Genomic DNA, 288,358 nt, shown 5'->3' with positions numbered 1-288,358 from the left:
TGAGGCAGGACTACTTGAAAAATGTCTTTTTTTCCTTACAGTATATGTCCAATCAAAACTATGCATGTGTATTTATATACGTGTAACATACACAAAAACATTACCAAATTCTTACTGGAAAAAAGTAAATAAAAGGTCCACTAACTCAGAGAAGTAGCACAAATAAGGTTAAAGAATTAGAAATACATGTGCATGAAAGCTGTTTGCAAAGTCAAACCCACGTAGTGTTCCATAGCGAAGTGCTTCTTCCCTTTGTACGCCATCCTCTGAATATTAGTGACAAGTAATATAAAGTTTTCAGGCTACGTTAAAGTGGTTCTTGAAAGCAGAGCACAACTTATAGCAACACTAAGCACAGTTTTAGAACGTACGTGGAGTACAAATGCAAATGTGGATCTTCCTAACATCACATATTTCAGTTTAGAGCACCATTTCATGAATCTGCTATGCAATACAAACACTGTGTGTATATGAAAATGAGGCAGGGAAGCTCATAAATCTATTATTTGTGTTCTATCATGAAACCAGCTATCAGTATTAATAAAATCCCCAGAAGCACAACTACTGAAATATATTTATTATCAAATATCACTATCTGTTCTATAATTTAACACTGAAGCTAGTTTTCTAATGGTGAACTTCATTTTTAGTTGTTGTCTCTTCCACCACATCTTCCTCTAGATAGAAATAGAAAAAATAGACATCTATTTTCCTAGTGTCACATGCCACATCACAACGACAAAAAGAACTCTGCTGTCCTGCTGAAAAAAACAAGGTTTAAATATCCTCAAAGATATCCCTTAAATGTTAAAACCTCTAAATTGCCTGTAAAACCATATTTTATATGAATATCATCACGGACAAGGAAAATCCTTTTGATACGTGCACCAAGTCTCCAAGGAAAACACTTTCTAATAACAGGAGCTAATGCAAAGAATGTCAGGAACTGTGAAGAGTGGGCATTAAACTGACCTCAAACTGAAGGGAGTGGGATAAAAACTGCTTACTGTTTTTATCCTTTGTAGGTTTTCACTATTATTTTTTCTTCCCTTTAAAGCAACATTTTTATTTTTAATCTGTACATTTAGCAAGAAATTCAAAAGGTACATGAGAAAATGTCTTAACATTGTCTAGAGAACATCCAAGCTCTGGCTACAGAGGCAGTTGTCCATACATATCTTTCCCCTTCCATCGAACTTGTCCTAAAAGGTTCAGTACAGGCTGTAAATAGCAGAAGTCATATCATCCTCCAAACCATTTTTAGCTCTAAAATTTTCCATTGCTCCCTGGCTACTTCCTCCCTAATTGGCATCCTGTGCCAAACTGGTGATTCAATATATAACTTCTATGATGCACAAAAAAAGCTTAGTTTTAAGTCAGTGTCAGATATGCATTTCTAAGGATTTTTATATTAAGAAAAGTTTTCATCCTTTGAACTTCAATCAATTTACTCTCCATGTACTTTAAGTAAATGTCTGACTTGCTCAATTTGTCAAACAATTTTATATGGCAATGGCTTCACTCTTACCATTTCTTTCTCTAGAGTTTAATCTCATGGTCTCCATGCAGAAGAGTATCTTATGGGACTCAGAATGCTCAACCAAACAAGGACTCTGTGGTTTTAAACAGAATGAAAGAAGCTGCAGCATTATAAACGTAACCAAAGAAACAAACGTTACATAGTTATTAAGGAGAATGAAAAGGAAAAGGCAATTTAAAAGCCACTCAGACTTTAGTCTGTTTAACAGACACAATGCTATCAGAATGAAAACAGATTTTGTTAAGTAACGAGCAAATGCTAAAAATAATATTATTATTGAGCCCTTTAAACAGGGTACTATAATTGATATGAAAAGTCAAGTACAGCCTGATTCTGCAATCTTCCTAGACCTTCAATAACCTCTTCTTTAAATTCATCACACAGGCTCATATCAGCCTCCAATTGCCTGACTATCCTACAATTTTCTCCACAGCACTGTGTCTGTAGGTAAAAATGTGATCTCATTTAAGTCGCTAGGATTAGAGGCAATGGAGCATAACTAGAACTTATTTTTCAACTATATATATATATATATATATATATATATATATATATGACTATTTTCCTCAAAGAGAGGCAACTTCTGCAATGTAATTGTCTCAGATTTAGCTGTGTCTAAGTTAAGGACACAGCAACAAAGGTTCGTCATTGCCTCTTGTGGTTTCCTATTATGCGTGGCTTTGCACAAATATTAACTATAAGTAAGAACTATAAGGAAGATCCAGATAATATTCCACTCATTTCAGACTGAACACTCTCTCCAACGTCTCTTGGATTCCATAAATTTATCCTAATACTCAACTTGTTACTGAGCCCATCTGCAATCTCCAGAAAGCTACACACCACCACATCCTTATTTCTTTGTCATTCTGCTGGACATCTTTATATGTGTGTGCTGATAGAAAACTATCTCTAGAACCACTAAGTGATGGGTACATCGCTCTCCATAAGATGTTGCAAGAAGTTCCAGATTTCTGCAAAGCACATCGTTAGATCTTGCTAAAGTTGAGAGAACACAGCAATAGAAACCATCAGAGCACAGACAGATAACTGCTACGAGCAAAACCTGCTTTGAATTGCATAGATGATTATGTTATTATTATCCCCTGTACTAGAAAGATGCACAAAAAGCACACGTCAAAAGAACATGTTTTTTCTTCTTTTTCAGAGCTAGGTTACGCACACTGACATTTGACAAGTTTAAAACAAACCACTGAATGATTAAAACGGAGCAGCATCCATTGCATAACAAAAGTTGTAAGGTCTTTAGATATGCTCGCATTGCAGCTACTGCAGATTCCTTGATCACCCCCATGTTGACCGATCATCTGACAAAGGCAACTGCTCAGTGACACGCTAAGGTTTTTTTTAGAAAATTATAGTATGGGTTACTAAGATCTTACATATGCTGTGTGAAATAAATGCTCATCCTGACAGATGGGCTCTGAACTGCTCTCTTTTGAAGCTGAAACGGCCGTGCTGGGCTCCCACTGGAGGCAGCCTTGCCCTCATGGAAGCAGCAGTGCAGCAGCACACAGAAAGCATGGCAGGGCAGAAGCACGGCACCCACTTCCATTCCAGTGGGGGTAAACAAAGGAGGGGAGAAGAGGGAGAGAGATCTAAGATACAAAATAAAAGCAGTATTAAAGAACAGACAAAAGTGTCTGCATCAGGTTCAAGGCCCACTCTTCAGGAACTACATAGTTCTCCGATCTGACTGCTGCTGGTTATAATACTTCAGCTCCCACTGAAATCACCTGGTAAGACAGCACTGCTTTCTACATTCCCCATGCTTTCTGTTAAAAAATAAAAATAAATGGGAAATGTGAAATAAACATTTTACCAATTCCTCAAGATAGTGCTGATGAATTTTTAATGAATAAACGTTGTGCTATTCTCTATGCTGTAGATCTCTTCCTGACTTTCACCTTTAAAAAAACAACAAAATCAAACAGGGAAACAGAATATTACTAATTTCTTATATAGCTTAAAGAAACTTCTCTCACTTCAAAGTTTTACAAATCCATATTATCCTTTGAACAAATTTCTCAGATTGCAAACCATTCCTTTGCATTTATGTAGTCAGACACACACCATGGCATTAAGCTTTAAAGATAGACAGCAGCAATGCTCCAAAGGCGGCACAGCAAACAAGAAAAACAATTAAATTTTGTATGTCTACAAGTGATAGTCTGCTGTAAATAACCATGTCAAGCAGATCTTGCTGTGGGAGGGTGGGATCAGAATCTCAATAAGAGCTGACTGTGAGAAGGAAGGAACAGCAATTAGCAACAGGCTACAGAAGGCCGAGCTGAGCCAAGAGAAAACTAAGTTTAGCCAAGGTATGGGATAAAGAAAGATAAAGGAAAAAAAATAAATTAGAGAAAAAGCATTAATGAGCTTCACTGGAGGCAAACAAGGTGAAGGGCCAAGGAAGCAGATCACAAGTCATTTTACTTTGCTGCTTTGCCTCTATAATTTTTTATTAATCTTCCCTAAAATAATAGATGAATTGAGTGTTCTATTTGCAGCAGATTGCTACATGCTGTAAACACTGAATCTGGAATACCCAGATGCAGGAAACTTACAGTTCCATTAAGTTTCTTCACAGAATATTCTGAGTTGGAAGGGAACAACAAGTATCACCAAATCCAACTCCTGGCTCTGCACGTTACCACACAAAAACCAAGTCCTAGCCCTGAGAGTGCTCAAACACTTACTGAAGTCCAGCAGGCTTGGTGCCATGACCAATACCTCTGGGGAGTCAGTTTTAATCTGCAATGGAATTAAAAACAATGTGTCTGACTAGCTGTAAGACCTAAGGAATGTAAGAAAAATGCATGACTAATATACTGTAGGTTACTGAATAATTTTCATAGGACTGGTCCAAACATTCTTCTTCCTGACCACAGACTGGTCACCCAAAATCCATCATGCCAGAAATGAGAATGTAGCTTATACATAAGTCTGATCACTGATGAATGTGGAGTACTTAAGAGCAAGAAAAGTAATACAACAGATGCAAGGTTTCTACTTCAGTAGCAAAGTCTGTCATTCTGAGATAAAAATAATGCAAATAGTAATATTCACTATTAAATGCTTTGTCAGCACAGCCATTTAAAATAACCTAATTTTACTCTATAGTTATAATGGCTTTCATAGCATAAAAAAAATCCCTACAGTTCTCAAATCTTACATTGCCTGATGAAAGTCCCACCATGAGAAAAAGCTGGCCATAGTTCATTCTCTAATCATTGCCTGCTGCTAAGAGTTATGAGAAATCAATTATAATCACTATTAAATAAGGGAGTCATCATCAATATGCCAGTAGCCTTGACAGAAAAGTATGTTAAGTGCACAATCACTAAATATAATTTCATAGGGACATCTCTCATGTGGGGAAACTGGAGCAGGAAGAAAAATATTGCCATATGAAAGACTACAACTATGAATAAAAGTTCACTTTATTTAGCAGTATCTAATATGACAGCATCACAACTATTAGGAAGTTCTCCATAAATCTCCAGAAAGATCACTGGAAGCTATGCAGGTCATTCTGATGATCAAAATAATCTACCAATTTTCACAGCCAGTTCTTAAAATTAAGAGATGAATTCTTTCATGTTTCTCTTTTACTGAAATATTAAAAAAACACCCTACCACAACCAACACCAACTTCCACGCTCATCTGAACTCAAAAGGATTTTTGTTTGAGTTCTGCAAATGATCCTTAGCATGACACTGTAGCAGATGAAATGATCTATGCAACATGATGTACCTGCATTCAGAGGAGAAAGACAGCCGCAGGATGCAACGGTAGCTGTACCTAAAGCACCCTGTTTCATGGAGTTTCTTCCCAGCCATCTGCATCTTGTCTTTACAGTGCAGACGTACTGTCTCATTTGCCCTTGAAGAGATATAAATTCTGAAATGCAACTAATGTGCATCCTTTTTAAACAATTACATATATTTTCATTTCAGAGGACGTCTTAAAACCATTCTCCCTTACAAAACATTACCATAGGTTTCTTAAGTACTCCCGAAATAAGATTTGTCTCACTACAGTCACAGCATTACTCTGTCTACAACAGCTAGTATCAGCTGCCTTGTTTTTAAGACTTGAATCAGAACCTGCTTGCTGCTAATGCGTTCTCTCTGGGGTATAAACATGACAAATTATGGAATAAAAACAACATAATATACAAGTCAATTCAAATCTTAAACTGAATGTTAGAAAATCTGCAGTTCTCCACATAAGCACACTCTTACAAGGCCAGAAGATGTAAGGATTCTACCACATCTAGTGTTTGCCCATTGGGTTACACCAAATATACCTTTATTTAATGATACTGATCAAAATTCTGTTCTGATACTATTCTACAAAAACAAACAAACACCACAAGCAAGACGTCACAAAGAGTAAACAATTGGCCATCTTGGTATGAACTGAAAATGCATAAATCTTTGCTTCTTCTAATCTAATTTCACTTGTTATTTAGTTGTTAGAAAACCCAGTTTTCATCTTTAGATATTTCGAGTCCAGATGGATTGCAGGCTCGGCTAACAACATAAAACTGGTCAATCAACTTTCATGCCATATTTATGCTGCAACAGGGAGATTTTACTGTTGTCTGCAGTTTACCAGTTCGTACTGTGTAGTACAGCCAGTATTTTATGTACCCTTAAAATGGCAAGCTGCAGCCCACTCCCAGTGACCCTGCCACTAACAACAGTCTCATCTTTGCTGAACAGTGATTCAGTTGAATTTAATTCAAAAATATGCAACCTCTCTCCAGGGAGTAGAATTTGATTTAACTTCTGAAATTTATGAATTCTCAGTTCTACTGGTTATCTTGTGTCAAACAGCATAAAGACAAGAAGCATTTATCTCCTAGTTATGGTATCACTACTGCATCCCTAATGCAAGTGCTTGGTTGTATAAAATACTTCCTTAACAAGAACTATATTGTAACTGCAGCTGTGATTATCATATTTTGACAGTTGTATTGCTTTGGCTTTACTTGTATTATTTTAATAGTGTGCTGAAGAACTTGGATGGAAAAGCCTGTTGAAAGCTGGTATGGCATTATGTGTTTTAAAATGAGCATTTATGGCAGCAAGTAACTTTGTAATTACAACCAAACGCCCTGGTTGATCAGAAAAGTCAAAACTGATAGCCGTGGCTATTTCAAACACACTAATTATGTATAGCTTGCAATAAACACTTACTGATCAATTATACCATATCATGGATCTTGCCTAGCTGCGTGACCACACACTAACAGAATGAGGAACAAACCTTTCGGCAATTGACTTTACTGCATCACCATCACTTTAGCACTGGAACCAAACCAGTTTACCTAAAGCTACAATGCCACACTGTTTTATTCCGACTCGTCTTTAATGTAGTGTGAAACCAATCAAGTGCCTATGGAGATTATATGTGGTAAATAATTTATATGTTAATTAGATTAATAAAATTAAATACTGGAAGGCTTATTGCCATACAGAAAAGTGCTTTATTTATTGTAGGGCATAGATGAATCATATTGACCCATACACCAGAAAACCTGCATTACAAAAGGAGTAATATGCTTTATCTCAAAAAACTTGTTCTTTAATCAGTTATTACCTTTTTTTTGTTTTCAGCTTCTGTGGCATCAGAACACAAAAACAACTCAGCTAATTTAAAAGGCAGGTTGCTCCATTAGCTTAAAATACAGTGACAACTGATACCTGTCACTGCATTTTTCCCTGCCACTACAAAGCATTATACCACTACAAATTATAATTATATATATATATATATATATACATATATATATATATATATATATATATATAAATTGCATTTATAGTTTAAAAGTAACTAACATGGGAGGCTACAAATCCATTGGCAGAGCAGGACTGAGTATTATCTACAGGAGAAGCAAAAAGCACAACAACCTACAGCCACCGTTCTGTGTGAGAGAGAAACTGAATTGGCTCAAAACTTGCAAACATTACAGTGAGCAACAAGATCAGTGGTTTAGGCAGGGTACAAACAAAGTCACTGGAAGAAATGCTTTCTCAAACAATCATAAACTGCTTTTAATCACATGGCTATGAAACTTGAGAGAGATGCATCACTGTCTTCAAAATTTCTTAAATCCCTTCCTACATCAGTTTATGCAGTTTCATTTCCCTGCTCTTTTCCTTACACTGTGAATCTCTTATGTTGCATTCTTTAAAGCCAGCCAAGGCAAACTCATAGACTTTTAGTCACTAACCTGGAATTTACAGCATTTTACTGCCGCAACCAATTCTATCTTCAGAGCTTTTAAGAATCTGTATCTGAATATTCCTAAACAGTTATTTCCATTACCCCACTACTTGTATTTTACTATGTTGCATTTCAGTTTAATATCTTTGGGTACAATTCAATTAATTGCCAGTAATCGCTTTAGAAAAGGATTCTAACTGAAAGAAAAAGTATTTACTACCAAATAAACAGCACCTTAGGTGGCATAAATGAAAAGTCGCTTTAAGTTTATTATCACATCAGTCACCACAAGCAATATCTGCACAACTGTCTAAAATGATAAAATATGGTGTGCAAATCCAGCCCACAACCCTAATGCTACTGATTCCCTAATAGTTACCAGCACATGCCTATTAAATTTAATGATTATTATTTGTTGTTCAGAAAGGATTCACACTCTCAACAAAAACAAAACAAAACAAAACAACAACTAACAAGAGAAATCTCAGTGTTAGGTAAATGAAAGTGGGCAAACTTTTGCTCCTTTTGGAAGCCATTTTACTCAATTCTCAACACTGAGGAGCTGGTGAAAGGCTTCCAACTGCAGACTAAAAATATTTGAGGCAGGGAACTGCAAAACAGAGGCATTTTCACTATCAGAAAAAAAAAAAAACAAAAACAAAAACAGTAGAAATGTGTCATTAAAAAGTGAAAATACAGAAAAATCAAGTCATCACCATAAGGCATAGGGTACCAAGTGATCTTTTGTCTGCTGAAGATCTCTTTCCTAATACTACCTAAATAGAATATTTTCACTTTGGTACTGTACACATTTTAAACTCATTTCAATATTTTGTCTTTTTGTTGCTTTTCTCTGCTGTGATATTTTTGTAATAATGGAGAACATAACATATTCTGTGCATCTCCAAATGGTAAAGTTACTGGGCTCACTACATCACAGCTACGTCTAAGGAGCTCTTCACTGTGTAAAAATGGAAAAATTAATACTGTAATTTTACAGTGGTTTCTCCAGTAATCCTTAATCAGCCTCATAGCAAATAACTAGAGCCAAAAAAAAAATTAAAGCCTTAACTCATACTGTCAGACTCCATTATGATAACTATTTTAAATACCCAGATACACAGAATTAAGTGTTGTTTCCTATCTTACTGTCTGAGAAGACAATTAATTCACAGAATCATCAGTACAATTTAGAAAGTGATGGCTTTCTGAGTATAGATCTTATACTTTACAGGAATATTATATGAGGCCAAACAATACTACAAGCACAGTTTCTTCAAATAACCTTTTCAACTGGAAAGCAGAATAATTTACTCAGGGGATGCGACAAAGCATTCTCCAAAGAGATTCAAAATTGTCACAACTTTTGAGCAAAACCATAGCAACAAACAGAAGTATCAGCTCCCTTTGAGTAAACACCTCAGGATAATGGCAGGGTGAGGAATATTCGCGTTCAACTTCCCATCCACATCCCATCTCTAAAGTGGAATACACTTGACTATGAAGTTACTGCAGTAGCTAGTATCCAATTTTTTTCTGCTGAGCATTCCACTCTATTAAACAAGTATTTACTGCATTTGCTAATTACTGAGAATCGAATTATTAATGCAAATACTCAGCTTTTACTATTTGATTTCTGCTTTCTAGATTTTGCCTACCGCAAACCAGCTGCTTTCACCCTTTTAACCAAAACAACTAGGAAAGAAAAGCAGAAGCCAAAGCCCTACTTCACTGCAAAGTGATGCAATTTACCAGAGCCTATAACCGTTCCACTACTACTCAGGATATTTCTATTGCTTTCCTCCTGGGACTGTACAAGGTGCAGTTTCAGATTCAAGAACTATGAGAGTAGTTTCTGCTTTGTTCATACCCCAAACACACTCACACAGTAACACAATTTAAATCACATGCAGTGATCAATTTGAACATTTCTCGCCCTCAGCAGCAGCTACAGAGAACCAATGGAAGTCAAGGGACCTACATTTGGTAAAGTTACTCACACAGGACCCCAGCGGCCTCCTGCTACTTTTGCCCTGTGAGACAGATGGAGGTCCACTGGTTTGAGTGTGTGGAAGATGCTGGACAAAAAAAGACCCAAACATCAGTGTTGATCATAATACCACACCAACCTACACCTCAGATGGGGAGATTAATTTTCCAAACATATGGTGCAATGAGGCTGCAATTTAGCCTGAAAACCACCTGCATATTCTTAAAAGAATTAGAAATACAAAGCTGTTTTCTAACAAGCTATATAGGATGATACCACCTCACATCCTGCATTTAAGAGAAACACATTTCTAGTGGCACAGCCCACATTCAATGCCCTGTACAAATTTAAACTACACCCTCCTAAAGAAACTAAGCTTTGCATAACCAATAAGCAGAGTCTCTTCTCACAAAGGAACTACAATCTACGACATCTAACTGCCAAGGAAAATATAGTTTATCCACTTTCCTCTAAATATATCTTCTGTCCCCTCACAAATTAAGCTCCAACAGAAGGATATTGTGCCCTCACACACCACATTACCTCCCAGAGCGAGGGCAGCGGAGCAGCCCTGCAGCCCAGGCTGCTGAACAGCATCCCAAGTAAGCGTTTGCCATGCACTGCAGGGAGCCAGTTCCAATCTGCCTCGAGCACATGAATGGAGTCTGACTGTTCTATAGATTATTTTTCCAGTATGCTCAAGCTATGAATGATTGCTTAATATTTTTCTTTTTACCTATCTGTTTAGGAGATGCTGAAGTGGGAGATGGAAAAGAAAGCTATTTTAAGCAGTACTGCAAGATTCAACCACACAAAACTAACTTATAAATATTTTGAAGGTTAGGCAGTGTATTCTGCTCAATCCTGCTCTTAACTCAATCTTTAAAAAGACATAAAGGGGGTGGAGGGGGTGCAGGGCATGCATGTTAAGGGGCTTCAAAATGCAAGTTATGGAGGTGCATAATCAACTCTTACCTTTGTAAGAAAATGTAGACAACAATGCTCAGAATATGATATATCATTTTTCTTTTAGCTAGCTGAAGAGCACCCATGAATAAGTAATCTTAAAACAGGTTGTTCAGGTAAGAAGTTGTGGTACATGTTTGTAGCTCCATAATGAAGCAACCATTTTCTTTTATCCTCATTATTACCAATCACGTTAGTGCTGATGACGATAAAAGCAGCTATGCTTGGGAGCAGATCTCCTTGGTAGTTAGCATTTGCCATTAAGTTCATTAAAAAATTCTATATGGAAAGAAGGAGTAATAAAAAAGACATTCTACATCACAATACTGGAACTAGAAAAAATACAGTTTGTTTTAAGGGATACGCCATACGAATAAAGCTTGAAATCCAACTTCACAGAGCTTCCAATATACTTAAAAATCTCTGATCAGTAATAATGTAACCAAACCTCCTATCTCTTCGTATTTTGCATACATATGTGGGATTACTGTGGAATTCCTTTCTTCAGAAGATTGTTCAGTAACAGAAAGTATTCAGGAATATGCCCATAGAAATACAGTTTAGTGTAAGATTATCAGCATTTTCAGAAGCAGTCGTTCTATTTATACTAGATGGGAAGGAAATGAAGTATTGGCTTTGTGTTCTTATAAGATAGACACAAATACCTGTGAATCTAAAGATCCTGCCTAAAATCCACACATTTCCAAACCTGACAGCACTGGCAAATGTATTTGCTAATTTGGATATTTGAAAATAGAACATTATCATATATTATCTGAAAACTGGTTTTAGAGGCATTGAGTAGTTCAAATTTTTGTGGGTTTAACAACAGCAGCCACATTTATTGCAGAAACATACCTTTGCAATACAGTATAGTTCAAGTGGCACCCATGGTAATTCTGTAATAGAAATCAGCTGCTATGATTTCCTGCAGAAAGCATAATTCGTTCTGGATCAAAGCCAACTTAAATACTTTCTGCCTTCAGTTAGAAGTTAGAGATTTCTCTGCTGCAAGATGTTAAAATTGATTGGTAGACTGTTTTCTTGCACTTTTAACCCTTCTGTACAATCCAAATAGACCTGAAAAATCAACATGCCACCTAAAACTTTGGTCAAACCTATTAAAATATTAAGACCATGGACAATGGAATTTTAATAGCTACGTTTACATTTTATTGAAGGTGCAACCCCTAAGAGTTGCAGACATCCATAAATTGTAAAACATACACTACAAAATTTAACCCAGCTACAGAGATATCATTTCATTCAGACAAAGCTTAATATTTGGCAAGGAACACAATTATCACCTTATGGTACAGAATGTTGTTTAAGACATATTTTAAGAGTCATTTCACTGGATTATTCGATGAAAGCAGTATAGACTCCTTACAATGTGCCTGTATAAGGAATACTTTCCTTCATCACTCAGTCACAATATTTAGCATTCAACCTGAGGAACTTTCACACCCACACTTGAAAACTAGTTCTTCAAAACTCTCCCCAACTCAAAACCCAGTTTAAAACTCAGGACCAACAGTTCCAATTCCTAGGAATAAACAGGAGAAATCCCTCAAAGTCACTGACCCTGAAATGACAGGGACCAAGATCTTTTGAAAGTGCATCCTCTGAACTGTTCCTCTCTTGTTACAGATAAGAAAACAATGACACAAATCAGACTTGCTGATTCCACACCCAGAAAATGAGAAACCTCACTAGCCAAACTACATAGTGATTTCTGTTTTAGTTTCTTGTTGTTTTGTTTTGGCGTTGTTTGGTTTCTGTTGTTTTTTTTTCATTGGCAAAACATTCTTTGTTGCAAACAAATGCATTCTATAGCACACAAGTCCAAATAATTCCTAAGTTCTCAAGCATCACAGGTTTCAGGCATAAACCTACTGCTTTTACTTTCACATTTCATTAGGAAATATGATGATCAGCAAATGTCTGAGATTTGGAGCTGTGCCAAAAGCACTTGATGTCCTTTGTAACCAAACTCTGATATCTGATTTGTAGGATGGTTCTCAAAATTTAAAACTAATTTATCAGCTGTACTCATACTTCGAATAAGATCACATTACAATAGCAAAAATACATACAATTTGTCATAAGATATTCTGCCTATACAGTCTTCATTTCACCTAATTCTCTGTAATGTTCAAAATACTTGATGGCAAAAATTAATTCCAGGCAACGGTAAGTCAGCAACACAAAGTTAAGGTTTAGAAAGTATTAGAATTTTAAAAACAAGTGCCAAAATTTCCATAAAACAAGGCCACTCAAAGCATTTTGATGCAAACTGAAGCTCCTTGGAAGACAAAAGGAACCAAGCATCTGGCCAAGGTTCCCCAACTGAGAAGATGAATTTACATGAGATCCCTCATATCATGGTTGAAGATCACTGAGAATCTTGAAAAACATTAATGCTTGGTTTGATTTATACAGGTGGATTTCCAGTACAGCAAATAACATCACCTTAGCTGGATGTAATAAGGTGTTATTATTGATTTTTCTCTATCTAAACAAAACACAATACCCTGAGCATTTGTAGCTCCAGCAGTGGGGTTGGATGCCTTATTGACAAGAGGCTGTTCATCTGTAGGTAATGGCCCCAACCCACAGTTGATCTGACAGGAAAATGTTTGATATCAAGAAATGGACTAAAATCAACTTTTTTGTGTGTGGTTGGTTTTCAGTATTATTCTATACACAAGAAAACTGTAGTTTCATAGGCCCTTTTGAAAGTTCCACATGTTTGAAAGAAGCTAACAACAAAGAGAAAGAAAATGGTCAAAAAAAGCAAACAATATTACCTTCATTTTTATTTTATGAACATTTTTTTCACCTGTATTTTAAAAACAATGTTAAAAAAGAAATAAAAAGAAGCAGTAGCAAATGCAGTTAAGTACTATGAGGCATTACTGCTGTGTTAAATACATGCATTTATTTAGGCTGTATAGACACAATGACAGCCTACACAGACACAATGAAAACCTTACACACAAAGCCTAATGTCTAGTCTGTCTAGGACTTTTTACTTGCATAACTGGAATTTAATTTGTCCTCTTCTGTCACAAAAGGACCTTTGTTTATGTCACCAACATCATAATTATTTGCAAGCCAGATTACTTAGCCCAGAAATAACCACATGTAAGAAAGAAATGAGTACACATCCACTGAGAAGAGTTTCTAGGAGCTTTATCTTAGAATTTCCTCACATCATTTGATATGCTTGGCTGGACCTCTGAGTAAAAATAAATTATCGCTTTAAGTTTGAAGGTGTACTTCTGTAGTGGATTAAAATTCATGCATCTTTTCATTTGATAACTGCTTCAGGCTTTCTTTTTAGGCAGCTTCAAAAGGGGAATATATACTATTTTAATGCTGAGCTGCCTTTTAAGCTGGACAAATAAGAGTCGCAATGTGCTCCAAGGGAAACAAAAAGGAGCACATTAAAAGCATATCACTTGTATGAAGAAAATAACTCCTGAAACAGACATTTCTGCAAGAAATTCATTACTACCACAACCAGACCTAAAATATTCTTATAAGTTTACTGGAAAAGTAAATAAACAAGAAACCACCACCAGTTTAAATATTGCTTTGTTAAACATAACTCATTATTATGATTTAATGACTTATGAGGCCTTTTTAGTCTTTGATTTTATCAAGAGAAAAATGACTATTTCACTATAAATTAGCAGAATTACTGAGCTATATCATTTGAAAATGTCTGCCTACAATCTTCAGTTTCATTTAAAATGTTTGTCTGTGCATGTTTAGTCAACCGGTGCCTTCAGAAGAGGTTTGGTAAAGGCATTACCAGCATCACTTACACAGCTCCTGGAATCATCCCTTATTTAGTTTCTAGCATGACTTTTCACTGTATTAGTTACATCAGTATGTTCTGGTTCTACCTCAAGAGTAGAAACACTTGACACCAGAATACAGTTACTACATGGAAGGAACACATAATTATGAATAAAAGTGCTTTGAGATCCCCATCTCGGATTTGATCCCATACATTGTAAAGACACAGAAAATATATGGAAATTTAGTTTTTCAGAACATTTGGAATAGGCAGACTGGTCTGATTTACTTCAGATTCAGCAAAATATTTTGGCCTGTAAGGAGCAAAACAGGAAAAAGTCTAAAAGACTGGACAACTAACAAGGAAGCTGTAAAATTGCCAGAATATTTTCTAAATGAAAAAATCATTTCAAGCAGTACTACTTGTAATAGCAACTTGTAAAAATATTTTGCTTTTTCAATGAAAGGGGTAGAAAATTACTACTAAATGGTTTTCCAGAAGCAGACTTTAGATTTTGCACCAGACCCTTTTGCATCAGCAAGAGTTGTTCCATTCAGTTCACTAAAAAACAACAGTTTCACACAAAAACATAATAAGAGCTTCTGCCACCACTGAAGATTGATTTAAGTATTTATTGTTCAAGCAGAAAGTGGACTTGTCCCTGATTTAAAGAATTCAAAACTTATCAGCTCTTCAGAGAAATCACTGATGGTGACATGGATATCTCACAGCCGCAGCAAGGAGACTGATCTATAACACGACCTAAACACTAGTGCATTCCATAGCTGTGCACCTCAATGGCATGTTTTCTTTCACATTTCCTGGCAGGCTGTTTCTAGGAAAACATGTACATGAAAATGAAACAGTACCTTTGTAATTACCATGTTTCAACTGTCAGGAAAATCATGTGCCTTCAACATAATCACCTGACAGAAGCTACAATCTACAAACTCCCATGAAAAACGATTGCTTTCCGTGGTCAAGACCCTGTCACATCTCAGCTGTCAATAGCACACAAAGACCTTATATAATTAAACTCAAATAAATTCCTTGATCTAGAAGGGAATCTCCATATTACTTTCCCATCATTTTACAGATTGCAGGTGACCTTTTCGAGACTCCCTAACAACAACTTATGAAATACAATAACATGCAACTTGAATGTGTAAACATTTGCTACGACAATTAGAGGTCTGACCAAATGAAATTCCTGATGCTGCAGTCATGGAATACCTGAGCAGGCATAATAAACCTCGAATCAACTCTGTATGCTGAGTTGTGCAAACAAGCACAGAACAAACACAGAATCCTCCGAAACAGAGAGATTTGGAGGAAATGAGGCCTTTGGATAACACTACAGTAGTTTAATGTTCTGATTTTATAAATGTTGAATGGCATAACAGGAAAAGAGCTTGCTCCCAACTAATAGATTATCCCAGGAGTAATGAGACGGAACTGAAAGAAGCCAAAAAAAGGGATTCTGATATTTTTCAAAACACATTTTGCTCTTTACTTGGTAAAATGTTTTCCCTGCAAAGAGCCAGTTGCATATTGCCATACTAAGCAAGGTTCAAACAGGAAAAATATATCATTAGGATTCAAAACAAAACACAAATCCTGAAGAACTGTTAAAGCAGGTATATGGAATGTATAAATTAATGTTACTAGACACAATAATGTTCTCTGCTCTATAATTCAGACAGCCATTTAGGGCCTATTCCACAGTAGTTCATTAAAGATTTCTATTGACTTCTGTGATCTTTGATATAACAGCTCCTATTTTCATAGCTATAAAAAGAAATTGTTCCAGTTTGCACAGGTGCAAATTATAGTGCCAAGTAGAAAAAAATAAAATTAAGAGCTTAATGTATCCTTTTATGGCATAAACATCTTAAAAGGTTAATCATGTACCACCCTGCAGACAGCTGTTAAGTGAGGCCTTCTGCAGGCTGATAAGAAGGATGAGCACTGTGCCACGCTAGAGCCTCTCCCCTGTCATGCTGGGGAGGTGGTAGATGCCAGATTATAGGACAAACTTGATTTCAGTAGCACTGACTCCTCATCTTGGGTCTATTACCTTGGTAATGGTATCTCTACAACAAGATATTTTTAAACACCTTTGTCATTTCAGAATTTTATACGTGCCATATGCATTTAACTCATTTTCTGCAAGAGGTAGTTTCACATTTCTGTTAAAAAAGTGCCAACCATATAATTTGCCTCTTTCCTATGTTGCACAGTGGTAATATCCTTCCATAAATATTCTGCAGCATGGGGCGTCAGCTAGAATACTAACATTATCAGACCCAGTTTTGCCTCCATAAATCCATAACAGCCGTTCCAAAACACCTTGTATTTCATCGTCTTGGAATAAAATTCCAGGAAGATCTGTTCTGAACCTCTTTTGAGGACACAGATTAGGCCCACCAATCCCCAAATCCTCTTTCTTTCCCTTCTTGAGAACGGTGTGACATTTCTCACTAATGTATGCAATTCCAGAAAGCATCATGGTCACTCTTTTCACAATCCTCACTTCTTTCAAATCCATCTAAGCTTTGAATTTCCAAACCCCCTCCCTGCATCCTCAAGCAATATCTGTATATTCCTTCTTGGTAGTCCATCCCTGCTTCAATTTTCTGCATACACCTCCTTCTCAGAACAAAGCTCATTTAAGAGTTCTCCATTTATCCATGCTGTTTTTCTGCAGTGCTTGACTTTCTAAACCTACTGTGCATTCAACAGGATTTGGGGCACCAACGGCGTTACACTCTGTGCCTTCCCTACATACATGAACATTCAAATTTATTATACACTGACACTGCATTTCAGTGTCTACCAACAACAGCACTGCTGCACTCACTTTTCAAGGCCACAATGCTACCATCTTGTCCTATTATTCTCCACAACACTGCTATTAACTCAAGCAGATATCTGTGCTGTTTCTTGAGAGTTATAGAAATGTGGTCCTGCAACCAGGAATGCATTACGTGCCTGATTAAACTTCTTTCTCATCAGTTTGACCCTCTAACTCACACCCACACAGAATTATACAACTTGTCCTATTTCACTACAGTTACAAGACGTATGACAACAATTAGGAAAACAAATACTATATGAAATTGCAACCCTTGATTTTAGAACCAAGACATAACTGCCATTTGCTCACGATTTTTTGTGCAGCATGAACTTGCAAGCCGTATGGTCCTTGTCTTTCTTTACAGGTCAGAAAAAGAATATCCTACCCTTATCTCCTCATCTCTTCAGATTACAGTGAGTTTTTTCCTTCACCCTTAGGCAGCAGAACTGAACACTGATGAAACAAATCTAGGTGCAACATTAGGCAATCTCTTTTAGTTTGATACCCTTAATTACTACCACCCCACTTAGGCTATTTTAAGTGACAGGTAGGCCAGGCTACCCAACTGCAGTGAGTTTTATTTATATCAGCTGGGCTGGTTAGTCATCCTGTCAGTCTTCACCACTGATTAATATGCAAACACAATTGACTCTGAGGAACTGGTATGTGTTTAATAATAATTTCTTAACTATTTTGCCTAAAATATTTCCATTTCTGTAAAAAGGTAGCAGCAGTGAGAGCCAAAACCCACTTATATTCCCCTTCTCATAAGGAACAGACATCATTATTTTAAAGCTCCTTATACAGTTATGTATGTGCAGTACTGGCAATTCTTTTCTATTATTTTTTTAATATTATCATTTGTTTGAAAGCTTGATGGATCATCATCACAGCTATCTGATAAAGCAACTCATAATTCATGGAAGAAGATTCAATCATCAGAATCAGAAACTAGGGTCAGATACAGATTTCTCACAAGCAAAGAAAACACAAAAACATTATCTTGATTTACAAAAGTCTCTGGAAACAGACACGTGATAAGCTGATAAAACTGCTGCAAATTTGCAAAAGAACCCAAAGATCAAAGTAAACAATACAAATCTTTGTGATTATGCTAAAAAGCTACGGCAGCATCTTGATCCAAGCATCCATTCAGTACAACATCCCTCATCATAGAATGTTATATATGGAGGATGAAACCTTTTCTATTTTCCACCCCAGACATGTGACAGTGTCCACATATGAATGTAAATCTCTTGTGACAACAAAGAAGAAATGCAAAGATCCCTTCCTCAGAAAAGAGAAAAAAATAAAAGAAAGATTGTTAGACTTGTGGAATATGACTTCAGAGATATCTATTAGAAGTGACCCATAAAGAGTTTGGAGAAATTACAAAGAGACATAACTGGTACAGACAGTGGAAGTTAGATCAGCCACTGAAATCCTGATAGTTTGATAGAAATTACTTTCTTTTTTTCTTTTTCTTTTTTTTTTTTTTTAATTGATTAATTAAACTGCATTCCTTCCACTTGGATTTCCCACAAGTCATGGACAGGAAGGTATTTGTTTGCCTGTAATCTTAATCTTGAGTTACTTCAAGCCGAGGTTCAAGTACACTGAATATCTCTCTAGCATTTATTGTGTATTCATAAGAAGAGAGAACATTTTCAGAGTAGCATAGCTCCTCCCAAAAGGACTTCTTATAGTTTAACAGCTTGCATGAGTATCAGTAGGTTAAGATTACAAAAAGGAGTGAAGAAAATATATTTTAATTAACAATGATTAAAATTTAAGACCTGAAGCAAGAGCATGAATATGAATTACAATTCATATGCAGAGCTGTCCTTTGCCAAGTACAAATAACATACACAATAAACTGTTCCAGAGAAACATACCACAACTTAGCTATTATGCAAAGTTAAGGACATGAAAGTAACATTTTTTGGTTCCCTTCCTAATTCAATTAAATGAGAAAAAAGCTGAGATGAGCATTACATTTGTGAAGACATTTTGTATCATTAACAGTGTCTGATGGTGAGATTTTATTTTTCTAAGAGAAAACATGAGCACAGGCCTTTCATACTTTCTGTTTTCAAATCAGAAAAGATAGAACTTAGAAGTAAAAACACGCACAGCAACATTTTAAAACACAGTGGACTATTTTCATTGAAGACAAACTCTTCTAGTGAGATACCTTCTCCAGTGGCATTAACTAACACTGCCAAAATCAAAGTGACACAGTATAAAGACTTTTAGTGCAGCCCTTCAGCAGTGCCACAATTTCTACTTTGTTGTTGTTGTTGTCTCTACTGCTGCTGCTGGAGGGGAGAACAACAACAAAAAAACCAACATCCTTCTATTCCAGTGATACACCTTTAAATGCACTACGCAAAGAAGTTCATATTCACATTAATTTAAAGCAAACATCAATGCTTTAACAAGCAAGCTGCGACGCTCTTAAAGCACACAGCGGGTAGTGCACAATAGGCTATTACACGTACACACAGCAAGCTTGTTGCTCCATCCTGCAGGCACTCCCAAAGAGAGCCAACGCACTTCAATTTGTGCTCCAAGGTGAGACACCTAAATCATCACTCCCAGGAACAGGCAGTATGTGAGAGGAGCGGGCTCACAAAGCATGCCCAGAAGAAAGCTGTTATCAGAGCACTGAAATAGAGCTGTACTGGCGTCTGCCCACAAGAAAGTGAACTTTTTTGTACCAGTCTTAGAGCACCTCTCCTTTGAGGGTCCTAAGCCAGTCAAACAAACAAGTTCAGAAATGAACTGAAATGAATAACTTACTGCAGATAAGAGTTGGTAAATACTCCAATCAAAACAAGGCTAGCTTGCTTAATCTCAGCTCTTACAAATTAAGCTAGTAGAAAGTCTGAAATGAATACAGTACATCTTTATTTACACCATCTTTTTCTCACTGGTTTATCATATTCTACAGATCATCTGCGTGCACACGTAGTTAGCAGTACACAGCCAATAGTCTACAGACAGCTTTTCTGACCTCCAGTTTCTACACAATACACAGCTGTATATTTTCTTCCATTATATGGAATAGTTTAATTTTTACTGTCTTTCCCTCCGGTATAAAATTCCCATAGAAATCAGATTTGTAACCCAGGTGCTTCAAATTCACATTTACATTCCTGTGGAAAGAGATGAGCACAAAGAAAAGAATTTCCATTTAGCTTATTTGCCGTTGTCAGTCTTCACAGAGCTGCTTAGCTTACATGGAACAGGCTGTATATTATGCAATAGGTAGATGTATTTGATAACGCTCTAACTATAAAAACCTCAAAATTTGGTCAGGATAATCAGTTCTTCAGAAGGTTCAGAACAAGGACAGTGACACTGACCCCCATCAATTGAAAATAAAAACACCTAATGAATGCTAATCCCTATTTTACTGCACTTACAAGTTAATGAACATTTGCAAATTATTTCCTGCAAAAATACAGTAAGCACCATAATCAAACTGTCCTGCCTTTTGATTTTCCTAGGAATATTCAAATGACAATGTGTCCTCACAGACTTGCCAGATATTCCTCATTATAGCAATTGCTGCTACAATTTCATTTCCCATGACATCGAAAATTCATTACAAACCACAGACACCAGTTAGGATTGCCGATAGCACACAGAGAGAAAGGTGTGCAAGACAAATGTCTAGACAGAATCTATGCAACCTAGGCTTAAGGAAGATGCTGCTGCTGGCGGACAGAAGAGCACCACTCCATTTTGTGCCACTCCCCCCTCTCACAACCCTGTCCCTGTCCTTTACCCCTCATTCACTGTAGACATTTGTCTGCTGAGAAAATAGAGGCTGACAGGGAAGGTCACTGTGACCAATTGTAAGTCTCGGCACACAAATGTGCCTTTTAGCTGTTGGCTCCACAAACGGTGACCGTGTCGTATTATTGATAAATCTTTGAAAAGGCTCTAATGTATCTTCATTTCAGAAAACAACTGCCTTCAAGGTTGTTCTGAGAAAATAAGCAGCCAGAATGCTGAAGAATTCTCAAAGTTGGCATTCTCCTGAAGATTAAAAGATAATAACACTTCTATTAGAATCACTCTGCTACGCTGTATTGATCTCATCAGGGAGGCCACTGCAGGTCTAATATGAACAGAGCAGTTTTAGAATTAATCACAGGGGTTTTTATTACGGTTCATAGGGCTCCTCATTCAAATGGCATCGTTTGCAATATTTATGGTCTAGATTGGTTGCCATTATTAAGTGCAAGTGTGCCACATGGTGTCTGGCCTGCTGTGTTAAAACACAAAGTCATTCTTCAAAAGTAAATCTTATCTAAACTATGCACAAAAAGCCAATTACTTTTTGATTTACATTTTAATTTCACATTCAGCTTTCTTCTTATATACAAAAACCTTACTTAATTTTTGTTTTGGATTAACTAGCATAGTCATACAACGTACACATTTCATTGTTTTAAGAAGTCTGTTACAGCATATTAATGCACTCTGCTTAAATATATGTATCTGGTCAAAGATAAGCTACAATTTCTCTGCTGGAAAAGCAAATGAAATGGTATAAAAAAATACAGTGCCCTGGAAAAGTGGATCCTGCTCTGATCTACAAGATAAAACCAATGTATTAAAGATTCTCCATGCAGACATTTAGAAACATAAAAAGTGCTTGCTGATGTCATAGCAAGCCTTCGCTGACCAGTTCCAATAATAACATAAGGCTCTGCTCTTTGGGATACATTTTGGTTTTTTATTGTGTTTTAAGAACTTTTCCACCTCATCTACACTCAGTTACAGCATTTTGGTCAACCAGAACTAAACCAAATTTCCTTGCAGTGGCACGGAAAGAAGTTTGAACTCAAAGGCCAATGACCGTATGCACCCCTGATACTAAGTTAAACTGCTGTTAAGTCCTGGGAAAACACACGCGTGTGGTTTTTCTGGCATTTGTGTTTGTTTTACCTTGTTTTGATTTTTTCTTTTTTTAAGCCAGTAAGAAGCTTAGAGAGCATTCTCCTTTTCATCACTAATATGCCAGGATGGTCAAGCAAGCTCCATGAGCCTGCAAACACACTAAACAAACAATTAAGCCCAATCAAACACACTTTATTCACCTTACCCTCGCACCTCTATGACAGGGCTAGCTAACTTGTCACATTCTTAGAATCATCCTTCACAAAAGTAATAGAAAGAATGCTGCAAACAGCAGGACCAGAAGTCACAGACAACATGGGTTTGTTGCTGTTGTTGGTGTGGAAAGAGTACTGTTCTGTGACTGATTCCATTTCTTCTGCAGCACAGACAACCTTTTCAGATTAAAGCAATAACAACACATCACACAGCTGTGTGCAAACTACGTAAATTAGTAACCTATACATAAGTATTCATGACTGGCAAAAGTAGAACTGCGAATATTCGGGTGCTCAGCAGGTTAAACAATAACATCCCCCATAACTAAACCCTTTTCCTTTTGCATGAGCATACCTACATCACTGTATGATTTTCCTCTCTCATAGGCTTTAGGCAAATCTTTTATTTGCTAAAGAAAAACCTGCACACATCCAGTGTTTGTGCTAGTTTGTTTCTAAAGATAAGTTCTACTGCAGCCCCAAAAGAAAGTCTGCTTTGATATTTTATTTTATTGTCCTCACTCTTCCACATACACCAAAAACTGCCTTGGAAAATGTCTGTACAGCCCAGCTCTTTTCTCCCACAGCACTTGCATTTTGCTAGCAGTCACTAGCACGAACAGAGTGGACCTGGCATAGGAGGTTTTAATCCATTACTATTATTTCATTGGAAAAAAACTCTCATAATTTATTTCAATAAGGTCTGATGCTCAGAAGGGTTTTCAACATCCCCAATAAAGTACGCTGGTAGTTTCTGTCATAAAGATTTGAGTCTATTAATTTCTTAGTAGATTTTAAGCAAAATAACCTCACTGACCTTTTGCAAAGCCATATAATGAACCTACACACTTAATCTCCCATTAAAAATAACCATTAACATATAATAAAATGAATCAGAATTGCTTGTTTAAATATGAGGGATTTTAGAGTCAACAGATATTTTCTCAGCTCTACTTTCAATAAGACCTTTATTATAACACTCATTTCACTTGAGGAACTAATTGCATGCTAAGCAATCCTTTGAAGGATGGAAATACATTTAAGGAAATTGGAGAATCATTATGTTTATCTCCTTAGTCAATAAAGAACAGGTATGCTAAATTCTTGTTTTATTCCTAAAAGCATTTCCATGGCAAAAATGCATAGCTAATAGTGGCGACTACATTGAAAAATTGTGTTTTGTAGTTGAGAATTTGCTCTGGTAAATAGAGATATTGTGCTCTTTGTATCCATTTACTAAATTGCAGGCACTACCTTTGGAGCAACCTACATTCTTTCAGTTAGATCCTGACAGGCAAAGTCCACCCTCACAGACTCATTTTTATTTTACTGTCACTAAGAGAATTAAGAACTTAAGCAGTAACAACTGTTTATGGCATATAACAAGACTTCCCCAGCACTGAGTTACTCAAACTAGCCCAAGCTGCTGAACTTCCAGTGTAGCCATGATTTACTTTAAGTCTACAAGTAACTGCATCATCCTATGAGGACTGTTTAACAGCATAGTCATTTTTAACTAGGAATGAATTCTGGATATCTCTCTATCTCTCAGCAATGCTAGTTGGCTCAGGCATTGAGGCAGAGTAACAAAGAATCCAGATCCAAGCTGAGACACAAAAATTCATAACGAATCTTCCCAGCCTGTCTGATTTTGCAGCCACTCCAGAAGCAAGCCCAGGTGTGCTCACTGTTACCAAACAGTCCCGTCATTCTGGAAATGTAATGGGAAAATGGTTTGAACTCTGTAAGTAGCACAAAGTTTCAAAGTGTTAGAGCTCTCTGACCCTTGATGCTGTCAAAACATGTAGTGAGAAGGCAGCAGTGAGCAGATCTGCTGAAGCACGCTCAGAGACACATGTATTCGCCAGTGCAAAGACTACGCATTTTACCCAAGACAGCATTAGCTACATATGAACCAGCTCTGCCGCTCACAAAAGCTCAGGCTTCCTGCAAAGCCATTTCAGAGAGCCGGGCACAGCAGGCATTGGCAGGGGCTGCAGCTCCCAACTCAGCAGCCTCTGCACACCTGGCAGCAATGGGAAACCAGCACCAGTACCATAGCCTAACAACCCAGGCTGGTTATCTGTATGCACAGCCACCCCCATCACCTGCCTCCAGTGTACTCCCAAGATCCCTATTGTAACAAAGCACCACTAGACCCCAGACAAAAATACCTGGCGTTAAGGTTAAATTTCAATGTGGAGGTAACCTCTGATTTTTCAAGCAATGTAATTTTCAAATAAAATATAAAATACAACAGTATTTCTTACTCAGCTTCAATTTATATATCTGTAGACTTTAAAGCCAATGGCCCAAACTTGAGGCAAATGAAGAAATCCCCAGAATAACTTGTCTCCAGTCAACTGATAATGCATCATTTCAAAAAAAAGAAAAAAAAAAAAAGACTTAAACTGTCAGTGATCGACTTATTATATGCTTGACTAATTCCTTGAACAGTGGAAAGCCATGCATGACTACAAAACGGATATAAAAAGCAGATGATATACGGACTTCCTTTTGATGGTATCAGATTGCTGGTTTCCATAAATATGAAAATACATTTCTGTGATAAAAGCAAAGGCAAAACGTGACAGCTTCTTCATCTATGTGAAAATGAAAAAAGGGTTTTTTTTTTTGTTGTTGTTGTTGTTTGGTTTTGGGGTATTTCTTTTGTTTGTTTGGTTGATTGTTTTGTGTGTTGTTTTTTTTACAGTGAGGAAAAGTCTGGACTGTGCCTTGGATGGAATGATGAACTAATGCCTCAATTCCCTGTAGTGGAAGCCTGGTTATATTATTTCTACCTTCTAACTCGTGTTCAGTGTTTTAATATGGCAGAGACTCACTGGGAATACATGGACCAAGATTGAGCTTGATTTTCCTTCTGGGAAATGTTTACAAAAAAGGTGAGCTTCTCTGCAGTACTCTACATTGACATTTTCCCTAATTATTTCTGATTCCCCTTGCCCTCATCAAGTCCTTGTGATTTTCATCTGGGAACCCTCATCTTCTTAATCTTTCAGATCAAAGAGTGGACTGAATGCACTCAAAGACAAATTATGGGATAAACTATTTTCAAAGCAAAAAACCATAAATAATGGACAGGAAGTGTGTAGGAGGGGAAAGTTACACAGCACCTTTCACCTGAAGAAGGTAAGTCTTTTGCTATGCATATTGCTCCTAGTTAACAGAGAAATTGAACAGCAAAAACCGTTTGAATTAACTCATATACAACAAACCAGCATTAGAATGTGCAGCGGATACGACTGGATATGGGCAGGGGGGTATAAGAAGATAGTTACACATTATTTACTTTGCTAACTCAGAAACAAAGAAATGTATATACACAACAGGGTATTTTTAGTTTTTTAAATACTAATCTTTTTGGCTAAAGAAGTAGATGCAGTTTTGTCTAGACTGATAGACTACTTCTCCTTCCAACTAAAAAAAAAAATACAGGCAAAGCTATTTTAATGCTCATGACAATCTTTCCATGATTTTCATACCCAGAAGTAGCTAAGAAAAGGTATATTACTGCATATGACACCTCCCCAATGACCCATCATACACATCTCCCCAGAGAATCAGTGGAGCCTAACACACTCAACAGCACAGACACCATCCACACAACCAGCTTAGTGGATGGGAAATCTCACTCCAGCATGCTCTACCACACAACACAGGTGTGCCAAGAGTAACTTACATTCAGCTTATCTGAGGCCACTAAACCTGTGGTGGTTCATCACCTTGAGTACCTATCAGCCAAATTAGCCCTTAGCAAAGTGCAAACTAAGTCTTCACTACCTGTAGTAGAACGATACTTTCAACCAAATACAGTTTTTATGCTGCTGTTGTAATTACCAGATATTATTTATATGCTTCCCAATTCACTCCTTATTCTTTACTCTAATCCTATTTCAGAAGATAATTATCATAACTTAACGCAACATTTCTAATTACTAGAGAAGGGGAACAGCTCCTGACAAAAGTACCACACCACTTAATTTCAGCTACCCATATTTCTCTGGTATAATGAAAAGAATTCACATGCAAGAAATTCTGTGCCTATTCATTGCCTAGCTGCATATGTCAAATTATCAACTGCCAATTCATACTGGTTGAATTCCTTTCATCAATGATAATGAATCCCTTCTGTTAGCATACGGTTACACACCATGTGTCTGACTAGACTTTTGCCCTCTGAAAAATTAAATTATCTGAAGAGCTATTTACTGAAATTTTAGATATGGAAAATTCAACATTAAAAATTATTGATGCCCACCATTATCTGTTTGCACACACAGTCTGCAGGCTGGGCAGAGAATGTTCACATAGCAGCAGTGGATTAGTATTTTTAAACTATTTCTATTATTGATTTAACCACTTGAAACTGCTGGAAGCAGAGCTCCTGTCACAGCCGTTAATGCAAAAGGCATTAAGGAAATCCCTACTGTGAAGGTGTGCAAAAACGTTCACACAAAATGGTGAGATTTCACTTTTCATCTGGATCATGTACAACTGAAAATCTCAATTTTTATTCAGCTCAGCCAAATAAGAAACATGAAAGGGGGAAAGCTACTATTTTCTTTTTCTCTTTTACTCTAGTCCTGCCTAAAGACCAGATCCTGCAATCTACTTGAACTGAGCAGGACTTTTTTTTTTTTTTTTTTTTTTACTCAACTTGTTCCATTAATACTAATGCAATCACTTGCAGAGCAGAGCTATTCAAAAGAGAAGAAGGGTAGCAATGCAGCTCTGCGTGATCACAAATCCATTAACAAGATCCTTAAAAATGAGAAAAGCAGCTTTGTCAGAGGTTGGAAGTGACCACCGGGCCATGCAAACTGCTACAGCAGTTGGTGGCCAATGCTGAAAGCAAATCAGTTTCTCTATCAAGCTAAATTACAAATTAGTATTTGAATCTAAGTTTAATGATGTGAACTGGAGGAAAAAAATTAATTTAGTTTTAATTTTTCCATTTTCTTCAGAAACTGAGAATTCTTTCTGACACTGGATGTAGAATCTACGAACTATCTCTAGAACTATGCTATGCTTAGCAAAACTTATTTTGAATACTCCCTCTCTTGATTAGCTGTTCTAAAATAGCTCCTGTGTAGTCGAGCTCTTACAAGGTTCATGAAGGAAGCACTTCAGAAAACATAATGATTTTCAAATTCACTGATGGGCATTACACCCTTCACTTAATTTTCACATTAGCACATTTTGATCCTGAGTGATTATTTCACTGAGGCAAACAAAAATTAACATATTACTGCCAGGAATAAACTTCATTCATTGCCTTGACAACACCACACACTTCAATGCTGTATGTAGCTGACAACTAATGAGTACCCAAATTTGGAATTAGGAGCAAAAGTTCCACAACACGAGCAATAGGTCACAGCGGCATAAAAAAACAAAACAATGACATACACATCATTCACACCACAAATCCAGATACATTTCATTTGTGCAAGCTACAGAAACAGTAACTCTAATTCACAATTACAAAAATGTGTCAGATAACTACTTTAAAACATCTCTGCTCACTGAACACTTGTGTGCATGCTCCTAACGGCACTACATGCTTAACGGTTTCAACTAGTTCATCAACATCCAAGTAACTGTAGTGGCTCCGTTGACTTCAAATGGTATTCAAAACATCTGAAGTCACACTAAAATGAAGGTCCGTTTCATTAACTACAGATTTTTACAACAATATTGTAAAAAGCACTGGAGAAGCACTGAAAAAACCTGCCTTATTAAACATGACTGTTCTATTCTGGTCATGTGTAGAAATACTCCTATGACAATGGTTTGCTACCAAGCTGCCAGTGAATGTTTTAATAACCCAGCTGGCCTACAGGTCCTACTGATGTGTCCACTCCTGCTTTCCGATACCTCTCTGGCAAAACAATGAATCTGAGGAAAACAGATTTGTGACTTGAACTGAAAACACGAAAAGCAAAAAAGAATAAGATTTGCCAGAGCATGAATAACAAACTTCCCAAAATTTGGCTTGTAAAGAGAATTTATTATACAAAACTTCGCTGTCTAGAGGTGCAAAATCTAAGGATACAGTACTAATTCATCTCAAAACTATCTGTGTGCAATATTTTTGTTTTGCTAAACAGAAAATACTACTGAAAAGCAGCATGCCTTAGATTTATGCTGCAGGAGAGAGAGATAACATACCCGCTGAACCCATGGCTCCATGGGTATGCCTCAGTTTGACAACCCTATTGTTGATTATACTCATTTTCTACTTCAGTGAGCAGCGGAATTTTATGAGATCCACCCCCATAGATGTTTGTTCTCTGACACAATCTGGTCTACAGCTACAAAAGTTGCTAAATATGATTATTGCTTCAGAAGCAAGGAGAAAACAAATTTTATAGCAAAATATGCTAATCCTTCTTTTTACCCCTCAACAATAATGCCAACATGAGGCACTCTCATTCAATCCCACAAACTCTACAAAAAGAGAAACAGAAACCAGTAATTTAATGAGTAGAAATCCTATCTATTTAGTTATACTTGAAGCTATCAAATGGAAAATACTGGGTTTTACCCTTCTCAAACAGCAGTGGGTGTTTTTTTCTTTTTTGTTTTTGGGTTTGTTTTTTTTTTTCCTTAAGTAAAAATGTTCACAATTACTTCGTTGTCAAACAGTTGCACAGATGTAAATAGGGACAGAACTGCTCATTCCTGTTGGGTATCAAAGCTTAATTTCTGCAATAATAATATATGTTAGCATAGAGAACACAAAGTTTTCGGGTACAATTCTTGCCTTTACTGTTTCTGTATATAATGTTTCTGAACAGTCTGAACAGCCTCATTCTATTAACAATATTTTCATGTTATTCCTTTTAGAGCAACTGAAATAAAAGGATGGCAATGCCTTCTCTTCCAGCCACCAGCTCCCCATTCCCAGTTACTTTTGATAAATTTAGACATTTAGTGCCCTGCATACACCAGGTGTATCTGTCAGCTCTCATTTTCCCTACTGCATTAAATGGCATCCTTTCATTGGCAAATGTTGCCAAACATAGCAGCAGTCTGACAACTTCTCATTTCCATGCGTATTAAAGGGTTACATCTTAAACCAATTTTACTGTTATAGATTTAGATTGAATCTGCCTCAACAGCACTGTCCCATTCTGGGCTGATGACGAAACCTGAGCTATCCATATGTTTAATTGCACTCATAAATGAAGCTCTAAACAGTTTGTGGTAGCGATGGTGTTACAGTTGCTGTTTCTGGAACTGTTTCTTAATTCCCTTTTTTTGTAAACGGAAGTATTTTTTTCCTAGGACTTGCACACAGTCTGATAGAGAATGGTATTTTTCATGGTATGTGCTTGGCCTGTAAAAACAGCAGCAAATTCAAAGAGAAGGCAAATGTGAAACCACAGAATGGGATAAAGAAAAGGTAACTGTATGGCCAGTTTGAGAGAAGTCACCCTAAATATCATCTCAGGCTCAATCAAGCTCCATGTAAGACACAGGCAGAGCACCCCAGGAAGCAGCCCAGACTCATTTCTCTCTTGGTATCCTCTTTCCAGAGAAACACTGCTGCCAAAAACCCTGCTAGGGCACTGCGCCTCTGCCTGGCCTGGCAGCACCTATGGGGTGTTAAGGTCCAGCCACCAGCACAAGACACAGCAGGCATCCAGACGATGCACTGCTCTCCAAATCACAGCAGCAAGGGAAGCGTTCAATTTTTGTCATTTTAATGAAGAAACATCAAGAGGCAGATGCCACAATCTCTGTTCACAAACAGATTCCTTTAAGGTTAATTACCCACATCTGAGATGATTCAATGGGGAAATATACAAATCCATATGGCTACTGAAATAAATACTTTTTTATTTTATTTTAAAAAGAACATTCAGAGTAATGGAAATCTCCATTGACTTGTTGCTTTTTCTTCTCCACTGTGGGCATCACCTACAAAATGCTTACAATCAGCTTCTTGAATAGTTTTTCACAATTACATTCACATTTCAAATAGGATTCAAATCATTTTAGAATGGTAGCAAAGGTTCATCAAACAACAAAAATGATTCACTTAAGCTAAATCAAGATGCTTCAGGTCAACAAAACCCAGAATTGCTAACAGGAGCAAGTCTTGTTCTGTTTTTGGAAGACATGCTGGGAAGGTATTTCTAATTAAAGTGAACCTCATTGGGTGGCTGAAAACACTGAGTATTTGTTTGTATATACTTTATCTGGATGCAGAATCTTGGACTCTGGAAAAAGTAGTTTTAAAATCAAGCCCTAACTTCATTTATTTAATCTCTGATGAAAATTTTGCTTTCAAAAGTAGCAGAAAGAAACAGTTGCAAAAATAATTAAAAAACAACGCAAAGTCTTCATTTCTCTCCAGCCTCATGTACAAGACATCCAGTGCCTGCTCTACATTAGTAGAGAATTTTATCAATCTAGATGTAAATACATTAATTTCAGGTGATTTATTTATTTTTAAGCATTAATAGTTTTGGAAGCAAGATCTCAGAAATGTCCTGTGGCATACCTGACTCAGTTACGTACCTCACAGTGTCACTTACAAGATGCGATCAGACATTACTATTCTGCAAGTATAAAGACTAATAATAGCAAAATTCTATTTTTTTCTATATTGCAGCACAGCTGACAGAAAGGTTATCTGATACTTGCAAGCTGGTTAAAGCCCCTCACCCTGTCACTACAACTGTGAATCGTCAAATGGATATAATGATAAATAGACCTACCATATGCTGCAGAGAAAGTATTTTAATCATTTATAAGCTGGTCAATGGGGTTTAAAAGCACTCAGACATGCATTAAAATGTGTCTGAGTCTGGAGCTTGGAGTCAATTTTCAATTGATTCTGTCTAACAAATGCTGCTTAAGTAGGAACCTCAGTTTCTTCCCCATCCCCATTCTCCTCTAGAAAAGGAAAACTTAATTAGAAGGCCATCATTCTGGTTTACGCCCCTCCAAGTAATTACAACATTTCAAAAATCATTTTTACATGTGTACAATACTTGAAGCAACTAGTTAATTCTACAAAGAGCTCAGAATTACGTAATATGATACACAACCTAAGTCATTAAAACAAGTAGCATTGTTTCATTTAAGTCTATTTTCCCTTGCAGATTTAACGCTCTTCTACTGAGATAGAAAAAAAGTTAGGGAGAGTCATATTCACAATTTATATATATATATATATATATATATATATATATATATATATATATATATATATAAATAACATGGAAAAAATAAAAATAAAAATGCTGCACTCTGAAACATCGGAGTCTTATCGATTTCGCTGTTCTTTACAGGAGTGTAATATCAATTCTGCCTGCGATTATTTTGCATCTGTAGCAAGCTCATTATAAGCCAGTAAGACAATATTAGCCTGTGGTACAGCACACTTATGCACTTATGGTTCATTTGCCAATCCCAAGAAAAATTCCCAATGCATCAGGTAAACATTTTTGGTCTCTTCAGATATCTGAAGAGGCTTATCTGCAAATCTGCTTCATTGATAAAGCAGGTATGATAAAACCACATTGCACATGAGGAAATATCTTTTGGCATGTCAAGTAAGCACCTGTCAGGCAATAAGAATTATTCTCATAAAGTTGCTTAAATTGAATAAGTATTCAAGTATTAGACTGGGTTCAGTAGTAATACTATACTTCGTAATGGCAGGTTCATCATATGCAAAATATGGGCACAACCACTGGAATGCTTATGTTTCATTGGAATACCAAGACTGGGAGCAATGAAAAAACTACAACCTAGGACTCTGCAAGATCAACAAAACTTTCAGAGCATTAAGTGACAGAAGTAGCATCTTATGGTTGGGAAAAAAATTAACTTTTGTTTATAAACCCATAATCCATGTTGTGCTTTTATCCATTTTGACCTTCATACATACTTTGAATGCACCGAATATTTTTATTGATTTCTTAAGGTACCATTTTCTCCACAATGAAGTATGCTACATTTAGAGTACAAATACGGAGGGGGAAAATGGTATACTGAATTCTTGTTTATCTCTAGATATCATAAAACAAGCAGAACCCAATAGACTAAAATACATTTTTTCAAGATTATGTGGAATACCTTAAAACTACTCAATCTAAAATACCAAAAAACAGCCTCAAAATTTCTTTCAAGAAGTTGCACAGAATATGAAATGTAGTAACAACAAATATGATCCTGTGATTCCATGGAATAACTGACTGCATAGATTTTACCAAAAAAAAATATTTAGTGGACTCTTCAGTATATCAGTTAGGATTGCAAACACTGGAGAAGTTTAAACACGGTCAAAAGTGAATGAAGCTTAAGTCACAGAAAAGAGACCCTGGAAAGTTTCAGATCTCTACTGGAAATAATAGGGACAAAAACTGCTTTCAAAGAAAAGGATTGAACAAAATGTGTTGTGAGGTACATCTTCAGTTTTCCATCGGCCAAAGTAATTAGGATACCAAAACCATTCATTCAATTCCAAAGAAGCACCCCATCATCTTAAACAAGACACAAACCAAAAAATTTTAAATAAAGCAAACCTGTTAAGTCAAAACAATGCGACTGTAGATCTCACCAAAAAACATTAAATATAAAAGCTAAAGAATAATGACTATTTTCAGACTATTTTCAGACTATTTCATTATTCAGTATTTCTGATTGTGTAACCTGCCACTGCAAATACACACTACTATTGTGCCAGATAGAACTTTATATCTTACAATATATTTCTATATTTTAATATTTTAATTATCTGCCAGGTATCAGCTTTGTTAGGTATTAGGTAGTGTACTTATTCTACTTAAAAATGCTTTGCAGTTATTACATTGTTATCAGTATTGACAAGCAATATAAAAAATACAGAGTACAGCAAAGGTTCAATTGAGAACCAACATTACCATCCATTTCAGGGTTTCTAATATATATTTTATAAATCTATTGTGAAAGGTGATGTGCCCTGAAATGAAATGTTTATCTTGGATACAGTCTACCTCATAGCAGCAGCCCTTCTAAACACTCCTTGAAAATACCTTCAGATATTATCTCACTCTCTTTTCTCCTCCTTCCTTCTTCTATTAGATTCTAGGCAGCAATATTTGTTCTTCTTTTCCTGTGCTTGGTATGGTTAGACTGCTGATGTGAAGAATTCCTGTTCTGTATATTATACCATGCAAGAGGCACCCTGTTGTTTTCTAACACCAAACTCCATTCAGCACAGCAGTACCCAATAGACTGACTAAAATACCACTGCTTAACCAAGAAAGGAAAGTAGGGCTGCAGTGATAGTTATATTTAAACTTGCTTGTGCTCAATATGCAGAGGCAGAGTTATTCAACAAACAATCTCAGGATATAATATTATCTCATTAGCTTCCTTTTATGCAATAGCTAGCACTTTCATCTTTGCATAGAACTTAAACATTAAAAAACCTGCTGCATGAAAAATAACTTCCAAAGACTACTCGCATTGTTGTGAGGGACTGAAACATTGTGGTTATACTGTAAATAAATCTATTCACTACATACATAGTTAGAAACACCCACACTTACCAACCATGCCAAATTTATATTTTTTTTCAGATTTCCATAGCAAGTGATATATTCATAGCTCTCAAATTTTACTGACTTTCTTATACCTGCTTTCTCTCACTGCTTCCTTTGCACTGCAAATCTTGAAGTACACCTCTATAATTTTAAAAGGCACAAGAGCAAAGCATGGGGAGAGTAATCTTGACTCATCTTGCCACTTGGATCTCGGTGTATTTATCTATCTTGGCTCTTTACATAGCACCACGCCAAGAAAATAGTGCCAAGACGCAAGAAGCTGAATTCACTCCTCACCTAGGAAAAAGGTCATTTTCACTTGATCACATTATACCAACTGGAAAGCCAAACGTGTCCAGATGCAACGCTAGCCAGGCTGCTCCCACAGCAACCACAGAAACTGGTCAGAAATAGTATTTTCCATAATCAAAATAAAGACTGGAGTCTAAACGCTACAAGCAAGCTCTCTGGGCAGTGGCATTTTCCTTTGCCAGGTAAGCACACTGTAGACTATAATGAAAAGGAGACAAATGAGTTCTGTGCTGAGAGGTTTCTACATGCCAATTCAATCTCAAATGAATCACAGTAGCCAACTGCATGGCCAGCAAAGCATGGGTCAGAAGAGCAGGCCCTGCCTATCACACAATACGTCAGTAACGGCAAACACTCCCTGAGTGAAATAAAGACAAAGATAGCCAAGCTGATGCTCCCCCAAGTTTCCAAATTCACTTTAAAGATACTGAACTGTCACAGAACAATAAAGTTTTCACCAAGCATGAAGAAAGGGATGCATTTTCACAGCAGGAAGGGAGAGTGCCGCAGCAATCCAGGCTCAATGCACTGCTTACATGGAAATCATCGCCACATCTCGGCCTTGCACACCCCAACAAGCACCCACTGCTGGGGAGCACCACAGCCTTTGGTACAGAGCAGACTCTGGAGTTCAAATACAGACTTCCCTTACTGTTTCTCCTTGATACATTCTGTGATCGTTTGAGAAAGCCTCTTCATATGATTAAACATCATTTCATATCCCATATTCTGTTTTTATTTACAATTCATATATTCATATAACTGTGCGGGTAGGGCTGCCCACTTCTTAACCAAATAAAGCAGTAAAAGGGAAGGTCTGAAGCAATTAGTCAAGCTACGCTGCCAGTACATAAATGAACCATCTGTCCAAAGGTATACAAGACTGGAGTGGTTTTGTGCCATAAAAGGCAGATCGCTCATTTCTGAAATATGTATGGTTTGAAAAGGTACTGCTGCTTAGAAATCAAATGTAAAAAGGGCACTTAAGTCACCATATTTCACATAACATTCTGTTCAAAGTTTCCCTTGTTTGGGGTGGCAAGAATCTTGTGTTTAGTAGCAAGAACACATATGAACACTTAAGAGCAACGTAAGAAAATCCGCTCATAAAAGTTTCCAGAACACACTGCATAAACAACCATATAAAGATGAAGTGCAAAGCAATGGACTTACAGTATTTCACCATGGCTCAGCAAAATTCTCAACTGAAGAAACATGACCCTTCCCTACTGGTTCAAGGACAGCTTCTAGTTAGGTGGATAAATGGAAGTGAGGGATGGGAAAGTGCTTTTTTTTCAGAAGCACACCTAAAACAAGACTATATCCAGCACCCAGTTCTAGAACTATTTTCACAGTACATCACTGACATTTATATATGCCACGACTGAACATGCTCATTATGACTGTTTATTAGACAAAAGGCTACCAGTAGAATGATAATTAATCTGTTGGCAATGATTGAAATTCTTGATGAAATGAAGCATGAGCTGTTGAAAAATAATTGAATGTAATCAAAATCCATGAATCACACATAGAAAGCACGTTTATTAAAACAGAATTCAAAACTAAGATATTTTGTCTTTTTCCCTCTTCTTTGGATTCTCTGCAGATGAATAAAGAAGTCCTACAGCAAACCTGAGAACAGACATCAATGAAATATCCCATGTGATGGTACCATACGAGCTTTGATATGCAACTTATTAAAAAGCTCTGAGAAGTATAATAAAGTACAAAACAAAAGATATTTGGCATGATAGTTTAGGAAACGCAAGGGAGAAAAAAAAACAGTAAAATCATAGAGACCTTCAAAAAACTAGCCAAAATAAGTTTGCATTCTGCTAGAACAGAAGAAATTTTAATTAACCTAGAATATATGTAGTTATCTCTTCTCAATACTGTTTTCTGTAATGGAAGAAGCTTAGAATGCAGTGTCACAATTTCAAAGCATTTACAGGAAAGTTCCTTTACACAGAAATGAAGGATTTTTCTCGTATTTGTTTTAAATCTGCCATTGACTAAACAGGGAGTGATACACACTCAAGACAAGAAATGTTCCTAATAATAAAAAATTGCAGACCTTTTTATTATGAAATACGCATTTAAGAAGTGGGATGGGATTCAGTGGCAACCTCATTTTCTGAAGACTGAAATTACCTCATCTTATACAAATCTCACTTTTAGAAATCGTGAGTAATGATTGGTGCAACCATTATATGAACAGCATTAAGTTCCTCCTTATGCTGACTGATATTCAAGTAAACATGAACTTACTCAGCTAAAATACATGTATTAGAGGAAGAATTGTGACCATTCTATCCCAAGCATTAGATGAGACAAGAATAGATCTTTAATCTCAGAATGTTATATTAAAGTAAAAAGATGTGTTGTTTTTTCTTTAAATTTAATAACAATTTTATTTCTGCTTACTATCTAAAATTAAAATCTTTGCAGAGACCAAATACTCAGTTTAAATATGTGTGATTAATGCTATGAAGATGTGAACAAACATAAAATACTGATTTATCTGGTAAATCCCAGAAACGTGCATCAGAGTATTTGAAGAACACAAATATTTCCATTTCACTGGATCACGCACATCAGAAAATCTTACTCATAGCCGCCTTCTCACGTCCACAGAGAGCAGAAAGTAGTTTAGCAAGTCATAGGAACAATTTTTTCTTCAAACAGCATGTAGCCGCAACATGAAATGGCAGATTGGACTAAGAGGTAAGCAAGGACTAAAAATACCTTTCTAATTCTACTTGACATGTCTTCTGAACAAACACATTCTTTATGCAGTAGTAGCACCCCCGTTTACTACAGATAGCACTCTGAATTCTTTAATTGATCTCTGTTATTCACAACCAGCCAAATCAGTAAGGCTAAATTATACAGCATGACCTCTGAACTCTACCAGCGTTATTTTAGCATCCAATCAAACTGACAAAGCAGAGCAGTGACCCAGTTCTCCTGGACAGGAAACCAAACAAAATCACCTTTACAAAACAAGTACAGTTCTTTTGAATCAAAGTGAGTTAGGTGAGAAGGAAGGATATGCAGAAGATGATTCTTTTTTTCCTATAAGAGATCAGCATTGTTCTAATTGAGATTTATGATGTTAAATAAAACAACCAGGAGTGAGATAAGCGCATTGCACTTTCTGGCTTTCAGCCTCCATTCTCCTCCTAGTATTGCTTTCCCGTTAGTACTTATTGCACAGGACTTGAGCTTATACACTATAAAGAACATAAAAGAGCACGGGACAGGTTTTAAACATTACAGATATATATACGGATAACACAAATACATTTTAAAAAGTTGAACTCTATCAAGGAGAAATAAAGTACAAAAGTAAAGTATCACTTTTTCAACTAAAAAGCTTTTAGAACAAAATCTGCCTTTTCTAACAGTACTTTTATGTTGCTCAGCTGCATGCTCTGTTACAAACTGACTTTATTTCAGTGCATCTATAAAGCTCTAAATAGACAACAAATATTACCAAAAAGACATTACTTTAATAGGGCACTCAAATACCTAGGTGCCTAAAACGTTAAACCTATAGAACCTGAGTTGATTTTTGTTGACATGTATTTTCAATATCCACAGCTTTCATCAGAGAAAGTGATTAAAACAGACTGGAGATCAATCTAGGGGAGATTCTAAGTAGTTTCTGAGAAGAAACTAATGCTTATGTGTCATTAAGAAAAAAGCCATGATGGCAGCAGAAGCAGTGCAGCCATTGCTGAGACGTTGCTATCATTATGTTATTTAGAAATTCTCTAGAGAGGAACGATACGACAGTGAGCATTGCCACCACTGACAGAGCACCTCCAGTAAGAAGACAGTATGAAATGAGCATATGCGCACAGCCTGCATTCTACAGATAAAGACAATACTAATGCAAGCTCTAATAATAACATCCCATAGAATTTTATCAAGTAGACTTTATTCCTATGCATTATTTATCCACATCTACATTCCAGCAAAAATGACCTCAATTTAATTAATTGAAACTTTTGCTATAGTGTATTTGCTAGAGATCAGTATTACACATACCCCGTTTTATGTTATGTTCCGGCATTCTATCATCTGGATATAATCCAGGCATCCAGACATCCAATAATTATTAGGTGAGTTATTTAAAATAAATAGCAAATAAAGGCTTCATTTTCTTATTTAAAACATCAAATAAATTGGTTTCTTTTGCAGAAATCTTAGTAATGGACAGCTTTTTGTATTCTTTCCCTGGTATTATTTCTGAACCAGTGCATTTAAGATTGAGCGTTCTACAAATTTGGAAAAAAATACAATGAGATGGTTCAGAAATTAAAAATTTAACTTTTTGAAGACGCTGCTATAACTAGAAGTCATGTGGATTTAATGAAATCCCCCATTAAGTTCTTTTAATATGACAACAGCAATTATTTCTTTTCTTCCTCACCACTGATATTCCCTTTACTTTTACACTCTGCATAAAGGAAAAAAAATGTGCTCTAAACGTGTAAGCAGTTAGGAGAGAAATCTTACAGGCAGCCTCACTGCAGCCCTCGCTGTCCTTGTCCTTGTGAAAGTCCCCTGTTTAGCCCCTCTCTGGTCTTAGCTAGCTGCATAGCTGGGAAAGGTGGCAACACTGATGGAGCATAAGGAAGAGTTCTCATATAATTAAAATCCCTTAAAAAAAAAAAAAAAAAAAAAAAAAAAAAGCCCTCGCATCAAGGACAGATAAAAAGAACTCAAGTCATGCTTGTGTTATTAAATCACATGCATTATCTAATATTACGTACATTCTGGCTTTATATAGTACCACTGTACATTACCATAGACCCCGTAACTGCCTTATGATTTGCAAGAAAGAAAGAGGATCTCTCTAGATCTTGCTGCTTAGCCTACATTGCAAGGTGCAGAAGCATGAGAGGAGCAAACAGTCCAGTAGGTATAGAACAGATAGGGCACAGACTATTATGAGAAGGCATAAGCTGGAACAGCAGAAACTGAGAAGCTGCACTGCACACTAGGCAGAAGAAAGAGGTGAAAAATGAAACAGAAAGAAGGAATTTTATTTGCTGCAGGTTATGTTAGAAGCATGTGTGTGTGCTTTAACTGCAAGCCAAAGACGTTAGGTACGTTTTGTGTACATGTAGTTTCTCAGTAGAATCACAGGTGGGTTAATCTTAGGAAAAGAGACTGCAGAATTTTAAAGACTTAAAAATACATTGGTAGGAGATGATTACCACAGGCTGATTCTTCATAATGCCTGCATGTGTGGAAACATTCTGCATTTCCAATTGCTCCCGTCCCTGCAGGGGACAAGTTGCCTTTAGATAACTTTACTGTTTTTCCCCCTCCTTTTCTCTTGAACTTTTCTATGCACACCACAACTGGTCTCCCATTACACAGCCCCTTTATTTTCTCTCATGTTGCCTCAGGCTGCTCTAAAATGGTGCCACATGCACAGCACAGGAAGTAGAGCAGCTCTCATTGCACTGCTTCCAGCCTTATGGCAGCAGTACACATCTGAATGGTTCTGCTGTTACATCATACAAAGCTTTCTGGTCCCAGTACTAGATAATCTTTTGTATTTCTCTCCAAATAGAAGACTTTTACTGCGTGGTTCCAACTCAGCAAGCTTAGCAGTCTTATTTAGCCCTTTTTTCTTGCACATAAACCTGGGCCATATTGTAACACAGTCTTCTACACCCAGCAAATAAGACCCAACAACAGTTTCAATTTCCACATCTCAAAAGTAACTGAATGTCACAACAAACACCACATACTGCTCACCATCAGCAGCGACACATGAGTTGTGCCGATTGTGTTACAGATAGAATCTACAAAAAGCTGATCAAACAGCACTGACTAATTATTAAAGTACTTCTTTCTAACAAGATACTTTCAAGTTGAGGGCCTGACAGAACTGAAAGAATTCTTCTGTGCAGAGGCTTGCTAAGAAAAAGATCGCTTGCTGACAAACACATTCAGTTATTATGAACGCTTTATGCTGGCTGTATCCTTAATCACGAATTCAGAGTTCCTTTGCCAAAAAGAATCTGATATGAAGCACCAAACTTGTTACCAAGCAATGAGAAATTCAAAGTCCCACATCTAGTTCCCAGTTTGAGTCTTATTTTCTCTCACACTCCATTTTTCACTCCCCAGTTAAGTGAAACACAATATTAAGAGTATTCATGAATGTTTGGAAAACTGTTTCTGATCTTGAAAATATCTGTGTTTTTGCCTGACAACCCTGTGTGTTTTGCTGATAGCAGGAGAAAAGAGAATTAAAATGCAGGAAAAAAAAAACCAAAAAAAAAACTATTAATAGCTGTAAGATTTTGCTTTCTGTCTCTGCCAGGCAATTTCCTATCTGGATCCAGGCATGGAGTCAGCATGGAAAGGGAAATTTTTAAGCATCTATGAAATTCCTTAGACTTTTTTTATTTCCTGCTACCTGCATAACTGCCAGAGGGTCCTTCTGCCACTTCTGATGGAAGCAGAAGGCTACTGACTACAGAATACCCTTGCTATATGGAATAGGAAATAACCGGAGCCACTAAAAGTAATCCCCAGTAACAATTCGGCTCTGTGATAAAACCTCCAACTAGAATGTTCATGTAGAATCCAAGATTTTGATTCTTCAGTGTGCTGAAGCATCAAATGAGTTCAACCTATACCATAACTACTTGCCACAGTAAAACTGATGAACAGGTTTAGCAAACCTGAGCAAACAGTTCAACCAACTTTCTGCTTCTTTACAGGAAAATGTTACATTGGCAAATGGTACTTTTATCACGGTACCTCACTCGTTCTAATATTAATCTGTAAGAGACTCAGCATTTCAGGATTCTTTGCATTGAGAAGTACCAGACACCAACACAGCTTCCAGACCCTTTGGGGTAGCTTTCCAGCAGCAGCTAACCAATGCCTGAAGACTGCAGCAGCATTTTAGCAATCCTTACTCTGCTCTGTTGCAGTGACAACCAGAGTATGAAATAAAACCTTAGATAGTCTTATTGGCACATGCATTATACCTATTACATTTGCAAAGACTTCAACTTATCTAAAACTGTCAACTTCTGCTTTTTGTGTCATTGTGTATTCTGCTGCGCACCACTATATGCAGTTAAGCAGTGTCAGACATGCAACATCAATTCTAAATAAACAGGAGGTCACAAAGCTCACATTCTCAAAGCTATTACAGAAATTGCAGGCTTCATCCGATCTCAAATCCCAGTGCTCACTTAAAAGCTCTAACCATATAATTAAATGTAGGTCAGCTTAAAAGTGGACAATTCGTTTCAGGCTTTACACAGTGCTCTTCAGTAAAGCCTTCAGCAATTCTTTTATCTTGGAGGGCTGACAGATCGTTGTCAAAGTCAGGGTCTTCCTGGTAAAAAGTTTCAACACAGAAAAAGGTACAACAGTGTAGGAGGAGATACTTAAAAGGGAATAAATCTCTAGCCTTCTTTCTTCAAAGCCAGAATTCCTATCCTGACTAAGACATACTGAGGAGAATTGTATCCCAGGGTAACTCTTCTATAGTCTAATGGCCTTTCACCAATGAATATTTTGACCCAAACTGTCTGAGACATGCCTAGAAAAATATCCTATTTTCCTCATGATTCTGGCTACACAGTGGGAAATCTTTCTTGTCACACCCTCCAGCTCTCATGTCTTAACTCTTGTCTAGAAATTATCCCCTGGCTTTCTTCACGCTTACTACCCATTTTTCATGTGAGCTGGCCACATTACATTGTCCTTTACTCCAGTGAATTTTATTTGGATAAGTGTTAGAAAAAACTGGCTTTGGGTTTTAGAGTTTTGCTATGGCTTCTTCTCCAATTTCAATTTTCATTTGGCAAAAGTGACTCTGTTCTATGCAACAAATAAATAACAGTCATTTGCTATACTTACATATGATTTTAGCCATGTTTTATATTGTTAGTCATTATGTTGTTATTTAAGCTGTTTCATGATGAAAAAGTTGTACTCATTTAAATTTATTTTCATAGTATCCTACACCTTCTCTTATCTGTCAAAGAAATAAAGTGGTCTTAGTGCTAACTATGCATAGAAATTTGTTACTAATCTATTCTAGAAGACATTTAAACACATTAATCTTTTATTGTGAAATGGATTCATAATTAAATTACTGAAAATTAAAAGACTACCTAATCTAGCTGCATTGTTTTTTTTCAGTCAGTACAAACCACTGATTCACTACTATTCAAGAAGAGAACCCAAATAAACGCAACACAAGAAAACATCACTTCCACCAGAACAACCAACATCATTCAAAAGAACCACAAGTTTTCTCCTTCAGATGTCATCACTATGAAGTTCGAAAAAGCATCTTGTTTTAGCTACAGGTAATTAACTTGTTGAGGGGAAAAGCCACGAAAACCAGCCAGACCCTTTGTACTATGACATTGTTCATTTCCTCAAAGAATTCCCAAGTGATTTCATAATTCAAGATATTAAAGCTAACAGCATATCGAAGACATAGTTTGTATCTGGTCATTCTCTACATTATCCCTTCCCATACCTCAATATGGGAATACACACACTGAAGTGAAAGAATTAAGCTCCCATTTACTTCTATCTACTTTGATTACCAAATGAAGAAAGGCTACCACTACCTTCTCCATAGGCATTTAGAATTGTATACAATTCAAGTCAATCCTGCCCAGCCCTTTTTAAGAAAAAGGCACAAACATTCACATGAAAGGCATCTTACACTGAGCTCAAATCCTTTGCTCAAATAGAACTACTGCATGAGTAGACAAGAACAAGTCTGCCAAACGAGCTGGAACAGAAACTATTCAGTTATTCCAGAGTGGAAAAAAAACCAAAAGCATTATTTATGCTATTATACAATAACTATTTAAATATAGAGAGTAATAGAGGCCAAAGTTACTAATACTAAAAGAATGAATTCCACTTACTCCTCCATTACAAGTTATTATTATCATCTTGTGAATATGTCTATTTATATATTTCAGTAAGCATACCTGAGTACAAGAAAACTCAGTCCTTTTGGTAAAGCAATGAAATAGGTTAAAACTATCACAACTGCTTTCAAGTTATCATTGCCACTGGAAACGTAAATGATGAAAAACTTTTCCCATCTTGTTTGTAAATACTGAACTTGAATTTCAAAGTTAGGCACTAATCCATGGAAACAAATCAATGTGGAACAAAAATACTTGTGACATATCCAAACATCATGCAAGTAGCATATGTCTTCTCAACTGATGTAACATGAATCACAGACTCACATGGGAAAAAAAAGTTGTGATGAATATGGGTAACAAAATATTTGCAGTATTACCATTCATGTCTTTAATTCTACAGTTGAAAAGCAATAGGTGCTGTGGAAAAGCTCAAAACATCAAGAATTTGTGAATTTAAGTGAGCTGAAAGCTGGGTCACTGGTAAGCCAGAGCTAATGGTCGATATTAATTTAACTTCACAACCCCGGAGCATTAATAGTGAGAAATGTATATTACTAAGAACTGCTAATTTGGTAATTTCTTTTCTTTTCTCATTCCTTCCCTATTCTTCATCAAATATATTTGGATTAAGACATATCCTTCATGTCAGAACTTAAAACCCATTTCAACATGGAGCCAAAATTATCATAAGTGCAGTAAATTAAAGTCTTTAATTTTAAAAACAGGATTCTATTTACAGAATAATGTTTGTCTCCCTAGACTAATTCCTTTGCCATTCTCATTGGGACATATTATATCCTTGTAAAAAGATAAAAAGCTTGTTAATGAAATATTCTACTTTTGGAGAAAGAAAGAGCCACAGAAAGACAGCTCTGAGCTATCTCTCTGTACTCTAGCATCCAACTAAGTTTCAAGGTTCTGCAAACCAGAGTAATAACGGTGAACTGAAGTTAGAAAATAGATACAGTAACTATTTTTCCCCATAATTGATACTCTATTCAAACGTTTTTATTTAAACTACTAAAATTTTGCATGTGACAGCTCTTTTCCCAAGTCTGGCCCTCATAATCAGACACAGTTGCATCTTCCTGTGTGTGCTACAATTACTTTCCATCTTAGAATCTCCACAGAACTACAGGGAACTTGACAATACCAGAAGATGGTTCAGCATTTTCTTCCTAACAGCAGAAAATAAAAATTAAGTAAATATAATGAAATCAAACTTTGCATGGCATTACCTATTCTATCTGCCTGCCATTTAGCAGGCCAGTTCAGGCACTGCCAAGTACTGCATTTATTTATTCACATTTGATATGCATGTTCTGTATTCTGTAGATCTGAGCTAGACTTTCCTCATAACATATTATTTCTTTGGGTTCTACAATCACCTGTGAACACCCCGCACCTTTAATCCTCCTACTGCAGCCCAGGCTTCAGAGTTAAAAAAACACATACAGGAAGTTTCATGCAGTGCATATGACATACAATTCTTTTCCCTCCTCATTCACTTTCTATCAACTGAACGTAGCTGGGTGGGTGTCTTAAATCTGCAAGTGCACCAGGAAAAATAATCAGCTAGTGCTGTTCACACACGTTGAGTATGACTACTTGCACATCAAAGTTTTATTTCTGTCGAACAAAAGAAGTCAAACATCTCTAGCAAAAGCATCTTCTCAGAGTCTGCCTCAGAATGCACCTGAATGCTGTATTATAAAATCTTTATTATACAGTGATTTTAGTGACACCAATGACTAATTGCTGCTGAGATAAAAGAATACAATGTGACACTGTTCATTTCAGCATACCAAAAAAATGCATGTTAGGAAGAATGGTAGGAAGAAGTGAACCTTGAAACTTCAGGCTAGAAATTAAATGCTCTTCTCAGCAGCTCTTGGTAACCAGCAATGGAAGACAAACCAGCATAGTTGAAAGTCAGAAATTATTACAAATGCTTGTAATTAAATTAAAATATATAGAAAAGGTATTACGACTGTTTCAAAGGTTCAGGTGTTCTGTAATCTTTTTCCTCTGCCCAAGTCCCGCTACTGAAATGTACATTAGCTGGCGATCTAACACAGCTTTAATACTTTAAAGGAAACTGAAAAATATTTTTGTAACATATAAAACGGCCCGACTGAGCTGGTGTGCAAACTCCAGGCACATTCAGATCAATGGAACACTCCTTTGTCCAAGCTTAGTAAACAGAAAAGAGACACTGGAAACAAAAGCTTCATGTCATGTAGCAAAAATTTAAAAAGCTGCCTACCCTTCACTAGAGTTTTGCACCTGTACATTTTTAACACTGAACTGTAAAGCAGAAGCAGTCAAACCAATTACATGCCAGCTCAGCTCACAAATTTTGGCTGCAGTAATTGAGAAGTTAAAAGCGTTGGGTGCTAGAGAATGTGGTATAGTGGCAGTCAAGATGCACACAGACAGCAACCCCAATCCAACGCACAATAACGGCATTTCCAATACAGCACCCTGGAGTCACTAGAGAAGTGGAAAAGTGAGCAAAGTCCTGAAAAGTCAGCATTGTCATTGATGCCCAGTGGCATACAGAGCAATTATCTCATTGAAACGGATCCCAGGGGAGTGTATCTAATTTAAGTCCATGAAGTTAACACCATTAGAAGATACATTTCCTTGATGATTAAGAATTAAATACACAAGTATCGCAAAACTTTTGAGATAACTTAGAACTAATGAAGGACTAATTGTTTCACTAGTTATCTTCATATAATGATACACAAAAACATCGTGTCTACTGTCTTATGTCAACTTCCACATCACTTAATTACATGTTTGTCATCAGTCATCCACAGTCACAATTAAAACATGAGAATATCCTTATAATTAGCTTTCTGTTTTAGAAGATTAGACAAGTGAAGGAACTGTGGAAACTCAGTTGACTCTTTTACTATTAAAGATGATACAATAATTACAGCCACGTTAGAAATTAATTCCATGGCTAGTTGGCTAATGTGAGTAACAGTGAACTTCACCATTACAAAACTTCAAAATTAGCGTATTTACGTTTGTTGAAAATCAATTATCTCTCATTTCAAAATATGATCAATATATCCTTGTTTAACAGAATAATAAATACTGAAATTCACTACTTTTTACTGATTTTTTATTTTTTATTTTTTTAACAATCTCACAATTTTTTACATTCTTTACTTATGGGGAATATGCTTGCAAGTAGCAAACAAAGTCAGTATGTAGCAACTGCCCAGATATGAGACACCATTAGTGGGCAAATCCCATAGCTTCACTGAAGGGAATTTCTTACACATATAGGTAACATGGTTTTAAAAGAGCATTTAACAAAACAATCATAAAAACAATACAGAAGTCCCACCCCAGAGATTCCCCATGAAAGACCAGAACACAAAAACCACCTGCTCTCCAAGTCTGCATAGTATCTGCAACCCACACAGCCCTGCAGCTGCACCTATTCTCCATCATACATGTAAACGAAACATGCTTTTTCATGCTTTTTCCCACCCCAGATGGGACACTCTCAGTAAGGGCAGCACATCCTGTTCAGTAACCCTTGCACTATCAGTGCTGGAATATACCAACATCACTTCTCCCAGAATAAGAGCACTACTTCCAAGCTTACAGCCAAGAGACGGCTTTCTGTAATGAGGCCTCCAGCCTCTTAACTAGATCTGACAGCGGAGAACTCTCCATACATCCATTGATGCTTCCAACCATGTCTAACTGATGAGGCAATAAACATTAGCAAGCAGTTAGCCTTTAGCACACATTCCCCAAACTGTAAACACGTTTGGAGTCAGAACTGCATTTGGGAGAGAAGTAAAGGCTGGAGTATGGCAGCCTCAGCCTTCAGCCACAGCAAGGGTCTGCCTTCAGCTCTCCTGCAGGATGACAGACTGCTGCTAGTGGGGTATGGACACTTTGGGTTCATAGCAGCACTAACTTGCTAGCTTATAATCAGCACCTGCTATCACTAATAGTTGTGCTGCTCGAATTCAGATAGTATGCAGAGCTATACATTAAATGACAATGTTTAAATTAATTTCAGATGATGTTTTCCTAAGAGCAGTTAGGAAGCTGCTCCAGAACTACAAAGCTTATAAAATGGCGGTATATCGCTTTCTAAGCACGATAAAGCTTAATGAATCATTGCAGTGTTTCAATATTGTTTTTATAGCCAGCAATAATTAACCTGCTCCTATTCTGACCAATTCTTCAATAAAAATGAAGCTATTTTCAATGGATGAAGGCTGCATCTGCCATTTTATTCCACATGGACAAAAAGGTCTTGTGCACTGCTGTTTTCTCAGGCATTCCCAAAGCCCTCCAGTCACTTTAAACCAGACAAGTAGTCCCACTGATTTCAAAAGATTATTAAACGTATGCATAACTGTTGGCATGTTTAAGTGCTGAGACTATGCACTCTTCTAAAATGTAAATGAACTTAAAATGGTAACTAGCACCATGAGAGAAGGAGAAGGAGCCAGAACCTTTCAAAATGAGGTGAGTAAAGTTTCTAGTTTTCAGCGTATTACGACAACAACAAAAAAAAGTGACATTAGCGCATAATAAAATTTAAAAAATAAACCCAAATATTGGTATTTTAGGCAAAAGATCCTATTTCACATTTTAACCTATTCCTATTTTAAATCAGAAAACAAGTTATGAACATTTCTACATAAATAAACTTGTGGGCATTAGTTTTGTCGCCCTATAACACTCAACCTATTTTCAGGCCATTCTAAGACATGATGCAAATTCCCCCTCCACCTGAGGCAGATGAGCTGCTAAGCTGGCATTTCCCTATGATGCTGAATTTGGAACTCAACAAGGCTCAACAACTGCCAAGGAGGGGGCAGTCCACGGCTTGTGTGGCCATATTTTACAAGTTAAGAAGTAAAAATGATTTTGTCTTCTGTTTTATTTATGTTTTCCTTCTCACAGTCCACACTTAACAGCCCAAATCTGGCCATGCCCAGGAGGACACCCCACAGGGCCAAGCACACACCGTGGACACACAAGAGGAAAACTCATACCTCCTGGTGCAGACAGCAAAGCAGCATATTGGAGCTGTTCTGTTCTTTCAGAAGTAAATTTAGAAAAATCCTTTGAAGTACAATCTGACAGCTGCATAAAACCACTTCTTGAAAACAAAGAACTGCAGTTCAGATGTCTGTAACAGCTCTGTCTGGGATTTGTACTCGTCACAGAGCAGGGGCCAGGGGGTGGACAGGGTTAAATCCCTGTGAAGCACAAGTACTATCCTCCTTTCCCATTGGCTGCTGAGCACAGGGCAATCTGGAGCAGAGTTGCAGCCACCAGCCACTAGTGACAGGTCTCTATTGAAAGGAAGTATGCAAATATCAGAAACTTCCTAGGTGTAAAAGCTGACGTTGAGGATCTTTGAAATCAACACTTATGAACCAGAAGTCAGATTCCCCTCCCTCCCCAACCTCTCCCAGCCTTTATTTTTAGCATTGTTGTGACAAGCATTGACAACAACAGTTAACAAAGAGGTATGCTGAACAAACCTCAAGTCCACAAAGAGTCCTAGAAATTGTAGATATATTAAAGTAGTTTTCATTAACTAAGAATAAAAAACTCTGGGAGGAGGAGAGGGGAGAACAGGCAAATGGATGTATTTGACTGCTGCCTTGAGAGTCAGAAACCTCCTGACACTGAAACCAAAGTGCTGGAGATTAATCAGTGTTTTAAGGAAATCAGGAAAAGGCATTCTTTTGCTCCCATTCATAATACTTAAGGGTTGCTCATTTGTATGCCATGAGGTAAAAAAGTAAAATCCAATACATTTAAAAATAAAAACAACAACAAAATCCTTTGTGGCTTCCACTGGCTCAGGTGAGTAGCAGGTACAATGGAAACACATTTTATGTGGCTCAAGATGACCGACAACATTTTAATCTCCACGTCGTCTAATTTGGCACAGAGCTTAGGCTACATGTCAGAACTGGAATGGTTTCCAGTACCCTGTATTGCCAGTATGCCTACAGCTGTTGCTCATGTGAAAGTGAAACCACGACAAGAAATAAGAGAAAATAATTCACTACATACTCTGCGCAATAAACGACATTAAACAGTCATACTGCGTTTCTACTAGCAAAACTTCCTTGAACTTGATGCAATACTGCTGTACAGTAATTTGAATTTTACCACTACATCTCAGGAAGTAAGACACAAACATACTGAGAGATTCAATAAAATGAGTGGCAATTGTCCCAAAAGATACTACAATTCACAGGATATGTAGAAGGTGAAAATGGGAAAAAACATCTATATATATTAGTCACGTAATATCACACATAACATTAATGAGGTGAGTTGTGAGGAAATAGATTTGAAGGACGGATCACTCAACTATCCCACTTCGAAATCATTACAGTCAACATGAGTTGCCCTAACTTGCTTTGATTTTAATTAGTAAATCCTCTCCAGCAAACAAAACTAACTATGCAGTAAATTTTACATATGCTTTCTCTACTGAAGTTTCAAAGGTTTCAGAGATCTGTTTATTGTTATATAATTCATATAATTTGATGACAAAAGGCCAATACACAACAAGGCAATCCAATATTATTCTACTCTGACTTGGTAATGCACACACATCCCCCACCCCCATAGTGTGATGGTGACACCCCTCTGTTCTCCACTGCTCAAAATGCAGTTAAGCCCCCCCAAAAAACTAACCAAGCAATCTTTTTTTCTGCAAGAAATAAAATGCTTCTTTGTTTCCTGCTATCAAAACCAAAAGCTCATCAGTAAATGCATCATTTGCATTTTATCAGTCCTATTCTGTTATATCACTGTCTGCAGAGAAGAAATTATGGGCCACATTCTCAGCCTACTGAATTCATTAAGACCTTTGAGGTTGATTACAGCAGAAACAAAAGGCCAGAGCTCATTTACTCCAGTTTTAGCAACAGCCTTTTTATATATACATTGAACAAGATTTAGACTATATCCAAAATTGCCCACTCAGATTTGTTCAAATCTTTTTTTTTTTCCAGGCAAATGAACAGAATGTTATACATTTTTACCAAATTTAGGTTCTCTTTTAGTTGACCCTATGAAATTAGATGTTGCACATCCATAAGCAATTATACATCTATTGTATTATTTATGACAATTGTTGCCTCCTCATTTTATTATATCTGATAACAATCGTTCGGATTAAAAAAAAAAAATCTGGATTTTTATCTGGCTACTTTCAATTACTACATTGAACATGAACATTAGGATGCATGTGGAATGTGTGTCTGCATGTCTGCTAATCAGGAACAAATCAGCCGGCTTCAAATTCCATCCCTCGTTTCTGCAAACAATTCAGGTAAAAGTCTCTTGATTTATGTGGCATCTTCCTGTTTTCTCAGAACAATGCTACTCTGGCACAGGAAGCACAGCTCAAATCAATTACCAACCAGAACTGGAAAAAATAAAGAATGGGGCTACTGTTGTGCCATAATTTTAAGAGAAACATGGCCCTCCTGTTAACTAAATCAGAACAAACCATCGTCCATGTGCCCATGCTCGTGCTCTGGCACTGCCTTCAATAGAAAATTAATCTCAAGAACAACACAACTGCAGCTCTGCACTTTTTCTTATTCCGATAATTACGCTTCCTCTTTTCCCTTAATAAATAACAAGCGCCTGAAAACTTTAATACAAAATTAAAAGTAAATGAACTCAGCCTTAAGGGACACTTCTTCATATACGTGTATATTTACTGCAGGACCAAACATAGACAACACTAGGTGGACAATCCCAGTTCAGCTGGCTAACAAATCATCCTTTCAACAGGAACGCACATTCGCTTCAGGCAGAGCTACCTTTAAGAAAGTCCCCATGCAATATAATTGTGCACCCTCTGGTGCAATTTTCTTAACCTTTCTGAAGAGCAAAATTTGACTCTAAAATTGTTATTCTGCAATTAAAATAACTCTAAAATAGCTATCATACATCCACAAGGAATTAAATAAAGGCTGCAAGGACAACCTAAGTTCATTCCACCTTACCAGCTGAGTTTTAACTTTAAAAAGAAATCTGCTATGCTGGCAAAGTAGTTTGTTGTTGTTGTTGTTTTTGACCTTGATATGAAATGATTTTTCCTAATATGTAATCAGAGTTTGCAAAATATCTGTAGTAAAGCTGTCTTCCACAACAATACATTATTTATACGCTCCTCTCTTGTGAAGGCAAATGCTGTGCACAGTGAACAGATCTCATGGCTCCAAGGATCAGCCTCATTTTCAGGTGAGTACTCTGGAGCAAAGCACCCAAAAGAAACTGGAATATACTATGCTGACAACAGGCATATTGCTCCAGTACCAATCTGACGCTCTGAGCAGGCAGAAGCCTAATTCCTGAAGTCTTGTTTCCAGGAACTCCTTAGAAGCATTCAAAACCCTCTTCAGCAACTGAAGAGGAGATACTTGGAGCTTGGCAAGAGACAACAACAATAAGGACAATCTGTGATTCCTGCTCTGCAAGCGCATGTAGGACATACGGTTACACAGGGAGCTTCTCTACTCCTCCAAATCCCCTTCGCAGCTGACAGTTTGGGGAACGGCGAGGGAGCTGCTACTTGTGCTCGTGCACAGATGGATGGGAAAAGGACACAGCCGACATCCCATACAGCAAGCTGAACGAGGAGTTACATAGAGCCAAGTACAGGCTTTATGGTGTTTACTCCCTCCTGGTAAGGGAAAATAGCTGAATTTAATTCTCAGGCTGAAAATAGCTGAGTGTAATTGAACATTCAGCAGCAGTGCTACCAAATGTCTGCCAGGACCCATTCCGCCCTCAGCCACTCACCCCACTTCCCTCAGTGCACCACGCTGTGAACAGGGACAGAGATAGGGAAGCAATTGGGCATAACACAGCTCTGGGACTTCTGTTACGAGTTACTTCTCCATGTAGGCTTTCAGACACAGCCCAGCTTGCTGCTGAGCCAGGGGAACTTAATGGTTTTTGAGCAGCCACACAGGCAGGCATTGATGTGACAGGCTGCCGTGTCTCAGCCCTCTCTCAGTGAGAGGACAGAAGGATGCTGCTGTAGCCACAGCCATTGGGATGAGGAATGGGAGGCCATGCCTTGTGCAGAGCTCATTTAAGGGGCCAGACAGGGCTACTTCATGACGTACCAAAATAAAAAGACAGAAAACAATAGTCTTGAGATCAAGGGATGTGAATGCTGATGAATGCCAACAAAGTGTGGCTATGCTCTCATCATTTCCTGTACTCTAAACACAGCTCTTGCTTTCCAAATGTTTTTCATAAAGTTGTGGTAATCCCATCTAGAATTATGAGCAATATTTCAAAAAAATATCGAAAGCTGCAATTGTTTTTCCCCTCCCCATGATGTAGCTGGTCCAAATTCCTGAACTGCAGTTTGCTGTCATGTACACTTCTTGACTTCACAGTTACCTTCACAATGTTTTGAAAAACACTGCATTTGGGTGATCCATCTATTTTTACTTCACATCAAAAAACTTTTTCCATTTCTATGTAAAATGCTATTAGATGTCATATGTGGATTTACTGTATAACTCGTACTGTAAAGCTTTTAAAAGTTGTAGCATGACCATCTTACAGATGTGAGGAATGCAGAAGTTTCTTAATTCACCTCTGACAGTCATAGTAATTTCTGGAAGTATCACCTGCTGCAGCAGTTCTGTTCTTGCTTGGTTTTCTGTTTGCCAACCATGTGAAGATCAGTCCAGTCTTACACCACTGCAAGCAAATAGCAAAACAGGACCAGGCAGCTGTTCCTGCTTTCATTCCTATGCAAATGAAAGTTAAGAGCTCAGCTTCTTGCTCCATCACACAACCAAAGTCAGTCTTTTCAAGATAAAACTGCCTTCAGCTGGCAGAAGTCCCAGTGCCTTATTGTGGCTTTATGGGGCTTTTCACTGCTACAGCTGTCAAATTAGTGACAGTTCAGTATGGCTTGTTGATGTGCACTTTCAAAAAAAAATAGAAGTACAAGGAAGGCTGAGACCATCTGATCTCATTTCTACTTCTTCTACTGTTCCGAACTGTCATACTGGATGTGCTTCTTTTCTAACGCTTCGGGGTAGGGAAAACTCCACAGTGGGTCTAAGAGGTTTAAGATAAGTTCATTAAGCCAATTTGTTAATCATCTCTATGAATTGTGCTCCCATTTCTTATGAGACTTTGTGTAATAGATTTTATAAAACCTTAATGAAAATCTAATTAGAGCCAAAGGTCTTTGAACGATTTTTTTTTCCCCTTTTTTCTTCTAGTTAGAAAGTGATAGGGAGGGGAACAAAAAGCCTAGTGCAAAATGCATGCTCTGAACACATACGTATCTATACTAGAAAGGAGACCTTAATAAACACTTTCCTGTTCTGTATTCTAAAGTTTCTTTGTTACTTTCTGTACTACAAATCACAAACTGTCATCATCATTCTATCATGTTTATGTGTGCTCACAGTAGACTGTGTGACAAAATCTTGATGTGTCTATGTACCACCACAGGAAATGACAGAATGGGAAATATTAGGACAACAGTCACAGCACTAGACCTCAACAGCTGTTCCTTATGTAGCTTAGTCTGTCACACTTCTTTGTCATTAACCACATGGTTCAGCACATCTCTTTGACCAACTATCTCTGTTTTTCCCAGATCTTCAAAATGGTTTATTTTTGTTGTAGATAACACAGTAGAAACTGAGCTAAACAGCCTGAAGGCTTTGAAAGTTTGGGGGGGGTTGAAAAAAAATTTAACTTTGGCACCCTGATACATACATGTTTTATGTCTTTCAGTTACTTCAGAAGCACAGCAGTAAAATCTAAATGTTGCTCTTCAGAGCCTCATTTCAAGGATACCATTACATAGTTCTTGCTGTTACTGGCCTTGGCAGCTGGCAGGACAGCCGAACAACAGTCCAATTTCAGTCATCTTAGTCATTCATGCTTCCTTTAACCACAACTACTGCACCTAGCCTTAGAGGTGTGTATGTATGCAAGCATGAGTGTGGTTTCCAGAGACTTTAGATACACATCAAGTAATCAAATTGTTATGGGCAAGGTAATAAAATACTTGCCAGGTTTTATAAGCCTAAATAGCCCAAAGGGAGTGGATCCAAAAAACGGGAGATACCTGACATTTTTTCTGTCCCACGATTATTTCTCCGGAAACATGATTGAATGTTATTAGCTATACTGGAAAGAGAAAAAACTGCTGATAAAAAAAAATAAATTTACCTACAAGTTCTTGATAATCAACTTCTTCATTCTCCTTCCCAAAATTTATTTAAAAGAAAGAAATCACCTCTTGAACAGGAATTAAACAATTATACTTCTTAAAGATACAACTGATTCCCCAAAAAGCATTTCAGTCTAAATTCGTGCCTCAGAATAATACTCATCAATCCACATATCCATGCTATGAAATGTGATTACTCCAAATATTTGTAGGTTTCATCTAAATGTGATGAGGGGAAGTTCAATGTTACTTTACACAAAAAAGAGAATCCTGGTACCATGGCATATCCTGAGCTGCAAGGAATCCACAGGAATCATCACAAAGGACTACCACTAAATTAAACCATGACGGAATCTTTACAACTCTTTTCTTCCAATTATTACCTTTGCTAATAAAAATCACAAAGTCTTTAAGAACACACTATTTTTTTTATTTTTCCTTCAATCCAGGAATACATTTGTGCGATACAGCAACTCATTTGAGTTTGTATCCTTCCTCTGAAAAAGTTACATTTTTCAGCAAGTTCCAGTGATGAAGATAATATCTGGTTACTGAGTAAATTCTTCAAAATATTAGAATTCATATTTAAAATACAAGTATACTAATCTTACTATTCTAAATACGAGACAATAGAGAAATCAGAAGCCATTACACCTCACCTAAACCATCTGCAAGATGTCGAAGACCTCCAGGGACTAAAATAATTAAATCAATTTGTACTATGATTCAATAGAAACAAATGACAAACAGCTTCAGCTGAAAAGAACAAACAAATGCACCAACAGGGAAACAAATCCTGAGGTCTTTGTTCAGTCTTAATCTGGCAACTCCCACTGAGATCAACTGACTTTGCTTGAGGATGCGACAAGTTTAAATTGAAAAAGGCCGCCAGGATTTTCCCTATGAATAGTCTGCACAGGAGCTTCAGAGAGACAAAGCCGTGTGTCATACTGGATAATACACCAAGTCCAAGTTAACAATAAAATACTGTCACATAAAAACTGAACGCTATTTAGGTCACAGCGCTAAGTATGTAAAGTAAGCATGATTACCCAGTCCCATTAGATCTCCATCAGAGCGCGTGTGCTTTAGAGAAGCTCACTCAGGAGATGGGCAGATCAGAGGGAGTTCAGAGAAAAGCATCTAAGATGATAAAAGGTTCGGAAAATAAAAACTGTTCTCTCAGAAAACAGCACATTAAGAAAGCTTTAAAAAGACAGTAAGGAAGTAACAAAGTTGTCAAGGTTCAACCAGATAAAGTTATTTCCAAAAACAATTATAGCGTTAAAAAGTCACTGCCTTGCAGCAAAAACACATCATACTGATAAGCGCTAATTCTCTGCCTAAACTTTTGGAGTGCATAGTAGTCTCAATTTATAAGTTTGCAATTTAGAGCTGACGCAACCACAGATTGAGTAATGGAACATTTTTCTAGACATAATGCTACAGAATCCTACAGGCAGAGTTCAGAGCCTCACTTCCCTTCTGCCACACTCTTTAACATTTGTAAAAACTCAGATGTTTAAAACTTCCTTTGTGTCTGTATATGAAATTTGCAGATGAACAGACTTATTATGGTAGAATAGTGATGAAGAAAGAGCCTTACAATCACAGTTGGGTTTGGTCTGTACAGTTCATCACAAAGAAGTATGTCTGTGCACTCCAGAATCCTTGCTGTGTGACGTGACACAAACCAAACTCAAGTTCACCTACAGGAAATGCCCAGCAATGCCAGAACAGAGCTACATCTGAGCTAATTAAACAGAAGAGGAAGAGGGAGGGACAGAAGACAAACTAATTAGATCAGGAGAAACATTCCTCTGGCATGTAAGTATTGTTTTCTGGATTTCCACCAATCTCTCTGCTGAGCTGAGATACACTGCACCATGAAAGAGCTCCTTTCCCAGGAATAAAGTGATGAGCAATAAAAAAAAAAAAAAAAAGAATAAAATAGGTACTGAATCCAAACAAACAAACAAAAGAAATGAAACAAAAAAACCACTTGGTTAAGGCATAGATTTTGAAAAAGCAAGGGCAAGCAACTATTGGAACAAACTACTAAGAGAAATGATTAGAAGACTTCAAGATATAGTTCTCAGGTAGAGACACAAACTCACAAACACATCCAGCTGCGCTCAAGAGAGCAATAACTTCTAGACTAAGTCATAGGAGGTCACAATCGATTTTCTGCACCCTTCCAGCCCTAATACTTACAAACCTAAATTAAAAGCATGTTTGACATTGTACTGCAGTTCTGGAAAATATACAATCTTTGTTAGGTTGACTGCAATCAAGGGTAAAGTGACATACTGCTTTTTAAGTGCCCTTTCAACTGAACACAGGAATACAACTTTGAGTGGGAGGAAAATTGAGAACACTGCAATATGCATGATAGGAATAAACAGCAGCTGTCTCCACATACGCAGAAGCCCTTCACCAAATCACAGCAGAGGACACCAGCTTGCCCCTTGCCTCCCTGCAATTTGCTTTCTGCATGCGGCGGTGTGAAGTGAGGAGGTACTCAAGGGTACCATGTTGGAAGACTCTTATTTCCTAGGTGCGGATGAAGCGTTTTATTATTTATACAGAAGAGATGACACAGAAGGCACTGTGATAATAAGAGACTATTTTAGGATATGCGCAACTCAAACACAGCTGCACTATGACCACACTCATTACTTTGTCTGCTACTTTGCTGGATGTTCAGAGGCTGAAGTCTGTTACACCTCCTCTCAGCATTTCAGAAAGCATTCTGTATATTTGTGTAGACTTACACTGGCACGCCCAGTGGGACTTGAATTCAACATGCTAAATTGGTTTGCCTGTCAGGTATTTTCTCAGTCACCAAGCCACACAAGTGAAAGGCAGAGCATCTCCATACAACCCTGCCTTGAGGTTGATGTAGGAACAGAGAGTCCCACAGCCTGCGCCCTTTCTATTACATAAAGTAAGGAAATGCACTTTTTCCCCACTTCTTTACTTGTTTCCAGCAGATGGCTGAGCTATGAAAAGAGCAGAACAAATGGTTTTGTTTTACTTAAGTAGTGCTTCTTTAACCCACATTCATAAGCAGAAAAGTCAGGAAAGAGCCTCTAGCACTCCCAAGGGCTGGATTGCTTCTCCCACAATAGTCATTCATGTTATTCTTCACTGCTGTTTCTGGGTTCCATATTTAGAAGAAATAGACTGTTATTCAGATTTGTCTTCTGGAGTAGTTTTGGGAAAACATCCAATATTTTGTGGCAGTATCTTGTATCCACAGAGGTACAATTCAGAGTATCCACATCTTGAATTGTACCTACAGTGTGACAGCCATAAAAAACACATAACTTACGGTCTGAATTGAATTATACAAATTATCCAGGTTTTAAATTGGATCAACTATACTCCCGAAAATAAAATCTATGTTGAAAAGTTTTGCTTGAGACTACTTTTACAGCATGCGTGATAGAAATTAAGTCAGCTTAATATCAAACCTGACCTAGGCCTCCCAGCTGCAGTTGGTCCTGCAGTGCAGAACTCCTGTGAATGCAGTTGTTCCCAATATCAGTAAAAGACCAAAGACTTTTTACTGAAAAAAACAGGTGTTGCTGCTCATACAGATGCAAATCAGCAATTCTATTGCTCCTTTAACAGTTAAAGTGCTAAATCCATGGAGATATTTACACTCTTAATCATGAAACTCAAACATTTCTACTAATACACACCTTTCCTATAAGAAACAGAAATGTAACTGAAATCAAGTTCAGTACTATATCTTGTCACACCAAACACATACCTCCTTCATCAATGTAGAGTACACACCAAATATGGTGCATATCTATATTAAACACGTAGTCAATTTATCAGAAGATGGAATCAGAAGTTTCACTTTTCCCTAAGCAAACAGCCTTGTGGTGGGAAATGTAAGCTTCACTATTAAACCTGACTGTCAAAATAGAAAAAGTAACTCAGCTCTCTCAAATAAGAGCTGTTCAATTTGGGAACATGAACATATAATTAAGTGCATGAATTTAGGTGGAGCCATTATTTCTGAAACCAGTATTTTTACCCTAGCAGACTCCATCCAAAGAACAAGCAAGATTCCAGCTGGCACCTCTAGGCTGAACCAATACCACCCAGCAGAGCTCAGTGGGCAGCCCATGTAATGTTTTATCAAGACATTGGTTTTGAAATTGGACGCACAAACTTCTCACCTACTGCAGCTCATTGCCTGCTGAGCATCATGACCGTTGCCTGTAAAAAATACATAAGTAAAAGACTTCTTTGCTTTTTTCTCTGTTTCAGACATTACTATTTCCATATCACTTCTTTATATACTGCCTGTTAAAGTTTCAAAAGGACTCCTTCCCTTATAGCTAATCCTGTAGGGCATCCAGTAACAGCTGGCATTCCTGGCTTAGTTAAGAAGTTTATAAAGCAGGAAAAAAAGCCAAAATCAATACTAAAATGTACTTTTGAAGTTAAGGGGAGGGAAATTGCCTTTGATCATAAATAATTACCTTTTTCTTAAAGAAAAAAAAAAAAAAGAAAAAAAAAAATCATCTTATTCTTTGTATTAATGTCCAGCACATAAACAAGAACCAGAATGGGTATCTGGGCTTTTCTAAGGCTCAAGTATACAGCTTAGATTTGTGCCTTCTTCTGCCAGCAGTCTACATATTTACTGTAATAAATATCTCATTTATGTGCATTCATGCATCACAGACAGTTTTCCCTGTTTAGATGCCATATTTTTAGTCATTCAAATGACCAAACACATACACACATAGGACTATATAAAACCAAATCCGCAGACAGATGAAACTGAAATCCAAGCGTCTAAAAAAGACTGCTTAGGCTATCTCTAGAGAACAAAATATCTCTCCACTTTATTCTTATATACAGTATCTACTTATGCAAAAGTTTCATTATGATTTTTGTAATTCAGCAATAGAAAGGCAAAGGGGCAGCTAATCAACATCTCTACTGTTTACAACTGTTCCCAAAAGTAACAGTTTTCAGTTGATACTTCATTCATTTTATTTTAAAGCATAACTGTTGGCACAATGCCTGCTCATTATTCACAAGATAACATTACAAATACTGTGGTAGTTTTTCTTCATATTTCAGAAGTTTCCTAAGAGCTCTCATGGTAAGTTCTACATGTTTGCAGACCTTGTAAATCTGAAGTATACCTTAAAATACTTTATAATGTTGAGAAATAGCACCGCTATTCAAATAAAGAAAATACTGAGAAAATTCCTAGAAACTTGCATAGAAAACACAGAAAAAGGCAAGCCAGTAAAAAAAAAAAAAAAAAAAAAAAAAAAAAGGCACAGCACAGGCTAAGCAAAACAGTGTAATGCTGTATTGATAATATCACAGAGATATTGTTGAGAGCAATGGAGGTCCATTAAAGCCCTGCTAAGGCAGAACACAGTAGAAAGCTTCATGGATAACAACAGTACAAGACAGCTAAATTCAGGCAAGTAACTGGTGAGTCGGTTGGTTTTTTTCAAGTTCTAATTTTTAAGTTGCATCGAACTGCAACCTTGGAGACGTAGCACTTATATATGAGAACTGTTCTCCGCAACCACTCAGAAGGTGACCAACTCTTAGACATGAAAAATCAATAAGATCCCAGAGTTCACAGCATTATTACACTTTCCATTTCTATCAAAGTGAAAGTATGTGATTTCATACTCTTTAGATTTCAAAAAGCTATTACATTAAGTTGAAGCCCAAAGAAAGCCAATTCAATAAAAATGACGCATCTTAACAAAACTTTGAACTAAGGGAAGATTGTCTTGAAATGCATTATTTTCTGCTGTTTACTGCATCACTCAATTCTAAGGAGAAATGCAAAACTGACTAGTGGCCAGTTGGACAAGTAAAGCAATGTGAGCGGCTACTCAGGTGTCAGTAGTAAATCAAAACCAGATAAGAATCGAAAAAGAATATCTGTGACTGAAAAATTTTATGGAAAGATAAAACCATTTCCAAAAGTCAGATAGCAAACTTCTTTGGAAAATTTGCTTGCAAAGTTGGAAGGAAAAAAAAAAAAACAAAAAACCAAAAAAAACCCACACAAGGATTATCATCAATCCTTTTTGCTTTTTCAAACAGCACTATGAGAGCCCCAGGCATTGGCATTCAAGTTCTCCATGCATCTCAGAAAGAAGCAGTTAACATCCAGCAGAAAAGAAACCTCCATTTACTTTCCCTGCTTCAGCTTTGACAGCAAATTGCTGCAACAAGCTCACCAGGCCTTTCTCTTGCATCATAGAAGGGTGTTAACTCACAGTGATTAAATAGTTACACAGTACTCAATAAAACATGAAGCATTCCATTTATTATCTCCTCTGTTAAAAAAAAAAAAAGTCAGGGTTCCTGCTAAGCCCCTTAAAACATGCAGACAGACAGCCATTTTAATGTACACCTACTTTTGTTAATCACTGAAACTTCCTACCTTATTTGCAGCCTAGGATTTACCAGTCTTCTACCATTCCACAGGATGTAAAGGCCTGAAGTAGCTACCAGAAAGCAAGAAGTTACACCCAGTTTCACTTAAAACCACAGAAAAAGAGAGTTGAGAATTTCTGAATGAGTGCCAAATCTGAACCAGCATTCAAGATTACTGAGTCAAACATTTAGAAGGAAATACTGTTAAATTGTAGATTACTACTGTTACTAAATTGATAAGATAAAGCATGTTTTTACCTAACAGTGTCGTCTGGTTGAGTAGCAATTGCCTGAGCCCTTTCATATTTTGTATATGCTATGTTTTACTAAAATTTAACTACTCAAACTATTTTTCCCAAAGGGGAAGGGAAAAAAAAGAGACCAAAACTCTCCAAAATTCTCTTGCTAGTTTTCTGTTTTACACAAAAGCACTGCCCCCTCTACGGTTATAGCAGGAGTATCAGAAACCACTGCAGAGTTCTTGGTGGCTTTCACTCTATCACTTCACAAGCTTAACAAGTTTTGATGCAGTAACTTCCAGTTATCTGCATTTTAAAAAAACAAAACTCACGTTGTATAATTTATCATTTATTCCTTAATCTTCAGGCCAGCTGTTGCAGTTTCATAGCAGATAATTCATTGCTCTCTTTGTGTTGTCTAGCAAATCAGCTTTGGACACCATTCAACCATTGCAAAGCCCGCTCTAGCTTTAATAGTCAGATTCATTGTACCAATAGAGAATAAGCAGATAAAAGGGAGACACCTGCCTTACGTCTCTGTGCCACTTTGATCCAGCCAGAGAATGCCCAACACATGTCTCTGCAGACTCCTCTGTGGGATGCTTTGAATCACATCTACATCTTTTAACGTATTCTCTTAATTAGGTGAAACACTACTCCTTATGAGAATTTTTTTTTCGAAACCAGGAGGAACCTTTCCTCAGCCACTCATGATAGTTACTGTGCCAGCCTGGTGGTGCCTTTGCAAGCTCTGCAACACCAACTTCATTATTTTCCTTCACTACAACTGGTTGGACTCTGCATCTGAAGGTATAATCCACGGGGAGCTAAGGAATGTAAAATAACTGGGAAAGATAGAGAAAGTGAAAAAGTAGACAGAACAAAGACTTACAGAAAAGAGGATGTGCTCTGTACCCAATGTACAGTTTGGAAGCTATGCAGAGCTCTACGTTATTTCATGAGGGTCAATCCCTGATCAAACTCATGACTAAGCACAGATCAAGCACAAAGCAATACAAGCATAAAATATATTTTGACAAAATTTTGCAAAAAAAAATTTCAAAAGGTTTAACTTCTTTGTCAATTCCATTATTACAAATTCTTACAGAAAAGATAACATACTAAGCATTATATTCTGTATCACAAATTACAAAAGCTTCTTACTTTTAATTAGAATACCACCTGCTCTGACAAAGAAACAAGAAGAGGTTCTGGAATGCTGCATTCAGCCAGAATGAATTTCTTTTGGGTCCAGAACTGAAAGGAGCATCAGAATTAGTCTGCAGTTCCACCAGACACACAGGGAAGAGAGCTCCACATGGACAGAAGAAAGCACACGAACAGGAATCCATTATGTACAACTGCTGACATCTCTTTCCTGAGAGTTTTGGACCAGTGAGCTCACAACAGCGCAGCAAAAAAAGAACCTGGTTTAAAACCACATGGAGCGGTACTGGAAGATACAAATGGCTTATACATCTACATATCAGGATGTTTTCCACAGCACCATCTCATAGCTGCCTAAATAGCCACTCTTCATCAAAAGTTACAGTTCTCCAGTTGTGGACAACTTCTTCCCTCCCCGTCACTGCTGAGGAGTGTCCTGGGGCCTCAACTCACTTCAGCAGCTCCCTGCACCAGTGCCCCCGTGGTCCATCCTACTGCCAGCCCCTGCCCCTTCCTCCCACAGCTCCTCATGCATGCCAGAACTCCCCAATGGACAAATAACCTGCTGACATGCCAGACTCAGAAGGGCAGAAGGAAACCTAAAACCATGAAACATACAGGCAGACTTAAGAAGAGTTTAACAGAAAGTTGATGAGCGTCTGTGCTTACAAATGCACGATACAACACTGAACAAGTGACCAGTTCCCATTCCCAGGACATGGTTTCCCTGCCAGGTATGTAGCACAGCGACAGTAGTGCCATTTGTCCTACTGGCACCACAGCACCATTAACAGGTTGCATGACAGTAGGCACAGGGAGCTACTGATTTCAGGGGATTTAAACTGGAGAAAGATTAAAATGCTGCTGACTGGTTCTGGGTGCTTAGTAGGCATGACAACTTCTTTTGTGATGAATTCTAGAGATTTATTTTGAGGATGCTCTGCTGAAAGAGTCTTGGTTGCTACAATATTAAATGAGAAATAAATCTAAGGAAATTTATATGCCACTATCCTTTTTAAAAAAAAAAAAATCTTCATAGTGTTACTAGATTAAGATCTCAATTTAGAAAGCACTAATAAATCTGGAAATGTTTCTGGTTTTTATCAGAACATGGCACTTCATGGTTCCAAGGACCAATCTTAGATAGCTATATACTGTGGTTTCTAATCACTAATCAAATTTCTCTCAGTAGGCAACATTCAGGCCCAAATTTTACATCTGATTCACAGTTTAAGCAGAATTCTAAAGGAGAGCAAGCATTAAACATTAAGACCCAAGATCCTCTTTATCCAGCATTGCCCTTGTGTGCTGGTGTCCATCTTCTTAGACACTGTATTCAAAAACTCAAATCTGGCCACATGCAGCTTTCTGCCTGCCACAGAGACTTACTCCTTAAGCCATAGTGAGGTTTCCAGGGCAATTCAACACAAATTATATTATAGGCATCAACCTATCAGGAAACACAAGAAAGATGGGGAAGCCATTAACAGCAGTGCATGCTGCTGGCACTCACTCTGCTCAATGAAGTTCATCTCACTTGCAGAGCTGTGTCACAAGGGCACCCACTGGTGGTTTGTTTTATTGAGAGAAGAATCCTTTCCACAAGCATCCTACTACAGCTGGAGCAGAAATGGACCACTGCAGTCACACCAACATCAAGAAGTCACAAAATGCAACACCAAGCAATAGTCCAGTGGCAACAACAGTTAGTCCCGTGAAGGCACACAATTTGTGGCTCAATAACAACTCAGTTACACAGCTGAAAACATTCTGATGGACTTTTAATATACACATTTGTATTAGAAAATGCAAATGATATATTGAGTTAGATTTCTAATTCAATGTATGAAGTCCCAATTATTCATCAAGCAGAAGATTATGACCTTATATGCAAAATAACTTGTGTGTTCGTCTGTTTTTAATGAAGCAGAGTCATCTTTGCACTCCTCCCATGTCACACAGTGCTGTGGGGCACTTTGTGAAATGATGATAAAGGTCAGTCAGTTGAAATTCAGTCTTTGTTTTTCATTTTATATGTCTGGCATATTTTTATATATTTTTTCTTTTATAATTTGTCTTTGAATGAACGGGTAAAACTTCTGCTTGCACTACCTTCTCTTATAGAAAGGGGTGGTGAACCTTTTCATGCAAACAGATGAGAACATACAAATTGCATGGTTGAGGCTCACATGTTATATGGGGGAGTTGATCAGCAGGGATCCTTACTGCAAATGAGTTAAGAGATTTCCAGGACCAAGCAAAAAACTTCTGCCTCACTCATTGACTTCTGGAAGTTGTTCTCAACAATGAGATAACTGGGGACACACGACACATAAACAGAAGAGAATAAAATCTCAAAGATCATAAACATCTCTACAGATTAAGAGCCACCAGTACTTTGTACTTTTTACATTTCCCAGCAGGATCCTTTTTCAGAGTTCAAATGCTTCCACTTTTTCTTTCCACTGTTTCCAGATGTCATCTTCCCCTCCATCTTCACCGCAACTGCAGCTTAACTACACAAACCAATTAATATGAATCACTGCATTTCCACCTACTGCTCAAAGCACAGTATTAGACATGAGGGACTTCACAGTGCCATATAAAGATTCCCCAATAAAAAAGCTTTTAAAATACATAGCTGTTATTCCAAAAACAGACAGTTAAGGTTTCTATGCAACATAGCAATGCCATTAACCAAGCATTTAAATAAAAATACCATTTGGGATAAAATTCCATGTATCTTTCCATTTTTAAGAATAAAACAGTCTATATTCCACCAAGTCTTAACTTAATTCCTTGGGCTGGTGTGTAGACAAACACACAAAAAAGAAAACTTCCAAAGGAGATGTATAATTCCATAACCAAATCTGCATACAACCAATGTGGGGGTCAGAAAAGAACCCGCAGTGCTCTACCTTGACCATGCAAGATGGAACCATATTAAAAGCAGTATGCTAGGTTTTTAAGCTCTACATTTGATTGCAGCATTGTCTGTATATAGAAACATTAGTGAGAAATTCTACCTGACTACTTCCATTAAGAGCCAGGCAGCTCACACTTTTGCTCATCTTCTATGTGTTCAGAGTTTAGGTGTTTAGAAATACAAGTGTGCCTGAAAGTGCCTGGAGAAAAAGCAAGCCAACCATACAAACACTTGCATTCAGCAGTTTGGGAACAGAATCCTGCCAAAAAGCAATCAACATAAATACCCGATTCTAATCAGTAATATTTCTAGCAGAATATTTGCCTCTAATACCACATCACCTAGCCCTAAACACCACAAAATTCTGATATCTATAGTACAGTGCTTTAATATAGCATTATATATACGCAAAGATACAAGAACTAAGGCAAGCATATATTAGACAGAGTACATTCAGCTGCTGAAACAAGACTGCATTAACTGGGCAAGAAAAGGCAACGAGGCTGTCTGATCAGAGCCTGGATGTGCTAGCGCATTTCTAGGCACAAGCTAGTTCTGAAGCAGTCAAATCTGAATTCCTTAAACATAAGCCAACAACGTGCTTTTGAACTGTCACCTGATTAAAATGCAGCTGCTGAAAATTTAATACCATAGGCACGCTGTATCAGAGTGGCTTGACATTGCCAGTCCTGAATCATTTGAAGCAGACTGAGTTAATAATAGACGAGTTTCATATGGTTACACCAATTCAGCGAAGATCAAATGCCTGTAAACGTGTCCCAGTTTGCTCAAAGGATGAGCATTTCCCATCCACCTGCTGGTAGGGACTGACCAAAAGGGCTTCCTCACTTTAGAAGACATCCCTGCAGTTACTCATTTTTATCTTATTAAGCACACTCCAGTACTTTTAATTTAAAAATTAAAAAAAAAAAGCCACCATCACAACATACCAGTAGCACTACCTAATACTTCTAGAACTTGATACAGAATGACAGTCTACAGAAAGAAAAATAAAACACAAACCTCAAATGCCATGTTCTACACACGGGCCTGAACTTACAGCTAATGGGTGGCTTTACACCTCTGTACCCCAGAAGCAGCTTCTTTGTCAGCATCCCACACAAAAGACCAGCAGCTTATTGACGTCTCACAGAGCTGCTGGCACTCAGGGATACATCCAACCCAGATTTTTGCAGGCAACTTTTCAGCATCAACAGACTTAAGGTACAGAGATCTTCTGAGGTCTGGCAAACATTTGTAGAAATTATGGTACTGAATTTTCCTACTCATTTACATCACAGGCATCTGTTTAGTTGGAGGTTTGTGGCTTGATGAATGTTCATTATTCCAAATGCATTCAGAAACAGATTAATTGGCATTTTACATTGTAACTATTCACCAGTTTGTCATTACAATGCATTTTAATTAACGCAAGTACCTAAAGCTTGGGATTGAAGATAGAGCTAAGTCAGACTGAAGTCAATAACTGTCATGTTTTGGTCCAGATTCAGAAAGATCAAAACTAGGCATGTCTATCAAAGCTGACATTTCAACAGTACTAGTTAAAAGGGGTGGGACCAACTCAGTATTTTTAAATATATCTGCACTAAAGTGAAAAGCAGGGTACAATATTCTCCAAAAATTCTTAGGTCAAATGTAGCACTGATACATGTAAAGTGAGTAATGTTAAATATTCCTTACAGTCAACAAGCAAACAACTTTTTCCAATTACCAATTAACAACTGCTGAAGCCTAACTGAGGTTGTAGGTTGGCCATACGCAGACCTCGACACACAAAGTATTTCCCTGTGTGACAACAGGGTTTGGTCTGAGCCTCCAGATTTAGATTAAAAAATAAAACAAAAACCCATTCCACATATCCATATTCCATCTTACACAACTTCAAGTGATACAGGAAGGAATTCCAAGTAAAAGCCTGGGGCACAGGGTGCTTCTCTCTCACCTTCAGTGTAATCCAGGTGTACTCTTCAGAGAACCCTTTGGATTCTACCCGTGGGACTGATTACACTCAAGAGAGGTTTTTTTCCCCTTATTATCAATTTATAGGCACAAATCCACCTCCTACTTACAAAGCTTGACTAATTCATGCTCTGCCACAAATAATTTTTAAAGATAAATTGATAACTACGCCAATTAAATTTCACAGGAAAAAGACGTATATGCTCTTGTTTACTGTTCATTATTTAAAGTGGAAAAATAGACTTAGAAGTCTTAGAATATAAATTTTAAATAGCAAAATCAATGAAATCTTTGCTAGGAGTGTGTTGCAATATTGTTATGTTTCTCATGAAAATGTAACAGTACAGTGGATTTAAATTAAAAAGCAAAAGAAACATCCATAGTGGCTGTACAGAGCATTCTATACAAGCCTTGTTACATCTAACGATTCAGATATAAATTAGATAGCATGTTATTAAAACATGTAAATGAGTAAATACAAGTAAACACACCAACTACACGATGAATAAAACAGGGGAGAAAGACCTTCTAGATTAGGTTTGTAGCTTTGTAATGAGACTGAAATACCTTTCTGTCTGATACTGTTGGGGAAAGGAACCAAGAAGTCACCTACCATAGCCCCAGCTGCTCTTTCACCCAGCAGGCGGCAAAGACCTAGGCCAGGCACCCACCCCACTAGAAGCAGGACTACATAAGACAACCTTGCATCAGGGCACTCCTATGCAAACACTTAATCATAGAACCATTTAGATTGGAAAAGACCACTAATTTTATCGAGCTCAACTTTCTACTCATTTGGAAACAGCTCACCACTTCACGCATTCTGATGCTGGATGTACAAAAAACTATAAAAACATAATTCTGAAGCAAAGAATTCACCTGTCAGAAGCAGACTGTAGGATGGCAAGTCAGGGGTGTGTAAAGTAGAAGAAGCACCACAGTGCATATGCAGCCACAAACCATATGCTTCTTTTAATCCTGCCTTATTTATACGCCTTCTTCCTACAAATATCTTGAATTATCAAAGCCAAATGCATAACAACCAAACAGCAAAACATGCTCCAATCATGGCAACAGCGGGCATTCATACTTTATATTTTCTCTAATCACCATTTCCCTACAGTTACAGTTCATGTCACGTGGGCTATCCATTATCATTAAGAAGCCACAAACAGATCCCTGCATTAGAGAAAGCAAACAGGTGGGCCGCAGGTTTTTTTTTTCCATCCCTTTTTGTTATAAAGTTTTATTATCTAGTGACACTCTTAATATTGCTACTTTCAATAGCCCTGGCTTTTATAATGTTTCCTACTTTCCACACTAAATTTCAGTCTTGCTGTCCCTGAGCCCAGTTTGCTACCCTCAGAACCAAAGAGCAACATCAGACTTGTTATTATCCATTCTGCTACCATCTTTTTTCAATAGGAGCGCAAATCACTTGCAGGCAGAGAGGTTGGCTGAGAGCAAGATAAAACATGTTCTCTGGGGCTAACTGATTATGGTTTGAAGATATTGTTAATGAGTATCTGACTTTGTCCATCGGCTGTACTGTAAACATGCTTGCTTCTACCTCTTCCTTAAAATGAGTAAATCATCACAGCGACAGTTAAACACTTCAATACTGCAGCAATGGGTGCAGCAGAAGCCCTTGAGGAAAAAAAGATCTGAGAATTGAGAAGTGGGTTTTTGTGCAGCTCCCAACCAAATGGAAGCTCGATAACACCACCAACATATCCTAACAGAAGAATCATGCAACCTTAGCATGAAATATTTTAAAAATTAATAATGGAAAGCACATCCTGTAGGCGGAAAACAGGCGGGGTGTTCTCATCTAGCCAACGACAACCCATATTTATAAGAATTTATGCACTTTACCAGGCATTAGCCCTACAGAATTGGGAGTGTAGCAAGTGGAGCTAACTCCACAAAATTCTTCCATCAGCCTAAATGTCAAAACCCTTATGGAAACGTGATAAAAGCCTCACCAAGCAATAGCAAAACCCAGGATTAAAGAAGTTACTACTGCTATTTACATGAAGGCCAAACAATAGCTTTGCAGTTCATTTGTTTCCCAGTTAATTTCCAGTTGGAAGCCTTTGCTTTTTCCTAAGGGCAGACCCTTGCTATCCTGACAACCTGCTGCTCACAAAGCTGCAAGTCAACCACAACAATACCAGGGCTGGTAGGGCCTTAGCAGCTCCAGAGGCAAAAAGACAACTTTCCACCCACACCAGGGGGTATTTTCTCTCTTTACTTGAGCTGGTCCAAGCTGACGCTGGGTCCCTGTGTGGACATGTCAGCAGCCAGACTGAGGAGCAGTGGCAGCAGGGAGCCTGCTTGGGCACTTGTACATTAACAAATATCTTACACTCAGGCCAGAAGTCAACTTCTGGTTGACACACAGAATGGGTGAGTTTGAATCACTGATAACGGTATTAAGGTTACTCCTTGACATTTAAAAGTATCCAGCCCATCACTCTGACCTATGTATTATTGTTTCCTACTATGTCATGTTGTAAATTCAAGCTTCCCATAGACAGACTGCTGCTATAAATCAGTCTAGTCATTAACATTCACCGTGATGGTGGTGTTCCCACTTCAGGAAAAATTTCAGTTAAAATCCTGCTCATTATGAGTGAAATATAATCCTATATCATCAGTGGAAATCAAACAACAAATTTTATTTAACGGTCTACTAACCTTAGTTGGCAGTTTTCTTTCATTTACACGTTAAACTATAGGTATAGTGGAGCACCACCCGCTAATTAAGCATTTGCTTCAAGTGTCCTCTGCAGCCTCCCACCTTACTGCAACAGACATTAGGACACTGTACTGCATAACCTCAGAAGATTTCAGCCCAAAAATGCAGTCATTTTGTGTCATGCTATTTTTCACTGGTTTGTTTGCATCGCTCTATAATGGAACTCTGAAGAGAGCTAGCTAAATTAACCATCATAACACTATAGATAACTCGCAGAAATGCAACATATTGCCTTCTTTTAAATTAGAATGTTATTTAAAAATTAATTGGGTTATAATAGTGACACTGTGCACTGAGTAATTGAGCGAAAATTGCTATTTTACAGAGGCTGCCATCAGTACATAATTAGTACAGTAGCAGCCCTTACTTAAGGCATGAATCTTCTGTCCACCCAAATGCCGGGGTCAGGGGGTTAAAGCAGTCTCTAAAAGCCAAGGCAGCACTTCTCTGCCAGCTCTCATTTGTGCTGCAGAACAGGGGCCTTCCTGGGAGCGAGAAGCAGCTGGGGATGCAAAGCAGTAGAGCTGGCATTAGTTCTGTCCAGGGCTGCCTACACATCTTAACCTGTCCCAGCCCTGCTGGACACCTGAGCAGCACCCACTGCTGACCTGAGCTTGTTTCCCTTCCCTTTGAATGTCCATGCCTGCTCTATATTTTTGAAATGCTGTGTCTTGTTTTGGACTCTTATTTATTCCAAAGAAGTTTCAAGTCCCATATGAGAAGGAAACCACATAATTTCATCTCAGCAGTTTTGTTTTCACAGAAAGTCTGAGTTCTAATAGCCTGCAAGGAATTTTCCATGCATCTAACTCAACACTTTCCAGCTCCCCTTATTTCGGAGTTGGGGAAATAAAAAAAATCTATAAGGTGTTTAGGTGTTCCAGAAATAGTGGTATTTGCTGGTGCTGATCTAGAAATTAAGACACTTGAACTCACTGGTCTATGTATTTATACATGTCACCTCAGTAATCTGCTTTCATCTCCATTTCAGTTCCCACAAAATTCAATTTAAAGGGACCAATGCTTCCAATAGGAGCAGAACTGGATGCTGAAACACTCACATTTGTATGATCTGGGCTCTGCTGGATGCACCAGAACCCCACTGAGATCAAATCATTTGAGCAGCATATTATTATTCTCAAATTATTTGCATATTTTCAAAGGGCAGCTTCAGTGTTACTTCAGTTTGTCCTGCCTGTGCCAAACCAAAATTTTGCTCATTTCAAAGCAAAACCACAAACTGACTTCATCATCCTGAAGCCAAGGAAAACAAAGGGGAGTGAGAAGACAGACAAAACCATTTTGGACCATACATCACTCCTGCTAATGCCAAAAACACAACACACATCACCAGCTCATTTGCTAACAGTGGTATTAAATTAAATACTAGTACAAAAATATTCTCCTCATTCCCAAAGTGCTTTTTTTCAGGTTAATAAAGCAGATTAAGCACAAGTTCACTCCATTATTCCACCAATATAGCAATTATTATACACAGCAGGAATTCAATCATTCGTGATCTATTTGGGCTGTTCAGACCACTCATTGGGCAGACTTGTACCTCTGCCACAAACTGAGAAGATGCTCTGGTTCTGCCTTTCAGGGGCTGGGCAGGTGGCCTGAAACAGCTGCTGCTTCCCCAACCCAACACAGAACCAGAAGCTCCAAACCAACACACACAGCCAGCAACCAACAAGCAATGGAAGGAGGGGCGAGTTATGATTAACACAGCCCTGCAGCACACTTCCTTAAGGCTCAGGATGACAGACATGTCTTATTTTTACCTTCCCACTGCACTGCATCCAAACAGACTATCAGGAGACCATCAGTGTTTTTGAACAAAGCATTTCTGGTGTGGTGGTCACAAACAATAGGAGGAAGAAAAACAAAAGTAACCCAGAAAAATGCAAAATTACTTCCCAGCAAGACAGATCCTTCATCACACGGAATATAAGTTATATCACAAGCAAAAGCAGGATGACTCTTACCTTACTCTCACACTAAATCATATTTGTTTATTACCACAAAGAAAGAAGTTCTGTAACTAATGACAATACAAACTCAACTAAAAACTGCAGGTACTGCACAAATCTTTCCCATAGGAGAAGATCAGAAATATGAAGAACACCATGAGGTGTTTAAAACCAATTAATTTGGTTCTAAAACTAATAAATTTATTACCAAAACTACAGTTTTTACTGGTTTATATTTATTGACTCCAAAGAGATTCAACAGCTGTACAGTCAGTTCAGTATAATAAAACCTGCCAAAGGAGGCCCACTGAAAGGCTAATCAATGTGTAATTTGTCAAATCACAGCTGGAGAAATATTATTTTACTCAAAGGGATATCAACACTAATGCTTGATACCAAAGTAAGCACCTCTGGTAAATATACATACTTCTTTTTTCCCCACCTCCTTAACCTTCTTGTCTTGCTGAATATCATTTTCCCCACTGCGCATATCTTGTTTTCAGCTTTCCAGTAGGCTCTTTCTGCTCAAGTACAGAGCTCAAAGCCCCTGAAACACTGATCTGTTTGGTTTTGATACAACATAATCAGTCCTCATCTCTTTTACTTGGAAGCTTACTGCAGTACAGTTTTATTCTTCTGGAATCATATTGTTGCTTTTATTTTTCTTTTGATCCTACAGGCAAAACCAGAATGGTGAAACAGAAATGCCTAAAACATTGTGCAGATGTTGTCTTTCTCCATCTGCAAAGTAGTAGTGCAAAACACAAGAGCTGCTACAGGAGCTCAGGCACAGCCATCTCTGCTTTGAACATGGCATTAATTAACCCAACATTTATATGTTCTAGAGAATCTGTTAATTGATTATACATATCTTTTCATAATAAGCTTGAAAGACTGTAATGTATATCATAGTAAGTGGAAAATTTTAAGGTGCTTTTATAACAAGAATATGAATACGTGTGTGCATATGAATGTCTTCATAAGTGTATCATTATAACTGTTTATAAAACAGCAGAAATGGACTGTAGTAATAAAAAGGTAGAATAATGAAAATCCACGTGCAAGTCAAGACTTGTTCCTCCTTACGCATTTCCAAAAGGTACATCATTAGCGTATCAACAATCATCCATCTAAAAACACTTAAAAAATACACAAACATAATCAGCAATGATTTGTGGAAATTCTGAAGTCACCCTCCTGAGTGCATCCCTCTTCTGTAACTATGCCTTGGGGCCACGATAATCAGCATGAGAAGCAGCTAATAGATTTAAGAGCTTTCATCTTGAAGCTGATTTGTATTCTTTCGCTTATGTACAGTTCCTACATAGGTCTGCATCACCCCATGCCGGAGTGCTAATGCAATGCATTTCTCAAGAATTCAAAGCAGATAATCTCCCCATTTCCAAGCAAATCTTATGAAAAGGTATTGAAGAACAGAGGACACTGCCTTATTTTATTTGTGTTTTTCCCTAAAGGCTACTCCATGGCCGTACTTGCACAATCCTTCTGCTATTCAGGGAGTATCATTAAGGAGAAAAAAAACCACAAATTACACACAGTAAGTTTTAATAAATCACTCGAGTCTATCAACTTAATCTTCATTACAATCTATTACTACAAAGATTCCTACAGTATGACAGAAGATTTACTGGGTATAAATATTTGCCTGAAGGCGGAATGTAATCAGAAATGGTACAGAATAAAAAAAAGAAAAAACACGCTAGCTTGTCAGCACTGCTACATAGAAACATACGAAGGACTCTTAATAATGGTAGAGCCCATGGGAAAAAGATGGAGCTTTTCCTCAGTAGCACTTCCCAGGAAGTCAAGACCTTGCCACATACAATACACATTTCACAGTGATATTCTCACTGATTTGAGGAAGACATCTGGTTTAGCCTACGGAAAGTTTTTATTCCTGAACACCTACCTGTATGGTTAATTTGGGAGATGGAAGGACCCAGTAATTGCTCAGAAACTGCATGACATTTTCCTTTACTATTTCAGTAAAAATACTCCTCAGAAAACAGAGGGATAGACACAAGAATGATGATCAAAATAGTTAATACTCACTTCTAATCTGCATACGTTCCTGTACAGCTGGCCCTGCCAGGTAAAAACAGACCGATCCAAAGCAACACATGACTTTCCTGTCTGATGCAACTCTGCACATAGCAGGGAGGTTGAAACTAGATGATCACTGTGGGCCTTTTCAATTGAGGCCATTTTGTGATTCTATGATCTTCACGTTATTCTCATACACTTTGTGATCTGCTAAATGGAACAAAACATTTTGTAGCCCATACTATATTTATACATGAAATGTCTGCTTGCATTAACAAGATTAAAGCAACCCAAAACAGAGGAATTATAGGTACATAGGAAGTCAAGAATGAGTACTGATATTTATTTACAAATACCTGGTAAATGGCATTTGCTGTTGCTAAGTAATTGGGCCATGGATTTCTCCAGCATTGCAGCTAACTGCAGAAGTAATAGACTGCTGATAAGGACAGAAACCAATGATGCAGCCAAGCTGCTCCAACAGTCCACAGCCACCAGGACGGATGGCCTGCCTCCTCCATCCCTTGTGCCTTCCAAAAATCTCAGTCACAACCCACACCCCAGGTCAGCTCTCAGACTCACAGCACTCCTGTCTCACCTAATCATACTCAGTAGCTCAACAGAATATTGTTCCTTGGGAAATCCATCCCAGTGGGGACATGGAGGTCAGGGGGGAAATTCTGAGGTGAACTGGCTCTTAAGGACAAGGTGAAAGAGTAGTGTCTCCACCACCCTGCACTACCAGAATATCTGTCACCCAGATGGAACCTTCCCATCACTGTTCATTCCTGTGGGAAATTACAGTTCTTGCATATCTTTGTGTAACAATACTCTGCTAACTCAGGAAGAGACAGAAACTCAGCTTCAGGTTCAGTTTCACAGTATAAACTGCAGTCTTCAAACAAACATTCTGCAATGCACCAAGAGAGTAAATATCAATAAAGACTATCCTCTGGCTCCTGGCATGACAGCCAGCACTTTAGAGGAGCAGCAGCAATGGGTCATGCTGTAGTTGTAGCAACAGTTCATTTTCCATATAGGCTCACAGGCAATTAGTTATTTGGACTTGCTGCTGTGTCTGGTACCACTGAGAGAGTAACCATAAGCACAGTAAAAATACTTTGTAAAAAAATAAAATAGGGAAGCATATTAACACTTGAATAAGCACATATGTACTCAATGAGATTTTTCTATAAGGTCTAGATGTCTGAAATCCTATCCTTCCCCTCAAACTCTAATTCCATTGATTTCTTTCTATTATCCATCTGCTACTTCCTGAATGTTTCTGAGCCATTTTATAATGAAACAGAGTTTTCACACTCAGCTACCTACACATACCTTCTTTGAAGCGCTGCCTGTTCCTTAGGTCTTCTGTTCCTCAGCCATAACTGTAGGTCCTCACCTATGGGGACAGGCAGGGGTTGTGTGCTTCCCTGGAATTTACATTCACATTCAAGTTTTTTTCCTGCTCCCGTCCAAATTTACTACCTTGTCACAGACTCAGCATTTCTTGGAACACACGATCTCATTCCTAGCTGTCAGCCTAGGCTGCTTTCTGCTAGAGACATATGGAGAAGCATTCTTTCTCCTTAGGGGTGACCAAGCAGACAAGGCTCCAGTGCAGACTCTCACAGAAAAATGCTAGGAATGGCTCAGACTAAATTCTGGGAGCAAAAGTCAATTAAATTGATTGAAGTGCTTCCACATAAGCATTTTCTCCACTGATTCAAACAGTGTTTAGTGAAGCTGATGACTGATATTGCTCTCTAAAACAATTTTTTAAATCATCAGCTTTTACTAATAAAGCTGGGCTGCTGGAATGGTGAAAGGACAGCCGTCTGGGGCAGCTGATTTCCTCCCAGTCCACAGCTGGAACGTGTCTCCTCCAACTATGCAACCAAAGACCCCTAGACTTCAAGAATTCCACTGCTTTGCCAGCAAAGTGATCCAGCCAACTGCTAAGCTGTTCTTCAAGATACCACAGTCACATAAGATAACATTCAGATTAACCATGAAGATTTCAACCACTTTTTCCCTCCACCTCACAAATAAAAGTAAATGAGATCAAGTTTTTCCTCACATATTATTTTTACCACATTTGGCGTGTTTCAGGTCTGTTTCTTGTCTGAATCATTAAAGTGCCTTGATGCACAACGGATTAAGTACTTAAATAAATAGTTCACTTTTCCTCTAAATTGAGAAAGTGATTTCAGTTTTTAATCTGTTCACAGAAAACATTTTAGAAAGGTAAACATCCTATTCACTGTGCAAATACAAAAAAAAACATTTTCAGCGTTGGCCAACTTCTCTAAAAATGTTTATAAATGCCTGCAGTGAAAGAAAATAATATTTTATTTTCTCTATTTCTTGTTTTAAAAGACAGTATCTACTTCAGATTCAAGGGACAAGAGCTGTTGCTTGACTGGTCTGAACAAGGTTGGTCAGCCAGGCACTTCCAACCATTCCACTGCAGAACGCCTTTGCCAGTGTGAGCAAGTCCTGTTAGGGCTGCAAACCTTGCTTGGAAGAAAATGCAGCAGCAACTCTTACACTGCATTCATTTGCTGCCCAGAGTAAGGAGAACCAAGCAGCAGGCTGCCTTGCTGCCATTCTGATACTCTATCAACAGTAGTTGTCTGGCAGAGCCTGTCTTAAGGAACAATACAGATATATTTGTTTGGATACTGTTTATTTCAGTATGAAGGATGCTGGCCAAACATTTCCCTTATGTTATTTTTATGCCCCAGGGCAGCCTCAGATGGGGATTGATGTCATTTACTTGAAATATTTGCTGTAAAATAAAATATGCCTATTTTCATCTAGTAAATCTAGCACAGGAGAAGCAGACAAACTGAACTTAGTACTTTCTGCTGTGGCCACTACGTTCTGCTCTCTGGCTGCACTTCACATCCACTTTTGCCCTACAGTCTTGCCACATCTTACAGAGTCACATTCATAATTTTTGAAGTGTCTCTAGCCTAACCCAGAAGCCTATTACACTGGGCTCCCCACAGAGTGATGTAGAGAAATTACCTTCTCCAACAGGCAGTCCAACCCACAGGCAATAGTGACAACCTTATTTCTTCCCATCACCTTCATAGAACCAGCAGGCTCCTAGCTTTGGAAGCTTATATGGATGCTTAAGGTAATACCAAATTAAATCCATGAAACAAGCTTAATCCCAGTGCCAGATAGGTCAATATTATGTCTACTGTGATGACATATCTCTGTGAAACCATGTTAAAGTAAGCCTCCACATAAAGCTGTATGAACAATTATAGAATTAACTGGCTGAAAAAATTAAAAAAAAAATAAATCCCTTTTATAATCTTAGTTTGAGGCACATCTCTAGATCATACTTTCCCTCTATTGATCCTGTATTTTCCAGTCTAATCCATTACCCCCCACTGCAAGTATTCAGCTCATACCCCATTCTGAGCCAAGAATAGCTTCAGCTCCTCATATCCATATGCTGGCAAGGGAAATCCAGGTGCATGCCAACGCATGGCTTTCCTTTAGGCCAAGTTAGAAAATATATGGTTCCACCAAGTGAGGCTCCATATACAGCGAAGTGCTTAATATTTCCAAACAAGTAACACTAAAATGTATCCTGAAATGAGTTATAGGTACAGTACAGCCCTCACAATGACATCCACATATACTCAGTGGTTTTTGCCAACAGCATATCATAAATACACAATCACTGACTCTAGCAGCCATTTCTACTGCAGAACTATCTTTGTGCTTTGCGTTGTCCTCATAAGTCACAGCATAGATGAAAACAAAACTTAACCACTGTCCCCAAGCATGAAGTTAAAAGAAATGTAAAAAATCCACTACAACAAAAAACACTCATTTGAGAAGGTCAGAATTTTTAAACGTAGTATCACTAATTCACACCCATTAATTCAGTTTTAGAGATCACTAAGATACAGACAGAAGCATCAGTAAGTGGTAACATTAACGGAGATAGAATCCCAGATCTATGGGATGGAAGCAACTTTACTCCCCTCATAACCTGAATAACAAGCTGTCCATGCTGTAAAAAAATAAAACTCCACAGTGACAAATATAAAGCAGGTTTTTAAGTTCAAGAAAGGAATTCTAAATCTAATTCAGGAAAAAAGACAATAACATCTATTAGGGAAAAAAATAAAGTAGGTTTTGGCTTGAGCATGTGGAGTTAGACAGTGGTATGAGGATACAGTTTATTGTGTGTGTTTCTCACATACAACAGCCACTGCACTGACAGAACACTGCTTCATCCCCTGCAACAGCTACAATTATAAGCAGAGATGGCAGTAAGAATAGGGCAAATACAAACTTATCTCAAAATGCTCTTCTATCTTTCATAAATTTTCAGCTCGTAAGTTGTATTATTGTTTTGTTTTTAATTCAGCTGTAGTCTGTGTATTTAGTAACACCAATGGATTCTCCTAATATTTCCCCAGTCTCCTAAAACTATGTGAATACATACACATTTTTCAGGGAGTGCTGTATATTTGAAAACAAACAAACAAAAAAATCCCACCACATTTCCAAGGTAACTCGGGGACATTTTTCTTCCTGTTCCAAATATCATCAAGAAAGGCAAAATGCCAAAGGTTCATAATGACCTTTGGCATATCATGCCCAGAAAATGGAGGAATTTAACCTGACTGAGGCTTACAGGCATACAGTGCTGCTTCACATGCAGCTGTCTAGATAGGCAAAGCAGGTTATATAATGCATCTCCAATGCAAAGAAGGATACCCCTTACAAAACAGCTTCAGTATTTATTGTTATCATAACATGCTCTAAAGTGAGTTTCCTGATATAGTCACTAGGTTTAGTAATATTTTCCTTGCATGTGGATAATTCTATTATTTCACAAATAAGCTGCTTTTTATTTCTCCTTTTGTACTAGCTAGTGAGTAGCCTGGAAAAAGATGTGTTCTGTACAGAAGAAGTGCGAAGAGATTCACTGACTTGATAAGAAGAAAAGAAATACAGCTAGTGTACAGAAAATAGAGAAATATATTGTGGCATAATGGCAAGAAATCATTACCTGATAAATCAGCAAGAAAGAGAAGCAAGAAGGTTATACAACCTAAACATAACATCAGAATACAGAACAATCCTAAAGAACATAAGATCACTTAATCTGAACTAAATTACTGGGAAGGCATGGGGGAAACAAAGTCAAAAATCCAACCCAAGGTAACTGCAGTGTCAGACAAACAAAACACAGCCAGACACGGGGAACGCACAGATGTAGCAAAGGATCCTTACAGCTGAGAAGGTACAAAGACAGCACAGTAACAAAGATATAACCTTTGCTGTAACTGTACCCAGAACACAAGGAAAAAGTGATTTAGTTTCTCAGAGGCCATAGCTGATTGCAATATATGGACTCAAAGGGCTGTGAAAATCCAAAGTGTTTTCTTAGAGGACACTGTTGCTCCTATACAAGGCTGCAGAGCTTTTGTTTAACTTCAGTCATATGTTTTAGATTCCCTCTTTGTCAGCCATAAAAGTTACTTGTGTAACCATGAATCATAGTTAATACAGCAATTTCCTCAGCATCAGACAGGTTTCATTAAACCTACAGGTTTTCTGTGAAATACCTAATGGAAAAGATGATGTTCCACAGTCTTTTTTTCAAATGCAAAACAAACAGAGTATGCTGAACTACATTAATTACTCCACAGACTGTACAAGGGTATCACAGAAAGGCATTGTTATGAGATATGATTATTATGAAAACATAACTGTACGCACACAAATTACAACTGTTCATTAGAGGCCATTCAAAATACTGCTCCTCCAGACCACAGAACAATTATGCTCCATTGTTTTTCTAGCCTGCTCCACACTGGCGCAGGGGTTACCTTCATTTCTTGTCAGAGGCATAAAGCATTTTCTCTAATGGATTGGCATTTCCAGGTCAACTGAGGTCAATCTACACCAGTGCAGTTCTGGGGCTGTTCCTGCATCATGTCATTGGCCCCAGGCTGGCTAGGCCTGCAGCCATGGAGTGCCAACACAATTTAGCTGACTTCAAGAGAGAAGAAAGCAAGCTTGCAGAAAGAGATTGATTTCAGTAAGTGATAAACCTGCACTTGCTAAATGCCTAACTCTTCTAAATCAATTACAGCAGGGCAGAGATGGAATGATACAAGATGTCCACTAGCAAATTCTTTGAAAATAAATGCCAAATTCTTCGTTGCTTTTTCTTTTATTGTTGTATTTTGAATAATACCTGTTTCTTTGATACAGCAACTCATACAAGCAGCTTCAGAAATGTTCACTGAGACTACTTCCAAAGTACAAACAAAATTTAAGAGTGCACTTCAGCAGCAAGAACAGTCATTTTGCCTCCTTCTCAACTTCCAGCTTATATCTTCACTTCATTTAGAAGTAGAAACTTTCTGATGCACTGGGCAAGGGATTCAAGATGGCCCTAAGCCCAAGTAAAGCATGGCACAAGGTTGGCTGTGCACTGAAATAAAGGAGAAATGTCACACTACAACCTGATCATCTCTAGTACAAGTCCAGCTGCAAGCCCTGATTACACACAGGTTACAGAAAGAGCACTCTACCATAATTCACTTACTCCTGTCTACCTTCCACACCCCAGTTTGGACTTAAACATAGGGGAAAACTACATTTCCACCACAAGCTTACTGAAAAAAAATAAATAAAAATGCAATAGGCTAAAATAAACACACTGTAACATCTTAGAAAAGTTACAGCAGTAAGAAAGCTGGTAAACTTCAGCTGCATGACCCAGGCAAAACCTTAAGATGCTTTCTTGTACACTGTACACTTGAGATTTCACAAGTTTCTGAATTATTTCATTCTTCTCGTGTTTTTCCACATCTCCCTTGTGCCACCACCGCCATGTGCATCACAAACTGAAACCTGAAAAAGGTTACCGTCCAAAAGGATGAAAAAACCCACAGTAGTGGGGGGATATGAGTGGATTCCAGACAAACATACTCAGAGCCCCAAAAGAAAGGGGACATATTCTCATTGCACATCCACATTTTAGAATAAAAATAAACACTTTTTACAACAAAAGCTCCTCAGTTACTTCAGGAGCAAACAAGTAAGACATCACAGGAGGGAAAATGAAAACTCACTGTTTGTGCATGCCAATCAGGAACTCTTCTGAGAGAAGAATGAATTTGTGATTAAAGCACTGGAAGGGGACCCTAGAGATCTGAGTTTAGTTCTTGTCTCTCTCACAGACCCTTAAGCATATCCTTAGGCAAGATGCTGCCCTGCCTTTTAAGTGGAAACACTATTTTCCAGCCTCTCACCCCTAGTCATCTTCACTTCTGCAGTAGACTCCTAAGGACAAGGCTCACACTTTGCACTGTTAGCATGAACATTTCCAGGTCTAGCTTGAGGCACCAGCTTGACAGCAGTGCAGAAAGAAGCACCTTAATGTTAACACCTACCTCAGCATCTGCAACCCACTAAATTAGAATTGGATGTAGAATTTTAAGTTCTCCATTTCCGTAAATCACACTACCAAGTGTACAACCAGTTTTGTTACCTAACTGTGACTCCTCTCAATAATTCCTTATGTTAAAAACTTTCACTAGTAGGAGAAAAAAAACCTCCTCAAACGAAGCGACTGTTGGTTACTATAACAGTACCTATGGTTCACAATCCATTGGATTGTCCTGAAGAAATCTTTTCAATTTTATGTTCGAAGTACAAGCTTCTGCACAAAAGTACTTAGTGAAATACACACATGTACTAGGCATGTGTATTATATTAAACGAACATTAGGATCTTCAGTATCTTGGATCTACATCAAACACGAGATGTGGAAACAAAGAAGTTAATACATTCCTTCAAGAATATTCTTGTTGCATCAACCACGCATCCTACTTTCTTAATTGTTGAAAACACAATATTAAGAAATAAAATCCACATTGTTCTCTACTAAATGCCCAAGCTTTCTCCTATCACATGGTCAAAATATACAACATTATACAGTATTTACCACTTCTTGAAAAGGAATTAAGCCTCTTAGCTTGAATGCCAGAGAGCACACAAGGTATCTCTAAAGCTTCAAAGAGATTACTCCATAAAATATTAAATGTCTTGCTCTAAAGTTACATTGTCAGTGTCTGTAAAATAAATAAATAAAAACTTGACAGGTGAACTGTACTATTTCAGGACTTAAATAAGAATTTCATTTTTAAAGACAGGAAATACAGATGGATATGTTTTCAAATATTATATATGCACATTTGTGTAACTCCATAGTAGGTTGCACTTACTTTGCCAAGATGGGACACATTTTTCAGCCTATACTGGTGATCTGCCTACCAGAACATCTAAATTCCCAAATAAAATTAAGAGCACAAGTTGGAACTCAGTCCAAGCAACATCAAAAAGTTCTGTTGTCATCTAATGTGATGTGTACATGCAGCCAAGGGATATTGTTTGCCATTGAGAGTATAAGCAACAGAAAATAATCAATTTCCTATGAAGTAGATTTAACATCCTATCTATACAACACTTCTAAATTCTGCTAATAACTCTGTAAATGCTGTGAAAAAGTTTGAGACAAGGAGCATAGGAGAAGTTATTCTGCATCACAGAGCAGAATTTTGGATCTTTAAATAGTTTTATATATATATATATATATGTGTGTGTGTGTGTGTGTGTATGTATGTATGTATGTATGTATATTTTTATAATCCAACAGCACAACTGTGTTTCCATTAGAAAAAAATTTTAAAGAATTTTTACAGCAAATATAGATACTAAAGGCTGTTAAGATGCTGTTTTAAGTCACAAGGCACCTTCTAGCAGAGGTGCTGTTGCATTTAATTTATAGTCTTTAAACAACACTAAAAGAAAAATGAAGTAATCTGTTACTATATTTAAAAGCTACTGATTACATAGTATTTTAAAAAATACAAACCTATCCCACAGGAGTCCTAAAACTGAACAAAAAATACCTCATTGAAAATCCCAAGCTCACACAAGAGCAATGGAGACACTAAAGTAGAAATGAACATACTGAAACCATTTAAAAGCCAGTTTCACAATACAAATATTGAGAAAGTGATTTAGAAGAATTTTAACACGCCCTCCCTCCCCAAATTTCATACTTTAGGATTCAGATCTACACCTTCAAATATTAAGCTGCTTTTTCATCCTCCTCTCTTCCACTAATGCATCCTCAAACAAAATTTAGTTGCCATTTCCCTTCCTTTCTTCCTCTTTTTTTCCAAATACTCATTGTCTGTGTGTGCACGCACATATTCTCTATCCCCAGGACTCGCACAGTTTTTGAGAACAGTCCAAACTGATGGAGACTGTCTGGGATTTTATTTTGAAAAAGTCATCAAAGCCAAGAAATTGCTGAACTCTTTCTGCAGAGGTATTGCGAAGAAGATTTGTCAAAGGCCACATTTCAGGGGGAGAAATGCTTCCATAAATTCTAACTATATCACTTCTGAAAACTCCTAGTAGTGTGATGACAAGTTCAGTCAGAAGCTGAAAATAGGTTTGGCAACAAAATGCCTTGTGAAGAGCAGATCAGAAAGCTTAACTATCCCTCTTCGCTTCCACATACTTTGTGCCGCAGTACTTGCCCTAAACTTGACTGACCCAACAGTGCATTCCACTAGCTGATTTTAAGCTAAGGTTTAAAATTATTCCATTTCCATTCTGTACCACCTCTCTGTCTCAAACTTCAGTGTCTAGGAAATGGTAACAGCTTGATGGTAACAACAAGAAGAACATGAGAAATGCAGGCTGAAGTACAGCATGAAAATTTACCGGTAAGGATCACATAAAATATCCAGGTGTGCATGTTGTCTATCACAGAAAAAAAATGCAGAGCTAACAATGATGACTATATTGAAAAGTACTATTTATTCATAGCTGAGAATTTACTCTATCAAAGACTGTTGTTGTATTCTTTGTATCTGTTGTAGTTTCCACAGAAATAAATTGGAGGCATTATTTTCAGAGCAACAAACACACAGGCAAAAATCAAGAAAAAATTTAGATTTATCACAAGCAATTTCACTCCACTTCCAGTGATGGTGGAAAAAAAAAAAAAAAAAAAAAAAAGATCAATTTATTGCAAGGCACTATGATATTCCAGATGCCATTTCTTCAGGGACTCTTTATTACCAGTTTTTATGTAGTTCAAGGTCAGTCTAATTATCTGAAATATAGCACTACTCTGTCTTTTTACCATCTTCACTTCTAATTTTATTTGATGGTTATACTAATATTAACTCCAGAGGAATGCAAGAAATCATAAATTAGTTGATATGACTCACTAGAAAAGTTAATATTTTAGTAAGGTGCTTAGATTGGCCCATACAAAACCAAAAACCTTAAGTATTGACTGAGCATTAGCTAACAGGATAGCTACCAGCTACCTAGGAAGATGATCAATCAGAAAGGCGCAAATGAGGGAAATACCACCAAAGTACTCAAAGACTTGGACATGGAACTGTACAACTAAATGAAAAACAAACAGGTTTAACAATAAAATTACAATATTCTAAATAAGTAAACAATTTTGATGCATGACAAACTCAAAACCTTGCGGCAACATAAGCGACCAGTAAATACTTAAGCAAGAAGTGTGTTGCACCAAGGCAGTCAGCCACACACGCTCAGTGGCCTGGTCTGGAGACACTTGCAGGAAGTAGATGCAGCAGTGCCTTGATTATCATTATCTGTGTCAGCATGTCAACGGAACGAGCTTTCTACTTTCCAGTCACTTTCTGAGATTAGCCTTTTTTCTTAAGTGTTTCACTAATTGTTTTTTCTTCATTTGCATCAGCAGGAGACCCAATTATAGCTCTATCTTCAATTTGCAATAACCTCTTTTTTAAACAGCATAAGTCACCTCTTCACCTTTTATTACCAAGATAGCATAAAGGTCTGATAGAGAAATAATGCGGATCCTAAATTCCATTTTTTCAGAAATAGGATTTTCTAATTGTTGGTCACTTTCTGTCATTTAATTTAAATCACATTTACATCCTAATATGACCTAGAAGAAACTATTTCACAGTCACAGTTTTCTGTATTCAGTTTTAGCTTTTAACATCGCCTAAACTACTCCCTATTGCTGCAGATTAAAATCCTCACTCCTCAGCTTCAAGAAAAGAAAAGAACAACTTTCAGCAAGCTTACTCCAGAAATATCATTATCACTGAATCTATTGTCACTCACTGAAAGTTTTGTTTTTTAAAGTAAATAAGTAGGCTATCTATCCTTGGGCAGGCAGGCTTAACCTTGAAAGCTGCTGTATGAGGCAGACTGATATGTATTGGATACACAGAGCTGAACAAACTGGGGCAGCACTTAGTTGGAGTAAGTTCCCAAGATGCTATTAGTTGCGATTTCAAAGAGACAGCTCTCATTTCCACCTGGCAAATGCAATTATGCAATAGAAGTGAAGTTCAACAAAATAAACAACAGCTCAAACCAGCAATTCCTGGAATGATGTGCACAGTCTACTTTAAATGTATTTGAGAAGCAATGACAATAAATCAAAGGAAAGTTCTCATAGTAAGAAGCTGAAACACCACAAAACCATCCAGTTTTCACCTGAAAATAATCTTATCATCAGTTAACAGAACAGCAAATGTATTAATATAGCATATGTAAACAGGATTTCAGAGATGCATTAACAAAAATCAATTTATTAATGAAAAAGAGAAGAGTTTCGTAAGCTTTGAAGAAAAATGAGCCTTATTGAACTTCAGTAGGGACTAACTCTTTCAACTTAAGATAAAAAACCCACTGTACACACTGGAGAAAAGGAAGGTTAAAGAGGGATACAACTGAAATCTTTAAGATGCCAGAGGAACTAGCAGGATAGTGTTCTTCTTGATTTTCAGCAGGCAAACGCTTTGAAATAATAGCAAGCTCTGACAGGTCACTAGCAAGGTTGGTGCTTCTTCACCACAGTAAATGAGTTGATACCTGCAGATAACTTAGCTCCAGAAAGGGGGTCACATTTCTAAAGTAGCACATTATTTTATACTACTTATGAAAAAGGAGTTTCATAGCTAGGATTTGTACTTTCTCCTAAAATACATAAAGTAGTCCTAACGCTTCCTCATTCTGCTTTCTGATACTCAACTGTCTGTATAGCCTTAACTCTACTCCTAACAGTTCAAGTCCAAGGGACCAGTTAGAAACTGTTTGCAGAGCAGGAGCTGTTGTTCAAGCTCTGCTTTCCCATTTCTCATGGGCTGGGATCTTTTCCGCAGCTCACCAAGTGCTTCATGCTGTTCTCAACTACTTCCTGGTCCTTTGAGTACTTAAGGCATCTAACCCAGCCTCTACCCCTTTGCAGATCATGGTGACGTACTTGTGACACAAAGACATGGCTGACAAAACAAAAACAAAGCAAAACAAACAAAAAAAAACAACAGTAAGCTAAAATCCACAACTGAAGGATAATATCCATCACCCAAGCACAGGACCTAAGAACACACATAGTTCTTAGCTTATCTAGAAAGAAGTATAATTCCTTCTTATACAGCCCCATGGGCAAAATATTTGGTTACTGAGGCCTGTGGAAGGGAAAATAATCTTACAGACAGTACCAATAAAACGTTTCATTATCAGAGACACATTGGAAAACTGCTCAAAAGAAATAGTTTTACAGTTTAAAGTCATTAAGTTTCATCAATTCCACTTGGGGAGGTGGGAGATGCTTTTAGGCTTCCTAGTCTAGAACCATTATCTATTTTCTCTCCTCTGCTCCAAAAGTAAAAAAAAAGAAATTTTCCAGGCTCTGGGCAAGCACTTCATTTTCCTCATAGAACGCCAAGTGCAGGAACATTTTAATCCAGTATTGCACAGTCTCTCAAAGAGTTTCATTCGTACCCATTACATAAATATTTCTGGAAATACATCAACAGATGTATGCGTTGCTTGTTTTAACTGAATCATTTGTAATTAGTGATGGAATACAAAAGGCATAAAGCAATGCAATAGAAAGCAACTTTTCAGCATGACGAACCAAGATACACACTATATTCCAACCTGAAAACAAATACCATTTTCACTGCCACTCTCAGTACAATTAATAAATAACACTTACCACAAGGTGACATGAAGACAGAAGGGGTGAGCACAGTGAAAGCAACACGAGTGGCAGCAGCATGACAGGGTCTGTCCTCCCATCCTGCGCACACACAGAGCCATCAAGGAGTGCAAAAGGAGAAGAAAAAAAAAAAGGAAAAAAAAAAAAATTAGCTTCTGAGCTCAGGAGCCACACTGATTGATGGGCACAGTGCACACACAATGAATTGCAACATGGCTTATAAACCAGAGAGAGATCCAAGCTTGCTCCATGTGCCTGGATTTTCTTCTCATGCAGCTACCTCTGCCACTTGTCTAAATTAACTAGGATTGCACTTAGCACCATCAGAAAGACTAAAGGTTTCCACACCTTTAGGCACGTTCAGTGCCATTTCCATGAGTGAAGCTGAAGTCAAAAGAGCAGTACCCACATAAATGGCTGCAGCCGTGCTCCCTCAGCAGCACTAAGGAAACAAGGCCTAAGCTGCAGCCTACAGAGAAAGAGCCCAATAGGCACAAACAAGTGCCTTTATTTATGGATTGCCACAGGTGAAATGAATTAGGCCTTTGGGGAGGATGCAGTCCTACACCTGGTAGGTCACACAGGTGGAGGTAACTTGAAATCAGAAGGACTGTGGTGGGGTAGGAGCTCAGCTGCTTTCTCACCACAGGAAAACCAACGGGGAAGACAGATTGCAAGATGAAGAAACATCACATTAATAGAAAAAAAAAAAAAACACAACAGGTTTAGGATTTCTGTGATCCCTACAGCAGCTGTGGTAAAAACAAAGCCCACCTGACTTCCAAACTGGGGCTAGAATCTTCCTCCATCCCGCAACACTAACACCTTTCCTCAGGTGCTGCTGCAGAAACCCTGACTGCCCTCTTCCAGAGCTGGCAGCAAAGCAAAATGCCCATTGACCTGTGTGCCTGCTTCTGACCTCAGCATAGAGGCCCTGCCTGCACTCCAGGCACACAAAGCAAGCAAACAACCCTGCACTGATGCTTGAGGAGAAAAATCCAATTCACCAGCCTGAAAAAAAGGCCACACAGCTGAGTTAGAGCCGTGGTCTTCCTCACCAGACTGCAGGCCTTCCCTGCAACAGGGGTGGACCCAGAGCCCTACACACATACATAAGACAGCATGTTGACGATGGACGATTCCAGTCAGCTCACAGGTCTGCATTTCAAGAGAAGAGCATCCCCAAATCATTCCTATTGATGTACACTGGCATTAGGGACAGTGATATCCTGAATGTGCTGTGTTTCCAAAAGGCTTCCAACTTGTGAAACTTGGAAATAAACATTTGAACAAATGAACGGTTCACCATGGTTAGTTCTCCAGGATATGCTGCATCAGATCGCTGGATTTACATGACTTAATTCCTAGGTGCATGCAGGAGCATCACTTTTCCTGCATCACACAATACCACACACACGTGGACAGCAGTAGCTGAGGATTTCAGGACAGTGTTCTAGGTTAGGGGGCTTGCTGAAAATACATGTTCAATTTCTTTTCTATTTCAGGATAAGTGGGATAAATAGAGCTGCATTATAGACCCAGACCTTATTTATCAGTCTTCAAAACCACTATCCCAGAATGTCTATCTCTTGCTTTAAATAGCCAGCACATCCAAAACGCCAGTAGGCAATAGCTACAGAATGCTGCCAAACAGACACATACAACATGATGTCTAAACAAAATCCCAGGCCTATAAGATGAAATCCTAACCATGACGCTGTCATTTTTACTCTTTATCTGTGATTTAGCAGGTGTGCAATCCGCTTTTTTTTTTTAAACAGGTGGAAAATGTCACCTTGTCATGAGAGATTTAATGTAAAATACTCCAACACTCCATCGCAGTGGTTTATATATCTCAATGTTCATCACGTAACAATAGGATACAATAGCTTTCTCTGTTCTCTGAACCATAATTTAGTTTGTCAGCTACTGGCAAATATATTTCAATGTTGCACCCCACAAACATGTAAAAATATCAAATGAATTGTATTGCTAATAATACGGTTGTAAGTCATTCATGGCAATTAAACTTGCATTACAATAAAATCTCTTCTGACCATAATGATGTTCCTGTTATGCCATTTCATTATTGCACAGCGAAAAGTACAAATAAATGTATACCCAGCAAGAAAATGTAATGAGCGATGCTTGCTTGTTTTAAGTGCTTTTAAACACTGTCCCTTGGAAATGTAAGCTAGCATAAAAATAACAGTGATACAAAGATTTCACACAGACACTCAAAAAAAAAAACAACAAAAAAAAACTTGTTTTTTTACGTGTTTTTTTTCTCATTGACCGGCATGCTCACTGATTTCACTGAGTCATATTTTCTGAATATTTCTGAATTACTGAATATTTCATCTTATTGGTATTTTGAGACCGGGCAGTGGATTTTAACTGTCACTCCTCAGTTGAGAAACAATGAAATCATAGTGCTATCAGAATAACATAACTGAATTCTCATTCCCATCAGGAACCACTCTGTAATTGCTACTATTGTTGGCTTTGTCTTAATAACCTACTCTTTTCCTTTCATATAATAGGTTGTCTATACTAACAATTAAAAAAAAAAATTTTTTTTTAAATTTAAAAAAAAAAAAATTAACCAGCAAGATTTTTGAGACTAAAACTTCATTTCAGGTGGGAATATAAGAACAACTCGTTTATTTCACTGGATCTAATACCAAGCATTTATTTCCAGTATTCAGTATTTCTGGTACTGGATATGCAGAAATTTCTGGCTAGATTGCATCTAAGGAGGAGGCAAAAGTTGGTTTTTTTTGAAGACCTAAAGCCAATTATTTTGTTTTGCACTGGAGCTCTAATGCACTTTAACCCCATGTTCTGAAAAGATGAATTCAAACCAAAATAAGCAGAGACAAGGAATACCAGAATGATGGAGGAGCTATTGTAGAAAATAAAACCTTTGGAATGTTTATTCTTAGCAAATCTAGGGCTAAGAACATATTACTTATAAAGGGCAGTCATATCTGACCGGAAAAGTGAAACCAAACCCTGCCAATCCCAGACTTTAAAGATGGAGCTGGAGTCAGTTATGAAATATGCTAAGAAGCAGCGGCTGCTAGTTATTGCCAGCAGGTAGAGATATTGCCCCACAAGGTTTGTTGTAGTTCTGTATTTGTCCCTTACCGTGATAGTGGAGAGCTGAGTGATGAAGTGGACACAGTGGGTAGTGGAGAGGACTGAGTCAGAGCACAGTTTCAAGGTGAGCTGACTCTGCAGGACAACAGTTAGATGATGGCTCACCACTCAGGTGTGGGCTTCAAGCAAAACATTCTCCTTTTTCCTAAATTGCATTAATTACCTTGCAGGGAACATCAGATAGTCATTAAAGCACAGTGGTAGGAGTCATAAGGTTGGATTCTCTCTTAACTCTTTCAGAGCTCTGTTGTGTTTTTTTAAACTAATCCACATCTGTAGCCCTGAAAATAATATTTTGTTGTCTCTCACAAAGGAGCTAACAAATAAATGATGGATTATCAAAATTAGTTTTCAAAACACCTCCATCTATTTCTGTAGATATCTAAACACATTTAAAATCTGGCCTTAATGCCATCAAGGTTGATAAAAGTGGCAAAGTTTGCAGAGTTACAAAGTATTATCTTGGTTATTAACTATACAGGTTTCCTTGGATACAAGTCAGGATACACCGCAGTTCCAGCATTGGGTTTGGTGTGTGTTTTTTTTTTAACTATATGCTAATAGGCTTTTGAAAACTAATTAATGAAGGAATTGGACATACTAAGAGAATTACTTGAATGATACCTGAAGGACTAGTAGTTTTTAACTTCATTCCCTTGAAAAATTAAAAGTATGAACAAATTGTCCAGGTGTGCATCTGAATCTTTAAATAGAAAAAAAAAAAAAAAAAAAAAAAAAGAAGGAATAAAAAAATAAATCAGAAAAAAAAGCCTTTTGTCTTGTAAAGAAACAAGGAGAGTCACCAGAGAGCTTTTCAGCATTCCATGTTATTCCTGTTGCTAAGGAACCTTTCCTTCATCTGTGCTCAGTAAGGCATCCTCAGTAATTCTTCCATAGAAGGACGGCATTATGGATCTGTGTCAGAAAAATCAGCTAACAATAAACCAGAAAACTAGTCACTGAAAGGTTTCAGCAGGAGAGTTCCCGATTTCTTTTAAGAAGCTCAGAATGATTTGCAGTAGGGAGGAGCAGGGAGGAACTATTGCAAGGCTGTATGATTCCTAGTCTTGACAGAATTTCCCACAGGAGGCAAATGTAAAGAAACAAGAATAAAGCTAATCACTTGCTTTGCACTGTATAGCCTTTCTCCCATTAGCTTACCTGGACCTGCTCAACTGTACTTTCTAAATGACAAAACAAAAATCTACCTCTGAAAAAGACTAGCACGTCCTTTATTACCATCTCTATTTATGTCACTTTAAAGAGAGCAGGAAATAAATCATAACAATGTCTGTATTCTAGTAGATTTCATTGTTTGTTGCATGTGTTTATTTTCAATCCATTGCATACACACCACCATGGCTTTAAATAAGAATATTCACAAAAACACTTACCATGAGAAAGAGCAGATCTTACACTGTAAGATTTCATATTCTTTTCCAGCAAAAGTTTACCTACTTTTGTTGCATAAGTCTTGAAATGCAAGCTAGCAGCTCTTTAATATGAAGCAAATAATATAAAAATACTGCATGTCCTAGGTGGACTTTGGAATCACAATCCTGCTGTGTTCCACACTGCAATAAGGAAGAAGAGCAACACTACATAGATCTCTTCCTACACACATAAGTTCTCCTGGAGGTAGAGACCACCACTGGCATTTTGTCACAGCTCCATCAATAAACTGTGCAAGAAATGGGGTTTGTATAGCGTTACCAATCTCTGACATACCTATTACTTTATCCTGTCCGTTCTCTCTAATAGTCATTAATGACCTTGTGTTCTCAGCTTTTGTCTAATTGCTTTTTAAAACCATTTACACTTTTGCCCAGTGTTAAAATATGCATATTACTCCCAGCAGTGTTCCTCTTATAGAAAATGTGATACAGGAGACACTAAACCAAATTTTCATTTCCTATAAGCTTACTTAAAGCACTTACTTATAGTAAACATAAGAAACAGGAAAGACTCTGAAACCCTTCTTCCCTGAAGGGATGTAGGGCTGCCTTACGCTGTGCATTTTGCAATATTCACTTGGAAAATGCTTTGCCTCCTGAAAAGATTAATCTTTATATGATTTACTGCAACTCTGTGGCACATCTCTGCTCTAAGAGAATTTCTGGTCAAGTGTCCATCATATTTGTAGAAGTAGAGCTTGTTTTCTCCCTTGAAGTCTCTTTTTTTGGCATACAGTTCCTACCTGGTTCAGAACTGAGATTAATTCAATCTTTATCAGATCCAGCTTACTCCTGCCTTTCCTCACATCCCAGCAGATACACAAACCCTAATGCCTGCAGAACTGGTTTTGTTTTCTGATCCAGATGGGATCATAGGATCATGGGATGGAGCTTAGGAAAAGCCATAAAATGACCTTTTCAGTGGCATTCTTCCTGAAGAGATTTTATGTTCTTCAAATAAAGAATCTTAATAATTTTAATTTCCTATTCTAGTAGTACTTTTTCCAAGTTCAAAATGTTTTCTTTTGCATAATGTTGCTGCTGAAATACACATATCTGGATATCCCATTAACATCAACATCTGTACCTTTGCTTACAATTATGTCATTTAAACATGTATAACTCTTAACTATATTCTGCATATGCAGTTTAGTAAATATTTCAGACCAAACCTTCATGATTTCAAGCCATAAAATGTTTCTTGTTCTTTCTTCATTTTTTCATTGAGAGCTCATGAAACATCTCCAGCACCAGTGTATGACTTTCTTTACCAGCCAGTCGGATGTGACTACAACATCCCTTCTCTGGAACCTCCCAGATCAGGTCTTACCTGTGCAATCTACAATTGCTTATACATAAAAGCTGTGTGGTAAAATAGAGCAAACCTGTAAGCAATTTCCTTCTCCCAGTAAACTGAGAACCTCAAAGAGATACCATTTCTTTACAGATGGCTTAGGTTTTGCTCACAAGACCTTAGCTTTCATCTTGGTTACCAGTGAATCTGAAGGAATGGAAGACACTCAAGTACTGTGTACAACTGGAATATGAAAGATGCATTCTGTGTTGCTTCTTTGATGTTTCATGAAAGAAAATGGAAAGAATAAAATTGCAGTATCATTAAAAAACACATTACTAATCCAGAAGGGATCAAGAGACCGACTTTAAATTTTTCTCAATACTGTTTCAAACTAGGATTTGTAATCTGCTGAGGAAACCATCATATATACCGGGCTTCAAGATGACAATGAATTCTACAATTTGCTGAATGAAATATGGATGACAATTTTTTCCATGATTTTGAAATACCTTGAAGTGACAGTTGCTGGTTAGAGAAAAAAAATAATAATCAAATGATATGGCGGAGAATAACCGAAAATGGAAGATAATGAGGCATGAAATAAATGGAGAAGAACTGAGCAAAATACTGGAAAGTAGAAGTGCAGAAAACAGTTTGACCCACCAGTGAGCCTAGTCCTATTTCTATGGAAATGAGCTCATTACTGCTAATTTTTTTAAGCTCCTAGTTGATTTGTGAAGTGCTTTTTGAATCTGATAAGGGCTTTATGAATCACTGGGAGAAAAAAAAAAAAGAAAAATCTCACAATTTGAACAAAATACCAAAGTCAAATGATTACCAACTCCCATAGATTAATCAGCTGTCTGAGGACTTTATGTAACAGTGAATGTACTAGGAGAGCCTGCTTTCTCCCTTGGTACAATAAGTCTATAATGTTTCTTTCTGCAAAGAAAAGGGATCATGCTTCTGAAATCTAATTCTGGATGGTTACTCCATCCAAGAGTCTGTATCAAACAGGAAAGACATCTTTGATTTTTTCCCCTGCTGTTTCCATGTTTGATCTGTTTTAAAAATCAGCATCATGAGAATTGGCCATAGAATTGCTTCTCATTCCTGAGAAATAAGAGCATCTCTGGTATTCATACAAACGGTGCTCGCACATTTGTAACCAAGTCAGTACTGGCTGTAGGCGCTCCTAAGCAGGAAAGGGAAATGCCCGAGGGCCAAAACATTGGTTCTCCTTAAACTATCAGGATGCTAAATAAATAAATAAATATATAAATTTTTAAAAGATACAGAAATGTATTTAACTGGCCAGTGAGCTTTATCTATTTTATGAAAGCATCTATTTTTCAGATTGCCAGCAGACAGGAACAGAGTACATGTCTGTTGTAGCCTGGGTTTCTAAATGAACAGTGCTGACTGACTTTACATGTTATACAAACATCATCTGCACTGAACACCTCTTTATTAATTCCCTAAACACTTCAAAAAGAGCACAGTGGGCAAATTCTGCAACTCTCTGCTAATTTACCTTGTACTAATTTTCAAGGTGTTTGTAGGTCACCAGCATTCTTCCGCATGCACGTTGTACCAATGCACTCTCTAGAAATAACATGAAATAAATCCAATCCTATTGCACGTAAGTACGAGGCATCTCTTTTCCAAAACCTTTCACATTTAAAAATGGCTCTATACATCATACTGCGAAACTTGACAAACAGAACAAATAACCCGTCCTCATCAGATATGCACTGGCCTTACTATCCTGCAAATGGGCACTCTACAGCTATAGGACTCAGCACTGTTAATTGCAAGGAATCGCTAATTGACATTTGAAGTGACAAGTATTTGGATTGGCTTTTTAAAAATGTGCTATAAAGATGGATGGACATAAACACACAGCACTCAACAGTTGTGAAAGACCTTAAATGATTTTCATTACATGAGCAACAGGAGCTTGAGGGATGAATTTCATGATAAATTACACGAGGAATTACACTGGTGTATGTAAGAAATGATTTGGCATATACGACTTCACGGAACTGGCAGATTTATGCTTCTTTTTAGAGAACTCCAAATTCAGCATTAATTTTGGAAGATGATTATGAAGTAATTATGCTATTCAGTTCATAACATCAATAATTATGGGGAAAAAAGAATTTTCATTGTATATATACACATACATTTGGGCTAAAGCTTAGAAGACAATAAAACTGCTTTGTTAAAATGCTTCCAAGGTTCTTTGTCTTTTTTTCCATATCTCACATTTCTACACTTCTCAGGGTACCAGAAGCATAAAGAAATCAGCATTTCAAAGAAAAATAGAGAACTGATATGGAAAATATCAAAATCTTCTTTTTGTGGTTGTGAACACTTAAGACAAAGTTGTAGAAGAGGATACAACTGTGGACTGAAGGTTTGTGTGCTCTGCTTATGCAGCACAGTGTGAAGGTCCAAAAGTGTTCAAACATATTTGAGACCTTACACTCTCCAGGTTTTTTTAAATGCATCTTAATTTTTCACATTTGTGACATCTCACTTAATTTCCTATTACCCTCTAGGGAAATCTATAGCACATGTTTGAAGAACAATTTAGCATTTAAGAATATTTTGTTTTTTCTTGTTAATTTTTTCCACTTATATTTGGGAATAATTATATTTCTGCTTACTCATTTCTAAATTCAAGGTGATCAAACCTTCTTCAGAACAAAATATCTATAAAACATAGATTTGAAAGAGCAGAACCCCCTTATGCTGTGTACAGCACAGACATAGACCAACATGTAGTTGGCATTCCAAAATTTAAAAGGCAGGCAAAGCACAGAAAAAAGGACAAAAAAACACAAGTATCTTATCAGTGTTGCCAGTTAGATACGGGGGGGAAAAAAACCAACTGCATTTTGTTTGAGTTACTTATATGTAGTTATTGTGATAGAGACTAAGAGAATATAAAGAAAAATAATTCAAAAAGTGATCACTGAAATCATAGAATCACTCAGGTTGGAAAAGACCTTAAAGATCATCAAGTCCAACCACAACCCAACCTAGTATATATAGTATATACAGTACCCTAACAACCCTTTGCTTAATCATGTCTCTGGGGACCACATCCAAATGGTTTTTTAAACACATCCAGGGATGTTGACTCAAGCACCTCCCTGGGGAGCCTATTCCAGTTCCGAACAACCCTTTCTGTAAAGAAGTTTTTCCTGATATCCAACATAAACTTAATAGAATCATTGGAAAGTGAAGAGATCCTGGGATGGAGAAAGTTTGAGGAAGAAATGCTCAACAGAAAACTGCTGGAAGCAGAAGTAAGCCAGCAATGGGGAGAATGGCCACAGAAAAGCAGAAAGCATTGCAGATATATCTCAAATGAGGCGGTGCTCTCTCCTTCCATTTCTACCCTCTTTCACAGCTGTGCTTCCTAGCTCCAGACAGACACATCTGTGCAAAGTTCAGTTGCCAGTTTGATTTAAGGATTGCAGAAATGCTATTTGAGGGACAAAGGTTACCTTTCAAAAGTATACACAGTTCCTTTCCGTACTGAAGTTAATGTTGGTTATTTATCTAATTTTGTTTCAAGGTCAAGAATTAATTAATGCATAAAAATTCAGTTCTGCGGCTCTGTATAAGACAAGCAGCTCACTCAGTACTATGGAAAGACTGACCAGCTGTGCTACCAAGATTTCACCAAGAGAAATCTGCTTTACAGAATCCCACTCGGGACAACACAGTAAATGGAAGTACAGGATCCAAATGCTTTTTGCAAGACTAGAGCCTTTTTACTCCAGAATTCAAAGTAACTGTATTTTCTTATTTGTTTGCACTTTTCCACCACTATTAAGTTATTATTTTGCCTTTTTCAATAGACTATCATTTGTTTGGGTGTGCATACCATTTTTTCACATTTTTTGTTTCAGTTTTTTTAAAAATACTACATCATCCAAAAATACATTAAAATTAAAATGCTTTTGCTTTCTCCTAGGTAAAGTGTTCATATAGAAATGTGCACGGATCATAACACTTTGTCCTTTTGCCACCAGGCAAGAATCCTTACTGGAGACAAGCTCATATGGGAACTTGAGCTCAGACCCAACAAATGATAAAGCTGGCTGCGACATGGGCTGAGACTGAAATTCTCATCTGTCTCCCAACAGTGGCAATTAATTTTTTTGAACAGCAAACAAAACTGCCAGAGTGCAGATGTCCAAACTCTTCCTTGATTGCAACATATATTCTCTAGTACTATGGTTTATCAGTAAAAATCTAGCTGGCCTCGTGGCACAAATTTTGCTTATTTAGAGCTATTAGGTGACGATAAGAGACTGACAGACTGAATTGCTTCCTAATACTCATTTTCTAGGTAAGCAAACATTTTAGATATATGTCATGGCTATTCTGAAAGAGACATGACACCTAAATAAGGCCATCTTTGTATAAAAATGTAGTTTGTGCTATGAATGTGTTTGATAGCTTTACCGGCACAGATTTCAGTAAAGGAACTATGATTGCTGCAAAAAATCGGGTAAAAAAAAAACAAAAAAACACCTTTGTTACATTAATAAGAAACAAACAAACAAAAAAAAAGATATAGCTGCTTATTTCCATTGCTAGACAAGAAGACGCTGCTTATTTATGGATAAAGAGAAGCTGCAACGGTTGGCTCAACCACAACATTCAAGTTGACTACTTCGTATTGTAAAATAAACCAGAAACTCTTTATTAAAAGAAAGATTTTCAGAGATGCCTCAATGGTGCTTCCTTGTCGTATGTATGGAGCATATTATTCTTCCACAGTTCTTGTTTTCCCCCAAGGACAGACACATTCATGTTTACATTAAAAAAAACCATAGCACAGCCCATTGCAAGTCAATATAAAAACACCAGAAAAATAATACTATTGATCCAAATACACAGGCCCGATAAAGCTAGTGCCCTGAGTGACTTAGTCATACAAAGAATAAGCAAGGCAGTGCTCAAGTCTTTCCTTTTTCTAATTGTATTCTGCTTTCTTTATCCTCAGGAACAACAACAAACAATAAGAACTGTCTCTTCATGTCTACATGTCCTTTCTTTTTGTGGATTAAAAAGCTCTACTGTAGGATATTTATCCTTCTTAAACAACCATACTGAATTAACAGCATTCCCACAAAACCTTTTTTATTTTTTTCCTCTCCCCATAATACTGATCAACAGTAGAAACATCTAGAAAATTTTAAACATATGTTTTACTTCTCGTCATATTAATGTTGACAGGTCTCCTTTATCAGTACTTTAATTAACAGCAGGTAAGGGAGGCAAAGTGAATCTGACATGCTATTACTTCTACTTGATTTGAAGTCTGCTTGAGAGACTTTTTCTCAACTCCTAGTAGAAATCGTCTTATCTCATACATTCCCAGGATTACTGTTTCATGTAAATGTCATTTTTTGCTGTCCAAAACATTAAAAAAACCCACACCAGTGCAATGTAACTACTGTCTCTTTCTGAGAGACATGAGGGAAGCTGTATGCTTTTGATCAGAGACAAGATCCTGACTTCAAAGTAACACCTCATCTGTAAATATATTACACAGTACTCTCAGTAAAGAAGGGGAACTCCTTGATTTCAGATAACCTAAGGCTAAGATTGTGAGATTTGCCCACAGTCTCAGAGTTTTAATCTTGGTGCTCTGAATACTTATAGAAAATTAACCAAAAAGAGCTTAGAATCCTGGGTTTCTATGTTACAGATTGCAGTCCAATCCTTCATTGGATAGGATCTTGGGTATCCCACATTAAGATGAGAATGCAGGCAAATTACAAATTTCAGAAGCATTACAGACTTAAAAAATTGTATTCTTCCTTTCAATCATAGAAAGCAGTCACAAATGCAAGCCTACAAATACTCCACCACTAATTTAATCAGGATCTTCTAAGATTTTTCTACACCACTTTCAGTGACATTTTTTTGCGGTTCCCTCCTTTCATTGCTGCACTGTAGAAAAGCAAAACAAAACCCCAAGTTATCTTCATCTACTCAAAGTCCATAGAGGAAAAGCATCAAGTGATTACATAATATGCTAAGCATAAGTTATGCAATTAATATTAACTGTTTAAGAGCCAGCTACAATACTTATATCTGCAAATACCACGATAGTTTTGAATGAGAGCAGAAGAGTCAGGTTTACCATCAGCTGACAGTAAAGTGTGCAGGTAACACTTTCATCTTCAGTTATAGTCAGTAGAAAACAGCCTAAAACATTGAAATCTGTAACATTTCTCCACACAAAAAGTTTCTTTCTGATCTAGTTATACTTTATAGTTTCATTACATCTTTTGTTAATTAAAAAAAAATGTCCACCTATTTGAAATTGAAAAAAAAGTTTTACATGATTTAAAATGTTGAGGTATTTTAAAGTGCTTTTTCATTTTACTGAAGCCTCTCAACAGCAGGGAAACTGAAATTCCTGCTCCTCTGAAGTGGACTGTAAAAGTTGTTACTTCTAATTAGGGAATAAAACCTCTTAAAAGTTCAGGACTCTTATTAAGCTGAAGTGAGTCTTTGTTTCCCCCTTATCCACTGCTATGCTGTGCATCTTCTCATTTCTGCTAATTTTATTCAGTGCAGTAAATACTCAGCAAGAAAAACAAAGAGTTCTTTCTCTGGATTTGAAAGGGTTCAGCTCCTTCTAGGTCTCTACACCAGTGTTACTGAGCAAAGTATAGTCGTCAGTGAGAAATTCAGCATTTCCTAACCTTGTGGCATCACAAACAATTACCTGTTTTTGGCAGTGCTAACCATGTATGTCTGAGCATGAGCTAGTGTCCTACCAAAAATGTTCTAGTAAGAGACCCATGATGAATTTGGCCCAACTAAGGCACTTTCCCATCCTTTCTGTACCAGCACTGCTAACCTGAAGTAAAACTTTTCTAAAGGTGAAAATACACACTGTATTTTCTTGTGTTCAAGCTCTGAAGGAGACTAACAGCCATGGAACAAGATAACACAACACATGCCAGTAAGCCCTACAACATTTATATAGAATGTGAACCTACAAAGATGTTCATAATTTTCATAGAACCAGATGAGACACCTTCCAGGACTTGTGGTGTAAAGACCTGACAGTCATTGTTTGTGCCATTAGCACGGAACGCATATACCTGAACATGCTTGGTTGCACTCTGCCATCTCCGTACTACTCTCTTGCAGTGAAACTCCCACAACTTCCTGACAGGTGAAAAATTAAACAGTATAGCAGGCATAAAGGGAATTTGCAGTTTGTACAAGCCGAGACTAAACTGAAAAGCTAAAGGCATACCTGGAAACACTTTTAAAGTATATAAAATTCATGAGTACTTTTCAGTTTGCAGCTCAGACATAAATATGTGTAATGAGCATATAACAGACATCTCACCTCTCCAGCATGGATATATATCTGCTGCTTCACTCTCCCTTGGAAGCAGAGTGATTTAATGTGCTTTACTCGGTAAGTTGCCCTCAAGCAAAATAAATTTGATTTCTACTGCAATCAAAAGAATCTGAGCAAAATCACCTATCAGCTCTCCCCTAGGTTCATCTATCCAAAAGTCCACTGAAATCTTTATACTCAATAAATAGAAAAATTAAACAGGGCTTGTTCAAAGCAATTTTATATCTATCTGAAGGATAGGTGTGAAGGCCAGTCTTGGACATCCACATCTTTCACAAGCATTTCATTTCCTGATATACATATTTAACTTTTTGTGAATAAGTTCCTTTCCCATTTACACTTGTTTGTGCCTGTTTTCTAAGAGGAAACATCTGGAAAGCAGAGGAAAGCTAGTGGACTCTCTGTATCTCCTAACGCTATGCCCTGCACCAGTCAATGTCAGAAAATTCTGAATGGATTCTGCTTCAAATAAACAAGAAAAGAAAAGGAGACAATGGGCTACAGGAAAATAAAAATAAAAATAAAAATCAGCTTTTGAACAAAACACTTTTAATTCTAAAACTGTAGGTGATGTTCCTATTGCTAAATTTGTAGCCAAATGTTTTAGAGAACTCATAACAAGGTGCTCAGAAAGTATTCAGCCAGGACACAATTCACACTTCTAGCTCAATTTCAGCCAACTTTAAACTTCAGGACGTGTCATCAGATATTTTACTCCAGAATGAGGGAGATGTAGCTATCCAGACAGATCACATTGTGCATGCAGCTGGATGAGGGTGGAGCCCAGAAATGAAGAAAGGAATCTGAACCTGAAATTTTGAACAAGGACTCTAAGAATCTGGTGTCTGACAATGAATTCAGAAATAGGTGTCATGAAGATCATGAAGGAAATTTGTTTCAGGTAAGGCCCTCAGTCTTGCAGGATTCTACATCCACAATAAAAATATACTGTGAAATCGGGAAAACATCTTGGATCTGAAGAAAGTGGCTGCAGAGAAGTCTGTGAAAGGTGAACTCAGCCAACTCTGTTTTAAGCTTAGGGAGCTAGGGTGCTTTTCTGCTGTTGTTTTTTTTAATATCTATTCTTCTATATGTTCCTCTTATCAAATTATTAGCAGTTCCACACAATGTTGAAAATCATAATGAAAACCTTTCCAAAAGAAATTTTCCCCAGAATGCACCTTTCAAAGTTTGGAATCCCTCCTTTAAAGACACGGTGCTGGAAATATACGGTCACTGACTTGTTCCCTAATTAAACATAAAAGAACCAGGCTTCCTTTGCCCAGGAACTCAGTACTGATGAAGTAATTTTCCTCCGCTCTCCAACAACTCATAATCCCCCTCACTGTAACAATGAAACAAGAACGTACCTGGCACTTTCTACAAGAAATCTGCATCTGTTTTCATACAATATTTTACCCCTAATTTGGGTAACAATTTGGCTTAATTGTGCCAAATTATCAGCAGGCCATCTTTTGCTTGAAATCATTTTCCTCTCTCCACCATCATTTTTTACAGGCAGCTCAGCAGATAATTTTATGCTACTGCAGTCACACAAGGCAGATTCTAATATTGATCTGAATTTTTCAGTTGAATATGATTTGCATTCTTAGCCTGATCTATTTTTCTTTCTTTCCATAGAACATGATTTACATTCTTATGTCTGGCTGCTTCATTTTAAAGCCATCTTGAAGAAGTCTTTTTCTAATCATCCTTCTAAATTCATATGGGAATAACTCTTCGTACCAGTGCTTAGGAAAGAAAAATCTCAAATAAACTGCTGCTATTCTTGCAGACTGTAATGACTGGAAACTGTATTTGTTGATGGAAATTAGAGACTATTTTATAGCTTACTAATAATCTAGCTCTGGGACGGCTAATTACTAGGGATTGTCATGTCTGAATAGTGAGGAAATGCATTCAATCTTCAGGCTAGCCTAAACAGGGGAAAAAAGCAACAGCAAAATCACCCAAAGACCACCTTTATGCTTTACCAGTCTACTGCAGGAAAAATTGTTTTGCATAAAGCAAAGGAGATACATTTTCTTCAGACTCAACACAGGTGGATCAGGGAAAATGAATTTCCCTGTCACCATGGTCTATTTCTACCCAGCCTTTCCTACTCACCAAACACATGTCAGAGGGAACGCTCATTCACACGTATGGAGCTGGTCTCATCCCAGTGACCTTCTGGACATTCTATATCTACTTCCAAGGTCAGCTCCTCTTTCATGAGACACAGAATTGCATCATTCAGCTGACACAAACTATTACAAGCTATTATCAAAACAAAGGAAGAACTAATAAATATCAAGGTGTTTCATTCTCATTAATTTTGCCCACGTTTATAAGTACGTGTTAGACAAGAACTGAGGCTGTTGTAACCCCAGTGTAACATTCGACTTTTAAAATACTCTTCTTATTAGGCTGAGGAATACTCAAATGCAGAGTGCCTGCATCAGCCCCTTTTCTCACAGAACATGCTCTCCACCACAAAACGTACCACATGCATCTCAGAGGGATTTCTTAATAAGAGGGAAATAAACAGGGGCATTTACAGGTCATGAAAAAAAGTATCATACAACACATGTAGTTCAGAATTAAGTCTATCACTAGAATTAACAAGCTGATCCCACACAACATTGAAATCTAAAAATTAAACATTTGATCTAAATTGCATTTATCTGACCCATAATTCATCAGGTTTTGTAAATTATTAAGCCTTGTATTTGCCCAAATAGAGATGAAGCCCAAAGCTTAGTGACCTTATAGTCCAGATACAGTAGGTTAAGAAATAATAATAATAAAAAAATACTACAGGGACAGATTCAGATCTTTGGTGAGACAAAAAAAAACCCTCTAGAGGGGACTGAACCGGAGGTGTCTGTCTCTTCATTGATTAAATACTGAGTGGATGATGATGAGGTTCCTAACCTACTCAGTCAGAAGGGATGAATCTGTGCCTGAGCATCCTCGGTTCTTTGCCAAATTGGGCTTTTTAACCTATAACATACTTTACATCAATACCTCATTAATGCTCATGTCAATATGCTCAGAGACTGCTGCAAAGTCTTTACTGTCACACCACATTCAATAGAGTTTACCTTTTTCTTGGCAAAGGGAGCAAGAAAAAAGAAATGTGCAAGAATTTGGCTAAAATTGCACTATATGATACTTTGGACTGTTTCATACATGGTTTTTTTTAAATTACTGTTGCTCTTACTTTTAATACATTTCTTTGTTCCTGTTACACTTTAGATGGACATTTTTGCTTACCAGTCTTATTACTTCCAAAGCACACTATTTTTTTTAATTTTATATTTTGAGATGTTTGCTTTCCTCATTATTTTAAAGTGTTACATAATTATTCTGCTCTTCCAGCTATCATCACACAAGTAATGGGCTGATTTTCCACAAAGGTCATTCCTTTGAACTGTGAGGTACAATCATGGGAATAGAAATGAGGTTCTTCAGCTACCCTGATTTCTCAGTCTCAAGAAATTGCATATTTCTGAAAAATTGTTCAAACTGTTAATTAGATTAGAAGAGAGATTTAATCTTCTAAAATACTGATTGCTCCTCCATGTTCCTGTCTTATTCTCTGTACTCCTGCATTAGTGCCTTTAACACTCAGCATCCTTCTTTGCCCAATACTGCTCTAGGAAGAACAGGAATTTTAATTTTAATTTTATGAATATAAAATTAATATCATCAAAAAATATATTTTTATTTCTATGTGTATCACGTAAATATTTGTTGTTTGGCACTGGGGAGAAAGTTTCTCTATTAACAGTTTCTATCATTTCATTATTTTATCATTTCATTATTTCAGTTCTTTTAAGCATCTTTGGAGAATGCCAGTATTTTTTGCTACTAAGCTCATTTGTTTATGAGTGAATTCACATGTCACTTCATACATAGCATTTACTTTGTATATCTATATAGAGAGATATAAAAAGAAAGATGACGAGTCCAGCAGCTACTAAATTTTAATGCGGCAATGTAGAATCACTCTTCGCATTGCATGCATTGGTTTGTTTGTACAGACAGAAGGGTACAGACTCTGTAAGATTTTTAATCCATGCAACTGATAGTCACAAGCATCAACAAGATGCTTGATTAATTAATTATTATTGAATTATTATTTAAAATGCCATGTCTTAAAACCATCACTAACACCGAGGCAACAAGTTTCACTGAGATAGCAAGTGAATGAATGAAAAACATAACCCAGTTTTATTATTTTATTATATTATTTTATTATAATATATATTAATATATTATTATTATTATATTATATATATTATATATATTATTATATTAATATATAATATATATTATATATATAAATAATATATATATAAATAAATTATATATTAAATATAAATAAATTATATATTATATTTTATTATATTCCTGAATATATATATATATATATATATATATATATATATATATATATATATATAATGTACAGACAGATTCAAACATCTCTAAATTTTATACAATGCATGCATGGTATACTTATGGATAGAAGACTAAGTCTAACACCCCAACAGCTAAATAGTCAGGATTCTGAGAAGACTTTTGAGTGCTCATTATCATAGTGCATTATTGGCTCAATCTTCAATGCAGCCTTTCCTGCATTCATTACTCTTACAATGAATCAAACAGAAAGAAACAGAAGAAAAGCTGCATCTCTGTGCAAGCAGGAAAACCTTTGCTACCTGTGGGAGCAAGGAGATTTGGAGAGATGCGAAGTAACGTGTAGAAGACTGTCAGTGAAACGTAACTTCTGCAGTGTGACAGCAGCAACTGCGTGCAAGTATCCATGTATTATTATACAGCGTGACTCTGTGAGAAGCCCCAGGACAGAGTAGAAACTGTCAGTTGAAAGACTGAATCATAATTTTATGGCAAATACATAACTGCTGTTAATATTGGGATACTTCACAAGTACACCAGAAGAAAAGAGATTTGACGTGAGAAGGGAGGTGTGAGAGACAAGGCGTATGGTTATCTGTAAGATATGCAGTGATAACCTTGTTTTTGCAAAAAGAGAGAAGACAGAAGAGTTAGGAATTACTTGATTAGAAGACATTTAACAATCTTGGAAGTAGGAAAGGAAAAGGTATCTTGAAGATGCCTTCCACATGAAAAATAAATTCGGTTTGACACATGCAGCGGTAAAGATAAGGAATCTTAGTTTGGAAAAAGCTATGAAAACTGGATATATTTCCTGAGAACTGTCTGCTCCCACACTAACATGCTTCTTCTGAGGGACACAGTCACAACTATCACAACTTTAAAGACTGACCTTTAAGTATTTGGTCTGCTCCTTTGTTACCTTCTCAGTGTAGACCTTGCTTCTTTGCACATATTTGTCCCAGTGCAACTTGTTCTGGTTCCCCAGTTTTTTCCATCTGTCCAGAGCCTAAGAATGAATAGATATTAATTAGACAAGAACATCAGTTTAACTCACAGTCTGGTACATGAGGTCAAGCAAGGACTGACTATGGGCTAACGTGACCAAAGACAAAAGTAACACTTCACTTCTGATCTGAAACTCGAAGAGTTTCAAAGGAGTCAGGGGGAGCTTATAGCTGCACAGCAATATTATATCATTGAATGCCTTAAAAAATACACAACACAAGAGGCTGTGCAATGAAATGTTAAAACATTCTCCAAACAAGCTCCACAATCACGAATACAGAGCAACAGAGAATGTCATATTTAGACTTATTCAAGTTCTCTGAGTCACAAATTAGCACTTTTAAGAGCTTATCTTTTTCCCAATTGACTTTAATCAAGTGTTTCAGAAGCTGGAAAATGTTTTAAGTGAATAGAGCTCTTAAGCAGAGAGCCTAGGGAACAGAATAGCAGCTATTTTGTACTTTCTTTCAATGTTTTTGATTTTTGTTCTTTGTTCTTGCATTTTTACAGTTTTTATCATGAGTGAAGAACCACAGCTGTAGGTTTCACGAATGAAAGAGAGGTGCAGGCAGAAAGAGACCCCTAGGGGGAAAAGTTCAAGAAAAAATTCAAAATCGTTTTCTTGACAGTGCCAAGCTGATGATCCTTCAAGTGTTCACTTTGCTATGATCTCCAGCGCACTTTATGTAGACAAGAGACTGATATTCTCTAAATGACAGCATCTCAGTTTTCTAATATACTTTTTAAATAGTACTTTAGAAGAAAGAAAATGATAATAATAATAAAGAAAGGAAGAAAAAATGAAAACACTTCAAAATGCAGGTTTTCAAAGGACTTCAGCCAAATGAATTTGGGTAGCCCAGCTAACTTTTATAGTAAGTGGTCCTAGGGAATTTGAAGAAAGTCCTTCATGAAGCAAACACACATTGGCTGTAAGTGTAAGGAAATATAGTAGCCAAATATATTTCCCATATTCTGTCTCTTATAAAAACATAAAACTTCCCCAAAAGCCCCACAGAAATGTAACCTTCATCCTAAGGTTATACCTACACTCATTTTCATAGTACTTGAGCGACACCAGGGAGGAACTCCTAAAACTAAGGAACTAACAGTGAAAAAAATCACCATTATTACAAAATAACTTTGTCTAATAAAAGCTTATCTGTAAAACTACATTTGAAAAGTTTCTCAAAAAATATAACTCATTTCATTAAATTGAGGAAATAAAATTAGGTACCAGAGCTGACAAGACTAATGACAACACAGTTCAGTGCAGTCCCTGTGCCCAATGGAGATTAGATTATCAGAGCACCAACACTGAATTGAGAAATGTCTTTTGAAGTCCTTATGATTTAACAATTAATAGGAGGATTTGTATGATAGCTAGATGCAGTCAGATAAAAAGGACATTCCGTTCCAATTGCCCATTATTTTGACTGCAACAAGATTAACAGCATACTTTGAAGCATTTTATATCCAAACCTGCATAATTGGACGTGAAAAAATTTAATTCACCAACTTCACTACCTTTAAAAAAGAATACTGAGTTATCTTTTAATAACAAATGTGCAACTCTTCATTACTCTGAACAGAAAGGATGAAAGACATGAGTCAAACCTGGGAACCAGTGATGGTCATTTTCTTCTATCAATTTTAATACTCACACAATACTTTTATGATGGATTGCAAATATTTTATATTGCTCACACTGGTATATATTGAACCAGCTGGTAAATGTTCATACCACTGAAGTCACTGGGAAATATCTTCTTTTTGAGAGCTATTCTTTATTAATTGGGTCTCCTGATCCTAACCCTGTTAATTGTTAACAGCAAAGGGATCAAGAGATCTGGGACTGTGTCTGATCTGAGTTACAACCACTGAATGTGATCTGAATATTTCATTATAAGACTTAATTTTGTGCTGAGAGACAATATTACTTTTTCTTATCTGTACCTCCCATTGAATACTTAATGCTTCTCTCACTCCTTTCTCAAAATCTGCTTCAGATTCACCCTGATTTGTTTTCAGAAACTTCTCTGTTTCAGAAAAATTAGAATAGTTTCAATATTCCTATTGCATATTTATCTAAAAAATGCCATTTTGTGATGAGAATTAAAATTGTTAAAAGTGATAGAGCTTTCAGTATATAATAGAATAGAATAGATATATTGGAACAACATAGTCAGGCCAGTGAAAGCCAATTCTCCCTTGCCCTCAGCTGAAGATGCACTATTTTCTTCCATAGACAGACTCTGAAAATTACTTTCGTGAATGACTGTGCTTTCAAGCAGAAAGAAAGAAGTTTGTGCATTTGTAGTGGATAGTCTTTCATAATCATTCTGCTTACATGGTATTACCGAGTGGCAAGCAGCGGTGGATATGGAGTAATAAACACAAGATTTTCAACTTTGGGAATTGGTTCCCATTGATTAAATACATTTTTAATTGCCTTAGTATTTGTCATCTTGGCAATGACGTTTTTCTGAGCCAGGCACAATAGTTATATATTTCCTTTGAAAGATAAAAGTTGGCTTTTTTATATAACTTTGTTTGCCTCGGGTTTGAAGCCTTATAGAAAACATCAAATATACCAACACTTGACAATAAAATCAGGAGAAGTGGCAGTTTTGAATATTTATTCTAAAACAGTCAGAAGGGTTTTTTGATGCCTACCTCAATGATTTCTTACTGTATTTTACTCATAGAAATGGTTCTTTGCTTTACACATGCAATGAAAACTCCCCAAAGATATTTTAAATGAATAATTCAAACAATAACTGACAATATAATTGTGTACATTTTTTCAAGTTGGCACATTCACTTTATTCCTTCAACTATGAACCAAGTTATCACTCTCTATGATATTTATGAAAGTTGAGTAAATAGACTAAACTTGGTTAAGATGTCCTTTTTTTTTTTTTTTTTTTTTTACTATTATTATTTTTATGCTGTATTTGCTAGTCTTTTCCAATTATTTTAGTTCATTGCGAACCTCTGGTAGCACTTGCCTACCACCTCTGGTGTGATTTCAGCTATCCTAAGAAAATACAGAAACACTGGCAATTAAATTGCCTTATCAATTTTTTTGCAGCTTATTAAGTTGTTTTATTGTAAAGGAAGAAATAGGAAACCACATAAGCAAGAGTCCATGAATTAAAGCTGTGATATCAGGTACACAGCCACCTTTTGAATGAATTCTTAAGGAGACAGAACTAAATTAAATAGTGTATGTATAGAAGTGAAATGAAATAACATTCTGAACAAACAAGAATGAAAATACTAACATGGAGTTAGAAAACCTTCATATGTGCCAAAGATTCACTTTGGGAATGAAATAAGTTTTAATTAACCCTTAAAAATGGGACAGCCAAAAAGCTACAAAGACATGGGAAACTCACTAAGAATAAAAATCTGCTTGGGATGAAACAAAAACATAAAGGCAGATTTAAGAAAAAACAAACAAAAGAACAGCTACAAAGAAAGCAAATGGAGACCAAGACACAGAATTATGGCCTACAATGACAGAAGGACTTTGAAGTTACGAGCTTGGCAGCATCAGCAGAAGAAGTAGCTCTTATAAAAAAGGAAATATGGATGGAAGTGCGTTCATGTTAGGAAAAAGCATCCTCTCCTTTTATCCTTATTTACCTGTACAGTATTAACAGCCAAACACCAAATTCCATTCAGACTACAGGGTAACTCCTGAGCTGCAGATGCAGTACACAGCTCCCACAAGGTACTTCTCACAAAGCCCTTATGGCTGGTGCCACTTCTGACACAGCATCTTAAAATACATTTACTGTGTGTAACAATACCTTTCCCAGAGCTATGCCAGTGCAACAACAGATTTGGGAAATAGACTGGTTAGATCTGCTAGTATGTGCAGGAAGTACAGGTATCTAACATAAAGATGTGTATGAAACCATATTATTCAGAATAGAAAATAAGATTCAAATTTGACTGTGGTAATCACTAAGTGAAAACTGAATTAGATAAATATCTATGAAATAGGCTTTTGACAATGATTTTTATTTAACTCAACATTAACAGCAATGCTACTAAGCCTAAGGAACCCAAGTATTTAACTGGTGGTAGACAAAGTCATGCATCATGGCTGAGAACTTGAAAGAACAGTTAAGTTTCAGTAGATTGATTATTACATTTTAGAGGTAAAAAAAAAAACACCACAAAACTCTCCTGGGATCAGTGCCCACTCTCGCAGTTTTCAGCCAGACAGTTATGTTTAAAAATATTTTGTTCAGAACTCAGACATCTGCTTTGCTATGCGTTTATTTTGCAGGTTTTGTGGTAGAGGGACTGGCAAAGGATGAGGTCACTTGTGCAGAATTATTGGCTGCCTCTGTCTTTTTTGCTTCTAATTTATTAACTTATTTAACAAATTGAGAAAGACATCTAGAAAATTTGCTCATATCTTACCAGAATTCAAATTAAAATTAAGGACAAACTTAAGTATTTAATGGAATGAAAGCAACATTCTTCACTTGTTTGTTTACTGTGGACTTCAACCAAACTGAGTTCATTGCCTTTAAAAAAAATACATACAAAAGTTTGTTACCCCAATTAGGGAGCTGGAAGCACACAATGAGGCAAGACAAAAATCAGCCACAAAATAAAGATATTTTTTTCATTGCAACAACATACCAAAGCAAAAGGACACACCAGCAAAGGGTGGTCATCATTTATAGTGCCACTGGATTCTGGGAAAAGCTTTATAACATCTTGAGTTCAGAGAGGATGTAAGTTCAAAGGGCAGAAGGTTGCTTGAATTGATCTCTAACTACTAACACAGGAAAGGAGGAATGTACTGGAAAAAGGAAGAAGTCAAAACAAATCTAAATCAGAGGGATTTATATGCTGGTAGCAAATGAAGCTGCCATAAAACCTCGCCTAGTAAGAGTATTAATATAAATGCATATAGCTCTGTTGGGGAGGAACATCTCTTAAAAGCAAAGAACTTCGCAGCCTTTATGTGTTCTGCTGCCCTCATAAATGATGCTCTGCAGCATTGATTCTGTCAACACTGTTCCTAATCCTGACATTTTCTGACATTTCCCATTTCGAAAAATAAGAAGAGTTAAAATTTTTTAGCTTTGACCTTGACATAATGAACTGATGGATCACTGCAAGGAAATGGAGATAGCAAGATCATATTAGTTCCAATCCTTCCTTTCGGTGCTATCAAAACTGCAGATTACAGCTTTTTACCAGAGATGTCTGAAAAAATGTATATTCTTTACTATAGCATGGCAGGGGGGAGGGGGGACATGTGGCATGGGGGAAGCACATATAAATATCTCAACTCATACTGCAATAAAAGTCCAAATGTAAAATAATTCAGAAGTTTCCAGAAGAAAATATATTATAGGACAAACCAACTGGGTGATTTGGGGTTGCTGTTGATTTTTAATATATTTTTTTTTTCCAGCTTGCCCAATTTAACTACATCCATCCATTCTAAATGAATATTAAATTCAAGATCCAGAGAGTTTCCTTTGGTGCTATGCATAAAGCAGGTTGTTATTCAGTCTCCTGGACAGACAAGAGCTTGTCATTTGGAATACTTAGAACTTGCTTCCTGCTAAGCAAAAGTCTCAACTGACGTGTCTTGTCTGATGTGTCAGATCAACAATCAGTGTGGGGCACGGCAAGTCACCAGAGTGCTTACGCAGATAACACTGCTCACCAAAAATTAATAATCTAGTATGGAAGAATTTGGAATAAAATACTGAGATACTGAAATGCATGTAGCATATCGTACTTAGAAGCGTCTACTCGCTGTGATTCAGGGACGAGTCAAGCCTTTTCTCCCTTAAAAGTAAAAGCACATCCTTAAATACAAAAACTTTTTAGAAAACCATAAAATGTTCAGATGTGATACAGACACGTTTCCACCTTCTATTAACTAAGAGATATGTCCTGGCTGTATTGCAAGACCTATGACAAATACCACCTTCACACATTGTGCTGATTGAGAAGAACAATGACAGCCAACACCCTGACAGAGCAAACAGGCAGCCAGATAGTCTGTCTCCAACCATTCAGGATTAATAGAAGATGATGAAACTAAATTGTGAGCAGCATAATTTCTAAGGATGTAACAAGCAGTCAATAACTGGCAGCATCATTTATACTTTCAAGACAACTTCAGGAGCCATAGCAATGGACAATGAGAAAACATCCTGTAGGACCTGTATGATGTCTGGTCATCTGCCTTACACATAAATTGGTTATGAGCCATGCTTCATCAGAGTAACTTGAAAAAGGTTTCACAGGGATTTCACTAGACTCATAGTTCACCTATGAACTGGGTCAAGTGAAATTCTGTGACCAAGTTGTCACGCATAGCAATTCTCAGAGAGTTTCTGCAGGAAAGAAGAAGGGAATGCTGAAGGGAAAAAGACCAGAAGGACAGTTGATAGTGTGGGGAAGAAAAAGAGCTAAGCAAGTGGCAAATGGGAAAAATAAAAATAATGAAGGGACATTAAAGGCTGAAAGGTAGGAAAAGGCAGGAGAGAGCAGAAACAGGGAACAAATGTAACCGGGATGAAACTGCGAATGAGATGGCTGAAAATGCTTAAAGACTCTTACTGTCATTTTAGCCTTTTAAGTTTTTCCATGGATTTCTTCCATACAAAATATCTAATTTTTAAAGATTTGATGTTGCCTTCCTAACACAGACTTTCTCCCTTTGCTTCCATGTGAAATTACTGGCTCCCTTCAAGTAATCGTGGATAGGTCAGCGTTTACAGATTCCACAAGTGCAAACAAAAATCCCTGCACTCATCCAGCTTGGGCCAGGCTTTCTCTCTCAGTCCCTGTCACCTGCCCTCTCCATATAGAAGCCTTGGCAGGAATCTTCATGCAGAGCTGGGGGAGGCAAAGGATCTGAACTGCAGAAAGCCACCTGCATTATAGATAACATCCTCCAGAGCAAATTCCACAAAAAGATTGTAACCTTTTGACAAAAAATCCAGGCTGAGCTTATCTCCAAGCTCCTTCCATGAAGAAATCCACAGAACTAAAAAACCGAAACAGGGCAAGCACCTTAGAGCCATGTGGCCATTCTCCCAGAGCACAAGGACAAGTCTCCAAAAAGGCCGACAGTGCTGGTTTCAACATTGCTTATCTGTAGCGTGATCTATATTGGCAGTTCTAACTTAAATCTACTACTATGTCTTCCAGAGAGGGGCAAATGCTTAAATAAATCTTCTGTTGCTGTGATCTGCATTAGCACTTCATTTACTCTAAAACGAGTGAAAAATTTAGCCTGATTTAACAGGCATCTGGGAGAGATGGGAGTAACGAGAGATCTCCAGGACTGCCCCAGAATAGCTTTCAGCAAATGTCTTGGGTCACTGCTTTCAGAACAAAGATAGATTTTTCCATGTTGCATACTAGTTGCTCTGTGTCTCAGACAAGACTTACTGGAGTTAGAGAAAATGACCTAGACTGGACCTTTTGCCAGCCAAATAGGGCTGCTTTCCCACACTTTACAGGTCTCACACTTCCTTCTGGTTGCTTGATGACAACCAAAAAGGGAAACATGAGGAAGAGAACTCAAGATAGATGTGCCCACATGCATTTTCTCAGCCATTTTGGACAGGAAAGTTGTTCTTTAGAGTCATCATATTCCATTTGTAAAATCGTAGTACCCAGTGCAACAAAAATTCCTGAGAATTATCTCCTAGAAGATATTCCATGTGCCACAAAGGAAGAGAGAAGTACACAACTACATCACGGAGAACCACATTGTGTTGTAAACAGCCATGTCAGTAGGAAAAGGCTGTTTGCTTATTTTTATTTTCCCTCTAAAATTGCAACTGTCGTGTAAACTCTTCAGTAAAAAGATCAGAGCCAGTCACTAAAGTGCTAGTCAGAAATGCCAGGCACCGCAGCAATCAGAATTTTAATTTGAGTTCTGAACAGAACGAAGCCTTAACATAGCTCTCAAGCTATTTAAACACAGAAAAAAATTAGCAGAATGAATAAAAGAAAATAACACAGCTGGCAACTATTTAAAAAGGAAAAGCCAGACTGAGTTTCTGTAGGTTCAAACAGGGATGTTCAGAAATAAGTTCTTATAAACCATGCAAAATCAGATGTTGTGTAAATAAACAACTGTATATCTATTTATCTACACAGACCAATTCTTTGACAATAATTAATCATAATGATCGTTTCTCCAAGAAAACTCAAAATTACTTAACTCTGAAAGAGCCTACAAATGTTTGGTTAAGATCTAACGTATATATACATATTTATACGCATGCATTTGAGAGCAACTTGGCGCAAAGTTCTTTTAGAAGCATCTCTTCTTTCTGTGTAATATTTATCTTCAGAAGATTATTTTGTAGTGTCTGGGAAGACAAAATTAGAAAAAAGGAAATTTCCAGCTACTAAAACCAACATCCAGCTTTTTTCTTTTTTTTTTTACTTTTAATAATTTTTGGACTCCAGAAACAACATAATGGCTTCTCAAAGAACACAGATGGACAGCCCTGCCCTCACACAGGGCTGACTTGCAGCAGCTGTCCAACATATGTCCTTCAGTTCTCAAGTAGTTTATTTTGCCATCAGAGCATTACAAAAAGCATTTTTTTCCACTCTGCAGGCAAAAGACTTAAGTGGGTCAGGATCAGCATATTAACCTGAGCTCCTTAGCATCCTGTACACTTACAGTTCTACCTCCCTGAAGAAATGTATTCTTTTTGGTACAGAATCCCAGTATTATTCAGCAGAATGTATCTGGCAGAAATGACATATCTGATTTTTTAAAATGGGAGAGAAAAATCAAGAAGGTAAAATGGAGGCACACTAAATTCCAGCTGCACGTCAGCCTCTGTTGCAAACCCAATCCAACCCCCAGTTCAGAAGAGCAGAGCCACTCTGTTTCTGGCATAGGAACTTATTGGTCCTTGGCCTGTGTGCTGCCTGTCAGCCAGGGACAGTCCCAGGAGAGCGCCTTCTGGGAGCCACTTCCCTTTAGTTTCCTGCAGATGTAATTCATCTCATTTTTAACAAGCAGAGGAGCACTACTTAGCAACTTTCAACCAAGCTGGAGGTTTATCCATTCACCCATTCCATTTAATGGGTAGTTGCTTTTTAGAAACCAAGCAAACAGTTAATATTTTGAATTCCACATTCAGTGTATTTATCCTTGCCAATGTTTTCTAAATCAATGCAACAGGTAGAATTTTTCAAGCTATCACAGCTTTAAAAGAGCAGGTTCCTGTTTAAGACTCTTTCCTACAATATTGAGTCTAATCGTTTCCAATACCAGTGAACAATTTAATAGGCTGCAAAAACTTGATAAGACAATGTAATTGCCAGCTTTTATATATGCTCTTAAAATAGCTACGTTCCTCATAGAGGTTGCACAGGATATAAGTGTTAGCAGAAACAATTAAAGAACTGAAACAATAGAAGCAGATTAGAGAATTACAGCATGCTTAAACTATACTAAATTCCAAACAAAATGTCATTACTCCTTGCCTTGCCCAAACAATGATTTTAGATACTGGAACAAATTACTCAAAACCAAAAAAAATTGGTTCACTATGAATAATGAAGATAATATTTACTGAAGCTACAAGAAAAATAAGTATAAAAAAATCCTTTTTCAGTTCAGGTAACTGAAGCTCCTGAAATGAAGCTCCTGAACTTTATCATAAACATTTCAGGTATTCAAGCCAGTGGAAAAAAAATCACTTACTTGCTCCAAATAGTGGTGTTTGACATACAACCAATTGGAATGTATAATCTAAGTATGTGAAGTTATTCCCATTCCTGATGTTAATGTTTTGCACATGACAAGACTCTTCCTTTGTTTTAAAGCCCAAGCCTTCAAAGTCTGGTGCCATGATTCTGTCATGGTTGAAGGGAAGTACAGTTTCAAGCATATTAGATGTGGCCTCAGTGAAAATCCATGGTATCATTCTCATACCTATTTTATTCTAGTAACACTACTTGAACAACATTTAGGGCTCACTTGTCTACACCGTGTGGAAGATATTCTCCATTCTTACCAAAGGCAAAAAATCCACTCCCTTAAATAATAATAGTGCTATGAAAACACAAATAGGATTCAAGAACAAGTTTTTCCTCTAGTCTTGACTTCTATCAATATCTTACATTTTCTTCTGTGTATCTCTTGATCATACTTTAATATATGCTTTTTAACAGTGTTGACAGGAAGCAATATAGGTTAACTGTTCTATTATGCATTGCATTATAAAGACAGCAAGGTTTTACAGGTGGAAAAAAGAGTAAAATAAAAGAGTCTGCAGTAAAGTGATTTGGAAGACACTAAATTCATCTTACATCCCAATCAATCTGCAAATGAAAAGATACTTGACTCAAGATGTCAGGAAAGTCAGACAGGTATCTGATCAACTCAATGAAAATCCTTTAATAAACTCAAGCTATGATGAATACTGTAACCTTACTTGAAGAAGCTGCATGCCTTATACTCACAGGGATGGTAATAGATAGGAATTTTGATGTCTGAATACTTGATCAAGGCATTTGTTTGTTTCATGAAAGCTCTATTAAGTGTTTAATCAAACAACACTATTCCATTAAAAGATGAGACCTCTGAAATAATGATCCCCCATGCCAGGAAATTTCTAGAATGCATGACTAGAAGAATCCTGAATATCTGTCTGTTGCAATAAATCTGCATAAGGAGAAAAAATGATCATATTAGAAGGAGATTGCCTACCAATATTTCTGCTGATTTCCTGCAACACAAATTTATGCTGTTGGGATAATCAGCGTGAAATGTTATGCATGTAAGTGCAGTGAAGACAAAGCAGATGGAACTGCTTTACACTTCTATCTTTGCTCACCTGACAGTCCAGCTCAACCTTAAATGTTTCTAGCACATTTGATAATCAGATCCTTCATTACCTTATGCCTCCAACTGCTACATTACAGAATGCAACTGGGTAGTCTGATACATTAAGGATGTTTAGCTCTTATTTCAATCACATCCAGAAGCTGCAAACCAGCTGCTGCTTTAAAATCAGGCTGCAGTCAAAGTCGTGCTCAGCTTTATGTTAGCTTTTTCTCTCAAGTTAAGGTACCAATGAAATCTATTAAAAAGCACGAGGAAAGCCAGAAGTCTAGCTACCTGTCTCTCTCAAATCCCAGATGGGCTTTCCAGTCCGTGCTTTGCTCTTGCACTTACTAATGGCACTGAATCCCAAGCAGTTCCACTTAAAGCTGTCCCAGGTTGCTTTAGGTAGCATCTCCAGAAGTTATGCAATACAGAGCTCTACCATTTGTCACTCTGAACAACATTTATCCCCTATGGGACGGGAAAACTGGCCCCAAGCCTCCAGAGATATGTGCAGGTGCTGCCCACAGCACTGTGCAAGCACACACTGCGGCTGTCTACTGTGCAGGAGCCCAGCACTCAGTCAGGGCCAGCACAACCCCACACCACGGCCATGGTTTCCTTTGCTCCAGCTGCAGTGTAGGTGTATTTTGTTCTGGCACAGCAGGCCAGAACACAGTGAATACTTTGCATGCTGTATTTCTGCTTTTAGCTGGAAACTGTGTAAGGAACTGTATGCAAAGCAGACAGAGAAAATGCAGGGCAGAGAAAAAGGTATGATGGTAAAAGTTGAGGGCATTCCTTCTCACTAGGAATGAGCATGTATCACTCCGTATTAAACACATATGCTGAAACATACAACTCATTTGGGACTTAACCTTCACAGACAGATCATGCATTTTAGTGGTAAATGCTCACTGATGCCAGGACAGAGTTATGCCTTAGTGATTCTGAATAATATGGCCAAAAACCCAATGAAAATGATACTCTGACAGCTAATGTCGATCCGTTGGCTTAACTTACTCTGGAAATTGGGTGAAGAGGGTATTTCAGGGAAGTACCACATTCATTCAATACTAGGAAGTCCTGGGATCACTGAGTGATGCAAGAACACCAGCACCTGCTGCGCTTTTCCTGAAAGCTCATCATTTGCCTCATGGAAAAAAGAGACAGACAGAGGGAGGGGAGGTGTTGAGTCCTAGCGTGGGTAGTTGTGCAGCTGACATTTAGCAACAGTAGGCTGACTTTCATTGCTGAAAGTGAGCCAGAAAGGCTCAGAAGAAAGTCTGCAATATCTGAGAAATACTGCAAAGAGATAAACTAAAATATTAGGCAAAGCAACACAGCAATTTCTATTTAAATGACAAGAAGATACAAAGTTTGGAATAAAGCACTTCCTCCATTGCTTAGAGATGGCCGCAAATCAAGGCCATGGTTCACTGTTGGGTTCTTTATGAAAGACTGTAAACCAGACTCTCAGCCTTTTTTGCTGACTTTGTCCTAAGAGATCCCATCCCACTTTCCACCAGCCATGAATGTGGCCTAGGCATATTATTAGATTTACTGAGATAAAAGATATGTCATAGTGTCAGGAATAAGTCTGCTTGCAAGAGTTAAAATGAATAAATAAATCTAATTTCAGAGCAGCTCCTGATCTCTGGGAAGCTACTACAGCACAGTGACAGTGATTACGATGGTAAGCAATGATAAAACTTGCCAGCAAATACAACGAACATCTGAGACTACAAAACAAAAAAACCTGTCATTTAAGACCCACTATCCCATTTTGACATTGTCTGTTCACATCTGAACAGGTGCTCTGGGAAACGACGCAGGTAAGGCCTCTCAGTCCATGAATATTTGACACAAACTGATTTGTTATCTTCAAGATAGAATTTTCTCTTCCAATACTGAAATTTCTATTCTCAGCACTGATCCTATTCTCCGGCGCTGTGTTGCCCATCACCTAAAATAGAGCTTTTAGGGTATTTTTACACAAAAGAGATGGTACCGTTGTTCATCTGAGGCATAATTTACAATACCTTTGAGCCTAAATGAGTGGTGCCATGGTTTGATCTATGTTGACCTATCATACTTTTGTTTCAGTTACGTGTATGCTTTGATAAGCATTGTAGACACTCTCCTGATGTTGTGAGCAGAAGTTTTTGAACAATGTCAAAGAGAACTTTCCCAGGAAAACTGGAGAAAATCAGAGATTTTGAAAGTCACATCATCCTTAGCTGGAAGGATGCTGCTAGACAACAGCTAGAAAGGTAAGAAAGCACTTCTCCAAATTTAGCTAGAGAGAAAACACATAAACATGTTGTGATTCTAGACATTATAAAAAATAGACAAAGAATAATAGGAAAAAAGACAGCACCTATGAATAATTTAAAGAAAGGCCCACACAGATTTCAATAACGTACAGATCTACTGTCTTCAGCCCATGGCTTCCCTCCCTCCCCAGTAAATTTTGGGATCTTTCCTGTTGAATCAGAACCATTGTCACCAGAATTCTACATTAATATTCCCACCATAAAAGCAAAACTGTTTTAACAGAGAGCTTGCAGTGGAACAAATCTACAAAAGAGAATATTATTAGGGCCTCCAAGAAGTATATGGAAGGATGTTGAAAAAAGAACGGAAATCCGCTGCAAGAAGATAAATTTTTTACACAGAATTCCATATAGGAGTGCAAAAATCTTTTTTAACGTCACATTCTTTTAAGCCATTGATTTCAGAACAGGAACAAAGAGGTGCTGAAAGATAAATGATAGTCTTAAACTACACACAGTGCTCTTAGCAAACTAAGGGAGGAGTAAGGAATACAAACAGTATACAAAATGCTAAAAGCAACAAAAATGAAGACTCATCTAAACCGTATTTATTGGCATTAGTTTTCCTTTCAAAAATGTACAATTGTTCTTTAATCATAAGCACTTCACATTTAATCCAAGCTGTATCTTGGGAGTTCACTGCATACATGCCAACTTTCATATAAGTGAGACATGGTTATTAGGCTTTTAAATAAAATATGTAAAACTCAGAAAATGGCTGAGATCATTTGTGCATTTTAATTGAAAGAATACTGGGGAAAAAAAGGTATTTTTATCACATCGCTTCTTAATAGGTCTTCTGGATTAAATACTAATTAATTTGCCACAAAATTTTGCTGTTAAATCAGCTACATGTTGGCATATATTCTGAGTGACATCTAACTTATGAAGTATAGTGGGATTATCTCCACTCTTGCAAATTATATCTTTATAAGTCAAAGTAAACATTATGTACTCACTAGAGATGGCATTAATCTCCTGTTTATTCTCTATACATTTCTTTAAGGCCGACTTGCAAAGATCCAGCCTCTGCCTCCAATAACCAACCACATCAACAACTGTCTCATTAGGTTTATGTGCAGCTGACTGTATTTCTCAACAGCAGAGACACAAATGAGCCTCCCATAGTGCACTAACAATGCTGACAACCTCCACCAGCTCACTGGTCCTGACTCATCTTCTTAGAAACAGTGGAAAAACTACTGTATGGGCAGTGAAAAAACTAATGTATGGGCAGAAGCTCACTTTCTGTCTTACCTTCATATGGAAAATATCCAACAACTAAAGAGTAAAAGTGAAGAAAGATACAAGAAAACAGGTGGACAAATGGATGGATGAAGCAATTAAAATATATATTTGATGTAGTGTCTGTAATAGTATCACAAATAGTTACTGCAGTTTCATATTAAAAAAGTAATAGAAAATTAATTCAATACGTAAGCAAATCATTTTGTTGAAAGATGAAGACTCAGGAAAAGAAAGGAGAGAATTAATTTTTAGCCTTCCTCATGTTTGAACAGTCTATTACTATTTTGTAAAATCATAACTGAAGTGTCAGCTCCCTTAGCATAAGCTAAGGAAGGAGTCTTTAAAAAGGGACTCTGAAGCAATTATTTTATATTTTAAATACATTCAGTGAGACTCAGTGTGTATGATATACATCAACATACATGACAGACACAGCCTACTAAAGCAGGAATTCAGCTCTAGAAATTTTTCAGGGAAAAGTTCTAAATTTGTCACAGTACAGAAGAGATAAAATTGTAATTTCTGCCGAAAATGGGCCTCCATATTTTTTTTTTCTGAAATCTGAGGAAAAAAAAAAAAATAGAAGGATATTGAAATTTTTATGAAAAATCTACAGCTGACTCCAGGTATTGATTTAGAGGTTAAGTGAAGGAAAATTCACAAGGAAAAGAAAAACGTATCAAGAATATAAAGAACATTGCATGACCATCCATGTGTGTAATACATTTTTTCACTTAGTGTTGCAACTGTTATTTATGTAAAACTGTGCCCAGATGGAACAAGAATATCAATTATGGAGGAAAGCACATTGTATGCAGTGTCTTTTCCCTATTCTCACCTGATTAAAGTAATCCGCACACAACCCACAGAGACCCAACCACTTGGAATCTGTGCAAAGGCTTCTTGTGGAGTAGACTCACCGTATTCCTTCTCTTTTGGCTCCACCATCATCACTCAGCAGAAAGAAGTAATTGTCCTTGTACATAGGTGGGAGAGTGAGATAGTTACTAAGGAAACGGGCTTCATTTGACAGAGATTTGGAAACACAAACCCAGCTGGAGATGGGAAATCTGAGTATCCTCCCCCAGAAATCTTATAAAAATTAGATGCAATCTGGCAGTAATTAAAACCCAGTTAACTCTTATCTTTCTACCCTTTGTAAATCCATCTTTCACTTTATTTACTTTTTAAAAATTCTCTTCTTTGACTAAGCAGATTCTATGAGAATAGCAGCAAACCATCCTGAGGGCCAACACTGTAAAAGGACACCCAGATCTACTTTTCTCTGTTTAGAGGGATGATTACTCCTCTTTATAAAGGCAATGAAAGTCTATGTTGTGCCCCAAGGTACACACAGTGGACTCTCACTTAAATGACATTCAATCAACAAAAGCAAAACCAAATTTTCTCCAAAGGCTGGAACTCACTCCAGAGTTCAGTACAGTAAAGTCACACCACTGATTACTTGGAGAAGTGCTACAAAAACGATTAAAGGCAGTAGCATAGATCCTGAGCTGGTGAAGAACAGTGGCAAGTCCCATTGATTTACCCCCAGCCAGAGGAGAGCTAATCTAATTTACTAGGGATCTCAGGTCATTGCGTTTGAAGAATTAGGTAGCAGAAAGATGATAGTGCACAAAGATACATCAATGAAATGTAAATATAACAACAAAACACAGATGGGAAGGAACTGCTTGAAGTGGTTTGAGGTGAAAAGTCCAAGAGTAACAGCCCAGTGCTAAACAAGTAAAGGAATAGATAGGAAAGCAGTTAGGAAAGATGCATTTTAAAGAATGGGCTTTTAAGAAAACTTTTTCTGAGAGAATGAACCAACAAACAGCATCTCTCGATGCTTTCTCTGAGAAGTCAGATTTCAATCTGAACTTTGTATTAACTTAAATTACCTAAGTTTAAAACTGATGATGGCTTTGTTTCATGTGGGAATCCATGACTGTATTTTACCTTTACAAAGAGATCACAGAACTGCCCCCTGCATTTTGAAGTTATATGAAAATACATATGTATGTATAGATAGATAAATATATATTTATACATAAACAGCTTTGGTTAACATGAGCTGGTTTCATTGGCTGATTCTGTTCAGTGGTCCCAACAAAGACCTTCCCAATAGCTGCCTTGCTGTAACAGTGAGAAATCTTTCCCTGAGAACAGAAGATGACATTAAATCTGATGCAGTTTAACCTATCTATCTAGGTGATGACTTGGTGGGAGCTTTTCTTTTCCCTCTAAGTCATTCTGAGTTCTAACTAAATGCTTATGTAGTCTCCACTGATCTAAAATATATAAATTTGCACATTAGGAGCATGGGGCCTGGAAAGAATATTTATCAGTTTAATTAACTGTTGTCCAATTCTATGACTGTTTTTGAAAGGATAGGATATGCATGCATAAGTAGACATTCTCTGTGAAGACTTTATACAGAGAATCATGCAGCATTATGAGTGATTTACTTGCTTGCCATGCCAACCTGTTACAATCATAGTAGCTATTCTAAGGGAATGAAGAATCTCATTTGTTATGTTCTAGTAGGCTTGTCATTTAACTTGAAAAAATATATTATTCTTGAATTAAAGTTCCAATTCCTACTCATATTTTATAGGTAAGAATACACAAGCAAGCACTGATCAGTTCTAAGTGTCAAAACAAAACATTATGATAGTAGAAATCAAAAAGAACAATAAATAAGATGTTCGGAATAAATATTCAAAAGTGTTCATCGGACTGAAATTGTTACAAGGGCTACAATGCTCATATTTACATACTGTGAGTTTTTACATATATTATAGACATGGTACTTTTCTGTTAGTTCTTCCCTTGCTGCTCTATGAAGCTAATTATCAGGCAGAGTGTAGTTCTGCTGAAACTCTTATTTAGACTGTTCAACAGTAAGCAAGTGGGAGAAAGCGAGGCAGGAGAACTGATCTGTAGTCCAGACACCCATGCGAGAATTTAGCTCCTCAGCCAGAAACTGCTGGTGGATTCAGAAATGGGAAGAGGGAGCCTACAATAGAGACCCATAGAACAACCAGAGTTGGAAAGGTCCCACAGGAAAGGAGACTGGTAGCTATACTGGCACATTCAGTGGCAAAACCTAAAATGTGTCTTGAACTTCTCAATCTTGAATTTTATTATTGGCGTTATTTCCTTTCTTGATGGTTATTTGTCATATAGGTTGTTACCTTTCTTTCATATTTCAATAAAGCTATCTCTTCATACACATATTTATATAATTAATACATTTCCACAGACTGCCTTGGTAAATATAGAAGCCATGATAGTGCAGTAAGAGAATCACGTGAAAATAAGACACTTGACTTTGTTCCTAAATGGCAAAGTAACCACCAATCTATTCCAACTTCTAGTTCTGCATGATTTTAACAGATATCATTGCTAGTAGTTAGCAATTTCTCTCACTTGGAGATATTTTTTGAATTGAACAGTTGCAAAGAATTTGATTTCTGACTGACCCCAAGTGGTTTTATTCCTCTCCCTGAAAATCAGTAAAGAGATCAAGTCGCAGTGCTATAGAAAGTCTTCTACAAGATGTCAGTAGACAGTTTTCTGGGTATGACAGAAACTGAGACTTGTTAAACATCCAGAGTAACACTTCCATTTTATCTCAAAGTAATAAGCGTTTCACTCTGCTTATTTAGCCATGTTTTCTGACAAGAGTATAATTTGAAGCTGAAATCTGAGCTATAATTTGATACATCAACTGTAAATTTTCTTGTATTTCCCTAAGTCAGGCAGTTAACACTATTTACAGTAATGTCATTGTCTGGCATTGATATACAGTAATATAACACCATGTCACGTAGTTTGACACCTTTTAAATTAAAATTGAACAGACAGTACTTTCCTATACCAAGTTCCACTGTCGTTAATCAGCCACATATTGTTCCTGAAATTTAATTGTTTTAAAACTGCAGTGTTAATTCAGAGACGTACAGGTGGAGATTGCCAGCTGGCAAGCTCTAGATGAAAAATGACACTGACCTTGAAACATGAGTTTGCGCCTCAGCCCATTGGAACATCACCTTTTTCAGATGAAGAACCAAAACCTGTACTCTTTCCTGGGAACAGCTACAAAAAGCATACTAATACACTTCACTTTAATGGGAACCCCCCCCCCCCCCAGAGAAATAAGAGTTCATGCCTAATGAATTCACCATGAAGAATCCTGTTAAACTTCCATCAGCCAAAGCCAGACTTGAGCATCCTCACATGAGCTGATAAGGTCCAGCCAATGAAGGATGGAATATCAGGTTCATTTCCACTGGCTACTGTGGAATTTTTCAACTGTTGATTATCCCGGGAGAACTGAAATAATCTCTTTGCCCCAGTAACGTATCTTGGCCTTTTTTGGAAGATAGAAGATGTCTGGACATGGAATTCTTCCCCACAAAAACCACAGAGGTCAGAAATGACAACATATATCCAGCAAAGCCAAAAACCATGGGAAGTTTCGACATTACAATGAAAACATCAAATATACTCTTTATATTTTAAGATTATTCTGATGCTAGATCACAAAAAAGACTCCTATGCTTGGCTAAGGCCTGACTAAGATGCTTAATGCTACCTTTTGTCTGAACAGACAGTGGCATGGCTTCTTTCCTGGGTGAGGGTTCCTGTCAAACAGAAATGGACCATTGTGGACCTAGATAACAAGATTAACATTGTTAATTTCTCATGTATTGGCAGAAAGTTTTGGAACTAGATGAGGATCTAATCTCAGATCAAATGATCACCATTATAAGTTTCAAAGACTGAAAGCTCTGGGGCACAGACTTACCAAGAAGCCAAGATTTCATAATTAATTTGAGGTTCTGAGATGGAGACAGAATATTTATTACTATTCAATAGCAGTTTTCCAATATGGTCTAGATTTGACTAGCATCCAAGCATAGGAAAGATATCTTCATCAGATCAGGTGAAAACTACATGGACTACCATCGGAATATAAATGTAATAAATCCATTAAGACCTAAAATCGTGCACTGCTAGAGTCAAATAGGAAAGTCCTTTACTCAAACAAATAGGGTCAATTCATTTATGAAAGCTAGAACTGTGCCTACCATTACCACATTAAGTGGGAAGTAATTTATACTCAGACAATAGCTTATAAAATTGACCTGCAGTCTGTAGAACTAGTTTTGAGATTTCCATTCCGTTCCAGTTACCATACACTCTTAAGAAAAATATTAATCTTAGGTTAAAACATTTGTTATTATATCATATATCATGTTAGAAGTTTAACGTTCTTGAACCAGAAAGGAGAAATTAGAAACATCTTGAGAAGAGCATTCTAGTTATCAATCATGTCATCCTGAACATGTTTAGAAGCTTGCTGCTGGCACCAGGAATAGATGTTTTATTCAAAAGAATGTATTTAAAGAAAATGACAGCACTTTTCAATTCAACTTCTCTAAAACAAGAAATCCTTCAAGTCTTCCACACCATGTGGATTTCAACATTCCAGTGATTAAGACTATTTTCAATTATACATGCTTTTTCCATTATTTTTTCATAGCTTTAGGGTAGATTTTCAACACTCTACATGAAGAATTAAGACGTACAAATCATTCATGACTATTAATGGAAACTGTACAGACGGTGGAAGAACTGATTCAGAACAAGAAAAACCAACTCAAACCATCAAAAACTCAAGCAAGTCCTGTCATGAACTTTAGAGAGTTGATCTCTTTCCTATTGCTTCTCATCTTGCCAAACTGCACACTTCTAACTCATTGCCCAAAAAGAGAAAATGTCAATAAGCCATAAGAAAATTAGAGATGGAGAGTTGACAAACACAGTTTCATGTATCAAGTATTTTCAGAATGTTCTCTTAGATAAACAAGAGACACACAACCAGTGTAGTCTACAAAGAATTCTGGGAAAACCATGTTGGACTGCATCTGGAAGAGGGGACAGATTGGCTGTTTCCATGTTTTTATAAATGGCAGCACTGAGAAACAAGTAAACTGTAATAGGATATAATATGAAACACTTCTCTATTGTTGTTTGGGTGTTCATTAGACAAAGAACTGTCACATTTAAACAACATTCATACAAATGTCACCGTTTTTTCAATTGAGGGAACCATTACTGAAATCACAGCTTGCTTCATTATACTCCTCTGTTGCCTCAGCAAACACCTTTTCTTCAAGAAATAATCTCTCTAATCCAATGTCATCAATACAAATTCAGAACTATCTTAATGAAAATATTCATTAAACCATAGAGATTTCAGTCTAATATTTGTTAGACTTTAAAGCTGAAAAGAAAGAGGATGTTTTCTTCTTTTCTTCCAATGGTATCTATATAGACATATATATTGAGGCAGATTTCAAGAATAGGAAGGGTTGAGAAGAAGGCCTATGCAGAATGGATGACCTATGTCCAAACTCACTACTGTACTTTTTAACACCGATTACATTTACTGTTAAGTAAAACAAACGGTGTTTGATTTTGTTGCACAATTTGTTTTCCAATAGCATTTCAATAGATTTTGAGGAATGTTAACCATGTTTATAAACTCACCTCACACACAGTAAGCAAAGGCCATATATTTTTAATTACTAAACTGCACTGTGATTCTCTTACTCTCCACATAAACTCTTCATTGTAATATGCAGTTTTATAACTAAGCTCAAATAATTTTTATATGCCCTCAAACATCTTGAAAAGTTACAAATTGTTTTTTGTGACCAAAATGATTCTCTTTTTGTACATTCCCAGCTAACAAAACGTAAAGTACAATTATTTGGTTCAAACTGAAGGAATATATTATTAAATACTATACAGATGCTGTTCTTCATTACACTGCCAGAATTTCCTTAAAATAGATTTCATCACAGTATGATTTGAACTATCTAGCAGAATAATATTAAAGCAATAAATTACATGAAATTGTATGTTATGGTACACTTGATAGATAACTTGGACAACCTGAAAAATGATTGCCATGTTCTCCATTTAGCATCACAACACCTAACTGCAACTTGTAACGTTAACAGTTCTGCTGTTTCCTCATTTTTATGGCTCACCGGAAAAATAAAGCTGTCTGTTGTCATTTTAGATGTTTCTGGGTGGTTGTTTGTTACGTAGATGAAGAATAAAATACTTTAACATATATGTGCATAATATTATCATTTTTACAACTCAGAGACTTTTTAAATTAAATGAAGATTTTTTTTCTTTCTCAAGAGCTACTTTCTGAATCAAAACTAGAATAGAAAAATGGTGAACAAATGTCTGAAGCCTGAAGTTATGATTCATTCTTCCTTAAAAACGAAGGCATATGTTTCATGATTAATTTCTCTCAATCCTTCTGTTCTCTGGAATTTCCTTACTTTTTGTACTGTTACTTTCTGGCATCTATTATTCATCAGCACCAAAAAAATACAGTATTTAAAAAACATAAGGGAGCGGTGTACTTTGCAACACACCTTTACATACAGGTTTGTCAAAAACACTGACAATTAAAACATTACTTGGCTAGCAATCACAATGATTCCCACTTTCTGCTGGGAGAAAGTGAGTGGTATCATTCACTACCCACTGGAAACACAGACCTGGAAAGAGCACGGGAGCACACAGAGTCTCCAGAGCAGTCAAACTGAAGAAATGGTATCTTCTAAATATGATAATGTAGGGTAGTGAAGAACTGTATCTGACTTCACCAAATTAATTTTACAGCTATAAATGGTGCATTTCAAGCAGGTGTCAAAGACAACAGCACTGCTCACCAGGAAGGAGATTTAGTTAATTCAGGTCACATGACAAAAACAAACAAAAAAGACTTTAAAGAAGCCTTTTTTCATACAAGGTGTTTCTAAAGATCTGATCAGTGTCTACTTGGCAGTGTTTCTTGGCATATAAACATATTTACATGAATCATAAATAATTTATGGCTATAAGTACAGAGAACTCACTAATATAAGTGTTCGCCTACCTTGCTAGTAGTGTAAATGTTTACCAAAACTGGAAATAAGACACCTGCTAAGCCTAACACATTGGTAGTTCAGTGGAACAGCTTAAAAATTTAAACTTACTGAAAATTTAACTCATGTTTTTAGTATGATCTTCTCAGGGTTGATTTGTGTTCTTATTTGAGAATTAGGAATATACTTTTATACATTTTACGACTCAAGGATTACTATGCAAGGAAAGTCTTGATACACACCAAAAAAGAATCTAGGTAATTTCTCAGCACACACATCTGCTCTTTCCCCTGACACCTCTTGGAATGAGGCTGGCAAAGGCGGTTAGTAACTGAAGCATTCTCATGTCTTAGTAACTCTACTGGAGCATAAGCTATAGTTACACTGCAAGTGAACTCTTACTGCATCATATAGTCTCAAAATGAACAGTAATCTCTATTTTTACTTTGGAGAAAACAGACTGTGTGTCTCATCTGTTCAGCTATATTTTATTCCCAGCTGCTTTTTATGTCTTTGTTTCAGATAAAAAGATATTGGAATCTTTCGAGTACCTCAGAGAGCCCATTTTATCAACTCTTCTGAAAAGACGGCTTTCAAAACCTGTGTACTGAAGAGGTAACCTGCATTAGGGAGGACACAACAGCTCTTAGACTTGGGCCATTGACATTCTACTTTTAAAAAAAAAAAAAATTAAAAAAAATACACATAGGTCACAAACAGATCTCTGAGCAGATGACAAGACACAAATGATAACAAAACACGCAAGAGTACAGTTGGACCAATAAGCACATATTGATTTGAACATATGAGCTGACCTCAAACAAGATGCGTATGTTAAAGTATACCTAAAGCAAGACATCAGCCTTGCTGGTAATGATTCATTTCAGCTTAGGTTTATAAAAGCAGTCTAACAAAACAGATGCCTTTGACAAAGTACAATTGTCACCTTCAGTGACAATTTTCAGTTAGTATGACAAAATGTTTTAATACAAACCATTTTCAGCATCATGAGTCTATAGTATGTAGCACCTAAAGTTCTTCCTATTACTTGCTCTGGATTTTATTTGTATCTACTGGAACAGATTTCTTCTAAAATCTACTCCTATGCCAGAAAACAGGCCACATATTTTCAGAAGCAGCTTAGCTCCCACTCAAGATTGAAGTAAACATGGTTAGGGCTCCTAACTCCTATCCTTAGTTGCATTTTAGAAATTGTCATTTGCATGCCTAAGCAGGGCTAAAGATTATGCAGTTTCCAGTTATCCTGATATTCAGTTCAAGGCCCCCTTCGCAAGTGTCCACTCATACATGATGCATGATCAAAAACTGAGTTCTTCTTTCTCTTTCCTCTGTTAAATAAAATGATACCCTACCACATCGCTGGCAACTGAGAAGAATTATTTAACTTACATGCACAAATCCATACTGAACACTATTTCACCCTGACACCGAGAAACTGGTTGTTCCCAGTTAGAAAAGGTACGCTGTTATGCTGTGCCACAGTACCACAATGCACCAAAACAACACTGGACAATATTTACTTTCAATAAAACAGGAACACCACCTTTTAAAGCTAATGTACTACACTACATCAACACATTCTTCTACTTCAGCCAGCCTTACTGAGATGCTACACTAAATCTACTACACTACTTCTAGCATACAAACTTAATATCCACAAATCCCAAAGCCAAGCATAACAGCACTTCTAAGTAGAAAGGGACGATATAAAAAGAAAACAATACTGGGTAACAATTTCAGTCACCAAAGTGCAGTCACTGAAGCTCTGACCCTCCCATTCCCGTATCATTTTAGAAATATTAAATGCATACAGTATGAGCAAACACTATCTCTACAGGCACTTATATTACTGCCTAACTTAAAAGCTTTCAGATACAGCAGGATAAACAGGAAACGACATCTTGACTTTTAAGGCAGATGAGTTTTTGTAGCAAGTGTTAAACATGGAAAACAATTATTAGTTATCAGAATTAAAAGAGACAGAATGCACAGAAGCTGGTTTTCAGCCTGCCACTCAGGAACCAAGCCAAGCTTAAGAATAGTGAGTATCAGAAGAATAAAAGAGAAAACAATTTGTGTTTTTCATATCACTGAAAAACCTATTTTCCAACACTGAAAGCTTCCTCAGTTAAATATAGATTAAATCTAAAAAGATTCCTATCACTTCTAATATCCAAAAGGACTCACTAATCTGCAATATCAACTTTAGTTTAACTCTGGAACATAACAGGTGAAGTACTGTAGAATCTAAGACTACACGTTCTTCATGCTCTGCTTTGCGTAAGTGACCAATTACCAGGTCAAGGTTAATAACTACACACAGACACTAATTTCATGAACAGTGAAAAATGGCTACTTTATTGCCTCATGGTGTTTGTTTATATATAGGCTCTACTTCATCTACACCCCCTTAAGCTATGCATAATATTATCCAATCACAGAGCAGGGGAGGTCCTGTCATGTCACAGCCCGAGTGTTCGTGCACGCCTACTACAACAAAGTACCACTAGACAAACAAGGGAGTTATGATCCCTGAAAGTTCTAAAACTTATACTGGTAAGTGATATTATGAAACAACAAATGAATGCTTGTGTTCTACAAGTTCGTGATGATTGCTTGTATTTCAGATAGCAAAAATATTTCAGGAAAATCAGGAAGAAACATGATCACATGACATCAAAGCAAAAGAAAATTCAAGCTCTTCTTAAAAATCACAGTGTTAGCATTTTCACTTAGGACCGGTACACAATCAGCTGAGCAAATACGTTTGGAAAAATCCTTGTCACACAAGTTTAAGAAAGTTGGCATTACACTGTAAGTTCCAGTCATCATGGAACTCACCATCTGACTGATGAAAATAATAGGAATACAAGCCCAGGGACGGTGGTTCCATTAAGACACACAGTCAATTTTCAAAGATACTCCAAAGATTCTTCTGCAGCTTGTTATAGGCCTGGTTCAAACAGGTATTTAGTCAACAAATTACGGTGTAAAGTTGCAATTCTTTAGAACGATCAATTGTTTTTCAAATTAACGATACAGCAATTTCTTAAAATGCAATTCATGCTTGTTTTTATCTCCTGCTTCAGGACTCAAATAAAATTAGTCAAATGAAAGAAAGAAAGGTGGACATCATTTTTCCGTATTACTCTCCCTAAGGAAAACACTGGAAAAAAACTGTATCCTTTATCTTTTTTTCTATTTCCATTCTATTTTCCTATATTGCTTTTAAGTAAAATTCATCAAGACAAATTTACTGATGATTATAATTAATAATCTGGAAATATACAAAGCCAAACAGTGCAGTGAATGATACCGTACCCAGTTTGAAATGTGCTACAGTCTAAACAGGATGACATCAGATAGGATCACCTAGATATTATAAAATAAATCCCCAAAGCTCTAATTAATAGTTGAAATTCTGCCTGCAGTAGCAATAGTATGTAATGAAACAAGCAAAAGCACATACAAAAAAAAAACAAAAAAACAGTCTGCGTCTGATTTCTCATGTTTGGTATTTCAAAGAAAAGCAACAAAATATGAGACATAGTTTAAAAAGTTTTTTACTTCTGAGCTATTTGCAGTCCTTGGAGAATATCACTGTAAGACACATCCAGCATTTGCTGAGACTGAGAAAGAAGTTCCCTGCTCAGTTTTACTGATCAATACATCCAAAATGAACCAAAACCTTCCCATGAAGGCACACTGAAAGCAAGTCAGCAACTGGAAATACTGTGATATAAGCCTTGAAATCCAAAAAAGCCCAAAGCATACTAGGAAAGCTAAAAATTATACAGAATATTAATCTGCCAACCATCAATAGGCTGAATCTGGATTCAATTTATACTTCTGCTAAAACTATTGTTTTCTATGGAATATTACAGGATTAGCTTCAGACTCCATTTTCCCTGAGATACATCTTAGCATTGTATGAGCATAGATAACACTTTTTGATACTGAGAAAAACAAACAACCAAAACAACCAACCTTTCCCTCAGCCTACATGCTCACTTACAGATTTGATTTCTTTCATGTTTCTCACAAAAATGCGCCTCTTTACAGGGCAGCCAAGCTGAGCTCCAACTTACAAATGTATTTATTGAAAGAAGAACAGGAATAACAACTATTCTTTTGTCTCTGTGAGAAAAGGCTGCCTAGAGCCAATTATTGTTTATCATTCCAGATACACACTTTATGATCACTCTGTTACACAAGAAAACAAAAAAAAACCAACTCCTTAATAGTAAGGAGCCAATTTAATATCTTCAAGTCTAATCACATTGGAAAGATCCCTTACTTGTATTTTAAGTTGCTCAGTCTAATTGTTAGATTTTATTAATTTTACATGCTAAGCTGGAAACATTAGGCACAGGTTTCTCCTTGGGAGAGCAGCAAAGCTAAAAACAGCACAAGCACCAGAGGAATCTGTGTTTATAATTGCTCTGTTTCTTGGTTGGACTTTGTCAGCTCAACTTGGGTGGTGGAATGACACAGAGAGAAAAAGCTGGCTTTGATTTGGAAAAGGTTGTGTGCAGGTGTCAAAACAAAGTCTACCGGGAAACCAAGGGAAAAATTAAATGCTGTGAGCCATTATTGCAGGTGTGCTCCAGTGAAAATTATCATCCTTTTGTTTTTGTCTCTGAAAATATGTTGTGCAGTTGAGGCCAAATGTAACTTGGAAGAAATTTAAAATACTGCAAGCTTACAGTGAGACTCAAATTTAAATTTCTTGGTCCAAAGACACGGGTTAGAAATTATTCATCCTTCTCAGTGAAGACAGGAATACAATGCAGGCTGATAATGAACAAGCACTGAGGATTTAAAAAAAAAGAAGGCATTTGTGACACTGCGTGAGTCTAACTTACAGCATTTAATAAACAGACACCTTAGAGGCTGTCTGCAAGCAATTAGCATGCATTGGCAACACATCTCCCCAGGAGAAGAAAACACTGCTGCCTTGCTTGGAGGGGCACATCAGTGGCTGCACCTGCCGTAGATGTTCCTCTGCAAGATGGCCCCAGACCAGTGCTGGCTCCTGGCTCCGGTGCCATCCAGCAGGCTCTGAAGTGAGCAGGGCAGCCTGGCTCAATCAGGTGGATCCATGTTAGCCCCACAATTTTGGGTTTAGGGTAGGGACAGAGCGAGCCTTGCTCTGCTTTCATCTAGAGGCCACATTGGAATATGGCAAATGGATGCCTGCATATTTTAAGGATATTGGCTGGAGAAGTAAGCTAGGCTCTAGACTAGAACAGACTGCCTCTTCCTGATTCTTCTACATGTATGTTCAATTGTAATTGTAACAGATTTTATCTGGAGGGGGAAAAAAAAGATCTTTGAGAGCATTTTAACAAGCATAATCTATCTTGAAGCACTATCCCTGGTGATGTGCTGGAACTGAGATTTGGAGACTTTAACACAATAACATTTATATGGATTTGAAATGATCATGTGAGGAAATTGTTCCTCTGCTTCCTCAAAGCCTGACTTTTTGTTAGACATCACCATCTAGTAGATCTACACTGCGATTACTGGACGAGGTAGGTGGATTCTTAAGAATACAATTGACACTGTGAGAGGTCCATAAAAAATATAAGGTAACACCACTGGGTTCCCAGTTTGGGGGACAAAACCACACAGGCAACTACTGAATATCTCTTAATAGAGGAGTAACTTCAGAAAAGGGAGAGAACACAAGGATCAAGGGGTAAGATGTAAGTACTCTAGGTATGGATTAGTATGGATGTCAAACTTCCTGCAACAATGACAAACTGAATATAGGTTGAATGCTACACAGGTCTCTTTTAACAGTAAATTAATGATTAGTTTGCGTGCTCCACTGTATGCTGTTGGAACTATCAATTCTTCAGGAAAATTTGGGAGCATCAACTTTTTTATAAGAAAAGTGTCCAAGTTCTTTGCAATGCATAAACCCTAAGAAGTGCTGTTGGAAATTGGAGAGGAAGATGAACTCTACAAAACAAAACTTATTCTCTCAAGGACAATTCCAAATAATTGAGGGTGTGGAGTTTGTCCAGTCCATTTACTCTACACTGATGAGGAGTGAAAGGAAAGGGCAGATGGGAATTGAATGTGCCAATGGTGAAGAAGTTTCCAGTTTAAAAGGTGCATGCCTGTAACCCAAAGTCAGTAAGGGTAGGTATGGCAAGGTTCTCAAAGACAGAAGTTTCTTCTCCCCCAGAGTAACATACTTCATTCTTACATATTTATTAAAAGTAATCCAGATGTTATAGTAAGAAAAATCATTACTTTTACTTCATTTCTATGACTGAAGGTTGTGTGTGCCATACTTACAGTACACTTCACCTCAGTACAGTTCAGGAATCACATGAATTATGTTATGCTGAGTTGGTTTTTACAACATTTCACTGTGGATTACAATTAAAAAATATGCACAGGCTTCTGTTCAGGAAATAAAGAAGAAAGATATACTGAATACACTGAGCAATCATTCCCAACAAAGATTAAATACAAATATACTTCAATAAAATGAAGTGTGAGACCTGAATCCACAGGTTCAGAGTTGAATTAAGTTTTAAGGTAGAGTTGTCTTTCTGTGTTTGCTTAGCTCAAGATATTTAATTCAGTGCAGCATGAGTCGACTCTCCAGAGGTATTCATAACAGTAAATTACTTTAGTTGTCTATAATGATGAAACTGGAGGAGCTGATATATCACAGGTGTCCCTAAATTCTCTTCCCTACTCAAAAACTGGAAATCCGTCAGCTTCCTTATCTGCACCACAGCCACTGTGTTAGCCCAATGGCTACAAACCAGTAGCTTTAATTCAAACTACATTTTGTAACCTTATTTATAATAAAAATACAACAAACTGATAAGAAAAATCAAAAGCACCATTTCTATCGCCTACCCTCCACTTAAACGAGAAAGAAAATCAGAATAATGAAAGCATATTAAAGAGTTTGAGTTTCACACCTTTTCTCAACAAGAAAACATGTCACTGACCAGCAGTCAGAATTCTAAATTCATGCAAAACCCTACAACAGCATTTGTTAGACACAGCACATTTTGATTAAAAGTTTTAATTAGTATTGATGTAAAGGTACAAAAATCAAGGTAGTTCCCATTAGAACCAGGGCCATTTTCTTCAGCATACCTACATACTTGTAATTACGTGATTTCTTTAAATTAACAGGCAATTTTACATCACATTTTCTATATATCCAGATATCATCAGGACAGCTGCTAAAGGTTTACCAGCATCCAAGCAGAGCTATCATGCACCTGTTGGTAAGTGGCAGTGATTCCCAGTTTAGAAAAACTTTAAAATGGTTAATATTGCAGCTGGAAACTTGGATGGGCACCACTCCAATGCTGTGTTATGGCAGCCAACATGAGCTCCAAAGCTTATCTTTGATGTTCTATCTTTAAACACTTTCATCAATACATCAGAAATCAGTGTCATTAATCTCAGAACACAAAATATTTTTCAGATTACACTGATATTTTAACATTTCACTATGAAAACTTTTTACCTTGCGCCTATATTAGAAGCATTATGCATTATGCCTCTACATAGAGACAACTTGCAACACCTCTCACTTAGGAAGGAATTTTGAGTCACGCTAATAGCTTTCTGTCATGAAGCACATCAAAGAAGATGATCTACAACAATTGAGCTACAGTTCCGGCGGGTGGACAACCTGTGGCACATTAAAAAGCGTAGCTGAAATAGCTTTAAAATTTATAGCTTTGTTATAAAAACACAATTTAAAGCTTATAAGAGGGAAGCAGAAGTAAGCACTTGGAAGTTCCTTTCAGTTTAGCAAAATTTACTTCAATTAAGATTTCAGAAATAAGCTATAAAGTTCAGGAGCACTTTCAGGTCTACTTTTATGTCTACTAATTTTCTATATGTTTTTACTCATAGCAGCTGTCATGAAACTGTAACAGCTCTCTACAGCATTCTGGCAGCTGAGAACTCATTGCCTGGGTGCAGCTGCAGGAGGACAGCATTCACCAGGGATCTCTGGTACTCCAGTCACACACTAGAGTTGTGGCTACATCAAGACCAACTCTGCACTAGAAACAAAATGAAAAGCCTCAATCTTTACACTTCAAGATCTTTTATACCAAATTCTCTATTAAATGCTACCAATAAATATCATTGTTTATGTATTATTCATTCAAATGTGCTGTATCACTATGCAGGCAGCATCATACTGTGAGACCTTGATCCCACTGGAGTACATGTTGTTATCAGAAAACACCTTTCAAATACACAAAGCCTTGAACATGGGGCTGTAGTCATCACTGTACATTCTTGTCTTCCTATAATGCTCAGGGAAATTAAAACACTGCATAAAACAGTAGATTTCAAACATCGCCACAGATAGAAAATATGAGATGTCAATTATCAATAACACCATCTAAAAAGCAGTTGAGTGTCTTGGTCTGTGGAGTAAAACTTCATCATTACTTAGAGAATCCTCTGGTCACTGAGCATGGGGCTTTGTGAAGGTTTAGGTGCCTCCCATTATGCTCCTGAGACCTTACAGTTGCTACTAGTGGCATTTCGGGACACTTGCATTTTGATGAAGGTGTTTACAGTATCACCAAAACAGGCTCTTCTTGCCTGGTAGTAAATTACACACACAAGTGGAAGATGAGGAGTGCAGGAATTGATGCAGGTGCATTTCTAGGCCAAAGCTATATAGAACACACTGCTTTTTGAAGAGAAAAGAAGAAAACAGCTACTTATTATGTTATCTGGTTGTTATTTTTTGTTAGGTTTTTATTTGGTTGCAATTTCAGAAATATAATTAACAGTCCCCAGGCAAAACTGAAGAGGTGGAATACTAATGGAAATTTTAATCTTCAGCATAAAAATCAAAAACATCTGAATACCCCATATACACATTTATCTATTATTTAACACTTGAGACCAATTTGAATGTAATATTTTCTTACCACCCAGGTCTCCATTTCTTTCTACAGTAAAATCATTTTAGCAATTCCATTTCTATGCCCACCTTTTCAACTGAGAGACATTATATTGTTAAGTGTCACGTTTGCAAAGGTAAGAATAGTAATGTTAAGCCTCTGTGAGTGATTTGCAATGAGTACAGGGCAGGTGGGATATTTCCTAGATTTACTTATTCAGGTTATGGTCCTTACAAGCAAAGTAAAAGCATTCTGGAATCCTTATGTGAATGTTTGTGCTGCCTCAGAGGGCTATTTTATCTGCCCACTTTTTTTCCTCTTTTTTTTTTTTTTTTTTTTTTTAAGGAGTGCTCCTAGATTATTACAACATTTCAAACTTTTCCAGCTATGTTTCATCTTGTCTAGTACAAGTATTCTGAAAACCATAGACCAAGTCCTCAGTCTCAAATATTCTGTGATTGGATGATTCTGTGAATTAATCAGTGATTCACAGATAAAGATTATTTTGTGGTATTGACTCTCAATGGACTCCAGTCATATGCCCTTTTTTTGGAAGGTACTACAATATCTTACAACAGGTTGTGCACAAGAATGGAGTTTTCTCTCTTTCACAGCCCACGATGTAAGCGATCTGGGTCTAATACATGTGAGTACATATGTATACATATACATTTGTATGCATACTTCACATATTAGCTAGAGCTGATTAAGCTGATTGCTCAGAAGACACATCATCAATTACCACTGGGGCAAATGCTCATTTGATAGCTGAGAGTTCACCACTTTATGGCAATTTATGCTTCATTTCAGGTTTAAAATTAATGTTAAGACTGGCATTGATATCCAGCATAGAAGGAGGAGAAGAAAATTTAAAATTAAAAAAATAAATAAATAAATAAATAAAAGGCAAAATGAAACAGGAAAAATGAAGGATAAAAATAGAATAAAGAAAAGAAATGGGAAGTATAACAACTTCACTGCAGGTGTGAATTGCTGTTCCTTGGTGTTACATCTCAGTAAACAGAATAAATGCTTGGTGGTGTGTGACTGCTTTCCAATCAGTGAGAGCAACGTGCCGTGACTAGTAATGGGTCATCTTTCAGCTTTTCTTTCTATGGGGAAAAAAACAATGACAATGGCTATGGCAGACCTGGATTACAGAAAGTATGACAACTGGTCTATGCATTAAGTCAGGGAAGTCTCTAACTTCATAATGTACAATCCTCATTAAAGTCCAAGATGGGTTTTGCAATGCATAGCTTGTTAGGAAAAAAAAATATCATCACATTAATTAACCCTTTTCCACATCCTTCCAACATAAAAACAGCACCCTAAGCATTGCACAGGACAGTTTTAATCAGGTTGTCATTTATATTCTCATAAAATACACTCTTAGACAAAACAGCACACTTCTGGACAAGGTCATTAAATGTAATTAATGATGTCTTCAGGTGCTCCACACTGTTAGTAACTATGCAATCTAGTAAGAAAACTCATTTAAACAGATGACACTAGCACAAACATTACACACTTTAAAAAAAAAAAAACAAAAACCAACCAAATATGCACTAACAGTTTGCCCACCACAGATGAGCTTCACTATCAGTGTTCTTGTCTTCTGGTCGTGGAATTAATAATCCTTGTCCTACTGGAAGGTCACTAATATTGAACATTTATGAGCTGCGGCATCACCAGCCATTTCTGATCTGCTCAGAAAGACCTCACCCCCATTTCTAAACTACTTAAGGTGGCAGTTTAATTTCTCCTCTTACAAGAAAAGAATCATTAGTGCACAGCTCTGAGTCAGATATCCAAGTTACACTTTACACCTCAGCATGACAATCAAAAGAAACGCAAATTCCATCCCAGTGATCCCACCAAATCCTAGTTGTTGTTTGGCAACTGCCATATTCAATTTGAGATCTTAATGTTGAGTTTTGAAGTCCTTCCTGTAAAAGGAATTCATCCCTGGAGGCCTACAGAAAATAATCATCAATCACTAGTTTGGCAGTGCATTGAGGGCCTTCTTACCCTACTGATCAGTACAGCCTGCCATTGCACTGTGATATGCTTCTTCATTTTGTTCCTCTGTATGTGCAAAGGCAGACACAGTATAACATAAAACCAAGCACTGTTTCACCATCATGGCGACTTAATGCCTCAGGTTACCATCTGAGAGAGTGAAAAGGGATGTAAATAACGTCACTAAACGTACCAAATAACATTTATATGTAGTAAAATCCTCCCTTCAGTTACTAACTGCCTACTCTTTTTTATAGGCTAACATTTAGGAATTAAGCCACTGAACATCTGGGTTTCTGATCGCTCAGTAATCATTTAAATCAAAAAGAGGATCCATTGAATGCCTCTATGGGTCACAGTGTGGAAGAAAAGCCCAAAGCAAAATATCTGTGGCATGTACAGAAGGGCACATTCTGAAAACAGCTGATGCCTCTTATTCAAAATTTACCAAAGCGGTGTGGGAAGCTGAGAATCCTAATGATTTATGTGAATAAATAACTTAGTGAGATGCAAAGGTTTACACATCTTTATTACAATAAAACAACACCTGGTGCCCTTTTGTTACCATCTGCATGTTCAAAATAATTTGGTCAGCATTATTGCCTTGGAAGATAGCCAAAGAGTCAAATTATTCATTGAACGGTGCGTAGGAACTAAGGAATTGCAAGCAGGTTTTGAAGTATGCTAACAACAGAACTTTACCACATGTTGCTCTCACTGACAGCTAAACAGCAGCAAGAACTGAAGGCCTCCACCTACCCATGAAGCACACTGAACAACTCTTTGATGTACCTGGCTAACTGGAGCTCCCTATAGATGGAGGAGGACGCTGTAGTCAACGCTTGTGCCTTATGACTGGATAATCTGTAAAGCACATCTGTCCCAGTAAGATCTGCATGCTCACATTTAAGACTACTAGTCACTTCAGAGAGAAACAAAGGGAAAAAAGAACAGTACCAATTAAAGCAATATTTTTAAATGAAGCTTGCTAGTAGCAAAACCCTTTCATGGACCTTTAACCATATGGGCAGACCCAGATCAACTGAAAAAGGTTTACAGGAGGTTAGAGAAACAGCTGTAGCATTAATACTAATTCTCATGGAAACTCCTCCAACACTTTTATGTTAGGAACAAGCTTGCTAGAACCCAGGGAATTAAACGGCACAGCGTTATTCATACCAAGCAATTTTTCTTCATAAACTGTGATACATTTCTTCCTGATAAACGCATGTCAATCACTTTTTTACCCAGGCATTGGTCTTTATCTAATACAGAGTCTCTTGAGCACCTTGAGTTCCAGCTATTTGGACTGGACTGATAGGATTTAGGTATTGCTGTCTCTCAGCTATTGCCATGGTCAGTTGTTGTGTGTGCTGAGAGGTGCAACCAGAAACCACCATCCACAGGCAATGGCACATCTTATGATTCAATCATTTTGTTTACTTCATCTTATTGTTGTTTGCTATATCTTCATGGAAATCGAATTTAAAATGGCAGAAAGAATCCACGAAATCTCATAACATAAACAATCTCATTTGGACTATGAGTATCTTTGTCAACTAGAGATATAAGAAATCAGGAACTGCACAGAGATGGACTGTCCACTCTAGGACATGGCTTCTGGCTTACTGCAGTTGCATCCTCTCTTTATACAACAAATAAATCATTTAGCTGTGGAGCAGCTCTTACCCCTTCACAAGCCCAGCTACTGACAAGCCAGTTTCTAGCCTGCAGCAGACATTACAGTATCTGTAAAACTGACTTACCTTTTCTTTTCTAAACACTGTTTTTCATGAATTATAGCCCCATCTGCTTCAAAATGCATTGACCTGAAACATGGCATACAAGTTAGTAGCCTAGAAGTAATGTTACATGTTCATATAAGAAACAGCATATTGAGGCTATGTGCAAGCACAGAAAACCAAAAAAACATAATCTGGGTTTCCTTCAAGTGCTCTTCTAATAATCAATTCATAACATGAAGGAAACCAACATATTCAAACTCTAGTCCTGTAGTTCAACCACACAAATTTTTCTGTTGGCTTACCCTCTAAATTGTATGCATGTATGAAAATGTGAAATTTGGCCTCTATGAGTAAAATACAACCAAAGCTAAGAAATCACATTGAAATTTAAAGAATATTGCAACACCTACCTTTCTGAAAGCATTTTAATTCTAGAAACTTGGTGGAGTCAGAAATTAGCGTACAGTAAATACTTTTGGTAACTATGTGCAAAAAGATTATCTATAGTAAGCTTAAATAGGAACAGAAGATATAGCATCACAAAGTTTGGATATCCTGGGGATGGTTTGAGGACAGGGATTTATTTAAATACTCCAACAGGAAGTGAGAAAGGAAGGAAGAAAAAGAGAAATGTTGGGTTTTGTTTTGTTTTGTTTTTTTTATTAAAGCATGGCTCCACTGCCCAGATGGAGAATGTAATTGAGCAAATCCACAGTTAGTGTCACTGTAAATAGGCTTATTTATACCAGCTGAGGATTGGTACAATAAATAATATGTATAAAAGACTCAGAGACTGTTGGACCATTTAAATTTCATTGAACTTCTTTCTTTAGATTTCAGAAAAATACAGACTAGAAAAAGAGATTCACAGTCTTTTTGTTGCCATGATGTTCTGCATGGGAAACTTGTCTCTTTTCCAGTAGCTCCACAGGAATTATAGGAAAAAAAGCTCAAATCTCTGATCTTCCTTGCTCATTTTCATGAGAACAGACAATGCTGGGGAAACTCGCCAAAGAGAGAGTTAGCAATTCCTCTTTTTTGTTGTTTTGTTTTGTGTTGTTTTATCCTTTGAAATAAGGGGCAATCTCAGGCAGCGTTCCCTGTCCACTGTTAAATCACACTGCTAAATACAGATTGTGCAAGTTTCCAGCATTGTCCTGATCCTACCACGCACAGTGCCCACAGGCATTGGCTCTGCTGAAAATTAAGTTCTTTAAACCAGATTATGGTAAATTTATGGACTGGAATCCACGCTACATTAAAGCATATGATTTAGACAACACTAGTGTCTAAGCAATTATAAATCCTAGTGTGAAGTATACACATTGAGAAAGAGTTCTCAGACTTAAGCAGCTTCAAAACTTGCTCATAAAGCCTTGCCAGATGCCAGATTCAACTCAGTCTTCAAGGCACAGAAGCCTATCTGCATGGGTTCACTTGAGGTTACCTGGCAAGTCTAGACAACTCCAGCTTTAGATTACCAAAAGACATGCAAAACTACAGTGAAAAGGAATGGACAAACTTATAATTCTGTTCTAACATTACTACAAAATTCATTTATCACAAAGCAGTTTTGAAAATAGTAGACAGTATGTAAGACCTGTAAGATATTTTTTCAACTGTTTTTTAATCATCTTTGGTAAATATGTGACTTAGTTGTGAACAACAGGAAAATTTGCTGCTACATTATTTTTCTCCCATGGGTGCTAACATATGAAGGTTAACTTCACCAAATTTTGTCACCTTTGTTTCTTTACAGGTCTGGCATGACAGAATTAAAAGCTTTTGTGACTAACTATAGTTGAACATTATCACAGCCACTCCTGTGTAATATTAGTGAGCGCTTTTATTCCTGAGACAATGACCGTGATAACAGCTGTAGGATGAAGATGAGCTGAGAATACAAATGAAGACTTTCAAATATATTTCTGCTTTAAAAATGTTTGTGTCTTCAAAGCATGAAATATTTGCCAACTGACAGCAAACACTTCTCAAAGTGACTGTACCTAATGAAGGCTTCCTCTGTATTAACAAAAAGGGGGGAGGTGTGGAATGTGTTCATATGATATTCTAAGCACTATTAGCACTTCATTGATATCAGCAGGGTTTCCAGGCACCACAAGGTACCACCTTGATGAATCCTAGTACACAATAGCTTAGGATCACCTATGAGACAAGAAGCTGAAGCTGTGTTTTCCAGATCAAAACCCATAAGCACCCACCACCTACTCACAAATAGTAAAAATACTGTATTTTTTCTTTTCTACTTTAAGATGATAATACAATTCATAAACATAGGACTTATATTATAGAACAATGAATCTCTGGTGTCACACTAATTAAAAAGCTAGTATTACATTACTTCCTCAAGGGCTCATTTTATAATTTTTAGGATTATAGCACATTGATTAATTTATACAAGTTTTTAATCCCCCAGTATTTAATGAAGTCTAGGAACTTGGGAACGTGTGTACAATTCAGATTTGTATAATTTTATTACGTAGGAGAAAAGTTAAACTGGTCATGTACTACTTCATGCAGAAAAGTGTCTGAGTACACCAGTTCAGCCATCAGCCTATTAACTATTTGCAATGAAAACATTTGAGCCTAAATTAATTCTAGGGTTATTAGATTATTTTTCAGCTTGCTAAGGACTCCAACAAGCATCGCTTGTCTTATGTGCTTGTCAACTGCCTTTTAATTAGCTACTGTGTAACAACTGAGCACAGTGGGAAACTAATATCTGTTCAAGCTATCTTCCATATCATTTAGACTGCCTTGAAAATGACATTGTCATTATCCTGTGCATCCTCAGATTTACCCGTTCTGGCACATCATGTTAAAATAGCGCACTGCAAATAGGGGCTCGTAAACGCACTGCAACTGAACACAATACCAAAATGAATTGTTGAAGAACAAATATTCTGTAAAGATAAAACTCAGAAATGAGCTCTAGACTGGTTCATTTTTACAACCTCAAAATGAGGTTCCATTGCCTCGTTGTCAAGCCACTAAACCTCTCGACCAATCACAAGCTCACAAACAAAAGAATTAAAAATAAATAAATCTTCTACACACAGTGTAAAAAAGCTTCAGGATACCTAAAAACTAAAACTATCCCTATACCTTCTTCAGGGGATGAGCAAGCAACAAAGATTCTAAGACACTGAACAGCAGGTCAGGGACTGATTTCAGCTCTGGGCATTCATCAGAAGAAACAGAAAATTTCTGGATTTTTAGAGCATATTTTCTGGTTCAGTGATGCCCACAAAGAAATATTTCAGGAGTCTGAAGCTCTCTACAACACACAGATATAAAGAAATGAGACTGATAATTTAAAGCACCAAAATAAGATTATTATGGGGTCAGAGGAGAGCACACGGTTCTATTTATAATGGCACTTTCAGTTTCTGAGGTCCTTTCACTTAGGATGTTCTAAGCTAACGGGAAATAAAAAGAAGAAAAAAGAAAAAAAGGATGAAAGTAGAATAAAACTGCAGCATCACGAATACAAGCTGGGCCTGACCAGGGAACTTTCTGAAATTCCAAGATTTATGAACAATCCCTCAGCAACATGTTACACAGCATTTTTCTTGGGTTTTTTGTTTTGTTGTTTTTACATTCTATCCTCAATTTCCTTCTTCTTCTCTTTAATTTGGACTTACAAGATTCATATGATAATAAGGAATTTAAAAAGACACACGAGTAGCAGTTAAGTAGTAATTAGAATTGATAAGCACGTTGGTCTGCAGTCTGAGAATTTGGAATTTGCATGCTCCTTCACATTGCTTTTCTATTTGGCAGCATCTCAGCTCTCCCTTCACATAGACGTAACCAACTAAACACGGCATCTGTCGAGATGGGTATTGACAAAGACATTTTCTGTTGTATTTATGTTTCCCAAGCAAGTGAGCTACCATGATATAAAACACTACTTAACACCTTGCACAGATACAACTTAACAGTGTTTTCACTCCGGAGAATACCTACAGTAAAGCAGGAACAGCTACTGTGCTGGCAAAGGTGGTAAGTTGTGATAAAAGATGTTCCAAAACCCGGTAATTAACTTGAGTTAGAAGACTATTTAAAGAAAAGCCCTTTCTGCTACTATTTTAGAAAGATCTAACACTAACAGCAATGCTAAAAATGAGACTTTGTTGCTAAAAAGTACTCAGCCATAAAACATTTATCACTTCTCATAGAGGAAGTACCTTTAGATTATTAAGTATCTGAGGTTTATTTTGCTGCAGGGTGTACTACTAAGGCAGAGAGGTAATTACACAGCAGGGAGAAGTGAAGGCCGTAAGAAGAACAAGCCTTATTTGTTTCAACTCTCCACAATTATATTCATTTTCTACAAGCTTTTGAAAACCTTCCGGCCTGTCGTGTTTCCTCCTCAGAGAGCAGAAAATGACACGGGCTATGAGTAAGCGAGGTGTGCAGCATAAAGACAAAGCTAACTTCGTGCTCAGTGACTTCGGGAGCTGAGAAACAGAACACATAACAATGAAACAAGGCTTCACAGCTTTTACTTCCTCTTTAATACTTCTTAAGTGTAATATTTGCAGACTTTTTTTTTTAATTACTTGTAAAATGACAGATGCAGAAGCAATACCTAAGCAACGCTGCATTGCCTTTCTTCATCTAAACAAAACTACAGAAAATAATGTTTCTACAGTGCTTCTAGCAGGCTACAGAAGCTCCTCTAATTCAAGAATCACAATTCAAGAGCATTGTTCTTAGGTTTCCATTAATAAATCCATGCATCCATACACAGAACCATGATGCTTCTAGCATCATAACTCACTATGTTTACTACATGCCTGTCTTTTTGCTACCTCCTTGTTCAGATATTTCCAGTTCATCCCAAATACACAGCACAGTACCTATCACACATCCTGCTCTAAAATGTGGTACGATGGTGCCATTCATTCCACCCAAGCAATGTGAAACACACCAATCACTGAATTCGGGGACTCAATGCCCATGCTGCAGTAAAAGGCATATTCATCAGAATTCCATAGCTGTATGGGACATTATGGTAGCTGACAATTCCTTTGTTTTAATAGGTGCGTTATTTCTACTGTAACACCTATACATGGGTAAGTGATACTGTTCAGCAAAGACTGCCTAGACGCTGTCTTTCCAAAGACTCTGCTTTATAGGTTGCTGCACTTTAACTGCTCAGACTGACACCTTCCATTCCAGACTAATGTCTGCCTAAGGCTGACTTTTTTATTATTTTTGAGGGTAAGTTAAGTTTCAGAAAAAAATAAGAAAAAAATAAAAATGATTCAGCTTTTTCAGAGAACAGAGTAGTAGAAGAATGCATTGTGCTTAACCTGGGAAATTTTGCCATCTGATTGAGAAATTCCAGGATTCTGATTCAGAACCATGAGTTGAATTTTCACTTCATTTCATAAGCATGAAGAAGCCAGAAAATTAATCAAAATTTAGACAACTGAAGAGTTTAGTGGGGACCTCAGATAACAATGATTCAGAGCAACTGAACTGCTAACGCTGCAGATTTAAGCATTCAGAAGCAGCAGAACTAAGGAATAAGCAGCAGCTTTTCCCTGATTCTGATTACATATCATACAGCCTTGTATTTCATAATTCAGGAGCACAGGTGACTGAACATTGCACATCGTGCATTTCCAAAGTTTTGAGGGCTTTGCATTGGTTGTTTTTTCAGAAAACTACCTCATTCTTTTTAACAGTGCTTGATTTTGTTTTGTAGTTTGCAATAAAATAGAGCAGCATGCCACATCTGCTTACTTCGAAGTACAAATCAAGGATTCTCAGCCTAAACTCTGTTGAAAACACATAAAGGTCTCGTGCTAAAAAAAATCTAAAGCAGACACTTGATCAAACAAGCTGTTGTTGGGGTGGGTTGCCTGGGAGGGCTTATATAGCTGAGTTTAGTAACATCAGGGATCCTGTCTGAAAGACATGTTCAGCAGGAGGATCTCTAAATGATTTATGAGTATCTGAATCAATAAGCAACCACTGGTGTTGAAAATGTCTTTTGAAGTAAGGTATCCTGGATTGCCTTTACAGTGTCTGTCTAGAGACCAAAATAAGGAAGCAGGTTGAAGATTAACATCTCAATAGCCTCTTGAGGAGTAGGATTTCCTAAGGAAATCTTCTTTAGCCATTTGACTGCTATTGCCCCACAGACAAAGGTTCCGTTAGAAGAAAATGTCATGATATAAGCTACAGGATATCTGTAGCAGTGGTGATACAGGAGTTTCCAATGTGCAGCTGAGAAATTGCTGGTTATTATCTGTACAGATGAAAATGATTCTTTCAAGAAGAAAATGCCAGTGTTTTGAAATGCCTAGGATTCTGCAACATGCATAATCTTCTGCTTAGATCCTGAATAAAGAATTTATAACAACAAACTAGAAAAATATCAGAAACCCAAGTAAAGTTCCCATCCTTTTTCCAATTTAGAAATGTCACGTCTGTAAGCTGTGCACATGAGGAGCTCCTTGGCTGTCCTTGATAAGCAATAGCAAGCTGATAGAGCTATCGCCAGAGCCTTGGTGGAAATCCAAGGCTTTGTGGCTTGCTTATGAGACTAAGAAAATCTGACATTCCTAGCTTGAGTGAAGGCTTCCACAAACTGCTGGGTCACTGTCATAGAGCAGTTAACTCAATATGAAGACAATACTCTTCAGCATGTAAGATTACTTATGTAAATCTAGGATCAGGCTCCCAGGTTCTAAGCTAACGTCCTTAGGACTAAGAGCCTGGGGCAGCCGTTACTAAAATCTTCTTTTTCAGTTCTGAGAGAGAAGACAGTAAGATCCATCAACACAAATTTCCAACCAAAACATCAAACCAAAGTCAGAAATTCTTAGTCTTGTCGTTCCTTTCTGATATGAACAGCTATGAAACCTGCCAATAAAAGCTGTATCTTCTCTCCACTACCAAGAGAGACAGAATAGCAGTCTCAATAGTACTAGCAAATGTGTCATATATACTAGGTTTGAAGAAAAAAAAAAATCCATGGCAGGCATTCTTCTGATCATTTTCTGAGGGAAAAACTTGCTGAGCGAAAATTCCTGACCCAACCATGATAATTACAATCAAAGCCACAAGAAGCGCCAGGTATCTGGATGGACTTTAAATGAACTGAACTTCACTGACTTCCAGCTTCACAGATTAAAGATTTTGTCAGTGTTTTGGTTTTTTTTAAGAAGGGGGATATAACACGAGACATCTGCCTGAATTCTAACATTTCTTAGAAAGGGACTTGACAAAACAACAGATTCACAGTTAATGGATTCAAAGCCTTATGAATGTATAACAGCTCTAGCTTTAAGAGAATGAATGCCACCTCCAGAGAACTACAATGCTGAGAAGTGATGCCATATTTTGTCAGGAAGGCTCCCCAGCTATGTCACCATAAAGAATCAGCTGATTTCCTCTGGGAGTGCCACTGGTTAAAAACAGCAATGTCTAGTTAGGATGAAACACACCCAAATCATAAACAAACAACATAAAGCTGATTATCTTCCCCTTCAATGAAGTTTCAAATTTCTTATGACATATCAGTGATGGATGCAGAGTTCTTTAAAAACCCTGTGGCAAGAATGAAAGCATACAGAGCGCATGCAGAAAGGGAAAGCTTGATACAGCTTATGCAGGGAACAAGCTGGCACAAAAAGAAGGGGTCTCTGACTCTACATCTGAACAAACTATTCCACATGGCAGATGGATCACTGAAAACAGAAAAGCTTTGTGCTGCCAGCAAGTATTTTTGCTTAAAATGTACTAGAATCTGGAAACAATAGGAAATAAACCAGAAGAGCTCAAAATGTCATGAATAATGTAGGCACGTGTTGTAATTAGGCTACATGAATACAGCAAAAAGTTACCATAAATATTCACTCTGATATTTATAGACATTTGCTGTGGTCACACTGACTCACCTTGCCACGAGCATTCAATAGACTGGCACAAATATTTGTAGAAAAGCGATTTAGAGCCATGGAAACAAGACTCCATCTGCTTGGGTATCTTCCCTGAACTGCTTGTAGAGTCCGTTGTTGTGAAGAATCAACGCAACAATATGCAGTACGACAGAGACATTGCACTCCTGGTTGCCTGGCACACAGTCCACAAGCAGCGAAAGAGCATGACCCAACTGTGCCTAGTACAAGCAAGTGCCAAAGCCTGCTGGGAATCTGCAATTGCGAAGGACTGCTGGAAAAATAATTTAAGAGTGGCAAATGAATAGATAAGGCAACACAGATTTTTATATGTAATCTTCACAGAAACAACAAAACAGCCTGGCAGAGTTTAGGATCACCAGATCTCATGGCATTCTTGACAAATCTCCTTCCTCTTTCAAAACAGAGAAAACTAGAAGTTACTTGCAATATTACTTTTAAATGTGTTCTCTTAAAGTGCCTCCTCTAAAGGAAACTTGTTCACTCCATGCTGTATTTCAGACAGCAACTGGTTACAGAGGGAATGAAAGGAGAACCAGATACGCCTTCCCAAAATGTTTAAGCTAATTGTGTGCATGCATCACTTCACAATGAAAAATAAAACAGGAACTGTCAACAAGACTACGTTAGAGGTAATCAGATAGGAAAGCAAAAGTAATTACCTCACTAAATAGAATAATCTCTTTAATCTTAAAAGGAAATTTCAAACCTGCCTTTAAGAAAGCTTAATTTCAGTTTTCATACCCAATCTAGGTGTAAAAATGTTTGGTTTTGTTTTTAAGAAACCCATAGTAGGACTGAACTTTAAAGACTGTGTCTTGTTGGGTGTGAAGAAATTATTTAAGACAAATTATAGTGCTGTCACACTCATACCTCATAGTTTAAAATAAACCTTGTCATCTAATTATACAAGGGCTTGAGTTTGTTCAACAAATTTCTCAGAGGTATTTGTGTGGCACTGCATTTCCCTTCACCTTTGATTATAGCCTATCATTTCAGTCTTTTCCCTCTATAGCTTTCTGTTTTATTGTGTTCTATAACAGGTTGAATTTATCACATCTCTTCAGCTGTGCTAAAGCAGATAAAACCATGAAGTGTCAGCACAGTCTTGGCAGTTCGCAATTAAGGAAAAATTTATAAACAAAAGCAACCCAAAAAGAGATTTGTGCTCCCAAACTAAGAATGCCAACAATACAAAACCGGGCCTCTGAAACTCAAAATTCCCCATGTGTTTTAATTCCCATGCCATCTTCTCAAAATGCCAGAACAATCTTGACTTGAATCAGCCAAATCGAGATTATTTCAAATAAAGTGAAGCCTGTAAAAGAATGTCTCGCTTGCTTGCTTGCTTATTGTTGAGGTTGGAGAAGCTGTGAGGTCTTCAAGAGCAGTCCTTCACTGTGGAAGCAAGGAGAATCAGAATCACAGATCACAGAATCACAGAATTACCCGGGTTGGAAGGGACCTCAAGGATCATGTAGTTCCAACCCCCCTGCCTAGCAGGGCCACCAAACATACACATTTACTAGATCAGGTTGCCCAGGGCCCTGTCCAACCTGGTCTTGAACACCTCCAAGGAGAGTGGCAAGGAAATATGGGCGGGGGGTTGTAGAGAGCATTACTGCTCTCTACAAGTGCTTAACCACCTGGATTTTGTATCATTGAAAGAATTCTATTGATCCTTGTTTTAAAAAGATAACATCTCATCTCACAGATGTTATTTAGTGTAAGCCAAGGAAAATATTTATGGTTTAATCACCTGATCACAATAATCTGGCTTCTTAGTTACTCATAACTGCAAGCGCTTGTGAACATATGGCTGCACATCCATAACTGGAAAGCTGCATAAAGCCCATCTCCAAACAGGTTGGTGTTTTCTTACCTGTATCTTGCCAGGCCCCTAGACAAGTATTTTCCAGTTCCCTGACTGAACTAATGCTACGTACCTCTTGAGATCAAACTTGTTCTCAGCAGTGGTTCAGGATCATACACTGTATCATAGCTTGGCTTACGTGCTCTCTAATTAAAGCTACCTTACAAAATGCCTCAGTGTTAAGCTATGGATGACATTAGCAAGCTGTTGAATTAAATTTTGATGAAGTTTCAAGGCCTCTCCTCAAAACTCAAGTGCAAACGTGCTCTTTTCATTCATCAATTAGGATCATTGGGGCTCATATGAAGGGATAAAGCAATTTTATGAGGGCAATATTTGCTTAATTTTTTCCTCAGTATATTCCAACTGCTTCCATTCCCTCCAGTGGAAGAACCGCAGATGCTTCATCGCTTCTTTCAGGCAAGTGAATATATTCCTAGTACTAGACATATTCCACAGGTATCACAGCTGTGACACAGAGGCATTCAACAGCATCACTGCTGAATTCTGCAGCTCGTTTTAACAGGAATAATGTGACCGGTTTTCTTGCTGTGAGCTTAAGGCTTCCAATACTGAAATTTAAAATAAAAAAAAGAGGATAACAAAATCTCATTTTCCTACAGTTTAATAACTCCATCAAAATCAGCAGCTTTCTTACTCTTCCTGTCATTCAGGACCTAATGCAAGATTGTTTAAAACAACAGCTTTATTTCACTACTATCTCAGAATCAGAGATAACTGGAAACTTTACTCAGTGTAGCAATCACCAGGACCAGATCTTAGCAGCAAAAAGCAGCTAATAACATTATAAGCAACAAAGGAAAAGAGTTGAATGTATATTTTCAGTAATCCATCATTCCTCAGAAAACTTCTTCATTTTTTAAAGAATAATTTCCACTGAACTTCCACCTCCATCTTCTGAAGGAGAGCCCAACTATGACTTCATTTCAGAACAAGAAAGATTTGCCTATTTACTTTCTGGTCCAAGCCCCTCCAAAAGCTTTTCTTATTTTTGTTGTCATTGATGAAAGCAGCTTTTTGTCCGTGACAAGAAAAAGGAAAATCTTATTGATGAAAAGCGAGATGGCTTTTTTGTTTGTTTCTCGATTAAATCAATAAAACCCCAAATGTGCCAGTTTCACTTTCCATTTTGAAATGCATTGGACAGCTGCAGGGCAGAATGTTACTCCTTCATTATTCTCTCTATTAGTCTTCAAATAATGCTATTTGGGATCAATGATCACCTCAGACATGCTAATATAAACACAATTTGTTTCCATAATAATTGGCATGCAGCTACTTAGTGCATTATAAACGGCTGTATAAATTAATCACAGATTCATACACTGGCTATGTGCTCTGCAATTTGTCTTTGCAGAGTTACTACTGTCAGATCAAGTTTTTATCTATTCTTAATTTTAAGCATTTAATTACATTACTATTCACACTATAAAACACACAAAGAGGTCTCAATTACCATTGCCCTTCATGAGATGAATTAATTGAAGTCATAAATCCACTCTGCTATACCAAGTAACATCCAAATGTTCACTGTTTAGCTCATGGACTACCTGGTGTTTTCTCTCTGCCCATATGAAATACATTCATTGTACTCTCACTGAATTGCACAAGATGTCCACTTGTCATTGGATTTTCCATTTACTTTAGAGTCAGATGAATGACCCCTCACATATTAGATAATATAAATGTCATTGAGCGTTTTGGGGTATGCTGCCCCAAAAGAACGGCACAGATTCTGTAAATCAAACTTTTAAAAACAATCTGTGATTCTGTGATCTGGCCTTCACAGTTTTCTAGACTACCCTTTAAATTGAATCTTTTCTCGAATTATTGACCTTTGTGTTATAAAAACTGGAACCAGAGTGGAAAAAAACACAAAGGAAATAATAGAATGAATTTGGCATAAATAAACTTTGCAGCTGGATCTCTGACCTTAAAAGGCTGATTAGGAATCACTGTGGTACATCAGAAACGTCTCCCTGTGGCTCATGGCTCAAAGCACTGGAAATGTTTGTTGATGATGCTCACATTAGCAAGAACTTCATGATGTCTGAGACAAAGAGCCCAGTCCAGATTCTGCACTTTGTCCTTTCCCTGACTGCTACTCTTCTTGTTGACAGGCACGTACCCATGCATGCACTAACATTACATGGAATAAACAGCTGCAATTTTTACAAGATAAGACCATTATAACACTGCATAAAATGTTTGTCACCACTCATCTGTCTGTGCATTCAGAGATCACCTTGCACTAACTGCACATTGCCCACCACTTTCCTCCATTCTTTTAGGCAAACACCAAACTCTGGCACTTCCCTTCTGCAAGTACTATATACAGAAACCCTTTCCAGTCCTATACACAGCTTCATCCACCTATTCCTGAGCACACATACCTCACAATACCTCCTCTTGTAACAATGCTGGCTGCCCTACCCAAACAAAACTGAGGGCCCACTACCCACAGTGTATGCACAGGCTCTAGGGAGGCTGTCTTTCTTTCAGGGACTGATGGAATTATACCTAAGTTACAGAGTGGATGTAAAAAGCTGCTTTCTCTTGGAAGTTAAAGAAGGGATGTGTTTCTAATAAGAGAGGAAAAAGTCATTAAAAACAAACCAGAACTGGTAAAATGGCTGTAGGTAATATGGAGGGCAAAGGAATGGTAGTCTGGAGCACACAGTACAAGATACAAACAGAAACAGAGAACACAGGTGGTTCAAAAGAGCTTTCCATCCTGGTCACAGTAGTGCATTTGTCGGGTACCGCAGAAGTGTAGAACAAATATTTCCTCTTAACTTCCTTGTGCAACTTGTTAGAGGGATTAATCCAATGAATTGAAGAAGGTCTACTCTGCATCAGACACTGGGCTAATAACACTTCAAATCTGTCTAAGGAATAGGGGAGCAAAGTCACTGGCAAGCTGCTGGAAATCTTGCTCTTCAAATAGTAGTGCCATGGCTGATTGAGAGGGCTGCTGACAGGTCCTTAAAGGAGAAGTGTGACAAATTCTCTCCTTGCCTTAGCAGGAGTAAGTAAACAATTTTAAGCAAGGTCTTTGCTCACTATACATGAGACAGTTTCTTCACCACCATGCAGTTAACCCAAGTGCCTTCATATGAAAAGCATTTAAGAGAGACTTCTACTGGTGTCCTTAAAAAAGAACTCCATTACATATCTGGTTTCTTCTAAAATTCCTCTAGGCAGCTACTCTATCCTAAGTACAATGAACAGATTTGCCATTAAGCAAGGTGATCCATTTTCCCTCCAAATCAGAGACAAGAATCTAAACTTACATATAACTTACAAAGTCAATAAAGAGAAAACGATGCAAATCAGACCAATATTCTGCAAGCCAACTTCTTATGCTGCCAACACTCTCTCCCCACTGGTTACTTATACTCCATAAGAAAACAAGGTTCCTTTAGATGTCTAAAACGACAAGAACCTCTAACCTCAGTACCAAATTCCCTTTAAAAATTCAGAGGTAGCTCCTAAAACGCTCCAGTACGCTGCATAATTTTCACAAATTTCCAATGAAGAAATTAAAGACGAAATTCCAAAGAAGAAATTAAAATGACGACAATAACCAAACCAGTTCACAAACAAAGTAGCTCTAGAAATAGTCCAGAAATATGTTCTTTTTTTTAACTGCACTATTTCCCCATTTCTCATTGCTCATATGCCCTAGCCAGCCATAGGAATGATGTAAAGGGCAAGTAACATCTAACTATAAACTTCATCCAAGGTAAAGCCCTGAAAAGAAAATATGTATACTAATTTTCTTGCCATTAAGTCACTAATTATACTGAAGAAAGAAAAAAAAAAAAAAAAAAACAACAAAAAACATGCAACACATTGATTTTTTCCTTTTGTCCTTGGGGAAAAAGCTAGTCTATAATTATCAGTTTCCTAACTCTTTACTTGCCCTTTTGTTTTAATAATGAAAGAAACTCTTTCATCTGTCTGCAAAACAGCATTGCACTGAGACAGGCTGGAGGAAATATGAAACCCAGCAATGGTTCAGGGCTCTGGAGAAAACAAGCAATATCTATTCCTAACCTCTTACTGACCTATCACCGGCCTTAGACAAACAAGTTAAACATTCAATTAGTAAAATAGTAATGAACTTGATGTTTATTAATTTAGAAGAGAAGATGCAATGTTGTGCATATTAATTCACCTAATATGCCCCGCAGCATCTGAACTTCTGTTAGATAAATCCCTTCCAGTTTCAGATACTCGCCTCCTAAGAGGCAGCTTGGTAGCAAAATGTCTCACACACAGGTCTCTGCATATTTGCATCACATAGGAGAAATCTGGAGCTAATGATTTTGCAATTCCAGTACATCTTGAACCTTGTTTATTTATCACAGATCGAAGCCGTCCAACTCCTTGTTACTTAATCATTTTTAGATTTTTCATCCCTTACCTATTTTCCTATGTTCCATCATTCCCTGCTCTTTCCTTTGATCTTTAACTTCTATCTCTATTCTGACTTACATCTGTGCTTACAACCACCACCCTCTAACCCCACTACAAAAAAGCCCCTCTGGCTAAACTGCCTGTCAGGCTGCCTATCAAACTGCTCTGCCTCCACCCTCCACTACTGCTCATATTGCCACGCAGCAGCTGTTCCTCCACTCCTGTTCTATCAGTGCCTGCACTTGTGCCACTTTTCCTTTCACTCTTCCACACCAGGAAAGTATCTTTAAGGGCAGCATAGACTGGATGGATGGACTACAGTGGGTGCACAACCAGGCTGGATCACTGGCGCCAAGGCATAGCAGTCAGTGCAATAAAGCCTAGACAGCAACAGTTTAACAGTGGTACTGCACAGTGCTCCACGCTCTTCCTTTTGTCCCAGGCAATCATAGCCTCAAGAAATGAGACACTTATTCCTCAACTGTCTTCATATATAAAACATGCTGGTATCCTGCTATCACTTCAAAACCAGAACAAGGAGAGATGCTTAAATAGGACACAAAGACAAGAACAGAAATAAAAATGAACACAACCTCTTTACTCTTCCTCCTCTTCACTGAAAGACTAGAAATACAGTCTTAATGCATTCTGTGCATAGCAGAATAAAAGTTGTGTAACTGTCATATCAGTTCCTCAGCTTTCTAACAGTAGGTTTTCACTACTACTCAATAAAATATGGGTGTTGCTGATTTGTTATTCGGTTGTTTGACCTTGAGAATATCTGATCACCACTCACCAACACAGACTGTACAGAAATCCTCTTCCAATCTGTTGTGCTCTACTGCAGATCAGAAGTTAAAACAGACTAGTTAATTAGATCTAAGAAAGAATGGGACATCGAAATCTGAACTCAATATAATTCATTTCTGGAGACAGAGGTCAACTGTGCATTACACTTGAGAGCTTATACAACTTTTCTGGGTATTTATTCAATACTATTAGTCTAAAGCTTCAGTAGGTAGTCAGCAATGTCCCATTTCAATAATGTGCTAGAAACTGCAGGTATTCTGGAATTTACATTGGACAAAAGATACTTTTAACAAAAACAGCTACACAGTTAGAATCCCAGGTATGTGTCAGTATGAAATCTCTCTTGAGATAGAAGATGAATGAACAATACACATCTCTTCTCTTGGCCTCTGTGTGGAATTAAAAAAATACATAGCTAAATATATCTTCATCTTGTCTAGACGGTAGCCAGTATTTGAAATATTCCACTTGTTTTTATGCGAAGAAGATGTACGACAGGTAGACTAGACTTGGTGCTTTGTTGCACTGAACTTTCTCAGTTCAAAGAGTTCAAGACCCATATGTATGGATGACAGACAAAATTGCACTGATTCTCTTAGTCTCTGGATAAAATCCAGCACCATCCATTAGGAAAGTAAGAAAGCATAGAAATCTGACTCCAAGAAACCAAATGCACTCATGTTCTGACATTAAAATCTTTCATAGCAAACATAGAATCCCTTTACAATAAGAGATGAATAATAAAACTCTGAATGTTCTTTCACGTTCTGTACAGCTGTTCTCTACACTCACAACCGTGAATTTTTCACTGCACCACACAGTTAGGAATACTTGGCTATCTATTTCAAAAAGATGTATCTGATCTTCTCAGCCATATATTTTGAAAACTGCTTTGTTTTCCCCGATCTCCTTCTTTTTGTTCAGATTTTTTAACTGCAGAGCAGCATTTTCCCAGACTCCCAGTTGCATGTTTCATCGTAACAGTTTGATATGCAGCCATACATTTCATTTCTATGTGGTTAATGGAAGGTCTGAGGACCTTCTTTCTTCTCTTCTTTCTTTTTTCTCTAAGAGTGTATTAGCTATATTTGTATTCTCCTCCATAAGACACACACACAAAAAAAGTACTGCAAGTTGTTAAGTGTACGTGGGTGATGTTAGACCATTTTCCTTGTAAAGTTCCATTGTTGTAGAAAGTCAAGTGGTCTTGGCTTAAATTTAGAGACAAGGCAGAAACCTGATGGTTTACCCAGAACTGTAATAGTATACATTAGCTGCCAAGGAAGTTTACAGCATGTCAGTAACAAAGGGCCACAACACAGAGCTTCAGGAAATCTACATCTGGAACATTTCCACTTGACACTACACTTGTTTGTATAAGTCACTGTGGAAGATGGTTGAGTATACCAGTTAAAGCAACACTGAGATTATCACATTCTGAAATCGTGAGCAAGAGTAATCAAGTTGTCTAAATAACGTCAAGCAGTCTTTTTTGGTGCTCTCCTAAAGTAATTATAGTGCCCAGATGATGATTTTGCAATTATCAATGCAATCATCTTACATAATCAATGCAATAACCTTAGAAACTGCAGAAACTGTGTGCCCCGGTGGTAGGAATGCCACATTGCAACACCGGAGGCCCTGGGTTCGAATCCCCCCTGTGGCGCAAGTGGTAGCAGTGCCGCTCTGCTACACAGAGGCTCGAATCCCGGGGGGTTGGACTCAATGATCTCTAAGGTCCCTTCCAACCCGCACGAGACTGTGATACTATGATACTATGATGAAATGTTCCTCCTTCCTAGAAGCATAAATGGAAGGACAACCATAAGAATTATAAAATAAAATCTATCTGGAAAAGTATCTATTTGCTGTCTGTATTAACAACTCTTAGTTTTAGAAGATTGCCTATAGATAATAGTTTAGAACAAAAACTACAAATTATAGAAAGTATAACAAATGCATTTGCTTTCTGCTTTCCTCTGGATTAGGTTTTTGGGGTTTCATTTTCACACTGATGAGTCAATGAGGCTGCTTCTGGGTGTAAGAATAAGAAAGGGCTTGAGCAAGAAGAACTCTCCATGGGGATATATCTGCTGCATTCCTATAGTCCAGGAACTCTTAAAGAGTTTTAAGAATATTCTTTGCTCCATTTGGACACTTTCTACGGAAATCAAACCCTGGAGAGGTGGGTAAGAAATAAAAGTGACCTGTGCAGATGCTCTGCCTGGCTAGCTGGGCTGCAAGGGATGTCGAAGGAGACAGCTTATATCCAAGCACTAAAACACAAGGACATGATTTCTGTCAGAGTATTTTATCACTACCTCTTATCTTGCAAAGACAAAATTACAGTTTGGGAAAATAAGATGGGAGGAAGCAGGAAAGATGAATCTAGTTTTGCCTTATGGCAAAATTGACTTCAGTGAAAATACATTTTAGTCTATGTGATACAAAGAAATAAGGAATAAATAGAAAGTTCAGGTTTTCACAGTTTGGCTGTAGATGAAACACATCTTGTACACCCAAGGAACTACACTGGAATAAATGCCACTGGAAAAATTAATAACAGGAACAAGTGATCACATGAGTGCTAAAACCAGTGAACCTTGGTTTTTATAGATTTAAATTGTGCACTTGGATTCTCTGGTGTTTCATAAGGTAGAACCCTTCCCTGCTTGTCTGAAGCCCTGCCTTGCTTTTTCCTCCATTGTGGCATTAAACAGAAATCTACACTAGCCTTTGCCTACATTCATTATCTCTTTGCTATTGTTGGAATCTTACTACATTATTAAACTTAGTTCAAGTTAGCCAACTAGACAGACACCATTCCCTCTCCCTGCCCTACATTCACAGTGTGACTTTCTAAGAGTCGACACCTTAAGAAGCTAAACTAAAGAACACCCATGCTATCACAATGGAGAGGAGCTTCCACAAACATCTGCTCAAGTAATGCATTATCCCCCTTCAAAAGCTGCTTTCGCATTCCTCCCTTCTGTGGAGCTGACATAAAAACTGACAGTGATTAGTTTGCTGGTGTCCAAAGACCATTGCTTATCTCACAGACCAAAAGTGCCTCATTTTTTCTTGTAGTTTTCAGTTTGTCTGTCTGTCCTCTGTCTCGTCTTAGTTTGATTTAGACTGCAAATGCTTTGATACAGAGGTCACCTTTTAACCGTTTGTTTTTGCAGCAAGAACAAAATCATCCATGTCCACAACCAAGATACCCAAGCACAGTATTAATGCAATTAATAGCTAATATTTGTATTAAGAAAATGGTAATTGTGCAGGATGCTTGCAGAGTCACACAGTATTCATCACTCTGACCTGCTGTCTTTGATAAGGAACTGCCAGTTGTTCTAATGCACTGAATGAGATATTATTCATATGACAAACAAATCTGTCAATTGGCTTTATTGGACAGCCCAAATTCTAACAGAGTGTTTATCCAAAACAAATCCCTGCTTTAAGTTGGCAGACTCATTATTTTTCATATTAATATGTGTACCAACTTGAGGGTTACTACTGAACTACTCTAGGCCTCTACAGATGGACTGATGATTGCACTTTGATTTATGGCTCATCACCAGGACATTATTCACAAAGCCTTGATAACTCATTTATATCAGTCAGCATGTGCATTTGACTTGACAGAATCATTATCCACATTATCACCAGAACTCACACATGGACCTCTGCCTTTGCTCTGGAATTGATATTGGCTTTCAAGTCACTAAACACTATTCAGTGCATTCTCCCTTAGAGCTATACCTTACTGACCCTCTCTGCATTATAGTCACTTAGTACCTAAAGTCCGTCTCACTTTTTGATACACCTGAACTCTGATTAACTTTTTTTTTTTTTTTTAACATCCATTCTATGTTACTTGATATTTGAAATGTTGTATCTGGACTTAAAATGTCTGACAATGAAAGAAAAAATAACAAATGATATTATTAAATTATTTTATACCATTTATCATAATTTTTAGTCAGTTAGAATCCTATTGCACCTTTAAAACACATGGTTTTTTTGCCATATTTTATACAGATTACTCCATTACATGAATGCATAGTTGCTCAAATCTTTCCAGGTCAGAATAAAATCAAGAGTTCCAAATTCTCACAATCCAAAAAAAATCCACAGAACCTGAGTTCTGCTCTAACCCATGATGGATTATGGCTTCCACATATAGGAACACCTCATACTTGACTTGCAAATACAGAGAGAACAGAAGAGGATGAAGGCTGTCCCTCTTCCGCTATTTAATGGATTACCCTAATCCTTTACACCACTGGAAAGAGCAAAGCATTATAAGCAGAGGCTCATAACTGTATATATTTCATGTTTATGCATCTAAGCAGACAACCTAATAAATGTAATGTTATCTTTAAGCAGTTAGCAGCAAGAAATAATTGGACAAACTTGTATTTCCCTTTCAGGCATTATTCACATTCTACTATCAAGGTCATTCAATGCTTAAACAGAAATATAAACAGTCAGTAAAGATTTGAGAGATCATTTGAGAAATTACCTTCAGTTGAACAAGTAATTCTACGTTCTCATTTGCACAACCAGAATAGTCGCTTTTCTATTCATTCTGCTGCCTCTTTCAATGATACAAAAAAGCAGAGAGGGGATGAGAGCCAGTTTCATTATTAGTAATTCTGAATCACTTCCAAAATTCAGATTATCACATCATCACTTCAGTTTATAGAAACTCATTTATTTCTGACCTGTTTTGCATTTCTGACCTGCTTTGCTACTTATGTAAAAAAGATGAATACTTTTACCTTAGCTGCCACTGCTTCTGTGTATCTATGCATATTATATATCTCAGTTTGAATTTATTCTCATAAGACCTGGGATTACAAGGATTTTGTTTCAAGTGATAAGTTTGCACCCATATATTTTTATTTATTGTGCAAATTAAACTATACAGGGATTTAACTAACTACACATATATTTTCACGAAATAACCATGGCAACTGAACAAAACCACATCATGAACACAATCTCTCTCAAGATCTTCCTTTGCAAACTTAACACCACCCAGACATTTGCAGTCGGAAAATGAATGATAAATCATACCAGTATATATTCTTGAAGTTTTAATACAGAAAACTGTAAAAGCTTGTTTCAAACTGCAATCATACAAAAACCATTTGTTCCGATATGTTTAAGAATCACACCTTCACAATGATAATAACTCAGTCTAAAATAAAGATACCTGGAAAATGATATCACTTGCCTTGACACACATAATGCCTGTACTGTTATGTACTTGTACAAACAAAAAATGCCCAGCATGCACTACACTTCAACAAGATGCTGTTGCCAAGTGTTATAAACTAAAAGATGTAATGCATGTCAAACATTGTTTACTTCTCTTACTGAGCAGGCTGTCACTGAAATTATTAATTCAGATTTCATGTCTAACTCTTCTAATTTCACCAGTGGCTGCTAAGGAAGTCCATTTGTACTATTAAGATTAAAAAGACACATTGATCAGACGGCACATGAGCAGCACCCTGAATTACCCACGCAAGTCAAAAACCCTGCTCATATGTAGAAAATCATAATAATGAGAAGCAATTGTTTTTTCTAGTAGTATCGATGGAAGCAATCGTAAACACAACTGACTGGAGTCACTCATTTTGCTTTGCATTTTTTGTGGCACTCAAAACAGTGTCAGAAGAAAATCTCTCATGATAATGACTAAAATTCTAATTTTAATACCTTCAGAATAACCTGGGTTTTTTTTTAATGAGACTAAAAGGGCTCTTCCCTTGCAAAAGGCTGTGTCCTTATAACTGGCAAAACCAAAGAAGAATTATTTTCCAGAAGGCTGAGCCATTAAGATGAAAATCCCATCTTTTGAAAAAGGCTGATACTTAATCTTTATCACTGTATTGATTGATCTGGGTTGTGAGACCTACCCATATCCAGCTTAGCTGCCTGGCAGACAAAACAGGGAAGGAGAGAGAAATTCATGTCAATCAACTTGTAATGAAAAAAAAATCATTTGAAATTAAAAATCATAACACTACATTTTAGTTGTCTAGAGAGAGGTATGAAATGTGAAAAGTTCATTTTAGGAACTAACAGTAAAGGAAATGCCAGAGTTGTCAAGTTAGTAGTCTTTCTTAGTCCCCCGCACAGCAGTTCACACCCTCAGGATATGGGAGAATCAGGACCAATTTCTATGACACAGTGATTAGCTAAAGAACTGGTATAGGTGATAAAAACAGGAGAGTGGGGAAAAACTGTCTTTTCACACATGTTTCAGCCTGAAGCCTCCTATTATCTTAAGACTTCATAAGGCTTTGAGAAACAGCCAACTAGACTGCCTTGGTAATCAACTGAAACGACAAGGGCTAAAGGTCAATTAGCCTAGCAGGCAAAGGCTAATTGCCATTTCATCTTTGGAATATCAGATGGGAAAAGGCTGAGCCAATGGCCACTCATAAGTGCTCCTCTGGAGTTTGTGAGGGGATTTAGACTGAGAAGGAAGAAAGGAGTGGAAGTTACAGCTGGTTTTCTTTTTTTCCTACTCTTGGAGTTAAGTTACAGTGGGGGTTGAAGAAAGAATGACTCATCTTGAAGGATTATTTTAAAATGAGACAGATTCACAGCTCCAACCAATTGCATGACAGTTTCTTTCTGTGACTGAGACTGAATGCCTGAGGAGAGCTTGCACCTTCACTGAAGTGTTCTAATCATCATTTTTGTTAGTCTAAGGGATTATAATATTTCCATTTTTTCTTAGGCAATCAAACATATACTGGAGCAGAAACTACAAATTGAATATTACACTTTATAGGTGAGAACCCTTAAAATGTAACTGCAAGATTTGTGCTCTGGATCCAGACAAACCCAAGCAGTCTGTGATCAGATCGCACACGAGGAAGAATTAGCTGAAACAGCATGGGAAGCAGGTCCTAGAACTCTGCTTGTTTATTTGTAGAGAGACTGTTTCAAGAGCAGAACTTAAGAGCAATGAAAGCCAACATCCTGTACAGTCTAGTGGGTTAAGCAACAAACATCAGAATACCCTAAATGCTGGCCTGTTGGATTCTTCCCTTAGTCTTGCCTTCTTTTCCCAGCTGAATTTATCTGGCAAGCTCAAGTAATCTAAGGCTGAACAATGCTTCATTTTTCTAGGAATCTGCTATTCAACAGATCCGCTGCAAAATATAAACAATGTTGTGCAGTTTTTAAACGTTTAACTTGCCTGTCAGGCCTCAGATGTCAGCAGAAAGGTGGAGCCTTTTCCATAGGTAACACATTCATCAAGGCAAATGCTGTCTTCGTACTGAGCAAAGAGGGCATTATCAGCTGAAGATCTTCCTGCTCGATATTCTGGTTTTGCAGTGCTTTACTTTTGTGGTTTTGTCCCAGTACTGGATATCTCCATTGACATCATGCAGAACAGCATCCTTTTCCTGTTAAAAAAGGAGAAGATACTTTAATGGGAAAGTTTTGTCTCCTACACAGTGTATAGAACAAATTATATATGTAGCTATCATAATTTACATTAAACATTGAGTTTCCACATCTTCAACCCCAGCCACTGAAAGTTTTGACCTATTCACCATGATATATAGTCACAAAATCACAGTAGTTGAGTTTAAAAAGGACCTCAGGAGTTCACTATATGGAAGAAACATGCTGTAAGACCTGCCAAGTTTCCCCTTCCTTTCTTTTGCTGTGTGATTAGCAAAGTTCAGTGCCTCCAAACTGGCATGAAGGTGTTTAATGTCAGAGCTTAATAATACAGCATACATTAAAAGTATAAATACAACATTCTTGCAGCTTAAAGAAAATATTTGCCCAAGATGAGTTATAAGTACATAGCTGTATCACCTCATACTTTGCTAGATATAAAATGACCCTTTAAAGCCTTCTGACATTCTCCTCAAAGCTAAGGATCGAGGCTATGACCTTTTCAAAGCCTTCCAAAGAGCTTCACAATCAACTCTTATAGAGAAAGTTTCAATAGGAGCCAAAGACTTTTTTTTTTTTTTTTTTTTTATAATCACAGCCACACAGTTGCCCTCCCTCATGAAAAGCAGGAAGCAAAACCAGTTCTTTCTGTTTTGAAGAACACTGAGGTGTTGATGTTCAATGCGTCCAGAAGACTAGACTTACTATTGCACCACAAGCAAAAAGTAACACTGGAAGAAAACTGACCTCTACATAATGGTTTTGTAGCAGTAAAATTCACAGCCCTCTTCTGCTCAGGTCTATCCTAAAGGCATGATGAACTATTCTATTGTAAATACATAACAGATAGTTGCTCCCATTTACTGTGTTACTGCATCTTATGCTCATTGAATAAAGAAGGAAAATTACTACACACTGCCAGTTAAACAAATGCATGTTCATACTCCTACATATAAGGATTTAAACTTCATCCTTACATTCACCATCAACTCTGGCTAAAGGATCACCTGAAACCAGAGCCCTACAATGGACACAAAGGGAATGAGATCTTTCTAAACTAGAGCTGCTGTGGGCCTCCAGCACTACAACTACAAAGTAGCTCCAATGCTTTAGGAAGCATTTGTGCAGGCTGCTTGCTGAACTATCAAAATAAACCTCTTCTCCAGAAGAAAACAAACCATTTGGTAAGAGACTGCATTCTGAAAATAAAGTTATGCAATTCCACAGCAAAGAATCCGGAAGGTCATGATGTAAATATTAGTTTTCTTTCTGTTTATTCTTTCTCTCATTCTGAGATCTCTTTGCCACTAGCAAAGACTTTCCTCCATTCTTTAATATTCAGCAGACAAAGCCTTAGATCCCAAGGCTAAAAGAGAAGCCCCAGTCTCATTTTTCTATTAACAATATATTTTTTTGGTTTTTTTTATCAGCCCTTTGGTCCCAAAGAAGCCAGACCAGGAGCATTCACTGCTGCAGACCCAGCCCAGTAGGCCCAGTGCACAGTGTCTGCATGCCAACGGCACTCTGCAGGTATGTTGCTGCAGCTGCCACTGGTGGCAATGCCATTTCAGAATCTCCCTCTATTATTCTCTACCACTGTCAATCAACCTTGTTCATTCTGTGCCATGGCACTGAATGCCAGCCTGCACAGTTTGCTAGAAACCTGGCCAGCATTCACCCGAGTGACATTTCTTGCCCTAACAGCCTAGAGAGGCTTCTCCTCATCTCACTGATGGATGCCAAGTCTCATTTCTATTCCTCATGCAGACAATGTATGTAAAGCATTTCCCTCATCATTTTTCAGAAGAGATGTACTTATATCAACAGGATTCCATCATTAGTAGTACTACCTATCTGTATCTAAGCATAATTTTTCCCCAGGTAGGAAACATTTTCCAGCCAGGGACTACTGGAATATGGCAGTATTGACAGCTGGAATATAGCTGCTTCCTGAACACCCAAAGCTCCCTGAGTCGCAGGAGAAACAGACTACTCCCGTGCTGCTCACACTGCCAGTAACAGCACACACAGGGTAATCCACATGCACTTCTTTTTCTTGGCATTGCTAATTCTGAAAGGGAGTTGATTAAGCAGACAATTTGCTCCTTACGTCAGCTCAGTGCTTAATATATCTAGTGAGAGTGGCAATGCAAGCACCCATTCACGCACTTTATGATGATTGCACAATCACCGTCTTCTAGAAAGAGACTTGTGGCTACTCAGAAGCAGTAACTGTTGCTCAGTGTAACACCCATGGAAAATTTAGCTACAAATGACCATTTTTACTAGTGTCTGGCTGCATATCAGGGCCGAGGACAGTGTGCTGCCCTGTGCCTGGGCAGGTGGGGCACCAAGCTCTGGACTCAGCTCAGACCTATTGCTCACAGACAGCTCTGAAGACTGAGAGCTTCCACAGCTGAAAAATGCTGTCACACAAACATACTGGAGGTCTGACCAAGCGAAGCCTTTGAAAAAAAGGAATTCAATCTGAAAGGATTTGAACACAGAGACTAAAAGGGCTTCTGTGTTTTCTAACGGAACTTGGTTTATTTCCCTGTTTAAATAATCCCCTCTCCACATTTCAAAACCCCTTTTTCAAGCTTATAAAATGGGACTGCTCCCATAGAGCAAATTATCAGCATTACTGGGATGAAATTTTGTAGATCAATAGGAGCTCTCCAAGAAGGACAGCACGGTGCCCAGTAGCACAGCACAGGGCATGGGTGTAGGAGTGCACAGCTCCCTGAAGAGCACCCTGTGATCCCCTCTGACTCACAGAACTGAAGGAGAGTAGATTGAACTTCTCAAGAAGGTTATTTGAATCACGTAATCCATGTTCTCAGGTCTGTGATCAATGGGGACTAACAAAGGATGACTCAGGGAGGGTCAGGGAGGTTAGAAGCTCTGGGGTATTTCATGACAGTTGATTCCTAGTTGGTGAGACACTTGTCAGACAACAGAAATATTCAGTGGTTTCTCTTTCTACCTAAGTACAGACTGTATTCTGGCTCCCTCCAGACTGCTTTGTGTTCTGCTAACAACAGAAGTTCCCAGGAGTTTTTCCATCTTGCGCAGCACTGGTTGAAATGGTCTCACAGAAGCACAGAGACAGGGTTGGTGAGTTTTAAGTGTTTGCTGAGGTATTTAGGTCTGGTCTGATCCCAGCAGAGCCACCCTTAAGACCTACTAGCTCTCTTGCTTTGCTCATATGACCACTGACACCAGATTCAACTAGAACAGGGAAAGAAGGAGAATCTTTCAAACATTTTGAAAAGCTTCTTCTCCCCAGAGTTTAGTAGCATGAAATGACATTTCTGTAAACCAGAGAAATGGGGTAGAATGAGTAAAAAATTTTGTCTTTATGAAATTGGTACAAAAAAGAAGAGTTGAGCACAGTCCTGGCTCTGAAACCTGAGACATCCATCCCTAAATCCAACTTTCACAATGCCAGAGAGCAGAAATGCCCCCTCCCTGCAAGGGCCATCCAACACAGAGGGTCTGCGGATCTCCCCTCATCTAATTTTCCAGTGTTGCACACCAGTTCCTTTAAAGATGCATGTGTATCTCTATATTGCAGTCTGTACTTTAAATACACCCTAAAGGCAAATTTAATCTCTTTGATTTAGCTTTCCCTCAATAATTTAGTCACACACATCCTTACACAGCACATCCACTCACTCACATACATAAACAAACAAATGAAGGAATGAAAACCTATGAATTAATCAAGCCATTTCCCTGAAGACTCTGAAAGAAGCAAGCAAGGGAAATTGTAAATGATATTTCTATTTGGGAGGCAGCTGGATTTTATCATGATGGGGCCATCCAAACATATAAATATCTGAGATGAGAAGGAAGAAGATGAAATGAAATGGATGGAAACATTTGTGCTGTCAGTAAGATGAAAGAATAAAGTTGTGGGTGCAGCAGAAAATGATTCTTTAAATTAGGCCCATATCCTCAGCATGATGTTTAATATCCTTTCTACTAACCTGCCCAGGAACCATTCTTGATATTCTCAAACTTGAACCTAAGCTTCCCTCTTCCACAGTAACAGTGCTTCAATACATAATAAGCGTGTTCCACACAACAGTTAAATAATCTGGTGACAGCAGCCTAAGGTGATGCTAGCACTTGCATTTCATTTGTTATCTGGCAGCACTGCCCACCTGAACATTAACATAGCTATTTAATGACCATTAAAATTGTTATATATATTTTAATTATAAGCCCGTGGCTTCAAATTGTAGTTATAAAGAAGACATTAATTTCCATTCTACATATGACCAACTTAGTTACAGAATGCAGCTCCAGGCAGTTACTGCACTTAAGCACAATAAGATTCTGATTCTTCACCTCAGACTTGTCTCATTTTATCAATATTCCCTAAATCGTTATTTTTTGCCCCCTACACTTTTAAATGGCAGCTACACAATGATTGTTTAACACAAGCAAGCAAGAGAAAAAACTTGTACTTCTAGAAAAGCATTTCCTGAACAAAGAATGGTGATCAGTTCAAATAATTCCTGAGAATTTACATGAAACAAAAAGTTAAGGAAGGAAAAAGAAAAATTCACAAAATATCTCAGCATTACTGATCTGGAAAATAAAATGCCCAAGAATCGCAGGAGTTTTGTACATGACTGAGTGTGAAGAGGACAATGAATGGCAGATGGCAGATGCTCTGGAGCCAAACAAAACCTTTTTCTGACCAGGGCAATAACACATTTTTCTGCCAACAGAAACAGATAAACACTTCATCAGAAAAGCAGATTCCTGATTATAGGTAAAAAGAAGCCACACTTTCAAAACTGGCACCCAGATGAGTGAGCCTTCCAAAGGAGCCCTATTATGATGTCCTCTAAACCCCTGTTATTGGATGTAGAAATACATTTATAAACATATTCAATTTCTTCCTTTAGAAACAAATAAACAAACAAAACATTTGAAATTTATAACAGTTTACAAACACACCTGAAAATACCTTGTCTAAGTTTGCACCAGTTACTGGTCTATTGTTAAACAACATCCAAACCAAGAGTCAAGTCACACCAATGGTGTCGTTAATTCTGTTCTGCCTCTGGAACAGCAGTGAGTCACGGTTAGGATGCTCTGCATACAAACACTTAGATTTCTGATTTTGGAAACAGTCTCATACAAGCAGTATTAACAATCATCAGGTAAGTTCAAACCCTTAAAAACAGATCATGTTCACTTATCTCTTTATTCTGTGGGCCTCCTTTTTTTTTTTTTTTTTTTTATCTCTTCACAGTCTTTCCCTCTGCGATCTGCAGAGTTGATCTTTTCACCCTGTTAAATCATCCTTATCAAGTGTCTTGAATGCAATAACCTGTTTGGCACATTACTGATCTTTCAGGATTTGTATTTAATATATTGTGTTCTTTTTTTTTTTTTTTCCCCTACTAGGTTACTCCAGAGCTCCAAATTTGGACAACTGATTGATTTCGCAGCTACTCTGTGGGTTTTCATCTGTTGCAAAACAAACGTGAAACTTTCAGAAAGTAAGAGGACAAAGAAAAATCCCTTCCATCTCTTTCACAGTCATGCACAAAGTTGATTTAATTACGCACACGTTATTTCAGATAAGAAATGCCTTAGCTTTCTTGGTATTTTTAAAAAAGAATTCTGCACGTATCAGATTAAACAGTTAATGAATGACCATAAATCCTCTCTCTATCAGTCATCTGTGTTGTTACAGTGATGTAGGATAAGTTTTGTCCACTGTTTGTGGAATTAAGACTGTCTACCAAGCCCTAAAAGTAAGCTGGACTATTATTAGGTATTATAAAAAGATAAAAAATGGTCTTAAGAGTACACCCTTGAAAAATGAACCCTCCTAATACTAGTGCTGTGATTTGATAAGGGTTATGATTTGATATATACAGTTATGAGGAAAAGATGCCCATTCTCATTAATGCTCAAGCCACTACACAAGTCCCCTCTCCATCTGATGCAGGTCTACAAAAAACAGAGATCTGCTCTCAGGAAGGGACTGGCATGGCAAGGCTGCTGGAGAAGCATGGCTTTGTCCAGCGTCCCACTCCTCACCTCCACACTGCTCCTTACAAACACAGCTACACAGGAATGCTGTGGCATTACAGAGTGGAGATCAGTGAGACTTCCCCTGATGAGTACACAAGAGTTGATAACTATGTGGGTGAGATGAATAGTTGGGCTTTTACAAAAACAAGATTTCAGACTAAAGACAGTGACTCAAAAATTGCCACTGAGTGTTTCCAGTAGGAATTTTTGTATTTTTAAGCACATAATTGGCAGTTACAACAAAAACATCATTGTATTTTTCATGTGGATTCTTACACATAAAAATAAGTAATGTCCTTTAATGAGGAGTTACTTTTCACCATGAGCTTTGTTGTGTTCTTCTGCAACATCTAAAATTAGCAACATAAAAACAGGCAACATGAATACATATGGAGGTATAGCTGTCTACGGATATGCAGTCAGGCAATCCATTGTCTTACTGCACATTCACCCTTCAAACTCTTAAGCCAATGCTTAATTTTAAGTAGCTAATGAGACTGAGTACTCTGTATCTTACGAAGATTGCCGCATAGAACGCTAACATATGGACAACTGACAAAGAAAGGAATATGCTGGCTGATACTCAGCAACTTTGCTTTTGTAGTGCTCACTTTCCACTTCCTCACCCATATCCTCATAGCCCTCATTACTCAGCCAACATTCAGCTTGCCCACTTACCTCATTCCTACAGGACCATAACTCCTCAGGCACCAGCTGTTTAACAGCAGACCTGCTTGCTGGTCAGTGTCCCTGTGCCATTCTTACCTGCTTTCCAATGAAACACAACCTCACCTCTACCTTCTTCATAGCACTGACTCTGAACTGTAGTATTATTTTGAAGACTTGACGGTCAGTTAAGCATCACAGGAAGCAGCTTCCACTTAAAAAGACACTACCTGGTAACACATTGCCCCAAATCTCCCAGTGCTATTTGACTGTCATAGGCCTTTACAATGAAGCTATTCTTTATAAAATATCATGGCTTGCATGAATGAAACCCTCCACTGCAGGAAATCAGCTGTGTGCTTCTGATAGGAAACTTAGGCTGGCCAGGAGAGACATCTACAGAAAGCCTCCAGTAAACTTAGCCACAGAGAATAAAGAATCATTTCAAGACAAATCTTGCCTCACTACAGATGGGTCAAGGGAAAAGTTAACCAAAAAATCAGGTAAACAAAATAACCTATAAAACTTCTTTTTATTTGTTTGTTTTTGGTACTGTTGGTCCTCGAATTCAAAAAGACAACATTTAGATGGAAAAGGAAAAAACAGTGGGAATATAAAATATCATTAACACAATCTTAGACTCCAGAAATGAGAACTCCAGAGCCACACAGCTCTTCAGCCACCCAAGCCCATAAGTAGGACTCAGCTCAATTAAATACACCTCAATGTCTTAGTAGCTCTGCTGCCACTGCTTTCAATGAGCACTAGTTCTAGCTGCTCCTCATACTACCTTCATCACCACCTCTGATCAATGGCAACACCCATATATTTAGGAATGCTACAATTTTGTAAGTTACTTACCATGTTTTTAATAAGTCTTTCTATGCACTGGAGAGATTTAGCCCCACATCATAGTCTCTTTTTGCTACTCAAATGAATGGTGCCTGGGATTCAGGGACATAATCTGACGCCATGTATGGAATACAAAAGCAGGAAGGAGGCCAAAACTCACACACTTATGAGTAGCCTCATTGACTCCAATAAATATGCAGGTATGAAAAGAAATACTAAGAATTTGGCTCAATAGATGGAATTTCCATTCAATATATTAGTTTTTCCTAAAATAAAACAACACTTTGAATTTCATTAGTATGTATGGTACTATAAACAAAGGCTCAACAGCTCACCAGGAAAAAAAAAAAAAAAGGATTCTTCATCTTTACATCCACAATGCTACAACTAGGCCTTTTTAATTCATAGACGAGCTTTCTATGCAATTAATTAATAGCATCAAGGAACAGAACTTTGTGGGGTTGTTTTTGTTGTTTTGGTTTGGTGTTTTTTTACCATTTTTTGCGTCATGTTCTACAGTGAACTGTAGGGTGGCAATACAAGAATAATTTAGAGATAAATTAACATAATAATTAGAAGCCTAAAAGACTTTATAGTGTTTTTAATATTTATGCTTGATAAATATTGCTCTATTTGTCAGTTTATGCAGTATAAAGTGAAACTTCATGTAAGAAGGTTATTAGCATAAAATTAGCATAATGAGTAAAAAGCAAAACACAAAGGTAATCAAAAATAACAGAGGTTGTTTCCCATTGCCTCTCTCAAAGGACATACTTTACACTCAAAAATCTGTGTTACGGAAAACAAATTTCATTTAAATTAATTATGAGGTTCTATTATAACTGTGAAAAATTGATATCTTGTAACAGTTCTTCCAGTAAGTGCTTTTTTCACGCAGTCTAGACACTCAAAGCATGAGATCATTCTGGTCATATTGCTTAGAAAAAGTGGGTTTTAAAAAAGGACACTTGTCCAAAGTAGCAAGACAACTTCACTCTGATGGCATGGAGAAATCTTTGAATTAAACAAACGAGACATACCATAATTCATATCTTTAGATGCTAACAAAGAAGAGCAAACAGCAAGACACAAATGACAGCAGTATCCGTACCAGCAGAACTACCAGCCAAAGTTATACGTGACTGTAACATTTCACTGCATGCTTCAAAGTTCATCAAGACCCACCTCTAATACCAGGTACCTGACATTTATTTTTGCTGACTTGCACAGCTTCCTAATGATACTCAAATCTCTCTTCTCACAAAATCACGGAAGTGCAGGGGTTGGGAGGGCCCTCTGAAGGTCATGGAGTCCAACCCCTGCCAAGCAGCTCCCTGCAGAAGGCCACACAGCAAAGGGTCCATGCAGGTCTTAAATATTCCCAGTGAAAGAAACTCCACCACCTCTCTGTGCAGCCTGTTCCTATGTTCTGTCAGCCCCACAGCAAAGAAGTTTTTCCTTACCTTTGTAGGGAACTTCTCATATTCCATTTGTGCCCACCATCCCTTGCTCTGTCACTGGGTACTGTGGAAAAGATCCTGGCCCCATCCAGCTGACTCCTTTCCTTTAGATATTTATAAACATTAATAAAATTCCCCCTCAGATTTCTCTTTTTCATGCTGAGCAGTCCCGGGTCTTCCAGCCTTCCACCAGGGCAGAGTACAGGGAGAGAATCACCTCCCTTGTCCTGCTGGCCATTCTCTTTTGAATGTACCCCAGGGTCCCATTGGCCTTCTTGGTCACAAGGGCACACTGTTGGCTCATGACCAGCCTGCTGTGCACCAGAACACCCAAGTCCTTATTCATAGAGCTCCCTTCCAGAAGGTCAGCCCCTCACCTCTACTGATGCATGTGGCTCCTGTTATCTACAATGGCAGCAAAGCCTTCTGGTGTGTCTATCTCTTTCAACTACTCTTTCCAGAAGTTTATCCTATGCTAGAGAAACTCATGGCTTTATAGACAAGGGCAATGACACAGCTGAGGTGAGCACTGATAGGGGTGAGTGAGAATGGAAAGACTCCAAACCATTCCTTAGGCTCCTGTGATATGACCTGCTGCAGGTATAAGAGGGAAAATGTTATGAAATCATCTAAACCTGGCCAAAGGGGGTTTCAAAACTACTAAGTCATTATTCCGCAGGAATAAATTAAAAAGCAGCTAAGCTCCTTTCTACTATCACAAGCTGAAATGGCAAGCACCTATCCCGAATACACATCAATACTCAGAATGAAGGCCTGAGAATAGGAAAGCATCGCTTGGATGTGTTGCAATAAGATTTATTTATCAGTGAAAGATAAAAGAGGGGAGAAGCTGTGTCCATGAATAATTTTAGGCCCACAAAACGAATTCTCCAAGGGATGCAGCAGCCTGAACTCACTCTTGTAAAGTGATGCCTCCCCTACACTCTTTTTTCCTCCCATGACTTCACCCCCAAACACGATCTTCCACAACTCCATCCTTCTTATTGCATAAAAAGAACACAACTAGCTCACAAGCACTCACCCACAGCTAAGAAGTCAGCAGCCTTCTTTTGCACTCTCCACAATCTCCAGTGATAAAAACACAAATACAACAAGGTGAATTTACATAGGTGAATTTTTTTCCTAGCTGAAAAAATGATCGCATTCTTGACATTTCTGCTGTAGCTGGTGCAAGGAGTCCAGGTCCAAAAGTCACTCACAAAGCCAGATCTCCTTGGCAACATATATAGTAAAATACAGCTTGGGGTTATTGCTTTTTTTTCTAATACCACTATTTTTATGGTACCCTCAACAGTATTAGTCATCAGAAGGCAATACTGGGTTTATGCTGAAAATTTACACTCCTTTCCTCACCACCAATATTTATAAGATATACTAATTACCAATGTAAGGATCTGTGGAAGAGATCAGGAAATAATAGAAATAAGCCTTTTAACAGGCACAGTAATTACACACACACAACAGATGCTAACTATTCTCACTTCTGTGGAAAAATGATTGAGATTCAGAAGTACAATAACAAAGAGGAATAAGAAAAGAAGAAGGAGGCATAGACACGGGAGATAATGTATGTGTGATCACAATTGCTAATTTAAAAAGAACTTTCACACTGGAAAAATCTCAAAACCATCTCCTCGACAGCAAGCTGTTTGCCTTTCATGTCATTTTCCCACTTCCTGTTAGCCCAGTTCTGCTATTTACAGAAGTCATTTCAATCTCTACATCAGTTTTCTGTCATATGTAAAATGTCAGGCCAGGTGTAAAACCAGTGTCTTGAATATCTGCCTACTAATAAATCATCCAGAACCTTTCAGACTGCTCTGAATATTTGTCTCTAGCACCCTGGTAAACTCGGGTAATTGCATATCAATTTATTTTTAATAGCTTCACATATACAAGTGGAGTGTTGTTTTTCACTCAGTGACCCAAGCCACTCTATGTAATGTTTAAGTTCCAGTGCTGAATTAGCTACGTACCATTAATGAGTATGTAGAATCCTATAAAAACATACATACACAGAACAAGAGTCAAGTCTTCAAATTACCACCAAGCTCAATATTTAATATAATGAGTGGCTGAATTCAAGTTCATAGCTGTGGTTGTGTTAGTGGTAGACTTTCTGTTAAGCCCAAGTAACTGTTCATTAAGATAATTGAAGTTCTGAGCTGTTTCATCCATCAATCAGACTTTCTTCTGAGCACTTACCAATTATTGCTGAATAGACTGTGACATAACCCATTAACGTGGCATGTTTGCCAGAAGTTATAGGCGCTTTGAGATCCCTAGGAATGAAAGGTGACACATAAATCAAAGGCATCACCATCATTTGATGCTCCTGAAGTCTGTACTGAAGTTACCTCAATCATTAAGGATTGACATCACCGACATTTGCATTGGAAGTGAGGACTAAATTTCATTCCAAGATCAAAAAGGGGGGAGAACTGGCTGGTGAGGTGATGAACATGACATTAAAGCAGACCTCTGGCAAGGGATCCCAGAGACAGAAGTATTTATGTAGTTGTCCTTTAGAACAGCAGGGAGCAATAAACCTGTTAAAAGTTATTTCCAAATCAAACCATTTCTTCCCCAAATGTCCACACAAAAAATAGTTTAGCAAATTCCATGGCTCTGTGGAAGGAAGATTTACCCTCCGTGCCTGCAATATTTTTTGAGAATGAGGCACGCCTCCTCTTCACACAATAAGCCACAGAAGCTATTGAAAGAAAAATGACTCAGACCACCCTGCATTTAAGTGTGCTAGGTGTTTTGTCAATTATTTAATGAAGCAGTGGGTATGTAGGCATGACAGAATATGAGAGTTAGCTTTACAATAACCACACAAGCAATGGAGTTATGGTAGTTTTGATTTCAGTATGAACCAGCCTCTGGATTATTTTTTCAATTTGTTTCAAAGGTGACATTTGCAAATAAAGGGAATTTTGGTCACCACAGCTGCCCTGGTAATATGGATATGGTTCTCCAGCACAGAGCTCACAGACACATGCACAGGTCATGTCCCAGTCTGCATGTCACTTCATGGCAAAATTTCACAACCATTACAGGAGTGCTGTGATCAGCCCGACCCACCTGCAGAATAACCCTGCCAGGGCAGATCAGGTGCCCAAGAGCTCTCACATTGCAACTTTCCCACCATCTAGTGGTGGAAGAGCTACAGATATAACCAAAATTCTTAAAGCACAGTACATCATAAAACTTTCTTTTCTTTTCATGTCATAAAGACTTGCTTTTTTGAGATTCAAACAAGGCTACATTACAGCTGTCATTATTTCCCTCAGTATTTAAGCTTTCGGGTTATATATATATATAAATATGTGAATAATTTATATATATACGTATTTACATTGCTCCTAACATAACATTATCAGTAGGCCAAACCCTGGAACATACCCTTACCATGCTATTTGCCAGCAGACAAGTATAATTCCCACTGGGATATCAGCCTTCCCAGCTTACGGTACTTAAGGGTCTTTTGAACATGAGGTAGCTGACCACTGTGCTTTCCTTCACTATTTCCTGATAACAAAGCCAGGGAATTGGCTGTGTTATGGATATGGAATATGGAATTAACCATTAAATCGTTGCTAAGTACTTTAAGAAATGTGTTCTAAAGATGTCAAAAAGAATGTTTATAACAAACTGATAGCAAATGCTTGCTTTATATATATCCTTAAAAAAAAGTGCCCTAAATCTGTTGTGTGAGCGCATACAAAGACTAGACATTAGCATTTCTAGTATTTACTGAGATTAATGGGGAGAGCGTTTACAGAAAGTAATGAAGACACTGATCTGGCTTACTGTTGTTTTCTGCTAAACATAGGAAGAGCAACAGAGGAAGCATTTGGTTCTAATGTTTTCTGCGACAGATTTTTGCAGGAGTTAAAGAGTACCAAAGAAAAAGTTTTTCTGTTGGTTGTTGTTTTTTTTTTTGACAAATGTTTCAGTAGTTTGCAACCTAAGCAAGAGCCAGTGTGAGTAAATATCCCCTTTCCTTTGAATTTCCAAGTAAAAAACATCACCCTAGAAGCTCTCAGCTGTATCTTGTGGTGGAAGAAGCATTGTAAAAACATTTTTAATGGGCAATGCCATCCAGAGAGGCCAATGCTGCCTATGTGTTCACCCCAGGAAGAGTCACTGAGCAGCTGAGAGCTGCTGGCTGGAGAAGCCATGGCAGCATCACAAACAAATACATGCCCTACACTGCATATACCCTAAACATATTAGAAGAAATAGGTCTTCTCAGTAGAACCAGCTGTAGCTTTAATTTCCCTCTTTGGAATTCTCAGACCATCTGTACCTACCCAGCATCCAGTTGACTGTGCAGGTCCCAGCTCCTCCTGCCCTTCTTCCTTTTTTCCCCATCAGTGACATCTCCATGTACTTGAGTCTCTGTTTTCTTTCACTGCAGAGCTCCGCACTACCATTTCTCTGGCAGTGGTTTTGATGTAAACCCCCATCTAAAAGTGAGTATTGGGCAAGGAAACAGATCCAGCCTCTTACAGAGTCAAGGGAAGAAAAGAACAGCTAAAGCCCTTGATTTAGGGTGATGAGGGCCACTTTTGGTGTTATTTTGATTTATTTGCAGCAGAAGATTTTAAGCCTTCTCCTCTCCCAGCTAAAGGAGTGAGAGAAATAGGAATGCCAAAACTTATTTTAAATTAAATATTATTGATAACAAACAGACCATAGTCTCCCATGAACAAATCTTGGTATTTTACACATTGTTTATCATAGCATGAACCACAGCACTTATGGTAAAAAGAACTCAGGATAGAAACCTTCCGTAGACATAAGCTAAGTTGACACAGAAATATAACTGAAGCACTTCCACAAAGTTACTATAAATCACCAAAAGAACAATGCTCTGAAGTATCTACTGAGAACTAGTCTTTATAAGTACTGTGTTACCATTCTGTGCTGTGTGTTAGTTTCTGTTCAGAGCTTTGGCACTAACTGGCAATGTCGCACAGAGAGGTGCCTCAGAGCACATCCCTACAGCCTCACTATGATGCCACTGAGCACAGCTGGCACATCTGTGTGTGGGACTGCAGCTGCTGCTGCTCACCCACAGCTGCTCAGAGCACCCAGCCACAGTCAGTGACGTCCTCATCTTGGTGCCACCAGCACAGCATGAGGTGGTTTCCTTCCAAAAGTCAAATGAAAAAAAGGACCTGATCTGGAACCATCTAATATCAAAAATCCCATGAAGTATAGATGTGATCATTCACAGCAAGGAGCTTCTTCCTGATGCACCTTATCACAGCCTCCATCTCCACGCCCTCTCTGGATTTTCAAAACACTAGAAGCCATGAACTGCTTTGTAATTTGTGTTTTTCTCTGCAGAACTATCCAGCCCTACTCACCAGCTTTAAATGATGGATAAAGAACTGAGCAAGTTCCTACTGACAGCTGTCTAACAAATACAGTGGCCAAAGTCATTTTATAAATTATTTGTTCCAAATTATTTTGCTAAATCTAATAGACAGTGCCTATACATATGGGAGGGAAAGGGATAGTATTAAGAGCCCTTAGAAATATTTTGGAAATGTTCGTGTCAATTGTGTATAATTTTCAAGGTTAATGGCTTTTTGATACATAATAATGGAACTCCCATTTTTTGTAGATATCCTAGTTGTGAAACCTGTTTCATTTGCATAATCATAAATTGCAGCTGAGCAACCCCTCAGCATGTGGTTATTCATTTGATGAAAATGTAAATTTCAATTTTATTTTTGTTCAGTTGCAAACACACTGCACTTACTGAATATGAAAAAAAACATTTTAATTTAACCAACGGATTCCGTTCATTACAATCTACTAAGAAAATAGAGGAACCCAGAATTTTGTAACAAAATGCATTTTTAAGCAATGATTAACAATTAACTTACTTTTTACTTGAGGTTTTGACATGTAGAAAATTAGTCACTGTGTTTGCTATTATCCAAAACCTTTCCTTTAGAATGTACGATTGTTCCATCATCTTGGATACAAAATTAGAACAGTCATATTCAAAAGGAAGGAAATCAGTTAAAAAGAAAAAGAAAAAGGAAACACGCAAAGCTAACAGTGAGTAAAATCTCCTCAGAAATAAAATGTTTTGTGCTAGGGACCTAAAAGAGACTCTGATGTAAAAACAAATATTCAAATCAACTCATCTACCTACACAGGCTGAGAATCTAGAGCTGGCTGTCTCAAAGGGCACATAAAGGTCATCTTTAGTTGTGAACTGGATAAATTACAAGATGGCATTCTAGAGAGACAAGAGTCACAAACTCTTGTAGAAGACTTGATAAGACCTCCTTAAAGAACCTTAAATCACCTCATTTAATGGAACTTAATGGAACTTTGGAGGTACAGAGAAACATGGAAGACTTGCACCCTGTTCCACCAATGAAGTTACAAGTCTCCATTCCTGCTATTAGCATTCATCGCTATGCTGGTGCCAGTGGAATTACTCCCAGTATGATGGTAGTGACAGCCCACTCCTTGTCAGAGCTCAGGTATTCCCAGGCTACAGACAGGAGCAACAGGTGGAGGCTGTGATTCTCCAAGGGACCATTTAGTTGGATGAAACTGATTTGCTCAGACATTCTAACTACTACGTCTAATTAAGCCAAGTTCATGATCTTCATAGAAGAGAAGTAAAGCTTAGAAAGATGAACAAGTCCAAATATTTTGAGATAATATAAGTAAAAATTATACTGAAACAACTTTGGGTTTAATTAAAAATGTATTTGATAATCATAGTAATGGGCTTTATTTTAATAAATTATTTTTATTGCATATCTTACAAGATTAACCTGGATTCCATTTCTCTTCAGAGGTAGCACAAGTATAAGTAATTAAACTTTGCAAATTGATAAAACCTAGCATTATAATTCTATGCTGGCTTTGCTTCCTCCAAGCATTCTCTTCCCCCACCAAACCCCAACTGTCTCCCTGTGTGCTGCCAAGCTGCAGTCATTACTTTCCCACGACTTCAGAGCACACTATCTTCTGAAACAACAACTTCTACAACAGCAATAGAGTTGTTGCTTTCCACACAGAAATCCTGACTGGATGAAAAATGAGGATTCAGGATACTTGCCCAGAATATCTTAACAGCCCACAGCTCGGTCAGGAGGATAACTGGAACTTGTAGAAATACCAGAATCACTTAATGCCCATGCACAGTCCCACTGCATGGCACAGCAAACCTGATCTGCTTGCTATAAACAGGACCTGATGTAATGCACTGCATGCTCAGAGCTCTCTGGGCATACAGGATCTGCTTCATTCATGCTCCTGCTGTGAGCCACACGTATGGTAAATGCAACAGGCAAATGTCAGACTTCCCATGCATGCATAGCAAAGCAAGGGTCATCATGGAACCAAGATACGGTGAGGCAGCTTTAGCCTGTGCTGCATCTGGTCTGATGCTGATATGAATGAGCTGAGATATTTGGATTGCAGCACGTGCTATAAGCCAATACTCATAACGGGACCAAGCGTCCCTGCCAACTGGTACAATAGCTGGCTTGAAGGAATGAAAAACATTCAGAAAAGGAGAGTGAAATATGTATTTTGTTCTGCCTTCGGTTGAAAACTGAGCAGATTCACAGTCATAAAACCTTGTGGTTTCCTTTGGGCAACATATTGCTGAATTTCATTTTTCTGGTCTATCTCATGAAATTCTGAGGCGTTTACTATATTTCAGACAAAGCCAATGGATTGTGACTACTGCTGTACAGCATAAATATTGATTACACATATTCTGGGTAGAAAAAATATTTCATTTTTTTCTGATGTGATAGTTCTAAGTAGAATGCAATGAATATAGAAAATCAAAGTCATAATTGAAATTGTCTACAGTTTATATATACACACACTATATATATATATATATATATATATATATATATATATGTATGTATTCACATAATTAGCTACAAGATTCACAAAATTAGCTACAAGATTCAAAATCCTAACTCACTATTCAGAATGGTACACAGTAGATTTTCCAACCACCCAAAGTAAACTGTGAATATATACCAGATATACAACAGGCAAATATCTAGGAAGTGGAATCCCTCCTAGAAAAGAGAGATGAGCAGCTCGGCCAGCTGGCTTTTCTCTCCAGTAATTTGGCACCATACCTGAGCTGGCTACCATACATGGCCTGGTTGAGATCTTTGCTGGGTGCTCTCCAGGCTGCTGTTCTGAACCTTCAGCACACAGCAGAGGTACCTTCCATCACTACAGTTCCTGGCTCTCAAAAGCATGACACACTTTTGGACACAGTCTCCCTTAAGAAGCAGAGCCATGCTCAATCGAGAATTTCATGTCTTGAGACCCAGGCAGCAGTAGCACTAAGCTAAGCAATAAACCAAGTAGCACCTATGGAAAAAATTGGGTTTTTTATTTGCTCCGTACTTCGCTGTCTTATAGAGAGTAGAATTGCTAAATTTCACAGAAAGCAGGTGAAGTAAAAAGAACAGTTCATAAAACCAACTCACCTGCCTCTTTGGAGGACAGCATCATGTGGCAGACTGAATTCCAAGAACTGAGTTCAGCTCCTTACACTATCTCTAAGCATCTCCTTCTCTGCTTAAGACAACACATTTAACTAATTCATGTTCCAGTTTCTCCCATATGGAATGACTACATTATTATTCAGGACAAAATAGTCCAACATAAAAATATGGATTAAACAGAAAATGAGAACCACATAAAAATAATGCAGCACCTCTGATGTCAATGCCAAAAATGAAACAAACAAAAACACTTCTCTTGGTGTTTGCATTAACAACTTCAACTATAACCAGGGGGATTAAACAACATACTGTAAGAATAATTCAACTAGTGATTCAATAACTTAATTAAGCAAACATGTTTAGTGCTTAAGTTTTTCCATCCCATGAAATAAACAAACATTTCCAAGCCAGCAAAGCCTGCTCCATGCCAAGCTGAGTCCTGCCCCCATCCATCCGCTCATGCTGGACCACACCCTCCTGCACCATGCCCTGCAGACAGTGGCTCTGCTCCATATGTCACTTGGGTTTCAGCCATCCTTTTGCTTGCATGGCACTATTTGTATCAAATCTGTTTTCCATCCCAACCCTGATCATTAATTGCTGCATTTCTGACAAATCTCTAGAAAATTCAGTGTGCGCAGCTATGGCTGGAAACCAAGGGATGCCTAAGAAAGAAAATGAAAAAAGGAAAGGATGGTTACCCCTTCAGGAAGCTTAATAAAGGGAAACTGCATCCAGTTTTACTATTTTGAGTCCAGATTGAGTAGAGGACTAGGGTACAGAATTTCCTTCAGACTCAAAGGCATATCCTCAGCTGCAACAGAATGCTGCTATGCCAACTGACCAGACCCAACCGAGGATACAGCTCTGAATGTTTGCATATTGTATACCCTAGTAAATGCATTACACACACACCATTCCCAAAACCCACAGAAGGAAAAAATGTAAGCAGCAAATCACCAATGACACAGAATACTAAATCACATGTACTGTATCATCTACATGTTTTTGGATTTGAGTGCAAAGCCAGGCACAGAATCTGCCCTTTACAGTTCTAACTTACTACTCACAAAGCTCTTAAAATGTTCTAGGTTCATACAGTCTCTGTTAACCGGATCTTGACATATTACAGGTATAAATTTCACTGTTACTTTCCACTACACTCAGCAATAAATCAAAAAGCTTATTTAAAATAAGAAAATAAATTTCCCAAGCAGGGCTACTTCTTAAATTTAATAAAGAATATTCTCTTAGTTATTACCCCAAAGAACATTTACGCCACAAGACGACAATGTAGTACTAGCACAATTCAGCATTAGAAGGCAAGCAGTGCATATATTCAAATGTGACCTATTTTTATCTTAGAGACAGTTTTCAATTTTGAATTCTACCTTTATTGAAATGAGAATGAACTTTTTATAAGATTTAAAGATAATACGCTAGGACCGTGGAGACAAACACATTCCCTACAGCAGCTCATGTTTCTTGCTATAATAGCACATAAAATACAGCTAACCTTTATCAGCAAATCTAAGATGTTTGGAGAACCTGGGCTTCTTTTAATATACCAGTAACTTCCATCCCTGAAGGAAGATGATATACTGAATCTGGGTATATAGCCCAGAAGCATCAACTGGGGACAAAAAAACAACCAACAACTGTAAGAGAAGATGCAACTGGCAAAATAATTTTAATGAAGCTGCTTCACCTTTACCCTGATGTAAAAATGTGAGGCACTTCAATAACCATCTAGATTTACATACTGTGACTCAGAATATAATTATGTGACCTATTCACAGCTTCAGCATCTAATCAATTGCAACATTCTCATGAATCATACACTTAAAGCCATACTCATCTCATCTGCAAAAGCAACTTCACTAAGTAGCACAGACAATCAAAGGTGGACAAGGTAAGCCTCATGTTTGGATTAGGACTGCATGAGAATCTTTCATAATGCAAGTCAGCCCAAAATCTTCATTAATCGGGCACTTAAATTCAGTCATCGTTTTAAGGGTGCAAAATATATAACACTTAAATGACTTAGATGCTTCAGTGCTTTCCCACATTCAGTGTCTAAGGTACTTTCATAAAGAAAAATATTTGTTAGTTATGCATTAAAAATAAACAAGATCAAGTATAAGAAATACCCAGAAGCAACAACTGTCGTGTTTGAGAAATGTAAAATTTAAGAGTTGTATGAGAGAGGATATAGGTTTTCTAAGTTAGTGGGAAAAGTCATCATTCAGGACCTTCTGAGGCATACCAGAAACAGTGGACATTAATGATCTATGAGAAAAAAGACCAAATCAATGCATTTAAAATAACTTCTATGTGAGCTTGTCTCAGAGACCAGATTTCAGAACTACTGTGCTCCAAAACAGAGGCTAAGTAAAGCTTCCAGCCAAAGAAATACAACCAAGCAAAAATCCATGCAAGGATCACTTAGCTAGCATAAAAATAAGGCTATGGACAGATTCACAGTACTTACCACAGGAAGCAAAGTTACATATTCCAACTTCTATAAAACAGGCTTCTGGCCCCTAGCTGAAGTCACATGTTTCTATGCCCTTGATGGAAGTGAGCACAGTGACTTCCAGAAAAAGCAAGTATTTTTCTATCTAAATACAGGACCTATGAGAAGGTTCTGACTCATGACAGAGACTAGTCCTCCTGCTGCTCCTGCTTGGCTTTGAGATGCACATTTTTTCCTTCACAATTTCATGGAATTTCTGAACAAAAATGAAAATACAACACATTAAGATACAGAATTTCCATGATCTTTTTGATAGACATTTGAAATTCTTTTAAAATGCTCCCTTGGCTTCTGACACTTAAATTCCATACACGGGTAATAGTCCTTCCTACGCATGACACTAGACAGCCTCCAATACTGCTGTCAAACTCTCAAAAGGCTGATGGATACTCCCAGCATGGTTGTGTACAGATCATAATTTTCTACGGGAAACTTTCTCTATTTTCATCTGAACCAGTTCGTATTCAGAGCTGAAGTCAAGGACCCTGACCCTGAAGTCAAGGACAGAAACACCTGAGCAAAGATGAGGATTTGGATGTTAACTGTGTACTGTTAGGCAGAAAGAAAAAAAATGGACTATGGAAACCTCAAGTTTCTAATTAGTGAGGCTATGTGGCTGCTGCAAGAAAATAACAAAATGCAGGGTCTGTAAAATATCACCTTGTTCCTTCCAGCACTTTCTACTCTCACTGGGCCTTATTCAAGGGGCCATACTTGGAAAACATTTCACAGACTTCAGGCACATTGTTATGCAGTGATCTGTGACTGGTTTCATTAATCCAGAAAAATCCTAACTAATAAAAAGACACCCCTTGATAATCCCAAAACACAGCAACAAAGGAGAATGTTTACTACTCTCTATTGGGCCATAGGTAAAACAGCTCATCACCGAGTCTCCCTCCAGCAGCCACAATAAAAGAAATCCACAATATCCCTTGAATGCTCCACAAACAGCAGAATTCTAAGTACAGAGATAACAGAGTCACTAATAATAATAGAAGTACTAAATAAGGATTACAAAACATCATGTCCAAAGATCTTGTCAATTTTTACACTCAGCATGTAACAATCTTCAGTCCTAGTGGATGCTCCATACACTGCAGGAGGGTGGCCCAGCCTGCTGCTAAAGAACAACTGTAGGTGCAAAAGCAACATCACAAGCAGGTCCATAGAGCTGAGCTTCATTTAGCTGCTTCTCAGCTACTGGAACAAACTATCTGATGCCTCAATGGTGCAACATGCCTCCTCCAGAGTGAAGAGCATCACCACAGGCAGATCAATGTTGTGTGCACCACTTTCCTGTGCAACACCTATCATTAAGAACGATTCTGTTCTGCAGCATTCAGCAAGACATTTGAACAGACCACTTAAAAATGTCAGACTGATTTAAGTAAGTGGTTGCAAATCAGTTTATAATGACAAAAACATTATGCTGTGTTTTGAGTATTTAGTGCTGTATCAGATATCTTTATACCTGTACATTTGTAATATTCTTGCCAAACTATCTCTGCAGAGGCTTTCATACTAAGTTACGTTATATCATTTTCTGGGGTGCATTTCAGGCACTGAGGACACTTGTCTGAAAGCAAATTTGTATATAATGCAATTCTTGGCCTTCTTGATTTGTTCATGCACAAAGGTAACTTCTCAGTAAGGCTCAGTTGACTTTTATGCACTGCAGTGAATAGGCACTTAAACAAGCAGTGTTATTCTCTCTCAGCATGGAGGGTAAGCAGTCCATCCAAAGAAGAATACGAGTTTTCAAAACAGAACACTCTGCTGGTGTACAGCATGTGTCACAAATCATCAGTTCATTAAGGAAACCAAACACAGGAATGGCTCTCTGCAAGCAAGTCAACAAACAGAGTCTGAGTTTTGTAACCTGTGAACTATAAAAACATTGCAAGCAAGTACAGACACAGCTGAGCCAATATATTGTAACATCAGTCAATTACCTCTACTCAGCACAATAACACAAGAGCTGATGACTTCAGATATGTAATATGTGAAGAGAAGACAGCAATATACCTTAGCTTAGGTTCCTGACTTTCAATGCTTTTCTCCTGAAATGGCAAATTATGGAAGGGAATGAAGAGAAGAGAGTCTGTTAATATTTCTTTAAAGCTACAAGTGCACTTAGGTAGTCTATGCTCACATCTGTCTTGCATTTACATCTCATGAAAGCTCTCAGAAATAAATCTGCCAGCTGAAACTGCAGATTTTACATAAATACTGAAGTACTTGCAAAAAAATGAGTCTGTAACTCAGAAAGAGCAGATATTAACGACGGGAATCGAAGTGTAAGTTTTATAGTCACCAAGCTATGGAACAGCCAACACATGACATTTGAGTTCAATAAAAAAGCTGGTGTGATTCAATTTAGGTAGACCAAACACTTGTAATTGATTCCTTTTGCATTTAATCTGCAGATACAGATTAAGATTTGTTCATCGGTATGAAGTGCAGAAAAGTAAAAAGTACATATTGGATGCTGAAAATTTGTAAGCAGAAAAAGCGCTGAAAGAGAAAAACATTAAAACAGTTACTTTGAATTACAGATTTCTCCAGAGCATCTCCTAGGGAGATGCATTTCTGGGTACACACAAAGAGCACATTTGTTTAATAGAATGGCATGTGCCAGAATATAGAGCCATGCGTGCACAAATCCATCCTGCTCCCACAGCGGTTGTCAGACATTTCTACCAAACTATCATGCTATAACTAGCACAAAGTACAGCTGTATTGAAGTTCATGTTGGCTGTGGTACGTTTCAACCCGGCACAATATGAATGCTTCCTGCAGGAGCCAGTTTTGAATGATTACATCAGGCATCTCCAATGCTGGCAGATGTTGAGAAGATTCAGTAAAATACTTCAGACTCAGTCACCTTCTGCAATCATTGGAGAAAACAATATGCTTCTACTATTATGACTAAAAAAACAGTCTTTTCAAGTGGAAGTTAAAGAATGCTATTAAATAGGATAAGAGACATCGATATGGATTTATGCATATGAACAAGATTAGTCTTCATGAACTACATACTCAAAGTGTTTATTTTCTGACACCTTAAAGAATGCCTCCATTAATGGAGGAGAACAGACAGTTCTGACACAGAACTCAATTCATAAATATCACTGAAAGCAGTACTCTGTAGCAAGAAAGGTAACAAACAGTGACGCGCCCAAAGGGGCACTGCTTGCCTCTTGTACCTCACATGTGCCTGGTCCATGGGGACAGCATAGTGCACTGCCCACAGCAGGTTCCCACTCCCTGCTGGAGTCTGTATCTTACACCACTGCAGTAGGAGTATGCAGATGAGAACCACAGGAAATGTAAATCCATTTCCATCACCAAAATAGACCTCCAACAGGAGAACAAAGTGATGCAATGTATTTTATTATGAGGATCTCTGTGATAATCAGAGATCACATGTTGCAGTGTGTGAATACATGCTGTGCTGTGAAACAACTGACTCGATCCCTAACGATCAAGAATCAAACAAAGGATGGGGGACAGGCAGCTCCTTGCAGCAGAGGAAGGACACAGAGCAGAGCTTCTAAACTCCAAGAGAAATATTTCTGACCCAGTGCATTAGAGCTAGCTACTGACCTCATAAAGGCACCAGCAGGACTTTGTGAATGGCAGCTAAGTACCTCTGAGCGCTAAGCATGTATCCTGTTTAAGTGGCCAGAGAGATTTTTATCACAATGCTAAAACTCTCCAATTTCTTCCAGTAAGTGGGCTCTAGACCTCTGTAGTGTTAGTTAAGCCAGTCGTGGTAACCAAATTCATTGTTACCTGAGCTTTTTTCTTTCTAAAAGTATTGATTTCAGTCTGAAATAGAAAGCATGCCCATGCAGTGTCACACTGACCATAGAAAGCATTACATAAAACTCAAAAGAAAGCCACTTCCACAAACTTCCTCCCCGGTGGAGTCTCAGTTTTTAAAAACCTCAGTTAGAAGGTAGCACAAAGCTTAGTAATATGGCAATTCCCCTTGTTATTCTTTATCATTAATGACATTTACATTAATGAAGGCTGAGTAGGGGGAAAGAAGTGTCCCTTTTATTCATTGTTCCTCATCAGAAGTTTAATTACAGATTTCCAACCTCATAACTGATTACTGTGAGATAGCAGTGATGATTACAAGCCCAGGAGAGCAGCAGCTGAAATCACTGTGTACAAATATTCTGTTACCCTGCAGTATCTCAAGTATTTTTGATTTAACAAGCAAGGACAGTGAAAAAGTACATATGTCAAATAACCTGGATTTATGAAACTTCCCAAGAAATGCGAATGCTCTTAGAGGTGAAAGAGTTTTGATTAGGAGACACACAGCACCGTGAGGATACTGGATATTCAACATTTCTCAACCTAGATTCAGTAAAGTACTCTGCAAACTACTTTCTTGTTAGAAATTCTCAGAAACTTCAACAAACTGCGCTGTGGGCATGGCACACTGTAAGCCACTAACACTGTAATTAGCTGCTTTATAACACAGTGTGAATGTAGTCCTCAACTGTGAGGTAATTAAATAAAACCTTTCTAATATTATTCTCACAAATATTAACACAGAAAGTGGATATATTAGTTTTCAAGAGAACAGACATTTAGACGGGCATAGAAGCGCTGTGATTAAAAAGAGAAAAAATAATTTCTTTTTGGCACCAAAGGAGATGGGTCACAGCATGAGAAGGTAAGACACACCTGAGGAATATACATTTTTTTATACAATTTGATAATTGTTTCTTTCAGTAGCAGTTCATCTTTTTCTATCTGATTATACCATGGCATCCCCTGAGCCACATCTCCAGCCATGCCAAGGAGCTGAGCACCATTAAGGATCTGCCCCCTGCCTACACCAAAAGTCTGTGGTCCACCTCTGGGTCCATCTTAGGTCTGCCAACCCAGCTATCTGCATCTCATCTCTCTGAGGGACTCTGGCCATTGCAGAGTATGAGCCTCAGAGGCAGGCATGCTCCCATTCTCCTTGTTTGCAGGGCCTCACACAGCAGGGTCTCTGCTACCACAGCAGAATAGCAATAAGGATCCTTTTCAAACAGCACTCACACATACACGGAGCTTGGGGTGAACATGATGGGCAGCTATACACAAGTGAGGATTAGAAATTGAAAGAGTAGGAGACAAACTATCTGCAAGCAACTGATAATTCCGCAGGGGAACAGTAGGAATAAAACACCGCAGAGAAGTTGTCAACTTCCCTCTTTCTCTGTAGTGGGATTAGCAGAGAAGGTTAGAGTATACATTATCCAGAGTCATTCTAATGATGTATCACTCAGAGGTTTTCATAAAATTAATCTCTCAATAATAAGACATAATACAGGTTTCATGCATACTAGGTAATTAAAGAGCTTGATGAATAGATGAAAGAATGAATGTTCTGGATCCTTAAACAAATCACAGCTTTAAATTTCATTAATTTTAAATTTACTCCAAAACCTAATTTAAAATTGGCAAAGCTTCCCTACCATTGAAATCTCCAATCATTAAATAAAACTGAATTGCATTATTTATTGTTTTCTCAGGCTAATAAAACACATCAACATACAATGCTGGGAGAGCTAGGATACTATAAAAACTTGGTAAAATCATAAATAGTTTCAAAAATTCACTGCAGCTCTTGGTTGAAAATTTAAACAAGATAATCAGTTCACAGATTCTTTCTTGGCTTATTCATTTTCTTTTCTATGCCTAGGGCTACCACGCTGAAAGGCTTGTAATAATTTAACCAGCACCTGCTAGAGCTTTGAGGGAGGAAAAGAGTACCGATTCCACCTAGCTTTCAGGCAACAGAACCTATGCAAGGAGTCTACTAAGGGCTGCAGAGTGTGCGCAGCACTCTGAAACACCACAACCTCAGTAAAACCAACACTGCTGAAAGCAGCTCTTCAAGGCTTCAAACTAATCTAAGTAAAAACTGTAAAATACAAATAGGGAAAAATCACAACAGAGCAACGAGTTAAAATACCTGTTTTACTGTGAAATCAGGACAAACTCCACCTTGTGAGCCATGACAAAATAATCAAAGAAGACAATGTGGTAATTAACCATCTGGGGTAAATCTCATGGCCTGGCTCCTCACAGAGCTATATGAATCCGACAGCCCTCAACATGCCAGTCTGACTCTCCAAGTAGCCCATTCCATATCCTGCTCTCATTCCACAGCCAGTGGAGCCCTGTGGTTCCCAAAGTCAAAGGAAAACCTTTGGATAGAAAACCCTTATAAATATTATTTTTAGGGCTTTCTATATGTTCATCATAAAAAAACCAAACGTTTATATAATTTCTACACAATATTTGCAATTATCAACTTATTATTGCTGTTGTAAGAGAAAAGATTACCCATCAGAATCAATACGTGTTTTAAAAGCCAAGAGTCCAAATTCCACCACTCTTGCTCATCATGCCTTTACAAGTCATCAAATAGCTATTAAAATTAACTGAAACAAGATACTTGCTACTATTTCTGGTTCTCTGAAAGTCCTGCTAGCCTGCAAAGAAGCTTGAAACAAGGAGGCCCTGACTAGAGACCTGATCCAGATCTGGTTGAAGGAGATTCTGTATGTATCCACTTTCCCTATGGCTGAAAGAGAAATATGTCTTGGACCACTACTGCAATGCCTGTCATATTCACACCTGACACCATATTAGAGGGAGAGGGTTATCTGAAGAGTCAAAGATATCTGAGTTACAGAGGGAAAAGTTATATTACATATAATACTCACTACCGCTGTGCGTGTTATTTGTCCTGTATTGAAATAGATCAAGTTAACCTTCAACATGTATTTTCATGAAGTCCATTACTGCTGTTCAAAGAATGAATGATTTCATCAACAGAACTGAAGACTGAAAAACACCCACGCATCTTTAACAGGTTGATGAAACCCAGTTCTGCATTTCAATTCTCTCTGACTCAGTTCATGAAATGCATGCATGATCAAGCATGAGATCAAGACTGTGCCTTGATTACAGCTGGTTGCCTTGGACCAGACAAACAACAATGTGGTGATAATGGCAGACTGAAATAAACAGCTGAAAAGATTTTATCTGTTTTTTGATGGAGGAGTACATCATCACCGTCCCTCAGTTCAAATGCCATATTAGATCTTCATAGCTGTCTCCAGGTGCCCAAGCAGCAGTTCCACTGAAGACTGATTTTTATCCAAGTTCGATGAGAGAGGAAAGACCTTTACTTTTCAATAATGAGACCTGTACCACACCTTTTACTTTCACAGACAGGACTTCCTTTAAAAGTTTTTGCTCTGGATTATCAACTGCATGCACCAAGGTCATTGCTTAAGTTTGTTGTCTAGAAGTTTCTAAGTTGCATTTAAAAGAGTTGTACTAACTTTTAGAGGTCACAGCCTGGCTGAGATGGCACCTATTTTGCTATGCAATGAGTTAGCAGTTAGAGTTAAGAGAGGCCCACAACATAGTTAATCTCCCCTCTCAAGCAATTGTTAAATTGTTAGCCAGCATGCGGTAGTCACATGTGGATGCTTATTATTCTACCAACAAATGCTGTATTTCATTCTGGTTTCCTTGGCAGGAACAGTTCACAGCATATTCTTTGTCACTTAATTTCCTGTGTATATAGTGAACAGTTAGGAAAGCTCAGCAGGGTGCATCAGAGAAACCTAAAGAAAGAATGTAGAACATTAATCAAATTACTCTATTAGACACTATTACATGCCTTCAAGTTGGAACTAGTTTGTACTGATTTTTACAGCTTTCTTTTTATCACATCAGAAGAGATCAAAATAACTTATTAGGTCAATTCATCCTTCCCACTGCCCTCACTGACTGTGCAGGAAAACGCAGACTGTAAAAAAGCATGTGGAATGGGGCAATGCCCAGACGCCGCAGGGAAGGATGGGCGGGGAAGCACTGTCATCTCCCCTCCTCTCTGTGGGCAGGCTGGCTTCACACTCCCCTGGTTGCTGAATACAGCAGCACGAACAAGCTGTGTACCCCTCACATACACTATTTCCACTTCAGTGATGTCTTTCCCAGTGCTACCAAATCAAACCATCCCTTCTTTTCCCTGTTGCTTTTTCTAACTTGTGCTTTGTGCTTCTGCGAGGGGGTCAGCAGGTGTGGAACTGGGTGGTCTTTTTAAGGCAAGGCACTTTCAGTTACCACAGCATGAAACAGAGTTTCTTAAGAGTTTCCTTAGACAGCCAGCAAAACAGTGACTGTGCTGGGCAAAACACAACAACAATCCCTTCTAACCCTATCAAAAGAAGAAAAGTGTATCTGAAAAGTCCTCTGCTGGGAAAAATGATTCAGTATATTATATATATTTTAGAGAAATAAATGAGGCAGTTTCAAAATTTGCAGTTAATCCAGGATGCAGTAAATTATTTTCAATTCACAATCTGCATTAATTTCTTCACTTCAGGTGGTCCTGAAAAGTTTTACGCCTGTTGGAAATTGTTAAATGCTTTTATGCAAACACATCTCTGCTCTTACCTTTGCATTTTTGTGCTCATATCACTGCACATGAACAAAATATATGAATTAATGTCAAGAGGAACACTGTCAGTGCAGAGAGATGCAGGAAAAGTGTTAGGAAGAGGGAAAAACAAAAATCCTTCACGGCGTATTGTAAACATAAGTTCCATGTAAATGGCCTTTGTTGCAAATTCATGCAAATAGCATGCACTGGTGTTTCCCTACTGATTGGAATGACTTACAGGCAATAAATGAGGAAAATTTACCAGTAATTACAAAAATGATATTTGCTACCCAATAGTATCAATGTCCTGGGCTACAGCAAGTGAGCGTTTGCTCACAACAGTGATGCAACAGTCATGGGCACAGAAACAAAGGAAGAAGGCTACTTTCTTTCAGAAGGCCTCAGGTAGCCAGGGATCTCCAGAGAGATACCCTCACCTCCACTGCCAACTCTTAAATGAGGGCTGGGAAGAGATGCATCCTGGCTCAACTCCTTCTGGTCACTCAGGTGCACTGCACGCACTGAGCTGCCCTAGGTTGGCCCTGCCTTCCCACCTGATGCTCAATTACTGCTTCAAGCTGTGATTCAGCATTTCTGCTACAAAGGACTGTAGAACAGTTTCTCTCCATATTCACCTGCCTACATAAGCAAAAAGAATTCATCAAATAATCTGTAATATCAGCTTTTGTAGGCAGTAGGGATCACGGGACAGAGAAAACAGAAAAGAGCCAAAGAAGATGCTATAAATAGAGAATACTAGTCTAAGAAGAGATGGCGGCAGAAGATCAAAAACAGACATGTTAGATTTAAAGGTGCCAAAGGACAGTGTAAGGCTAAACTGCTAGAACCTGAGCACATGCCTTGAAAATGCCCTGATTTTCACAAGTAATAAACACCTCTTGACATCATGTTGACATACTGACATCAACTCTGTGCTTCTGACTTTGAAAGTGACAACTCTTACCAAGGAAACTAAAACAAAGGGTTGTAAAAGATGTTACAATTTAAAATACTGGCCTAAAGCCAATGAAAGAAATGTGTAATAAGAGTCTCTAACCTGTGACTTTGTAAGGTCAGAGTCCACGTGTATGAGTCTTCATATTTTATGAGTGAATATATCTAAGAGTATTTGGCAGTTCACTCCTGCATTTTTGTTTGAGGGAAGAAGGCTTTCTCGATGGACAGGCCTTTATCTCTGGCTTTGACATCTGCCATCTTTCAGAGCTACAATTTACCAGGACTCTGGGAAACGCTAAAGGAAGTTGTTCTAGGTCACAGGCCAAAAGCACCTGTTTCTCTACAGCATGAGTTAGATGTATTTAGCAGAAGGTGCACAGAGCAATGTTAGCAAGTAGTCGGTTAGAATTACTTACAGTGAAGGCAGGAACGTCTGTAAACCAGCAGAAGTAGGAGAGTTTATCCCTATGCCATCACTGAGGACTCGGCAACTTTGAATTCAGTCAGAGAAATAATTGGCAATGAATAATTTCAACTGACAAGTTTAGTGCTTTCTGTCAACAAGTTATTTGCAAACAAGCTATAAATTTCATTAATTTGTTCATTATTTGTGATCCTTTAGCAATTACCTTGTACAAATAAATTTAAACTTACAATTAGTTGCTAAGAATGCTTGTTGTTTATTACACGTTACTGAAACGACATGTCTAGCTTTCTAATAAGCATGAGTTTTTGAATAATTGCAACCTCCCAAAATTCAGCTTTCCAAGATGCTTCCTCTGTATTGACTGCAGCGTTACTTCTAGAGATAAATGCTAATGAAATGTGAGCCAGAAAAGATACTCTCAAGCATAAATTCTCATAATGTAATAGAAAACTAAATTAATATAGCTTTCTGAATTGTCTGAATTTACTCGGTATGTAAAATGTCCCGGATTAGGTTTTCAGATGTTACACCTAAACACCACTGATTAATGCAGAATTACAGCTTCAAAGGAACAGGTTATGACAGCTAATACCAAAAAGGCAACAAAAGAGCTAACACTGTCCTAGCAAGAGTCTAGGATTAATTACGCTTCTCTTGGGTGGGAAAATCTTTTGACTTTATCAAACCCACAGATTTCATCCTTCCAAACGTGACCAACTTCAAACAAACCTTAAAGGGCTTTGGTGCATCTTACCATGATTCCTGACCAGTGAAAACACAGGGTGAGCAAATTGCAGTCATCAACAACAGGGCTTTATTGTGATGACTTTTTTCTGCCTCATACAGGCTGATTCTTCTTTATGTGATTAGATCAGTTTACGGGCTTCTCTAGTTTATAGCAGTACGCTATACCTTTATTTGTCCTAGGACCCTTCACAATGGTTCCCACAGAAGCTGGTATACCAGCTACCTGACAGCTATCCACAAAGATGAAGAGTGGATAAAGTTCACCTCTTTAAGTGTACATAGCTGAGAAAATCTTCACATCTGCCTTTGAAACACAATGATATAACCCACTGCCATTTTGTGTGGCCTTGGCTAACCCACCTAATGATCAAGGCTACATATTACCTAGCAACATAACTGTTTTGCATGCAAACAATAACACAAATTACATTTTCACAACAGTATAGAATTGTAGGGGTTGGAACAATCCTCTAGAGACCATCAAGTCCAATCCCCTGTTAAAGCAAGTCCCCTTCAGCAGGTCACATAGGGAGGCATCCAGACAGGTACCTTGTTCCAGTGCACTGCCACTGAAAAGTTGTAGATTTTCTGTTTGCAACAATTTGCCTTTCAGAAGTGGGATTCTGTTAATTCTTATGAGTTGCTTGCAGTACTTCACTATGTAAAGATCATACTTCAGTTAAGTTACACCCTCTGCCATGTACAGATACCACATAAATTACATCAAAAATCAAAATGATAACCATCGGTACAGCCTTTTAAATGTAGGATATTTGATTTTTAAACCTTCCTTGCCACGTAGTGGACATAATGGACAAAAAGTTGAGTTAGTTGCATAGATCAGCAGCCTGCAGATGATAAACTTGATTTGTCACTGTATAACAACGCCCCAAGTAAGAGTGCACTGCAATGCTCACTACAACAAAAGTAAGGTGGTCATTCCTTCCTGGCTGTAGCTACTTTCATGCCGTTATGTACACCAGCAATCCTTTCCTTGTCAATGCTTCACTTGAAGAAGAAAAAAAATCTAGGTTGAAGTTTACAGAGGCATTTCTCTGTGCTCACTTGTAAACACCAGCAGTATCAGCCACGTCTACAAAAAACTCCCAAGAAGAAATATGAGATAAGCAGTAAGAAGAACATCTCAGGAAAGAAACATAACTAAATCTGCTCAAGGCTCAGTTCCTAAGCAGGTACTACAAAGGTAGCAATGTATGTACTAAAGCTAGAAGACAAGTTACAGAAGGTAAGGGAACAACAAAGGGAAAGGCAGGGTGCGGGGAGTTATTTTTAATTGTTGAATAAAAAATGTGACAGCTTCTATTTCACTATAAACTTTGCAAAAGATACCACATGGGTTATACACAGATTACTTAACAGAACACTCCGTGGGGACTGCAGAGCATGGAAATGCATTTTTGGCTTTTGAAAAAAAATCCACCCAAAGAAACATAGAATCACGGGAGCTCTTATTTGTATGCAGAAATAACAGAAATGATCAACTTTGAAAGGGATCTATTCTTATTTTATTACTTTAAGTTCACTCTACTATAAAAAAAAAAACAAAACTGAGGAACAATTTGCAATGCATGCTCAATGGATAAAGTTGAGTCACTGAGTATTTATGTCTATACTGTGTAAAAAGCATCTTCCTTAAATATAACCCAATCCAAGTTCTCTTAACATTGCACTTCTAAAATAAATATTACCTCCTGAATGCAAGGAATTCACTTTTGTAGTCCTATTTGCACAAAACGGACCAAGAGTTTATTATCCTAGACGCCAGTGCCCACAGGGAATGCTCCCTCCACACTGCTCTTAACCTTTTCCAAAAGAAATACAATTGCACTTGTGAAGTACAGCATTATGTGGCAACAACAAATGAAACCATAACACTGTTTATTACATATTATTTAGGCTATGGAAAGAACAGAATTGTCATTTCTAGAGGGACAATGAAGACCACAAACCAGGCATTTACCTGGATATTTTTACTACATTTTCTTTCATGAGCCTCTTTCAAATCATTGTAGCAAATAAGAAAAGAGGATAATGCTGTATATTTATTCTCTCAATACTAGCTGTTACAATTAGATACTACACAATGAAACATGATGATACACGTTCTGCCAATGGGCTATAATATATATGGCATATAGTCAGAGCCACAGATAATAAGCTGTTAACCTCATGAAGTTTTACTAAAATGGCTTCATATAATTTTATTACATGGTGAACACAATCTGTTTTTGCCATTAAAATAACGTTTACAGCTTTTTACTTCAATAACTATGCTGCCTTGAACTTTGAGGCAGAAAACTACATTAGGCTTAAAACTCTATAATTGAAGAATATAGCTTTAGTCTGTTTATATCTGACAAAATGTTACTAATTATAACACTGTAATAGTTCTTCTTATCTGTTGAATGAGTTAATATTGACAGTAGTATACAGTGTGGGTACCAGCTCCTCTGTCAGCCCAAATGGTAGAGTGCAGAAAGGACAGAGACTGTTAAGAGGGTGAAGACAAACTTACAGCACCAGCTGGAAGAATGAGGAGTGCAGATGCTATCAGATTGCAGAACATTAAAAAGGGTGGGTAAGCAAAGCACTTCCCATGAAGTTCACAGGGCAGTCTGGCATCTAAGCATGTCTAAGAGCTAATCCAAACTCTCAGCACTGCTAGTACAGTTGTCATGATGGAGATCACTCAACTAATAACGAGGCGTCCTGAGATTAACTATGAACTGAATGACAAGACACACACTCCTTGAAGAGGGAGAGAGAAGCAGAGGTGGACATATTAACAACGTGCTACATTGCTGTGCCTTATATTTTCACCATAATTCCGACCTTTTGTTACACTGATACCTGGCAGCCTTTGTTGAAGAATGTATTTGTTGTATAATGAAGATGCATTTACTTCAACAGCAGATAATGTTCTGTTTTGCCTTCTTATTATTAACTTGTCAAAAGAAGGGATAAGGTAATAATAAAATGACAAAATAACATGTTGTTTAAATAAATTGGATGTATAATAGCTCAGGAAATGGCAATTAATTATATGACTGATATACATAATGTCAGTTATTCATTACTACTCTAAAACACTCACAATTATCCATGTTTTAAAATACCGATAATCATATAAATGGGCTTAATTATAACAATGGATTTTAAAACTAAGATAAAGGTAAGCAGTCAACTCTAGGCCTAGGAAGGGGAACAGACTTCTGGGAGGAAGAAAAAAGGCCTGATGGTCTTACATTAAAGTTACATATTTTTCTGTCACTGTCTATAATCCCTTTGTAGCATAATAACTGGTGAAGTTTTTAATTGAATTTCACTGATGACTATTCATTTTATTATTTCCAAGGTTCATCACATAACCTCATCCTTTACTTGATCTAATTTGAACTTTCCCTGAAGCTTTTATTTTATATATGAAGATTTATGATACCCAGATATGATGCTATATAGCACAATATAAAAATGAAAAGAAAAAAAAATACTCCAATTATAATATTTTACCATAAAATCCCGTTCAATCTTCCATGTTATCTTTAAGGCTTTACTTTTACTCACGAGATACATCATACGCCACACAGTTTATTCTCTAGGTTAACCATGGCAGCAGAACACACAATTTTTAATTATATTGCTGCCGCTGATATATAAATTGGTGTTGAAAATGTCTACTTTATGTTTTTAAAGTATTCTTTTATTTTAGAATTTCTATGCTGATATTAAAGTTCTTTGAACTAAAGCACTATGAAAGAAGACCATTTTACAATACAAACAGATCCGATTCCTAAACCTCTGACTCAGGAAAAATTCTTGTGGGAAGGCAAGATCAGAACCAAGAGCTCTATTTTTAAAAGTCCCAAATATTACATAGCAGAGCAGACCAGTAGCAAAGCTGAAGCAGAAGTTTATGTATTGCAGTAGAATATCCCCTTGCTAGGAAGATGTAATAATTTGCACCAAAGTATTTAATACTTCATAATTACATACCTATAACATACGCTACTTCAATAATGATCTCATTTGATAATTAACTGTAGACTTCTCATTTCAATTGGCTTGGATGATGATGTGGGGAGCAGTTATAAGCAAACTGGCCATTTAATTCAGGCATAGTGCATTTCCAAGCATGGATACAAATTTATGCACCAGGGAACAAGATGGTGCGTCCAGTGCCAGACTCTCAGTTTTGGCAAATATGTCTTCACTGCTCCTGTTTGAAAAAGTCCTGTATAAAATATTAAATTCTCTGAAAACATCATTTTAATTACTCTTGAAAGACTTATCCAGCTATTAAATGATCCAGGGTTAACCAAAGAGCTACAGCTATAAAACCATTTAAACAGACTGTGGTGATTTTATCAAATTTCACAGCTGTTCCTGCAGAAAATGCAGTTTCTCAGAACACAAGATTTCTACTTAATCTGTTAATGGCAATTTTGAAGAAAATCTTCATCAAAGGAAAGACTGCTGCACGGGAATTGCCTGACCGGATTGGACCCACAGTCAGCCCAGTCCAGAAACCTGTCTGGACAAGCCAGCACCAGATGCTCCTGTGAAAATAAATACATAAATATGCAATACACAAATGTATTTGTGCCTGCAAAAGGTCATTCTGTTTAAATGCTAAGACACAGAGTTTTGTGTTCTCCAGAGTGCTTTTATTAGCATTGCATCACGCAAGATCCTTGTTGGTCATAAATATATCCCAACACACTTTGAACTTAAATTTCCTGGCTCAAGCAATGATGAAACCTGTATTTTGACAGTGTGGCTCAAAGATGTATCCTTTTCTCATTCAAGATTTTTCATATTTTCATCATGTTGTTCTTTTATCAGGAGGTAACTGAACCCTAGGCTATTTTATTTTCTTTTATTTTGTCCCCCTTATTCTTCACCCTTGTAGAGTGGGTAGTCTCAGTCACTTCAATTTCTCTCCACATAAGAGATTGCTTTTCTGTCTGATCTCATTCTCAACACCCTTACTTTCCAGCTGAGGAAGCCTCACAGTGCCTCGTTAGGTAATCCATACCAAGAGAACAACCAGAGATAGGCCTATTTATTTTTGCTCTGGAACCACAGTTAGCTAAACCACTGTTCAGCTGCATCTCAGATCCTATAGTCACGCTGACTTAAAGACTGAACTCAGAGGAGAGTGAGGATCTAGCAGCCAAGCAGTGTGAAGTTGAAAACAGCTTGTATTCCAGTGGCTGGATGCGCTCCCCACATAGGTTGATCTACAAAAGCCAGCCAACGCATAAAAAGACTTCTAGCTTGATCCTGTGTTAAGTTATACACAGCCTCTCTTCCTCTCGTTACCTTCTTAGACCACAGTGCTCTGTTAGTTTCCTCTGTTCTTGTTTAATCTCTGCCAAATATTTTTAACCACACACAAATTCCAAGGGCAGATCTAAAGCTCAAGCTAATAAGCAAACACATTTGTGATGTGTTAACAATTATGCCCCTGATGTTAGGAAACTCTGTAGGCAAGTTACACACATGCAAGATAGGAAATTAGTCAAAGACGTGCTTCTGTCTTCTGAAATAGGAAGCCAGCCATGGATTATTTTTTCCTTTATGTTGCTTGCATTTTGTTGCTTTCTATTGCACTGTACACTTAGCAAACTTACAAATAAGCTCAACAAGTCAGCAATTAGAGCTGTATATGTAACTAGCTGTGCAACAACATTTACAGATGAAGGAGCACAACTAAAGATCTTCTGTTCTGACTGAACTGCAACAAGGAAGGTACTCCGCATTTCCTGATCGCTTACGGACAAACCATCCAACCAAGGGGACTTCTGGTGAGCAGAGTAAATTGCTTGGGCAATTATGACTTCAGTTACCCACACCTTACCCCTGTTCAGCTAAATAAGCCTCTGCCTTTGCAGACAAGCTGCTGTTTGATCTCCTGTGAATCTCAGAGGTTATGCCTGAACTTCTAAGGGGCGATTACAGTAGGCATGATGTCAAATCCTTCTGTCAAATTACTGCATAAACTGGATGTTTCAGATTCCTAAGTTGCTGGTGTTTTATCCTGCTTGCCCCAAACTGCTGAATATTTCTTCTAGTTGTGCATGCTAATGCCAAAAGCCACTGTGACAAAAAAATACATTTTGAACAAAGGCTAAACAACATAAACGCTTTTACTTTGCAGATGGCAGTCAGAACTCAGCAGATGGTGAAAGAAATCCCACAGGATGTTCTTCTCTCCCTCTCTTTTTCTTCTCTTCCCTCCCCCAACATATATATGAATGCATGCGTGCACACACAGAACAGCAAAGTAAGTGTCCTGATGAAATACTCAAAAGGCTTTCCCGGGAGCAGGATCTATTCTTCTAACAATATCTTGCTGACCCTTTTTAGAACAGAAAAGATGCAGCCAGTGCTTGGGTACCAGAGAGGGAATCAAGAAGCCCACTTCTGTCCATGGGTTACCTCTGTCTTCTGATACATCTTTGGGCAGTCAATTCTCCTTTGTTCTTTTTTCATCTCTTCCCATACTCCTTCCTCTTTATTTTTATTCTAAGATCCTCAGGGAGGAGATTCTTTCTGTCTCTGAATGTTAGGCCGTAAAACAGCTTGTACCGTGCTGGTGCACTTCAATCCAACTTGTTTCACAGAAAGCATAAGAGAGACAGTACGCTCTGTAGTACTTTCCATAGAAATGAATATAAAGCTCTCTGTGATATTTTCCTGCCTGACAGAGGGAAAAGCATGGCCAAGGACAGACCATACAGAATCTACAATCCTCTTTTGCATCAGGACATTTAAAAAGGCAAAAGACAGATTAAAGCTGGCAGAGAACTCTGCTAACAGGCACGATTGCATCCAGTTCTCTTGGTCATGGGGTAATCTTACACAGCAGTGCACTGCTCCTTATAAAATAGGTACCATTTTGCATCTTTGCTATATTACATTTGTGTGTACTCCTAATGGAAATGAATCCAAAACCACTGTAAATGAATTCTTCATAATTGCCCCCCAAATCCTACTCATCATAGAAATGTCAGTCATATCAAAAGCACCAGCAGCTCAGCAACACAGAGCAGCACCAGGCACCTGGTCAGGGCTACGACCTCCAAGCTCACCCAGAACTGCAGGATGAACTGGCAGTAGGCACAGCTCTGGCCTGCACTTTCCACCCAGCCTTTCACTCCTTGAAGAAAACCCCAAGCACTTTTAAAGATAAGAAATAAGCAGTCCTTTTTTCCTTGCAGTACACAAGAATCCCCATAAAAAGCAGCATGCAATTGCATGTCACAGTATTGTTTAGTATTTACACAATGCAACCATGCACTGAACCAACCACGCTCTCCATAATGCTATGCTCCATGGCAGCTTACCCTCCTGGAACAAACGGGCTCATCTGAACCTGTCATTATGATCACATTGAACTTCATGTTGTTTCCACATACAACCCAAGACAGCCCTCATCCGTAAAGTACTACAGTCTCCACAAATATAAAGCACACACAAAAAAATGTCTCTCCTTCATTTACATTCAAGGGGGTATATTGCACGTGTTTGTCATGAGCTCTGTGGACTGAATTTTACAGACATAAGGCCATGCAAACCTGACCTGTAAACAGGAGTGAGGTTGTTGGGACAGGTAGATCCAGAGTGACACGAGGCCATCATGGATATAACCAGCACAGCACCCAAGAGACAGTTATGTGACATGTGCCAATACTTTTAATACTATTTAAAATGCCAGTGAAATTTGAAGCTGGTCACATATCTGAATGGACTACAGCAAGAGGAACAGAGTGACATGTGTAGCTGTTCTGAAATTACCGAATCACTGAACAGATGGACTGCCTTGTAGTAGGATGGAACCTACTACAGCCTTTCCAAATTAAGGAGTATCAGACATATGCATAGAAAATTGTACATATAAAACTGTACTCAGCTATCTTGACGTTTACAATTTTGGCAACTCATTGACAAATCTGTTGTTTAACCAGAGAGAAAAGTGATTTTTTTTTTTTTTTTTTTTTTTTACTTACTTTTAAGGCAACCTGATTGTTCATAACAGAGATGACTTCAGGTAGAAGAAAGCCATTACAGATTAACATAACACTCAGAATAATATGCATTTTCCTCACAAAAACACTTCAAATCACAATACACACAGTCCTACACTCAAAGGTGAGCTATTAATGAAGGTCTGCTTGCAATACAGATGCTTAGGTCTAGAAACTGTGCTGCTGCACTGGGTGTACAAAACAGCAGAACCAAAAGTGGGAGCCACTTGCTGAATACAAGAGGATCTGCCCTGGAAGTGTAGATTAATTCTTGGAAAATAACACGCAGAAACGGCCTGCCAATGGCTCTGCATTTCTCCTTATTCATCATTGCAATCCAGCAGCACTCTGATGTATAACTGCGTCTTTTGCCAGCAGTCACACAAGGCAAGCTGGCCATTACTGCCTATTCATAGATCTATATCAGCTGTTAAGATATATCCAAAAGGGTGATTTTTTTTAAGTAAGAGATATCTATCAGCTGTGATGCTTGATCAGTTAGTCAGCTAATTCCAGGTCAAAGGGCACATTTAAAGCACTGCAATAGAGTCATCTAATCTTCATGGACATGGTTGACCCAAGCTTGGTATGCTACCCCAGTCTGATGGGCACTTTCTTTTACACAGAAAGTCAGACTATGCCAGTTAGGGCCCAGGAGACCAAGAAACAAAAGCAGGCTGCTTGTGAGGTGCTCCTCCCCCAATGTTCCTCTGCTGGCCCCAGGTAACGGGAAAAGAAGCTGGAATGAGGAAAAATGCTATGGGAGCAAAAATATGCAGTAGGAAGAAGATTAGGAGGTTGAAAACACAGCTGGAACTCAGACATACCAGAGACCCTCATTGTTGATTAGACCAGGGATCAAAGGTAAAAGCGAAGTATATGGGGGCCACCAGTGGAAATGGAAGAAGTAAACACTGAATAGTATTTAATTAAAGACTGTATTGTTCAGTGGCTCACACTCAGACAATACAGGAAACCACATTTCTGGTATTTCCTATGTTGAGGGTGGGACCATGATCTTTATAAGGCTTTCATGATATATTATTATGGATGTGGGTGTGTAGTACAGATACAAAAGCAGTCTGAAGTACTTGAACTCTGACTGGAACTTGAAACTACTCAGAGCTCAGATCCAGGGGATTTACTTGGGCTCATTTCTAGTTAAAACACTGTGAGCTGAGGTCATACAATTCTATGGAATAAGGGCAGTTTCTAAATCAAACCACTGCAGTATTAGAAATGGATAGCTCCATCTTTCTGTCAGGAGCTTTTTTATTTTTCCTGCCTGAAAGGAAACAACCACAGCTGATTCTGGATGCCTCTGAGCCTGGTGAACAAGTTGCATTAAACCCCTGTTTAAAACAGCTGTGTTGGCTTGATACTGTGAGGAAAAATCTTACCCAAATAAGAGGCTCCTATCTCAGAAAAGATCTTACAGTACTCTACATTAATTAAAGATAAGGTGATATCATTACAGAGATAGACATTGTTATCTTTCCCCCTAATGTTATCAAGGCTGCTTTTATGCCTACAGACGAACACTTCCAGACGAAGATATTTTTGAAAAGCTCCCATTGTGTTTGAAAGCAGCTGCTAAATGGAATTACTAAGTTTCACAGGGAAGCATATTTTGAGGTCTGATCTGCAGCTCACTGAAGTCAAAGAGAAGGCATGCAAAAGCACTTTACTGTCTCTATTCTGGAAAGTTAATTTTGCAGCAAACACTTGTATAACATTAAACACATCTCAAGTTTCTTTCATTTTGCTGGCTGTTAAATCAATGTTTAAGGAGATATTTTCAAGAATCTACCTGGGTTATGCTTTACAGAATAACATTACTGGGCAATGAAAAGGGGGGGGGAGGAGAGGGGGTGGAATGGCAATGGCCAAAAGGGTTTCAATCACTGCCAAAATTTCAAACTATCCATTGCTGAAAGCACTAAGAATTCCAGATGGATCTCATTCTGCGTGACCTAACTCAAGCAAGGATTCTGTGAGTTGCACTCTGACTTCAGTCAGCAGCAATATCTTAAGATACAATCCAACTCCATTCCAAATGAGAATCTGGAACATGGACAACAGCAATGATTTACCTAACCTATAGGGAAAAGTTAAGCAAAGGAGAACTTAAAGTATGTAAAAAAGAGTCAGTGATGGCTTAGCTGATCCTCTGTTAAAATTATTCTTAGGATTTTTTTTATTTGAAGCCAATTACTTAGTCATATATATATATATATATATATACAGCATAATGCTGGCTCATGGGTGCACTGCAGCACCCATCCTGCTGAGGTGCACTTACGGGGAGGATGAAAACAATTTGTGTAGCTGATACTATGAAACATCAGAACAGAGCAATGAATCCTCCCTAAAATAGGGAATTCAACCCTGTCAAGAGACGGAATTGCTGAAAGACAACAATGGTGAAAAACAGATGGTGCTTACAGTCAAATTTATATGTTAACAAATGAATTCATGTTTACTTTTTTTTCTTTTCAATTCATTTGGATCCAGACAAGAGCTCCCAAGGTTTCTAACTGCACACTTGGCAAGTACAGAGCATGAACAAATCTCTACATATTTCTTCATTCAATTAATGAAAATTTAGAGCATTTTCAGTTTAAACAGATTATCAGGTGATGCCTAATAGACATTTTATTTTTTCCCCCTCGGTGTTCAGGCAAGCAGCTGCCATACAACCTTCTGCTTCCAGAGCTTAAGGGAAATCTGAAAGAAAAAGTGCTGATTTCCAAATTTAACTCCTCAATCTCCTTTTGTTTGGCAAATCCCAATCATAAACTTGAGTTTGTTCCTGCCAATCCCAGTTCACAAGCAGACCGGAAAAAAAGCTGACAGCAAGAAGAGCCATACCTTGAGAGATGTGTTACCATGGTTCCTACAGCACGTTCATGGATCAAAGTGATCCTTTGCTCACAGAATTCCCTGTGAGTTAAAGCCTCACATTGCTAAGCTTCACTTGGATCTGTGGAAAACTTAAAATGGTACAGAGTTGTCCCTGTCAGGAACTTTACTGCACCCAGATAAACCAGGCTCTGAGCTTGATGAACCACTGTAACTCCAAATTACTAAATTTCTTCCGCCTTTATTTTAAAAAATACATAATCTATACCAGTGAACACACTGCCAAAGGCTTCTGCTTAAGATTTAGCGAAGATTTCCAGATAGATCAAAGTTTGGTAAAACAAACTCTATGGTACGGGTCAGACAACAATAGTAAAGCATAAAACTAAGCCTCAGTTGAAATTCTGATGCTTTCTTTCCTGGCTGAGAAAGAATCCAAGTCTAGTGCTCAAAATTAAAGGTGAAAAACAGCAGAAAACTGGGAATTGTAGGCAGATTTTTCATACTTCTGTGCCTTGTGATGCAGTTAGGTGCTGAGTGTTTTTTCAACAGTATCTGAACAGCTAATTGCTAAGAAGAACACTTCTAAAATTCCCTAGAGACAACTATTTCTATCTCTAACCTAAAAGTCTGGCTTTTACAGTTTCCATCATCCTGTGAAGAAAGGAGACATGAGCAAGTGTAGCAACCTGAATCTTCCCTAGCTCAAATGAATTTGTATGGTAGCTCATGATAATATAACACTGTAACAACATCTGGTATGCGTAACTACACCACAAGTGCACATGGGTTGATACTTGCAGCTTGGAACGCAACCCTGAAACCCTTCAAATGAGATAAAATTAAAAGAGACTAGAAAACTTCACTGACATAGCTAAAAGAAGCAAAGATTGTTTCAACTGACCTCCTAGAAATGAGCAGTTCTTACTTGTAGCCATTTAAGCACATTTGCATCCTCAATCAGGAATGGCGTGATGCTGTGCGAAGTGGCCAGGAGCTGGCAGCAATTGCCTTTGGACTTGGTGAGCATTCTGCTCGTATTCTCAACGTCTTTTCTAAGACTTTTAAAAACCTCCAGAGTCAGAGAGGTTAAAAACTACTTTTTAAAGCAGTAAATTCTTCACAACTTCCCTGGAAATTCAAAGAAAATTGTTTCAAGCATTATATGGTTACTTACACTGACCTCTAAAAACTGTGTGTTGAAGTGGTTTTTGGGAAATATAGGTCTGACTTATGGAAACATTTTCTATCACTGTATCACCTGCACTTTCAGAGCTATACACAGGGCCAGTACAGCATTAATGATCAGGAATGCTTCCTGTTAGAATTGCCTGCTTTCCCTATCAGAACTGCTACAGCAATGTGCTGCATCTTTGCATCAGTACAGTTACAGTAAGAGCAGATGACAGGTAGAAAAGATGCAAAGGAGGAAATGTAGTTTCATCATGTCCGATATTACATGACTAGTAAAATCTGACATGTGCATACTTTCCTACAGTCAACCCCTCTTTGGCATCCTCTCCCACTAGTTTTTCAACTGCTTACTCAGGGAAGATGTAGGCAGACATCAGACCCCAAACTGGGGCAGAGAAAGCCCACAAAATTCATGAAAACTGTCAACACTGATGCTAATATCTCCTTACTTTCAATCTCCAAGAGCTTTAGGCAGGAGCCCTCCAGTTCCCTGCAATCAGTCCCTGTGCTCTGAGCTGCATAGCTAACTCAAAACTAAAATATTCCCTCAATATGCAAATGAAAGATGCCTGTAAGTGGTGGCAGGAGACTGCCCAAGATCTACATGCCCAGATGTGCAGACACATGTACTACTGCACACTCTTTTCCTTCTTCACACTCTTCTTGCTTCACCTTCAACTCTTCAGACCAAATGCTATCAGCATCCAAACTGCAGGAGGGACCAACGGGAAACAAGAGGGAGCCTTCTACTAACACAGAGCTCCCGGGGCAGGGATGCAGGAAGGGGATGCGACGGGGATTAGCTGAGCTGCTGCTCTCTAATGATTAAAGGTTTTCAAGTGTCAGGAGCAATTTCCAAATATCACAGATTGTTTTCCACCTGCGTGGCTTCATTACAGCATTCTGTCTTCAAAAAGTTTATTTTCATATTTTGAAAAGCTCATCTGCAGAAAAGGCAAATATCTCAGATACAAAGATTTTGATTTTGTGACAACTGACTTCTGAAAACAGAATATTTATTCAATGAGTTTAAGCACAGCAGTACCAGTTGTTTGACTCTCTTCATGAAAATATTGATTCTAAGCTCCCTAGCTTATAATGTTTTGATCCACATTCTAGGCCTATTGATTTACCTTTGATACTTCAATCAAACTGTTGTTTATATCAACAGCAAATGCATTTGATCTCTCCAAAATAATTAGATTAATCACAGGAGGATCTGTGAAAGCTTTGTTTTGATTGATGATGTCTTTATGCTCTCCTGAGGAAAGCAGGTAAATTTGAAAATGTAAAAAAGAGACAGTTGTTAGCCTCTTCCTTCTAGCATCTTTGAAATGTTTTTATCTCAGTTTTCCTCCTACAATGTAAGACTTTTTACAAGATTGCCAGCTTGCAGCATGCTTAGATATGATTTCCTCAGTGGCTGACATTTTGCAACACATAATGATTTAGTCAATCTGAGCAGAACTATCATTACACAATTTATTGTTCCCTAAAGCATTATTTGTTAGAGAAGCTATTAGGCCAATGAGTTACATCTTATAGAATTTTTATTAGAATTATTTTAAACTCCAAGGAAATTAATCTCTTCCTTCCTCACCTCCCGGTCCCAGGTTTCCATTTTGCAAAGTAAATGTACTCAAGCATGAGGGAGGTGGGGACTGTAGGTACTTTTCCTGAAGTCATCAGTGCTTTTAGTTGCATAGCAAGCAAGTAAAGACCCCAGGATTTTACTTCTAAGGAAGAAATTCTCTTAATTTACATCACAGAAACACTACTGTTGCCAATGGGAGTTCTGTGCAAGTGCTGAGCCCAGCTGCAAAAAGAATGTTGGATGCAATACCACTGTTCAAAAATGTATTTTTATTTGATGAATGAATTACTAAAGAAAAAAAGGGACTAATTTTTTTCCCACTCTCGAAACAATGACTTTGTATAATAATCCTATTGTTCAATCATCACTACAGTCTGTATTGGAACCATGCCCAGAAGGACTAACATTTTGTGCTAAAACTTCTGTATACCTTTTCAAGGGGACTCATTCATTAATCAATATTTTTGATTACTCAATCCTATTATTATTCCCTCCCTTTTCCCCTCTCCCCACCCCCCACCTTTTTTTTTTTTTTTCCTGGAACAAACCACTAGGGTTATTAATTACACTGAGAAAGTTATTTATCTGCTAGCAGAACAAATTGAGCTCATCCTATCACTCTCAGAGAACTGCTTAATGCACTGTGACATGCTGAACTTCTCTCAGTTTCACGCTCTATCCATCCCCTCTGATGGTGTCTCTGAATGATAGGATCAAACCTTGGGTTATGGGGCCAAGGAGGCTTCCCTGAAGATCAAAATGCCACCGCTGCTGCTAAAGGTCACTTCTCAATTTGAGAGGGAGCTCAGCTACTGGAGGCAGTGCAGGAAAAACAAGGCTTTTCTGATGTTGAAAGTAAGCCAAGCCAAGGGAACATCAAACATCAGGGAATGGTCACCAAAGAAACTGAGGAGAAAGAAGGAAGGAAAAGAAACAGGGAAGGGAGAGAGCTGCTAATGTGGGGGGTTTGGTTTGCTTTTCAGGCATGCAAAATACAGAGCAATTAGCTCTCCTATGAAGTGAACTTCCGTATCTCAGTCATGAAACAAGAAAGCCTTGGAACTTCTTATTCACAAAGAATAGAGCAACCGTACAGAGCCAACTGCAATGAGACCAGACAAGAAACATCATTTTCTACAACCCAGCCCTGTAAAGAAAAGTTGAAAGAAGAGGAGGAAATGCTGCAATGACATAACAATTCTGAAAGGTGGAAAGAGAACAAAGGAGCGGTCAGTTTTTACACATTTACTTTCCATAGGAAAGCAGATCTGTATTTATGAACACAGCCACCCCTCTGAAAAAAGCCTCCTTCCCCTATCTTTCTAATGATGTGAGGTTCTTTTGATTTTTATTAGTTGAGAAGACTGCCTTTTCCTTTAACTCATAGCAAGAATTCTCATATGGTTGCACAAAAAGAAAATTCAGAACTTGCAAGTGTAAGAGAGCGTGGGAGCCACCATCTAACAGCCTGTCAGGTCGCAAGCACATTCTGTGCTGGCTGCTGCAGTGTGCTCAGCATGACATCATACCCGGAGCTGCCGCACATCTGACATCACACCTCCTGGAAGAATGTCATCTGCCTGAAAATAGCACACCAAAGCTCAAGTCGGAATGTACAGTACCTATTTGATGCGTACATGCCACACAGATTGGGCACATGAGGGATCCAGCACTGATTAAGAAGATGAAGGACGTAATAACATCCCATCTACCTTACACTGAGCTTATAATTTTAAGAATCCATAAAAAGCTGATTTTTTTTTTTTTTTAAGGATGTGAATGGCAGGTAAAGCAAGACTTAATACAAATCTCCTTCCATCCCTTTGAGAAGATTTTCCTTTTTCTCTTTTTGTGGGATTGATTTCCCCACCTTGATATAAGTCACTACATTATTCTCTGCCTTCCTTCTGCAAGTGCTTTGGTTTGGTATTGATACTTCAACTGCTGGTCTCAGGAATCCAGGCTCTCACTTTCTTCTATGTCCCTACAGTACAATAGCATAACAGGGTCCTAATATACTGCAGATGGTCTACTGTACTTCTAAAGTATAATAAAAATAGAACACTACGTCATGGAACTTGAATTTGGAAAAGGCCTTTTTGTACAAGATGCTAAAGCTGAACTCTCTTGTTTATTTCTGTCTGAAATAGTTTGGGTTCCACACAGCACAAGGACAAAACTGAAATATACAGTTTTCTGAAATGAAGACAGAAAATTGAAAATTAAGTAAAAGAATTTTTGCAGCTGTCTTGGATTCATTTCTCTGCTGTTCTGAGCCTGTTCTTCCCTGCAATTGTCTGAACTGACAAATGCAAAAATTCACATTACAAGTCAGAAGAAATTTTAGGAAAGATATATTGATTTTTATAGAGGTGTCAGGGGAAACCACCTTCCCTAATGCCACAACAAAAATTAATCTTAAATATTTTATGGGATAAATAAAAATAAAAAAAATTTAAAAAATCACAATCGAGTTGAAGGTACCGTTTCCAGCGCTGGGTACTAAACAACCAAATCAACTTCAAACCAAAACATTTCCAAAGGTGCATTAGACAAACCACTTTTCCCCAGTAGTTAATGTAACATAGTGCTGTGCATTCTTCTGATTTCACATATGGCAAAGAGAATTAAAACCACCAGCACGTTCTAAAGATTCTGTTCTAAAATGTCATCTTTTGATATGCAAATGCAAGGCCAGAAGTAATACTACTTCTTCCACTAATGCTCTATTCCTTAAACCTAAGGAGGAAAGAACCAAATCAATAAACAGCTCCAATTTCTACTCCTTCTGTCAAGTCGCTTCTAAAACAATACGCAGCTAAAAACTCATAGTCAAGTAAGCTAGGCCAACATATTGCTTCAATTACTGTCACATAACCTTTTTCAACTTGAGATCTGTTATCTTATCTCTAATAGATAAATACATACTCTTGGGAAAGGACCTGCGCATAATAAAGAAGAAAATTGAGTCGTTCTCTTAAGACAGCTGTCACCTGGCACAAAAAGTGACAATCAAAAATGATCTAAAATAGCACTCAAGCAGATCAAATTTAAAGCGAAAGCTTTTTTTTAATCTTTCTTCCCCACCCCCCACCCCCCACAGATGTCACCTAACAGGGTCAGTTCCTCCTACCTGCTGCTCCTAAAAGAAACAACGCCTAGAAGTCAAATTTGAAACAAATGCCTTTCCTCCAGCAAATCCCAACCCCACCTCAACAGGCACTAAATCCAACATACAGGACAAAAGGAAACCAGGCAATGTAAATCAACTGTTAAAGACCGTGCAGTCTGGATAAACTGTAGATTCATATTCAAACTTGGCAACAAAATCAGAGGGAGCAGCCTCTCCATTTTGCAGGGATCTGGAAAAAGTGAAAAGCCTATGGAAGACTAATAAAACTTTCTTGGCATACCATCTGGAAGGATCAGCAGTTTCTGATTTCGGAAAGAATGCATTCTGCTTTTAACTTCACACAATGCCTCATTTCTGCTTTCATGTACTCAAGACGAAGAAATCTTTTTTACCAACAGCCCAAAAATCAATACGTGCTATTCTGTCTCACCCAGGTATGTGCTCTTTGAAAACAAAACTGAGCCATCTTGCAACTTAACTAAACATCACACAATAGCTCGGCCAGTTCTGACAGCAGGAAGTGTGAGTGCAGTACAGTCAAAGCCTGCAGACTGGAAAGGTTGTGGAGCACTGAAAATGAATGGAGGAGGAAAAAACAAAGAGAAGAAAATCCTTCTTATTCTTCTCTTGAGGGACATAACCTACAATATGGCAGCCTTCACCCATGGCATCAACCATTTTGCACTTCAATTCAACAGAGTACTTAACTCATACTTTACCTTAAGACTGTGAATGGATTTAATTCCTTCCAGTTCTGAATAGGAATTCATATATACTTAGTTATGAATGCCTAACTAGATCGAGGTCCAAGTTACTGGGATTAGGAGCTTTATTTTTTGAGGATAGGAAAAACAGGAACAAAGATTATGCAGCTTTCTAATTCTTAGATGAAAAAAGGATGTCAAAAAAAGATGAAAGCAGGAAACACAAGGGCCAAAAATATTAAACACAGTATGACCTCCTAACAAACCTTGACACTCTAGTAGCTACAATGCAGACCATCTTTTGGCTGTAATCAAATCAGAGTACACTCTAAAAACTTATTCAAATCTTGTGATAATTAAATAAAACAGAAACCTGGACCAGCATCCCCCATGTGCCAGGGCCACATTTCAACCATCTGATCCAGGACAAATGGCACAGTACTCCAGGAACCCAGATGCTCTCATGCTCTGGTTTAAATCTGAAAACAGGTTTTTCAACAGTTCAATTTACATGAAGAGTTCAAAAGGCTTATTTTTCATTCCAACAGAGAATTAACACAAATGTCAGAAGTTGCCAGGGAACAGACTGTTACCCTCCAACTGCTTCCCTCCCTTCAAATACTTGGAGGATATTGTACTTCGTGTATCGCCTTTTAATCCTGTGTTCTGGTGCAGGCTTTTTAATATATACTTGCAATATCTGTATAAAATCTCAAAATGCAGAGTAGCCTACCAGACAGAGCTCTGGCTTGGGATTTAGGGGACCTGTGAGCTGTTAAAAGTTATTAAGAAGGCTGCAGTAAGTCACTTCCCTATTCTGTGCTCCAAGCCCTTCATTTTGGCAGTGTAATCAACAGGCTTTGAAAGTGGTGGATGAAAATTCTCTCAGACTGAAAAACACTGAAGAAAGTATAAGCACATACAACAGACACCCGTGCTAGAATGGAAAGGTGCGAGAATACATACAGAACAATCAAGAAGGTGGTCTGCTTCCAATAGCTACACCGCATGATTTCCACAGATCATTTGCTAAGATATTCCACCCTGCATTACTCTGACTGGCAGGATACCCCACAAGCTTGCTTTAAGCTGGCCAGCCCATGAGCTGCAGGGAGTCTCTCACCAGCGGTAATGAAGGTCAGCACAGACTGCAAAACCTACCTGAAAATCTTCGGGTTTTCTTTGCCAAGGCTCTTTTGCTGTGATTAGTGCCCAGTCAAGTACGTTTAAAGTTAGCCCAGTTAAAATCAGATTCCCATTTTAGAATTTAGACACAAACAAGTATAATCCTGCCAAGCCAGTTACCTTCTAGCTCCTGTTCTCTGCCCCTTCTATCTTAAATCCCAAGTCTGAGACGGTAACCTTTTTCTCCATACTAATAGTGATGATATACTGCATCCTTAAGGCTTATGCAGCCATAAGTAGCCATTATGATATCAAATAAGAGAACAAGTTACTAGAAAACATGTCTTTAAAATTGTTTGCTCAATATATTCGATGTGTGAGCTTGCTGCCTCTAGACTGATGATTTACATTCAAGGCAAGCTCAGACTGAAAGAAAATTCTGCCATCTGGCAGAAATTAAAGCAATCCACAGTGCAAGTGGGCTGGTGCTGACATCCCAAAAAGACTGCCCCAAGTCTGCCTGGGCTTCCTCAGCTGAAGTACAAAGTTAGAACAGGCCAGACACCAGTCTGCTTCTTCTCCTTCTCTAAGTTCCCAAGAGAGAAAAAGACAGCATGCATGAGCAGAGCCAGTAAACACAGCGTTTTGGTTCTCTCAGTGTACTTCACTGGAAATCAAACGAACGTTGAGAAGAGGAGGAAAACTCTTTGTTGATGAGATGCAGGCTGTCTGATGTCAGTCAGAGTGACAATCACATCAGGCTGATCGAGCAGAATGTGCTGAGAGTTCATCTCCTCCCAGAGGCAACTCTGCATTTACTTGTTTTCAAAAATCATCAAGCTAAAGAACATGCTGAATGAAAAATGTGCTGAATGAGTCGCACACAAAGAAACTCCAAAATACTGCCTGTGTTTCAGAGAGCCGGGGAAGAGAAAACAGACAGACAAATGCTAATTAAAGATTAGATTTTTAAAATGCCACATAAGTGCAATGCCTGCAACATGAAGGCTCTTTCACAGAGGAAAAGAAGCCTAATGGTGTTACCCTCATGAAGTACTTTTCATCGAATCCTCTCCACAGCCTTGGCAAAAGAATAAAGTATGTTCACTCACTAACATCTATTTCATATCCAGATACTCTACTAGGAACATCGTGCATGTCAAAAGCATCTTCTCAAGATTAAATAGTACTTTTCAATATAAAGAGCAAGATAAAGAAGTCTGGAAAGTCAGGATGTCCCTGTTATGCAAAGTGACTAGTTAGTTCCCATTGACATAGGGGAGCTGGATTTTATGCAGTTTGGTAAGTTCAGGTTTACCATTTGGGGGCTGTTTTAAATTCATCAACAAAGCAGGCATTTAACCTGCCCTGGAATTCTTTGGATCTGGGCATCTCAGTTCCTTGGGTTCTTTCACTGCAGTGGATGCTTAAATAGAGAAAATTACTGACTTTGCCACAAGGTATGTGTAAATACACCACAGGCTTTATACGTTACACGATTTACACAGTCAAAATACTATTCTCCCTACACTTCACAGTGTAATGTGCTCATTCCACAAACGCAATGCATTACAGACTATCACAAGACAACACAAACTGTACAGGCTGCACAACTCACCTCTCAACATAACACGTTAAAAAATATCCTATTTCTGTCTGCAGAGATTAACAATTAAAAAAAAAAAAAAAAAAACAAAAAACCAACAACAATCTATAATCCAACACCATAGGGGCTTCCATAATAAAACCTCAATTGTCCTAACATATGTTTTGTGTGTAAAGTGTGACAGAGCTGTAGTCAGCAGAAACAGAAATCAGAAGTAAATACTTTGGGGAACTTTTCCTGATGCGGTTGGAAAAGAATGTTGTCTGGAGAAAGAGCACTGGGCGCATATTTATTCCGAGGTCAAGAGCATGGTTCAGTTCAGCATTCTTTCTTCTAATGCAAGGCTTTGCTGGCCAGAAAAATAGTTTCTGTACTGTACACATCTGGTTATAATATCAGTGCTACTGCCTTTTCATTATTCACTACAGGCTTTAGAGGATTCTAATGCCGTTTCCTTTTTATTTCAATTATTCTGGTAGATGCTAAGACTGTTCAGAGAGTGATGGTTTCTTTGGAAGAACTTGGGAAGGTATGCCCTTCCAAATACATCAAACCACTCCATAAATGTCCTTTTGAAAGATGAGGCAATTCTAGAGACTTTTATAAACAATCCAAATGACTCACTCAGTAGTAACTGAAATGGACTCGAGCAATTTGATGCCTTTCTGGTGTTTAATTCTAACTGTGTTTAAGATGCATTATTAGGCAAGGTAATTTAGTCTCTTCAAATGACCAGGCTGGTTAACTTGGGATACAACAAGCTGGTCACTGAAACTGCAGTCAATTCAGTGATGTCTAACTTGCCCTCGTGCTTTATATGCCAGCTCTAAAAAGAAGGATGTTTACTTTAAAGGAGTGTAAATCTAGTAACTAACCTGAAATAACAGAAGGGGTCATGATTTGGGCAGCTGTCTGTATGATCCAAGGATGCTGCAGCCAATACTTACGCAAGAAGCCAAATAATTTACAGCCTTTCCTCACAGACTCGAGAATAAGGTTCACCTTCAAGGAGCTACCAGCTGTAGGAAAGCTTTTGCTCAAAGAAACATTCCCGCCAGTGCCCTGGAGGCCTGGCAGACTGAACGAAGCACTTAAAATAGGCTACAGATGCCTTCATCACAGGAAAATAACATACTTAAACAACAATCACCCAAACCTGCTTTATGGCATATCCAGAAGAAGTAAGTTCCTTGACGTACCATGTTCTTGCCACCTTGGCTATGCCTGCAGAATGCCTCTTCCAGTGCAACACTTCAACATGCCAGCAGCCGTTCCAATTTCTCTTTGACTGGGAGACAGCTTTGCACTTTTCTGGAAAAAAAAACAGGTAAAATGTGACCTCTAACTGCGGAGCCTTAATGGATTCACATTTGAATTTTAAGAAAAAAATCTAAGGAATTTCCTCTGTAGATTAAGGTTACAGTCTTATAAAGAGAAATGCTCGCTCTCTTCCAAAGGCCTTATCAGATATGTCCTTATAAAGTGGTTTCATGGTTGCATTTATATCTCTTTGTATTCAATCTGGAATATGTTCACCACTGCTACTTGCTCCCTCCCTCCCCAACATCACGATGGATTAGTATGAAGCACTGACAGTGGAGTTTTGGCTCCTATTCCTAAAAAGCCCCAGGAATAATAATTTCATAATGAGAGAAAGGACAAAAATTACCTTGATTCTTACTTTTTTTTTTTTTTTTAAATTGCATTTGTGCTTAAGTAATAAAATAAATTCCTTGTACTTTAAAATATCTTAGGAGGAGAAGGGACAAAGTAAAGAAGAAAAAATGAAAGGTCTGAGTGGTATGAACTGACAATCCTTCTAACCAGAAATTGGGCCACAATAACTGGGCAGAGCAATGGGATTTTGCATTACTGCTCCATTTTTCACTTTGTTATTAAAAATAATTTCCCCAGATTTTTTAGCGGCAGCCATTTTTGAGATTTGCCTGCTTTTCATCCTCAGATATTTCTTTGAGTTTTGCCACATACCCTATTCCACAGCAGGTTTTTTGCCTCCTTTCCCTCTTTATATTTGGAACTCTTTGGCCCTCCACCCATTTAAAGGGGAAGATCTTTTGCTGCTCTCGTGGGCACTGCTTGCTCCCAGAATACTTAAATAGCCCTGCTCCTTTGTGAGATATGAGACATCTACATCAAGGACGAAAGGATCTAAGCAATGACCATGATATTCAGATCTAAAAAGTTGTTGATAGCCAAGTTCACCCTCAGCTTAGCTTCTCTGAATTTGAAAGACTTGCGTGTGGGATGTATTTGGTCCTCTGTGTTAAAACTGGTGGGCTGATCTGGTGCTACATAATAAGCAAAGACATTTGAGGGAGTTCAGCATCTTTCAGAGTAAGGATTTTTAGATCTGCACCTTTGTTCCCAAAAGAGGTAAATGAATAATGAAATCTCCCTGCAGTGTGAACAGCTGAACTTAATATAGAGGAAATTTCTCAAAGAACTGCCCTGGTGCCTAGCAAATGTGCCTGTCAAAAAGGGTTGCTCCATTCTGGGTATTTGTTTTAGCAAGTCCCAGCCTACAGGATAACACAGAGTAGCTCAGGATAGATTTCTGCTTTAAGCAGGTTTTCATTTTGTAGCTTTGAAAATTAAACTTTTCATTAGCATAAATGTGACAGCAGATTAAAGAATGAAATTCTACTTAACCAAAAAGAATTTCAAGCTAATAATTCTTCAGATAACCAAGATACAAAGTTTTGAAGATCAGAACAATTTCTCCTAACAGGTAATCCTTTCTTCTCTATGGTAGCAATTGTCATTTTATACTGTATCCATAAGATTGTCTCCACATCAGACTGAATGCTTCCTTTCTTCAGTTTCAAGTGTTTTGGACAACTGACAAAACTACTCAGATATCTGATCACACAACCCATGTCTTGAGAGAAAATTACAGTCTTTGCAATTTAGAAAGGAGCAGGTTAAACCCTTCTGTCATTCCTTATCACCACGAAATTGACCTAAATAAATAGATTCCGCTAGTCAACCTTAGGTAGCAACACCAACTCATATTTTAACGATCACCTCAGTACAGATGATTCCTTGATAACTGTCAGCTGCAGAAGTTATCAAAACTAGCTTCAAAATTTGTAAGATACCTTGATTTTTAACTCTGTAAAAATTATAGTGACGTTTATGGGAATGTAACGTGTTAATGGGATTTATTTTTTTCAGTCCAAAAGGAGGTTACCTAATCACAGGACATTGAATGCTGATGTTTTCTGCCAGATAGCTTACCCTTAAGAACAGGGTAGTTGTAAAATTACCAGAGCTGAAGTCTCATAGTGAACTAATTCCTCTGACAGATCCCCAGTTTATTAAAAGTTTCAAAGACTGTTTCCAAGCTACTGTTTACTTTTGTCTTTTTGTCAGCCAATCCGCAGCAGGAAAACAAACAGGGTCGACTACTTCTAAACAGACTGCCAATAAAAAATTTAAGCATCACTATCTAGAGGTAGAGTTTAAACAGAATTTTAAACTAAATCAAAATGTCAGAGTAAAGGACCATCAGCGTAACAAGCTCTGATGCACTGCACTTTACCTAAGATATTGCAAAAGAACTTTATCCTTCCTGAACTTGAGAAACGGTAATTCAGACATTGAATCCTTTGTGCAATGGTTGCTGCTCAATGGCCCGTGGAGCACAAGAAATGTAACACACCATTGCCTGTGCCCTGAGCAGATGCTTCTTCAGCAGAAAACTTAGGCAGAGGAGATGGATTTGTTTCAGGAAACAGGCCATTTTGAGACAGGGGATGCCTCCAATTTCACTGGACACAGAACTTGGCAGAGCCTCTTGGAAGAACACTTCTTTCTGTCAGGAGTAGCAATAAAACCCGGCATTTGAGGACACCTGTCTGAGGTGTGTGTGAAGGGGAAATTTCCCAACACTCATAAATATATTCTGCCAATCGTTAATAATAACTAAATATATATCTATTATTCCCAAGGAACTTCCACATTTGTACAGCATCAGTGCAATGTTCTGAAAGCCAACAGCAGACAAAATTTGGTTAAAGCAGGTTAGTGGAAAAGGCTGCTTCAGGTATTGCCTGTAGCACCAAGAGGCAGGGATGTGACAGTTGTGAATCTGTCTGGCTATAAATCGCTCAGTAGTTTTCCAGCTGAGTTGAAAAATAAAAGCAAAGTCCTGGGCTTTACAGCACACCCTGCATTGTTTGTTTTGTCTGCCAAGTCTATTCCTCTTCCTTCAATGGAGTGCCTGTGGCTTGTGAATGACTTCTTAGCCAGTTCTGTCTATCTCTATCTCAGACCCCAAACTAGCATTTCAGAAGTGTCATACAAGCTGAAAGTCTGCACTTCTGTTCTCCAGCCCTTTGCAGACACTGGAGTGTTTGTGTCTAAGTATTCATGCAATTTGAGCAAGCACTCAGAGAATGAAAACATCAGCTCTTCCATGTACGCAACATATACTCAGAAAGCAAAGTTTAATTTTGAAAATCCAAACATAAAAAGGAAAGGGATCCACTCAGCAATACCAAAGCTTTCCTGCCACTAATTGGAACCATTCCTTTCAGTGCTATATATCAAGAGAGGATCCTGTTCCCACTGCAGGCAACATCACTAATCCTGGTTTCAAGTTTCTTCATCTCTCAGAGCCAGATACAACCGTTACCCAGGCACTTTGCTGGAGCTCATTAACAGCCTTTCCCAATGTGTGATACATTTCTTTTACTTTGCTATTAAGAAAGAAACAGGGGGAACAGGCAACAAAGGCATTGCGATAGCTATCATTCTTGAAATCCCCAGGCAGTTACAGTGGGAGGCACTGCAGACAGCACACCAGTGTGTTTGGCCAAACACAACCACCCAGGATCTAGGGACACAGCTCTTCCCACTCAAGATGCAAGCAGCAACCAACAGTAAAGAGAACAGAGCCTAACGTGGGTACAGGCTGGCAGAAAGTAGACTTGAAAAAGTAGGGGGAAGACTCTTCTTGCATCTTAACATAAGTTTCTCTTAGTAAGGAAACAAAACAAAACAACCCTAAATCAGTATTGATCAAAGCACTCAGTTCTCATGGTCCAGACAGAGACAGAAGACTGAACACAAGTCCCCTACCACAGCACTTTCCACGCTGGCTACTCCCATCGCTGGCAGAACGCATCACTCTCAAGATATGTTTTGTAAGGAGCCCTGTACAGCTCACAAGAGACCTTGGAATTCCAAAGCTTTGTCAAAGTGCTCTTCAACATCTCAGTGGAGGAAAAGCTGCTCTGATGTCAGGAGCTGAGCAGCAGCACCCTTTCCTTCCACTCCTTGTGCAAGAAGCTTAGACTTGACCACACTATTTTACTTCAGGGTCACCATGCAAAGAACAGAAGGCACACAGTGCCTGCACAAACCCAGAAGCTTCCCTGCACTGTCAGACAAACACCATGACACACATCCAAGCAGCTGGAGTTGAAAGAAAAAGGGAAGAAACAAATGACAAGCACGTCAACGCAACATTAGTGTTTACCTTGGGATGTTAATTCAGTTGCACACAAATCTGAGCAAGGCCCAGTGCTGGCAGGGTGTGTGTGTTCTATTCAAGATTACGTAGATAAGGGCCACACCTTGCTGTGTTTTGAAGTGTTCACTGAGATTTACTATGCAGAACACCCGGGCACACAACGCCCCTTGTTCAAGTAACGAGTTTGATACAAGAATGGGCCTTTATTCAGAATTCAGTACTAATGTAACTAGGTATGTTGTACACGTCAAACCATTTGTGTTTTTCTCCTATGGAGTTGATTCACCAAAATGCTTCATCAGTAATAACAAGGTAGGGTTTTGAAACAAAAGTATAGTAGATAAGCAGTAGTAATCAGTAGAGATGGTGCTGAAAACTACAGAAGTTTGAGCTATACTTCCAAACAATCCGATCTGTAAATTTCTAATGCCTGTCTCCTATGCTTTCAGAATATAATTTCATTAAAGCACACCACTGTGAGAATTCTCTGCACTGTGAGAATACAAGTAAGGCTAATGGATGAAATTCAGCCCCACTGCACAGGGACAGTCTGGAGGAAGATCTGCCATTGACTTCAGGTGAATGACCCTGACCCCTCCATCAGTCCAAAGCAGGCTTTATCTTGAAGTGCCATCATTCTCAGCCTTCTTCTGTCAGGGATAGTTCATAAGTCAGCTGTAGCAATTTGCTATTAATTTGCTTCTCAATTATTTCATATTATGAGCAAATCAAGTACATGAAAGGAAAATTAATATATCCTCACACGTCACACTTTGCTTTCTGCTGTTCTTATTGATTCTCTTTTCTAGCTCCTATGACTGAGCTCAGAGTCTGATCTCCTCTTCTGCCATGTGCAGAAAGCCGTAGATTTGAACAGACCACAGTGCAGCCACCTTACACAGTGACCTCACTTTCACAAGGAGATGCTCATGTAAACACTGGCATACAAGTAATCTCCTTTCATTTTGTAAACCGGCCTGCATGTGGAAATGCACTTATTGAGTTTACAAGCAAGGTTAAGAGATGTGTATTTCATACTTGAGATATTCCATATTTCACTGCTCTGGAGAATCATTGTTTTTAAAGGCTCTTCCAGCAACTGTGTTTGAAGTGCATAGTTTGAGATAGATTTGAACTATACTCAAAGCAATCACTGTTAAGAATGGCAAGACCTTAAACACTGCTAACCCAACAATTCTGCTCATTACTTACTTACCTAAGACTTCTGTGTTACCAACAACTAAAATGCTGTGTATGGAGAGCATCACATTCTTGCTATGGTAGTGAACAACTCTCTTAGTAACAAGGTGACCTGAGTTAAGACTACTGATATTCACTTAGAACATAGAGCACCAGTCCTTACAGGTACCTCTACCACTACAAGAGCGGTATGACTGACATTAACAAGCCTGGTCCATGTGAGCACAATTAAATATCCCTATATATGTTTGCTTCAGGCAGGTTACTATGAGGTTTGGATTACATTTAACTTCTGGGGAGCCAAAGGTTTGATATTCCTTACCACGCTGCTGCAAATTAGCTTGCAGAGCACTTGATTTGCTTAAAATCAATAGAATTCTTTCCAGCAATTTTACTAGTATCAATAATGGAATATTTCACCAGTACTAAAATAACCTAATCTAGAAATTATTTCCCTAAAACTTGATAATGATTTTAGGTACAATAAGTTAGATTTTTTTTTAATTGGATAAATAATAGCTCAAAGGCAGACATTTCTAAAATTAGTTGTTTTGCTTCACTGGGGCCGTCATGAAAAACAAAGCTTGTTCTCTTTCCTGCAACAAGCAGCACATTTTAAAACAATTTATATTTATTTGCTTGGTATTTTTCTATAAGAAGCCCAACAAATTATTATAAGGTGCACTTCTTACACTACTAAATTAGATGTCACCTGTTCTTCTAGTGAGCAGTAAAGATCGAGTTTTGTCTAGTCAGAGGCAAAAACTCAATCAAATATTAATAGCCAAATTAATTCTAGCAGTACAATGCTAAGGCCCAGCAAAACATCCAAGGTCACTACACTTCAGATGGTGCAGCAGTACAGTTACAGGACTGATGCCTCCTGGCATTTTCAGTTCCTTACAAAGGGCTGTCTTTGGAACCAATCAAACTGAGAAGCTGGCAGCTACAATTTGCATACAAATTTAAATTTAAAGGCTTCTAACCTCAGTTTTAAGCATTGATTTGGCTGTACTGATGTGAAGCCACTATTACTGACTCTTGATTTTCAATAAACGATGACCACAGCGTATCAAAAATTCAATCCAGACAAAATCAACTGGCTGTTCATAAAGACTTTTTTTCATGTACACATCCACTGATTTAAGCCTTTGCTAAGAGAGTCAGCAAATAGAAAGATAACAAAAGGACCCTACATGAAGGAACGTCTGATATCACGGCTGCCTCAAATATTCTGTTTTCTGCCACATTAGGGGCATCTTAAACAGTAATTTATTTCATTTGGTAATTATGCTTGCACAGTGCAAACCTATACATACACATTTATACACAGTGATGTCCCTACATACACATGTAGTCATAAGCTTACATACACATAACCATAAGCTTACAACTATACACCAGAATGTTTGAATCTGTGCACAAGTGAGTGCACTCTTTACTAACTGCTGTCCCAGAATCCGAAGGCTCTTTTTCCAACATAGTAAGGAATTTCCTAGAAGCCTGCCAGGCACAGGTCACAGCACCTAGCTTTGCACTCACACAACCAAAGCCTGTCTACAAATGCAGTGCATTACCAGAAGGCCCCAGCAGTTATCCCAATAACTTCCCTGCTCAGCTAAAAGATGATCTGTGCTGCACAGGAAGCTCAGAGGAGCTTTAGACTATCAGATATCATATATTGACCCAGTGGGAAGAAAAAGAAAAGCCCAACAGACTGCCCAACACAAAAAGCAAACACTTCCGGCTCTCAAAAAATAAACACCCAGAACTGGATGCTGAAAGATGGACACTGGCCAGCCTGATGGGCAGCACAACTCAGCGAGCAGGAGATGCAAGAACTTTTTCTCTATGCAGTTTAAAACTTCCTGTATGGTATTCTGTATGGTTTTTGCATTTGTCTTCTTCCTATCCACCCCTCCAGGGGATAGGAAGCACTATAAAAACCTATACTTTGCCATGTTTGGTTTTTGTCCATCTCAATGTCATTCCTACCAATTTGATTTATCCTTCTGACCTCCATCAGCTTCAGTTTAAAGCTTTTACTACTTCATTAGCACACCTGTGACCAAAGTGATTTTTCCCTTTTAAGTTTTCTGTTTTGACAAAAACCTAAACCACTGCAGCATGGTATTGATGAGCTAAACATTGCAAGCTTCATAAATAAGTTATCAAGCATGTTCTTCTATTTGTATTTGCACGTACCTATACACACATGTAAAGATAAAAGCAGAAATGGCTAGGATTTTTGTCACTCTAAAAATACAGGAGCTCCCGAGCAGCTTCAGCTAACTAAAAACATCTCTATAAACATAGATGCTCAATGCACTGGTCGACTATGTGTCGAGATGAAGCTGGTGCAAGGAAGAATATGGAGAAATCAAAGCTTTTTCTTTTGGATTAAGCTGCAAAGAGATAGGAGAATGGGTTGTACTGAGCAAACAGCAATTACCCAGCTTACATCAAAAAACCCCAGACTTGGTCCAAAGGAAAAAACACCAGCAATTTTTCCACTGGACTTTCTGATATCAGATGGACCGTGAAGTCCACAACGATTCTTAAATCATTTCCCTACAAAATAAGTCCAGTATTTATAGAAGTTAAGCTGCCAAATGTGAAGTCTCTCCAAGCAGAAAGAAGAAAGCAGAGATCAGAGTGATCTGCTGAAATCAAACGACTCAAAGTGTTATTTAATAATATATGATTTCTCTTGTCAGAAATATCTCTAACGTTACCTCTGGAGAAACAGACACATTATGCATGACAGAAGATGCACCATTTGTTTTTACCTCAGAGCATGACCCAAATAACAACTGAACACCCACGCCACACCAGAGCCCCAGGTAATTCCAGTGGGAAGTCCAGCAGTACATGGCCCAGGTGGCTCCATTATCACACGGCATCAGATGTGCCACCGTGATGGGCTGAAATGCACTCACACCTCTGGACACCATGAAGCTCTACCAAGCCCTGCGCTCAGACCCCTCAGGCTCTCTAAGTGTCTGAGTTTCTTGCATGTTTTTTTCCCCTGCGGTGAGAGCAACAGGCACATCAAAGCAGGTAACATCTCTCTTCCACGGTAGAGTCATAAAACAAACAATTCAGAAATGGTTATGTTCTCAGAGATTAAAAAATCCTGGATGACAAATTAATTCCTCAAAGTGATAAAGTGACATGTTCTCGCAATTTCTTTGAAGTGAAGATCAGGAGGCACAAACCTGACAAGGCTCAAAACCAACAGCACTTTTATAAGACTGTGATACGTCTGGGGCCATTTATACAAATGGGCCCAGACATATCATGAAAACATTCTGTTTAGAAAAGCAAAAGCAGAAATTCAGCTATCTTTCACTTGCAACAGCAGCACCCTTAATTCCAAAATTCAATTTAGAAGTGAAATATAATCCACAACTATTCCATACAGAAAGCGTTGATTATGTTTTCAGTGCCTTTAATATACACTCACTTAAGGTTTCAAATGCTTTCTTCAAGGAAGTGTAATCCTGGGCTTCAATTTTTACTGAATTAAAAATATAAAGCTATGTTGTCAAAGGGTAAATGAATACAAGGATTTTACAAAGATTTGAGGTCTCCATCTTGCAAAATCACAGCCATAAGAAGGCACTGGGGCTACAAACTTAATGATCCCAGGTAGGAAAAGCTGAGGAATAACAAATGTGAAAGAGGAGGTTTGGCAGGTTTCTTTCTTCAGATACTTTTGGAAGTCATGTAATGCACAGGGAACAGGGAAAACAGGTACACTAAAAAGGACTAACAGACCTCATTACTGATGGCACATCTCTCTTCAGACTGAGCTTCCAGTGACAAAGTATACATCAAAAAATAGCCTTCATAGAATCACAGAATACCTAATGTTGGAAGGGGCCCACAAGGATTCTGTAGTCTAACTCACACTTTCACACTGGACCACCCAAAACCCAAACCCTACAGCAGCTTGGTGTTGTTCCCTGTTCCATACCCACTACGGTTTGAGGCAGCACCTAACCCCACCTGGTCCACAGTTCCATGCTGTTCCCTCAAGCCCCATCGCTGCCACCTGAGAGCATAGTTCAGCACTGGCCCACACTCCCTGTGAGGAAGTTAGGAACAGACAAAATTGCATCAAAGCATTTGTTTGCACTGTCCTGGAAATTACTGACCCTTTCCTGGTTACATCGGGTCTCAGGGCCTCTGTGGCGCAGATTCTATTGATCATCCCAACATTATCAAGTAATAAAGAAAACATTAAAAACTCATGGTTTCAAGCACATTACGCAGATTTCCACTTCCATTCTGCATATTTCTCATTTTCCCCAGCACCTGACAATGACAGACTCCTCCACGGGAATCATCTGTGATACATTACTTTCACTATAAAGACTAAGGAGAATTGTAATGTGCATGCTAAATCACAAGCACCTTGATGAGCTAATTCAGCACCTTCTCGCTGATTTCATAAGGGTCTGTGGCATATTCTTCTCCAGCTCTCATAATTCTCATGCTGTTCAGCACAGGCAAAATTCAGTAAATAATGTAGCTTAAAGTACAATAAGGGCTACAGATTTCTGAGAAATCTCTTCTCATAGCATAATGCCATATGTAGATATACAAAATCTCAAGGTGCGTTCATATTGTGAGAGTAGAAATTAACACTGTCATTTCAGGTATTACTGCCTGGTAGGAATTTGCAGGTGTCAAATTTATAATTGCTACCAGTACCTCAGGATCTTAACCATGTATTATAAGAATCAGCAAGGAAGCATTTAGGCTTTGACAGTTGTTCTTGTTTTTCAGTTCTTGCTTTGTTTCTGGATCGATGGACGGATAGCTGTAAACAGATTTCTGCAATGCTGTCTTAACACAATTACAGCACACGGAATTGATTGACTGTCCACAGGACAGGCTATTTTGTAAAGGCAAGACCCTGAAAGCAAAATCTGAATCGCAGTTTGCGATGTTTGGATAGTAATGCAGAAAACCAGTCTCTGTGAACTATCCCCTGAGAATTCAAAATGAACTACTGCACCACTTTTTAACATACTTTGGATTCATGAACACTACTGTTTATAGGAAAGGACAGTTCAGGTTCTAACATATTTTGTCCTACCTTAGAGTGAAGAAATCAGAAGAAAAAAACAAGCTAATATGACATGTTATTTCACAGTACACCAACAATACCAAACTAAGAAATACAAAAGTATTCTATATTGGATTTTTTGTTGTTTTTGCGTTTGTTCTTTTTTCCTCTTTATGTTATTTTCCTTTTTTAAGAATATCTAAAGGAGTAAATCCTCATACTGGTAATGAAACCTTCAGCATTCAGATATGCAAGAGACAAATGCTTCTCTGCGAGTAATGAAGAGCTACTTTGAATTCTTTAGCCTTCAGGATGCTTTTGTTGGATGACAGCCTAAAACTAAAAGTGATTTATACATATATGGGAATACATCCATAATCATATATATAAGCACAGAACAAAAGTATATAAATACAGGAATTCCAGCAAGATACTACCCAAACGTATTTGAGAATTAATAAAACAGAAGTCAGTTGATATTGTGACTCAGTGAGTCTCTTTGAATAAAATAACCTTTCAGTTTTAAAAACACAGCTTATATCCACCTACAGAACTATGCGACACAAACACAGAACGAAAGAGAAACTATTATTTTAAGAAAGCGTATAATCCTACCTCAAAGGATTGGCCGAAACATTGCATCCCCATAGTAAACATTTGTTCCTTGCATATGAGAAAGCTGCTTTCATCACCAGTGAAATCGGTTCTTTAGATTGAAATGAATAACAACACATTCTTAAGCTTTCCCAAGACTCAAAAGTAAAGTTCTTCTACATTTTTGGTGCCCATTCTTTAACAAGTGACAAACAGCTATTGAAGCACTTACAAATGTTTTGCCTCCCAATGTTATTTTGAGGACATGCAACAAAGGCAGCACCAATTTTTGCATCAATGCTTATTTTGCTTCAAGATATCTTCAAGATAAAAAGGAGAATATAATAAAAAATGACCTTAATTTTTAAAACAGAAAAATCTTTAATTAAGGTTGAGTGTTTTTAGGGGTTGGACTATTTTCCTTTTTGCAGAGCTTTGTAAAGCTTTGTTCAGCCAAAGAAAAAGAAAGGATTAAAAAGAATAGACATCTCTAAACATTGATTGCCATTTACCTCAGTCAGAAATACATCATTCTAAGAGCAACAGAATGCTGAAAAAGGTAAATTCTACTCTTCTTCCCCAGGAAACGGGGGTGGTGAGCATCAAACAAACCTGCTGTGTCCTGTACCATTAGAGGACAGCAGCTTGAGGGTATCTCTGCTAAGAAGCAATCATAATTGCTCTTAGCCCCATATACTCTTCTGATTTCAGCTGTAGCATAAAGACATCTGCAGACTTTGACCAGTTCTCTACAGCCCATGCAGTGCAAGCAGAACACATAGGATTCATTCCTGATCTCACACTACTTCAACTACAAACTTATCTGTAGCACGAGAGAAGCGATCAGCCCTTCTGATGACTGTGTTCACCAGTCATCAGATCGCACAGTAACCAGCTTGCACTCTTGCAAACACCCGGGGCCAGACTAATCTGATGAGCAAAGCAGCTTGGAAAAGCATTTACAAGCACCATTTAAGCTTTGATACAGACTCTTCTTATTAATAGATACTTGTGCTACAGTTAGCTCAACTCATCTTTTGTTCCAACTTACGAAGGAAAAATGAAAGTTCACTGAGCAGAGCCCTTCTTGGCTGTGAAAGAATCACAGTTCCCTTCCGTTCTTTGCTTTCCCCCGAACAACTCTCAGCTCCGCATCAGGATCCCTGCTCTGGGGGACAGAATGTCTCCATATGCATTTTTAAAGGATCTAGGACAGTTTCAGGAACTCTCGCTGCACGATGCCATGGGTAAGCCAGAATAAATGACATATTTTTAGTGGGATACTAAAGCTACATTTGCTGTGAATTTTAACCATTGGCCTTATGTACTGCTGACCTGATAGCCCAGCATTTTTCCCAAAATGCTCCTAGGGAGGCATTTCATCTATCACTTGATTTTTATTGCAGCCTTGAGGTTAAAGCACCTTGGGGCACCCTATGATATTACGCAAAATGCCAGAGCATATAAAGGAAGTTACAAGTGCAGTCAAAGAGATAACGAATGCTGCCTAATTCCAAAAAAAAAAAAAAAAAAAAAGAAAAAAAAGAATGAAAGAAAAGCTGAAAAGTTCAGAACTTAACTGTAACAGTAATGAATTTCTTTGACAAAAACATTAACTTGAGCATGACTGAGAGCCAGAAGAGGTCATCTAACCTGTATTTCCAAGGGTCTTCTAAGGTCTAAAGAAATAATTGTCAAGGAGAAAGAAAGAAGCTCGCAGTAATGTGTACAATTGATCAGCTTTGAGAAAGTTGACAAGAAATTACAATAAGGGTTCACAGGAATCCTTTTGCTCTCCATAATAAAAACAATCCTTATTTGAAAACTACACGTGCCTTTAGCAAGCTGAAATACCAAATTCTATTGATCACACTCTATTTAGGTAATAGCAATTTTGTCTATGTCTTTTCAGTAATGTAACTTTTGCTGTAACATTAAGATCCACAGCTTGATGCTACTGAAGTGGCATGAGTCTGTTACTGTACTTGCTGACATGACTCTGGATTTGATTTTTGTACATCACACGTGCAGTTGAAAGGAAACAACCAACCAAAATACACATTTCTGTTCTTGCTTCTGTCAGACAAAGCAGATAGATAACATAACTCTTCTGGAAGTACTTGTCATTTCCTGAGAAATGACAAACTGTCCATTCACATAACAGAACTTGTCCACATTACTGCTGGAAATAATCTCCAAGATAATCTTATACTACTAAACTCAGCAGGTCTTCTATCTATTAAGACATTTTGATTTGAATCCAACAAATTAACAGAGCTTGTAATCAGCTTTCTGCCTTATATTAGTTTATGCTATCTACATGTACTTCTCTAACCTTATTGTGTTTTGCCATACTCAAGTCATTGGTGGGGCTTCTCCACCAGACTGACAACACTGGGAACCAAGCATTAGCGGAGCTCTTGTTGCCCAAAGGGAAGGAGGGCTACTCACAGTCCTTCCTTTTCCTCTTGCACGTTACCCCAGGCATTCATTCTCATCTCTGAAAAATAAGGGCTCTGTTCTACCAAGATGCTGGCAGAGATGCCTTCTTACCTTTGAGACTACCATAAATAAAAACTGACATTTTATTTTGTGTACAACTCATCATTTCTGTTCAGCTGAAGACACACAGGAAAAGATGAATAACAAAACTGTCCAGTTGGCTTATTTTTGATGTCTGCTACGCATCCTGAGTGTAAACTCCTGGGGACCTGCAGATACACTTGACCATAAATGATGAGTGACCTATTAATGAATTGAATCCAACCACACAGAACTTCAAGCACAGAGAATGCAGACAGCAGAAATACCACGCACACCCGACGTGCATATGCAAGCACTGTGTCACTTCTTAGCAGCCACTGCTCCAAGTGTCTGAGTGCTGCGACACAGAAACTTTAGCTAGCACAGCAAGATCATGACAGGAGCCTCTGAGTCAACTGTCACATAACGAGTGAATTATAATGATGCTCCCCATAATGAGAAACTTTCTAGACTTTTCTCTACTATTATAGAAAGATGTTTTAAGGCAAATTCTGTTCTTACAGTTCTGTTAGTACTCCCATGGTGATTTCTTCTCTGAATCTCTACATAGATCAGCCGCATTCATTTTACGCAGCTGACACGCTGACTTCACACAGGATCATAAAGTTTACCAGATTTTGTATTTTATGCAGTCAATAAGCTGCAGCTGGCACAGAAACATGGTAATACTAAAAGAAAGAAATAAATAAAATTATGTAAAGAATCCTTTCTCAGTTTGGACTAAAACAGAAACTTGGTTATATTTAAAGCCAAGCAATAGCAAAGTGTTGATGCGTCCAGGAAGTCTTATCGGATTATCCTAAGACAATTGAAAGTCAAAAGCTCTTTAAAATGCAACAGACTTCTGGGGACTTCGAAAAATTTGAGTCTCACTCTCTGGGGCATATTAACTACTGATTTTGGACATCAGCTGCATAAATCTTTTAGAACTGCAGTGCCCAAAGGAACTGATTGAATATTACAAGTACAGAAAATGGTGTGTTTTTGTGGGGATTTCATTTTAAAGAGGTTCCAAGCAATCTCCTCCAGACTCTTGGTATTTCAGTTCTACGGATGGCAAATCCTCTGCTGCTCTCAGCACACTCTCCTCAATGACTACTCCAACCTCTGCTTGGCTCCCAGTGGGTCAGCACTGCCTCGCTCCCTCCAATCCATACGTAATGTACCATGACATGTTTCTTCCCAACTGCTATTTAATTTCCTTAGAATTTCATTCCACAACAAAAGACAAATATAAACCATAAGGTTACTGTGCATCAAAACTCCTTAAAAAATACCTATTTAGTATAGACAATAATTAACTTACCATCTCCTCACAAGGTATAATGTTATTGGACTCTGAGGAAGGTCTATGCTTTCAGCTGAGGATTCTCTCTCACTGACACACGCAAAACAGATCTAAAATTAGTAATCAGCAGAAATGATCAAAGGACTCATGTACTTTTGGTATAGATGTAACAGGAGCCAAGGCAGCACTCTGGTGCTTTTTGACTCATTTTAATCCCAAACTCTAATCAGTAAACAATAACCATGCAGATGAAAGACGATACAGGTTTACATATATCCATCCTTTGAAGCAAAACACGGGAAATTAACACAGATAATACTACAGTGTCACAGAAGAAGTGAAGGCTTTTTTTTTTAGTTTGCTTTTGCAGGTGCTGTCAACAAAACAGACAATAATATATTATTTAGGCTTCGCTAGCACTAAAAGTGACAACAAGCTCTGCAGCAATTGCCTACTACACTCACTTTCTAACCATTTGTACTTTCCACCATTCTCTAATTTAGAGCTGCTATAAAGCCTGTCATATTTGATGGGAAATGCCACGGAGCTGCAATATCAGCAGCTTACATCATGAAAAGGGATTGTGACCATTTCACCAAGGGCCACCTACCCTATCAGCTTTGGTGTCTCTCCTCTTTCATTTCAGAGCTTCTTTTTCTTTCCTTATTTGTCTTCACTTCCCAGATAAAAGCAGAAGACAACTTGGAAATAGTGTTTTCTTTCTATATTTTTTTTTCATTTTTCTGAAATGAAAACACACAGTGTGAAAGATTTTCAAACACAGCCTTTATCTATTCTGTCTATGAACTAATATCACACATGTAATCATACATACACACGTTATTCTAGGATCCTCTAGGGCATAAGGACCCTGTAAAAATGCTTCCAGATATCAACCAGTACAAAAGTAGCTATCCGACCAACAAAGATTTTGCACCAGTAGATATGCAAATACCACTACTGTATATTCAAATTATACATGCAAGTGTTTGCACCTGCAAGCATGACATTTGCATATACAAATTAAGTTGTTGTAAAGTGATGGGGTTTTTTTCGTTTGGTTGCTTGTATTTTTTTAAAACACAATGTCCACGTTTATTTCAATTGCAGTACAAACCCAATGTTTTGATTAATTGCTGGCATAACATAAGAGTATTAGAAGTAAAACATGACCATGTGTAAGCATCTTGTCTACAGTTCCTTCAAGAAACGTAGCAACATCAGCAGCAGCACAAAACCCAAGGAACAAATGAGACACCACCACCACCACGCCACGGTCACAAGAAGAAAAAACACTTAAAAATGCAAATATATGTATATTTTTAAGCATAGGTGAAATGGTGCATTCATACCTGTTAAAAGCTAGGAAACATTCGGAAATGTATCAGCCTTTACACCTTCATGCTACATGGCAGCTCCTTTGCATGGAAGCTTTCCCCCATGGCCAGTTAGCACACATTGCCTGCACTGCAGAGCCGTGCCCCACAAGCAGGAAAGCCACTCAGCTCTTTTCAAGCATCTCTCCTGCCACTGCGTTGCAATGAGTGATCTTTGACTTCCAGAGAATCTATTCATCTGTTCCCATCTCTCTGTTATTACAGCTCTGTGTACTGGAGAATTGGTTTACTGTGATTATTTGAGAATTAATTCTAGGAGCCCACAAATAATGCTAAAGTAAATAATTTCATTGCTTTTCCTTTTTTTACAAATAACTAACTCAGCGATTACTTGCAATGGAAATAATGATTTGTGGAAATCAGACTGATGAAGTCACTAGTTTATTATAAAGCAGTTTAATTCATGCTTGCGATACCGCTCGTGGAATTAAAGAAAAACCCCTACAGAACAAGAAACACTTTATAAAACGCTGCATTGGAGCCTGGATCTTCAGTTCATTAGGCATAAAAATTCAGTTCCATTAGCTCTCTCCTTGAAGATCTCTCTTTTACACTAACCATGTTTAGCAGCAGTTTGCTCCAGCTGACCTTAATTTAATCTATTTTTCACAGAAGCGTTGCTTCAGGGCTGAAAAGTTGGGTGGTTTTTTCTGTTGTTTTTTTATTTTTGCTACCCACCGCACATTGTAGCACTTGGCCCCAAAGATCTTCTATCTTTCTGAGAACGTTTTGCTTCACAAAAACACCGTGGGAGTTATCATTTTTAAAAACATATAGCATAATTGATTTGTAATTATCAACAGGGAGAAATACAATTGCTTCTGTTTGCTACCCTAATTGTAAAATATATTGTTCCTTTCAAGTCTTAATGTATCGCCTCAAGTGATCACTACTTAGGCACCAACAGGCTAGAGTAAATAGAGCGACAGCAGGAAGGCTGAAAGATAGCATTACCCAGTTCTCTTTGTAATAAATGGCCTTCTCTTCCTGACTATTGTTCAGCCCATTAACGCAATTTCTGAGGGCTTTTCCCTCGGTGGGACACAGACCAGGTGTTGGCTCTTAGAAGCAGGATCATGCTTGTAACATAATCCACCTTGCTGAAAATTGTGTGCCATATGCTTAGTTAAATGTGGGAAGCATCTAATTAATGCACAAACATCACTCTGCACGCAGCCATGGGTGCACTCCCATACACATGTGGGCGCACACACACACACAATGGTTCTTACCATAGAAATTCCAGTACTTCAAACCATCTCAAACAACACTCAGCTACCTATCATTCTGCATCTTATTCCTCTGATATTCTTTGTTGAGTGCTTTGTGATTCTTAAGGCAACACTAATCTGAAAGCAGAAGTTTCCTTACAGTTAAAATTCTGTCAGCATTAGTATCACAGCTAAACTTGAATACCTGTCTTTGTCACTAACACAGAATGCAAACAGATGAGGAAATCAATGTTAGTTGGCCTTCAGGGGGCGGCACATGGGGCACACTCTAAGCTATATGAAGTGAAAGCAGCACCCACGCTTCAGTAGTCTTTGGAGCAGCTCTCTAGGGCACGGCTCCTATTTATACTGTGTTCCCATTGGATCAAAGTGTGTCTAAACAGTGGGAAAAATGTCCCCTTCATTTCTGGCTTAAAGATGGTTCCTTTCTATCTCCTTTGTTTTCAGTATCAGCTAACATGTTCATACCTGCCTCCAATTTCAGATTTTTATTAAGACTGTGTGTAGAAAGATTTCCCAAAGGATTTGTCACAGAATTTTGTTAATTTTTTCCATCTTTTTAGCCATCAAAAAGACTTGAGCTAAAACTCCTGAGCAACACACGTTATCGAAGCTGGATTCCAATTCAAATCTGGTGGCATGCAAGCTCTCAGGTATTGTTCCCAGATTTATTTATTTAATGCTCAGTATTAATAACCTTGCTATGGACAAGAAAACATTTGTGTATTTTCAATTGGAATCTAAGTTTCCAATTCAGCAGGGCAGATTTCAGGCCATTTTTGGGTAGTAGCTTTGTTCAGTCCTAAGATCCACCTGGCTGGGCTCTTCCCCAAAGACAAGCTCTTCATATTTGTGTGAAGTACGGATGTAATACTTTATAAAGAGACAGCTTTGTTTCAAAATCAAGCTCTACTGACATCATAAAATAAATATTGCTACACGATGTTCAAGAATTAGACCTTCATTAAACATGTATAGACCAGTTTCTTGTTAAGAAATTAAAAATTAAGAAAAGCTAAATTAAATTCATAAATAATTCTCAAAAGGCAATTTTATATTAATAGTTGTTTTGTTGATTTGAGTGGTCTCGCTGCTGTGAGCCTGCTGTCACTTACGCACTCTATTCTCTCTGTATCATCAGTAGTTTGCTAAAATGTGAATGCAACATCAAGCTCAAAGGCTATAGCAAGTGCAAAAATTATCCTTAAGTTGCATTATTGAGGCAGTAAGTAATTCAAACTGTTCAAAGTGTAGTGCTCAACAGATATTAGGTCACAGTAGTCATATCACCATCAGACTACAGTCTTCTTCTTGTTATTATGGAACAGAAAATATGCTTAATGCTAAACTTGCATACATCAGTTTTCTGACTTTGAAGAGAGATACATCCACAAAAGCAAAAAGCAGCATAACAAGCACACAAAGTTTGTTTTTCCACAATCGTTAGCAGTGCTGAATAGAAGTGGTTTCTTCAGCTCCCAGTGTTTGTAGAGCAGCTGCCTGAAATTCAGCCTCAGGTCCACCGGACCCAACAGGCAGCACGGGGTTGGGCATGCAACCCTGCAAATCACAAGGAGGTACTGACTCAAGGTCAGCAAAAGCTGAGCAGCACTGCTTTATGAACAGCACCAGCTGGTAAGGACATACCCACGACTTATCACAGGGCTATCTTTCTTTGCCTCACTTTGAACAGCAGTTGCAGTGATTGCTGCAGCACATTGGCAGCTCAGGGAGAGCAGCTCACACAGAGCCCCCAAACCTCCCAATCCCCTGTAAGCAACACAGCAGCAAGTGATGGGAGGTGCAATGGAAAAACATAATGCCGTGTCTTAATATCTAAAATACTGATATCTTGCATAAAAAAAGAGATCTCACACAGGGCTTTACAGGTTCTTAAAATACCAGTACACCTATGCATCTACTGGGAAGCGGTGCCTCTTCTGCCTACTGATCTTAGCACTTGGGCTTTTTGCTGTAATTATGCTCCAAATCCAAGGTCTTGGCTGAACAAACCAAGCAGATGTTGAACTTAATTTTCCCCCGTTTTGTTTTTTGTGGGTTTTTTTATTTTGTTTTGTTTTGGTTGGTTTTTATTTGTTTGTTTTTTTGTTATCCTGAGAGCAACCAAAAACTGCTTGCAGTAAGGCATTTAATTTATTCATCTGTAAAGGGCAAAATATACATACAGGCTATTTTTTTCCACACTATACCCTATTTAAGTCAATCCTTATACATAACAACACAATTTAAGCAAGTTTAGGGGATATTTCTGCTGCATTTTTTGTTGCTGTTGTTTTTTCCTGCTTGGGGAACAACACAGTCTCTAAGGCCACTTTGAAAACTGCATAAAAAGCTTAGAAGCATTCTTTTTATATACACATATATTTTTAAATATGATCACACCAAGCCATTAATGTCTGCATGATAAACTGGCAACTTTAACTTCTGCCATTAATTCAACATCTAACAGTAATTTTGGCCAACACTCAGTAACACTTGGTGCTATAAGTAATGATGCAGTTCAAAAGCAGACTCTGACAGCTTAACCTGCACTGACCCAAACATATATAAGGAGTCTGGCTTTCATGTTAGACGATTTGGCTGATGCATCATAGCTACCCAGTAAAATACTTCAAAATGTCTCTGTCAGTCCTCTGGGGTGACTCAAGGAACATTTGAGAATTGCTCTAGCTAGATGAATAAATGTTATTACAATTCAAACAGTCAACATAGTCATATGAAAAAAATCCCATGAGGTTTTCATACATATGTATATTTTTACATTGGCCCCTTTATTCTGTCTCCTCTGCTCACTGAAAGCCAACCTTACTCTAACTTTACAAAACTCTATTTACTCTCCCGCAAAACTTCCAGTTTTGTGCTGCAAAGAGTTCTTTAAAGAGCAAATGCCAAATCACTTCAAATGTAGAAGATGTTTCTGGATCAGGCTAAGCACTGTCATAATTCACAGTTTACTTCAGTATCTGGAAATCCTTCTAACTCATTGTATTTCAGGAAATTATCAAAATAATCATTTAGAAAACACAGCTTTGAAGTGCAGCTCTTATGTCTGCTTTCTCAGGTCCCAGGACTCCTCACTAGAAAGGTATCTGGCCCCAGCACACAGCATGAAGAAAAATGCTAGAGAAGAAAATTCTGCCATAGCACCCTCCTCACAGCACCAACAAGGATGCACAAATCTCCTGAGACACAAAGCACACACCTTCATAAGGCCAAGAGCCACAGCACACCCTACACACCTTGGACAGCCAACAGGTGAGGCAGATCCAGAAATGGCGAAATGGATTCACAAAAATGGAAGGCCAACATTCACAACTCTCCAGGTTCCTGTTCTGTGGCAGGAGGGACCCAAGCTAACCATGGCTGGCCAGCACAACCTGCGGGCAAGTTCAGCACACTCCTCTGGCCTGCCTGCTCCACACCCAGAGAAACAGATCATTCAGCAGCCCCCCACTACCACAGGCTCTTTTGAGGGGCTACATTTGGATTGTTCAAAGCTATAGGAGGTTCAGCAACTAGGAAGTCTGCTTGTGTTGCAAGCGAGCTGCCGGTCCCTCTGGTTTCCTTCGCTTTAGAGCTGAAGGGAATGGGTGCAGATGACATCAACCCTGTGTAGAAGATGCCTCTCAGAAACATATATGTGCGCATTCAAAATAAATTTAGACTGTTTTCCCATATATAATCAACTATTCCTGACACTTTCAAGTGGTAAGTGGAGTCTGAACAATCAGGATCTGAAAACACACCAAAGCAAAGACATCCTTGCATTAACAGCCCACTACTGGGTGCATCTCTGAACATGCAACAGCTCCAAAAGCTGAGTTTCCTTTACACAGAGAGGAATGGTTCCCTCCCTGGGTAGCTGTGTTGTTCTCCTGCAATGTACCTTCACACACGAATGCTCCGCTGAACAGATGTAAAAATATTTTAGAAAGCCTTTCAAGAGAAAGCTCTTATTAAAAACCCTAAACTGCACAATGTGTGGAACAATAACACTGTCTGCCTGAAAATGTCATATCCTTGTCTGAACAGCCCAATACCTTATGTGCTCTGAATAAAGATAGAGATGTAATTGCTTTTCTTGTTACGACTCACTTGTGCATCATAGATTTTTTAATATCCTGCACAACACATGTATTGTGGGAAGGAAGCAGGTGACAGCAGTAAACATATGTAATGTTATTTTTCTTTATGATAGATATGAGCCGGGAAATCTAAATGATGGCTGTTTTTAATAATCATCTGTAGAAATCTTAGGGGGAAAGAATGCATTTTGCCAAGAGCAAAATCATTAGAACTTTAACTCCAGCCATTGTGGGGAATTTCATTCAGCTAATTGTAGCCATTAAGTGTCAGGTTATGCAATGAAATTACTTCAGCATTGTCTATGTTCGAAAACAGGATGCTATCAGCAAAGTAGGTTTGTTTTTTGTTGTTTTTTTTTTTTTTTTTCCCTGAGAATGAATGGGTTTAAAAATGCTCAGTGTTGTTAGAAGTCTAATGGACTGCCATATACGAGGAGCTGAGCTGAGGCTAAGCAGCTCTCAAAAACCATGTAAGGAGATGCAGAAGAGTTCTGAAAACTGTAGCCAGCAACATCTTTATGCTTGCTTATATATGAAATGTCTGTAAATACTGTAAGCTAAGCAATTCCTAAAGTTTTGGAGCACCTTGCCCTGGCACTTGTTACTATGTTAGTCCACCAAGTCACATGAATAAAGAAGAATGTTCATTCATGAAGCCTGTGATTGCAAAGACCTTTTGAAGATTATTTCCAACAGTCTGATAAAGCTTCCCACTCGCCTGCACACTGCCTAAACCTGATAAGCCCTGAATGCAGGCATCTGCTCTCTTTCATGGTTCTGCTCTTCTGGGCCTTATAATCTTAAGTCTGTAAAAAGGAAGAGTTTACAGCTGAAGTCAGAAGGAAACCAGAAACCCAGAAACCTGCTAGTTGAAGCCAAAGCTTATTCAGTGAATGGTTTTGGCCAAAGCATCAGCATTTCTCAAATCAAAATATATGTACCTATCTGCATTTGGTTTGCACGGAAAGCTCCTGCAGAAGCCCTTGACAAGCATGTACAATAAAGAGATGTCTGAGTTTCCCACAGGTACTGCAGTCTGTCCAGGTATGCTGCAGCAGGAATCCTGGACAGATGTGGAAATCCTGATTCACCAGGAATCACAAGCATCCCTGTTAGGAAAATGCCACTCCATAGGACTCAAACTGGGGAAACAAGGAGGTGTAACCCCACAGTGCAGCCTGGCAGTCACAGTGACAAGAAGCAAATGAAAAGAAACCAACTGAGGGCACAGGACCTCATACAGAGCCCAACAAATCTGCCAGCTTCACCTCAAGGAATTCCTAGATGCTGCATACAGCACTGTCTAAAGGAAAAAAGAAACCCCTCTGGTTTCCTGGAGCACTGAAACAATCTAAGTCTGTGATTTCTAAGAAAAGCATATAAAGCTTATTAAGGTGTTATTAATTTAATTAAAACAGCTAATCACTGTTCTGCATTTGTAAGATGTGACCTCAACATTTCTCATTATTAAAATGGAAAGTCAGAAGCAAGAGGCACACCTGTATCCTTGCCAGGATTTAACAAGTTTGCCTCAAAGCTATGCTAGGTCAGAGAGTGGGATCGACCTATTCATTTATATGATGATGCTTCTGGCTGTTTTAGGAATTTCCCTCAGCTGCGAATAAATTCTAATGAAAAAGAAAGCTAAAGCAAATTCTTCTGAAATCCCCAAAGCTCCAGGCTGTTACAAAATGAAAAACAGCACTGATGAATTGAGAGAGTATGTTTCAATTCTAACCATATCCAAAGTAGATTAAACTAACTGGTATTAAAATATCGTCCTGGGACGGTATGAATCCTGATAAGTACATAGAAACTGAGGAGCATCCTTCTGGGATTAAAGTCTGAGCATGGCACCTCCAAATGGTTTTCTACACAAGGACTTAAATGAAGTCAAGCCAACCAACTTTGTTAATCTAGTGCTGATATTCAAGTACGTTAACTCCTTTATGTGGATCTTATTTTGTGGTCCTAAATTCCTGCAGCTCAATTCTTACCAAAGGACGCAATTACAGTCATCTAAGGCAATTGTTGCCCCAGTGGGAGATGCATACTGATGTTTAACTTGTTTATATATATATATATTGCCTCTGTTCAATTTCCTAGCTTTCCAAATCAAACCATTGAGATCCAATGCCATCTAATGCAGACCCTGCTTAGATGACTTTTTTTTTTCTTTTTTTTTTTTTTTTTTCAGAATTGTCATAGACAATTCGGAGAAGTCCCTAATAAAAGGTTTGTTTCATACCTCTACTCTGATAAATACACGGGAGACAAATAACCTTCCTGGTAAAAAACAAAAGCCGTTTACCAGCGTTCTGGAAAATAAAGATAAAATTTGGAACATTGAAAAAATTCAGTTTTGAGGCCCCAAAACACAAAAGGAAAATAAAGTTCAAAAAATTGGGTTTAAATGTTAAGAACCTCCTTGGCAATGCTAGTGGGAACTAGCATCATCCTGATTTAATTCCCTTGAACTTCAGAAAACTAATAATGGTTCTAAATAATTAGAAGCTCTTATTACATTAAAATGCATGATACATACTGATTAGATCATATTAAAATGAAAAGAATAATTTGCATTATTTACACAATAAAACTCAAAGTAAGACAAATCTATGGACCATAAAGACAAAGAAAACAATTCCTCTAATAGTAACAGCTCATTGCACAAGTAGCTCTCATATAATATTAGTTAAGTCTGAACTGCATCAAATAAAGAATTTACACAAAAAGTACCCATATGTATTTACGGCAATAAAGTCATTTAATGCCTTGGCTATCCAGTTCAAAACTCATTTTTAAGCTACAAGATGCAAGCCAACGATTTTTCATTAAATGCAAAATATTCGCTATATTACAAATTATCCAAGACTACGATGTGAAATGCTTTTGTGACAGCAGCTATATTTAATATTCATTGTCAGCTTCTCTGAGGATAGACTAAGAACTAATAAATTCAGAATGTATTAGTATTATAATACACTGCACAATTTATATTTAGTGTTTTTTCTAGCCATAATACTCAGTACGAGGCAGGTATGCTGAATACAAAAGATTAGACTGAAAATACATTAAAATACCAAAGTGAATATTAAACCATTCCTGCCGTACCCCCACTGTAAGTTGGGGTTTAAATGTGAACAGGTAACCTGGGAGCAAAATTTCTGCTTTTTTGGTGACTTTTCCCCTTCTTTTTAACAGCGAAGTCAAACTCCTGTCTCTAGCTTGATGCTATGTTAGCACTGAAGTAAGGGCCATTAAAACCTTCAGATAGTTTGGTTCACAGCCCAAGTAGTGCACAAATCTGGAACGAGAAAGCTGACTTTTCTCTGCAGTGCCTATGAGCAGTCTTCTGAATGTTTTAATATGAATTGCTTAGCCTGTGCTTTGCACAACGGATGTTCACAGTCAACACTTCACATTTTACACACTATAACTTCACACTATTTTACAGAACATGACTGAAAAAGATGAAAACTTGAAGAAACACACTTTCTGCATCTCTCCCTGGACATCTGAGAGAGAGATCGGATACAAGCCAATACATTCATAGACTTGTTTCCTAAGATGAAGAGTGTTGTCCCACTGCCTGCTTGCAGTCTGCCAGTCCTCTCTGCAACCATAGCAATCAAGGCTGCTGCCTAGTTTCTGATAGTGATCTGGAGTTTCTAACAAGGTCTGTGACACTAAATGCCTCCACAGAGAGGAGTCATTCTATTAATGTCTACACTGAAGAATGGCTGCTGTACAAAGGCAAGCCTTCAAATAAGCCAGAGAATGTTCATGGTACTTAAGAGGAATGCCTCTCTCCTTCCGAAAGCTTCAGTCAGCCCTTTAGCTGCTAATTCAGCAGCCTGGAGGCAGCAGGGGCTCAGGGAGGCTACACTGAGAATGCTCAGAGGAATGCCAGTAGTCCCTGAGGAGCAGTCCAGTAAGGGTGCTTGGCACTGTTTCTTGCTAGCTTCTTACAAGGATCATGCACACAGATCACACCAAGTCCTTGGCTTCCCAATCATTTTTCCCACCAATCAGCAAAGCAACACATATTCACCCCATTTTTTCATGCCATTCATTCTGGCAAAAGTCTACCTACCTAACCAGCAGGTATACTGGGGCAGGATAGGGTAATTCTTCAAGCACTACAAAGGTCACAATCATTCCCATAATTAAACCAAAAAAGACCCAAAAAAAGGATGATGAATACAATGGGGTGATTACATTTGACCAAAACTGGTGGTGGTTGGAGAGTTTTTGGGAAGTCAGAGTGGAGCAGGCCACTGTTACAGCATGAAAAAATGAAGACATTCCCTTTCATATCTCCATATCCAAATATTCATTTGAGGAACCCATTCCTCTTCAGATTTTATTTACTACTCAAACCTCTGCACCAACATTTCAACATGTCCCATTTTTCAATTCAGTTCAATCGGGCACAATCAGCATATTCATAGCCCTTAACCTGAGTGCCTCCAACAGTTGCAGAGGAGCAAGGGGCTGCGTAGACAATTCTTAAGTCACCACAGAAGAAAAACAGAGCATAAAAGCCACCCATAATTCTGAGGATATTGGGAAAGCTGGCATGAAGTTTGTTGTGCTGTTGATCCTCCAGTGTGTCAAAGTTTAACTTCAACGGCCTTAGTAGAATTCAATTTAAAAAGTCAGTCAGCTCAGACACAAATCCAATGGAAACTAGGCTCCATTAGCTCTAGTCCTTAAGAAAAGACTTGCTAAGCAGTAGTTGTAAACCACTTATGTCTCAACAGACTTTTTAAAGTGAATAAAATTACTGTTTATCTCAAATGTAAGCAGCCTGCCTCAATTCATTTACATTTGTGAAATAGTCAGAACTCTGAATCAAGTCAATGGATAAATGAATGATCGGTAGCAACTAATAGTAAAGATTTTATTACACTTGTAGTAATGTAACATACGCTTCTACTTATGTCTTTGGCATTTAAACCCCAGGAAACCATTCAGGTTAAAAAAGGAAAAAAGAAACACTACAAACACACATCCCAAATTGCTTTTTAACTATGACAGCAGTATGAGATCTTGTAGCAATGATCACATGCATCTTAAACTAGTTGGGAGCATCACTTCCTTTCCTCAATTTTCCACTTAACTGACATCAAGCTGATATACTTCCCTGGGGTACAGATGGCAGGGACTGCTGACAATGAGCACATAGTAAGATGAGGAAGAAAAGCAGTTAAGATGAGACAACAGTACCAACTCTAAAGATTTACACAGCCCAAGGAAATACTGCCACCAAAGCATGAAGTTAAAAAAAATGAAATAATGCTGACCAACTCACAAAGCATAATCAGAACAACTCGGCACTTGGGCAGGTTACGGCTCAATGAAATGAGGATTTTTAGCAGAAGCATGTCAACACCCTCAACAAATAGTGGAGTGGAAGAAATAGAACATCTGCTTCTCAAAAAAAGTTTGGCTCCAACAGAACAAAGGTGACTCAGAGTCAACTTCTGAAGCTCTTGCTGACCACTTGGAAAACTTGGCAAGGTCTCCTGACTACTCACTCCCTTCTGCTGAATTGCCTATTAATGTAGCAGCACTTTTGCCTCTTTTGCTCTCCTTAGTGCAGCACCATTCAACAAGGAGAACAACATTAATCCTCCATAACAGTGGGCTTAAATCAGAATTTACTTGCAAGGGTCATATTTCAAGTAAAGTCAGATTATTCTCTGGTGAAGACAGACTGCCATTACATGAAATCTTGCATAGTTCTTCAACCTCAGGTTGATTTTTTGTATGACAAACCTAACGCTGATAGCCACTTCCACTGCACAAAATATATAGAACTGGCCATAAGTCTTTAAAGCCCTGATGTATTCCAGTCCATTAGTTTTTACAGTTCAATTTATGTTGTATTACGAGGTGCTGTGCTGAACTGCCCAAAAGTACAGATTTGCCAAACTATCCAAAAATAATCTGGAAAGCAAGAAAGCCAGGATACCAGCCAAATCATAAGTAGTATGGGCATTTTGCTACCACTTTGGCTGGTAATAAATTTTTAAGGCACTGTAAAACCTATCTAGACAAATTTGACTTTAAATCACATTTTCCGGTGGATGTTTAAAGAACCATCGATTTTAAATGAAGCAGCCATACAGACAACTAACACAGATTCATGCACATGAATAATGACAACACAGACAACTTCCTTTCTCTTAGCCTTGCACACCATACAATTATTCAAGCTACTACATTGCCTCACAGTAATCAAAAGTGATTACCTCTATCAGGATTACATTGCTATGTGAATTCTATGATATACAGGAGTTAAGTTAGCTGGCAAAGACAGAAGTCTCAAGGAAGAAGAGCTAGCGAGAGAAGGAAGACCCAGAATCATTACCATCACAGTACATCTTCCTACCTCAAAGGACTGAAATACTGTTAATTTAAGCTTATCTTACACAAATCAAACACAAGTTGGAACTTGATATTTGCTTACTCTAAAATTTACATGACAATTGATGTATTACCCAAATGCAGAGTCATCATATAAGCAAAGTACCTCTCTGATCACTTCCACATGAAACCATAGCAGGTACTAAAGGTTTGAATTATTTCTGCTTCTATTCTATGCAGTTTTTGATTGAGAATTCTAGGCTCAAGGGCCATCACTGTGCTGCTTTGCAATTCATACATATTCATGGAAAGACTTGCTAAGAGTCACTTCCACAACTGATGTCTGACAGTTCTTCTCTGACTTCCAAAGTGTGCAGCCATCCATAACCCCTCCTGAAAAATGGGCTGATTAAAAATAATATCAAGGACATGTAACTAAACTTGGTGAGAAAGCTGCCTTTTTAATGGTGGCCCAATATTAAGAACTTTGTCCTCTTTTTCAAAGTAATGAGCTGAGAGGCGGGATTGAAGGCAGTACTATAGAACTACAGACAGCCTAATGCCATAGGTACCAAAGCAACAGGAGAGTTTGTCTTAAAGAAAAAAATGGAGAGCTGACCTTCAAACCATAGCTGTCATTTTTACCAGGCTCTTCAATGGTATTTAAAGAATTTGTTCAACATGTTCTTTTTCCATGCAAAAGTAAGAAGTTCCATAAGTACAAATCCCAATTCACACACACAGGATCAACAAACATTTCAGAAAATTCTTAAGAAAACTGGGCCAATGACATGTCCTGTGTAGTGTTTTACGGTAACTCATAGACTATCAAAAAACCGTATGCTGACCCCTACTTTTAGCCCACTGCTAAAATCCTCTGAAGTGGCATCCTTCTTCCCTTCAAATGGCATTGGTAGAAGACAGTAAGTAGTATCTCAATTGACTTAATCTGAAGTCTATATTTGATCAATGGAAATAGTACCACTTGGACTACACTGAGCCCTGTAACAAGACCTTCATGCTATTTCATACGGCATTAAATCACTGGAATAGGATGAGAAATGATAAATATCATACTTATATGAGCACAAATATATTGCAGACTACTGATTACGAAAGATGATCTCCACGTGACAGGAAAAAAGACCTACTCTATCCTGCATCAGCTCATATTACAATGTTCACTGAAGTGAAACACAGCATCACTTCAATGCAATAGTTTCCAGTAGTTAAGTGGTTAACTGCTTTTACTGACAGATTTGATTTTTCATCTTTTCTGTACAGAGATAAAAGCAATGGAATGTCTTGTTTTGATAGCGATTTTGGCTCGTGTTGCTCATGTATATAGACAGAAATTATTATCCTCTTATTTTAGAGGAGGTGAATCAAAGAAATGCACTTTACAATTGGCTGTGGCAGAGGCAATGTTTATGGCACTACTTTAAAAACATACAAATGAGTCAGAAACTTTCATTAAAATCTCACTACACAGTAATCCATCTCTAGCAAGCAATCTATTTTTCCTTGAATTGACAGGTAGAAAGACACTATGATTTCACTACTTGCATTGGCAAGAGTAAGGAGCTACACTGAAGGTGGAAAACCTTCAGAGCAGTTTCTCTCTCAGCTATTGGAATAATGCTAAACATTCACAAGGGGAGGACTGGTTTATATTGTTCTTTTTACTGCTAATTTGTATATGCAAACACTACAAGGGATGAGCTAATCACTGAGAAAACACAATGGGTCAAACTTAGTACTTTCACACAGTTGGGACCACTAATTTTTCCTTTTACCAACTGCTTTTCTTGCCTGTATTTTACTGTTTCTTCAGGCAATAAAATACAGGAAAATACAGTGGCTTTTGATGAACATATTCAATTTCTTATTGTATGAGTTCTTAAAAGTTTATTACAGAATGATCTTTTTATTTTACAGCGCCTTCCCTAACCAATCTATGATTAGGATTTCTTGGCACTATAGAAATACCTGTAACAGTGACTATGACTAAACGTAAATAAGACTTTTAAGCTCCCAATTGGTAGCTTCATGAGTCTCTATTTTTCACTCAGGAAGTCTTAAGCATTCCAAATGTTAGTTAAGCTTCACAGAATGCTTCTTTATCTAAGTCTGGAGATAGGAAAATTGAAATAGGTAGGTCAAACAACTCCATAGCAAAACAAAAACCAAGTCTCAATGCCTTTGATTTAATCACTCAGTCCCAGATACACCATGCAGTGTTTTAAAGTATTATACTTAGTTCTGTCAAATACAATTCAGGGACTTGCACAGAATAAACCACAAAACATCCTCTACTTCAAGTCTTTCTTAAGGCCTCTTTAATTAGCAGGTCAGCAACATAAAAAATACACAATGGCTCCCTTAGTATCCATCAAGCAAGTGTGTAGAGCAGATTGCCATTTATTTTCTTTTAAACAAAACTGTATTTATGTTCTAATTTCACATACTAACATTTCTTGCCCATTTATTTGCTGCAAAGTAGGACTAGATCTGACATATGAATTTCAAAGAGAAATCAAAATGTTGTATTATTGGTTTTGTAAATTGCCACTGACTTAAAAAAACTAATGCTGGAGTCCATAATGAGAAGGGGAAATTACAGGCAGCTGTCACATTATAACCACATACCTTTTCATTCCATGCTCCATGCAGAAAACACACACCGTGCAGTGTGAGATGAACGGCTGGAACAAAAAGCCTGATTACACAAGGGGGCTGAGTGCCTCACCTAACCCAGAAACCGCAGGGGCTGAGATACACAGCACCCTGCAAGACTGAGCCCAAAGGCATTGCCAAGTCAGAATTTCAGGAGAATATTGTTCCAGATCTCCAACTTACTGAGGAGTTGCATTGTCTTATTTAAACAGCAAAGAACCTTGGGGAGGCTGAATTTCCACTGTTACAATGCCTGCTGAGGAGGTCTGAATGACATCAATTAAGAAGAAACTTGGCAGGACATAATCTGTTAATTTTATGCCATTTACATCCATTCTCTTAGCAATGCCAACTGTCAGCATTCGAACTGTTTAAGTTCTCTTTTTCTCCTTCTGTCTCTGCTGCGCAGGATTGCAAAAGCTTAAGTCGTAAAAGGAACGTTAGGCAGCCATTGTCACTGCAGGCTTCAGTGGGTCTTTTCTTATGCCAAAAAACGTCACTGGCATCACTGTTATTAAGTTTCAGGAGCACACAATTCCCTGCGCATCTGTTATTGCCAGGATTATTGCATGTCTGTATGTGAGCTCTCCTCCCCCCTCTGTACCTCAGACCCATGAGGTATCACAGTTCATATCTGCCATGCCCTCAAAGCTCCTTTATTGCAGCACATAAGAGAGCAGAACTGCTGGAAAACATGCTAAAAACCCAAGAACACAGCTCACTAAAAAAACGGAGGCAGAGAATCTCAGTGAATCAGATATGTAAGGAGATTGGTACAACATCATTTAGCTTCATTTGCATTTTCTGTCTATTTTTGGCTGCTATGAGAAAAGTTGCTTCAGGTATGCTTGCAAATAGGAGCTAAACAGCAAGCATAAATACAATAAAAACATGGACAAATGTTTTTACAACAGCTGCAGTCAGCCAATGTTGGAGCAAAATATTGTATCGTATCTGTAAATTATTACGGATGTTCACCACTGACAAAGTGGTTGCAGGGATGATGGGCTCTCATTCTCCACCCTCCCCTGATACTCATACCAACAATGGCTGATACAAGCCTGGCCACGCCGAAATATAACACAGAATGGCCTGGCAATCTTAGACATGCTCCATTCTTACACTGGGAGAGATTTTGATCCTTTGACCCATGCTTAGAAGTCCAGGGACACAAGAGGCAGCCCAACTGGCTGCGAAGATCAAAGCAAAGAACTCATTAAGCACCTCAGCCTTGTCATGTCTGAGGAAGTCAGCACTCCGTTTTCATTTATCAGGAGACACTGTCTTTTGCCTGTCTCTTCTATCCACTGTATCTAAAGAAACTTTTCTTGTTGTATTCCGCATCCTAAATATTAATTCATCTGATGCCATGGATAACATCAGGTTCAATTGTCATTAAGTATTCATTTAAACCATATAGTTCTGCGATATCAGCTGGAAATATTCCATATGCTTAAAATATACATGTTGCTTAAATTTTTGTACTTCCAAAATGAAAAATGAAATGAGTGCTAATTGCCGTGCAGGGTGGGTAGCACAGAAGTGCCTTCTATTGGGCTCAGAGCACCAGGATGACTCTGGTGGACATCACTGCAAGCAGTTTTCACAGAGGTTGTAAAAGTGAAGAAAACAATACTGGGGTTAATATTAGAAAAGCTTTTATGTTGACCTTGTATCAAAGAACACTGTCCTGTATGATGGAATGTTTAATAGCTTGCACTAAAAATGGATAAGGGAAGATAAAAAACAAAAAAAAAACAAAAACAAAAAAAAACATCCCTGGCTTGGCTTTGAAATATTCAGTGCACACAGTATTTGTGCTTACACACAGGATTCTTGTTATATTTAATTCTGAGCCAAATATATGCGCTAGAAAATTAAAATCAGGAATATCCGGGCAATGTAGCATTTGGCTTTACTGTAGGATGTAATACTTTTTGTTGACATAATTACTGTTGAAATCTCCTCAGCACAAAGTACGTTCAGAATGATGCAAGAGCCAAGAAAGAACAAGGAAGTCGGATAACTGGGGTCAGTTGGGTAGCCAAGTAAAGAAATGAAATAGAGCAGATCAGAGGAGACTGCAATCAACCTCATCTCCAACAAGTTTCCTTTGGAGAAAAACACAGGAGAGACACAGCCACCACTCACCCACTCCCAGCACACACACGCCCGCTCACCCTCAGCTCTGTAAGCTCAGAGCACTCTGCAACTTCCAGTGACTGAACTTTCCTCTTTTGTGCCAGAAGCAAAAAGTGTCTCACAGAGATAAAAAGGTGTTTTACCGCTCAGAAAACTGAGAAACATTCAAGTCTTGCCATACTGTTCCTATAATGACAAATTACACATTAACTTCTAGAAGGCTAAACTTTATATACTTCTCTTTCACAGAGACAGCTTGTTTGAAACACTGTCAAAATGCATCAATAACTTACCATTATCAACCCTGCAGGAAGTATTAAGGTACTCAAGAGAAGCTAGCATTCTAATACAAACTTTCAGGAGAATTAGGAAAGAATTGTTATTAGAGCATGGTGTTTATACAACAGAACTTTAATAACTCATCAGAAACCTTTAGCAGAAGGCATAATTTAACCCACAGTTGTTAGGACAGAGAATTAACTCCCATTAACTAAAAATTCATCTTGTTCCATTTTACTATTTAACTATCCATTTTACTATCCACCTTTCTGGACAATACAGATTAATTCTCCTAAATCTTAACTTAAATCTAGATACATGCTCACTCATATTTAAGGGAGCATCTCAAACAAGGATTTACTTTACAGTCAATAAAACCATAGTGTTAATTCAATTTCACAGATGCAGCAAACCAGTTTATTATTTGGTGTTCAGTATTTTTTCTCCAACCTAACGATGATGAACTAAATAACCAGCAATCTTAATTGCCCATCACAAAAATTGTTTATTCCTGGTAGCTAATTAGTAATATTTACTTACATCAGCCTGCAGAAAGATGTGTGTGTGAAATACAAAATGGACTGTAAACATTTCTTAAGAACAGTTCATAACCATTTAGATTGCCTGTGGACACACAACACCTGCAGACATAGTTTATAGGAGGGGTTAGGACTGGTAGGTGTCCCATAACCTTCAACACTGTTTCGCATTAACTCGCATACCCTACAGCACAATCATCATTATTAAAGAGGTATTTTCTGAATAAAAAGAAATGCAGTCATTGCTTGAGATAACATAAGTTATAATCTGGTTTTCTTTGCCTAATTAAGCCATCCACTTTTAACTAGAAGGACACTTTCTATCGGTCCCACCTAAAATAGACATTTGCGTTATTCCACCTCCAGCCTTCATTCTCTCAGTCCCTAATAATGCAATAGTTCCCTCAGAAGGCAAAAAACTGACATCACTGAAGGCAGAGTTTTTTCAGGTAATTTCATAAGACTCTCACAGCACTTCCTTGTAGGCATGTAGGTAATAGCACAAAAGCATCAAAACAAACCATTAAAGAACTTATCTTGTATAAAGTAAAAGTAAATATATATATGTTTAGTTTAATAAGAGTTTCTTGAACAGTGTAACAGATGACATTTACTCTTAACATGCAATTTGTTGACATTGTTATTTAAATTAAAGCAATGTTTTACACAGTCATTATTTTTTCAACATACCCCCAAATTATTTAACTAAAGATCTCAATTACAGTACACAGAAAATGGGAAAAAAAGAGATGCCACCACTGCTTTTAATGCTGACAAACTGTAGAGGTATAATACTCAAGAACATAATGAAAATATTTTGCTCTGTGTTACAGACCAGATTTCCTACAACAACAAAAGAAGTAATCCAACATCTCCATTCAGATCAATTGTTTCATATCCTTTTGGGATTATATCAGAGATATCCAGACAGAAAGAACTGTGTTACAACAATCTCTGCTGCAATACTCAGGGTGCACACTGTGTCACAAGGTTTCCACTGGTGTTTTTAGTCATTATGCATCTCCTCATGCAGCTTTTGTCAAGCTTTCTACTGACGTGAAGAGTATATTACATAAAGCTCATTTTTGAGGCTGGGTTGAAGGGAGGGAGGCTGCATACAAGTCATTTCATGAAACCAACAACATAACTATGAAAATGCAGAGTTTCTCATAGCTACAGTCATGGTTCATTTTGATTCTTTTGTAAAAGCTATCAGTCAACAGCCAGCAGCATTTGTTAAGTCTTATGACTCCCTAAGATCTCACTGACACCAAAAATACCAGTTTCCTCAGCTGATAAATTACCCTTGGCAATTCATAGATACATTCAGAGGAAAATTTGCTACCACCATATTTTATGCCAAATGTATCTAACCTCTTATCAAATATAAACCAAACATCCCACCCAACATTTCTTAGCAGTCATTATACATAGCATTCCTTTGGGACAGAATGCTTCTTGTAACCCCAAAAGAAGCAAATACTGACAGATTATACTCTGGGACTGAGTTTTGACACTACTTCACAAGAGCTGCTAATATACTGAAGGAATCTGTTGGCTACATTAACTCCCCAGCCCCATGCAGGCTGTGGGCTACTACTCTTCAGTACAGCAATACTCCTCGCAGTTGTATGAATGTGACACACTTCACCAACACTAGCTGTTGTGCGATTATTGATATCACTGATGCTCTGAATGTGCTATTTGACTGCAGACAAATGCAGCCTTTATGATGTGTCTGTGTGACTGCTTTATGGCTGCCTTTATTTTCATAAATAGAATATTATAGAAACTCAATGTTTATATAGAGACACATCACACCATCCCTTCCTATTTAAATGAGGAGAGTACTATGGCTTCCATTGCTACGATTTATGCCAAAAAAAAAACAACATTCTTCTTTATAAGTTGAAGCCCTGGGTTTCATAGCTGATATCCAACCTTGTAAACCAAAGTTATGTAGCTGCCAATTAACAGTCCATATTTTTGTCTGTGATTAACCGCACCCTTGATTATAACACTAAATCAGCTCATCAATCTAGTCCAAAACTAAACAGTTGAAATACCCTACTATCCAGAAATTACACCTGCTGTTAATTGTGAGCATAAAATTGGGGCACCAAAACTGGAACCTTATCCTATACGTGGCCTGGCACTGCATCCTCACTCCCTGCTGCTCAGCCAGCTGTTGTATTTCACCTGGCTCTGCTCTGGTGACTCAGCCAAGGCACTGCTGGGCTTTATCCCTGTTTTTCTCAAAACAGATGGAAAAGCACTGACTCAGCAATCAAAACATTACAGGTCATCATCTTCATCATGTAGTTAAAACATTTTGAATATTGAAAGCGTATTGGGAAAAAAAACAATCAGGAGTCAAGAGGAACCCAAATGTAGTTAGAATTAAATATAATTCATCAAATCACCAAGGTTGGAAAAGACCTCTAAGATCATTCAGTCCAACCATCCACCTATTCCCAGTAAACCATGTCCCTCTATACAAAATCTAAACACTTCTTGAACACCTCCAGGGACACTGACTCCACCACCTCCATAGGCAGGTTGAATGGACCCACTAATAGGGAATGTGAGCTGGGATTAGACCGTCGTGAGACAGGTTAGTTTTACCCTACTGATGATGTGTCGTTGCGCTAGTAATTCTGCAGCTCCTGACCATTTTCTTGAAGAAGTATTTCCTAACATTCAACCTGAATCTCCTCTGGCACACCTTGAGGCCATTCCTGCTAGTCCTATCGCTAGTTATGCAGGAGAAGAGGCTAAACCCCACCACACCACAGCCTCCCTTCAGGTAGTTGCTGAGAGTGACAGAGTCATCCCTGAGCCTCCTCTTCTCCAGACTAAATAATCCCAGAAGGAAATCAGGTTGGTCAAGCAGGTCTATCAGGGCACCTCCCCTGGTATGCTTTCTTACCGGCTGCATCAGGAAACTGAATCGATAATCACAAGAACAACTTAACTGACAACAACTCCACTGTTGCTATTGACAGGACAGAGTAGTGCTCTCAAAATAGGAAAGAACTTTAGATCTGTAAACTGAGTAACACTTCCCAGGTCTGCAGTAATGCTGAAGCACTCTCACCTTCCTGTACTATGGAAAAATATATAAACAGTGATGCTCACTTTAAATTCTTAACAACAGATTTTAAGTCTTATGTCTTAATAAATATCTTCTGGCAGGTGGGAAAATAAAAGGCAAGAAGAGTTAAAAAGGTACACAAAACTGATAACCAGACTAAACTGAAACTGAAGAGAACTCTTATTTACATGCTCTGATGTTCTCAAGCTAAAACGATGAGTCCTATTAAAGTGGAACATCAGCAAAGAGAACAAGTAGAGGTTAGAACACACAGAAAAGCAATGCATCTCTGAAGAATCCCTGCCAAGGAGATGCCAGCTGTCTCCATTGTACTTATTGTCCTATAGCTTAATAAAATACACAGAAATTATTTTACAAGACCACAAATTAAAAATGTCACATTCACGCAGCTAAAAAGAAAGGGAGAAAGAAAGAATAACAGACTCATGGACAGACAGAACATTTCTGTTTTCATTCAGAGCTCATAAAACCTAATTTCATCCCTCTTCACCAAGTGTTCTCACTCTTATATGAATATGGTAAACTGAGTATTCTGTACCTTAATCCTGTACTCCTTATACAGCCAAGACTCCCATCAGCTTCCATAAATCCTTGATCCTTGTGGGGCACACACAGAGCCAAAGTACCAAGAGCAGAACTGTATGTATCTGACAGTCATACCAAGGATCATAAAAAAAAATATTAACCAAGAAAAGAAAGGGAAAAAAAACAGTGTACATTCATGTTTGAAACAGACTATAAAACTGAGAATGTATAAAAAATATTTTTCCCCTAGCCTGCCTAACACATTACCTCCATACAGTATACACACAACCATGAACAACTCCCTGCCTAATTGAGATGTCATATTTCCTCTGCCTGAATAATGAGTATTTGATCCGCACATATTACAGAGGTCTGCATCAGAGTAAAACACCAGATTGCTTCCATGCCTGCAAATCAGGCTGTGCTGGCCAGAGAGCACTGGAATGGCATTAGGCAAAATCTCCTTGTTCAGTCGTTGTTTGTTCACAAGTCAGAACACTGCAGAGGCAGCCAGAATTATTTGTCATTTCTACTTCCATGAAGCAACATAATTTTCAGAACCAAGAAGGTTCTCTAAAATCGAGCTGAATACTAAGAAGAAAAAGACACTTTCTTAAAATTTAAAACCAAGAATAATTTCAATAGCAGAAACAGATAAAAAATAAAAATAATCCCCTCATCCATCTATTGTGGATAATTAACTGAAGGAAAAATAACACTACTAGTTGAAGCACCAAAAGCACCACCAGGTTATACAGCTCAGCAGCTGCTCTGCAGCTCAATGTCTCGTCATTCTTAGAGCAGAAGGTTGAGTGGGATATTTGCCCTCCAAGGGACAGAAACATCCTAAACTCACTACGGTTTCTTCTCCCCGTTCAGAGTAACAGAAGGCCCGCTTTGCTGGACACTTCTTTGGCAATACAGGAAGGTTTGCAGTTGCAAAACCACAGTGATTGATATCTTTACTTTTACACCCTTAAGGATGCCTTTCAGTAGTCAGCTGACCACATCACTACTCAGTATATATTACATATCCAAGCAAAAGGAACAAAAGTTATATTGCTACTTATACTCATGGATCTCTAGCTTTTTTTTTTTATTTATTTTAGTTTTGTTGTTGATGATTGTTTTTTTGGTCTCAAGTGTTCTCAAGATTATATTGCTTATAACAGACTGAACTGAAAGAAAGAGCGAGTATTCACAAGCCCATGGTTATTTCAGTTGCAACTGCCCACCAAATAATCAAAAATAACTGGGAAACAAGAGATACAAAATGAACAGGCCCCTGCATACTGTGAAACTAAGTCATGTTCTTACCAAGGAGCTCCTCTTTGCTTTATTCACAAGCAGGGGATCCAGTATTACTACTCAGGGTCCCTATTTTTGCACAGGGAGGTTTCGAGCCACAGCAGCAGCAACCGCCCTGTATTAATAATGCTGAAGCCAGGCTCTCTCGTTGACTCTAAGGAGCACACTGATTTCAAAGGGCATATGTCTCTCTTTCTGGCTCCGCAGGAGGCTGCACTGGATTCTCCTGCACATGTGCACACTATGCAACCCTCTGCTAATTGTCACAAACAACAATCACTCAAGCGTGACCATCTAGTGCACTCAGCTGTTCATCAAAAAAAAGCCCCAAGAAAAAGGAGCAGATCCAGAGAACAAAGAATGGGCTATGGGCCACATGCAGTGTGTTACGGGCTCCAGATACTGCCAGGCACTATCTGGCCCCTCTTCTTCTGGAAATACCATTTCCACTCGTATATGCTGCCTTTGAGATTTCAAAAGCCACAGAGAGCAAGGAATAGGGACAGCAAAGGAAGAGCAGCTACTTGCTTCGGAGCAAACACTCTGCTCTTTATAGCCCATCCACTGGGCACAGTAAAGCGATGAAATGCACTTAAAACACAAAGTTATTTTTGTTCCCAATACACAGTCTTTTAGCTTTGCATTTCCCCCTATTCCAGCTCATTTTCTTTATTTTTATTTCTTTTTGCAACCCTGTCCCAGCAGCTTGGATGTTTGTAACACAAGCATGATTTTGTTTGCATTCCTTCACTTGCAATGGCATTCCACACCAGACTAATGTTCCAATGAAAAACCTTATATGACATAGCAAGCACAGAATAGCTTTCAAACCCAACACACAGTTTTTTACTCCATTATAACCATCTGAGGAATCTGCCTACACAGAAATTGAATGTCCTTACTGCACTTGCTCTGAAGACCATGAAAACATAAGACACATTGGGAACATCCAGACCAGGGACAATGGAAGGTCACCATATACCGACAAATCCTGTTCAAATGGATGCTTGCAAAGAGCAGCACACTAAATTAGAGAGTAATGTGTTTCTGTGAAAGCAGCCTCTTTGGCACATTAGCATATATTCCATAACAAGCGAACTGTAAATCTCAGGCATCCTGAGAACAGTACTAAAAATGAGTGCTCATAAGCTGTCTGGGGTGTCTGAGCAGGTACTTAAGCAAAGAGCTGCAATATGAATTACACCTGCTTGCTTCAGCTCTCACATATGTGCCCAAAGCCATGACCAGCAGGCATCACATTTACTGAGCACATGTAGCTAATCCAAAATTATATTAGATGCCTCAAAGACAGTTCACCTACATGTATGCTTTCAGATATCCCATCTTGATCCAGCCACAGCACAGCAGCACCAGGACAGCCTTCCCTGCGGCCAGCTTGAGCCAAGGAAAGATTACACAAGATCAGGGCTTGGGGGTGGCACAGGAAGCACAGTTCAATGGCAAATGCTCCACTGGAGTTGTATAACAAACCTGCCAGCTCAAAACTGAACACCAGGACATGAAGACACGTTCCAAAGAGCAACTACAGGGCCTCCCAGTGGTGCTGCCTGCCTGTGGTACAGAGCTGCCTAGTTCAGCTCCTCCTCCCTTCTGAAGCCACAGAATTGCTCCTTCTGCCCTTTTGTTCTCCTTTGTTTCTCTCCACAAATATCTGTCAGAGTTTTGTTCCAGTTGTTACTCATCTCTTTCTGGAAAGATCAGGAGGTTTGTCCACGCATTTGCCTTCAGAAAAGAAAAACTAGCTTTTCTCTTATTTTCTTATGTTAAACATTTTTTCCACTTTGTCAAGGGACTTCAGGCAGCCATTAGTCACACAAGCACAGAGTATTCCCAGAAGCAACTGAAATCAATGGCACAGCTCCGATGCCTCCCTTCCTCCCACCAGCGGGGTCAGCAGTTCCTCCAGCCTGCAGCACCACACACAAACCACACCTGCCCAGCCTGCTAATCACCTCCTGGCCGCACACCTTCCCCAGCTCACCCTGAGCTTTACCACTGCTCTCCCACTCAGCTGGCTGTCCCTAGGAATTTTTGGGCCACAGAACCAGGCAGCACCTGCCGGCCAGGCTCAGCTGGCCCAAACAGCACAGCAAGCTGCACTGCAGATTTGGAGATCTTACACACAGGCCCCAGTAGCACCCAGAGCTGTTGATCGATGGGTAAGAGCACGCCTGTGCCTAAAACAAATATGGATTCTTCCTTGCAATGGATTTTCTCATCATACTTGTGTTAGGGTACTAAGTGAAACAGACCGAGCTAGTTTCTTCTCTCTGCCACAGTCTGCAAATCGATCTGTCCTACAAAACACCAGTAAGGGGCAGTTAGCTTTAATGCCATGGGTGAGAAGGAGAAGTAGCAATGGTGTCCATGACAAGTTAACATGATCCAGACACATCTAGTCTCCTAGGTATACAAGGTATAAACAGGTGGCTTCCACAAATACTTTTGTCACTGAAGTTTTTGAGTGTGTGCACTGAAGGCTTTTTATTCTGGGCTTTTTTGGGGTGTGTGTGTGTGTTTTGTTTTGCTTCTTGAGATCTGCCCCCAGAAATACCAAGCTCTTCACTTCTTTCTCTTTCTCCCGTGGGAAGAGAGGTGTCAACGATGAAAACCTGAGGCGCTGAATCCAGTTGTACACACAGCAATTCTACTGTTAAACTTTTTAACTGATGCTCTCCTGTATGTGCCCACATTCAGATGAAGAGATTGGTCCAAAAGGGCACAAGGCGGTTTAATTGAGTGACCCAGCACCAGCTGACCTTTAACCAGCCAATTGCTTGGCCAGCCAAAGCTTTTTGCCATCAGAAAGAGTAATAGTACTGAACTATACATAGTCACACCACACATACATTGTGTTTAGCCACTGAAAGACAAAGTAACACACAGCCCTGACACTGCACAATCCTCCAGAACATTCCCTCCTTTGGAACTGAAAACTGTAGTGAATAGCAGGGAGGTTCTGGTGCAGAAGATACACTTCATTTATAAATGACACAAAAGGAGAAAGGATCAGAGCTTTTTGTTTGTTATTGTTGTTGTTGTTTTTTCTCCTGAAAATGGTTTACATGAACATATTTATGAGAACAAACCCGAGTTTTCTCTAGAAGGGAATATCTCATCCAACATTCAAGGTTCTACTCACTTTGACTTAATAATTTAAGTGCATTCAGCACTCTGCTCGAAATCAAAATAAAGAAAAGGCATATGATACACAAAACTACTTGTATTTCCCTTATTAACACATACTCTCCATGCTTTATTTATCCTTTCTGCTGGCATATCTGCAGCAGGCTTTGAATCAAAGTATAAAGCTACGTTCTTTTTATCGCCAATTTTGACTGGATCCCTGATAATAAACCATTAAAGTGACAAGCAGATATATAAAACAAATGGAATCATTGATGCTTACGCATCATGGTTCTTGAATATAATAAGCACATCTCTCCCCATTCTTTCTTGTCTTACATCTGAAGAGGATTTTTTACTCTTTAACGCAAGTCATAATTCAGAACTATCCTACTTAGGCATCAAATCACGCCTACAGCCAGCTCTTTTTGGAGTTTAATACTACGTTCCACACAAAATCAAGTAAAGGTAAAAGCAGTGCTCATCTGTGTAAATGTTCATACTATTTCCGTATTTATGGACTACATTAAACTGCTTTAACCTTAATGAAATTTTGCAGTGAAAAGTATTTCCTGCAAGAAATTAAATGTCCAGCAACATTTTCAGTCCTCAGTGTGATTTATTGGTCAGTTCTAGGGGATGCCTCCAGCTCTTCCCCACAGCCACAAAACTAACAGAAAATCTTAGGTGTTAAACAAGCTCAGAGTGCACAGCACTGTAGCAGATGGTTACAAATAGTCAGTAAAGCACACATGAAAAGGAATTCAGAAAGAGGAAGAAGGTTCACTGCTGTTTCCATTCAAGACAAAAATCATGTTCTCTCACTCTTCTGAATGTGCTGAAGCCAACATTCAGTTTGGTTAGGACTTAAAAAAGGGATCAAAAGTGGCCGTGCTCCCTTCCCCATGAAACCAATTCACCATCAGTATGAAGAGCATTGAGAGCTGCTTCCAAACTGTGATTTTATGACTCAGGACATAATTCAAATGGGCATCCCAAGTTAACGTATTTGAGATTTTTAAGCCACTCTTACTGTTTGAAAGGAACCTACTTATCATTTATGAAATGTGGGGCTAAGTAAACCCACTCATCTAGTTCATTGTGTCAGAATAATGCAGAACATAGCAATAATCAAATTACTGCAGTCTACGTGTGAATAATATCACCTGTTTGTCACCATCAGCTTGAGAACTCCCTACACAAAGAACGCTTTCTTCCCTTCTCTATTATACATTTTTCTAAGACTTCAGACTACTTCTGTATGGGCACTTTTTTCCCTTCTAACAGCCTGCCTCTCTCCCTAAGCTGTAGGGGTGCCTTTGAAATTCACACATTGGAATTCATTCCCATTACAAACCTGCTGATCCAAACAAGCTTACAAACAGCAAGAACCGTGTCCTATATTTACTAACCTGCTCTCTATACGCTTTCAGTTTCTTCCCACTTCCCCCGCTCGCCTGGTTGATAACACACTGTCTGGCTGGAGCTGGCTGCCACCTTGCAGCAGGAACACGGATTTGAGTTCAGCTCAGCTTCCCCCTCTAGAAGCTTTCATGGACATCTTTTCCCCCAGACAAGGATTTTCACCAAACTTCCAGGGACTTAACATCTCTGAAGCCCCTACACCTCTGTCAGCTTCAGTGCAAACAGGCCAGCAGCTTCAAAAACAGTTAGCAGGAGCTCAACCAAGAGGTGCAGGCTGGCAGGACAGGCATCCTATATAGGCCCAGCTTGCAAAGGAGTCAGGCTGCAAGGCTATCGGGACATGAAGTACTACACAAATTAGTCATAAACAAAAATCATGAACAACATGAACAATGTAGAAGGCTGTTTCTGTAACACGTGGAATTTTCAGCTCACACTGGAGGCTGATGAGCCTTCTGCCAATGCAGTGAGTGCCATAGAGCCCAGCCCTGCACTGCCCAGCCCTGGGGCTCAGCAGCCACTGAGCATGGGCATCTGGCCAGCCCAGCATCAGGGAGAACATAAGGACTGAAGACAGCAAACTTGAATCCACGTTATCTGTGTGTGCATAGTTATAACCAAACTGAAGTCCAATACAGTATTTGAGCTTTTTTGTTTCATTTATTTCAAAGTTCTGCTTCACAAATGTTGTAAAGTAAAACGCAATTCAGCCTTAATTATAGTGGTTTAGCTGGGTTTCTATAATTTTCCTGTGCCTTAATTCTCCCCATGTTTATAAGTATCTAAGAGCTTAGACTCTGGTAAATTTTTTATTCTTCATAATTGCAAAGCCTGAGAGAAGCAATAAGAGCTCCATGCCTAGCATTACCTCCTGTAATCCACCAGCATACTGTGCCAAATATAAGACACTGGAAATAAGTCACCATGGGAAGCAACATATATGCTTTAACTCATGGTGCACTAAGCATCTGATGTAATTTTTCAAGTCACCCACATACCTATTCATATTAAACCCTACCCCACAGCCAGACACAAATACAGTACTGCTTCCACAGTAAGAACAGTCCCTATTTTTGTCCTGTTGCTATCCTCTGCTAAGCAGTTACAACTTATTTCTCCTACAATTTGATTTTACTGGAGCGGTTCACACTTGGAACCCAAATAAAGAGCATTAATGTACACCACCATGTTCACGTGATGTGCTCACCAAGCTTGTGAAAGCAAAGACTGGCAGCAGGAGGAAGTGTGGAAGCATCAGATCTCCCATACCCAGCAGCTTACACCTCAAAGGAAGAGGATGATGTCCCACCGCACTCTCCCCCAGATGTACATAGGAAGACAAGGAACTATTTTAGCAACAACTGAATGTGCAATGTCTGGTCATGACAATCTGCAGACTTAAGCTCAAATAGCAATAAATCAAAAAGACACGATCTGTAAAAGTGGGGAGAGTCTCACGTAATATACAAGAACCTTGGACAGATTTAGGAAATTATTTCAGATGTTGCAATATCAGTTAAGGAAGAAAGTTCCCAACTCCACTTGTCAGGCAGACTTTGACTCAGAACTCCCATTTCCCAGCACACAGGGTAGCCATGAGCAATGTGAAATCACCATTGCTTCCAATCCATCTCAGTGTTTGTGAGCAGATCAGATAGTACAAAACAAGAGAACTTATGTCCTATGTGTATATCTGCATAACCTCCGCAGAGACTGTCATCCAGAAGGCTGCATCCCACAGGAGCAGCCCTTCTCATGCTTACCGACCATTTTCATTTTCCTCCTGTCACATATAACTTTAATTTTCAAAGGTGTTGCCCAGGGCTCTTCGCTGGATCCCTTCACTTTACATGACCACAGCTAAATTCCCTTAGAGTACTACACTGTGCCTTCCAGCTTTGTCCAAGCTGCTTCTATTTTATTTTTTTCCCCTGAAAGATCCATATGTAAAGGCCTCAGAGGTTCAGTGCCTTGCAAAACAACTGCACACCTAACCCACAAGCTGGCTAGAAAGCACAGATCTAAAGACAAGTTTACACAGGCATCCTCACAAGGGCCCAAATCTCCAACAAACAGCTTGCTGCAGCTTCAGTTTACAGAGTTTATAATTGTTCTGGGAGGTGCATTACAGAGTAATCAAAATGATAACAATTCTCAAAAATTGCAGTGGGTTGTGTGGAAAGATTAAACAGCTTGGTCTTATTCTCCCTGGGAAACAGGAGACTTAGGCAAACACTGAATTAACATTTTTAATATTATGAAGGGGAATTAATAGCATGATAAATACGGGAGGGTGGAAATCAAGTAGTAACCTATCGACAGCAGGTATTCTGCTGCTATCTGGAGGCTAAAGAAAGAAAGAATTCCTCTTGCAAAATGTCAGTAAGGAGCAGAGCAAGCATGCAAGCAAGATGGAAAACGTGCAGGATAAACACAGTAGGCAGTGGCTGCAAACCAGAAATTTGGGTAGCCGATGCAGAGAATTTCATACTGCTGTCGTCGTGGCTGCCAGGGCAGGCTGCACTGACTGCTGCTCATGGGCACCTGGTTGCTCACAAGTGCACATGAAAGCACTGTGTACTTCAGGTGATCACAGATCCACCTACCCACACCAGTTCCCCCCTGGTGTACAACACATACTGTACGCTCTTTGTTTCTTTTCACTTCTAAGCAAAACAATTTCCAGGTAGCAATACCATCACACCTAATTTAGATTTCAAAATGCTCTGAAAACCTCCATGTGATTTAAAGATGGCTCTCAAAGCATTCTCCAATGCTGCTTTCTAGTCTTTACACAAAGAAACTGCAAAGAGGAAAAGGAAAGCAGGCAGGACATCATTCGCTGTCTTGTCAGCTATTTAATAAAAAAAACATTATTTTTTTTTTAATGATAGAAGAGGCCAAAGAATGGCCTCGTATCATAACAAAATATTTAGAATACATTGAGATGCGGATAAACGTTCACACTACCCCTACACAGGCAGAATAACATTCAGAAACTTGCATCCATTCCCAAAATAATCTGCATCTTCTTATCACTGGGTCATGCAGGATTAATGCAACCCACAGCCAAGGCTGAACATATCAGCCAGTTTTAAGTCAGTCTCAAAGCTCAGGTATTGCTAGCCTAATAGCTGGAGCCATTCTGTGGCTTGCCTGCAGAAATATCCATCCAGCTTCATAAGCTGCTTTTGTCACAATCCTCAAGTTCCTAAAGGCCTTGTGCAACCCATAGCTGCACCAGTAAGCTGGAGCTGGCTCAGGAAGCAGCAGCAGAGAAGGAAAACACCAGCTAAAGGAGCATATAAACAACTCTGATGTCCAAGACTGAAAACACTACAGCAGAACAACAGAAATTTCTGTTTCAGAGTACACTGAGCTATATCTGAATGCAGAGCATCCAAATCCTGTTATCAGGTAGTGCTTATGAAGCAAAGCTAGCACATAAGGTAGCCAGTGCTAGGTTTTACCACAAACATACCTTTCACATAGTATCACACCACAAAGGTAGCTTTCACCATTTGTCAAGTGTAACTGAGAAATCCAGCTCCTGCTGTGCTGCTATTTTGTTAACCTTTTAATTTTTTATTTTTTTTTAAATTGATGTCATTTTAGCTCTTATTTCCTTTTTCTGAGGTAATTCACTTGAGCTTCATAATGCAGAAATGACAAGACGTGGGAAGGAAGGTTAAATAGCCAACAGATCCCATTCTGGAGTAAATTAAGACAGGACTTGACTCTTTCAGAGCAGTTCTGGTTTTGTAAACCATAATGATAGCCTTACTGCTGGGTTAAAATGAGAGCATTCATGTTTACTACTGACATACCTTGACAAAGGTTCCAAGATCAACAACAGTCTGTCTGCATAATTGTAAAATAATACATTCTTCTCTACTTTTAATTACATGAAATGGCTTTTATATATTATTAACATTCCTTACCATTAGAGCAGAACTTGATTAAAGGCACTGTATTATACACAAAATCACAAACAAGAACAAGTTCAGTTTTTGGATTGCAAACAGGCAACAATGCTAAGCTTACAGGCTCACTTCAAATCCTGCCAATTTCCAGCAGTTGGAAGCAAAACTCAGCTCCCTCCAAGAGGTCTGCATCCCCAGGAGGCACCTGAAAGCTCAGACAGGCCAACCAAAAGAGGAGTTCTGCGCTCACCAAATGACTCCTCTAAGAATTTCTAGCCTTTCTTACAGACAAAACTGCTATCCCAAATCTGACCTCCATGGAACAGTGCTTTGTGGAGTCCTTAGGTATGGCTGCGTTAACCACAGATGATGGTTGGCACCCCAGACAGCCCATAACTAACCTGCTCTTCACACAGCACCACACCTCTCATCTAGAAGAAATACATCACTGTAAAACAACACACTGATTGTTAGGGGGTCATATGCAAAATGCTTGTAACACCCTACTGCTACTCTCTCCCAGAACTGATACATCAATGAAACAAAATCTTTTAAGTTGGATGCATCCAGATCCCCAATCAAATGTGTCCATCTGGAGGTTTGAAGACGACACCTTAGGTAAGATTAAACAAAACTTTGCTTTTCGTGTGAAAGACCCAGATTCTTTTGTAAGTACACTGAACAAATGGCAGTCATTTCAACATGCCCCAGCCCAGTGAATGCACGAGCTCAGGTAAACTAACACACTACAGTAAACCGTTCCAAAGTACATGCAAGCAAGCTACAAATTTTCATTACATTTTATGTGCTAATGACACTTTTTCCATGTTTCCTTGTCCTGTAGTTGAAAGGGATCTGTAGAGTAAGAGCGCTCAGCCCAGCAGACCACAGATCCACTGTAATCCAAGACCGGATTACTCAAACGCTTATAATGAGGCATTTAATCTGTATTGTTAAACTACACCTAAAACAAGAAGTAAAGTTCTCAGTAGTAGCATAGAACTGGGAATGAATGAAGATGCCTCAAATACAAGGTCAGCTAGAAACCACAGCACAACTTTTAAAGACACTTCATCCCTTGTGTGAAGGGTCACACGTTGCTTGCAGACACATCGGGCAGCAGCACTGAACAGTGGCTCTTTTCAGAAAGTCAGAGCCTTCATTTTCCGTTCTGCATCAACTTCCCAGAACTCCACAGGTACGGAAGAGCTGCCCCAAGGGACCTGCAGCCCTGCTCAAAACCCAGGCAGCCTCCAGTGAGCAGCAATCTGAAAGACTACATCCCTTCTCTGAGAGGTTATAGGGCCTATAACAGGGGTATTGTAAAATGATTTAGGAAGCTGGGATTGTGTTTATTTCCAATATGCGTGAGTAGGAGGCAATGAGCTCTTCAGAAATTAATTTATAGCTCAATACAGTCTTTTGCAGGACTTTGACTTGCTTTTATTCATCTAAATTTCTAAGTGGAAGTTGGGAGTTGCAAATGGAACAGAAATGAGACTGGCAGCTACAGCTTCAATTTGTATGAGATGTCTCTCCGGAAAACATCCTTATTTTTTCCCTGCCTCACCTCCCAGTAACAAAATGATGGTTACACTTGTCCTCCTGTGTACCCATCTTCACACTAGAAATTACAACTAAATTACAAAACAGCTTGTCCAATGCTCATGAAAATAAAATTCCTAGTCCACTCCGCTACAACTAATTAATTTTCTTAAAACTGCATCCCAGAGTGATCAAATGAGACATGAGCTCTTTCATAACAAGAAAATCCCACTAGACATCCTCAACATCAAAAGTTAACAAACACCAATGTTCCAACATTTGCATCACCATGTTTGAACCCCCATGTTTGCATATGTAAGCACACATTTGCATGTAAGGATTATGTATTATTAATATCAATTAATATCATTATTCAAAAGTAGTAGTCCGCCTACACTCTGTGCAGTTTGTTTATACACATGCAAAACCAACTTGTGAAATGAAACAAAAGTAGAGAGCTGCTGGTTAAGGTCATTAGAAGAAGACAATATATGGCCACGTTAAGAAGAAAACAAGAACCACGTTTCACCTCTCAGCACCGACTGCTCACACTGGCTGTACTGCATTTTAACAGCACAGCGCTTCCTTTGTGTGTCCAAGCCTGGGAACCTTTTTGTGCATTTTCATATAGCTCATATTAAATACGGGAACTTCAGCTTCTCTCATGAGATGCAGCTCTGCAGCTATTTTCCCTAAATAATAGCCATCTGTTCTGAATGACCTCCCCAAACAACCCACTTGGCTAATGGCAACTTTAGTACAGTTAATACACCAGTTGGGATTACGCTAGTCAACTTTCCATGGGCCTCTATTGTTGTGAAAAGCTATTATCAAGTAATTAAATGACAGCAAGAACATAATAAAGTACAATAGTTCTACTTGTATCATTATCCTGGGTGCTGATGTTAATGAAAGGCTATCACACCCCAGACTATAATTCCTAGATACTGTCATATAGGAGAATAACTCCAGTCAGCAGAGCTATCTGCAACCTTAATGGTCTGAGCAATTACAAGCCCTGCCTAAGCCCTTCCCTAGTATTTCGCCCCAAATTAAACTAAGGACAGCTCTGAGATTATCTTCAGGGTTTGCTGCTAAAGGCCAGATGTAAGCCTGAGGCTCACCTTACCTAATGTTCAGCTGCTCTGCCTAGGCACTTGTTTGTTTGCTTTGCTGTCAGACAGGCAAGCCTCCCCCATGTGCATCCACAATCACTTGTCCTCCGTGTAAATGAAACAATAAACCAACTTTCCGAATTCTCTGTTCTGTACTTGTCTCAGTAGAAAATAATGAAGTTGAATTGCCCTGGCAATCCTGTTAGCATCCCTCTGGCAGGTTGAATTTCACATAACACCTTTCCCTTTCTCATTTCTAGAAATGAACATAAACTTAAATAAAGCTCCCTGAGAAACAAGACGCACATAACTGCCAGAGATACTACAAGACATCTAGAACACTTCATCTTTCTAAATTGTCCTGGGCTTGAAATTTATCCAATCAGCATTTTGTATTCCTGATATACAACCTAGCAGTAGGTTTAAAACAATTTCTTTTTTTTCCCACCATGACAATAATCTAAAAATTTATGTTGACATGAAGTAGTACTTCCCTTATCACTGAGACAACTCAAGTGCAGTCATGCTGTTTGGCACAGATTCAGCTAATATGCATTTATAGTTCTCCTTCCTTGACAGAACATAGTATATTTACCAGCCTGTATGCGCAGTTAGGCTAAAGTGTTGTTTTTCACTGGGACTCATAACCTCCACTCTTCAGAATATTTATTTTCTTCCTAAGATGCAATAGGGGAAACTTTATGCAACTTACTATATCACTTCTACATCAATACTACATACAGGCTTCTTCCAGATAGCTGATCAAAACAAGTACATGGAAAAGCTCCCCAGTCTAGCTTACCAGATGACAGATAGAATGAGAGCAAGAAAATGAATGAACTATAAGCATTTTTAGATTGCTTTAGTCTTATAGGAACACTATTAATTGCATAAGACTAAAGTGTTTAATCAATCCAGTTACATGGACAACGTGCAAGCATGCTGTCCCATGAGGGACCCTGTAGAAAAATACATTTTCCAATCCAAAGAGAAACTCAGGATTCACTTACACTGCCCCTTAGAGGAGATGCAGTTCTCACAAGCAGTCATGGCTGACGAGGAAGAGAGACAGACTTGATCACTCCTCCAAACCCACTCCCTTACCCATCACGTTATGCAAAGACAGTGTCACAATCTCTTTTCCAGCTTTTAGGCCTATAATCCAAGCCAGAAATGGGAAGATCTGAAGTGATACCTTAGTCTTTTTGCTATCCTGCTATGCTTCACATAAAATTAAGCTAAAACTATACTACAGAAACATTATCTTTAGAAATTGTAATAAAAGGAGAAGGGAACATTATAACATTTAGGAACAGTCCCCATATATCTGTCTAGTGAGAAAAAGAAATCGGAAAATAAATATATTAATATAAGAAAATAAAATACTTCCTGGGAAGAACATTGATAATAAGCCATAAAAGAGGAGTTTTGTTTTATAAAATGACTTGCACTTGAATGAGGAAGACCTGAACAGCACTAACACTGCCAAGACAGAAAGCCTGAACTTCCCAGCTGCCTTATGAACAACAGCTTCCTCTTCTCCAATTCCCTCTGCATTATTAACCAAAAGAAATACGGAATAGATTTGTGTAACTGCCAAACAACTGGTATTTCCTTCTGGTAGTCCCTGCAGAGATGTGCACCTTCAAATCCAATATTTTTGACTACCATCCTTTCTGTTATTCACCATAATGATGGTTTGTACCTCTTTTAGAGACCAGGCTTATTGAAAACATCTTGCTAGAATTATGATGTCCTTCATTCCTACAGTGTAATATTACGTGATTGCCATGCTGATTCTAGAGATATATCCAAACATGTGGGAAAACACTAAAAGAGCTGAGTATTTCCCAAAGATCCCAACAGAGAACTTAAGCCTTATGAGTGTTAATGCAGCAAGTTTTGTCTGCATACACTGTAATGACCAACTGCTAAAAAGGTGCACGAGGTCAAAGGGATTCAATAAAAAATGTTTCTGAATCTGCGGTTGTTTTTTTTTTTCTCCTCAATTGTGGCATTAAGGGCAATGGTGAGCCTTTGCTTTAGACAAAGGATTCCCATTGGAAGAGACAGCCTTCTGCAAGGGGAGGAGGCAAGGGGTAAATAGTTCAGACAAATACATAAACAAGAGCTACAAGAAAATGGAAATGTATGCTAAGAACATATAAAGAGAGGACTACCTTCTGCTCTGCTTCAACCAGCATAAAAACTGAACAGCCCTAGGGAGGTCAGTAGAGCTGAACCTACACGAACATGGTGTTGTAAAATCAGGCTTTGAATAGCAAAAAGTATTCTTCCTGATAGCATTCATTTTATAAGTCTTCCATACTAAACTGCCCTAGAATAAGAGAGGTGAGATAAGTGTACCTGTGATAACCATTCACTACAGAAAGACATGTCTGTTGCTTTAAAATTAGGCTAGGAAATGAACGGAGAAAGGCTTGTAAATAAGGCAGAAGTTTGTTGTTGTTTTTTTATTATTATTATTTATTATTATTATTATTAGAAAATTCTAACAAGCTTTGTAAAAAAGCAGTTGAGACATCTACTCACCTGCTTTAACTATAAAGACAGAAATCAGGCACTATTCATTTTTCCATCCCCCCTACCAATGCTAGTGAGGCAGCTTATTGCCTGCACACATCATTTGACATCCTGAACACAGAATGAGTGCTCCACTGGCAGGGAAGGAAGATAGAATCATTCCCAGCATTTGTCAGATTCCCTGACTGGTTCCTACTGAGCTGTTTGGCATGGAAATGTGAGTAGGGATGGAGCTCCATAGAACAGAGCATAGGAAAAAGCTTCTGCAACAAAGCATCATCTGTTTAGAGGTGAACACTGAGACAGGAAAATGCATCATAGTGATACATTCTGATAACATTTTTATGCAAATAAAGAGGAACTTAATAACAAGTCCCAATTAAATATGTGTTCACTACTTAGCTAAAATCCATTTATTTTCAAGAAAGCATATGGAGACATGCTTCACTTCAAATGGATACAGCTCCAGTTTGCACCTCAAGCTCAGCATATGATAGAGTGCTCTGCTGTGTAAGGAAAAAGACAAAGTGCTGGTATAACATCAGCCTCCTGCATTGCTCCACATAACTGCAATAGGTGCCCAGTCAGGGAGTCAGCTTGACTAGAATTTCACATCCAAAATGACTGTGAAACATTTCAGCTCTACAGCAGAAAATAAAAATAAATAAATAAATGATTTTTTTAAGAAAGAATTATTCAGGAAAAAAAATGTAAAGAATGACACATTTACTTTGACTCAGATTTGACCAAAATTCCCCTTCGTTCACTGGAAGGTTTGTAATCTTTCCAACAGCTAAAACTTAACTGTCAGGTTGCGCTTGACTCCAGCAGTGCTGACATTAGCTAATTGCTGTACATTGTGCCCTGCAACCCATGGGAAGAGACAAGTATTCTTATCTCCAAACACTTCACAAATGGGAAACTGAGGCAAAAGATGGTTAACTGACTTACTCAAGGACACCTGAAATGTGATGCTGTTGTGATCAGTGAATAGGAGAACATCTGGCTTACCCCTTGTTTAGGTACTCTGAAATAGATAAAAATAAACTCCTCGCTTTTTAAAAGGCTCACTGGAATTTTCCAGCATTTTATTTTTCTATACTCTCCACCAGCAGCAAAGACGACCTCAACACATAAAAGCAACATTTAACATGAGAATGTTTAAAAGTAACTTTGCTGTCAGTGATGCTTGGAGATGAGCTCCGCTGCCTTGGCTCCCAGTATCCCATGAGCCACTGGTAATGAAGCTCCCAGCTGCTCTCATCCTCAACAAGAGGTGCAATTCTGCCTTTAAAGCACAAATTCTTTTGTTACTACATGTTTACTTAGAACACCAGTTCAGGTTTGTTTGTTTGTTTGTTGTTGTTGTTGTTGTTTAAAGAAAACATCTTTGGAAGTCACTGTATGACAAACAGCCCAACAGCTGTAATCACAGCCTCCAACTATAGGATTCAGCAGAGACTGAAAAGATCACACCTACACATAGCAGAAAAACAGTGATGGCAATTGGAAGCCAGCTAAAGTTGGGGTATTTCCTGTTGTCCAATATATACAAGAAGGAAGTGAGTCAAAGAAGAACTTGTGGCTTCATTTTAAACAGAGTAACTGGCTGGAGGAACTAGAGGAATCATGGTCAGACAGCAATACATCATGGCTATAAATAATTCTAAATGTAAGGATACTGTTAAACGGAAACAGAAAATACAACTGACAGCACCTATGCTTCTTGTCTTTCTCTATATTCTCTTACAATTGACCTTGAGAATACCTTAATATTAGCCTAAGGGTGAAAAGAAGTGTTCTCCACCACAATAATTTAATAATAGCTTGTCCTCCTTCTACTCAACATGCAACTAGACACTGCTTTTATAATACCTTCAGAAGGCACTATGTTCATACTGTCAGCTACTGCATGAAGCACAGGAACTGCATATGCCCACAACATAACATTATAATATCAATGCAGAGCATCAGGTATGCAGGTATTATAAATTGCAGCATCATCGCATAGCACAACACCATGATACAATTCACCTGCCATTCAACACAACTGTTTAGAAGGCTGCTTATGGCATGAGGACCCCTGCCCCTCAGCTGGAGGGGAAAACATTATGAAATCAAACTGCAAAGTGAATTTTGATTCAATGGGCATTTTGTCAACTAAAAATGTCTGCAAGCAGTTTGGAGTTGGGGTGAAATCAGATTGTTAAACTGTATTTTCACATTTATGAAATGCTACAGTTTGACATTGTCGTGAGGCTGGTGATGGATGGAGGAGAGAAGGCACAGCCTTGCACTGCCTCTGAGCAGCCACAGCCCTAGAGCTGCACTGCCCTCTCCTGAGCTGCCGGCACAGCCGGCAGGGAAACAACCTGCTTTTATGGAGTGCAGCACAAGCAGCAAAACATCCACAAATGCAGTTTAGGCATGTTGGGTAAACTTTGCTGCTTTGCACCCACGCTGAGAAACAGCAGGGAAGTCTAAAACATGAATACCACTGCCTGCTGCAGTCCGTTATCTTTCCTCACATAGGTCACAAAGCAGATTTTCAGCTACAGCCAGGATCTGGGGATCCTTCCAGAAGCCTGAACATGAGCAGTAATGCGGTCTTGGGTTATCTACATGTAAATATGATCAGAACAACTTGAAATCAGGGATCTGCAGAACAAAAGCCTTCTTCCTCTATCTAAAGAGCAAGCACTTACCCAGGATGCTGTGGGATTACAAAACAAGGACTGTAAAAGGAAGCAGAAGCTTCGTTCTTCTATAGCACAGTGAGCAGCGCAAGGATTAATCAACCAAATATTACTGGGCCATTTTGAAGACATACCCTTATGAAGCAGCTATGCACTGCTGTAATTCAGAAGGGGAAAATGTATGGGCATTCACATCTATAATTACTGTGATTTCTGGGTTACTCGTAAATGTACAGACCAGCTGCCAGGGAGAAGGCCGTTAGTGAGCAGAACTAATGTAAGCGCATACATCATTCTACTGTGCAGTGAGCTTCAATAGTAGAAAGCTGGATCCAAGCTGTACAGACTATTTTCCTTAAAAACCATTTCAGCCATTTTGTAGGGTAAATATAGGTTTAATTTTGAATAAAAGCAGTTAAACACTCATCTTCACTTTCAACTATCATAAAATAGTCTCTTCAAATAGTTTTTTCCTATTAACACATTTTCCCAGCCCCGTGATCTGATTTCCCTATTTCAGCTCCAGCTCTGCTTTACAAGCCTGTGCCTGCTGAAGTGGTCAAAAGAGCTTTCCCAACTCTTTTGCAGGGCTTCACAATGACACACATACCCCACGAACAGGCAGTTTAAAAGATGATAAGAACATAGCTTATTTTTATGCTTAATGTTTTATTTTCTCCACCCTGTCATACTGCAATTGCATTAGATGCTATAAGTGTACTCAAACAGAAATCACAGGACATGGAAAGCAAGACGACAATAAGCCAGCTTTTGGTCCACAGGTCTTTGCTGCCACTTTAACCAACAAGATGTTCAAGAACTCAAAACATTTCTGCACTGCAAAGAGCAGATGGGCAGAAAAGGACACGAGTTTTTTCCCCTGTTCTGAGGACCCACCAGTTTCACCAACCTCATGGATGATCCCACTGCCAAAGGAGCGGTACTGCAACACAACTCAGCATGGCTGTGCCTTACATTAATAGTCTGTTTGCTGTATATTCTTACTTTACGCTCACAGTTCTCTTTCTTGCAGGCCCCTTTCTCCATGATGCTTTGCTCGTTTCCATTTAAAAGCATCAATTCTTTCTTTAAGTTTTAAACTGGGCTTAAATTAATGCTGCTGCTTTATTTAGCAACAGCAAGAACTTCAACTACTAAAGCACCTTTTCAATGCCAGAACATCTTTGTTTGTGCACCAGCAACAATGATTAATGTCAACATAGCTCTGGGAATTGTTTGTTAATTAACTGCTGCTGTAGAGCTAGCAGGCAGAGTATAAAACATGGCGTTCCTACAGGGTGTACACAAATACTTATTATTTTTCTTATGCAAAAGAAAAATCCCAGTAGAAGATTTATTGTTTGGTTTTGTTTCATGCAACAGCTGAAACAGTTACTCTCCCTGTGAGGTACTTTGGGGCAGGGCCTCCTCACCTGGGCTCTGCTAAGCAAAGCACGCAGTGGGTGATCACCAAAGGAGGATGGGCTTCTGTATTTTAGAGCCCTCTAAGCTGGTTCACCCCTAGAGCAAGGCAGCGTCTGCTCTAAAATGAAGTGTGATAAATTTCTAAAGGGGATTATATGATATGGTTTTCTGTGATAGCAGGAGACCGAACTCAGTCACCCAGGAAGCCCCTTCCCAGGCACATGCTGCTGAATGCTACTTCCCAGGCACTGGTTATGGACATTAGTAAGGCACTAGCTCTGAAAGCAGCCTGAATCCACGTTGCAGGTGATGCTGACAGGGAACATGCAGCAGCCTTTTGAGGGTCCACTTACATCAACTGGTCCTGACAGAGTTCTCCTTGTTGCTCCAGAGAGCACAGCCATTTGGGGCAGCCAACTAATGGGATAGCACAGAGAGCTTGATGTAATGAGGATCTATAGCCTGCACGCTGCTGGCTGAGGGCTGCACACCAAACAAACTTGCTGAAATATGCCCTGGCTGGGAGCTGATCCATAACAATAACCTCTCCCCGTGGCTCTCTGCAGAACCCTTTTTGCTATCCTGCATCCTGGGATGCTGCTGTAATTGACTCTATCCATTACCTTAAAATGTTCTCCAGTTTATCCTGCCTTTATCACATCTAGCCATTGTAAAAATCTCTTCTGTTTTACATCTTCCCTGTGCTTTCAGCAATGCTATTACTCCTGTAATAAGCTTAATGAGGACACTGAGTGGAAGAGTCTTCACATAAATCATCACAACAGAAAATGCTCCGGAGATGCATATAGCAATGTCACACTGCCCTCTGTTGAAATTTGAGATACTAAAGCAATTTTGAAACTTCTAAGGACTAAAGGTTAATTATTTAGTATTTTTTAACAGCAACAGCTCTTCCCACCCATTAGATGATTATTTTTTCCACAGAATACAAAGTACATATTGAAATAAGTTTAGTTACCTGTCAGAGAGAGAAATCCTTACATCCTGCCTTAAGGCAGGGCGGTCAGTAGAGAGAGGCTGCCAATTCAGACCCTGGGTCTGCCTTTTAGACTTGAGGAGCTGCCCCACCACCAACCACAACTGAGCCCTTGGAGCACCTCAGCCAACTTACCCACAAGCCAAATTTTCATCGACGGTTTCAATGACCACATCCCCAGCCTCTGGCAACCACGTCAAACCACCTCTCCTTATGAAAAACCACTGTGGATAATACTTCCTCCACTGCCAAACCAGCTACTGAATGGCACAGGGGAAGAGGTCCTGAGCAGTCTGCAGATGTCACCAACATTACCTTCTGCACTGCAAAGAGTTCTCCTCCCGTAGAGCTCATCTTGTGTTTTATGCTGTTATAATCTGCATAGACAAGTCATTCTTCTGTACTTATCAGATTGTGCCACGTCCCATTTTTAAAATCCCAGAGTACATTCTGTGATTACACTACAATGAGATTTTGACGCACAGACCCATACTGTAATCAGCCCACTTGGCTTTAAACAAATCACCCCAGAGATGAGTCAGGAACAATGTGTAATACAAGTGTTGCATTCTGCACTCAGCACATCTATTCTTAGGTATAGGAGGAAATTATACTGCATAAGAAACAAGTGTGTACTCTGACCCTATTCAGCTGGAGTTTGCTCTCAGTGGGTTGGAAGTGGGAGAAAACATCTCTGATATTATTGGCAGCAGGTCACTGCCAAGAGCAGCAGCGCTGGAGTGAGCATCTCAAGGCAGCTGCCCCTCAGCACAGAATGCAGGGGTTACATCAAAGAGACACAGAGTTGCACTGCATCACACGTTCTTGTCTGACTGCTCATTCTCACAGCCACACAAACCTCTGCAAATGCTGCATGAGAGACAATGAGAGCAGCTTCACATTGATAGCAAGTTCATAGAGGGCCCAGCCAGTTAGGCTCAGAGCTGCGCTGTCCTTGTATAACAACAGCAATGGAGCCTGACAGCTCAGGAGCAAAGCCCATTCTATACTCAGTGTCCAAATGCATGTTTTTATTGTATGTGCAATGTTCACAAAAGCAGAGGCAAGCAAGATTCTTCAAAACATATTTTCTAGAAAAGATAATGTTTTCTACCTCAGTGACAGCTACAACACTGAATTCAACTCATCAGCATTCTTCTCTGATCCATGAAGCAATACATCAGCTATACCAATGTATTTAATAAGGATAAGCTATAAGGTCTCAGCTTCAAAAATCTGAGTCAAAAGCATTTTTAAGAACCCCACGGAACGTGTTTCATTATCTAGCATTCACTGCAGACACTGGAGCATCCGCCCTTTCTTAATTTCATCTACAGCAAAGGATGGCTTTTCTAGTGTCTCTAGAGATTCCTTAATTTTAATACTAAAAATTTACAACCTCTCTAGTATGGCCGAGACAACAGGATGTTATGGCACTAAGCACCAGGTAAGTCTAATGTGTTTTTATTTCCATCTCATCACCAGTAACACAGGAAAACACTCACTGGCTCTGTTTACAAAACACTTTCAAATCTATGAAAGAGTGAATTATTATTTTGGCACTACAAAGCAAGCCGGGACAATTATTTGAGGCCCCAAGGATAACACTGCGATGGAATCTGAGCATATTTTGAGCAGTGTTAGATTGAATTATGTATAACACTGCTCCCTGGAATGCAGGCGGTCATAAACAGTACACAGAGCACCTCCCCTTTTGTTACCAACACCAGCAGTGATTTGCAGATAGATTACCAGTGTCACTTGAGAGTAAGCTTTACATCAGAACTGAGGAAGAAATGAATTTTTTCTGATATATACACTTCTATTATTATAATTACCAGAACTACGTAACATAGAGAACAGAAGATGAGACTTCTGAAGGCTAAACATTCAGACACAAGCATAAACAAAACACACCTCGAAGGCTGTAGGCAACAGAACGAGATCACAAGCTGACCCACCCCAAATGTTGCCAAATGTTAATCTAAAGAGGGAAGCATGCATCACCTTATGCTCAGAGCCAAGTTCTATTAAAAACACACACACAAACACACTGGGCTAACCAAGAATTCATGGCCAGGCCCATGTCAGCCTGCAGAAAAAGAGGATATTTTCAATGCTTCAGCTGAATAACACTTCCCCCTACGGCAAGTCTGCAATGCACGACAGCTTTACAACACTCTTCGGTTTAATTTTTCAGTACTGATGCTGAAATATTAAACTCAAGTTCAGTCTTTAAGACCTGACATCATTCAAACCAAGAAAGAATTTTTAGCAGGAATGAAGACAAATGTGCTGAAACAAGGGTGAGGGGGAGGCGAATATTTGAACCAGACAATTCTATGCAGCCCTCTATCAGTTACTCTATGAAGAAAATAAGTACATTCTTTTTACTAACATTCCAATGGTTTAAAAAAAAAAACAAAACAACTGTATATCAACCTAAATGAGAAAAACCTGTTAAATAAATTTTAAAAATAAGTTCTATTATTTTATGAATAGCACTGCAAACAAGTACGTTTACTCGGTGATGAAACCTGTGTAGATCTACATCTGCTATTTGGTTTAAAAAAATGAAAATGGTCCTAAAGCACCAAGCAAAGCCACACACAAGTCAGAAAGGACCTTCACTTCTTTGCTTCCTTCTCTGTTTGCTCCCGGAATCATAACTGTCCCCATTTGTTTCAAATGCAGTTACACAGTCAGCAAATACTGCTGATAAAACCCAGAAAAAAAAAACAATATATATTCAATGCAGTTGTTTCCCTTTGTATACAATAAATACGCCAGGTAACATTTGATCCCCAATTTCACATTGCTCTGCTTCCTATCAAAACAGTTTTGTGGAACTTGTTGCTGCTCGGTTGTTGGGTTTGTTTGCCTTAAGATCTGTCAATTAGTTTAAAGAAGGCCATTTGATCAGCACACACTCCTTCCTGCTAACAGCACACAGCTCAGCTCTTTCCTGACTTGAAAAACAAGGGCTGCAGAAGTCTGCATATTCTTCTCTTCACAACTTCAGGAAAACAAACAAACCAAGCTCCCAGGTAATTCTTTCACATTCTGGGCTGCAGAGTCAGTATGGGCCAGGCTCACCATTCCCAAGACCACATCCTAGATCACGAGTAGGGAAGGAAGAGGCAGACCTGTTGCTGAACATGGCCCCACACAGCCTGCAGTGGGCCTGCATGGCAAGGACAGGACTCAGCCCCAACCTTACATAATGAATATCATAGTGTTTTCTCTAGCACACTGCATGACTTTTTTCTACATCCTTGTACCCTTTCTCCTCATGCAATTAGATTTATTTTTTTTAACTCTTTTTAGATATTTCCAAAAAGTTGTCTCATAAATTTTTTATACCACAAACATCCATGGCATCATGGTGGCCTCAGGACACACAGAGCTCAGATGTCCACTTGCATGAACTAACTTTGCCTAATATCTTACATTACCTTGCATTCCTAGAATATCTTATTTCTCCCATGTGCTACCAGCTGCAACCAGAACAAAAGACCAAGGAGCCATTTTCTATTCACATTCAAATTACTTTTGATCTAAGTTAAAAAAATAAAGTACAATTTTACTGCAGATTTTAAGGGAAATACCAAACTGACCGCAGTCCAATAAAAGCATGAATTTACTGTCAGTTTTGGGTTTTTTTTGTTTAGGAGGGACTTGCTTGAGTCCACTGGTGACAGCAGGATCAGACCTGAGTCCAGTCACTCCCCTGGAGGTGGATGAGGAACCACTCTCTGGGCTTCCTCCCTGGCATCCACAACAATGGGCAGAAAGTTTTGCTCTCTGTTCCAAGGGGAAGAAAAGGAATCGTGTTTTGTTCATGTTTTCCCTAGCAGTTTCCTGTGAATATTTATAAGGGAGGCTTCACGTCAATACGTTTTCAAGCAAACCCAAAGAGCAGATCAAACAATCTAAGAAGGCACACATTAAATGCTGAGATACTAAGTGAGATCTCGAGAGAAATAAGCCACAGAATTAATTTATAACTCTATTGTATTTTCCAAATAATGTGCCCTGTTATATGGAAGGCACCTATTAAAGTACTTTCATTTTTTCCTTCAGCCTCCAGAAAATAAAGTCTGAAAAGTATTCCCCTTAACAGTTCTTTTCACTGTTTTATATTATACATTAAGTCTGAATTTCCTCTACAATTATTCTGATAATTTATCTACCAAGAGTGTAAAACAGATAATTTCCCAGCTATGAAAATACCAGTATTCTGCTTCAATACGTGCCTTATTTCCTTGCATACCAAAAAGCAACTGAAATTGTTATCTGCCTATTACAAAGATTTCAACTTCCTAAAAAGCTGAGATAAGTAAAATTGCCATTCTCAAAGGTCCACTTTAAAGCAACTAAGTTACATTTTATATTTAAGGGTGAAGTTTCTTCTTTCACCTTAAGGGCTTTACATTCTCGTCTTGATGTATTAATTAAAAGCACATTTATGGTGAATTTTTAATTATCTCCCTAATAAATGGTATCACAAGGAATAAAATGGTCTCTTCACAAGTCTCTCTCGACTCCCCCGTGTCTTGGAAGCAGCACTAATTCCACAGCAAAATAAGAAGGCAGATTGCTGGGAGGATTGTGAATGCTGATGGGCAGAGACCAGATGGCTGTCTTACACTCACTCTAGATCAAGGCACGCTGCAGAATTCTGGCCACACAAAAAGAGACTGCTGCATTTCCTTCCTTCCACTGGAACTCAGGGGGAAAGGAGCATTTTTGTGAGATCAGTTTCTATCTTCTTCCCTGCAGCAGCTTATGCTCCTTTGTACAAGAAACTGGAGGTACTTCTGCAGCGCCGCTGCCATTTATGCATACAGCACACAAAGCAAATCCTCACCAGGGAAACATGGGTCTGGGTGTGCATGACAGCAGCAACATGCACAGCCTGCACAGGGAGGCAACAACTCAGCACCTCCCAAGTTCGAATGAGGAGAACCAGCAGCACCACAGGGGCTACAGCTACTAAATACACGGCCATCAGTGTAAGCACCAGCACAGCTCTGAAACACCAGCCAAGATAACTTGTCTCACCTCAAAATAAAGTCATATTGCCAAACAAGAAGAGGTGTGCTGCTGTATGATATAACTTAGGCATTCAGATAGCGAATGTACATGACTCTATCTGTCAAATTAAGAGTGATGAGAGCACACAGGAGGTGGGAAATGAGACATTACATCAGGAAACAGCCACAAGTTGTACAAGAAGAGGTTCAGAATAGACATAAAAAAGAACTTTTTCTCTCAGAGAGTGGTCAGGCACTTGAATGGCTGCCCAGGGAGGTGGTGGAGTCTCCATCCCTGACAGTGATCAAGAAGCGTCTGGATGAGTGGTTCGTTGTAGCTATGGTAATGGGTGGATGGTTGGATTAGACGATCTTGTAGGTCCTTTCCAACCTTGTGACTCTATGATTACTATCCAAACAGTAGATGTTATAGACTTCTTACATTTATTTATGTATGCAGAAAAAAAAAAATAATGAAAAAGATGCCCTCCAATCTGGTCTTAAGACTTGATTCTTGGATCGCTTTCTAGGATCTGCTGTGGATGACACTCCAGACTCCATCAAAGTTTACCGGGCCCAGGTTGATGAAACCCCAAGCACTAAAAGCCCCCCTGCACCGTGCAGTGATCTCCCCTTAGGAGAGGTGGCAAATGAAGCCCTCTGGAAGAGTCAGCTGAGTGCTGACTGCTCTGTTTTTCATCACCCACCTATCCCTTCTGCAGAAGGCTCATAATCAGATCAAGCCAATAATTCATATTTCTACCTAGCTTTTACTGTATTACATGAGGAGAAATAAGTATTCACTCATAGCTGTAGCTCCAGATCCATTCTTATTTTTTTGTAAAAGCTTGAAGCCAATTAGTATCGTGCAGCTAAAATCCTGCTCACTGTTTGCAAAACAGACTGCACCCCATAGCCTCAATGCCCTTGGCTTGGCGCCAGCCCATTTTAAATACAGGGAAAAAATATTGGAATACATTACTGCTACGTGGAATGCTTCATTGATTAACAGAGAACTTTTGACTATTTCTTTTAACCACAGCCTCGTTCTTCTAATCAATTTTCTCCACTTTTACTTAAGAAAGTTACTTCAACTATGCGAAATAACAAGCAGCAGCATTTTTGAATATTTTCCAAATCCAAGGTAAGACTCTAAAGTACGGAGCACAGCCAGATGCAGAAAAGCACAAACAGAATACAAGACCAAGACCACAGCATTAACTGACAATTAGACATTAGGGTTTTTTTGCGAAATTGAGCTCCTTGTGACCATAGTCAAGCTGTGGATAATTGAGAAGAACTGGTATCTCCTAACTTGTACTCATAGGTGTCCACAGACCAAATTGATGAGCAGAAATGTAAATAATTATTTTTACATATTCAAGATTAGCATCATGGTAGCATTTTGCTAAAGTGGGATGTCAACCATTAATGATGCTATTTCCGAACGTTTCCCCTCAGCTGCAAAGACTTCAGAAGGTTCAAGACTTCTGCACTCACAAGTTCAAAAGCTACTGTTTATTCAAGGTGTCAAACATCAAAAAGTCAATAGTATACATTATGTACTGTCATTACACGCTGGCAAGATTCCCCTGCATAAAAGATTAGTCTACATTTCCAACATGTTGATTTCCTAATAAAGCATATTAATTTGTCTTTGACAGTTATTGCCTTAAACCACCACAAATTAAGGATGAAATAAAGTATTTTATTTTGAATGTTTTTATTTATATGCTCATCTGTTGATGTACAGACATTATTTTTATCCAAGTTATGCTGCCCATGAATCAGATTCACTTGCTTGTAAACTCTTAGCAGCTTGTAATTAAATAGCTTTTTTATATGCAATACAGAGTAGAGATGTACTGCATGTGCACTGCCCTGGCATTTGTGCAACCTCCCTTGAAGACCTGCGCAGTACAGGCACTAAAGACCTCTATATTTATACTTAAAGTTCACAGTCATAGCCTATAGAAGGAGCCCAGGCAGAAGTTCAGGCATTTGGCTGACCTAGGTCTGCAGAAGGACGCTCCACTCAGGTCTGAGCGTCCTCAACACATACAAAAAAGACACTAAATGGCAAACAGTCTCTTCTTTTTTTGGTCCTGACTGGCCCTGGTTAACATATAGCTGCTCACAGGAGTGGTGCACAACAGCAGCACAAGTAACCAGACTGAGGAACCATGCAGGGCAGCTGCTGGCTGAGTCAGTACCACCATAAAACATCTCCATCATAAATCATGGCCCTAAGTTGCAAGAACTCCCCCACAGCATTGAAGCCAGCACAGAGCCCTTCAGTGTGAGCACTCAACAGCAGAATTTCCATCCTAACTCATGCTTTATTACCCCTCAGAGCAGGCAGTGCATTGACTGAGTGCTCAGAGCTGCACTCTGCTTCCAGCTCCTGCAGTAACTCAGTGCCAGAGCACAGGTCCTTGTTTTCACATTCTTATCTCATTTGTGTCATGGGTCCAAATTGGAATAAGAGTATTATCGTGGCAGATAGTGGACAGAGGTCACAGATGCATGTGGCAGCACTTGCTGCTAAAGGAAGCCAGCAGTTGCCACAGAGCTATAGGATTGCCACACACCTTTCAGCAGGGCAGAGGGCTGTGTGAAAGCAGGGCACAAGTGACTTCATACAGACTGAGCTTCCATTTACAAGGTAGCACACATTAATAAGGAAACATCTGAACACATGTTTAAAACACACTGATCTCAAAGAAGTCAAAATTTAGTTCTTAAGCCATTGATATTACCAATCTGTTGAGAATCACATCAGAAATCATGTCATTAATAATCTCCAGCACTTGCCACTCACTTAAGTGCCAACCACCTGACAGATTAATTGCTGAGGTTATGTCAATATGTAACATTAATCAGTTCCTCCATAATAGGTGGCACATCTGTTAGTTGCAGGGCAAACTTTTTAGCATAATATTGCAGGTGATGAAAAGGTACAAAAAGATTCATAAAAAAATATGGTAGAGCACCCTTTGGCCAAGGTAGTTTAATAAAAATCCATTTACAAGATCAAGCTGAAATAGTGTAGACATTCATAAGGAATATGAACGGGAAAATGTGTTGAATGATGCATCATTTGGATGCTTCTTATGCTACCTACCAGAAACTTTGAAACAGTACCTCCTTCCTGAAACTTCAGCAAAGCAAAACAGATACCAACCAGATCCATCAACATCTTCCAACTCAGTGCAGCTGCATAAGCACCACAAGGAGCGCCCCAAGTAAGGCGCTGCTCACAAGGGCCCATCCCATGGCTGTCACCAGTATCTCTCCTGCAATGTGCACTGAATTTCCAACTAAGCATCTTCCAGTCACGTGTTCTATTTCAGTGTAACCCTTAGCTCACCTGAACAGCCATACCACGTAAGTGACAAGAGAGCATTTGTTTCAGGAGTCCTATTTTTACAGGATGCACATAGAGTTACAGGCTCATTAAGGAGGTTCTAGCAAGGGGTAGAACACAAACTACAGACCTGTCATTAAGTCTCATGCACTTCAGCTGCTGTCTGCCCCAACAGTCCCCTGCCTCCCTCTAACCAATTTTCATCATAGAGAGGTTTCTTCACAAGTCTTGGAGGGTCTCTCTCCTTCTCTTCAAAAAAAAAAAAAGCAATTAAAGGTTCAAAACCAGTTCACCACCCCTCCCCAGGAGCTAACACCCCCGATATCCTTTCCCGCAGCTATATGCAGATGGTTGGTTTGTGTCAGTCTGGAGCTGCTGCTCCATCCTGGCCTCCATCAGCAGCCTGGCTGCGTGTGCTCTGCACCACAAGAAGGCTGGAAGTGCAGAGCATAGGCTATCTAAAATATTTAATGAATATTTTAAATGAGTACCAATGGTTAGCTTGCCTCCTGGAAAACAAGGGGGAAAACATATGGGTAATATGCAGCTTGTTTTACAAAACAATAACAGAGCATCTGGTAACTTCTCCAGGAAAAGAAATGAAAGCTGAGGGATATTTTACAGATCTTGGAAGCACACATGGAATGGTGCGCTGTTATCCAGCATGTGTCTAAACACACACAGTCTCCTAGCACAGCTTGAGGAAAGCTATTTGCTATACTCATTGTAAATCTCTGGCAGGCACACACAGCCGTTCAGTGCAAGCACCATCAGATCCAGGCCACAGCTCCTCTGGCAGTGCACAGGGGGCCATGATGAACTGCAGGCAGTCACACCTGCCCCAAGCACCAGCCATCAGGGAGCAAACAGCTCCCCTGTTAGGGGCAATGGGCCTAGCCAAGCATTTGGACATTTTCCACCCAGACTTTATTTTTTAAAGATCTACCTGTGTTCAGTTTATCATCAAGTCTAATTCTCTATCTCGCTGCAGGGAATAAGCAAATTCCATTTGTATGACTGAAACATAAGGCCACCACAAGTCATCCAGTTATCCCTTTCATTGCATTAATGTACTACTTCTCCCCCCTTTATAAAGTGCCAGACTCAATAAGCACTGCACACTGTGCACAGCATACTGCTCATGCACACACACACCCCAACAGTATGGTGAGCCACACCATCAGCTGGTACAGCAGACCCTGGATTTGCCTTAGGACTGTAAGGAAGGAATACTAATTAGAGAACTGTAAGACAATTCATATCAGAGTTGTTATAAAATACTATAAAAAGGATGAATGCTGATAGAGGGAAGGGCATGCAACTTGAATGCAGTCAGCAAGGACATGATCAAAGCCAGGACAAATAGACTGCAAATACCGTATAATGTGCAAACACCTCTAAGGTATGCATAAGAATCTGTGAAGCATCCTCACAGCAGGAGGCTGAAAGCACATTTGGTGTGGCCTAATTTGCCAACATATCACAGCCAACTAATAAAAGCATTTCTCAAAGACAAGCAAGTTCCGCTGGGCTGGCCTAGCACCATGTAGTAAAATTAAAAAGCTGTTCTTCATACAGCACGCAGCATCCATCCAAATCTCTGTTACATTTTCAGCCATGCATACATTGCTAGGGCACATTGTCTTTTGCAGAAGCCACCAGCATAAGGGCAGCCATCAGAAGGCAGCCAACCCCACACCAGCAAAGGCAGCCTACAGCCTTCCCCAAACTCAACTCAGCTCTGCACCCATCACTGCACACGGAACCATAAGCTCCTGCATATTCAAGCTCCTCTGAAAACTAAAACAAATGGGAAAGGAGCACAGTCAAAGAATTCTGCCTCATCCCAAACCAGTCTTCTGCACAAGCATGCGTAGCACCTTAGCTTGCCGATTTCTAAGGAAGAATTAATTATTAATAACTTAATGCAATGAGCGCTGCTGTCTTCATTCTCCTCACAGCTGTCAGGAAGGCACAGATGCACCACCACCTTCTGTAATTGGAATCTTTATTTTACAAACAGTGCAATAGACTGTTTTATCTCCTTTGATCCCTGTGTAATACAAACAAGGCTCACTAATCAAGGCTCCTTCCCCTTTGTTTGCCCTTCAAAAACAGCAGAGAGCCTCTTCATGCTGGATATTGTTGTTATGTACATCGCACAGTGAAAATGTATGTGATACAGCAGACACTGCAAACAGTTTTTGTCCTCACTTTAAGGTATCTCCATAGTGCCAACTGGCAGCACGTAACAGTTTGGCCGGGTGCTGTTCTGCTGAAGATACCATTATGTACCAACGATTAACAAATCTATCAACAGATTTCCTTTATGATTCTTGGTGTTACCAAATTTAAATACACTGCAGAAGAATAATAGTGCCTGGATGGTATACAAAAACATATCTAGCTGGCAGACCTGAAGCACAAATAAAGCAAAGCAGCTCAGCTAAACCACAGCACAGATAGGAGCACAAGCAAATCCTAACCCTGTGTAAAGTCCTTCAGGCAAAGCCAGAAGCAGCGATTATTGCTGGGGCTGTAGAACCCCAGCCTCGGTTGGTAGTTTGTCACTTCCCAACCATCTGGGGCATTTGCCAAAGGGCTGCATTTTCTGTGAGCGTTTCAGCCACAACATTTCTGCCATTTCTGAGAAGGGCCCCTGAGGAAGAACAACCTACTGTTGCCAAGGTTAACTGTAAATTTTTACAAGCTTTTCTTCCTTAAGAGCAGAAGTGTCCCTGTGCTGTACAGCAAGGAAATAAAACATAATAAAAAGCTTTAGTTTTCATGATAACCTGCCTGTTTTTCACCTAACTTCATAGGTGAAGTTCTCAACCACTGAATATACATTTCCTTCAATATGGTTTAGCTAAAACACTTCAAGGAAAGAGTGGTTCTTTCATGCCTTTTTTTCTTTCTTTCGGTCTCTTTATTCTAGATAGTTCTAGGAAGCATGAAGGACAACAAAGCTTAGAATTAGTGAAGATAAGCATCAAATAATCAGGGACAGGAGGAAAAAGCAAGAGGTAGAGAGAGGCAACTGGGACTGGTTAGAGGAAAAGAAAAGAGACAAATCAGAAAAGGGATGAAAAGTCCAACAAGAAGTTTGGGCTACAGGCAGTACAAAAAGAAAATGCAGAAGAATTGATGTGGAAGCAATATACCAAGGAAACAAGCATTCTCTTGACAAAAAGAAGCATCAATGAAAAGCCAGAAAGACAGCAAAATAAAGACAGATTGGTTGAAGAGACGGGATATCAGTGTGGACGATGTGAGGAGTAAAGACAGTTATTGAACAGAGTTGGAGGCTCTGTATCAAGTTTTGCTGGTGAGCAGAGCAACTGCAGTAGGGAAATCAGGGCTACCTGGTAGTGATTTGGATTTGGCAGGTGAGGAACAAAGGATATGCTTGGACACAACCCACCCAGAGAATGGGTTTTTTTGGAAACAAGAGGAAAAAGCCACAGAGTTTGAGGATAAGCAAGTGGTAGAATGTATTTCCAAAGAACACATCCTCTGCATTGCCTTCAGCACTGCATGAATATAGAAATCTACACTATTTTAGGAATGGTGAAAAAGTAAAGCATAATAAGACAGCTAGTTAAGACAGTTATTACATTACACACTGTTAATTTAGCTTGCGCGATCTGCTGGTAACCTTCAAACCAAGATTAGGGTAGATTCAGATGATCTATTTTTCCTCAGAGCATGAGCAGCTCTCAGCTGAGGCCAAAATGGACAACTCTATAGTAAACTTGGCCACTTTTTTCAATAGTGAGAACTGAAAGAGGAATTGCAGGGAATTGGTAAAAATAAGCAAATGTTACCTGCACCCCATCCTTACTTTTCTCTTAGAACCCCAGAGACAGGAGAAGCCTTTCCTGCAGGGCACCAGGGCCAAGCCTATCCCACTGCCCCAGTCCTGGCTGAGCCTTCTGTGCCTGCAGGGCTCTCTTCTCCTCTTGAGGTGGAGAGAAACCTGGTAGCGAGGAGACAAGGTGGCTTTGGATCAGATTCTGCATTCCCTACCTAAATCTCAAGGGCTCAAAAGCTTTCAGCTGCATCCTATTCACATCTTTTCCTTGTCAGACATTCCTTGATGAGAACAGAACCTGACAGGAGGAGAGGAAGAAGGAAATTACATAAGCAAAACAAAAGTGTAATTAAATTCCCTCTGCAGATGAGCTGATCAGGTCTAGGCTGTTACTTTACTTCATTCTGTCACATTCTGGGCTTTTTTTTAAGGGACTCACAGCTAAGTGAAATTAAGAGGGCAGCTTAACATTTCCTTTTTCCAGGGAATGCCAGATGTCTGGTCTCTCCTCTCACTCCTGCTGTTTTATGCCATTCCTACTAACATGAGCACTGACTGGATGAAGCAGAAAGCTTATTTTTTCAAGGCGCTGAAATAAAACCACCAAAACCACAGCTGAGTTATGCAGGAAGAAAGCATGCTTCCAAGAACTAGCCTCCATGGGTACAGCCCTGAGCTGCCTTAGCCATCGCCTGCAGCAGTAACAAAATGCCACTTGACTGACACTGTTAGCAGTTCTAAGGCATCTCATCAATCACAGCCTAAGCCTCTCCCAGTGAGCAACTTTAGAAAACAAGGCCATTCCTCCTGCTTGTGCAGCTCAGATGATTTTCAGGCCTCCATTACTCCAGGTTACTGATGGAAGCTTTGTTACTCCTGCTGCACAGCTCTGAGGTACAAACGACTTTCAATTCAGCACACGGATTGAGCCCTTACCCCATTCACTTTTCTAACTGGAAAAAGGCTTGAGGCAAATTTGCGAAAATTGGTTGATGCTTCTTTCTTTCAAAATAAAGCAGTTCATGTTAAATAAAAAAAATACACAGGATGTTTCAAGTTTTTGACACTGCCCAGAAAGGAAAGAATGCAAGATCCTAATAAGAACACTAGATATCGTCCTATTAAATGGCCATATTTTTGTTTCAAGGTTATTCAGAATAGCACAAAGATTTACCTTATAGTAGGAAAACAAGATGACTAGAGGTAGTTTATCCACAACTAGAATATCATTCTGATAAGCTTAGTGGGCTAAAAGAGACCACAATAAACTGCTAATGCCAAATATTCTCAGTCTACATTGTGACTCATGTAATTGTGATGTAAATGAAACAAACTACAGCAACCAGCAAGTGCTTTGGACACCATGTTACAATGGCTACAGCATAACTGTTTATAAGTTCAGTGCATTGTATGCCATCACTTCTGTATCAGCCACTACACGAGCAAATTACACAAAGAAGTGTCGCTGCACATCAGTCTGAGCATCAGCATCTCCACTGTACAGTAATATTTGCTACTGATGTGTTACATGTGCCCAAATGGTATTTCCAGTTCGGGTCCATAGGGCAGAAATTGACTTTTAAAGAGACAACATTCATTTAAGAAAAAAAAAAAAAAAAAAGAAAAAAAAAAAAGTTCAGGTAAAAAAAGATAATGAAAACTTCTAAGAATCAGAAAACAAAGCTCTACAAGGAAAGCTGTAATGCAATGGAAAGTGCAGAAATGCTAGCAGAGTAGCAATGCCCCAGGCTACAGCAAGTGAGGGTTTGCTCAAACAAAACAGCTGTGGGCATAGAAACAAAGGGAAAAAGAAAAAACAACTGCTTACTTTCAGAAGGCCGCAGGTAGGCAGAGCTCTCCAGCAAGATAACTTCACCTCCACTGCCAACCCTTCAATGAGGGCTAGGAAGGGGTGCATCCTGCTTTCAATCCTTCTGGTCACTCAGGTGCACTGCATGCACTGAGCTGCCCTAGGTTGGCCCCACCTTCCCACCTGATAATCACTGCTTCAAGTTGTGACTCAGCAGTTCCATTACAATGAACTATATTAGACCTGTGTGTTTCAAGTCCACTGAGAAGGCTTTTACAAAAATATACTTTTGATTGAAAGCTTATTTGAAGCATGTGCAACCTGAGACATTACAAGGCTACTATGAAAAGAGAGAAAATAATAGTTTGAACTGGTAATCTGATCAGTTGAATGGAAATTTCACCTTCCTTCTCAGATACTTAGAGCAGCTGGCCATGAAATTATGGCAGGCAATTCGTCCAAAAGCTCCCAAAGCAGAAGTCCAGCTTATTATAAAAATGATGTCTAATTTGTCTCTCAGCATTCTGATCAGCTGAGAGCCATATTTAATTTTTGAGGTGCAAAATAAGAGAATGAGAAAGCTTTAAAGTTAGAAATAGAAAGCATGAACTTTCAAAGAGACTGGAAGGAAAAGGAAGTGAATCTTTCAACTCAGAAATGCAAAGTAGGCAGCAAACTCTCAATATTTAAATCAGCAAAGACTCCAGCACAGTGAAATCAGGCTTCCTGCATTGTCACTTTTACTTCTCAACTTTTAACTTGACAAGATTTTTTTAAGCTCCCAGGAGAATGTCAATGAGTTTAAAAGAAAGAAAAAAAAAAAAGCAACACCAACCAACCACGTTCCACAGTAAAGCTATCTCTGAAATTCAGATGCCAATCGATCTGGTGCATTAGATTTCCACGCATTTAAAT

The 288,358-nt window shown here is 38.3% G+C and overlaps 1 long non-coding RNA gene across 1 annotated transcript; it reads right to left on the bottom strand.

Moving 5' to 3' along the window:
• Positions 1-162,313: 162,313 nt before the first annotated feature.
• LOC107319230 lies at positions 162,314-287,529 on the bottom strand. The gene is made up of 3 exons (XR_001557694.2): positions 287,462-287,529; positions 215,905-216,016; positions 162,314-163,696 (listed from the first exon to the last, which is right to left on the bottom strand). It is a non-coding gene; the product is annotated as an uncharacterized LOC107319230 (long non-coding RNA).
• Positions 287,530-288,358: the final 829 nt, after the last annotated feature.

This window comes from Coturnix japonica, chromosome 11 (assembly GCF_001577835.2).
Source record: "Coturnix japonica isolate 7356 chromosome 11, Coturnix japonica 2.1, whole genome shotgun sequence".
Taxonomy (NCBI): Eukaryota; Metazoa; Chordata; class Aves; order Galliformes; family Phasianidae; genus Coturnix; species Coturnix japonica.
The sequence above is the reverse complement of the archived record's forward strand: the minus strand, read 5'-3'. Positions and strand labels throughout refer to the sequence as shown.